The sequence below is a fragment of the Sus scrofa genome, chromosome 15 (assembly GCF_000003025.6).
Source record: "Sus scrofa isolate TJ Tabasco breed Duroc chromosome 15, Sscrofa11.1, whole genome shotgun sequence".
NCBI lineage: Eukaryota > Metazoa > Chordata > Mammalia > Artiodactyla > Suidae > Sus > Sus scrofa.
This window is the reverse complement of record NC_010457.5, coordinates 113,095,556-113,339,348: the sequence shown is the minus strand read 5'-3', so window position 1 is coordinate 113,339,348 and position 243,793 is coordinate 113,095,556. Positions and strand designations below refer to the sequence as shown.

At 36.8% G+C, this 243,793-nt stretch overlaps 2 protein-coding genes across 5 annotated transcripts; one reads left to right on the top strand and one right to left on the bottom strand.

The window, feature by feature from the left end:
- On the bottom strand, positions 263-129,311 carry CPS1 (carbamoyl-phosphate synthase 1). The gene is given in 41 exon segments (XM_005672159.3): positions 263-1,369; positions 2,097-2,226; positions 3,877-3,989; positions 4,726-4,748; positions 4,751-4,784; positions 11,513-11,611; positions 14,618-14,692; positions 17,597-17,767; positions 19,417-19,506; positions 21,099-21,206; positions 23,916-23,993; positions 25,768-25,843; positions 27,503-27,570; positions 27,979-28,173; positions 35,355-35,536; positions 37,273-37,336; positions 37,788-37,853; positions 39,223-39,364; positions 57,971-58,089; positions 61,522-61,698; positions 63,895-64,093; positions 65,444-65,654; positions 67,380-67,524; positions 70,469-70,597; positions 72,254-72,411; positions 73,372-73,561; positions 76,538-76,633; positions 78,866-78,964; positions 80,776-80,853; positions 81,778-81,916; positions 82,789-82,895; positions 83,595-83,723; positions 85,404-85,493; positions 87,807-87,899; positions 90,393-90,449; positions 93,218-93,307; positions 94,399-94,543; positions 97,484-97,593; positions 117,482-117,628; positions 123,964-124,046; positions 128,963-129,311. Coding segments are annotated over 39 exon segments (4,500 nt in total). The 5' UTR covers positions 117,608-117,628; positions 123,964-124,046; positions 128,963-129,311; the 3' UTR covers positions 263-1,270.
- Positions 190,168-227,922, top strand: LANCL1 (LanC like 1). 4 transcript variants are annotated; one of them, XM_021076409.1, is made up of 10 exons: positions 190,168-190,299; positions 190,612-190,708; positions 193,973-194,090; positions 210,729-210,936; positions 219,106-219,241; positions 219,796-219,942; positions 220,627-220,809; positions 223,285-223,461; positions 223,910-223,982; positions 224,853-227,922. In XM_021076409.1, exons 2-10 carry the CDS (start codon positions 190,625-190,627, stop codon positions 224,927-224,929), a joined length of 1,203 nt encoding a protein of 400 aa, XP_020932068.1. In that variant the 5' UTR covers positions 190,168-190,299; positions 190,612-190,624; the 3' UTR covers positions 224,930-227,922. The 4 variants fall into 4 exon arrangements, with proteins under 4 accessions (XP_020932068.1, XP_020932069.1, XP_020932070.1 ...); XM_021076410.1 differs by having other exon boundaries at positions 190,288-190,364; XM_021076411.1 differs by lacking the exon at positions 190,168-190,299 and adding an exon at positions 190,302-190,403.

Below are 243,793 nucleotides of genomic sequence, written 5' to 3'. Positions count from 1 at the left end.
ACAACAATGCCGGATCCTTAACTCACTGAGCGAGGCCAGGGATCAAACCCGCACCCTCATGGGTACTAGCTCGATTTGTTGCCACTGTGCCACAGTGGGAACTCCTGCTTCATTATTTTTAATATTAATTTGCTCATACTTTGAAAGGCTTTGTATAGAAAAAGGAAAAAGATGTAATCCTGAATCAAAACCCTGTTTCATCAGAGAAATGAACAGATATTGTGTATCAATGAAGAATAAATAAATAAGTGCAAGCATACAGTTATCTTGCTTCTTGATAGCATTTTATTTAAGAGTTCACAATTAGAGCACTTGGAATAACATAAAAAGTTTAAAGTGATGAAGGCTTCCCTGTAGGGAGGCCTTTTCATATATGTAAAAGAAAGAGAACCTTATGCTTAAAATGCATAAAACTCACATCGTAGTGTGGGACTCAGTAGATCAACAAAATCCATAATCTGAAGGAAATGAACATAACTTACAAGTTATTCCAAAATTGTCAGGAAGGAGGAGGTAGGTGGCAGAGACGGTATAAATTTGAAGATTTTACTTGGCTCAGGTTAAAAACCCAAAGAAAAAGAAGAATAAAACCACCTCAGCGATATCTACCATCTGCTGACATACTACAAAACACAAAACTGCAAACCAGTGTCCTTTAAAGAAATCTATACTATAAAGACCTCTGTCACACTTCTCAAATTCAGCCCTGTGGGAAGGGACAATGATATTCCTAGATGATATAGATAAAATGATGATTAAAAAGAATCAATACACAAACAGCATGATGGAGGAGTTCATAAATTAAATCCATTGTTTCATTTTAACCATTTTTATAGTATTCTGCCTTTGTATCCTGAGAATGGCAGATGATATTTAAAAACAATGACAATAGTATCTGTTAGGTATATAGAGAAAGAGCTCAGAAGATAGAACAGCAAACTTTTTCTACCTTGATCCGCATTAATCAGCACCATAAAATGTTAGCTGCAAAGAAGCATGTAGGTAAGGTTTGCCCACCAAAAATAAGGCATCAGTAAATAAAAGAATTCTTGTGAAGAACAGTTACTCGGGAAGGACTCTCAAAGTAAGGTTTTTAAAAAGTGACTGACAACAATTTAATTGTGAGAAAAGAATATTAAGGCATAACTAAGTAAACTGAAATAAAGTTGGATATCAATATTTGTCTCTGGGAAAGAAAGCTGTGAATCAGTTCCTTTGGATAAAAAGTGACTTAGGTTGATTTCAGAATGGAGATGGAGCATCTATTTCTCTATGCTGCTTTTCCAGCACCATACTGCCTGTAGTGGAAGAGACTCTTGGCGTCCACATTGCGAGATTTCTTCACAGCTTCAGCAAAAAGTTTGGTCACCTGAAAATATAAAGGTAGGAATCTTAGCAATACATAGGATATGAAAGTGAAAGTTTAATGAAGCAGGAGTGAAAAGTCACAGTTTCTGTTTCCAATTTTCAAAGGGGCATGGGATGAAAGACACAAATATTTTTTATTTAATGGGGACTTTCTCCTATATCTCAGACCTAACATGAATAAGCCTATTTCCCCTGCCGTCCACAGGGATTCATCCTGACTCGGGGGAAAAAAGTATGATGGGCAGGAAGTTAATGAGTTTTGAAAAACAGTTCTTCTCCCCGAGATAAATTTGGTGGGTCATGTGCAAGAAGAATGGAACATTCTTCCTGCAATCATTTTCTATGAATCGGACAAATTCTTGCACTGTATCTGGATCTTCAATTATCATTAACCTGTTGCTTTTATGCGGAGGCTTTCACTTAGAAACAATGGAATAAAATTGTGTATCTTTATTCCATGCCACACCACATTTTTTGTTCAAAGGATAATGAGAGAAATATGGCTATCCATGGCTCTTGATTATCTCAGCTGCTTGGTCAACAACTGTCCCAGTTAGGCCATGACCTACCATTATAGACCATTTTTTAGATTCTATTTAGAAATCCTTCTCCATACTGAAAGTTACAAAAAAGGGAGAAGGGAGTTGTGCATAGAGAAATGGCCACTCTTCAGGGAAGCACAGAAATAAAAACCCTCATGTCGGCTACACCTGAGCAGAAGAACCTACCTGGAAATTAGTGAGGAGAGCAATTCCACTGTCAACAGCTGTCCTCCGAATCACATAATTATCATGGACAAATTTAGTGTTGTTATTGGGGAGGTTAATCACCAGGTCAATGCTGCCATCTCTAATCAGTCTGGAAGAATAAACAAAATAAACACAAGGTTGCAGGTGACTTTGTATATTTTACAATTAGTTTTTTAAATACAAACATAAATTGCTCTTAGCTGTTTGAATCAATGCCATACTGAGTTGACTGACACTTGCCCTCCTTTATTCCTAAAGAGATGTTCAAATTACACACATTTGGGGGTTATAATTTTGTATTATGTTCTTAAAAGGATTCTGGTGAATGTCTAACTATTCAAACAGAAACATTTGTTTTCTCTTGAAAATGCTACTATTCCATAGCAAGAATTGGCAACTGGATAGACAATTAGTTATTTTACAAGTAGGTGATTCCTCTAGTCTTGAAGGCCATTCCACCCCCAAACTCCCTCTCTCAGACCAACTTTACTTCAATGCTTCCCAGTGCCTCAGTTAACTGTATGAAAATGCAAGTCTGATTTTGAATTAAACCATTTCACATTCTGTCACTGGGCTGCTACACACACTAGGAGACATTTAAATGTCAAAGGCATGAAGTAGTGCTAATTATTGTGTTATAAAGCCCTAAGCAAGGGCTCACAGCATCAATGGAAGTTTACTAAGGTCTGAAAAATTTGCCCTTCTTTTATTAATTTATAATCATTTATAGGTTATTTTCTTAAGAACCCTAATAATTAGTACACTGCATAGAATTTGGCTAACTTAGCCATTCAGTAGGCTGTAACATCCTACAGCAATTGAGAACTATCTCCTACATATCTATACCACATAGTTCTCCAAGTGTTGATGGAATGGTGTCTCCAAAGGCTCACACTGTGTGCTGAAATAATGTCTTATAAAACCCAACGATGACATAGCCTTAGGCATAATCACCAACCTGATCAAAGAATGGCAAATTAGGTTACCCAATAGATGACATTACCATGGTACTCCTCATGGTGTCCTGCATGTAGCAGACCTCAATAAATTGATTCATTGACGCACAACCTCAGTGAAATGCAGCTGTCAATCTTACACCTGATATACACAATATAAGTTTGACATAATATACAAAGTGCTGCATTGCATTCTTCATGCCATCATTCTCATCACTAAGATCTTGGTGTCTGTCAAGGAAAGGATCCGTACTAAGAAATATTTTGAAAGATACTACATATCACCGGTACACATATGGCATTATGTGTTTTATAGTAATAGCAAAGTTCATGAGAAGGAAGCTTACTATCATTCAAAATTGACTCTTTTTTTTTTTTTGTCTTTTTTTCAAGGGCCACACACACAGCATATGGAGGTTCCCAGGCTAGGTGTCCAATCGGGAGCAGTAGCTGCTAGTTTACACCATAGCCATGGCAATGCTAGATCTGGGCCATGTCTGTGATCTATATCACAGCTCATGGCAATGCTGGATCCTTAACCCACTGAGCGAGTCTAGGGATCAAACCTGTGTCCTCATGAATGCTAGTCAGATTCGTTTATGCTGAGCCACAACAAGAACCCTTCCACCCTCGCCTTTTTTTTTTTTTTTTTTTTTTTTTTGTCTTGATGTGTTTTAAATTGGTTGGCTAAGAGACTTTTAGAAGACTTACAACAGGGTAAGGTGATATATTTATATCATACTCATTCCCAGAGTTAATCCTCATCCATTCTGTTATCTCAGAAAACTCTGCCCAGTTCTTACTTTCTGATGGAAGAGAGGCTGGGATTCTGTCCTTCTTGAGACGGCCATGCCACTGGAGTGGCAGGAACATTGTTTGCATTGAGCCAGTCTGATGTGGCTTCTGTGGCAAAGAGCTGCATTTAAAATGGAAAAGTCAGTTACCATATCACAGGGAAAGCTTTTATGGAGCAGAGATGCCCACTGGGACACACGTATCATTTAAAACAGCGCAAAAAAAAAAAATGGTGAATGTGAGATGCAAAATGATGTCAGAAATAGAAATCTGGATTCCATCTCTAGAGTCATGGGCACTTTGAATATTTTTTTCATATTTGGAGTAAGAAAAAAATTAATAACCTCAATTGTAACTGCTTTTGTAGAAGAGAAAAATAAGAGTAATTGATGCCTGAAAATTTGTTGTTATCAGGCCAACAAAGCTGTGTGACTACAGGCCCACCCTGAGCCTTGGGACTCATTTTGTTTTAAAGAACCAAGATTTGTGTGGAAATATCCATGGCAAAGAAGTTTTGCTTGCAATTGTAACAGCTGAAACTATGCCTTCATATGGAAACAGGAAAAAGAAAAAAGAGAAATATATGGAAATGCATTGAAACTTTATTCAAATTCTACGCAAGCAACACTCTAAGTTTATTATAGCTCACAAATTCTATTCAGTTTATGGTAACTGCGTTAAAACTTAAACTAAGTTTCTAATTATTTTATCCACTGAAGTTTTGAAACTATCAATTGAGTTATACTTTCCAGGTGGAGAGGTCCTATTTTGAACTATTGCGTTTCCTAATATTCTTCAATATTCTTTTTTAGATAGAATGCAGACAGAAAAATAACTTAAAAAATAGTATCACGTACCTTGAAGCCTTCATTGTGTAATGTTCAGCCACACCAAGGAATCTTGGACGGAATGATTGCTGAAATTAAAAGAATTTAACAAAATTCACTTTCCAGACATATGTGCTATTAACTTAGTAAGGCAATATGGTATCCTCTCATGCCAAAAAAGGCAATGCCAGGTGTTGCCAGGTACTTTATATTCAAAGACGACAAGTTTTGTCCTTTTCTCCTCCTACAGTAAATATAAGCTCTTACTTATTTTCCAATAAAGATGAAATTCTATCCACACTGTCTTGCTTTCAACTCCCTTATTTTTTTACCCTTCAAATTCCTTTACTCCCTATTAAATCCACTTAATCTCTATCTATAGAGTCAGAGCCACCCCAATTCTGGGCAGACCCTTTTCCTGGTTGGAGAATTTAAAGTCACCCGGATTAGGAGCTCAACACTAACTCAGCCTTGCTGGAGGTTTTGCCTGTTCTAAATTGCTGAATTCTAACTTTGGACTGCACTTTAAGAACTAGGCCTGGTCCTAGTACTTCATGCACAATCCCCTACAACAAGTCAATCACGTGGAACTCAGTTTTGCACTTACTCTAAGACAAAGCATAAAAGAATGGGCTCTGGAGTCACTAAGCTGCACGTCAAATCCTGTCTTTACCATTCATTTGTATGAAAAGTTAATGTTCTTGAACCTTCATTTCTTCATTTGTAAAAAACAGAGAAAAGGAAAATAGTGCATCCACTTCTTAGGGCTCCACAATAAACTGTGAGACCTTGAGCAACTCATTTAACCACTCTATGCTTTACTTTCCTCATCTGTTAAATGCGAATGGCAACAGCATCCACGTCACAAGGTCACTGTGAGTATTTAGTAAGTCCTCCATAAGTGTTAGTATAGTAACTCAGCACAATTACTGGCCCATTAATTTTTTGTTTGTTTGTTTTTTAAGGCTGCACCCACAGCATATGCAGGTTTCAGGCTAAGGTTTGAATCTGAGCTGCAGCTTCCAGCCTACACCACATCCACAGCAACACCAGATCCAAGACATATCTGTGACCTACACCACAGCTCACGGCAACATCAGATCCCTAATCCAAGCAGCGAGACCAGGGATCGAACCCGCATCCTCTAGGACCCTAGTCAGGTTCGTTAACCGCTGAGCCACTAAGGGAACTTCTATTAATAATTCTTATTAAATAGCAATGACTATTATTAAATTAATTGTTTTTTCAGCTTCCCAGGGACTAGTTTTCTGAGCCTGCATCTTAGCTTCCAAGATTGGGTTCCCCTAATGGCTGTAGCACAACACACATGAATTTCTTCCTCACGTGTGTTTTCCTTCCTGACAGTTTTCCTTAACTGTTCAGATATTTTCTTAGCGTTCATTGCTGTGCCCTTCTAGTTTCTGGGTCCTGCCTTCCCTGGATTGACAGTGCCAAAACGTGCCTCCTTCCTGTGAACAAAAGCTGGTATTTGCAAGATAGTAATCAAGGTGAAAGAAAACAAAGCTTAGTGACTACCCAAGGATCAACTCCTGACCTTGACCTCATTAACAGGAGTCTCTGAGTAACCTAGCTGAGTGTGCAAAATTATACAAAGTTACAAACATATCCATTCTGCTTCAAATGAGAAAAGTTTGGTTGTCTTCCTTTGTAAAAATCTTCCAAACAGATGACATAATTTGGTTACTTTGGCAAACGTTTTGTAATCCATTAGAAACTATTAGTAATGGTTGAAAAAAACCATGGATATGATTTTATTTCATAGTTTCAGAGAAACTAAGAATTGTGATAAAACCTATCAAGATCCTTATTACTTGTGATAAAACAATTTTGATAATGTTCAGCCCACAAAGTCTCCTAATATTTACTTGCAGAGACTTTTTGAGGAAAGATCTAAATCCTAGGAAAAGACCCCAAGACTATGTCCAAATATAAAATTCTTTCAGATGCTGGATTTCACAATCCCAAAACCACAGTTTTATGAGAGGAAACTATTAGCAAATAGAAAAGATAAATGAAGCTGGATGAATCTCAGCTAAGGCAGGGGTTATTCATGACAGTTTTCTAGAACACAAATGGTAACCAAACCCAAGATAGTTGCTTTTTACTCCCACTTAGAACTCAACAGGAAGAAATGGACTTAGATGCAAGAAGTTCATGGCTAGACATAAATAAATAAATAAATAAATAGTCAGAGAGTAACTCAGTGACATTAGGGCAATTTAACGAGGTGTGTGGCAGTCTCTTTAAGAAGAGGTTAGGCAGAAGAATAGTACAATCATTTATTCATGTTTGATTCTGCTTGGAAAGCAAGGGACTGAATTAAATGGCGTTTTAGATTTTCTTTCTGTTTTAAGATTCCTTGAAATACAGCAAATATAGGAGAAATATTCTAAATGAATTTCTGAATTTTATCAATCCCCTCTTACATGGAACATCAGAATGTGACCCTCTACTAAACACAGAACAGACTTACGGAAGCACCAAAGCGCATTAGGAAGCTCATCATAAAGGTGACCAACAAACATTTATTGACCAATCGATATATTCATCATGTCCCGAAGGAACTATTTTCATATACTTTTCCCCTAGCAAAAAGTTACTAAGCATATATGGCCATAACGTTAAACCAGTTTTCTAAAATACTATTTCACAAGGATAGTGGTGTTCAAAGTGTTGTCCCTAGAAAATTAGCATCATCTGGGAATTTGTTTAAATTATGAAAATTTGAGCCCCACCCTAGATCTATGGAATCAGGGATTCTGGGAGTGGACGCCAGTAATGTGCATTTTAACAAACCCTCCAGGTGGTTCTGAAGCAGACATAGTTTGGGAATAGGAGGGGGAGAAGGGATACGAGGACCACCCTTCACTCATTTCGTAACTGGAGGTGAGGATGCATTAACTTTGGCCAGAGTCACTATGAAAGAGGTTGAGGGAGGACTTCTAGAAGGCAATTTTTTTTTTTTTTTTTTTTGGCCATTTCAAAGTAAAATAAGTCAGCAAGTCCTCTAAGACCTGCAAACACCAGTTAGAACCTCATTATGGAGCTGTTTCAGTGCTGTCCCCCAAGTGGAAAAGATAAATATCCAACATGACAGTATTGGCAGTTTCCAGCCAGGAAACTACTCTGCCTTCTGGTCCGGGGTGTTGGCTTTCATAGTCACATTATAAACTTCTATCAAACATGTATTGAACACTTGTGACACATAAAATAGCCTCTCTACGAAAAGAAATTACAGCTGTCAGCTTGCATCGGAGTAGCCCCAGATTTAATAGCTGATTGAAAATACCTGGGTAAGAAACCATTCGTTACTAAAGGTGAAAAGTACAAGTTGATTTATTCCCTGGAAAATGTTTTTAAGAAAGAAAGTCCTTTAAAAATGAAATATATATATACATTTAATATTTAAAAATGAAACACTTATATACATATATACATTTCCTCCAATTATCATTTTCACATTAATCCAACTTCTGGCTACAGGACCAAAAACCAAGTTAAGAAGGTGTGATGCCTGTGGACTCTACAGGGACGTCTGGATTGACACCTCAATGGTTTTTCCTAATGATTCTGTATTGAAGATAAAAGGTTATTCATGTCACTTGGAGTTGTCTTTTTCAAATAAAATGCTTGCTTTGTGTTTCTGAGCAATGCTGAAGCACAGATGTCAGGATAGTGCTCTCCACTCCACAAGCATCACCGAATAGCCCAATCAGAGGGGAAAAAACAGCGAGCTCTTGATCTAGCCTAGAGTAAACCATTTATTGTTAAAGGGTGTTCCAAAAAACTTCAAAACAAGGCAGATTGCCTGCTCCTAGCAACTAAAAATAAATCCTGATGGGATGAAAAGAGGCTGGAAATACTGCAGGAAAACCAAAGAAGATTTTGTTGCCACATAAACCTGCATCACACTTTTCTTATATTAGGATCCACGCCTATGGAAAGGCTCCTGGTAGAGAGGACCAAGAGCATATAATAGTTATGCTGACAAACCTCCTTTGACAAAATCTAAATCTTGACTTTTTTCTAAGTCCTAATGACACAAGGTTGATATTATGAACATTTCAAACTTCCCAGGTAATTTGCCTGTAGGATTAACTTTGAGAGGGCAGAAACAGAGGGTCTGCGTGTATAAAGGAGTAGTGTAGGAAAGAGAAGAGAAACAAAAATTAGGAAAACTGAAATATAACCAATGAGCATGTACATGTGTACACACACACAATTTCACGCTAAATAAATGATTTTCTTAAGAAAGCAAAATGCAATTGTGGACTTTCTTTCTTAGTACTTCATTATATAACTCAGCTAAATACCTTCTCTTGTATTTACTGGCCCTAACACTCATTTATATATTAGCAGTACTATTTCAGGTCCTTTTCAGTTATGATTTTATATATTTGAAAGAGTTATGTGAATTCTTGTGGCCAAGCGGAATCATGTTAAATGATTTTTTTAAAGTACAACATATCTTGAAATATGGAATTCTAATTACTTTATCCTTAGTCACTACGATGCTTAGGTAAATATTTGAAATTAGACTTGGTCCTATTCTAACTAAGAAGATGCCCGGGGAGTTACAGCTACTCTCTGATTAGTATATTCTGCCATATTATTCAGTTAAATTTATGACTACACATTTCAAAAAATCACTATAAATGAAATTTATCCATATAGTAATGAAGAGATTATACATTAACTGTAGGTGATAGCAGTTTTTCTTTGCCTCCCATATAAAGTAGGTCAGAAAATAATTCTTGCCCATCTCTAGAAGCTTAGAGTCTTGATGATTAATTTTATCACAGCTGTAAATATTTTATTAAACATAATTTTATTAAATATTTCTTTAAATACACCTTTTAAATTTTATAATTAAAAATGTATACAATTAAATTCTGAACATTATGCATTCATGCACAATGTTTGCATTGTGCAAAATTCATGTACCTGCTAAAATATTGATTCTTAAAAAAAAACACACACTAGAGAGTGGAACTTCAAAGGACAGAACCTCATTGCTTTAAGAAAACTCTTTCTGTTCTTAGAAAAATCCCATTTTTTTCCCATACAAAGCAAAAATTCTGTTCACTGCTGCCAAAATCACACAAGTACTTCATAGGGATCAAATTAATTTCTGCTTTACATTTCCCTGCAGCACTGGAACCAAACAAGGCCCAATTTTATACATCACTGCCTTCTTAAACTGGTATTTTAAAATGTTAGCACTATTATGATTATTTGTGAGGATGGGGACTAAGGGCATGGCCTCCTCTGAATGCCCCCAGGTCTCACATTAAACTTTAAGCCATAACTGGAAGTTGGGCAAATACTCTCATACCTGTGACTTAATAATACTTAATACTCATTTATAATGTGATGAGTCTCTCATATGGTGTGATATGTCTCTAAACTGCCATTAAGCTTCACTATTGCAAGTCATCTTGTTAGCCTCTGTACTAATTATTCACCATCGCCCTTCTGGCACCTTTATGGAAGCAAAATCCCAAGTTACTCTTCATAGAAACTTTTCTGAAGCCACTATCCATCCAGTCTCCAGAGCCTAATTTGCTGATATTAAGGCACCCTAATGAGACAGCATCTATAATAATCACCCACTGACTTGAAAATACCTGGTTCTATTCTATTTTTATTGATTTGTATGTAATTACTCAGGGTTTGAACTTATTAAAAGTATGGCAAGGGTGATATATAAGACCATGTATTGTTTTTAGAGGCTCCAAGAATTACTAATCAAATGAAAATGAATTATCAGTTGGGAAACATCTTGTATTTTTTAGAAAAATTATAAACAAACAGTTTGTACATTCTTGCAATAATTATTCCAAAGAGGAATAAGAGTTTCCTGGATCCCATTTTGCCCTAAGATTTACATTTGACTTGCAATAATAAACCAGTAGTGTCCTTTCTGCTGTATGAAGATAATCACCTACAATTACTTTACCCTATTTTGACTTAGGGTACTTCCTGTTTCAAGAACCTCCACAGTATGCTGTGGGAGGTGCTGACTTTCTTAAGCTATTAAGTCACTACCCATTAAGAACTTTTAATTAGTCGTGAAGCATCAGACTAAGGAAATTTCTCAAACAATGCCCATGTCTTCTTCAACTTTGAATCTTTGACATTTAACTGAAATTGAAAAGTGAATGGATAAATATAAGGAAGGAAGTAACAAAAGGTCAGGAAAGGATAAGATGACTTTGGTTTGGGATGTTTTGGGTTAGAAACATTCAGATAGAAGTATCCAGCAGAATGTTGGAAATAGCGGATGGATAAGGACAAAGATTAAAAGTTGATAGTTTTAGATAGGAGAGTGGATAGCATAGACATGAATGAGCAAAGGGAAAAGTCAAGAGAAAGAGATAGACATGGACATAAATGCAGAAAGAAGAGGTGAGACCCACCTTCCTTATGGAAAGCCGTATGTTCAGAGGCTAAGGAGGTAGAACTAAGAGCAAAACATAGAAAAGACGTAAGCAAGGAATAGAAGAAAGTCCTTTTTAAGGTACCCTAAATCCCATTCAGAATAAATACCCCTTCACTAGAGACTTTTTCTTCCTGTTTGGTTTATTCACTTATTTGTATTGGCTGCTGCAGTGCAAGAAGGCAAAATCAGGGTACATTCAGAGAACAAATGTCCATTCTTTCTTTCTAAAAGTTGCTGTTTTCTTAGTGGAACTTTTTAAACAAATCTCCCTCTTTTATACCACCATTAAAGTCCTTTCCCCCAGCCACTCCCAGCATGTGCCCGCCGGCATGCACACAACCACACACCATTTACCTGGATTCCAATCAGGATTCCTTTCTGGGGTATCTTAAATCCTGTGGAAAGCATTGCCTTTAGGAAAGCTGTATGAATGCCTTCACCAAAGCAAGCCACCTGTTTAGAATAAATGAAAAAAATAAAGTAAAAGGAAGCAAATGATAGTCAACCAACCTTACAAAAAAACAAACACAAATGGAAAGTTATAGGTTCCTATGCCAAATATTGTTGAGTTGCCTAAAGACCATGCAATCTGAGTCCAGGGATGAAAAGTCTGGCTAGGGTAGATGTATCTTATGTTTTTAATTAAGCATAATGAATGAAGAAGCAATTATTTCTCTATCCAATAACACTCCACAGAGCAACATAACTGAATTCTACTGTGAGATATTTGGATACAAATTACAGCTTCTGGCCCATAATGTGGTTAGTTACCAAATGTTAATGTGACTTAATGTTTAAATAAACAGTATATGTCTTATATGCTATGTATCATTGTATGAATTCACGAGTCAGTAGCACAAAGGCATAACCACTGATCAATCGGTTAGGAGAAATTTCATTCATCTAATGAGAAAGCCTTGTGAGAAATTCAGTAAATCTAAGAAAATCTCAAAGGAGCTTGTTCTTTGTATTAATATTATTATTATTTTCATAAAATTAACCAAAATGCCTTACTACCAGTCCTGAATACTACCGCCAAACACACAAAAAAATTCCAAATTAACATATACTGTTAGGATATACAGAGGCTTCCTCTAGGGTTACTGTGCTACAATAGAAGTACAAGTCAGATGGCCACGACAGCTTTAGAATAAAGGTATATCTGAACATGAGCGGAGTAGATTCTGCCACACACATTATCATTTGGCACAGGTACAGAACCACCACTATAAGTAAATAAAGCCAATGACTAAATTCATTCTTTAAACAAATGACTCCCTTACTGTCAAAGCCAAGTTCTCACGACCATGATTTTCAGTTGACCACCAGGACACGCTGCTTTTCTTTCACCAAAAGTGAACATTTTGGTCAAGTGGCTAGCCAACTTAGGTAATGTTAACCCAAGTTAATGAGACCCAAATTCTACTGAAGAAACCTAGGCAATTCCATCATAAGTGTAACATACAACAACACACAAGAGGTTTCAGCAGTTTACCACAAAACAAACAAACAAAAACACAGAAAGCAGTTAAACATGTAAGTAAAGATTAGGACTAACAACCCCACCTCGCCACTAGGAAAGCTAAAGGTTTATTTATTCCCATGATAAGCCATGTAAATTCTGAAAATGTCTCTATAGCATAACTGAGATTTCACTAAGCTGGAATTATTATTTTTATTTCAGTTATGAAACAAGTTTTATAACATCACACTTGGAAATATGACTCTAATAATGGAAGAAGAAGTATCTCTCTGTGCTTCTGAAACAGGTACAAGAAAGGTGGGGCTGAATTTCTAATTCTTTCATATTTTCATATTTCATTAACTCCAATAATGTATGTCTGGAGGCAGAATGGACATAGGTGCTGAAAATAGATGCACCACCCAAACAGTACAGAGGAAAACAAATCTTTTCCTGATCTGAACCCTGGGCAGATTGGAAACAGCCCTGCTACTGAGTGACCATGGGATCAAGATGAAGATCAAGGGTGTCTTCTTAAAGAGCAAAGAAATATAACATAGATCCCTTGTTTTCAAGTTAAGTTTTCTCACCTATTAAATTAACAGAAGCAGAAAAGAAGCTAAGAGAAAGCAGTCATCAGTACAAATACAAACAAGATAGCCATTTATTCTTCACTGCTGCCCTTCCTGTCTCACTTGGCCTCTCATCACAGAGCTTGCTTGTCACCAGGCAACCATCTAAAACATCTCATATTTGTTACAATTAAGTATTTTCCCCTTTCAGGTTTTCCTCAATACAAGAGGAAACAATGATGCCTCCCTGTCAGATGTTGCCACTCCCCTTGCACTGATGAGAATCTGAAGGTTGTATCTGGTAAGTCTGTCAAGCCCCAGCAGGTGATTCATAAAATGTCCTGACACTGACATGGAGGGAACTCTCTGCAATCTGACAGCTCTCTACAAGCAACACACTTCACCTTCTTAAAGAAACTGTCTGCTGACAGTCCCCAACACAAGTGAAGAGGGACATCCAGTGGCCAGTCCCATTATAGTTTTTAGATAATCCCCAGGAGGTTAAAGTTGCTTTGAAAGTGCCTCTGGGAATTGGCCTGTATGTGTAGATTCCACAATATTTTGGCTCCATTTTCTTTCTAATGCTGTGCATTCATTCTATACACTGCCAGTAAAAACTCAATGATCTAATTTCATAGTAGCAAGGCAAATGGGGTGGGGTCGAGGGGACAGAGGTACAGTTATAAAGGGATCTGAGAACTTTAATATAAAAAGAAAGACCAGGAAGATATTTACTTAGATGTCTAGAGAAATATCTGAAAGATATTTCTACTATGATCTAATTTCATAGTAGCAAGGCAAATGGGGTGGGGTCAAGGGGACAGAGGTACAGTTATAAAGAGATCTGAGAACTTTAATATAAAAAGAAAGACCAGGAAAATATTTACTTAGATGTCTAGAGAAATATCTGAAAGATGTTCTTAATGTATGATGTGGAAATGGATGACAAACACCCCCCTTAATAGTCATACGCTGAAATAGATGTGAGACTTTAGACTCTGGTCTACAAAGGTCAAAGACACTTCCTTAATTCAAAATTCCTTTTCTTTTTGTTCTTTTTATGGCCTCACGTGCAGCATATGGAAGTTCCCCAGGCTAGAGGCTGAATCAGAGCCGTAGCTGCAGCCTACACCACAGCCAAGGCAACACCGGATCTGAGCCACATCTGCAAGCTATACTGCAGTTTGTGGCAACGTCAGAACCTTAACCCACTGAGCAAGGCCAGTGACTGAACCCACACCTTCACAGAGACAATGTTGGGTCCTTAACCACTGAACTCCCTTAATTCAAAATTCTTAAGTTCTTTCAGACTGATAGCAAAAGAAGTGCTCCTTACTACTTACTTACTTTACCGTGTTCAGATTATAAAACCATAGATTTCAGAGCAGATTTAATGAAACTGTACATGGGTTATTAACTAGTTACCTCTCCAGTGGATGCCATCTCACATCGCAGGATGGGGTCAGCATCTCTCAACCGGGGCCAAGAAAACATTGGCGCCTGTGAAAAACAACAGGTAGGAAAAAATGCGTGAGAGAAAAGTATAAATGGAATAAGGGAGGATAAGTATATTTAGTGAATCATCTCTCAGAGGATTCATTTAGGCTATGGTAGACATGTTAAAAAAATTCTTTGGTCCAAGCATCTGACTTGAAAAATAGCTTTAAACCTCTGTTCCAGGAATTTCTTGAACTCTTGGCCAAAAACTTGGGTTAAATAATCACAAATTACTTCTGTAAATAGGGCCCCAGTGACCAGTCTAGTCCAGGGCTTCTAATCTGGCCTACACATTCTTATTGGAGTGATTTCAAACAAAGTCTACTGGGCATTGGCCTCCCCAAACACAGAGTTCAAACACTTTTTTTTTTTCTTGGTGGGCTTTTGAAACATTCCTCTTCTTTTTCAGATCATTTGGACTTGCAACAATCCACCTTGCCAGAAATGTCTGTCTGCAAGCTGACTTCGGAGACATTAAACTGTTGTTGACACCTTTTCACAAGCTTTGAAAAACATACTGCTTGCAAACACTTTCGCCCAGAACCTTCTATGAACTAGAACATAGATAGGAGTGTTTCCTTTTCATTTCTTTTTATCAAGGCAATTCAATAAGAACCAAATGCTTGTTTCTTGCATATATCCATTTATCTAGTCTAAACTACTCCTTTGATTCTGGCACCCTTCAGAATCATCATGGGAATTCTAGTTTGGGGCCCTGTAACTGGGTCATCTTAGTTAAGTTATTCTATATTGTTGTCCTCCAGCCTCTCGCTATCTCATCTGTTGATATCCACTCACCTCACTGGGACTATATTAAGATTGACCAGGAATAAGAAATTTGACAAAATAGTCAAGATTCATGAACAAAGATAACTAGGAAAGAAGTAAGCTGGAAAATACAGTGCATTTTTAAAAATTCATATCTCTCCATCGGTATTGTTTCATACATGTGTGTATGCATGTATGTGTAATATTCTTGTGTCTAACAATAAACATGAATCTGAAATTCATATATAGAATCTCCAGTGGAAGGGGGGGGGAATGTCTACTTGGTCTCAAATGAAAAGGCCTACATATATATATGCCCACTGAAGCTTTAACAATTTATGTTGTGTCAGAGCCTCGAGGAATAAAATGTCCCCCTCCGCCAATGTAAGAAGTAGTATTCCACACACTATAAAATCCAAGGCATCCTAAATTATTAACTTAAATAAGATTAATAAGAAGTTCTTGAGTTATACTTTCAACTTAAAGCTTCCACTGTAAAAGTCAAAATTGAGTCAGCTGTTAAGAGTTATGGTTGAGGTCACTAGTACATATAGGAATGGAAATCTTTTAAAGGCATCCGAAATATGTAAATACCACATAAATATATTACATGATATAAATTAATTTCATTGGTGTGCTTTATCTAAAAAAATGACGTATATTTATATAATATCTCATTAACCCTCATACCATCCAGATAGGTAGTTAAAGATCATGATTATAAATCTGTTCATGGACATACTGAGGCAGCTAGAAAAGCACAATGGATTTATTATTAAGTTTTTATTAGAAATATGCATATATACAGGAGTATCTCGCCTTATTATGTTTTGCTTTATTGAACATCACAAATTTTTTTTTTTTTTTTTTTTTTTACAAATTGAAGGTTTACGGCAACCCTAGGTCAAGCAAGTCTATCAGCTCCTCTTTTCCAACATTTACTCACTTCATGTCTCTGTGTTATGTTTTGGTAATCCTTACGATATTTCAAGCTTTTTCATTATTATTATATTTTTTATGGTGATCTGTGGTCGGTGATCATTGATGTAACTATTGCGAAAAGATTATGACTGGAGTTCCCATCATGGCTCAGCAGAAACGAGTCTAACTAGCATCCATGAGGACACAGGTTTGGTCCCTGGCCTTGCTCAGTGGGTTAAGGATCTGGCGTTGCCCTGAGCTGTGGTGTAGGTTACAGATGCAGCTCAGATCTTGTGTTTCTGTGGCCGTGATGTAGGCTGGCAGCTACAGCTCTGATTTGGCCCCTAGCCTAGGAACCTCCATATGCTGTGGGTGTGGCCCTAAAAAGACCAAAAAAAAAAAGATTATGACTCACTGAAGGCTCAGATGATGCTTAGTATTTTTTTTAGCAATAAAGTATTTTTTAATTAATGTATACACATTGTTTCTTTAGACATAATACATATTTAACAAACTAAAGTATTGTATAAATATAACTTTTATGTGCACTGGGGAGCCAAAAAAATCATGTGACTCATTTTACTGAGATATTTGTCTGAAACTCAACCCACAATATCTCCAAGGCATGCCTGTATTTGAAATTAGTGAACAAACCTTAAATTTTCCTGGTCATTCTTCATAAAGATGCCATCAATTTTATCACCCTTACAGCACTGTAAAAAGCAACTACTGTCTCAACTTTTCAAGAGAAGTTGTGGAAAAACTGTGCCAATGAAGAAAATAGGAACTAGCGAAGGTGGCCAAGGCAGTAATAATTTAACCAACACTACAGGGTAACCCTTTTACAAGATTCATTTATTCCTGAAGTCTCAGCACAATTAAAACCTTATCCTAAGAAAATACATCCAGAATTTCTGTTTACCAGCTAAACTGGCACTATTATGCATCAGCGTCATAAATAAAGTTTATAATTCACTCAGATAGTTGGTTTTGAAGTTATGTAATTCTAAATATTTTTTTTTATTTTTGAAATTCACAGGCATACACATAAAGTTGCCTGAAGAACAACTGCATTGCATTATTCAAAGCAAATGTCATAAAGCCCCAGCCCAGCACTTGAGTTAGAAGGTTCATTATGTATGATTATTTTGATGAAAAATCATTCCCTTAATTTCTTTGGAACTTAAAAAATGACTAAAAGTTTTTTGAAAATGTTACCTTAATTGCAACATAGTCAGCAGGAATTATGGGATGCTCCAGTGTTGGAAGGGGTTTTTCATCAATGTTCTCTCCAATCATCACCTTGGTGGCCACATCAATGAAGTCTACCCCAAGTGTCTTGGAAACAAAGGGGAAGGACCGAGAAGCTCTCAGGTTACACTCAATTACCTGGAGAGATAAAATTCAAAAGAAGAGAGAGAATGGTGAGAGCCAACGACAAAAATGTTAACTGTGCTCCCTGCCACTTGGGTTCCAGCTGTATTGGCTGGGACCAGCTCTTTTTCTAGTCTCTTCCTTTCTCCCCACCACTTGGTTTTTGCTAACTGGTTTCCTTGAAACCAGTATCTTTGAATTCTGACTTTTCCCACCCCATTTCCACAATTCCATCCCACACACTGCTGACAGATTTGTTAATGCCACGTCCCTACTGGAAAGCCTTCAGTGGATTTCTAATTCCAGATCCTACTGGAAAGCCTTCAGTGGATTTCTATGACATTAGATTATAGTCTAGTCCTTGAAAGGCTTCCTTCTATCTTCCCTTCTCAGAATACCCGTCTATGTTATCTTGTACCACTTGCCTGGTCCCAGGCTTTCTTTCTATGTTTACCATCATCATTTCCCTAGAAAAATGATCCTGCTAAAGTGAACTAGTCACTATCCCCTAAAATATGCCAAATTTTCTCATAGATGTGGTATGTGTACTGTCCTCTCTATCTTCCTTTACTTGTCAAAATCCCAGCTATTCTTTAAGTCCCAGCTCAAATTATAAAATCTTCTTTGAAATCTTTTATGATTCACCCCAAACCAGATATGACACTCAAAAACATGTTCATGCACATATGTATACACGCACACACACACACACACACAAACACACACGATACACTTTCTCTGTTCTGTGCCTCCAGTACCATTTTATTTGTACATTCCTGCTAGCAATTATTATATTCTAACTTCTAGTTATCTATAAACTTATCTTTTCCCATTCCTCATTAAACTGCAGATTTTTGAGAGCAGAGACTGTGCTCTATACATCTTTGTGGCCACCTTATAACTTCACATAGTAGGTGAGGAGTCAGTACTGGTTACCGATTGGTTACATTAAATAGGCTAAATTGGAGTTCCTGTTACAGCTTAATGGAAACGAATCTGACTGGTATCCATGAAGATACAAGTTCAAGCTCTGGCCCCGCTCATTAAGGATCTGGCTTTGCCATGAGCTGTGGTGTAGGTTGCAGATGTGGCTTGGATCTGGCATTGCTGTGGCTGTGGCATAGGCCAGCAGCTGTAGCTCCAATTAACCCCTACCCTGGAAACCTCCACATGTAGCCATAAAAAGCAAAACAAAAAAACAAAAAAACCCACAAAACCTAAGTTAATTAAGACTAACCTCAAAGAGTAAACACTTCAAAAAAAAAAAAAATTGGTAAATGGTATCCAAAACAGCTTTCTTCTCTGAGAAAGAAAGCAAAACTTCAGTGCATGTAATTTATGACTATTCAACAATAATCTCAACAAATTACTTTCTGAGAGTCACTGTGTCCATCTATACTGTTCTGTAGATGGCAGGCAGTGATCTTCTTTCCAGTGGATCAGAGCTTTATAAAACTGAGTGATATATCAGTGCCACCAAGAGCCAGTGCCTTCAGACAAGGCAGGCATTATATGCTGTGCAACATCCCAGACAAAGACACAATCAGCTGCAGGGGTCTCAGCTGCTCTGTGGCTGTGCTCACAGAGAAGATCACCACAGGGACAGAAACCCACATGACCCAACACAGCAGTGATGACCTCTCAATCACCTCAGCATTTCTTACCAGGACATCATTTCCTTTGACAAGAAACTGGACGTTGAATGGGCCAGAGATGGCAAAAGCCTTTGCAATCTTTCGGGTAGCATCCTTCACCTAGGTCAAAAGGACAGTGAAACAGTGCTAAAGAACATTCCTTTCTTTAAAAACAAACAATAAAGGTACAGCACCTTAAATTTATATTTCTTTAATTTCTCTCTACAGAGAGCTACATCTTCACTAATAATAAAATAGTAATAGTAAGCTTCTATTAACAAAATAATACTGGCACTAAATGTACTAAATATTCACAGCAGAAAAAAGAACAATAATAGGATAGGATTATTTCATAGGATTATCTTTCTGCCAAATGCCTCTATATACCTACAATTATATATTCTGATTTTATTTTGAGGGCTAAATGTTATCCTTTCATTCTAGTTGCTTCAGCATCAAAAATTGCAGCCCAAACTCGTATCAGTCAAATGACCTATTTGCTGAGAAGTGCAGGCCCTGAAATTGCATGGTACTGCCAAAAGACCGGGGAGGTTTTCTTGATGTGCTTTTCTTTTGTCCTAGACTCCAAAAGGTAGATATTATGGTCAGAAGGAAACATGATTCCTTGCAGAGAGGCTGTGCATGTCTCATATAGAAATTCCCAAAAGAATTCATGCAAAGAGAGGGTCCTGACTACTGGAATCAAGAGCTCCTCCTTCACTACTTACAAAAGTGGTTCGGCAACTTAATCAGTTACTAAGGAAGTAGAGTCCATGGCACATTGAGCTCCAAGAGATTTGGAAAAAATCTGAATTCTTGAGGTCATTTAAGCTGATTTGAAAAACTGAAGCACATTTGAAATCTCAGGATGTTGTTCATTTATGCTGCTGGTGTTATAAAGCTATCCCACTACCTTCACATTCTAGAAAAAGGTAAAAACTTCAGAATCCAGTCCGATATACAAACAGCCAGACAGGCCTGCCTAGATTTTGATGGCAGGATATTGGAAAGTCTCATGAAAAAAGCTAAGCCTAACCTCATATACCTGAAGACTAAAGGAACATGCCCATGAGCTATTTAAGATGATGCACTCTAAGATGACACTTAGCAGTGCAGAGTACTGAGGGAGAGTCATCATTTCTGGAAAGGTGTTTAAAGCAGTGGTTCCACAAGAAGGATTGAAAGAGACACATTATAAAGTGCTGTTTGAGCTGAGGGTTAAAAGCAGACAGTAAATGCATCAGTTCCAGAAGATTTTCACATGACTGCTGTACACCTGTTTCTAACTGAGAACTATCACTTTAGATGTTGCTCACCCGTAAGTGGCTCAAACATTAGACTCGTCTGCAGCAATAGTTATCCAAATGTGGTCCTCAGACCAGCAGCAATAGCATCCTATGAGGACTTGTTGAGAATGCAAATTCTGGGGAAATTCTACAGAATCATAAACTGGGAACAAAGTCCAGCAACCCATATTTAAGCAAGTTCCCCTGATGATTACAGGTGATGCTGTAGAGACCCACTGCACTAGCATACAACCATGGGCTCTAAAGGGCAGTGAATGAAACTGTCATCTTTAAAATACCCAGATAAGAGCAAGTAAGTTCTCCTCATAATTAAATTTTACCTGGTAATACCCTACATTGCTACCTAGTTAAAAATGTTCTTAATCTTTGTGTTTCCCCCTTCCACTTTTATTTATAAATGATGACCTTTTCAATGGCTCCTTGACTGATGGTCTGTGTGGGCAGCATCAGAGTAGCATCTCCAGAGTGGACACCTGCATCTTCGACGTGTTCAGAGATGGCATGGGAGATGACCTGGCCAAAAGAAGATTTGAAAAAGAGATGTCAGCACCCACTTCAATGAAGTTACTATCTGGCCCATCCCCTTGACCCTAACAGATGCCTTGAGCATTGACCAATTTCTTTTCTAAGTCCCTGATGAAAGACCTATAGAAAGAGCTGTGTATGTTGCCTCACCAAAGCTCCCTGTGTGGTGACAGACTGCTCAAGGGACAGCTGAGAGGGTATGAGAACTTATCTCCCTCTTCTTGACTGAAATAGCTATAAAGAATAGGAAAAGAAGACAACTAATCCAACTCCTAACGACTCTTATGAATGGATAAAAAACTAAAGCATTGGAGATATCTTTATCTTTTTCTTTCAGGTTAAGTTTTAGACACTGGAAAAGATGGGGGAGGTGAATATCTAGCTGGATAAAAGTCAAAACTTAGGTGGACCAGAAAGAAAATGTAAGATCTAAAGATCAAGGGATCTTTAAATTGAAATTTAAGAAAGGAGGAAAGCAAGAGAAAATATTCTTCTCCTTTTTTAGAGGTAAGAAAACCAAGGCAATTTAAGAATAAATAACGGGGAGTTCCTATCATGGCTCAGCAGAAGTGAATCTGACTAGCATCCAAGAGGACACAGGTTCGATCCCTGGTCTCGCTCAGTGGGTCAGCAATCCGGCATTGCCATGAACTATGGTGTTCGTCTCAGACACAGCTCGGATCCAGTGTTGTATGGCTGTGGCATAGGCTGGAGCTATAGCTCTGATTTGACCCCTAGTCCAGGAACTTATATATGCTGCAGGTGTGGACCTGAAAAAAAAAAAAAAAAAAAAAAAAAAAAAAGAATAAATAACCAAATAACCGAAGTACATGTGACTTGACTACTCTGTGACCAAGTCAGGATTTTGAACTCTTACCTGTCAGATTGCAAAGTTTATGGTCTCAGTCACTATAACCTGAATGTTAATAGTATGTGCGTCTTTGAGAGATTGGCAGAGAATAATTGGACGTAAAATACTTAAATAAATTACAGAGAAGATTTGTTTATCAGATTTTTAGATGACATAAAGCAGAGTAATATTGAGTCTCAGTTACTTATGAGTTCTGTGACCTGGGCAAGGTACTTTATCTGCTTAGCCTTGGCTTCTGATAAGATAGGAATAACAACGGTATCTGCCTCATAGAATGTGTATAAAGATAAAACATATACAGAGTCTGGCATGATATTTAGTGCAGAGTAAGCACTCAATTTTTTTTAATACTGTCTCAAAATGGGGATGCAATAGTCCCACTGAGCTCTGAAAAAAACTGTAATATGTCTGAACATATGTCCTTTTTTGACTGTTTAAAAATTATGTGAATAACCTGGAACATTTCCAAAAGAAGGAGTCTAGGTTGATAAGCAATGGTTGATGTCTAAGAGAAGCTGAGGGCAAGTGCATAGTGTAGCAAATTGGAACCAAATCAAGCCAACAGTGTTACTTTATCACAACAATATGTGAAAAAAAACCCACAGATGCCTATAGGCCGGTCTTACATTCTCCACTTCCACATTGGTATGATCATATTCCTCTTACTTTATACCTGTCTCAACTACGTAAAATGTTGAAAACGGGGAAATATTTAACCTGCTCCATAACTCTGGAGGCTGGGAGGCCAGGGATGTCTATTCTAGAGAAGGAGACCTTGGTTCAAGAGAATGAATATTTCAGATGTTCAAGTAAAAGCAAAAACAAAAGCAAAAATATATATACTGTATTTTTACGCTCTGTATAAACAAAAGAGTTAAACAGAAAACAAAGGACCATTTTCCATGGATGCTGTGAAGAGAATTTTCATCCTGAAGGGGTGTGGGGTTGAAATAAATTATTTCTAAGGGTGTTCAGACTCTAGATTATATAATTCCATGGTAAGAAATTATTACTATATATATATATATATATATATTTTTTAATGACTCTACTTTAACCTGTTAATCTGGAAGACAAAAACAAATAAAAAAAAAAGATTTAACATGTTCAATAGAGTGCAAAGTAGAGGATGAAGGCCAACTTTTAACTTTTTTTAAAGCAAACAAAATGCCATAAACTCGCTAAAATATAATTACCTATATTCTGAAATAAATCATAAATGCCTTATTAGTACAATTTGAAAACTAAAGGAAAGCATTCTTTATATTTTCATTTCTCCCTGAGGTTGGAGGCATTCATTGTATTTGCGATACAAGATGTGATATGGGAAGCCAATTTTATGTTATTATCCTTATCCATCCTACTCTGTTTAGTTTTGCCTTTATTAACCTAATAAAAAGTGGGAGGATGGAAAACCAAGAGAGAAGAAAAACCAAGGATTCAATTAGGAACTTCAGAAAGAAAAGTACTGGATGTTTTTATAATATCCATTGAAACATAAAAGGAAACACACTGACAAAAGAAAATGAGAGAGAAAATCTATTCAAAAAGAATGAGTACAGGATGATAATTAATCCTGAATATCATCAAAGAGAAATTCTAACAGCATAAAATGCAGAAGATATGAAACCCATGACACATAACTAAATTGTCATTGAATTTGAACATTTTTTTGACTGAGCAAATTGTCCACTACTATTAGAGACCTGTTTTGTAGAAATCATGAACCCTAATCTGTGTTATGGTTTCAAAATTGCAAAAAATAAAATAAAATAAACATTTGATGGGAAGGCAGGGATGGGGGAGATGGGAGACAAAGCTCTTACTCTTCCATCTTTGCCAACAGCATCCATTTCCACTTCACGGGCTCCCTCAATAAATTTCGTCAGCACTACTGGGTGTTCCTGTCACAGATGAAAACAGAGCGGCAGAAACTTTAGTGAATTTGTACATATAGGGTAAAGTAAACTGTGTATCTGAAGTCAATACCAGGGCAACAATTTAAAAAATGCAAAACATACTACACAAACTCATTATCCAATTTTGGGTGTTTGTTTGTTGGTTTGTTTGTTTGTTTTGGAAGAACAAGTTCATTTTCTGACTACAATGAGGAGGAGGAAATATTTCTCCAACTTTGGGTCCTCAGTGAATTGAACCTTCAAATACAGTTTTGTAGGTGAGTTAGAGAAAAGAGGTGGCTGAGGAGAGGACAGAATGAGGTTCCTTTTCTGTCTCCAGAGTTACAAATACCTCTCTATTTTATTCATAATTATATATCAGTGTGATACGAATGGGTACATAAACAGATGAATGATTAATGGGGGCTAGTTTTACTCTAGAGTCACTGAACTGAGAATCCCAGATTCTCTTGTGGTTTGAGGAAGAGACTTGAACTAGAAAGACTCCATTAGGACATCTCTATTATAAAATGTTGGTCCTGGAAGGGTTCTATCCATATGCAAGAAAAAATGCTTTTAAAATATTCTACCAAGCAGAGGCCCTGTGAGATCCAGTGTCACAGACAGAGAACACCTGCCTCTTCATTCTCATGAGACCAGCTGGACCTAGCTGCTGGTTTCTGAGAAGGGGACAGTGGCAGGACTCCTGGCAGGAAGGGAGGGCAGTCAGTGTCTCACTCCAGAGCCCATGAACCAAAACTGGCCCATTGGAGAAATTCCTTCCTCGGCTCTGACTTTCACACAAAGGTGAACTCAAAAGCCACCTGGTTTTTTTTATACTCTGTCTCTTCTCATTCTTTATCCTTCTCCATTCTCTTCACTGACCAAGTATCCTTCAGGGAACAACACCCACGCAGAAAGGCGGCCCAGCTTCCCATGTGCAGGAACAATCCACACTCTTTATTCCTCTTTGAAATGCCTCTGATTTCACTCTTCAGCTTCCTCCAAACTCCACTTGCTTAACATCAAACTCTCCTCTATGAGTTGTGCTTTCTTTCTCTCTTTCCTTTTCTTTAGCCCCCACCTAGCTTTTGAAAGCTTTTTAAAAGAAAACGTTACTTTTATCCTCTACAGTACAAGGTCTGCAGATCAATAACCCCACTGGGTAAATCTTAAATGGAACACACCAAGGTAATGCTGAAGGAGAAAGTAAAAGCTTGGGGCAGTAGAGGAAGGTGCTTGAGTGGCCCAAAATTATAAACACTTTTATTAACTTACAAATGGAATGTAGCAAAATGGAAAAAAAAAAAAATCAATAGGTGAGTGAAGGGATTTACTACGAAAGTGGCAGTGTTGACGAAAGGAAAGAAAGTCTCTCCAGGTGTTAGAATTAAAAATCAGGGAAGCCTTCACTACTTCATAATTAAAATGGCTAGGTTGTCCTTGAGGTTGGGAATCCCAGGGATAGGATCTAACTATCCCTAGCATCTAACTCATAAGCAAACAAGGATGCTTATCCAGCCTTGCTCCTGGAGGCTAAAATTACACAAGTCTCTATTCTGACCACATATGGTCCTGATCTTTCTCTTCCACTAATCCTAAGGATCCAAATACAATCCAATGCATTTGTGTTTTCTCATTTCTATATTTAGGAGGATAGAAGGTAGAAGCAAAGCAGAAAACCCTCGTAACAACGCCCTGTGCAAAGAAAAACAACATATAAAATGAGGTAGCAATTAACAAAAGAGGTAAAAATCACCAGAAGGAAATTAGACACTACCTGAGAGACTCTGGTGGCCTCCTCTAGGAACTTTTTCATCTCATCCTCGGAGAATACCACATTCATGGCAGACCCACTGGGCAAGGAGAGGGGATGAAAAGAGGTCAGTTTCTTTGACCACTTCAGAAGCAAAGTGTGCTAGACTTGATTGCTTTTCAGAATAGTTACAGGCAACCTCTAGTTTCAGTCCAGGCTAAATGTGTCTTTTTCCACATTGAGACTTTAGGTAATCAACAAGACAACCAAAGTAAAAAGTCCCCCACGCTGGGGACGAGGAAGTGGAATGAGACCTGTGATGATATCTAAAGAGAAGCATGGGAGCTCTTAGAGATGTCACATCCCCAAAGTTCATCCTTCCTAATTTATTGTTTTAACTCTCTTCTGTTTCCAGGTAACACTGAAACCTTAACAGGATTCGTCCTAGGACCTAATTACTCTAACTTGTATCTTCAGAGTTCATTATGCTATCTAAGCAGGTATGCTATCTAAGCAGGTCATTCAACCATCTCAACTGGGTTACAAAAGAGGCAATTTTCTCTTCTAGTAACCTTTGCAAATATAATGTACAGTGTCTGATTGAAATGTGTCTGACTCTGTCCTTTCAAATTCTTGAGGAAGAATGCTATCTGAAATCAATTTACTCTGAACTTTGGCATCTCCAGAGTGGGAGGGAGGGGGGAGAAGGAAAACTAAGTGGAAGGGAAGAAATAAGGAAAATAACATTATTTTCTAGTTCCTTTTAAAAAGTAGCATTTTCTTTACCTTTTCTACTCTACTGCAAATTTTCTGCATAAAGAACTTTCAATTTCTTCATCTGTTTAAGACAGAAAGGCTAAAGCAATAAAAACACTGATAGTTCAGAGTAAAGGAAACTGAAACAGATGCTGATTGTAATAACAAGAGGAAGCTCAGTAGTCAAAGCTTCTTTCAGCCATCCTCCCTTAAATGTCTGTGTTGTTTAAATTAACTCCCATTAGTATTTCAGAGACATAGTATTATCAGACTGTGGTTTCCACAAAATGTCATTTAATAAAAAGGAAAGTTTTCCACCTCATTTGAAATTTTTCATTATTTTAAAGGATCCCATCTCAAATTCCATTTACACTTGCAAATTGTGTACAGCAAATTATGTCTCTCTTATTATCCCCTGTTTAGTATAGTAGTTCCTTCATGTGGTAACATCTGAAGAGAGGAAGTGACAACTCATGACTTCTCCTTTGATGATAGGACTTAGTTTCAAAGTCTATTATAGAAGATACGTCTATGTCTTTCAACAATATAATTCATTTATTTAAAAAATCAGACCTCAAAAACTTAAATATTCAAACCAGAGGCACCATTAGAAGGTGCTGACAATAGTCAAAGAGAAACTGTCATTTCTGGGTATTAGAAAACAGATGCTAGTGAGAGATGTCCCAAGTTTGTTTTGGTTTTGGTTTTTGGCTTTTTAAATTGTCCTCTTTTCTAGTGTAAAACTCTCCTCCCTTCATTGGGCAAGGAGATGCCCTAAGCTGTGCTTCTAAATTTAGGACTGTAGATTCTATATTGTCACTCCTTGAAGGAAAAGCATTAAGCTGAAGAATAGTACAGCAGTCCTCACTCTGGCTGTGTCCGTGTGGAGATTTTTGATGGATTTACAGATCACTACACATCAAGGCCTAATGCTATTAGCATACAGAATGCAGTTCTGTATCTTCTGATTTTTAAAACACTGTTTTAGAAAACAATACATTACCTCAAAACATAGGAAGGTCTCAACAAACAGGGGTAGCCCACAGACTTTGCAAATTCCAATGCCTCATTCTAATTAATAGAAACAACAACAAAAATGCATGAATCATTTAAAATACTCGATAAAAATGCAGAAGAGTATCGCTAGAACAAGCAGCAACCCAACTCCTTTTATTCTTTCTCTCAAAAGACACCATTAAAATGTAAATTGGACATCATCGAAATACACAAAATTTCTAGTTTCCAATTCTAAATATCAAATCTAGCTCAAAAATAATTTGAACTTCTTTTCATTGTTGGAATCTTAGCAAGAATACCCCTATCCATTTATAACCAGTGTTTAATGGCAATCATGGAAATACAGCGACTTTAAAGTAAATTCACTAAGCACAGTGTATTCTGTCTGCCCTGTGGTTAACATCTGCGGTCGTTAACATTCAAAGGGGAACATTAAAAACAGACACATGTTCCTCTCCTTACCAAAGTGTTAACAGCTTTCCACGGAGCCTGAGCCACCTTCAGCTCATCTAAGACAGCAGAGAAGATGGAGCGATCCTCAGCCCTGTCAATCTGCAGAGGGCTTGTGCCCATGATCTTGACACCGTTCTTGTACAAAGGGACTGCCAGGTTGTTTGGAATCTGGCCCCCAACTGATATGATGCAGCCACCACATGCCTAAAAAACATGTCCTCAATATCAGCCATTGAATGATGAACAACTGTACCAATACCGCCTCCGTTTCCTTACTGAAAATGCTGAATATGACTGTGAACGTTTCATTACACCCATCGATGGATAATATTAAGTCACATCACAAAGAAATAAACATATTTAATTCTGAATTTTCAAGCACTTACCTGTTAAAATCCTTGCAGGACTCCCACACAACTACACAATGTTTACTATGTAAGACCTCCATACAACTTCACGTGAACACGTGACATTTGCATGTGTGGCAAGCAGAAAAATAAAACCCAGCCCATGACTATTTCCATCCTGTATGTTACATTATGATCAACTAATTCTTGAACTACTGTTGTAATTTCCTAAATGGATACTGATCTCTCCTCTTAACATTCGCCTCCCTGTTCCTCTCCACCCCAGCCGTTCACATTCAGATTAATCATCCATAAAACTGCTTCACCAAGTTACTCTTACACTCAGAGTTCTCCAAAGGTTTCCTTTACCCAAAGGGTAGTGTTAACTCATTGCCACCAGAGCCATTAAGACTTGTCAATCTCATCTCTGGTCACTCCACTCAGCCCCAGGAAGACTACCTACTCACTGTCCTCACTTATGAGCATTTCCACCAGCGGACGTTCCCACCACTTAACCTTTTCCTGCCTGGACCCCTTTCTTCCTCCTCCTTTCCCTTAGCTAAGCTCTTACCATCCCCACTAAGGTCCAATCTTAAATCCTGCCTCTCATTTTGGCATCCTCTCCCCTCTACTGCTGCCTTGGCACCTGTCTATAGTACCCACTTATCTTAGTATTTACCTTACAAAAAGTCCCTGAATTGTAAACCTTAATCGCTTATGAGCAGTCAAAACTGCAAGAGTTGTTTTAAAAAAAAAAAAAAACTCATCAAATCTCAAATTTTCTCAAGACTGGTGTTATAGAGGTGAAGGTGAGACAATAGGGGATGGTGGGGAATTGAATTTGGAGTTGGAAGTCCCTCCCCTATTGGTTCCTTCTGTGAAATTCCCCCTGAGGTTCAATCTTCTTGTCTGTAAAATTAGGTTAATAATACCTGCATACTTCATAAGGTTCCTGTGTATATAGATCAAATAACAACTATTAAAGGTGTTATAATTTATGTGTATAAATAAGACACTATTATTAATATTAGAAAATACTATAATATCTTATAGGCCATTGATTTTGGCTCAATTTGTTTGCCTTAATGACCCCCTAATGAACAACAAATGTGCTGAGGTAATAGACATGTTCCAAATGTATTCTGCCATTATTTGAAATTATTCTGAAATATTTTTAAAAGGGAAGAAGATAATTTCTCTCCAATAGAAGAAATTATAAGTAAACACAGTGTAACTAAGTGTTTAAATGCATTGGAAACAGTATGGAAAATAACAGCTCACATTTCTGTGTATTTATAAGTATACTTCGGCTGCTTTTATCATCATTATTTATGGTCAGTATCCATTTTTTGAAAAACTTTTAATAAGAATTATCATCTTAAGTAATAACATTTTTATTTGCTTATTATTTTTAGTTTATTATCCACATTCATACTTTAGAGGCCTAAAAACTAATTCCTCACATACATACAAAAAGTCTTCTATGTGAAAGACCTCAAAATAAATTCTAAAATTAAGGGAGAAGTAGCCACGTATGAGCAAACATTAGGGTCAGTTAAATTGAAAAGGAGCTTGAAGTCGAATAAAAAGTTGTTAATAAATATACCAATATTTTCCTAAAATTACTCTATGGAATTGATTTTTATTTTTCAATGAATTAACAACTTTAACAGCAACGATAACATAAGCTGCTACTATTTATTAAATGCATTACTACACAGCCTAGACTATGATTTGATCTTCATGGTATCACTCTGAGGCAGTTATTACTATTCCCATTTTGCAGCTAAAGAAACTGAGACTTCAAAAAAAAAAAGAAAAGAAAAGCGTTCCCGTCATGGCTCAGTGATTAACGAACCCTACTAGGATCCATGAGGATGCAGGTTTCATCCCTGGCCTCACTCAGTGGGTTAAGGATCCAGCATTGCCGTGAGCTGTGGTGTAGGGTCACAGACGTGGCTCGGACCCCACATTGCTGTGGCTGTAGCCTAGGCTGGCAGCTACAGCTCCAATTCAACCCCTAACCGCTTGGGAACCTCCATATGTCATGGGTGCGGACATAAAAAGACCAAAAAATAAATAAATAAATAAAAGAAAGAAAAAAAAAAAGAAACTGAGACTTGGTGAAGGTAAAATGACTTGCCTATATTTCTTATCTAGCAAATACAGAATTACTTGAATTCAATCTACATATTGTAAAGCAGCTATGCTTAACTAATACACCAAGTCTTTGAATCTAAAGCTAACTTTTTTTATTCTGGCCAGTTTCAAAGGTGGTGACTCTTAGAGGATAGGAGAAGAGCTATTTCTAAAACGTTTTTTTCTGGAAAGTGGTAGAAAGTAAAACTTTCGCCGCAAAACCCTATTCTCATCATTGACTTTCAGAAATATAAGACCATCACTTGGAAGACAAGTCACATCCATAGTGATGTCTTAGAGTAATGGTGCGGTGGTCTAGGGTAGGCTTTGCCTGTACAGCAAAGGGAACTCAGTAAAGAGAACATATTTGTGGGATGAAGTTAATAGAATTTTGCGGAAGAATTTTATCTTAAATTGGCCACAACTCCAAACACAGAACTTGTAGGGACTTAAGGAAGAGAACCTGGTATCTCACACAGATAAATTATTATCATTTCATAATCACATACACTTAAATAGTTTCAAGTAACTTACTGAAATAAAATGTTCTGAAATTCAGATTTGTTTCACAGACTTTTAAATGCTTTAGGTCTAAAATAATTCCTTTTGAGTCCCAGAGTTGCACTGATCTTACCTAGATTTGTTTGTAGTTTTTTGCTCTGTTTTGTTTTGTTTCTTGCTTTTTAGGGCCGCACCTGCAGCAGCATATGGAAGTTCCCAGGCTAGGGGTCAAATCAGAGGTACAGCTGCTGGCCTATACTACAGCCACAGTAACATGGGATATCAAGCCCTGTCTGCAACCTACACTACAGCTCACAGCAACACCAGCGCCGGATCCTCAACCCATTGAGCGAGGCCAGGGGGATCAGACCCACATCATCATGGATATTAGTTGGATTTGTTTCCACTGCGCCCCAACAGGAACTCCCTGTTTGTAGTATTTTTACCCAGCTTGGTTTCCTAGTTTTTTAAACTTGATCTCACTAAGCTAAGGTATCACAACACAGAAATCTTTCAGAAATCATCTTTAAGCTGAAATAACATCACAAATTTATTTTTGCCAGTGAGGAATTAAAATAACATACTTCCAATTTATTTGAGAACCTCTCAATTTCTCTTAGATGCTAATCACTTTGGTCAGTCTTTATTTTTATAGACAAATTAAATTCTGTATTACAGACAGACTGCAATTTGTGAGAAAATTTGTATTACTAACAGAAATACCATTTACTTCATTAAATAATAGCCCTGATTTTTGTAATTTCATGTATTTGCTGTAATTTACAAACCTCCACTGTTTATACATCTGTCGGTGAGATTGATCACACATTATATTAAGTCATTCAAATTTTAGTAAAAGATTTTTAACATTTGAGACAAAATCTTAAGATTATATTTAATTACAATTAAATCAAATGCTAGAAAAATGAATTCCAATCTAGTTTAGAGTCATGCATTTCCTGATGGGTTTTGCTTATCCCTAATTAACGTCTGTCACTCTTTCCTTCATTTAACTCAAGTTGTGGTACAGAGGTACAATTGTCTATATATACTTGTGTTCAGTTGTTAAAAACAGAATTAAATCATTAATCAAAGTACATCTTTATGGGGTACATTCTAGTAAATTATACATTGTAAAAGCAGGAAAAATTACATAATCAGGACTCAAACCAGATAGGGACATCATAAGTTGTCAAATATGTTGCATACTCAATCTGTTTTTTAATGAAAAAATACTAAAAGAATTAAGAAATGAGTCCTACACAGGTTCGATCCCTGCCCTTGTTCAGTGGGTTAAGGATCCAGTGTTTCGTTGAGCTGAGATGTAGGTCACAGACACAGCTCAAATCCTGCGTTGCTGTGGCTGTGGTGTAGGCTGGCAGCAATAGTTCCAATTGGACCCCTAGCCTGGGAAAATCCATATGCCTCGAACGTGGCCCTAAAAAGACTACAAGAAAGGTAGGAAGGAAGGAAGGAAGAGGAAGGAACGAAGAGAGAGAGAGGAAGGAAAGAAGGAAGGAAGGAAGGAAGGACAGACAGACGAACGAACGAACGAATGAACAAAAGAAAGAAAGAAAAGAAATGGGTCCTAAGCAGGGCTTGGAAGTAAAAGGAAATTAATGTTGTTTGTTTATGTAACTTTTCAAACCATGAGTCTCCAAAGAAAGAACGGGGAAAGGGAAAGTGTGAAGCTAACAGAGGACCTGTGTGATTCTTATCCATTGTTGTAGTCTATAAAGATTATGGCATAAGTCATCCCCAGGAAATAGATCTAATGATAGGTCTAATAAAACAGAAACACAGTGTTGGAATTTCTATAAACAATGTAATGATTTTCAGCTATATACCTCAAAATAACAACATCTTTTCCCCTATAAGGAGTATCATAAGGAAAACTGTGAACAAGGCAAAATATCATTCATCAAAACCTCATAGATGGCAGACACCAACTTCTCACTTTCTTGACTCTTCCCCATACTCACACACCAAAACATAAAAAATAAAAATGCAAATCTCTCCTCAGGAGGCAAAACTCATGAACACAATCATAAGGAATAAATGACTTCAGTTTAAAGAGTTGCTCTTTATAAAGCATAAAAATATCTGCAGCCAAAAGGGTATACCACTATTACATTTTCTATTAAAAAATATAAAAAGTGGGAAGGAGATTTCAGCATTTCTAGCATCCCCTTTCACTGAGCTTCTGATCAAGACCTGCCTCCAAATCAGCCTGTTTTCCTCACAGGGCATGTCACTTTTCTGACTTCCCCTTAATGTTGTCTTTAGAGGTGTTTCTTTGATGCCATGGAAACAGCTTTCGTCTTGAACTAGACCAAGAGAGCTGGACCAAGGGACCGATCATATTTTCTATCATCCCATGTAGCTACGTATCCTTGGGAAATCTCATTGCCCTTCTAAGTGACTCAAATGTGTGCTTTTAAATAAGTTTAGACGTGCTTCCAATTTTCTGCAAATATACTACTGAATGCCTCAGTGCCTTCAGCATCACTAGGGGCAACCAAGGTCGGATAAGGGCAGTCTTCTGAAGGTGGAGGCACATCCGTTACAAGAGAGAACTCCTGAAAAGCAGTTTCTCCAGAGAAGAAACATGCAAACTTATACAAGGAAACACACACGTATAGGTACATATGTGTATGATCTGTGCATATGATATATAACATTTCCTGTGAGATAGAGAATGCATCAACGGCATATTGTTCTTATACTCTCCAAAATAACATTTAAAATTACCTTATTATATGTAGAATCACTATACATGCCAATTAGCTTCAAATAAGGGCCAAATTTATTTCTATCATACTGAATTCAGTTATAGTAAAAGGACCTCATTAACGTCCATGTGTAGCTGTGTCCAAATGCAGTGGTAGAAGTTTTCCATATTTCTGTAAACCATTTCATGGGGAAATAATTATACGTAAAATGCCTGCTGCTATTGCTTGCAATGCTTGTTAATATTTTTAAAGCAAGTGGAATTCCCATGGTGGCTCAGTGGTTAATGAAACTGACTAGTATACATGAGACGCCGGTTTGATCCCTAGCCTTGCTCAGTGGGTTGGGGATCCGGCATTGCCATTAGCTGTTGTGTAGGTCACAGACGTGGCTTGACTCTCGAGTTGCTGTGGCTGTAGCGCAGGCCAGTGGCTACAGATCTGATTGGACCCCTAGCCTGGGAATATCCACATGCCACAGATGCAGACCTAAAAAAAAAAAAAGACCAAAAAAAATTTTTTAAGCAATTATATAATTTTTCACATATTATATCATGGGTACCAATTTTAATTAATTAATTAATTTATTTATTTATTTTTCTTTTCAGGGCATCACCCACAGCATTTGGAAGTTCCCAGGCTAGGGGTCAAATAGGAGCTATAGCTGCCAGCCTACGCCACAGCCACAGCAATGCTAGATCCAAACTACATCTGCGACCTACACCACAGCTCATGGCAACGCCAGATCCTTAACTCACTGAGTAAGGCAGGGATCAAACCCCTGTCCTCATGGATACTGGTCAGGTTCATTAACCACTGATCCTTGACAGGAACTCCCAATGAATTTCAATCAAGAATTTAAGAGTTGTAGCTTCATGGCAGTATTTTTTTTTTCCTTAAGTGACTATATTTTGCACATAGGGATGATTCTTGTAGTAGGAAATTATCTATAATGACATCAAAAGGCACAATTACTGGACATCACTTCAAAATTTTCAAGTAGTTATTTTTTTTATAAGATAAGTAAGATAACTTATTCTACAGACTTATAGTAACCCTGGATCATGAATCCACAGTGAATTATTGATACACGCAGTAGTATCAGGGTGGAGGTGGCAGAGTTACTTAAGAGAAAGCTCTCCAAAGGTACCAACATCATTCAGAATGAACTCATTGATCTTAAATTGAGGACTAATGGCTTCATCTGATAGCACAAAGAATTAACTGGCCCTTTGTGAACAACAGATTTGTCTCTGCTGAGAACCAGTCATCATTAAACCTCAACGGCACATGAACTAAAGAGAGACTGCTTATCATATGTCTAGAGGACAAATTAAATCACTTTGCAAAATATTTATTGGGGCTGTCTTATACTAGCTAATAAGTGTCTGGCACATTTTACCAAGAAGAATTTTCAGTATAGCTGGAATGCTTAGAAAGAAAAAGTGAATTTTATATGAAAAATAATCACTCTGTGCCAGTGCCTCAAGAATCTAAGGCTGAGGTAATTTTTTTTTTAATTTTTAGAGTTTCACTACAAAATTAGACAATGGAAAACACTGGCAGCTCTTTCTCCTAAGGGGAATTACAATATAAATCTACATACATGAATACACATATATAAAGTATCTACTGCATATATTCTTCTCTGTTTATTTCCTTTTTTTACCTCCTGATGGTAGATGTCTAGGATTCTCTCCAAAGACAACTCTTCAAAGTACAGTTTGTCACACTCATCAAAGTCTGTGCTCACGGTCTCAGGGTTGCAATTCACTACCACTGTCTTCTTGCCAAGTTGACGCAGTGTGCGGATACTGGATACAGCACACCAATCAAATTCCACACTGCTGCCTGCAGAGACAACAAGATTGCAGAAAGAGGGAAGAGAAGCCTGAAGTTACAACACAAAGAGAAGCAGAAATATACTGCCCATCAGTCCAGTCTGTGGGAGCTAATGCCCTTTCAATTCAATTTTTTTAAATTCAAAATATAAATGTTAGATCCATGAGGCACCCTAGATTATTAGCAGGAAAAACAAGGACTAATTAAACAATGACAAGTTGACTTGCTTTATTTGCTAATTTCTATAAGAGGTAATCTCCATATTGAAGCATTCAGAACCTCAAAGTTAATGGGAGATAACTGCATTGATTTAAAAAAAAAAAAAAACAAAAACAAAAACCTCATTTACTGAAAAGAAACTCAAAGTGAACATATTGACCTCAGTGCACAAAAGTAACAGTTAAGTTAGCCATCAGAATACTTAAGTTCTTGTTTCAGTCCTTCCAAGTGGAGGGCCAAACCCAATGATCCCTGAGGGGCCTTATAGCTCTGACATATCTTGATTGATTGGAAAGTCCTGGCCTTTCCAAGGATATCTTTTTAAGCTTGGCAAGGCCACCCCATGCAGAGTGAGTGACCTTCTAGGAAGTAATGTGAAGTATAGCAATGACCTAAAGGCCTCAAAATATCACCTCTACTGGGATGCCATAGAACTGAAAGTTCTGGGATTTGTACTAATCCTTTGCATTAAGGACTTTGTCTCCTAAAAATTCTTGTCAGAATAATAAGTTATCCAAATACAGTAGCATGTTAAATCTTACTATCAAGTACACACTTGATTATTAGCTCTGTTAATCTTTCCTAGGCCCTAAAGTAATGCAGAATTGTTACATAAATGACGTAAAATTTGAAGAGGAAGGAAGGTCTAGAGAAAAGAAGAGTAGATTCTGGTGAAAACGTTGAGGTCATTTACCTATAAGATAACTGAAATGGCAAAGTTTATACTTATAAACACTTCTGGCCTACTTCAAGATTTGGCCAAAATTGGTAAACTAGTGTATCCTGAAGCACTAGGTTAATTGTAAAAGCTAAAATAGCCTCTTCTTTAAGTAACAAAGACTATATATATTTAAATCATGTATTTCATTTCCACATTAGAATACCTTGCAAAGACTAAATGTTAAGAATACTTCTTAAGAAATATCATTGTCTATTTAAATATATACTTTGTAACTATAATAGATCTTGATTTATTATTAAATGCCTAATTTTAAGTGACTAGGAGAGAAATGTAATAACTTCTGGTGAGAGTGTTTTAATTAAATTATGGGATACTCTGCCTGTGCACCAATGAGAAGATCTCTTTGCATCTGATGTCAACAAAAGTCATATGTGAGGTCAGACACTGGGCCTACAAATACAATTCCTGGCTGATGTATAAAGTTCTTGAGCAAATACATTTCATTGTGAAGAACTATGATAGAAGAGACTAAATCAAAATGTAATTCATTCCCCAGCCCCAGTAAGAAGCTCAATTTAGTTGATGAGGATGAAAATGAAAAAGGAATGACATGGTGAATTAGAAGATGGAATTTTCAATTGAGACCCATATTTGAATCCCACTTCTACCACTTAATAGCTGTATAAGTTTGGGCATCATCTCTCTGAACCTCTATTTCCTAATTTTCAAAGTATTTATTATGACAGCAGTTACTTCACATGGTTCTTAGAATAATGGAATTAATATGTGTGAAAAGTACTATATTAACTGTAAAGTCCTATGCAGATACGAGTCATCACTTTACCAATGTGATATGGACCACAGCCCAGCACCATCATTCCATGTTCATCAAAGTTGATGTCATGCTCCTGGAGGAAAAAAATAGAAGATGTATAAATTATTACATTAGTCTTCCCTCTAAGTGAACCATATGTCCTGTCTCAGTATGTGTCATTCTGATTCTTTCCCTTGTTGACATGCATCCTCCATTAGTTTCTGGGAACCCATAAGGATAAAATACTATATAAGTTCTAATTATTCATAAAAAATTATTCAATATTTTTAACTAGTCATAAGAACACAGCACAACTGTTTGTTCATATAACCACTGTCTTTGCTTTTCACTTGTTTGATTTCATCATCTTAAGGTAGTTCTTAAAAGTCTGAACACAGAAATACATTATCATATTTGACCCACATGATATCAGTTTTGTTATCAAGATCACTAGAAAACCAAAGGTACACAAAATATATATTTCCCCATGTGGATCATTTATTAAATCTAGAGCTTTCTATGAACAGATGTTTGGCAGTTCCTACCTGACCATTATAGGTAACATAGAGGTAGTTTGTTACTGATGGGTATTCTGCAGCCAGTGTATCAATCTGCAAAAGAAAATAAATACATAAATAAAGTATGTAAACAAATAAATACACACATACATACATAAGGATTTCACTTCCTTTGTTATAGTTTTTTCAAGAATGCTTATGGATTTTTTTGTTCTGTACTCATATTCCTTTAATGCCTATAAATGTCAAATACAAAGACAAGAAAAAGGTATGTACAATCCAATTACTTTCTAATTCTAAAAGTGAGAGGAGAGGAAAAAACAATGATATGATCTAGTTATCCCTTGGGTAAAAGTGATGATACACATTCCAAAGCACTGGATCATTACAGTAGTACCTCTCATGAACGCAACAAAGTGATCACAGAGTCAGCTGGTCCCCAGAAAAACTTACTCAGTCAGCTGTCTAAAGCACCTGCAAATAAAATCTAAAATTGGAGTAAAATTATCTATGTGTAAGGATGTCTTTTGTTTGCAAATTAATGCATAGGATTTGTTACCTATGGCACTGAGCAATGGGATGACACAAATACCACAAAGCACTGGGAAGAGGGGAAGGGAACAAGATCTCACTGAACATATTTGGGAAAAGTTAATCAATTTAGCTCTCCAGGGCCAGGAGCTCAGCTTAGTGAGCAAGAATTCAGGGCCAACAGGGCAAGCTAATGTAAGGCAGGTGAGAAAGAAGAAAGAGAATAATTGCTGAGTAGAAAATATTCAGCATCAAGCCTGAGACCTAAGGGTATGCGTGTGCCCCCTGAGCACATGGGGAAAAGTCAATGATTTTAAAGGACAAAAACCAGTTGGTGGTACTTTAAGCCAAAGCAGCTCTTCTAGTAAAGGTGTGCTAAAAAAAAAAAAAAAAATCACAATGGTACACCTATGAAAGTTCTTGTGTGATTGTCATGAATACTAGATGAACTCATTATGTCCAACCCTATCACAATGAATACTAAATGAACCATAATGATGGCACACTTAAAATAAAGTATTACCCTGTAAAAAGTTAGTGCTGAAAGAGATAACTATTCTTTTCAAGAGGGTCAGCCACTACGCTAGGGCATTTCAAATCCTTATATTACACTAAGGATGTCTCTCACTACAGATGTATTTTCACATGGGTCAAAGTAGAGGAGAAGTCATTTTGATTTTTTTTTTTCATTTAGGCCAAGAAAATTATGTTTTCACTCTTCCCTTGATATCCTAAGTGCTCCTTCATCCTTTCCCTTTTAAGCATAAATCAATCCTTTGCTGAATAAAAAAGGTGATGTCATGGGCATCAATTGGACAAGGAAAATCACTTTCAAATTCCATTCTTTTTTATTGAAAATGACTCTATGTGTTGTGCCTACATTTTACCTGAGGAATCCTGGGAAGAAAGAAAACCTCCTTTACTTCTTTACCTGTTTAACCCAGGGATGAATGTTCTTCTTTAACCTCAGTTCCCTTGTCTGGGCCTCAGTCAATCTGAGGCATTTTGAAATCTGCTTGTCTGAGAACCCAATCTCCTTTGCCTTTTTCAGGGTTTCTTCTGTAATGGACTCACTAGGATTTAATGAAAGAGAGAGATACAAGTTTAGACCAAACACAGTAAGAAACAGTGAACTATTTCAAAGTCACTAAAGGCTCTTTATTTTCCAACCTCAACATACTTAGGTCTCCTGTCTTAAAAATACACAAATAACCCATAATCCATTAAATCTTCTAGACTCTACAAAGTCTACCGTATTTGAAATGTGACTTTCTCAAACATACGGTTTCCCACTTCCACACTCCATGTACCCTCTTCTCTTATTTTCTAAAAAGTGGCTTCTGTACCAACTGTCCTAATGAATTTGCTCTTTCAAAAATTCTCAGGACCCCTTAAATCCAGAAGCTCTTTCTCAATTTTTATCCTTTCAACCTGTCATCATATGACCCTTCTGATGTTGCATTCTTTAAAAAGATATTTTCTGCTGGCTTCTAGTAAGTTGCTTCTCATCTTACTTTATTAAAATTTACTGCTTTTTCTCCAAGGCTCTATCCTGTTACCTGCTTACATCTGGCTACTTTCTCTCCCTTCCTAAATTTTGCCACTGTTACTGGCTCCAGTAGGATAACTAGTCGATGATTTCCAAATCCACAGCTCCTTCTCCAGTATCAGACCTGTGCTCCAGATCTTTATGAGCTTTGAGAATCCACAGCTCCTTCTCCAGTATCAGACCTGTGCTCCAGATCTTTATGAGCTTTGAGAATCCACAGCTCCTTCTCCAGTATCAGACCTGTGCTCCAGATCTTTATGAGCTTTGAGAATCCACAGCTCCTTCTCCAGTATCAGACCTGTGCTCCAGATTTTTATGAGCTTTGAGAATTTCTTGACCTAGGCATCCCCAACATTGCATCAGACTGGATCTCCTCCCCATTAACTGTCTCTATATACTAATGTCACAGATCTGCCTGTGTGGAGAGGATAGTTTTGTGGTGTTATAATTATTTTACACTGAAGCCAGACTTGTCTCCTCACTTTCACCATGCTCATTTCCATAGTGTAGACAGCATTCATGTTATTTCTCTCACCTGTGATGTCTTTGACATTCCTGTTACCTACTCAGCTTCTCTCCGACTCCCAGCCATGCTTCATAGATACCTAAAGTCAAGGTTATCCTTGAAGTCTTCTCACTCTGCCCTACCTCACATGGATCTTCCTGGGCTCTTAACTGACTCTTTTGCTTGGAGCCCAGAGCATAGCTGAAACCATACTTTAAGCATGTAATTATCTCCTGATATTTTCAATGTTTCTAAGCTTTTATTTAACAGCCAGACTTTTTTCCTGCTACATTCAAGATCCATAAGGGCAAAGAATACATTTGGTTCATTTACTACATAATTTCCAAAGCCTAACACATTGTCTGGCTCACAGACAGCATTCAATAAATATTTATTACATGAATGAAGGAAACGGTAACTCTAGAGCTTTTTACTTTACAGAAAAGAGAGAAGTTACTGAAATCAGTTTATCACTAGAATCCAAAATGCATACAAAATAATTTGCCAAGGGACAAGGTACAGAAGAATTAAATACTGCTATAAAAGTATCTCTAACTAAATATTGTGGCCAAGCTATTTCAAGTCAATACAATAAAATTCAGTTATAACAGTTTGATGGTCAATACAATGAAATTAAAATATAATAGGGTATTCTCAGAAGATTATAATAATAAATAAAATATTTTCATTGAAATTCTGCTAACAGAAGGTACTTGAGTCTACTGCATTTTGTTCATTCTATCCTTCAATCTGCTTAATTTAATTAATTCAAATTCTGAGTTTACAGAAGAGAGAATCAAGCTGGTATATTTAATAGCTAGATCTCTGGCTTTTTGATATCATATTAGTTTGGATTTTTACAGCTACAGCTCTTTCTAGTCAATTTGCTATACCTCCTGTTTCTCAAATCTATTATTTCTCCTAATTAATTTAATTTTTTCTCTTCCATTTTGATTTCCTAATCTTCCCAAGTATATGATAAGCATTCTCCCAGAGCAACATATTTTCCTGTCAAATTCCTGAACACAGTAAGTCTGGAAGGCTTTCTTTACCCAACAGGTGGTTGCTGAGTTTCTGAGGGCTCTTGAAATACTCGAATTGATGGTATTTGCCTTTAGTTTTGCAAAAAAAGGACATGTTTGAGACAAAAGCAGAGGAAGGGTTTTTTGTTGTTGTTGCTATTTGTTTAGAAATGCACTTTTCTACACTTCCTTGCCAAGACTAGTTCCTAAACCAATTGCTTACTTGTTTATGTGCAAGTGTGTACTCAGTCTCAAAGCAGAAGTGTTTGACAAATAAACTGTTTTCCTAAATTAAGACTTTGGATGATTTTCTTTTTAAATAAACATCTTTTATCTTAAGTTTTGTGGAAGTTTTTAAATCATTTTAGTGATTACCTGTGTATGGAAAGGCTAAACATATTAATGTTTACCTGTGTATGGAAAGGCTACACATTTTCTCTGTGATCTGCAATTTTATTAAAAACATATATATGAAGCTTGAGTTAAGGTAGAGAAACACTGTACATATAGCATTGAGCCAATTCTTACTCACAGATTTATCTGCGAAAACATTTTCCCGTCATTGTGGGATGACAATAAAAGGAAAAACAAGCAAAAATAAATACATCTTCAATAAGACATTTCTTTATTATTACAGAAAACTATATGAGGCAAAAAACCTATATTATATTACTACATCAACAGCCACACTAACTAAAATGACTAAAACCTAACCCTGAACAGCAATAGTTCAGATACACAAGAAACATGCCTTGAAAAGAAGCAACACACCTTTAATTACGGCTTTGGACTAGCACAAATGCAAGTTTCCCAAGTCCAAATAGAACCAGAAGTATGTGTTTATCTTTAGCTTTTTTGGTGTGTTTTTTTTTTTTTTGAATGATTTATTTTTATTTCTTCTTATATGGAAGACTGGAGGATCAGTAAATTATTCAAAGGCTATTACATTGCTTTAAATAAAAATTATAAATAATGGTGTTAAACAAACAAAAAGAGAGAAACCATTTAGATTCCTCACATTTCTATTAGGGATGTAGTAAATTTGCATTTGTTTTGTCCACATTCAGTAATGCAGTCTTTTCTATTGCTGAAATATGCATAATTCCTCTTATTCTTTTCGATCGAAAGAGTCCACTAGAACATATAGAGACATCTCCAGAAAATACACAAAGTTCTCCTCCTCCACCCACCAAAAAAAATTAGACTCTTACCAACAAACACATTTCAAAAAGGAAAAGAAAAAGGAAAGCTGATTGATAGTATTGGCCTTATGCATACAAAAGTAAATGGAATTAATTTTTGCTCAGCTCCAGTGGCAAAAGATAGCTAAGCCTAACTCAGTCATTACTGTTCCCCACAGCATCCCCACCTCAGAGTTTTCATTATTTAAAGGATATGCTGAGAAAAGCAACAGTAACACAAAATAATGAATAATGCATGACAGAATTTCAGAATGGGGGTGAAAACTCTTTCTCCATAGGCACCCCCTCAAATCATACCAGGTGAGAGTTCCAAAACAGATGCTTCAAGCTAGACCTGCAGAGTGCATGTTTTAAGCTTACAAGCTGATTTTCAGAATATTTTCTTGGGGAACCAAAAAAACGTTTTAACTCTTGCTCAATATTCAAATAACTAAATCAATTGCATGATATGATAATTTTAAACTTCTTAAAAATCAGGGTGTATTAAATTGGAAGAGCATATGAACACATTCATGTTCATCTATCTTAACTTGAAGATATTAGGTAGGTATGTTCCTATGAAGTTCAAAGTGATTTATCTTCCATAGTATTTCTTTCATAGCCTCTCTATTAATTTCTACACTTTAGGTGTGTTCATGAATTAGTGCAAAGCACTTTGCAGTCCTCCTCACTGAGAAAACAGATGTTGATTCTGACCCACCATGGCAATTACAAAGACACAGACAAGTTAGATCCCTTCCCATATTCGGTGTGGCGCTAATTCCGTGGAGTACCCCTAACACCAACAAGTGGCTGCTTTCCACATTTCCCTCATTCACTCTCTCCGTTACTTCTCATAACAGGTTGACTGGCACATCATTACACACAGAAGAAAATTCGCTTTATTCTCTACTTGTTCTGATACAACATTTTATTTTGAATTCCGTTATAATAAAATAAAAGAAGAGGCAGTTTGAAGACACGATCCATTAGCTTTGGGCCAGTGATTTAGATAAGGTTAAACCTCTTCAGAGTCAAATACAAGATGAATAATCTTAAGTGAACATAAAGCTCATTTAACAACGTGGCGATTTAGATATATGCTCCTTATCTTTATCTGCTCATATTGGCTGCCCTCCATTCTACCTGGTTAAAAAAACTTCAATCAGAGTGAGATTTTTTTTTTTAATCAAGCTAGGTAAAAGCTTATTTTAGGGACAGGGTTATAATAATTCTGTTTTTTCAAAGGAAAATGAAAACCTTAATTTGGAACAAACTCAAAACAGAATAATTACTAAAAGAAAGAAAAATGCTGAATTTGTAATTCAAAACTGCTTTTTTGAGGCCTCAATAGGAAATTCTCCATTTATATCATATTGTAAATCAAGGGAGCATTATAGCAAGTGCAAAAATATGCTCAGCTGAATGGAGCATATTGTACTAAAGCACACAGTTTTGAAATTTGTATAATAAATATATTATCCTTCTGTTATTTGATATGTATTTGTGTGCATTAATGCATTTATGTTTATCTTTACTCCTTTGAACACCAACACGTTAAATCCATATTTCAGAACTATGTCCTTTAAAATACGCTATATATATAACTTTTCCTTTCCCTACCAGCTCTCCTTGCTTTCAGAGTGCAAGGGTACAATCTTCAAAGGTTACACTTTCATCACTGCACAATAGAATCTAAACAGTAAAACAAAGAAACACTAGATAGCTGTGAGGCTGGCCTTTCCATAATCCTGTTTCTTTCTACTTAGCCACACAAAATGACAGTCTGAAATTTTAGAGGGGGGAAAAACGTCTTAAGGACAGACAATCAGACTTTTGCACACTCTGCCATCAACCTTTAACAGCCAGACAGCATGGCTCAGCTTCCACAGTAAGTCTCGCGTGTGTTCTCCAGTTTTATAAACAACACAAGCCTCGCTCCTCTTTCTCTTCGACTTTAGATGTAGATTTTGTTGTTGTTGTTTAAAATTCTACCTTGTCATCTCTGAAACTTCCTCCACTCCCATTTAGTCTTCAATAATAAATGATAAAAGGAAATGGAATAAATTCCCCTTAATGAGGAAATTTTCACCTGGCATAGAGGAGCTGGGGAAATCTATTAACCGACTGGAGGAACGCCTGCAGCATCACAATTACCAGGGGAGCCCGCGAGCTTCACACAGTCCTCTCTTCCACTTGACTGCCTTTTATCTGATCCACCAACTCACAAGTAATACTAAACAAATTTCCCTCCAGATTGCACAAGCTCTAATGTGAAAATGAGCACTCCACTTGGCCTACAATTATGGGATGGGCTTACAATTTTATTATTATCTTCTTTTTTAAAATCCCCCAAAAGGCAGAAGCTGCGGAAAGCACTAGCCCTGATGTTCAGTAATAACACCTGCTTTAATAAAGAAAGAGAACTGAGTTAGATGTATGTGCTCTGTCCCAAGACCCCTCACCAGCCTCTCCCCTGAGTTTTGCAGGGCTTCACTGATTATTTTTGGCATTTTACAGGTTCAAGACCATACTACAATCACAATAATGCAATCAAGTGGAGAAGTTATTTGTCTTCTCATCTTTTCTTTCTGGGAGACAGGTTGCTACCTCTTCCCTTGAGAGAAATGCAAAAAGCACTTCAAAGGCAGAAGTAGCGTTTAGGAAAGCAACTAGAAAAACCCAGGTAATTGGGTAAGTGCTACTATTTTCTCTTAAATTTTCAGAGTACCATGCTTTATTTCTGTAAGCAATGAGGTCTTCGGAAGAATTAAATAAAACCTTGATCTTTATTGCTCATGTTCAGAGCAAATAATATATAGATCTGACGTTCATGTGAAACCATGCCAGTATGAAAATAATCCATCAGAACCTTGGTCCACTTAGTACTAATGCAACAATGCTATCACAGTGCAAGTGCTGATTTTCAATGGATGAAATATTCAAAACTATACCTCACTTTAAGAGCTATTAACAGCAACAACAAAATCAAAATGAAGAAGAAAACCTTATGAGAAATTGATACTGCACATATTTTTAAGTAGGCGTTTTTTTTTTCCGACTGCCCCTGTGGTGGCATATGGAAGTTCCTAGGCCAAAGACGGAATCTGAGCCGCAGCTGCGACCTGAGCCACCGCGGAGACAATGCCAGATCCTTAGCCCACTGTGCCACAGTGGGAACTCCTAAGTAGGCAATTTTTAAATTTCTGAATCCTAGTTCATTTTTTACCAATCATTAGTAACCTCAATAATCGAGAAATACTGCTATATAACTTTCAATCTCCAAGTCCATTTATATATTGTTGATTATATCATCATAATTATATTCTATGAATACCAAATAATAAAAAGGGGGAAATAACCTAATATAGGTTAGGTTAATCATCATTTTTGATCCTTAGTAAATCACATTTTGTATCTCATTGATTCTTAGTTGAAAATTCTGACTCTCTTTCTCTGTGCTTGATTTGGCAGCAATGAAAAACAAATGGAAACCACCTAATCACAGTAATAAGTTATGTCTATTAGTGTACAAAAAAAGTGTTCTGTCACACTGAAAGAGAGTATGCTTCCACCAACAAAGTAACTTTAGCCTGATCGGTTTGAGCTATACTATGGAATATTGCCTCTGTTATTTCACTTAGGAAATTTATTTATAATTTTACACATGCACAGTGTATTCTTTTTCAAAAATTAAGAGGATGTCAGCAAAATCCCAGATTTTCCCATGAACATAGGTTTGTTATATATCCAGAATTTAACTCCAGCAGATAAAAAGATATATTGTATAAGGCCTCACTTAGAAAACTGAGATTGAATGGGCATTCTTTGATGTTTTAAAATTTGTTACGTCATAAATAATTTTATTTGGAAGTTCTATATTTTAAAACTTCTCCATCGACTTTGTTTAAAGAAAGTCATGTTTCCACAGACTATTCGTCCAAATATCATATATGTTGTCCAAGCAATAAATGTATAACTTTCAATATATAACTTTCTCTGATTTCTAGAAACTATTACTATTAAATCTTGTTAATATTGTTAAAATTAATTACTTAACTGAAGCCTATCTACTTATAGATACTGCATGGGATGTTTTTCTTTGCTAAGTGTAACATACATAGGAATAACTTTTGACTATATTTTTCTAGTTCTTGAATGAAAAAACATAAGCCTTTTCTAGAAAGTGAAAAATTAAGAAGCCTTTTGTAGGAGGACATGGAAAAATTCTAGAATTAAATTCTTGACAACATGTCACACTAAATCTGTGTTAATTTGAGGATTGCCACCTATATAAAAACCAAAAATCTTTATCACTGAGGGTTTTTCAGAAGACATATAAATGCACATTAATATCCATGATAGCAAAAATTCTCATCTACTTCATATTAATGACTACATACTTGAGAACTAAATGAGCAGTTCACTCTTCAAGCTACCTAGAGCAAAGGATGGTCAATTAAACCAGTCCATCAGCTAAAGATAGGTGGTGGGTATGGCTGAGGCAGTATGTGCAAGACCAACATAGCCACGCGATGGCCATTACACCATCAGTATTTACTTAACATATGCAAATAGTTCCTAACTACCTACTTCAATCTGAGATGAGCCAATATCACTGCCTCAATCTAGTCAGGCTTCACCTCTACCGAGAAAAAAGTCTCATTAGTCGGATGCAATGATAAAAGTGTCAAGTGTTTAGCACAATGCCAAGCGGGTAGTAAGTGCTTCATAAATGCAAAACCAGAAGACGAGAAAAAAGGGAAGGAGAAGGCACAAGAGAGGAGAAGAGGAAGAGGAGGAGAAGAAGCAAGAGGAGTTCAGCAGAACAAAACTGGCAAGTCACCTAAGTGTGGCCTCGGCACCTCAGCTCTTCTAAGTCTCTTCCCTCTCTCGGTAGCGTTCCTGTACTCACACGGTGAAGTAATGAGGCCTCCAGACCTTGTACGCCTCCACAAACCATGAATAGTCTGCTGGAGAGAATGTCCACCCATGGGCGTTCACTCCACGTTGGGAGGTGTAGCTGCTGCCTTATACTAATGGGGAGAGGTCTCATGTCTACCTCATCTCCAAGGGCATTTGTGGAGTTTCTGCCCATATAAAGTCATCTCAGGTACAAATGAGCAGGTGAAAAAATGCTGGAGATCAGTGGGTGATTATCTAGCTTCTGTAATATAGCTCAGGCAGACTCTTTTGCCTAAATTTAATTTTCATTGTGCACTTCAGGAGTTTTTAATTCACATCTGCATTAACATGGGCAATAAAGCATTTGCACTTTATTTGAAGAAAAAAACATATGTACATGTATGCATGCATGCACATAGATATATATCATCTTAAAAATATGGCAAAATTTAAAAAGAACATTATTATCCTAGCTTTCCACATCCTTGAAAATTCTGCTTACGTCTTTTAAAGGTGACTTGCCAAGGTTTTCTCGCTGCCGGGCCCCCATGTTTTCCCCACAAGAGTTCTAGAGAAGGGCACATCTCTTACAATGCTTCGGCTCTAAGTGGGGTCAACAATTCAGGCAGGAAAACACGCAGCTCACAACTTGACAGCTAAGGAGGAACTGATCTCCAGCTGTCTGATTTAAAAGTCATATCTCTACAAAGAAGCTTTTGAAAAGGGTTAGTGACTAGAACTGAAGGCAGAAGCCCTAGGCTAGGTTTCTTGCTGTCCTCTGCCTGATGTGACATAAAATATGACACACACCTCTGTGTGACTCAGTTTCACCATCTATAAAAATAGAATAGTGAATATTTTCCCCTTGTATTATAATAGAAACACCCTTTAAGGTTACCAGAGAAATACAAACCTCTGTGTTATAAATATTATAATGATTTTCTTGCCTTAATCTTCTTTGCTGGTTCATTAAATCAGAGCCTTCATTACCAGCGTACATATTTATGAATATTTCTATAAAAACTTTTCTAAAAACTTGCAATTTTGAAAACTTACATAATTTTTTAAAATCAAAGCTGGGTAATTTGGGCTTGTTCTCAACAGGCAATAGAGTTTATAATGTCCATGTAAGTATTACAATGCTCCCAGTTTATATAATCTCTATTTGATAACAAAAAACAGATAAATCTTTTTTGACTAGAAAACAGTTTATTCAGAGCCTTCCTAGCTAATTAGAAAATATACAGTCACTTAAATAATGAAAACCTAGTGATGATGATTTCCTGTGTCTTCCAACACAGAGTTTATAATTTGGACTACACATTTTCCAGTTAATAATGCTGTGGGTCCCTTGAGCAACCAGGAATTGCAATGCATTTTCCTCCACTCCAATTTCCCTTCTTTGGCATGACTGGGAAATTCTGATTTTCACTTTCTCCTGAGACTATTTTTTCATTTATTTAATGGGAATACTATCATACAAATATATTGAGTTTTTACTCTATGAAAGATCAATTTCAAAGAAAATGTATAGTAAATAAAGAACTGAAGCCATTATCTGTTTCAGAACTGGCACTTACTTTAGAATGGCGAACTCTATTCTTCATTTACACAAATAAGCAAAGCTCTTAAGAAAATCTTATAATAAAAGTATTTGAAATTTTCCCTAATGGAATTTACAGTTTCATTGGAGGATGTTACTAGCATACGTGCAATAATTACTGTGACTCTGTTACATATGGAGCAAACAGGTAAATAATGTTCACTTTAATTTCTGTTCTCAGACTTAATTTCCTTATAGGAAGATACCCATTTTTTAATGAAATATAATAAAAATAATATAACAAAAATAGCAGAAATGTGACAAAATAAGAGCAAACATGATCTGTCACTTCCTAAGTAGAACTCACCCATTTGCTTCCCTTCGCATCACACATTTGGTCCTTTCCGTGCTGCGTACCTCCTGCTTTTACCTCCCCATCATCAAATTTGGTGGACTTGCTCAATTCTCTCCCTCTCTTCTCTCCCTAAACTATGACATATTGTTGAAAGTGTCTTCCTATTTTATTTATTTTTAATTCTTTCCTTGGACCCCATGGCATTAGGATATATTGAAGGAGAGATGCTGCCCTTGGATTGTGAAAGTCCTGAACCTAAATCCCGGCTTCAATGTGCGATACCCCTGAAATCTTGAAAAAGAGATTTACCTAAACCATCTGAGTCATCATTTTGTTCATAAAATACGAGTCGGGATGCATACTTACCTAAAATAACAGACACAAAGGTCTTTGAGCTTTTGTTTTCACCTCCACTGAAATTTCCTGGCCTTGTGTTTCTGCCTTTCATTGGCACCTTAAAAGCATCCTGTCTTATGTATAGCTATATATTTGCAAATTTTCAAAAATAGAAATATTCACATACAAATTTGAAAAGATTATACAAATCTTCAAAAGTAGATTATAAACTCACTGGAGGCAGCTTATTAACTAACAATATCATTTGGTCTAATAATAGCTCTTAATAAAGAGAAATATCATCAGGTAAATACATAAACTACTATGCTGAGATCACAGATATTGATATGGGATAATCTATTAAAACCTGGCTATTAATAGATACATACATACATACAAATTATGAGTAGATGTTATTTTAAATCAACTTAAGATTGTTGGAACTATCAAAGAGATAAGAATCAATAGGAAGAAAATATATATTTATTTTATGAGTGATCTGAACATAACTCTGAAAACATTTTAAGTGAAACATGCACGTTGCTCATGCCAGACTCAAGGTTTCTCTTACCCTTTCAAAATGCACAATTATTTGTCAAAACTATGAAAACATGTTTAAATAATGAATTCAATGAGGGTTCTCAGAATATTAAAGATTCGATGTAAAATCTTACTCAAGATATAGCTGATGCAATAAATAATCAGTTAAAAAAATAGCCTGTCAAATCTGAGACATCACCTAAAATATCCTATCTTATCACATGGACATAAAAACAAATTAAAAATAAAATGTATTTTTAGTATTAGTTCACAGGCATGGAAATTCCCACAGTAATACTCCTCTTTAACAGAGAAAAAAAACAAAAAACAAAAAACAAAAAAAAACCTCTTTTACATAAGATCCAATATTTAGTATTTTTGAAGAAATTTATTAGACAAATGGTTTAGGGTATAAAAACTAAAACCATAGGATGGTAATATGCAGTAATTGATAAAACTGTTTTCCTTTAGAGTCAATTACTTTACACATAATATATTGTATAGTCATCTCAGTAGCATGGCTAACTAGTAAAATAAGAGAGTACAAATTTTTAAACTAGGGTGAAAATGAGATTTAAAAATTTAGTGTGAGTTGATAGTGAAGTCAGAAGACATAGCCCATTTTCTGAAAACCAGATCAATTGGGTTCTGCTAAAATGGCCAACCATCTCTTTTATTCAAAATAACAAATACTAATAATAATAATAGGTAAATATTATCTATTCATATATCTGTGAATGTCTATAGACTGGAGTGGAGAAAATAATAAATGGCATCAAAGCATACATCAGAGCAAAGGATCATAAAAATTACAATGTGATTATATGTTATATATAATATGTTATATATAATGAAATATATATATTTCTCTAAATTGCTTCTGTACTTAGTATACTTTAAGGCTAGTTGTTTCTTTTCTTTTTCTTTTTTAGGGCCACAACCACAGCATATGGAATTTCCCAGTATAGGGATCAAATCAGAGCGATAGCTTCCAGCCACAGCCACAGCAAAATCTGATCCAAGCAGCATCTGTGACCTACGCCACAGCTCATGGCATTGCTGGATCCTTAACCCACTGAATGAGGTCAGGTATCGAATCCACATCCTCATGGATACTAGTTGGATTTGTTTCCGCTGCACCATGACTGGAACTCCAAGGCTAATTTTTTATTGTCATTTTCTTCTACCAGAAAGTATAAATTACCATTAGAAAGTAAAGTATGGACCTTCTCTGTCTTATGTCCAAATTTTAACAACTTTTAGGTGACACTTTCCCCTGAAAACTTCAATCGAATAAAGCAAAAAACATTCTTGTCTGGTTTTGCTATGCCTTGTGAGCAAGTTAAATAAAAAGTCAATAGAAACTAACATGTGTAGAAGAGGACATTCAAAGAGAATGTTCCAACTAAGGTGACACCTGCATTATTACAATCTGCTAGAAGTTTGTGGCTGCAGGGAAATGGCCAACTTTACTGAGCTCAATTTAGCACTTGAATGCCCAAGTGGAACTCACCAGGTTTGCCCTAGATTGTTTTCCTAAGCTATCGGCACACCTATGACTTTTCAGCACTCACCAATGGATGTAGTTTATCACATTGAACATAGTGATGTTCAGTAATGTTCAATATCACGTTGGACATAATGAAAATTAGGCCTTTCCAAAGTACACCTTCCTCTTTTTTCCTACATCGATAGCAATAAGTGGCAGTGAAGGGGGAAGAGAATATTGATATTATCAGAATTTAAATAGTAAAATAATAAAACAAGAGCCTATAGAATATTGGACAAAAGCAATTTCTGAGTAAACTGCATATTAATCCACAGGAAATTAAGTTTATATCAGCAATTAATAGAGAATTAAATCCAAATCTTAGCCTCAAATACTTATATGTTGTATCACAATGGTCATACCCGCTACTTTTGGACATCTAATATGGATGAAAACAGAGTCCTTTTAAACAATGAAGCATTATGTTGATAACAGAAATAGCAGCATTGTGGAAAAAAAAAAAAAAAAGAACAACCAAAACAGCAAAACGAGCAAAATGGACAGTTCCAGGAAAATTGCCCAAATTGAATGAAATGCAAAAGAACAAGCAGTCATCACAAATGGCAGAACCCTTCCATTTGGTAATTTAACATGGTATAGCACAATTAGCGGCTTTAAGCTAATCACTTGAAGGAAGAATTCAAAACTTAATTCAACTTAGTTTTAGTCAGTAAAAGAGCAGACTTGGCAGGTATGATAGAATTCTTGTCAGTCAGAAATAGCAAAAGAATCTAAAAATTAAAATAAGGAAATAAAAAAATTAAAAAGAGTTACAGGCAGAAGCTAAGGCAGATGCTCGAAGCTGGTAATTAGCACACTCATATTTTTTTTTCTTGCTTTTTCATGTTGGGTTTCTTTCTTTAAATATCATGATTGTCTTTCAATCTAAAATTGCTAATCCAACTTGATATTATAAATAAAAAAGGTTTGGGGTATAACGTGCTGAAATAGTTCTTGCTCACAAAAAACTTTACTACAGCTGACTTCTTTACTTAAGGTAAAAAGGGTTCAACTGTGATATTTTTGTACTTGCATTTTTATCTATTAATTACTACTATTGTTAAAAGCTTTATCAAATGTGCTTGTTCTGTGATGATGGGAACATCATCGTTTTATTAAATACTGTTATTATATTAGAAGTGTCTATTATATGTAGACTACTCAGATGTTATGTAAATCAGTTTTCTACCTTTCCACTTAAATACACATACATATATATATATATATGTGTGTGTGTGTGTGTGTGTGTGTATGTCTGTGTTTATATATACACATACTTACCTATACCATAAGGGTTAAATACTAAACATACTAAACTCTAGAGTCCTGCTCACATTTGATCTCAATTCTGTCACTTATTAGCATGTGATATTAAGGAAATTGCCAAATATCTCAGTGCCTCAGTTTGTTATTATCAATAAAATCAGGATAATTACAACTTCCGTAGGTTGTGGTGAGAATTCAATGACATAATATAATTAGAACATTATGTAGTCAACAAATTTGGTGATTATTATCTTACACTTGGCAGGTGTTTGACTGAATCAAAAATACATTTCTATATTAACAGAATACTAAGTCCATTCTTTTGCTGCTTTAAAGAACCAGCTATATCAAGAAAACCTAGTTGATAAAGACATTTGACCTGTTTGTTTGACTTATGGTACCTGCACTTCTGCCCTCCAATCCAGTTTTATTTACATGACCAAAATTGCATCTGTCTACACACTACTGGAGGAACAGATTACAGGTGAGTTTTTTTGTAATTTTTAATAGATCAAAATAAATATCTTTTTCTTCTAGTGAAAATAGGAGGAGCACTTGTGTGAAAGAGTCAGTGTTATGGTGAGCGAGTGTGGGGAAAATAGATATGCTACAGTCTGGATAGCTTGGTAGTAAAGACCAATGAAGAGAAGTTTTACAGATGTTGCACTTACACTGAAAATTCAGACAGGCTCAATTTTTCTTAAACTCCTTTCAAAGTGTTCTAGCAATGTGAAGTCAATAGATCAAACACAGAAATCCCAATGCATATACATAAGAGTTATTGGCATCCTCTATGATACAACTCACATCACATTGAGTAAAGAGAAACTTTTCAAAACCTAAAGAATTCCACTGTAAAAGATTATATCACCCTAGGTCGATTAATGCCACTACACCAGCTTATAAACTTGGGGAATTGCCGAGGACAGTCAACTTTCCTAGCATGCCCTTGGGCAGCAATAAACAATTTAAGAGGAAAGAAGAGAAAGTCAGTAAACTGAAGTGTAGAAGAGATTTTTTTTTTTTTTTTTTTTTTTGCTGAAGCTGTCTGAATAATGATCAGCACCTAAGTTGGTAAGAATGACTATTGCTCTGGAAGTTTCAAAAAGGTTGCCATTGCTATATTCATGTTTTAAAGATGGCAAAATGAGGAGTTCCCATTGTGGTTCAGTGGTTAACGAATCCGACTAGTATCCATGAGGATGTGGGTTTGATACCTGGTCTTGCTCAGTGGGTTAAGGATCCAGCAATGCCATGAGCTGTGGTATAGGTTACAGATGAGACTTGGATCCAGTGTTGCTGTGCCTGTGGTTAGGCCAGCAGCTACAGCTCCAATTCCACCCCTAGCCTGGGAACCTCCATATGCCACAGGTATGGCCTTAAAAAAACAAAAGACAAAAATAAAAATAAAAAATGATGACAAACTGAGCTCTGATGGAAGCAATCGCTCAGAGCTGGGATGCTGAGCTGATTATTCTAACACCCACCCATCACCCCAAAGAAGACTGGTATTTCGTACTTCACCCTCAACATGATACATGTTTATCTCCACCCTCTCAAGAAGTAAGAAAACTATCATTTCTCCTTTCTCATAGACATGTAAAACTCATCAACTATTTCCATAATGCCAACCATATTATAATCATCGTCTTGCTTTCTCTACTTCAGTCTGTGAACATTCACATATATACCTAATACGTGGAAGTCAAATTCTGGACTTCATTTCAGATGACTATAGGTAAATACAAGCAATAGACTGCCATCAATGTAAGTGATATTGTCATCTGCTGGTGAATGTGTTTATTGGATTTTTAGAAGTTTTAGCATGATTAACAACTGTAGAGTGAGAATTTTTGTTTAGTATAATGATAATGGAGTGCTATTGATCTTTTAATAAAAATGGCATTTGTATCATTAGCTATCATTTCCTTATTTAAAAAAAAAAGCTCTGGTATTAAAGCAAGTGACAATGCATCATAAAGAAATTAAAAAATGGTATATTAAAAAATATATCCACAAATGCAAATTGTGACTCTGAAAATGAGTCTTAAAATGCATACATCTAAAATCACAAAATACTCTTGATTATAACAAATAGTGTTTTCATTTTCAGGGGGAATGAAAGAAAACTTTCTTGGGCACTCATCATGTCATTTAAGCTTCCCAACAAAACCATAAAGTAGACAAAAGCAGAAAGAATGTGAGGTTGGAGAAGTGAGGGAGGTGATATACCCACGATTCTGCAGTGGGTAAGACTGTGCACCCACCCATCTGTCTGGCTACAGAGCCTGTGCTCCTTCCAATGTGCAAGGAAAGAACTAGGTGAAACTTAGCTCATGTCTAGCATTCTACACTCTATCCTCTCTTTGCGTTTCCCCTTCTCTCCTAATTAAGATCCCCACTGCCTATTCTCCCAGTGACTTACAAGAAAGTTGCAAATGGACAAGGTCATGTTGGTACCCAGAGATATGGTCAAGCAAGAGAATCTGGGGATCATCCCAAATCAGATCAAATAAATAGCTACCTCCTGGGTCTACTTTTAAAGCCAGTCTTTCCAACATGGGAGCAGTTGAGATTTTGAAAAGAAAGTGAACTACATATAAAATCAAATGAAAAAGAACAAGCTGATCTTAACTTTTCTCCAAACTGGCACTCATAACCGAGCCATAACCTGCCAGCTATTTAATAGAGAGCTGCTATTACTGTTGGAGCAGTATTGCCTTGAGGACCAAGCCCCTCTGGATATTTAGAAGCTGAGAAAAAGCAGATGTCATAATCCAAGCTAATGGTAAAGATAACAAAAATAGGGCAAACAAAACAAAACAACTCCTACACACTTACCCTTCATCAGTCACAATAGCTTTTCAACTTCAGACCTCAATGTGGCACAGAATGACTGAGATAGGTAGCTTCAGTGGCCATCTATTCTTATCGTATTTATCTAACACCTCTAAATAACAAGGATTATTGAATTTCTATGTGTGCATCTATGACACAAAAAAATGAATTAAGCAATAAAGTGTTCCTCAGATAATTATAAGTTCAGGGTTTACGTTTGCTAATAGCATGAATTCTCTGTTGAGCTCTTGAAACAAGAGGTAATTGTAAGTATAATGTTTTAAAATATTTTAAATTATTAAAAGCTTTATATAAAATTTTTTCATGTAGATCATTATGAATAACAGACAATATCTCTGTTTACAAATTACTTATGCTAGAAAATGGAGACTTTATTTTAAAATGTCAAATTATCAGCAACAAATGCAACAGAATGTGGAAGTTAGAATGATATTGTAAGTTATCTATAACAGTGAATTATTATAATAATCCTCTGAGCATCTTTTTACTATCAATAGATACGTGTTTCTGCTTAGTTAGAATTTCAACCTGCCTTCCAGTTGTAACAAAAAATGTTCAGTTAAAACACTGAATTTGTCCAAAAATCAGAATGTATATCAAGTGGAAATTTAAATCACAATAACATCTGCTGCTTTTCACCACGGGTCTCTTCCACTGCTAAATTGGCATACTGTAAGTTTCTAGCACCCTCATGTGGTTTCATTGGAGTGGTTTCATAGGCACTTGAAATCAGTTGCCTAAAACTGAAAACAGTGGAACAGACCATAATTCAACATAGACATTCTGCTAGCATCATAAACCAAGGAAGGAAACCTCAAGTCAGCAAAATTCTCAGATGAATATATAGGCTCAATTCTTAACTTCCATCTACTGTTCATTTTATGTGATCACTGCAAAGGATGACTTACAAGCAACTATAGCTAGTTTCATTTTTGGCAGGTTGGAATCCCCAGTTTTCAAAACCAAGCATTTGTTGTGGGTGATTGATGAATAGATAAAAAAGAACCTCATTTTGCTTAAAAAGAAAAGCAAGTGTTGTTATTGCCCAGTTTGTGTGCATCTTAAGTAAACACAGTAACCCCATTAAACATTACAGATGTTAAACAACTGCAAAATCCAGGCTCTGAGAGCTTCTACTATCTTCAACAACATTTTAAGCGATTAATTTTTCTACATTTTCTAAAATTATTTAAGGATAATTTATGCAGATAAAATTTCTCCCTCTCTAAACATGTGCCTAGGTTTGTAGGTGAGATTTCTTTCCAAGAGTAGTATATTTCAAAGCCCTCTTAAAGGGGAAAAGCTAAAAGGATTATACTGTCCTTCTTAAATTGGTAATACATGCTCCTATTATCAAAGAGCCATGTTTAAAACCTATCCATGATTTCATATGCCTGAGATGTCCCAACAAATACCTTCCCATGAAATATAAAAATGTAGATTTTAAAGCACTGACATTACTGGAATATTCTGAACATGAAATAAAAATTTTTTAAATAATTGGCCATGAAGGAGATAAAAATGCAAATTAGTGAGAGGTAAAGAGTCTATTAACAGAAATTTGAATGTGGCTTATTTGTATGCTGAACTAGATGTCCTGATGTTAAAAATATCAATAGAATGCAAGAAAAATGTTTGCTCATCAACATACAGCAATGTGCAGTTTGATATTAAGAGACAAACAGATTTCAGAACTTGAAAAATCTATAAAAACAGAAATGTTATTCATTTCATTATAATAAAATTTAAATCTAGGTCATCTTTGATGGTTAAATAGTACAGGAATTCATAAATGTACACCAATTTTCACAAATTCAAAAGACCTAATAAAAACATCACTATGCTTGGTGGGAAGGGGTTAGGGGTAGAAGATAATTTAAAACATTAATACATGCCTTTCAAAAGGTAAACATCTAAAAAACTGCCATTTCTTTTGGCCATGGCTATTGCATTCCAACACTGGCACCATTACTTCATTGAAGCAGAATTTTGGTCAAATGTGTAAGAGTAAGAGGAAGACAAAATTGCACAGAAGATACCTGGAGTGAATCAGAGCACTGGGGCCTTACCTGTTGAGCCCTTTTAGGGTCTTTTCCATGTTTAAAATGTCACGCATCTTATATAAAAACCACTTGTCAATGGATGTGAGCTTCATAATCTCATCAAGAGACATGTTGTCTTCCAAGGCCTGCCAAAAGGAGAAGAGATGCTGTCTTTAGCAAACATCGTATAAATGTCTTATTTGGTTGAAAACACAGCAGCCATTCTTCAACATGTTACTCAGAGAGCCTGAGGCTATAGGACTGAGGATGAAACTGATATCATGTCATTGACATTCCTCCCAATAAACCTACAAACACTGCCAACTATATCCACAAATGGCATGCACAGGAGGTGCCCTGAGTTCATCAGAGGAGTGTTTGCCCAGAAAAAAATCCCCCTAGCAGACTCTATTTCATGGCTTTTTATATGACTGTGTTACAAATAATAGTCTAAATCTGGTACATCTTTTCAGAATTAAAGAGCACCTCTTAAAACCACAATTATGCCAAATTGGTTAAGAAAATGTAGAATCAATATAACAATCATTTAACTTGTATTTTGGATAATTACCCTTTAACATATTTAGCATATTTTTATCACTTCGCTCCACATTCATACAAACCAGTCAGTGAGAATTTATGGATCATATCTAGCTTGGGGTTATTTCTCTAGAATATTTTTTCACAGAGGACTTCAAAGAAAAAATTATTTTGTATCAGTTACTGTGACTTTTGTGCTCAGACAGCCATTTTACAAAATCCTAATATATTCCAAAACAATGTAGTAATAACTTCTGTTCTGATAGGCAGCTCAGCTTTTTCCTCAAGCTTACTTTAGCAATTTCTCAAAAGTAAAATTACAACTATGGGTCATTAAGCTGAGCACAAAAGGCAGCTGAAAGAAGAGATAAACTCCCCATACCAAAACCTTCACATTCAAAAGATGCTTACTCTTATTCTTTACTATTTTTAGATATATATTTATACTCAATGAAAAAATGATAAATAATATTTCAAAACAACCTATTGTAGAGTGGAACACGATATTTTTACATCCCATTAAGAAATATGTATACCTAAGAACTGTTGTTATATTTCAACACAGGGAGCTTAATATTTTTTTTTATTTCTACTTTCAGAGAAACCATGATTATATGTGTTGAGAGACAACATAGCTCATAATTCTGTTGACTAGAATAAAATGACGTCGGTAGGAAATTTCAAAAACATGTTCATTTTATAAATCTATTTATGTCTATTTTGTTTACCGTCCAGGTTTCCAAGGACTTAATATTCTGTCCTGTTTGCCAAGTGGTTAAAGGGATAATTAACTGTTCGGCCATCAACATTCTGAGGGGGATAGAACCTTAAGTTAGTGAAACTTTTGACAGACCATAGGACATTTTCACATAACTGCACCCAGTAGTTATCTGAGGGAGGAACTAGAACCTACAGTCATTTCACTGTGAGGAAGGACAACTAGAGTCATATGCATAGTTCTGAACCAAAAGTCAGATCCTGCCTGTCTTGGGACTTCATCTTCCAGCACTGCAGCTTTACCATGTCACACAGCTGCAGTGAGTTGATAATGACCACAAACAAGTTTGAGGTTACTCTAATGTTCCCCACATCAAAAACAATGCCCTGTACTCTCCCCAAATCAAAAGAGGTGATGATCCAGTCATCCTGAAATAAGACTGCTGCAAAAATCAGACCTCAGAGCAAGTTGCCCTTTCTAAGAATCATGAAAGCCAGAGAAGATTTACTCACTCCCTTCATTCTTTTTCCCCTTCAGCCCTCCACACTCCTTACACTCTTTGTCAAAATCGCTAAGTTCCTGGTTGCTGTGGAAATGAACAGTAATGATGACCTCTAACAAACAGAAATCAGTTCCTTCTCCCGGCACTCTGGCAGGCAATAATTTATACCTCAGACACCCTGCACTTCTTGCTCACACTCTGTGCAAGAAAGAATCTCCACGCATTTCCCCTGAATTCTCATCCTTTATAAGTCTGTTAGAAAAGAATGAGAGATATGCTTGAGTTTTACAGCCTCGCTGGGAACTTGAAAATACTTCCCTTTTTCATCCACCTCAAAATGGCACAAGTATGATTACTAAACTCAAGGAAAAAAATCTATTTACTGCCCTTTGGAAAAAAATTATATGTCTACACACACACATACACACACATACGAATGTGGTAGGTTGCTTTTTAAACAAAAGACTGAAATAAGAACAATACAGAGGGTGAAAGGGTTTTCTAGAATTACCTCTCTTCACTACTGTCACTCCTGCCGCCATGGACAAATGTTAACTCTCTACTACCGTGAAATACGACATTGAAAGATGCTCACCCCAAAATAGTGGGATCTCAGACTCTTTCAGAATTTCAATGGAAATGAAATATTGGGCATTTAGAAACCATAACAGTGAAGAGAGTGTACATTCAACGTAATGAAGGAACCACACCCTGTCCTCCTTCTTCTCTCTGAAGGACTCTCTACATATGGACGTAAAAGTTGCAGGGTGTTTGAAATCACTAACAGCAGCTTTCTGTCGTTACAAGGACAAATTACAAAGTCACCTTCCCTGTTTAAAGACAATATTCATATTCTCATCAACTCATCCCACATGCTCCTGTATACACATAAAATGGCCAGCAGGGCTTTGTAGCTCCAGTGTGGCTTGATACTGTTGGAGGATTAATTCCTAAGCTTCCTCAAATGTCAAAATGCAATTCAGGGATTTCTGACCAGACAGATTCCAGCTGCCCAAGTCACCTTTTATAAAATCAGATGAGCTGAAACTTCAAAACTCTAAGTATAGTAAACATAAAAGGAGATTAATATGGCATTTAATTTGTGTTAAAGGGAACTAGTGGGTGGAAGTGAGAAATACAGGGCTTTTTTGTTCTACAAGTAAGACCAATAAAATAATTACATAGAAAAACCTATAATCATGAAAGGTATTTATAGTTTGTTGTTGTTTAAACATAGAAAAAGAAGTAAATAAAAATTATTGTAGTCTTAGGTAGCACATACTAAGTGATATTACTTTATGCATCCTCCTTTCTAAAATACAATTTTACACATTTTCAAGGAGTAAGTAATGAGAGAGATAGGAAACCACAAGTCATTATTATCAATTACTTAAAGCTATTGAAATGTATATACTAAAAGGAAGAACATTTTATCTATGTAATCATCTTTTAAAACTGCAATATGTTCTTAAGTCCAAGCTTACAGTCAAACAAAAAAGGGTAATTTTTCATTAATTATAGAATAATCTGATAAAATCCAGTTTTATGCTATTATAGAGAATTTAAATTTTTGAAAGATCCCTGAATTCAATACCAGTTTGTGATTCAGTTTTGCTTTAAAGTTCAGACTGACTATATTCTGGAAAAGAAAAGAAGAGAAGAGAAGAGAAGAGAAGAGAAAAGAAAAGAGGCAAGGAAAGGAAAGAAAGGGAAGGGAAGGGAAGGGAAGGAAAGGGAAGGAAAGGAAAGGAAAGGAAAGGAAGGAAAGGAAAGGAAAGGAAGGAAAGGGACTGTCACATATAATCTGTCACATATTACCTTGGCAATGGCATAGATACGGGTGCTGGATGGGTCAGCCAGCTCTCTTCTGAGATCAATGTTAGACGGCCACTCTTTGTTCATTGGGAGACGAGAAGTGAAGCCATCTATAGACGGGTGACACATCCGTAAAGCCTTCTGGAAACTCTCCTCAAAAGTGCGACCAATAGCCATGACCTGTAATGCGCATTAATGAGCTCATATTTAAAGCAATAATTTGTTTAATTTGTAACAAAGCTAGAAATTGAATATTTTTCAAAAAAGACTTAGAAACAAGACATCTATCCGATTGCTACTCAAATTTAGGTTATTTCTCTTCCTCTCCTTTTATCCATGGTTTTGATGTAATGTGTCTTTAGCATGTTAGGTCAGTCTTTTACCACTTAGGGAATTTAGTGATTAGCTGACACTGATGAGGAAATCATCTGTCCTTGCTCTGGGCCATCGTTTTGAAATAATCTGTGACCAGAGCATAATTAGACCCTTCCTTAATAAGATCTTGTTTTGGGGCAGATGTCCTTTAGAATAAAAAGCAAATGAAGAGAAACCAGACATATACTAACACAAAAATAGGACTATTTCTAAATGGACATCAGTCAGTATCCAAGACAGGTTCTCTTTCTTTATAGCTAAGCATTAATATTAATAGAACCATGAGAATCTTAACAAATACAGAGATTCAGATTTTTGAATATAGGTAGAGACTAAATTTCCCATGACAAATTCAATATGTCTTCCCACAATCTTAGCAGCTGATTGTACACTAATCAATTAGGAAAACCATGTGGTGATTTAGTTTGGACAAGTTACAAGTAATAACAAAACTTAAATTAACCTTGAGTCCTATATAGTTATTTTCACTGGATAAACACTGTCTTTGATATTTTCCATGGAATAATAGATTTTTATGCATTTTTGGCCTCCAATTTAAAATAATAACAGTCATAACGCTGCCTTCAATAAACTTCTGTGATGCCTCAAATAGACCCGAATTCCCATTAATGTCAGTTTAGTAATCTTCATGTCAGTTGCATGACAAGCTACACATTCAAAGATCACTAAAGCCAAACAGATAACCTTTTCACATTGCTCCAAATTTAATTAGAAATAAGGAAAGCGTCTCAAGAGCAGGGATAAACAAAATGTTAGCCCAATTCAGATATGCAATTTGCGAGGCATACTGGTATTTCAAGAGTTAGACAATATATTCATATATTTGCTACCCTAAGCACGGAAGAGAATACCAAAAATAAGATATTTATGGCACTATAAAATTAAGAAAATATTTTAGGTATTTAATAAAATTTATAAGTATTATATTTAAAAGTTGGTCCTAAAGTAACTAGATCTCTAAGTAACTCATCATGAATTTTTATTATTTTTAAGGATACTGTATATAATAGTACATGGAGTACATTCTATAAAAGAGAAGTAGACATAATAAGAATGGAATACACAATTGTGTTTGCTCAAAATTCATGCTTTTTAATACTTTGTATTATTACAATTCACATCTATTAAGTGAAGATTTCACTATTTTTCAGTGGAATAACTATTGTGGCTTTCCCTGATCCTATTCTACTACATTCTCATGGCACCTGCATGTAAATACTGTATTTTTGTTATGGCTGCACCTGCAGCATATAGAATTTCCCAGTCCAGGGACTGAATCCAAGAATCTGAGCTACAGCTTTAACCCACTGTGCCAGGCCAGGGATCAAACCCATGCCTCTGCAGCAACCCAACCTGCTATGGTCAGGTTCTTAACTCACTGTGCCACAGTAGGAACTCCAAATACTGTATTTAAACATTTACCAGAGTTTCATTCATATTACACGCGGTTCTGTCAATATATTCTGAACTTACCAGATGCAGGCAGTGTACCAAAATTATCTACACCTTATTGGCAATTTTATCCTCCCTATGTTTTGCACGTAGTAAGAACTCAGGAAATGTTTACTAACTTGAATTGAACTAAGTGTAAGGTGTTAAATATTCACTGAAAACAAACCCTAAATGAAACACATTGTAAAATTACCTCACATTCCTTGGCCTACACATTTTACAGTAAACATTGTGAAAGGGGACTCTGTCCACAAAATGTGAATTAAATGACAGTTGTTTATTTGGTGGAAATACTACCAACCAAACTTCTCATGGCATAATTCTATTGTTCACCTCGAAGCGTCAGAGAAAAATTACGATTTAAAACAGCTGTGCCTTATGTTGAACCACTAGGGAGGAAATGACATTCCTACAAACCCTCCAATCAAGAACCCAGTATCCAAAGAAACTTAAGACTTTCAGTAACATTAGGGTGTAACAAAATAACTGAGCACGAGAATGAAATAGAGGCATTAACCAAGGACTCACCTCTCCTACGCTTTTCATAGAGCTGCCAATTCGGCTAGATGTTCCATGGAAACGATCAAGATCCCAGCGAGGAATCTTGGTAACCATGTAATCCAGGCTAGGTTCAAAGCAGGCTGACGTCTTTCCTGATACAACATTCTTGATTTCTGGAAGTGGAATTCCTAGGGCAATCTTTGCAGCAATGAACGCCAATGGGTAGCTATAAAGGAGGAGACATTTTTTTTTTCTTTCAAGCAGTAAGTTAAAAACAGCTCAAAATATAAATTGGTTTTTCTTAGAAATTCTAGTATAGTTTCACACCAGGGTATAAAATATACCTGCTTCTCTGTTTGGATAAAGATTTTAATAGCCCCTTCTAAAATAAAGTGAGTCAGGATCAAGCACAGAGGCACAGATCACAAAAAAAGTTCATTCTCCATGCCTGACATGCAGAGCTACAACTCTCAACCTTTACCTCTTTAACCAAAATCAATAGCCTCCTTGATGTGCATAACCTTTATAAAGATAAGAATCTGCAAAATATTCTTTTGTAAAAATATATACATGGCTGCACCTAGGAAGATGGTGGAGTTAGCTGGTACTATAGGGCATGTATTTATGATCATAAAATGCAGTCATTGCAAGTTTGGATCCTTGTTCTGTCTCCAAATTATCTTTGAACTTTGTGCTCCTTCCACAACACTTTGAAAATCTGACTATGCTCTTCTAGAAGGTCACTTTAGGTAACCATATTTGAAAAATTACTTCACAAGACATGAGTCCTTCAGTACAACTCCCTAGTCTAACAGGTGAGGAAATATAGAGATAATAAGTGATGTATCCATAGTCACACAATTAGCGGAAAAACCAGACGAACTCAGGTCTCCCAAGTCTTTGCTGAGGTCAACCATCCTTCCACAACTTTATGTAGCACAGTGTAGCTATATAAAAATATCTTTAGCGGTAAATATTTTTTCATTTAAATGCCATGTAAGCCAAATACAAGATGTTAAATATATTAATGGAGACAAAAGGTATTAATTGATTTTCCCTCCAGTTATGCTTGCTAGCAATTGTTAAATAGATACAAGTTTATTTAGTCAGTTGCAAAATTTACCTATAGAAAAACCCTGCATTGTTTGTTCTTGTAGAGTTTGACTGAAATAAAATAATGTGTAGTGCATGATTGAGTCAAGTGAACTATATTATTTGTCTAACATTTGCTACACACCTGAAAAAAACAGCTGAAGGGCTAAAATTAAGGATTAATTTGCACTTTTACCAACATCTGCAAAGTGCAATTAAGAAGCAGATTTTTCGCAGCCTGCTTTGACTACCCAGATTTTGATTAGTTTATGATTAGCCAGCAAACAAAGCCAGCCAGCAATACCATTTGCCTCAATCTGGCAGCAAGCTCATTAATAACCATGTCTTTAGGACATGATTGGGAGTTAGCATACAGAAATAGGGACTATCACTTGCAAATGCAGCACAATCTTCCACTAGCTGTCAGTTTTCCAATTCAATCTGTGAAAATCTGCAAACTCATGGTCAATCATTCTGGTCTTACCCAGTAGCCTTTGAGGCCAGGGCAGAACTTCGGGACAGCCTGGCATTCACTTCAATGATGCAGTATTCCATTGAGGTAGGATGAAGAGCAAACTGAATGTTGCATTCACCCACAATGCCCAAGTGGCGAACAACATTGATTGAAGTACGTCTCAACATCTGAAACTCCACATTGGAGAGTGTCTGGGCAGGGGCCACAACAACTGAATCACCTGCACATCCAAGCAACATTCGTTATTTGGTAGCAAATCTAAATAACCAACCTGAGCAACTTAATCTATTTACATGATGCAAGACACAGAATAGGCTAAGGGTTTGCTGAGCAAAGAATTATCTTAAGGAAATACACACAGGGCACATTCCCTCTGATTGTTTTGCCTATATTACTCCGACATATTTTTTAAAGAAATCTTTCTAAGCTTCCCCAAGCTCATCTAGCATCTCCTTACTGGATTGACATTAACTTCTTCAATTTCCCTTCTCTGTATCACAAATTATCTCTCAAGTTCTTCCTTTATAAAATATTAGCTCCTCTTCACACAGACTGGCTCATCCATCAGTTTTATCTATCTCATTCCTCCCCAGCTCCTCACTCCTCTCCATTCATAGTCCCCTGTATCTTCACTCTCTTAGTCCTTAGTCATCATCTCATCTGCCTACAAACATGCTCCCAGATTCCTACTGGCTCAAGAAGCCCCTCTCCCAAATGCCGGACACTTACAAGAACCATCTCTCATTTCTTATGACTAAACCATAAAACTTGAAAAGTTTACCAGCTCTGCTACATAATTCCTTTCAATACGGCTCACATAACAAACTTTGCATTGAAACTGTCCTCTTGAACATCCAAAGCACCATTAAATCCTCATTCTTGACTTTCCAGCATTTGCTACAGTCAAAACCGAAGCTCTTTTATAAAGTACTTTCTTGCATTGGCTTTCTTGGTAACTATCACTCCCTTCTTTTTCCTCAATACCAATCCTTCCTTTTCTTCTGCCATATAACTGTAATGTTTCCCAAGCTTAGGTCCTTGACTTTATTCTCTTTCTTTCTATGCCTCTGTGCTTAAATACTTAGTCAATGCTTCCCGCTTCATGTTTCCTTTATACCAAGTCTTCCAATGATTTTGTATCAACTTCTTTATTTCTACCCTCTTTCTTGGGTTCCAACTCCACATTCTCAAACCTCATGAGAGTTCTGCCCACCCTTCAAATTTAGCAGTTCTAAATCCTAAGTCATCATCTGTACCTTCTAGTTTAATTAGTTTCCCTTCCTGAAAAACCTATTTATCTCACCTATTCCTATTTATTGTGGCTATTTTCTCATCACCTAGTGACTAACACCTTGTCTGCTTTAAGCCTTCCTAATCTCTCTCCTTACTTCTCAACATCGAATCTTACAGATTTTACCTTCACTCTATTGTTTATATTTGACCTTTTCCTCAAGTGAAATCAGAATAATAATACCTACTTAGGAGGGTTTCTGCGATCAAATTAAATGTGAGGGTATTTTCAGATTTCCTGCCATGGCTCAGTGGAAACAAATCTGACTAGCATCCATGAGGATGCAGGTTTGATCCCTGGCCTCGCTCAGTGGGTTAATGATCCAGTGTTGCCATGAGCTGTGGTATAGGTTGCAGATGCGGCTCGGATCTGATGTTGCTGTGGCTGTGGCATAGGCCTGTGGCTACAGCTCCGATTCCACCCCTTGCCTGGGAACCTCCATGTGCCACAGAGGTAACATTACAAAGCAAAAAAAAAAAAGTAAATGTAAGAGTATTTTCAATACTGTGAAATACAACATATGCGTAAAATTTTATCACACTTTTTCCACCAGGAATAGTAACTTAAAGAAAAGAAAATTAATAAAGACTGCTATGAGCCATCAGAGACATGAGCTGCAGGCATTACCATAATGCTTGAAGGTTCCTCGCCTACCTGTATGAACACCCATGGCATCAACATTTTCCATGCTACAAACAGTGACACAATTGTCATCAGCATCTCGGACCACTTCAAATTCAATTTCTTTCCAACCTGTCACTGACCTCTCCACCAGAATCTGGTTGGTCATAGCAAAGGCCTGGAAATTGGTGACAAAAGATACCAAAGAATAAGGAAAGGCACTAGCTTTACCATGGATATTTGGCAAATGCCCCAGCCTAAATCCTGGTCTGCACTAAAGTCTCTATCCCCCTCTTTGCTCCAGAAGGCACACTGTGTCAGAAAATCAGGGAGGCACTAGAAATAGCATCCTGCAGTGAATATGCTTGATTTACATTATTGAGCCTTGCCATTCAAAGTGCTGATATGACATTAAATCAAACTAATTTAGGAAAAAGAGAAAATAATTGAGCAATCAGGCAAAGGGAAATGAAATTATTTCAGCAGCTAGGCTTCTGTGAAAGCAGAAAATGTGATAAGTGCAAATAAATATGGAAAAATAGGTCTAAAGACTCTGTCTTTCTCTAAAATAGCTAAGGGTGCTTTGTAAAGAACATACACAATAAAAGTCAGTTGATGTTGATGAGGCAAGAAAGGAGATGATGATGGTTGTAAACAGTTAGCCAAGATGGCATATGAAACTTGGGAATTAGAAGAATCATATGTGACTATTATTATGGGTAATCACTGCCTAAGTGCTTAAATACTCTGAGTCATATATCATGCATGCCTGATTAAACAGATATGAATTAGTATAATTATCATTTCTTATTTACTCCTTACCCACCGGTGCGTAGAATGCTGAACCCAAAATCTGAAAGAAGCAGTCTCTGACCCTAGGACATTTAGTGGCTGAAAACCCAAGACAGAAATGTCCCTTTGTCTCATAATATATTTGATTTGTGATGGCAGTGAAAGGAGGAGAAAGCAACTGGGGAAAGCAGATTGAATTTTTTCAAATTATTAGCAGGCGGTATAATGAAATAATAACTCAATGTTAGCAATTCCATAATGCGCCTGAATACTATTTTTTTTAACTTCAGTCAACACTACAGGCTCCAACATGTGCATTTGAAAATTAACACATTGATCCCCACAGCTACCCATGATGAAGTTTTCCATGTGGTTAGGAAACTCTGTTGTCAGTGTGAACAATTTAATAATGATTAATTTGCCATACTAGTAGAAGAAATCTGGGAAACAAAGGATATGAATTGGGGGAAGATTTTACATTCTAATGGAGTAGACTGGACACCAGGACAAGATCTTCATCTGTTGCCTCAGCCTATTCTTTATCTTTTGAGTCTCGGATTTTATATAAAAATTAATGTAGGAACCTAGATCAGATTAATGCAATGTCTAATGATGCTAAATATAATCTCAAGAGAGTAAGGGTTAGCTTAGAATATAACAATACCAGTAATTATTCTCAAGGGAAAAGCTAGGTTTTTTTCAACAAAGAAAACCATTCAATGGCTTATTAATTATATTAAAGGAATATAATTTAAAACTATCCTATTCCAATACTGTCTTCATTGTAAACATTTTTAGATGATTGAGTATTCAGAATGATTTTTTTATACCGCAAAAATTTTTTTTTTTGTTTTTTGTTTTTTGTCTTTTTGCCATTTCTTGGGCTTCCACAGCATATGGAGGTTCCCAGGCTAGGGGTCCAATCGGAACTGTAGCCGCAGGCCTATGCCAGAGCCACAGCAATACAGGATCCGAGCCACGTCTGCGACCTACACCACAGCTCATGGCAACGCCAGATCCTCAACCCACTGAGCAAGGCCAGGGATCGAACCCGCAACCTCATGGTTCTTAGTCGGATTCGTTAACCACTGAGCCATGACGGGAACTCCTAAAAATATTTTTTTTAATTGAGACCAGGTACACATTGTCATGACTGACTGTAACAATGAGGTTTTTAATATTACAAACATTGGGAACGTCTAATGTGCTAGAAGAAAAAAATGTATAGCTCCATAAATATGTCTTTTCTTTAGGTACATGATTCAGAAGTCCAGATAGAAACAATAAATATTTATATTAGGTATGTTTCCCCTTTTTTAGTTTGTTTTGGCAACTTTAGAAAAACTAAATCCAAGTTGTTGACATGTAAGATTGTCATTGCAGTTACTTCAATATATTTAATCTTATCTATTCTCAAAATCCTATGTCGACAATTCAAAGGCCTCGTTTTGTTTTACTCCCAAAGTAAGTAATGCTTGATATTTCCTCAGCAACCCCCAAAATAGCCCTCACAATAAATCTCTCAGCTTCACATCCATGACTGCCCTGTGGAAAGTTTTATGGGCCTCCTGGCTACACGTGCATTCATTCACTCAATAAGCCCTTACTGAGGTCCCGTATTGCAAGGCAACTGCTCTATTCTGTGGTACTAGAATGTGGCCAAGTTCTCTGCTTTCACGGAGCATGATCTTGGTGACAATCTCTAACTTACTTTTTTGAAGCATATCTTAATTTTCTCAAGATTTTTCCTTTAATACTTAAGAAGGATTCAGAAATATGTTAACATGATTTTGATAGAAAATAAAATTTAAGCACTCAAATCTCACTTTTGCTTGTGTGTGTGTGTGTGTGTGTGTGTGTGTATGGCGGTTGGCAAAGAAATTACTCATTCATGATAACTTAGAGGTTTATGTTGTATATATTTTAAACACCTGAATCTGAGGTAAAGCTAAAGTACTCAATGTGTTTTGTTTCCCTTACTGGATGTCATCCATGTTGTATTATTTTCAAAAACAATGGAAAAGGGAACATTAAATTCTGGGTTTTTTAACAACTGAAATACATTTTAGCAAGATTGATTTCATGTCAATGACATCAACAGACAGTACAATAAAGATGGGCTTTGGGTTAATGCTATGTTCCAGTGCAAATGATTGCATTGTACTTCCCTGTCAAAAGTGTCATTTCTTGGACAACACTTTTACAGGATGTGAGAGTGATTTATAAACAGAGAAAGGTCGTTTCTCATCTACATAACTTTCTCTAATTGAAAGGGTATATCAGTAAATTTTTGAGGTTGGTAAGAATTTGGTCTCTGCAAAAACACAAACCTTGGTGCTGAGATCCAATAAGGTCTCCTTGTTAGGACAGATGCCTGAGCCTAACCCGCCCAGGGCGTAGGCAGAACGGATCATTACCGGGTAGCCAATGGTGTCTGCTGCCTTCAGTGCATCCTCAATCTGTCAACAAGAACAAGGATTCACAGTTTTAAATGCTGAGCACACTAGCAGAAAAGACCAACCAAGAGTCTGGCAATTCAGATAAATAGGTTTAATTGGGGAAAGTGACCATTGGGGAAATGTTCTATTATTCCCTCCCTTCTTTCTGAAAAACAAGTGTTATTTAAAATTTTAAGTAAAAGTTCGAGATTTTTAAAATATATACAGAAGGCTCTTTTTTAATCCCTTTGGTGGTAAATTTTATTTTGCAATATATATATATATATATATATACATAAAAAAAAAACAGAGTTCTTGTGTGGCTCAGCAGGTTAAAGACCCAGTATTGCCACTGCAGTGGCTCAGGTCGCTGCTGCGGCCCCAGGTCAATCCCTGGACCAGGAACTTCTGCATGCCATGGGCAGAGCCAATAAATAAATTAATTAATTAATTAATGTCCAAAGCTATAATAATCATCATTAATTTGAGAATTTTTAAATTAAGTTTAAAATTCTTCATTTCTTAACTAAACAAGGTTTTAGACTATAGAAATTAATTTGATATCAGTGCAACAAACCATTAGGAATACTATATAGAAAGCGATTTTTCACTTCTCAAGTTCAGTCAGAGAGTATTCCCAGAAGCTTGGAATTTTTTTTTTTTTTTAACTTATAGAATACAGCATATGGTGGCTATATTTTTCTGTCATGGAATATTATTACACTACCAATGGGAATGTAATTACACCTTTCCCATATGCCTGTTTCTCATCCTAAGGAAGCAAGGACATAATTAAATCTGGCAAGGAAAAAATAAATGTATGTCAGGAGTTTCCCAAATGTTCAGCAGAGCTATCCTGGGACTATTCCTGATTGACAGCTTTGCAACATGCTATGTACTGAATAGCACTCTTTTCTGAAAACATACATATCCCATTTTTAGTTGGCCCAGCAGCACTTGCGTTATTCCAGAGGATTTCCCTATTTCTACAATGAGGAAGTTGCATCAAAAACTGTCTCCAGTACCCCCACTTCCATGACTCTATGCCTGAAATCAGCAATAAAGTCAGAAACAAAAACAGTCATATTGGAAGCTGGCATTTTCCTGGTACCTGGTAACAGCCTATCAATAGGCACAGGATACGATGGAAAAGGATTAACAGAAATGCAAAAAAAATCTATCCCCTTTTAACGTCTAAGCCACAGGTTTCTCAGTCATAAATCTTGCTGATTAGATCCAATGTATTTTTCCCAGATGAGTTTATTGTAAAATGTTTATTCCATTCTAACAAAAAAATTAAATTCAACCATTTCCCATTTGCATTTACAAAATGTGTGACCAACCCCAGGAAGAAAGTAAAAATTACTCTGGCATTGCAAGTTGACATAGTTCTTTGTTTTGATTCAGAAGATTTGATACTCAGTGGCACTTCAACCATTGATAAACCACTTCATCTTTGGGCTTATGCTTCACTTTTCATAAAATAAGATATCAATACCCTAACATTTCAGCATTGAATGCTATAATTAATACACAGTTTCTCTTGAGGTACTAACCCATTTCTGGAGGAAAATATAAGCAAATATAATACTTTATCATTTGGGGGCATGACAAATAATTCTCTCTACCACGCAAGAAACATAATGTCCCTGTTTCTCCAGATCGAAGATTTCTTACCGATTCTACTGCAAAGCTTGGAGCAATCTTTTCATTAATCTCATTTAGCTTGTCTGAGAACAGCTGTCTATCTTCTGTGGCCATAATGGATTCAACTGAGGTCCCCAGGACTTTCACTCCATATTCCTTGAGCACACCTCTCCTGAATAGTTCCACTCCTACAGAAAAACAAAGTTTTATTTAATTTGAATACAACCTTTTTTTTTTAATCTTAACTCCAAAAATCTACCACAGTCCACAACAGAATTGTACTTAGGGTAAAAAAAACAAACATTTTTGAAAGAAAAATTCTGAAAACATTTTAGCAAAATATTTTGTTGATCCCACTATTACATATATTATCACCTTCTCCAAATGATTTTTACTATTTTTATTAATAAAATCATAAGATTATAGTGAGCCTTAAGACTTAGTATATTTCCTTTTATCAGGAAAGTTTATTCCTATAATGAGATTCTCTTATTTAAATAACCTCAGTTATCCACCTGGGTTAAAAATTATTAGAATTGTCCCTATTTCCACAAATTTTACGTCTAACTTAGGCTGTCTTTAATAATTGACATACAAAATACATCACCAACTACTTACCTCAACTAGCTAATGAGATTATCATTCATGACCTATATCTGAAGGTTTGGAACATTTTAAACAGGACAGAGCATAGGACTCCGCAGACGCATGAAGGGATGGGTGGTTGAGAGACTGATCCATGTTATCATGAAAATATATGTGAAAGTCAAATGTTACAGGGCTGACATATAAGAGCACAAAGCCCTTAACCAATGTTAATTCTCACTTTTCATTCATAATAGTTCTCAGGGTTTCACTGGGAGCAGAGAAAAGCAGGATCCTGAGATGGAGGAAGGAGACTCAAAAAACCTACTCATCCACTCCAGAACATTAAAGCAAAAGGTCTCTCTTTCTCCCCCAACTGTTCTATGAAATAAACTGGTGGTATTCATCATGTGACGCTTTCAGGTGGCTGTTTGCTAAGCTCCTTCACACAGAGGAAAGCTTTAGTGAACATAACAGAATACAATTGCAAAATGAATTAAAATAAAAAAAATATGCCTAAGTGCATGAACCAAAACTCTGCAATTAAACTTAAAAGAACTCACCACAGTTCAGAGCTGTCTGGCCACCCATGCCTAGAATTAACCCATCTGGCCGTTCTGCCTTGATGACCTCTGTGACAAACTGAGGAGTGATGGGGAGGAAGTAGACAGTATCCGCTTGCTTTAAGCCCACCTCATTGGTCTGCACCGATGCAATGTTTGGGTTCATCAAGACAGTTTTGACATTTTCTTCCTGAAAGAAACAAAAGGCTCTGGAATCCTAATATACGTCTAAAGAGAATAATCATAATCAATGAAGGGTTATCAGGTAACAAAATTTTTAGGTTATTCTACATGCTGTAGAGATCAGTAATGGGACTAGTGTGAGTGAAAGTGAAAGGAAGACAAACATTTGGTGAAAAGAAGGAAGAAAGTGCTTGAAAATAAAACTATCCAGAAAGAAGTAGCTATCTCTTGAGGATCACACTGAATTCCTTGTCGCTGTAGGTATTAAGCAACACTAGAGATGTTTTCTATAGAATTTGACTGAGGTCCACAAATATGACTCAACCTTACAGCTCAATTGACCCTAAAAAATAAAATATTCCAAAAATTTTGAATGAGTAAAATGGAAAATAGAAAAAAAAGGGCAACATCAAAGCTGCTTCCTATTCTAATGTTTGTTGAAGAACAACACTGAGTGTATATTTTAAATGCAAGATAATGTGCTCCCTTCTAGCTGGAAGCACTGAGAGCCTTCTGCTGGTTTCCATTTCCTTCAGATTTTCATGCCTGCTGTAGCGCTTTGACAAAGGTCATTATACAGTGGTTTATACATATTACATAAAAATAAAATTACCATATGGCATAAAATAAAATACAATAAAAATTTTGTGTATGTGTGTGTGAAGACGTTCATAGTCCTATCTCATTCCTGGTATCCAGAGACCTCTAACATAATCATGTAAGCTACTAAGGATAACAGCTTTATAAACCAGGATGAGGGTGACACTTAGCAAAATAATCATTATGACATATGACTAGATGGGTCTTTTTATTTTACCTAGTAGCATGTCGGTTTTGAACTCTTCTAAAAATTCAACTAAATACTCAGATGAAAGTATAGAATTCATCCTTAAAAGCCCTACATATCCATGGGGGAGAATCTGAATGAAAAATTAAATATATTTCATACTACTTTCAATTCAAATAGTGCCTTAAAACTTTTAACACACTTTTTGTTAATTAATTTGATTTTTATAACAAGACTATGAAAGAAGTTTTTACCTTACAGATGAAGAAACTGAAATTCAGTAAGGTTAACTTGCCAATGATCATATAGCTGATAAGTGGCAAAATTAGGACTCTAATCCAAGTCTTATGACTCAAGTCCTATGCCCTTTCCTCAATAGGAGTTCTCTCTAAAACTGTAACGAATCATTTCAAAAAGAGTATTATTAACAAGATATTGAGGAGCTACGTACAGATAAGCAAATGCATTTAAAATATGGGTTAGAATTAAATAATTACGTCTAAACAGATAACACATCATTAAGAGAAGTCATAGAAGGTCTCCCTGCTATAGAAAAAGACCAACAGATATGTACATTTGTTAAGTACTTTTCTGAATATACTATAAAATGAATGTAGCTTTTTTTCTAAATCCAATTACAAAGGAAAAGGTCCCATAAATGCATGTGATGAGTGTCTATTCATTTTAAAACTTAGAAATAATTTCAAACCATTTTAATAAATGTTACATTTCTTCTAATATAGTTCCAGTTGTAACAGATGCACAATTTAAGTCTTTTTAGATATTTAGTTCATTAATTCATCTCTATTAACCTCCTAATTATTTACAACACTACATTGTATTAGTACGCCTATTCTTCAGTTCATATCTATAACTTCACCTTTTGGATGTAAAGCACATAAAAAATACAATCATGAAAATATTAATTCTTTATAAAACTACCAAAAAGGATAAAAAAAATGACATGCTAGTTAAATGTATTCTAAACCCTGAACACACTTAGATTGTGTTTCTAACCAATCTGAACTGGATATCCACTAGTCATCCATCTAAAGATAAGTTGAATTGTAATACAATGAAATAAAGTACACTTTGTGAAAATATACACAAAAAAACCTGTGTGCATGTGGGGAACATCCGTGGGTATACGGGAAAGAGTATTAAAAATAAAAACAAATGGAAAGAGGAGAAACATATTTGGGGGCTGTGTCTGTTTTGAACAGACAACTGTCAGGTGAAAATCTCTACCTATGGAATACTGAACAAGACAAAGAAACAAGGGGAAATTTTAGCTAACTGTTTTTCATATCGGTTGTCCTAGTCTCCTGCTCCCTTCCCTTTGTTGCTCTTTCCTAGCCAGGTCTCTTGTTAAGAATGGCTTTATACCACAAAGTCTGTGGAAAAGTCACGGAGAGCTCATTTTGCCTTTGGATGGCCTGATTAGCACCAAAATGGGGACTATCCCAGAAAGTAAAGACACCGAAGAAAAGCCAAATTAACTCCTCATGAAATAGAAACACCTGACACATCCAGGGGAATTTTTCTCAAAGTTTACTTTACTGATAAAGACTGGGGAGACTCTGAGAGACTCTGAAGAAGCCGGGAGGATCTTCCTCCCAATTTAGGTGTAAAACCCTCTATCTCACTTGAAACTCCAACCCTACCATCCGGGTAGGGCATCCAGTCCAAGTCACAGATGGAGGATCAGGTGTCCTAGTGACCTGTAATAACTTCTAAAGCTTCGACAAAAGGAAGTGTTGCCTTGGCTCCTCCAGCTAGATCTTTCCCATTTCCACCAAAGAGATGCCAGAAACACCCTGTAGAACACCTGAAGTACTTGGGCACCAGGGAGGCCCAAGTTCCCTCTTTCACACAAAAGACAAACATGTTTTAAAAGCTCACTGCCTCAATAACATCTATCAGTGCAGATTTATATGTTTTCAGTATAAATAGGTGATAACACAGGCACTTTCTGAAATCAATCTAATCTTCTTAATCTGCAGGTGTGCACAAGTGAGAAAGTTAAAATCTTGTTGATGATCAAACTTTCTTTAATAGAAGATGCATAAGGAATAGTGAAGGAAATTAATTATAACGACTTTGAAAAAAGTAGTGTCATAAATCTAAATTATAAAGTACTAATTAGGACTCATTAAAGGCAGTATATTAATTCCGGCAAAGATCACATTCTCTCACCTTCATGGCTTTTACAGCTTGCGATCCCGAGTAATCAAATTCTCCTGCCTGACCAATGGACAGACCTCCTGATCCTAGAATAAGGACTTTGGAAACCTGTCAGAAATAACAAAATGGCATGGCTTTTAGTATTAAGATGGGGAAATGCATGGGGAAGATAAAATATATCGTCTGGGTTTATGTGGTGATTTAAAGATAAACACTATTGTCTGTTTATATAGTGATTTAAAGTATAATGTTTTGAAATATATATATGAGTTAAACATTTCTAACTTCAAAAAGCAATTTCCAAAATCAGTTTTTACACTCAAGTAAAAAAATTTTGGAAGAGGCCTACATTTTATTTAAACACATACACTATATAAAAATAATTACATAAACATATATGGAAACAAATCTATATGTGTATATATAATTAATATAATTTACATATAATTTTTAGATTAAAGTCTCCTTAAAATTTAATTGATTAAATGTATTACTGTTCCACGGGTTTCTTCTGGACAAAGGATAGGCATACATACAAACAAGTCTATGGGCCTTTCCTAACAAATTAAAAGAAAATACAGGAGGCAAGAGGACACAGGGACACCTTCATATTTACATTTTACCTTTACTGTGCAGTTCAGTCCAGAAATACTTACAGAAAATACAATAATAAAAATATTGTGTTTTGGCAACATATTGAAATTCATATAAATCATATACACAATTTCAAGAAAAACAGTAACTCTGCTTTATTTTTTAACCCAAACTGCCAAGCCCTTCAGGGGAAAAAGATATTCTTGATCATTGCAAGAGATATGGAATTGGGAAACTCGGTTTGTATTTATTGAGTGCCTACTACATGCAATGCAGCAAAGAATCCCAAATCATACTTTTCCCTCACTATTTGAAAAAAGAAAAGCATCTGAAAAACATATGAGAAATACACTATCTGGTGGGTGGTTTCTTTAGCTACTGAGAATCCACAATTTGATTGGACCTTGAGTGGCTGGATGACCTTCAATCTCTCCATCTCAGGAAAAGAGGCTGTCATAGAAATCTTACAAACCATCTAACTCATTATTTAATGTAAACATAGAAATCAATTATTTCCATTCATAAAAAAGGATATATATATATATACATATATATATATATATATATATATATATATATACCTGAAAATGCACATACTCCCTTCTAAATACTATAACGATGCTGTGATATAAGTGTTCCTTAACTATGAAAGAACTGGGTAGGAGTTCCTGTTGTGGCACAGCAGAAACAAATCCGACTAGGAATCATGAGGTTGCGGGTTCAATCCCTGGCCTGGCTAAGTGGTTAAGGATCCGGCATTCCTGTAAGCTGTGGTGTAGGTCTCAGACACTGCTTGGATCTGATGTTGCTGTGGCTGTGGCTGGCAGCTATGGCTCCAATTGGATCCCTAGTCTGGGAACCTCTGAGTGGCATGGGTGTGACACTAAAAAGCAAATTAAAAAAAAAAAAAAAAAAAAAAAGAAAGAAAGAACTGGGTAGAAACCTTTTCCTATTAAGATGCATATTCAAGGAGTTCCCATCCTGGCGCAGTAGAAACAAATCCGACTAGGAACCATGAAGTTGCGGATCTGATCCCTGGCTTTGCTCTGTGGATTAAGGATCCGGCATTGCCGTGAGCTGTGGTATAGGTCACAGATGTGGCTTGGATCTGGCATTGCTGTGGCTGTGGCGTAGGCTGGCAGCTGCAGCTCTGATTGTACCCCTGGCATGGGAATCTCCATATGCTGCGGATGCAGCCCTCAAAAGACAAAAGACAAAAAAATAAAATAAAATGCATATTCAAACAAATAAGGATTCAGGTCTTACACTATATTAATCCTTATCTATCAGCTCTTCAGAGGAAAATAATATTATTCCATTCATGATGTTGAATAATAAATCTTATTTAAACAAAAAATTCTATCATCCATAATGATTCTGTGGTCTGAACTGTATCTCAAGCATTCATAGGGCTATGGCTTATTGAATAACGGAAAATACATCAAATTTAAAACTAAATTAATCCTTAGTCTTTATTAAATTATTTTTATTAAAAAAGTTTTAGGATAAGTGAACTTCGGAAAATAAGATTTTTTAAATCAAAACATGAAGATTCCAATGAACACCCAATGAATCATCAAGGACAGATCAAATAATTAGATGTTAAAATGATGGGTGATGGCAATATTACCAATCATATTTCATAGATATCAAGAAGGTTTACAACATTCACTTAAAAAAAGAAATCACCACATGGTAGAGAAAATACAAAATACATAAACCAAAAAGAAGTCCACAAATACTGACCTCAACACGAGATGCTACTAGAGCTGGCTTTGGTAGGACTGATGTAATGGTGGTACCTTTCCCCTTCTTTATCAGTGAGAAGAAGGAATCAAACAGATACTAGAAAAAAAAAATATAGCCAACTAGTTAGAAGTTTCAAAATTCATAAAATTGTCAGATAAAATACAGTATGCCCTGTTCAATTTTAACTTTAGATAAGCAACAAAATAATTTCTTGGATAGTATTCCTATGCAATATTTGATTTTTTTTTTTTTTTTGGCCAAAGCTGACAAAACTAAACATTTACTACTATAAGAATTAAATCAAATAAACACTTTCAACTGCTCATCTAATCCTATCAAAAGAAAATTTTCAGCAAGACAATGAATATTTCAGATGATTCCTCCTGAAAATGTCATTTTCAGGCCCTTAATTAGGAACAATTTTCTTCTTCTAAATAAAATTCTAGCTTTGCAAAATAATAATAATAATAATAAAGCTATATTACTTGTATCTCCTAAAGTTAGAAATAATTAGATTAAAAATTTTTCTATAAGGCTTAAAAATATCTCTAAAGATTATTCTTTTTAAAAATTTTATTGGAATACAGTTGACTTACAAAGTTGTGTTAATTTCAGGCATATAGCAAAGTAAATCAGTTATACCTATACACATAACCATTCCTTTTCAGATTCTTTTCCCATATAATTACACAGTATTAAGTAAATTTCCCTATACTATGCAATACGTCCTTGTTACCTATCTATTTTATATACAGTGGTCTTAAAGTTTATCAGTATATTTACTTCTGCTGTTGTTCTAAACATGACCAATTTCAACAAAGATAGTCATTCTGCAATTATTTGGCAGGACCGAAAAAAAAAAAAAGTGATACCAAATATCATATGTCTTAACTTCAATGTTCCTAATCTGAAGTGCAACAAGAGGCAAATAAGTTAAATTTTAAATTAAAAAAGTATTTAGCATGCTCTAGACAGTAGATGTATGTAACAGTATTTTTTTTTTTTTTTGAGTTTCATCATGGGTAGGCAATGTTGTATAGACTTTGGCTATTAAGAACCATTATTTCCTAGTAATATTAAAACAAGGAGAAAATACAAATATCTGAAAAGGCAACTCAAGGGTGAGGAAGTAGTCTACAAAGGGGAAATTCTTATTCTCCTTTTTGTTTTACTTAGGTATCTTTTCTGAGAGCATCTGCTGACAAGAAAGGATTGTCAGCATTAGTACGGGAGGCCCCAGGGTATGGAAGAGTCACTCCAGACTTCCCAGACTTTGCTGAGTGTCACCGCAAGCTCTTGTTTGGAAAGACATTCTTGAACAATGAACCAAAAACCCACACAAAGAAGTAAAAATCTTTAAATTAAAAACTAAACTCCTCTAAGCATTCCTTAAGGTTCCTTTCTGAAGCCACTGGACTTATATGTATGTGCATGCATACCGTCCCCTCTTCACACCCCTGCCCTTCTTCTTGCTCCTGCTGCTGTTTATCCTCCCTTTGTGGCTACACAACCAGTTGCCATAGGGATTTTTGTGAAGTCACAGATGGGGGATTAAAATTTCATTTCAGTTATGAGAGGGAAAGAGCAAGAGGAAACTCATTTGCATAGTACGACAATTGTAAATTTCAGAACTAAATATATTAGAGTGATAATCATTTAAATAAAAATCACATTGCATTGGTATCTTAAGGGCTTTCTCACTTTAAATTTTAAAAAAGATAGAAATGTCCTCCCTGATATTCATGAGGAAATTGTCACACAATATGAGTGTTATCAAAGCACTCTTTTTAAGAACGCTCTGTACCAAGACCACCTAGGATGAATATTTTGGTTTCTCAATTTTTCACATAAGTTCAATTCTGATTAAAAACTTTAAATATATAACAGGCCTCATCTTTCTGACATACCTCAGTGTCCAATGGCCCTGGGCTGACCTCTGGGTGGAATTGCACACCAAAAAATGGTTTGCTTTCATGCATAATCCCCTAAAGGAATAAGAAATGGGAAGAAATTCCTTCAGTAACAAGATGCATATCAACCAGGACTAGGTATGATTCAGTGGACAGTAAAGTTCGAATTTAAAAACTAAGTCAAATGCTGAGACCATTCTAAAAACAAACAGTACTAACAAAAATAAGCCAATGGGGATTCAACCTGTGTGATTCCCTTATTAAAAACAACTGATTTGGTCTATAGCCTTTGAGGCCCCTCTAGGCTCTGTTCAGAATAAACTCCAATCCTCTTCTTTTCTCCAACTCCTAAATTACTTCTCCAAAGGTCTTGTCAAAGCCTACTTCAGTGCTAAGTGAATCCCAGAGACCCACATAAACTGGGCCCAAAGGGACTTAAACCAATCACCCATTAGCAATGAATGTGTAAGACAGCCATTGATTAAGCACTGAAACAGTGCATCTTAATGAATCAACTGATAGAGAATAAAACAGAGAGAAATGACTTTTTAAAAAGCAGGAGGCTGTTGGAGTTCCCGTTGTGGCTCGGTGGTTAACGAATCCGACTAGGAACCATAAGGTTGCAGGTTCGATCCCTGGCCTTGCTCAGTGGGTTGAGGATCCAGCGTTGCCATGAGCTGTGGTGTAGGTCGCAGACGCGGCTTGGATCCCACGTTGCTGTGGCACTGGCGTAGGCTGGTGGCTGCAGCTCTGATTCGACCCCTAGCCTGGGAACCTCCATGTGCCGCAGGAGCAGCCAAAGAAATGGCGAAAAGACAAAAAAAAAAAAAAAAAAAAAAAAAAAAGCAGGAGGCTGTGGGAAATCCTCCATAACAACAATTCTTCCACATACACACCACGGAAAAGCCCACATAAAGAAGGGAAAGGTGTTTGTAAGACAGAGTATTAAAAGCACTGCCTTCCTCCTCTGCCCTCAACAGGACTATTCAGAGCACTTACCTCATTTGTTTGATCATTGACATTCACAAAAAGTGGTTTCCAGCCAGCAGGAAGGGTGCTGTCCAGGGCATAGCCATGATTCTGAGCAGTAATGAAAGCCTGTCTGTTTGTGATATTCAAAACAGGCTGATTCTGCCCTCTGGAGAGAAGAGGTGAAAAAGAATATGGAAAAGGAAAAGTGAAAAGAAGAATATAAACACATCAGTTGTAAAACAGTGAATAAGAAAAGCCTATTAAAATTCAAAATTTTGCACTTGCTTAGTGAAAATTACTCTGTGAGAAAAGTCACAGATTGTTAATTCCAATAATTTCAGCCGCAAAAATCAATCCAAGAAGCTTTGTTGTGTGTTAAATATTGGGTCTATTAAACTTCTATAATCAGTTTTAGAAAAAAGCAATTGAACTCATAACAAAAAGTTAAGATTTGCTCACTAGCTTAACAGAGGCGGACAAATACAAGCAACTTATTTTAAGAGAACTACCGAAGTGTTAAAGCCAAAGGAGATATCTGGGGGGATGATAAAGGGATAACTTCACAGCCCTGAATCACTTTGAATTATACTTTATGGGGAGGGTGGGCTGTGAGGGAAAGTTCCAAGTTGAATAAATTAACATCATTTGGGGTAAGGAAGTAAAACCAAGAGGATCTGAAGATTTCTCAGTTCTTAGGTCACGCTAGAGTGTTACAATGTTAGCAGTGCTCTGAAATCAAGCTTAAAATCAGAACAATTTCCCTTGGAATAGCAGTTGATTGAGTATTATGACCTCAATTTATGCCAAGGAAAGGAAAATAACTTTACACTATGGCAAAGTTATCGTTAAAGAAGGCTGCCTTTCAAAAATGCAATAAAAGTGGTATCAGGTAGTCAGACAACTGTGAACCATGTAATAGTGTGGTTATCTATTTATTCTAAAGAAAATGGTATGTAGGTTCTCTAAGTCTTTTCAGTTTCGTTTCTAAAAGTATTTCAGAGCTAGTCTGACCCATAAACAGAAGCATAAATGCCTCACCTGTTGGCCATGGCCATCTTGTAGGCTTTAGCTCCAGCGGCCAGTCCTGTTATCAAATTTCCTGTACTGATTCCAAATAACGGCTCCTTGCGATCACTTTCCAAGATCTAAATCAGAAGAAAATTTTTATATATGCAGAACATTTTCCACAAAAAATGCTACCTCAGAAGGAATAAAATGAAGACTTCTTTTCCCTTTAATTTACAAGGTAAAGAGAAGAGTAATTGAATAAAATGTTAGCCTATAAATAAGGACAGGATTGACAGTGTGTAGCATTAAAATTCAATAGAATGTACTTAATATTCAGATTACACTAAAGATAATTTAATATTTCTCTAGAAACTTGAAGGTGTCATAGGTCCCAAGGTCATGGTGAGGAAACAGGAGTTGTCATTTTACAATCTTAGAGATGACACTTTTGGCGATCTGACTCCAGCTCTCTGAACCCAAGGACACATCCCAGTTACTTTGCCTGAAGTTACTTCGCTCTTTCTGTGGTACTCTCTCTTTGTTGGTCCCCTTGTACACTATCTGTGCTGACATTGCCTCAGAGGTCATAAATAGTAGTACTAAAAAATACTTGGATAAATAAAATATACTACAGCCTTTTGTGGAAAGCCACACCTACAGCATGTGGAAGTTCCAGGGCCAGAGATTGAACCCTCGCCACAGCAGCAACCTGAACCACTGCAGGGACAACCCACTTGCACCACAAGAGACCTCCCTATATTATAGCATTTTTGGCAGTCCAGGGCTGACTGCCTCCACTTCACACACAGGTACACACCACCCCAGGTTCACTGCACCTTTTTGACATTCTGAATTAGTGGTTCTGCCAGAGCTGGGTTCCCAGGTCCTCCAGCAATTAAAAGCCCATCATATTCCATGTTGGTGAAATCATGATTCCAGGGAACTACATGCACTTCTGCTCCTCGCTAGAAAGGAAACACAAGAATAATCGATTTAATTTTTTCTTTGTCAAAAGGGTAGACCTACTCTTGGTTAATTACTCCCTAAAGGGAAGGGAAACACAGTGCATGATTCAAATAATGCCAAGCAAAAATTTCTTTGGTGACTCATTGTATTTTGTGTGATATAAATAGACCCTAGAATAGAAAGTGTAGGGAAAAAAACACCATTTAAATTTTGATTCTGAAAAAATAGATAATGCACTTTCCCACACTTCAAGAGACTGCAGAGCTTAAAGGCTTCATGACTGGGTGCACAAGAATATAGGTTATTACTAGCTATGGGAGAGAACTGCAAAAAAGAAGACAAATTCATTTTGTCCAAAATTTAATTTGGTCCACCTTTTACCTTTTTCAATTTTGTAGTTTTTGTCTGACAATATTTTAATCAGCCTTCATTCCTAGAGTTTTCTCATATTATCTATAGTATTTATATTCTGATAAAAAGTTAGAACTTCTTTATATAAAAGTGAATAGGAACTTGTCTTTAACTGTTTCCCTAGAAGCATTTCCTAAGATAACAATTTAAGAGAAAGAAGTTTCTTTGAGAGGGTTTCCAAGAAATATCAAGAGAAAGCAACACAGTGAAAGACCCTAATAGAGAATGCATTATTGGACAGTTACCACAATGAGCACATGGAGCTTCAGGCCACTGGGGAACTCTGAGAACCAGTGCAGAATATCCACCTGAAGCCAGCCTAGCCAGGTAGCAAAGGAGCTGGGGAATTTATACACTGATGCTCTATACTCATTGGTTGGAGCTGCTCCAGGGGTCACTCATTCTATGTCATTTCCTGGCTGCCGGCAGCCTCCAACCAACCAAAGAGAGCCCTCAGGCAATGAGATGCAGGCACCTGAAACTGGAAGATGGACAAAATGCCTTAAAATGGTAAAATGAGAGGGAGATATGGATTGGCCATCTCCAGCATCCATTAAAAGTCTATGCACATTTTTGTTCTAAAATTGACCAGCATTTGAAATAATGATTTAAATATTGCTAATATTCTCTACAGAAACAAGGTGAACCAAAGAATTTTCCTTTACCCATGCTAATTTGTTTTAATGCAAATATATCTGCAGGGGGGGGTGTATGTGTATAAGAGAGATAGAGAAAGAGACAGAGAGAGAAAGGCAGAGGAGAAATTCCAACATTTAAGAAGACACCGTAATAACAGCTACGATTCTCCTCAAGGATTTTTAAGGTCTAATTTAAATTGGTTCTCTAAGAGCTAATATAAAGCAGTGTGAAAGTACATACTCTAACAGGGCATGACCCCTGCAAACATGTGGTACATAATAAATGTAACCCAAAAGGGGGATGCTCCTCCTACTGACTAGCTTTTTGTTCATCTCCAAATCCCAGGAAACTGAGTGTATCATGTCTTAGAATGTCAGTCGATAAGTGAAAAGAAAAATCATCATTATCTTCTTTGTTTTTATAGCATTTGAGGAGGTTTTTTTTAATCAGTAATCTACATTTCAAATTTTAACATGGATAAATATTCTATCTCATAGATCAAAGGCAATAGCAGTAAAGTACATCCTCTGACATTCTGAGAGATTACACACGCTTTCTCTGAAACAGATAGAGGAAATCAGATTAACACTAATGAAACCCTTATCCTAGAGATGAAATAAATTACTTACCTTTACTAGTAGGCGGATTACATTGTTTTTTATCCCACAGTCTACAGCTACCACTTTCGTAGGATTTCCTTTGCCATACACCTTGACATCCTGCCATTTTAAAAACCAGAGAGTGAAAGAGAAGGTCCAGCTAAGCAACATACAATACATACACACATCTCAGGATGCTCTGCACTTGCAAACAGATTGATCGCTAACTACTAGGGAGTGGCTGGCAGTTAACAATCAATTTGTAAGAAAGGCACAGCAAAGACCACACACTGTATCTTTTTTACAAGAAAAGAGTATTTTGCTGTTTTGTATAAAATGTTGATTATAGTCATAACAATTACCCCTAAGAAATCGGTTGTTTCCATAATTAATAACCATTTTTCCCATGTTTTGCCTCATTAACAACGAGTAGCAATGGAATTTTCAAGTATTATTGCCTGATTCAGCACTAGACAGAAGTGGTAATGGATACATCATGCTTTAAATAACACTTGATCCTCAACTTGCAATAAAGTTTGGATGGGATAAAGCTATTGTGCACTAGGCTTATGCAGTGGGGCTAATGGATAAAATCAGTCTGAGTCAGAGGAATTGCTAAGCTCGTGTAGACCACTGGTCCCTTTAGGTTACTGTGCAATCATTTGCATTTAAATGGTAGACTTCATAAAAGGATCCCAGAGCATATCATAATCATTACCTACGTTTTAAGCACTGCTTGGAGTCAGATCCATTTTCACAGGCATTTACCCAAGAAGTAGTTTCCCAAAGTCATAAAAGAAGAAATAATAGAAATAGAGAGAAAGCCTAAAGGGATGAGGGCCAACCCTGGTTCCAGCTTCGAGAGTTAGCTAGCACATTCTAAATTCAGGATTATTTCAAAGTTTGTTAAATGTTTCAGATGAAATCTGCAATCTGATCTCTACACAAACACATCATATACTCTCCATACAGAATGACAGAAGTAAACAAGACCTTACCGAAACCTGAATGTATGAATGAGGTAGGACTCCCCAAGAGAGGAATACATTATGCAGTGCTTTTCAACCTTATTTGACCATAGAATTTTTTAAAGTAACTTTCTCCAGGCTAATGTACTTCAAATTTCGAAAAGACTAGATTAAAATCTGAAGGTAATTCTAAATGCTAAAATTCTACGTAAACAGCCCTCTATCATAATGTGTCTCAAACAAAATCACTTCATGGGGAAATGTGTTGAAACCTCTTTCTCCTATTTGTCCAAGTCACCCTACAGGCTCTTCCAGCTGTTACTGCTCAGTCCAGGCTTTCATGACTTTTGTCCTAATTAGTTACAATAACTTTCTAGTTACCTACTCTTTTACCCAGTTTACTTTACTCCAAGATGTTGCTGAATGAGTTCCCCATACTTTTCAGTTTTGTTGACTTCTTTAGCCAATGATACTAAACCCGCTAATTCTAGTCCCATCCACCTCCACTCATCTTTAGCCAAATGTGTGAACCTTTATGTGTGAACCCTTTGGTCAGCCATATTGTTTCACACCTCTATGCCTGTCAACACCTGCCGTTTATTCTGTCTGAAATAAATTTCTAGTTTTCCATCTACCTACTTGCTCATTATGTCTCAAAACAAACCTAACTCCTCTGCAGAGTCTCCTCTGATCCACCTTTCTCATTCGCTGTTTCCCCACACTTGCCCCGTGGCACCTTGCATATATTCCAAGGATAACATTTATCACAGTATTCTGTCCGTGGTGATTACTTGTTTGTCTACTCCACCAAACCCTATGGTCCTCAAAGACAGACTGTAGTCCGGGAGACTCACACCTACAGTAATAGATATTCAGCCAAAACCAACAGACATCTTTCTAGGATGTATTCTAGACCTTCTTGTAAATATACATGAAACGTATCACACTTTAGGGTGATACAGTTATCAGCATGAATATTAGTTTTTCAACTGAGCTATAATACACTATATCTTCAGTGTGTGCAGGAACAGTTTTTCCCTGCACAAAATGACCACAGATGCTGACCACTGTACTGGTCTGATTTCTATAAAATGTCCTTGGCTCTCTGACAGATCATTAGCTCTGACTCCTGATTGTCACTGTGCTTATCTTCGGCAGTTGAAGGACCCTTTGATTTGACATTGTTAAAGCCTTGAGCTGGGGAACCACAAAAGGAAAAAAAGAAAAGTTAAAATAATAGTAAACAGTCTCTAAATCAAGCCATGACGATTACCCTGAAAATAAAAGTTACCAACTTTAAATGCACTTATTTTGTTATATATCAATTTCAGTTGCTATGAAACTCCTTTTTCTCTCAACTCTAGTGCTTCTAACCCTCTATCTAAATGAGAATTTTGATATTACAAAAAAAAGAAGGTCTAAAAGGAATAAAGTCAAACTATAAAATATGAAGAAACTCTCTCACCTTGGTTGAAACCTCAGCAATCAAATTCTGCTTATTTGGATCCACAAAATCCACAGACTGACCTTCAAATTCAATCTTCCCAAGCATGGTACCCTATCAAATTAAAAAATTAGATAGTTAACAAGGAGCAATGATGCAGGTGCTGACAGGATAGATTCACAGGGATTTACACAGATGCTCCAATATTTAGATGTCTTTATAACTACTCAAAACCATCATCAGATCTTCATCTTCTCAACTTGGGTAGATGAATCAATTTGTGTGGTACATTTTGGGAAACTTAAGAAAAGTTAAAGGGCAAGAGAATTCAGGTCTCCAGTTTCTAAGTAGATGCAAATTGGAGTATTTAGGGTACTTGTGACCTAAAGATATTTCATGGGAGATGTGGACAAAATAATCTATTGAGAGGAAAAAAAATCTAAAAAATGTTGAAAATTGAAAAAGAATGGAAATACATTAAAGAGTAAAATTCACAAAATATGTGAAATGCTGTACAATTCATAAAATTTGAGAAGATGCAGTGAGAATGTTCACTGCTTTAGACATGCTAAGAAGGGCTTGAACTTTAAAGAATGCTTAACCATCTGTAAAGTTTTCACAAATAAGCCTTGCTAGCTTGAACATGGCAAACATCTTCTTATTCTTAGCTATGTCTTGAGATTTACTTATTTGTTAGTAAGTCTGGTTTAACCTATTTAGAAAAATGGTATATTATATTTAGCAATTAAGACATTATTGGTGGGAGGACGTCATGGTGGTGATTTCATAATCCAAATCACAGAATTCCGTGATTATATTAATGGATCCCTAATTCTGAAATTTGGTTTTCAGTTTTCATTCCCTTTTTTCATAAAGGATGCTCAATGAAAAACATCCTTCATTTTCAACCTCAGACTAATAAAACTGAAAGCCACAACACACATTTTTGATATGAGCCCACATTATTCATAATCAAATATAATAGGCAGTTCTACAGTTTTGTCTGTGCTAATTCGAATACCTAACTTCCCCTGATAAAAGTAGGGTTCACCTTAAACTAACATAACACATGAAGAAAATATTGAAGGAGTTTCCGTTGTGGCTCAGTGGGTAACGAATCTGACTAGGAACCATGAGGTTGCAGATTCCATCCCTGGCCTTGCTCAAATGGGTTAAGGATCCAGCATTGCCATGAGCTGTGGTGTAGGTTGCAGATGCGGCTCGGACCCCTCATTGCTGTGGTGCTGTGGCCGTGGCGTAGGCCGGCAGCTACAGCTCTGATTCGACCCCTAGCCTGGGAACCTCCATATGCCGTGGGTGTGGCCCTAGAAAAGGCAAAAAGACAAAAGAGAAAAAGAAAATATTGTAAAATATTTTCCCACATTAGTAAGCCCGACTATCTTCCACTCCACCTACCAATTTTGCAGCTTGAACTCAACTTCATTGTATTCCCTCCCTTCCCATTCTGTTAGCCTCATCATTATTCACTGCTCCACAACACTGGGCTAAGAAAACACAGAAATCTACTTGGGATATATTATCTCACTAACGTCTATTCTCAGGAAAATCATGAAGGAGAGACTAAAATCAGAGGTAGAGTAGAAGAATCATATAAACTGTCTCTTTCTCCTGGTCATGAGAATGTGTCCCTGTTCTTATTTTCAAACTGTTCTTTCTGTTTACAGAGATCCTGGGTGGATACCTATTCTAAAAAGAAGTCTACAACAGATTTTCTTGAAGAATCTATTTCACTTTGAAATTGCACCTTTTTTTTTTCTTTTTTAAGAAAAATATAAAATTCAATGAGAAAATTTTAGTGGCATTGAGGCAATTTAGTTAATATTAGTGAACTATAATTGGGGTTTTTTTGGGGGGTCTGAGATATGAAGATTTCATGTAAGAGAAAAAGCAGTTTCCACGTCTTATAACAAGAAAAAGGAAGCAGATGGTGATGATGTACTCTCAGAGGAAGGGTCAAATATTTCCGTAGACATGAAAGCAAAGACAAACTTAACTTTTATCATCTTGGTCACTGGAACAATCTCAAGAAAGACTATATAATTGAGGTAACATGTGCAGGGCTCATTTAATTCACTCATGAACTATAACTCAAGTAATTTCACAGACAACTCCTCCAAGAGGACTAAACGAATACCAGCACCAGTGCTGTATACTCCCTGATTTGCATGTTTCAGCAAGTACGTATTCAATTTAGGCAAAATCGTTATGCACCTATTTACCTTCTCCACTTGTTTCACCAGCCCTGTCACATGAGTTGAATTACAACAGCTCTAACCTGTCACTTGGAATAGTGTACACACAGTAGGTACTCCACAAGCTACTGCAGAGTGAATTAATCTCAAAATCACTCAGTAACAAACATCCCAATCAGGTATCCAGTCTCAGAAATTACATTGGGAATAGTAAAACAGGATGACAGGGACCCAAATGACAAAAATTAGCCAGATTTGTTCTTTTACATACTAATGGATTACTTGGTAACTGAGGAAATATCTATCTATCAATAGATAGATAGATAGATAGATAGATAGATAGATATAGATATATGCAAAGAAAAATAGATTTGGCTAAAGATGATTATCATACCTTATCCCGAATTATTTTAGTCAGCATTCTTGTATCCACTCCATAAACTGCAGGGACCTATAAGGGAAAAAAAAATTGTGGTGACAGTAAAATTGGAGGAAATTAGGTCCAGAGTATTTTCAAATTACAAATTTAACATCATCTATCTTCTTGAGCAGTAAGTAATCTTCCCACTCCTTCTTTTCTCTTTTCCAGGGTGACTGTGTTGCAAGAATAAGGTAAATTGCTGTTCCAGCTGGGCACAAGGCTCTAAATACCCAGACTCTTTCTTAGAATGAAAAATGAGAAATTCCAACATCAATCTTCTGCTACAGTTTTGTTGCTTTTAATCCACAATGTTAAATAAATAATATAATATCATTTTATATAGACATATAGGTATTTTTAAATAATAGAATTTTTGAACTTCATAAGCAAAGGTATATCAATAATATGCAAATGTGTGTTATGAGCCAAATATTCCTGGCACATAATAAGCAATCAACCTTTCCTGAAAGTATTTGTTAAGTAATCACGCTGTACTAAGTTTTGCCCAATCTATTAGTAAATTGGGGAACGCCATCATTTGTTTCAGTTTTGTTGACTAGATTGGACAGAGATAGTAAGTCTCCTCTTATTCCCAGTTTTGTTTTCTGTGTTTTCAGTTACCTGTGATCAACCATAGTCTAAAATATTAAATGGAAAATTCCAGAAATGAGCAATTCATAAGTTTGAAATCGTGCGCCACTCTGAATAGTGTGATGAAATCTCCGACCATCCTGCTCTGTCCCACCCAGGCTGTGAGTATATGGACCACCCTTTGTCCAGCATTTCCCACCTCTTAGTCACTTAGTAGCCACCTGGATTATCAAGTGAACTGTTATGCTATCACAATGCTGTGTTCGAGCAATGGTTATTTTACCTACTAATGGATCCAAAGGGCTGGAAATTCAGATAGTCCCTTACTGTGCCTAATTTATAAATTAGACTTTATCATGCATACGCATATATAGGAAAAAAACATGGTATATGTGGGGTTTGGTACTATCCAGTTTCAGCATCCACTGGGGGACTTGGAAAGTACCCTCCATGGATAAAAGGGGGAAAGAACAATGAATTAAGAATCAGGAAACAGGTTCTAATTTCTTCCCAATTATCTGAGTGATGTTCAAGCAAGGTGTTTTTCCCTCTCTGTGCATAGAGGAGGTAAACTGATTATTATCCTAGCCTCTCTTCTTTTCTATGTGTCTGTGATCACGGAAGGAGATTCAAAGCACATTTAAAAACAAACAAACCATGGATTAAGCGTATACTTAAACTACTGGTTCTGACACAGAGCAGCTATAACACAAAGGGAACATTACGGGGAGGAAGGAGGAGCCTCCTGGATGACGATTACAAGGAGGTAAATTAGACAATGATTAAGAAACTAATGAAGACCTGGGAGATAATACAGATGTCTTCTTCACTGTGGTATATGGAATATGCACACTGCGGCACATGGCCAATAGGGACATGCTGTATAGCACAGGAAACGCTACCCAATATTATGTACTAATCTATACAGAAAAAGAATCTGAAGGAGAATGGATGTGTGTATATGTATAACTGAACCACTTTGTTGTACAGCAGAGTTTATCACAACATTGTAAATCAACTATACTGCAATAAAACTTTAATACAAATAGATAGATGTAGATAGAGATGTACCTATAGATATAGATATAGATATAGATGGCTTCTTCTCTCTTAAAATTTAGCAAGGATGAGACCCAGGAAACTAAGGTTAGGATTTTTTTGTTTGAGAGGGGCAACATTTAGCCCCAATCCATAGATGCTCATTGGAGAGGCAGATCTTTCCCACAATGATATTCTGCAAATTAAAGGCCCAGTAGCAATTTAACAAAAAGCATCTACAGTAACACTGGAAATGAAACTTAGTTTAGCAGGTCTGAAAACTTTAAATATGACTGACTTTCGAATCAAGAGAATCCTGTTATCTGATTAGAAAATAAACTTAGGAGTTCCCGTTGTGGCGCAGCGGAAACAAATCCGACTAGGAACCATGAGGTTGCAGGTTCGATCCCTGGCCTTGCTCAGTGGATTAACGATCCAGCGTTGCAGTGAGCTGTGGTTGCAGACGCGGCTCAGATCTGATATTGCTGTTGCTGTGGTGTAGGCTGGTAGCTACAGTCTGATTCGACCCCTAGCCTGGGAACCTCCATATGTTGTGGATACGGCCCTAAAAAGAAGAAAGAAAGAAAATAATACTTAATAATACTTGTAGAAGATACAAGATAAGGTTATTAACTTTTGCATTTATTACTTCAAATGAGATGATGTCTAATTTTATGGCATGGAGTCATAAACTTTAAACCCAAAGAGATTTGATGGCAATCTGTTTATATTAAGAATTAAAATTAAGAAAGTATGGTATGACAACATGACCTAAGCAATGTCACACAGTAGTTAGTGGTAGAGCTGGTGCTAAAATCCATGACACGAGTTACATATCCAGATTCTGGTTTAAATGGTTACATTGTCCCAGAGAATAGAAAACTCTAAAATTTCTCCTAACCCCTTTCCAGAAAGAGAAATGCTACCAAGCATGTATGAGTGCCACCTAGTGGATAAACTGAAAATATAGAGTCCTCAGTGTTTAAAGAACATGTTCTGGATAGTTCAGCCTGTAGTAACATAAGAAACTGCTCTCTGAAATGGAAGGAACTCAAACTGCATGATCTGCCCCATCTTTTTCGCCCTTTTCAATTACATATATCTGCCAGGTTTCCATGGACCCCATTAGTTGTCCTTAAATGATGCAGGATGCCTATCAGATTTCTCACCTTTTCTTCCTGTAGCCATTGCCCTAGACTCTTGGTAGCCAGCCAGTGGTGGTAGTCATCACTGTAATTCAGCACCAGCAAGCCTGCAACCTAGGAAGACAGGCAATCATTTTAAAGAGGTGATCACAAAATATCATCCAACTTTTTTAACTTGTCTTAAAAGTCAGTTTGCATTTTTATTGTTTTATTATATACATAATACAAGGCTTAAATTTTTGGCGACTTGAAGAAGAAAAAAATTGATCACAATTTTCTCTTAAAGTATGTAATGGGTACCTTAGTAATCATGGAGAGAAACAGCCTTACCTGGTTTGCTAAATCCTGAGACTAAACCAGGTCCCTCTTCTTAACACCCTGAATTTTCCCCCATGGCATTTTATTAATAATCTAATTAATAATTACTTGCTGAATGTACATAGAGAAAAGATAATAATTTAAGTTATATTTAAAGGGGACTGAATAGCTGTTGGAAATGGTGAGAAATAGAGCTAAATTAAATGATCAGCCCAAGTCATTTTAAAATAGAGTGGTGATTAAAAAAGAAAAAAAAATAGAGTGGTGAATTTGAAGTGTAAATTATTGAATTGTTTATATGGTTCACATTCCTAAGATATTATTCAAATTTACCTTGAATAGGAAATTTTAACTGCTTTTAAACTGGCATATAAGTTATCTTTTATTCATCTCCCAAAGAGGATGAGATCAAAAGGTAAATAACTGACACAAAGTTGATTCTTAAAATCCTTTTAAAAGGTAATTCAGCACCAATTCATGCAGCATAGTTATTATCTGAACTCATAACAACATTTTTCCAAACAAAGCCAAGCTTCATGCACAGCATTAAGAAAAATCCAAAAGTGCCCTGAGAAATGAAACTCAGAATAATGTCATGATAAAGAAAATTCTCATATACTGAGTGAGGTTGAGAATATAATTTTTTTCATTTTTTAAGATTTTTATTTTTTCTATTATAGTTGATTTACAGTGTTCTGTCAATTTCTACTGTATAGCAAAGTGACCCAGTTTTTTATATACATATATATATATATTATTTTTCTCACATGATCCTCTATCATATAAATTTAATGATTTGTACTATAATATTCAGGTCAAAAGTTTGTCCATTTTAGATTCTTAAAATAAAGCAACTATTCTTTTAAAATAGTCATGACTGGTACTACCTTGATCCCATCGGACTCCATATACTTGCTAAGTCCCAATTCATCCAGTGCAGTTGTGTCAGGGGCTCCACCATTCCCCACAATAGGATTGGCCATGGTGAGAATCTGTCCCTTATAAGCCGGGTCAGTAAGAGCTTCCGGGTACCTGGGTTAAGAAGCAAAAATATTACTGACAAAATCTGTGAGTAATTGGCCTCTACATACATGATCTTAATTACTGAACCGTTGAAAATTAGAGATCATGAGAATAAAATGCTATAGGCCTATGTCTATATTTTGCCAAACCTAGGGAAATTTTATGATAGAATATGGAAATGTATCCAGAGATATGACTAATATGAAAAGAAAAACTGACTCTTAAGTACTTAGGCATAATCCCACTTAATTTTCATTCCCTCAATTTCCTAAAATTTTTAATTTCTCAAAAAATGCTTCACGGAGTCACATTTAAAAAAATTTTTTTTACATATTGCTCTGTTTAAAGTTTACAGATAATCCTAAAGATTCCCCTAGCCTACCAGATATAACTGAGTCCAAACTGACATTTACTACTGAGGGCTGACAGTTTCAGCAAAATATTAACAGTTAAAAATTGAAAAGCTTTTAAAAAATATCTTTTAGGATACTGAAAAACATCCTGATTATGTCAGTGGTGGTTGCATGAGTAAATATGTTTATTAAAATTCATTGAACATTTAAAACACTGAGTTAATTTCTATGAAAGAAATATTTGATAAAGTTGAATTTTTATACTTTAGTTATAGAAGGGTTTAGTTTGAGTGCTATTATTAACTTAGAATAAAATCACTCTCACAAAAATTGACTGGAAGCTTTTCTGACTTCTAAATTAAAAGATTCCAAATAACTTTTATTTTCATCTTTTTAGTGCCGCACCAGTGGCATACGGAAGTTCCCAGGCTAGGGGTCGAATTGGAGCTGTAGCTGCCAGCCACGGCCACAGCCACAGCAATGCAAGATCCAAGTCTCATCTGTGACCTGCACCATAGTTCACAGCAACGCCGGATCTTTTAACCCACTGAGCAAGGCCAGGGATCGAACACATGTCTTCACCTTTGTGGATACTAGTCAAGTTCATTATCACTGAGCCACAACAGAAACTCCCCCAAATAACTTTTAAAGTACTGATGAGAGTTAAACTGAATCTTTCTCATGGATTGGTACCGAAAGTGAATTTAGGTGCTGAGGGGGACAGAATGACGAACTTGAAACCAATAAACTTCAGTTCAAGCAGCAGTCAACATAAATTCTTCAACCCCCATCCAGACTGACTCCTCCAGAACTCCCTTTGTCAACAGAATACTTAGTCTTTCGGCTCAGCAACCTCTAAGGTGACTAAAGTGCTGTGATATTTATCCACACCTCCATCAGCTAATTTCTCAGATGCCTCTCACCTGTCAGGACTAATAATTTTTTAACTAAGCTTATATGCTGTATAAATGTATTTCTTGAAGATGAAAAACAAAATAACCCCCTTAATTATCAACCACCTTACTGAGTGAGCCACTGAGTGAACGAAAGCAGCATTTCTCAATAGAAAATAGGGTCTGTGGACTAATCTTATTAATGAATGCCTTTTCTACAACAAAAAAGTCTTTAATTAATTTAATTTACTTCCCTTTCTTCTTTCTCTCCATAAAAGAACTGGCCGTTCCCTTTAAACATATGCTTACAATGCTCTCCCCAGTAAATGAATAAATACAGCTTGTCCAAGAGAACTGCAATGTTGGAAGCAAATTAATCCATCAGGTCCTGTTTGACTTTTGTGATGTGACAAGATTTATTACCCGTAATCTATCACAGAGAAGAAAACTCTAGTGCCCTCCATCATTCTGATCTATATTAAACAGTTGTTTGTTGGCAGGTATATTAACACAGCTAGTAATTAGTGCTGTCGAGAAGCTTAAATAATTGCCTGGTGAAGCAAAACTTTGCAAACAGGTTTCATACACTGTAATTTAATGTTCTCACCAGTGGAACTATTTTAAAAACCATCTAATAGTCTTCATTTCAAACAGAGAGCTAAGAGTTTAGAGAATAATTCACATTAATAATATAATGGAAATTTGGTCAATCAATATCTTCAATATCAGTTAATCCAATGCCTCCTTTTCTTTATAAGGCTAACAGAATTCCCCTAAAGAATTCATCAAATATTTTACAGTTTATTCTATTGAATCTCTAACAGAAACCTCTTAAAATGATCTAATTTTTAAGACATAATTTTTAAGCCCCTAGCTGTAAATTACTATCTAATCCAATCCCCTCACTTTTTATATGTGGAAACTAAGATTCATAAAGGTTAAGTTATTTCCTCAATATCACATAATCAGTTACCATTGAAACTAAGACCAAAACTTCAACCTCCGGGCTCCCAGATGAATATTTGTTGGCTAGATAAAAACAGCTATATGATTTCTATGGTAGCTCTTACCTTCTTTACTGTTCACCTATTAATTAGTAGATCTTAAATACTAAATTTAGTCTCAGTTGATAAACTTTGAAAATATCAGATCTATGCACCTCCTCTCCCATTGATTAAGATAAGAAATGTATCTGTTATTCCACCTTTCTTATTAAAGTGCAAAATTATGCAAAATATCTAAGGACTTTCTGAGCTCTTTACAGTCGTTCATGTTACATGTGCAAAGCTGCTTCTTAACTTCACCAATAGAATGGCACTTGAATGTGCTACCCATCCTTTCCCCTGCTCCAATCTTCATCTTAATCAGATCCACAACCCATGCCTTACAGAAGCCATTTGGAAATCTTACATATCTTGTGCCCTTATACCCTAAGCTTCTAGAATTAATTTTGTTATTCTCTATTGGGGGAACACTAGTGTCCATATTCTTTTTTCATTTACAGCAGCAGGGATGAGTTTGTGTCTATTTATCTTATCAGGGATGGTTGGAGCAAGCTATGTATAAACATAGGGCAAATTTAGAGCAGTGTGTAGTATTATTATGATGATGCAGTGATTTCAACTTCAACCATGAGTAAGGGCATCCAGTTATTCCTTTATATAGAAGAAGAAAAAAAGCCTTGGAATGGAAGCATTACTCACCCTGCCAGGCCAGTATTAAAAACCACTTCACCAGCAACAGAGGATGGATGGCCAAAGGAGTAACCTTTCATCTTAGTTCCATCTTCCAGGACAATGTGTGCTGTCTGTGCCTAAAGAGAATTCATGAATCTTAGTAGAATACAAAATATGAACAGCACCAGTTGAAAAAAATCCAAAAGTATAATACGCAAACATATTAAATAAATGCAGTGTATATTTAATGAAACCATGCTGCCTAGATTTGGAGTCACTCTCCTGTTACTTATCACTTTTCTTCAAATGTATGGCTCTTGTCACTGGCAGGTGTTTTATTTTGTTTTGCTTGAAAGAGGAACTGAAGCATGTCAATACATTGTCTATCCTAAGTCTACTTGCACAGTTATTGACAATCCAGAAATACTTCAATTTAGCTGAAATGCTATGGGTCTGTCTTTTCCCTCTTAATATTCCCTAGCTTTGATCAAGTATAGCTTTAAGGGAAATTCATGAGTTTGCAAAAACACTCTGAATTGTACCACGCAGCTCATCGTTACTCGGAGGCTTAGAGCTAGAAGGAGTCTTCAAGGTTATCTATCAAATTGCGTTCCACAGAGCTCTCATGTTTGATGGAGTTGTCTCAAGGGCTGCCCCCTCCCCAAGGTTTATGATCATAAAGAAACTCGAATTTTATCACTCTATTAATACTGATACAAAAGCAAGCACTGTGGAACATCTGAAAATATACTGCCTTTTGCTTTTTAGTAGAGTTAATTATATCCATGTCTGGTTCTCTCTTTCAACTACGAGGCATTCTGAATTTGACTACTTCACCATACTAATCTTTGAGACAGCTTCTGTAAAATTCTTGGCTAAGAAGAAGGACAATTAGAGAAACTTATCTCAGAAGCAAGTATTATCTACACTTCAAAAATACTCTAAAGTCTATTATTGAGACGATTTAGGTCTAAAACTCAATTTCCATTAAATTCAGGGGAGAAAGAAATGTATTAAACCAAACCTTGGGGGTACAAAATCTAGACTCTGTAAAAAAAAAAAAACTCTATAGGTCAAAATAATTAGAACATTTGTATTTTATTAAAAATAAACTATGAGGTGAAATAGAAAAGATGAACGGACCAATCACAAGTACTGAAATTGAAACCGTGATTAAAAAACTTCCAACAAACAAAAGGCTAGGACCAGATGGCTTCACAGGCGAATTCTATCAAATATCAGAGAAGAGCTAACACCTATCCTTCTGAAACTATTTCAAAAAATTGCAGAGGAAGGGACACTCCCAAACTCATTCTATGAGGCCACCATCACCCTGATACCAAAACCAGACAAAGATATCACAAAAAAAGAAAACTACACGCCAATTTCACTAATGAACATAGATGCAAAAATCTTCAACAAAATACTAGCAAACCAAATCCAACAATACATTAAAAGGATTGTATATCACAATCAAGTGGAATTTATCCCAGGGATGCAAAGATTCTTCAATATCTGCAAATCAATCAATGTGATACACCACATTAACAAACTGAAGAATAAAAACCATATGATCTTCTCAATAGATGCAGAAAAAGCCTTTGACAAAAATCCAACACCCATTTCTGATAAAAACCCTTCAGAAAGTGGGCACATTGGAAACCTACCACAACATAATAAAGGCCATATATGATAAACCCACAATGAACATCATTCTCAATAGTGAAAAGCTGAAAGAATTCCCACTGAGATCAGGAACAAGACAAGGATGTCCACTCTCGCCACTACTCTTCAACATAGTTCTGGAAGTCCTAGCCACAGCAATCAGAGAAGTAAAAGAGGTAAAAGGAATCCAGATTGGAAAGGAAGAAGCAAAACTACCACTATTTGCAGATGACATGATACTATACCTAGAGAATCCTAAAGACTCTACCAGAAAACTGTTAGAGCTCATCCATGAATTTGGCAAAGTTGCAAGATACAAAATTAATACACAGAAATCAACTGCATCTCTATATATTAAAAATGAAAGATCAGAAATCAATCCGATTTACCATCACATCCAAAAGAATAAAATACCTAGGAGTAAACCTACCTAAAGAGACAAAAGACCTGTAATCTGAAAACTATAAGCCACTGATGAAAGAAATCAAAGATGACACAAATAGATGAAAAGACATACCATGCTCGTGGATTGGAAGAGTTAATATTATCAAAATGACTGTACTACCTAAGGCAATATAAAGATTCAATGCAATCCCTATCAAACTACCAAGAACATTTTTCACAGAACTCAAAATATTTTCGAGTTTGTTTGGAAGCACAAAAGACCCAGAATAGCCAAAGACATGCTGAAAAAGGAAAAATGGAGCTGGAAGAATCAGGCTCCTTGACTTCAGACTATACTACAAAGCAATAATCATCAAAACCATGTGGTACTGGCACAAAGACAGAAATAAAGATCAGTGGAACAGAATAGAAAGCCCAGAATTCAAGCCACGCACCTACAGCCAACTAATCTATGACAAAGGAGGCAAGACTATACAATGGAGAAAGGACAGCTTGTTCAATAAGTGGTGCTGGGAAAACTGGACAGCCACATGGAAAAGAATGAAATTAGAACACTCCCTAACACCATACACAAAAATAAACTCCAAATGGATTAAAGACCTAGATATAAGACCAGACACTATCAAACTCCTAGAGGAAAACATAGGCCAAACACTCTCTGACATAAATGACAGCAACATCTTCTCGGATCCACCTCTTAGAGTAATGACAGTAAAAACAAAAATAAACAAATGGGACTTAATCAAACTTAAAAGTTTTTGCACAGCAAAGGAAACCCTAAACAAAATGAAAAGACAACCCACAGAATGGGAGAAAATCTTTGCAAATGAAGTGACTAACAAGGGATTAATCTCCAAAATTTATAAACACCTTCTGCAGCTCAAAACCAAAAAAAAGCAAACAACCCCATCAAAAAATGGGCAGAAGATCTAAACAGACAATTCTCCAAAGAAGACATACAGATGGCCAAAAAATACATGAAAAGATGTTCAAGAGCACTCATTATTAGAGAAGTGCAAGTCAAAACCACGATAAGGTACCACCTTACACCAGCCAGAATGGCCATCATCAAAAAGTCTACAAACAATAAGTGCTGGAGAGGGTGTGCAGAAAAAGGAACCCTATTACACTGTTGGTGGGATTGTAAATTGGTGCAACCACTGTGGACAACAGTATGGAGATTCCTCTGAAAACTAAAAATAGAACTACCATTTGATCCAGCAATCCTACTCCTGGGCATCTATCCAGAGACAACCATGACTCGCAAAGACACATGTACTCCAATGTTCATTGCAGCACTATTTTCAATGACCAAGACATGGAAACAACCTAAATGTCCATTGACAGAGGAGTGGATCAAGAAGATGTGGTATATGTACACAATGGAATATTATTCAGCCATTAAAAGGAAGGAAATCCAGCATTTTTAGCAACATGGATGGAGCTAGAAATTATCATGCTAAGTGAAGTCAGCCATACAATGAGACACCAACATCAAATGTTTTCACTGACATGTAGAACCTGAAAAAAGGACAGACTGAACTTCTTTGCAGAATAGATACTGACTCACAGACTTTAAAAAACTTATGGTTTCCAAAGGAGACAGTTCTGGGGGTGGGGGATGTGTTGGGGTTGTGGCATGGAAATCCTATAAAATTGGATTGTGATGATCATTGTACAACTATAAATGTAATAAATTCATTGAGTAATAAAAAATAAAAATAAATAAACTATGAGGGAAAACATTCTGCAATAAGTGAGATAATCTGAATAATAAACTGAAATTTTATTATGTACAGTGTAATTTTTAAGACTGATGATGACATTATGGCTATATTTTTAAGAAGTCTCATTTTTTAAAGATATACACTGAAATGCTTAAGCATCAAATAACATGGTGTCTGAGATATGCTTCAAAATAATCAGAGATTAGGGAGCATGACTAGGCATATGGATGAAACAAATTTGGCCATGAGGTGAAATTGCTCAAGTGAGGAAGGTCTCTGTTCTCTCTGCAGGGTTAAGTGCATCCATTGAAGATAGAAACATGCTAATTCTCTACATTCCTTTCCTTGCATTTTTAGCTCTGGACCCATAGTGTCTAATTCTTTTGTATCCTACCACCCACCTTCAGTCTTACCAAACACACACACACACACACACACACACATGCACCAATCTTGCAGAAATGCAAAACATGATTTCTAGACCTCTGTTTCTACTCCTCTAGCTCTATAAAATGCACTGTTTTTCAAGTGTTAAAATGGTAAAACCCTCATTATTTTTCTATAGTAATCTTTTCTGTAGAAATTCGATGCCTCTTTTAGTTGCAAAGCACACAATGTAGTGTTTGATTGTCTTTAAAACAATATACCATGTGCCTATATATTGTTTATGTGTAGTGTGCATACATATTAATTTATATTTACACAAAACTATTTTAGCATGTACTATTAAAATTGATATTTTTATAGTACTCCTCTCGACAGTAAGTTTATTTTTTTTTAATTGGAGGTACAATGCGTGGATTTCAATTTATATTTCTAAGAAGTTGGACAAAGTGCTGTCCTATACATTCTTATATGTTTGTGTGCATGAATGTCTATGTTAGTGTCCATGGGCAGAGTTGGCCAAAAAAAAAAAAAAAAAAAAAAAGTTGTCCTTCACTCAGCTTATCAAATAACCTTTGAGATAAAGTTTTTGTTTTACCTAAGGCCTTGGAACCAGTGTTCAAGATCTCAAGCTTGACACTTTATCTTTAAAGAGTCATGGTTTATCGTCTCAGCCAATAAACTAAAAAAGCATTTGGAATTACTCAGCACAGAGGAAACCACAATAAGTACTTAATGTAATATGCTTGATGACAAGACTTCCCTGACAGATATTGGCTTAAAATGCAACTTCCGAATTCTGTTTCTATATTCAGGAAATCACCTTTGCATGGCAATTCTTCTAATAACATGATTTCCTTATTTTATATTTTATTTTAATTTTTCAAATATTCTTTATTTATAATTCAAGACAGAGATTGATGATTTTAGGAAGTAAGAGTGATTATGTTCAGTGTATTTCCAAAGAACATTATAAGCTAATCAAACGTCTATGGTGATAGTTCTCCATAGGGGTATATTTATTGGGAAAATTTCCTAGGTATCTTTGACATGTTTCACAAGGTGAAAACCTTTGGTCCAAATAATGGAAATTCACTGTCAAAAAAATATTTTCCACTGGAAGTATTATTTTTTGTTCTTGAGGAAGTCATGTGTAACCTACAGGTTTTCACAAAATGGGGGGAAGGCAGGAAACACTTTCTTAAATAATATTTAACTTTGATAGAACCTAAAATAACTGTACTTAGTTGGCAAAACTTAGTGTGAGAACTGCAAATTTCAATTGTCCTTTATATATCAATTTATCAACTCTGCTCAGAGCCAAACCTGCCTAAAATAACACCTCTGTTTATATTTTTCCTTTTGCTTTTCTCTATCTTCTTCTCAACTAAGAATTTCAAACTGATCTATGGGCTACACACTATCTAATTATTTTAAAGAAAGGTAAAAATTAGCATAAGCAATCTGACCCTCGTTAGCCTATTCCTACAATTCTATTTGGTATTTTTCTTCCCCTCTTCCTGGGACTAATTTTATACTTTGCTTTCTGTCTTTTAAAGATATATTTAAGGAGACACTTACTGTTGCCTGAAATAGTCCCTGAAATTGTCCTCAATATGTCTTATTGCTCCTTTAATTATATTTTTTGTTCTTTTTGGCAGCTTTTATAGATCTTCCAATCCTCCTTTCCACTACACATTATATTTTTACAAGCCTTCTGTTTATTGCCTATAGTACCATTTACAGTCCACTTAACTACACTGGCCTCCAATGATTTTAAAATGATGACTGCCAATTGACTTATCTATGAATTGATGGAGAGACTCCGCACAAAGAGCTATTACTTGGAATCCCCTCTTCTAGCTAACAGGTCCCCAAATGCTATTTCATTTCAAGGAGTCCAAAAGAAATCACTTCGTTACCATCGTAAGGTATTTTACTAGCCTCAGTCCTAGTAGAAAGAGGTCTATACACTAAGAAGTAGACTACAACGTTAAATGATCATTGAAGTGCCTACTGCTGGAGAACTTTGGTAGTTTGAATGCTGAAAGTGCAAAGGAAACCTTAATAAGTCTGTACACTCATAGAATGTGAGGGAAAGTAACCAAAGGCTATATTATTCATAAGTTCTACAAAATAAATGGAATCTATCATGACATGGTCCCTAAGTATTTAATAAAAACATATAAGCCAGAGTTCCTCTCATGGCTCAGCAGAAACGAATCTGACTAGTATCCACGAGGATGCAAGTTCGATCCTTGGCTTCGATCAGTGGGTTAAGGTCTGGCGTAGCTTGAGCTGTGGTATTAGGTCGCAGATGTGGCTCAGATCTGGCATTGCTGTGGCTGTGGTATAGGCCAGTGGCTATAGTTCCTATTCGATCCCTAGGCTGGGAACCTCCATATGCCATAGGGACAACCATTAAAAAAAAAGGTATAGGCCAATAAAACATCTTAGACCTCCAGGCTCCAGGTCGCAGCATTATTTAGCTCCTACCATGCGCCAAGTACTATGCTAGGCTCTGGAGATACATGGATAAATGTCGACCCCTTCACTCCTTTAATAAAAGGGCCAGATATGTGCATGGATGGTAAAATATGGGAAACCTCAAAATAAGTATCTCTGCAACACCTGGAGATAAAACAGTAAATTAAATATTCTCACCTTTTGGATATTTCTTTTTAATAATTCACCCTTTCCTTACCATTCATGCTTTAAGTAATAAAAATTAAAATTTTAAGTAAGAAACTTGTCAAATTTTTAATTTAAAATATAAAGTTTAAAGGCTTTACTAAAATGTCATTCATCTTCTTAGCAAGACCTACACAAAATCACAATATGCCCCCCAACAGCCTATCTCCTTAGTCTACTCTTTCTTCACAGCACTCATTGACTTCTAACATATCATCCAGCATCTTATTTTAAATATCTGTCTTATCCCACTAGAAAACTGAACTTCACATGGGCAGAGTGTTGAGTCTGCTTTGTTCACTGATGTGTCTGCTTCCAAGGGCCAACATCAGTGCCTGGTACAGAATAGACAATTATTTAATTTTTTTTTCTCTTTTGTCTTTTTGCCTTTTCTAGGGCCACTCCCTCGGCATATGGAGGTTCCCAGGCTAGGGGTCGAATCAGAGCTGTAGCCGCCGGCCTACACCAGAGCCACAGCAACTTAGGATCCGAGCCGAGTCTTCGACCTACACCACAGGTCACAGCAATACCAGATCCTTAACCCACTGAGCAAGGTCAGGGACTGAACCCACAACCTCATGGTTCCTAGTCAGATTTGTTAACCGCTGCGCCACGGCAAGAACTCCGACAATTATTTAATTTTAGTTTGATGAATAAAGCATCATTAAGTGACAATATAAATAAAATGCCATTTAAAAAACACCAAAAAGCATGATTATATACTCAATTTTTAGTTTGTTCTAGATATAAATTTTCAAATAAGCAAATATCTGTCTTGAGTTGCCTTTTCACTGTTTAACTGATGGTTCCTTTCTATAATATAAGTGTAGTCAAGTATGGAGATTTTATGGTGGGAAAGAGATGTGAGTGACATTGAAGGAGAAAGAGCAACAAAGGGAAAATTTAGTGGATATTTATCCCAGGATACGCATATTGAGGCTGCTGCATGTGAGTGTTGGAATATATCTTACTCAGAGTTAAGACAAATATCATAGTAATTCAAAAAACAGGTCATTTATATCAATTTACTAGGGATTTCACCAGAAAGAGGCTGACAGTGTTTGAATTACATAACAAACTGTTTCAGTCTCTATTTCACTTTGAAAATATAGGGAAAAAATGAGAAAGCTCTCCTTATCCAGTGTATTCTAAAATACAGGAGTATGAAAATAAAATTCTATATTCTTCTACTTAGTCTTAGAATAGCTTATACATATCATTTTACATTTCTCATATTACTCTCACATATTTTGCCATAGCAAGTTCAAGAGAAAGGTCTAAGTCAAATTCAAAGAGAACAAAAGTTATTTTGAACATTGAAAGCTGTTAACTTTTTAGTCACTGAAATTAGTTAAGTAAATATGGACTTTATTCACCTTGCTCAATTTGAAATTTGAGTCTACCTAGCTTCTGCATCTCCCTAGCTCAATCACTACAGGACAATAAAAACAACCAACAAATTTTAAGTGAGTTTAATCTGACTCCCTTTTGGTGGAATTGAGAGATTTTGTTTGGTTTGCTCTCACCAGACATGGGAGAACAACTGTTACCTTTCCAAAATATGAACACTTATATAAGCATTTTTTTGCAGATGCCTACTTTGGGATTTTTTTTCTTTGTTTTACTTTTTTCCCTTGGTCTGGAATAAGCAGCCCAATTCTTTTAATATGTCCGTATAGCTCTTCATTTTACTTTTTCACCTTTGGATCTCTTACTAATAGTCTAACAACTTCTCTTAGTAAAACCTTCATGTATATTCAATTCTGCATGTGATAGGATCCACTTAGTGGCTTCATTTTAATTGGGTACTCATTTTCATTATATTCTAATTCTTTATCACTATTTAAGTGCATATGAAATTATAAGAATATTCTTCAACTCTCAAAATCATAGCCAATTAGAAAAATTTAAATTTCAATTCATTATCTAATTTTACATGTAACTCGAAGTCAAAGTACTAGTTAGATGTTGTTGATGTTGTTAGCTTTTATTCTTATTGACTCAACCAAACTGACAATAAAATGTTGAACTATAACAAAGAAGTATTAGGTTGTATTTATACTAGGCTTCATCTTAAAAACTGAGATATTTAAACTGCTTTCATTAATCAATCTTTTTCTCTACTCAATGATATTTATCAACCCAAATATACACAGTTCACTAAAGATAACAATAGGAACATTACCACAAGGGGAACAGAAACTTTAATCTTTTATCTGGAAATCTCATTTCAATAAGGTCAAGGACATTGGGTTTAGCAAACACTTAGAACACAGATTTTAAAAGATAAGTATCCATTTTACATACATATTTCTCACTATTCCCTAAATAACTATTGCCCAAATTTGCTTATACACTCATAATCTAAATTGCAAATCAGTTTAGAAAGATATTTCCACATAAGAGTAGAGTATAATTTTCCATCCAACCAGGGGAGGAATTATTTTAAGTATAAAGAGGACAAACTTCTGGAGAAAAGCAATGAGAAGAGCAGATGCTTTAGGAGAAAAAAAAAATTCATAGACTAAGGCAATCACTTCCTCTATCTTGGCCCCATTATTCCAATCTATACATAGCTCTACCCATTAGGAACTGTTTAAAATTGTGCCCTGTGTAAGGAAAAAAGACGGGATATAAATGAAGTAGGTTGGGCTGGAGAGAGTAATTTTAATCACTTCTTCCACCTTTCACCATCTGGCTTTCTCTTTCCTCCCATACCCTGTCTGCTGAAATATGGATTTCATTCATTTTTTGGTTTGTTTCTTTGTTTGCTTATTTTGGGTTTTGGTTTTATACTCTGGATAAATTGGTGTGCATCAAAGGTCAGTTCTGTAGATGTCTTTGGAGATTTTGTCAGAAAAACAAATCTTGAAGACTACTAGACCAAGTGACTAAGGTATGCCCAAGTTCTTATCCTCTTTCCTGCCCTCTCTTCTCCCCAAATATCCAAATTCTACCTCTTACTAGAAATTGAAGCTAACCAAATTTGTACATTAATTAAATAGGCATTGAAGGACTTGTCACTTCTAAAGTTAAGGCTAAATAAAAATTGTCCCTTATATAATTTACTGCCCTATAGCCACATATACTTCCTCAGTAAGATTATATTCAACACCAGACAACATCAAAGACAGAGACCCTGCCTTTTCTGTCCAACACAGTATCACCAGCACATAACACAGAATCTGGCACATCTGAATTCAGATCTTGGCTCAAGCAGCTAACTTTCAGAGATTTTGGAAAGATCACTTAACCCCAGGTCCATAAGGGAGAATAACAGGTGTATTTGGTGATTTGGGGAAATGGAATTGAGCAAGACTGGGTCAACCCTATGTAACTCTCTTCTCAAAGAAACCTGTTCACAGTTGCTCATCAAGGTGGGGATCTGCACTTGTTAGTAAATACATTTTACTCAGGGAATGGGGGTTCTAAGAAGCCAATGGTTGTAGATGTAGGTCCTATTTTCCAAATAGGTTTAACTGTAATAGGGCTGATATTAGGATCTCTATCTATTTGAACATCATGTCTTGTTTTTTCAATTGATTTTAAATTTAGAGATTGAAGAGGAGGTGTGATTAATTATCACTTCTGGAATCCTATGAGTAATATATACCTAGCAAATACTGATTGAATGAATGGATAAACGAAAGTATGAATGAATGAATAGATGGATGGATGGATGAATGGCTATCCAGTGGCAAAGATGCTGCATAATTCTATTTTTATTTCTCTGAGACACTACAGGCTTGCAAATTGCACTCCTGCTTTGCTCCAGTTATATTTTAACTACTCCTCTCAGGCTCTATTTACAATGTAAGAAGAAATGGGCAATTTATAGCTATATTTAATTCCACGTGATTTATTTCCTGAGAAACTAGTTAAGGGAATAAAGAACACCTGCTTCAATAGTATTTTCTCTTCCATATTCCACCAAGTAGAGATGTGAGTACAGCAATTCCTTTTTATAAAGCTATTACATCATAATTAAGCTTTATTCACACCTTTCTAAAATTATTTTTGTCATATAATCTACTATTTAGCAGTGTATAGCTAAACGATTAAACAATGAATTCAGGGAAAGAGGAAAAGTTACAACAGAAAACAATAAAAGCATATACTCTCTTACTCTACATACCTCTTCCCCAGTATTTCTTTTCATACCGAAAATATTAAACATTTATGTTTTCATTTCACATTTGATATAATATTTATTTGTAATCACATTTTAAAATTCAATTTGTTTTATTTTTGGTTGAACTCTTTCTAAATCAATATTTTCTGGTAGTGTGAGTCTTAAATATTTCAAATCTCAAAGATATTAATTCTAATAGTAAGATTTTAGAGTTTTAGTCTCTCTCCCTTTGGCATCTTTTCCTAACATATCTTAGGAATAAAGCTTTAAAATCACATCTGGTCCTATAGGCTAGGTAATAAAGTTACTTAATTATTATTTAAGTATAATTCCACTGTTAATAATAATGCAAAACAGTACAGCCACTATGGAAAACGGTATGTAGAATTCTCAAAAAAAATTAAAATTGGTACTCTGGTTTAGCAATCCTCCTTCCAGATACTTATCCAAAGAACTGAAGTTGGGATCTCAAAGATATATGTGCACTGCACTGTTCATCACAGCACTTTTCACAATAGCCAAGAATGGAAACAACCTAAACGTCTATCAGTGGATGAATGGATAAAGAAAACGTGGAATATACATGCAATGGAATATTACTCAGCCTTGAAAAAGAAGGAAATCCTGCCATATATGATAGCATGAATAAACCTCAAGGACATTATGCTAAGTGAAATAAACCAGTCATAGAAGGACAAATACTGCATGATTTCACTTATCTGACACATCTGAAATAGTCAAATTCTTAGAAGAACTATAGTTGTCAGGGGCTAAGAGAAGGGGGTTAATGGGGAGTTACTAATCAACAGACATAAAATCTCAATGTTAATGGTGAATAAGTTCTAGTGATTTATTTATTTATTATTTTTTTAAGATTTTTATTTTTTCTATTATAGTTTATTTACAAAGTTCTAGTGATTTACTGTAACAAAACTGCATTGCAAACTTAAAAATTGGTAAAGAAGGTGGACCTCATGTTAAGTGTTCTGACCATAATAAAGTAAAATTGATTATCTAATGTTAACAGAAATGTAAGCTTCCATCACTGGGGAAAAAAAATAAAATTGGACTCAGCATATATAACCCAATCATTCTTTTTACTTTTCATCTAAAATGCTTATCAAATTTTACTGTATGTTAGTAATGTGTTTGTTTTACTTTACTGATGCAGTCTCATAATATTCCATTTCTATGCCAATTCCCAAATAGTCTATAACTAAGAATTAATCCATTTTTGTCCCCCTCTAAAAAAAAGTGAGGCTGCTATATTTCCATTTTTGTTTCTGAGGTTTATCTATAGTGCTAATACATACTTGGTACTCAATAAATATTTGTATAATTAATTCTGAAGAGGGTAGTTAAAGATAACATGTGTATGTCAATTTTTGTAGTTCATGTCAAAGGACCTTCTTAAGTTTCCTGTGTATATGTAATTACTTCATTTTTAATCTTTTATTTTGTAATTTCATTTTTCTTTAAACTGAATTACATATCTGTATTATCCCTACCACTAGATTGCTTTAAAAATAGGCATTTTTAACAAACTGGGTAATCTTTCACAATGTTCCATCTAGTATTTCTAAAGCCTAGGGAGTCTTTCACAAACTTTATGTAATTTCTGAAGAAAATGTATTTTGTAAGGATGATTACATATAAGTAGAAATTATAACAAATTCCCTATTTATTTGTTGGCTTATATGCTGCAGATGTGGCTATTATTGTTTTACCATGTCATATATTCTTTAATGATATTTCAAGAATGTGATACTGCAAGTAGATCTTCTTATATTTTCCCTAAATATCTCAACTCTTCGGGTTTTTTAATTTTTTTAATTAAAATTCACTGTAAACCAATATTTATGGGTCTATTTTCATTTCCTAAGATGACTGATTAGCTTTATGGGACCACAAATAAATTACCAGGATTTTACCCCCTAATATTCCCAGTTTGTTCCTGTTTAAAAAGTAGATGTTTCAAAGTATTTTCCAGGATAAGAACAATGCAACAACCATTAGTAGGAGTCAAACAACTAAATTCCCTTTCAGAAAGCTTTGAAAATGGGTCTCTGATGCTATGCTCAACTGATTCAGAGCGCTTCATCTTAAGAAGGAACAGTCAAATTCAAAAAGCATTTATAATTTAACCTATAAAAGTTTTGAAAGAGCAAGTGTTTTTTATTACTGTTAGGTTCTTCCTTTGCCTAATATCAGTGTGTGATGTTATGAAAATCATCCACCTCTTGCTCATTTACAGTCCCACATCCCAGCATCATTCTGGATTAACTTCGAGAATATTGATCCTTTACTTTGAGCCAGTTTTCTTTGGAAATCCTTTTGTTCAAATAAGTCAAAACAAGACTTTTCTTGGAGTCAAAATTGCTTATGGTAAACACCCACCACATGAGACTTTATATATGTGTGGAGCTTACAGGAGAAAGAAACACATTAAAAACTGGAAAACAACATGTTTTGTTATAAACATATGACAATATTTTAATTAAAGCGGAAGAAAAGTGTCAACCAAACAGTGATGCCCTAAAATATTATGTTTATAGAATTACTGGTGGCCATATAAAGGAGTTCTCACTAATTCTTTGATTTAAACAACCTGTCCTCAAAATGGAACCGAAAAAAAGGAAAAGAAAATAAAAATCTAGTTTAGTTTGGATTGAGATAAAGTACGGTATATAAATGGGCTCTTGAGTAAGAAAGAAAATTACATCAGGAGAAACTATTTAGAGCATTCTGAAGCCAGATGGAAAAACACCTCTGGCTTCAGATTCACAGGTAAGCACACTGACAAAAAGTCAACCTAAAAAAATCCGTACGATGTTTGAGGCCTGATTAAAATTCTGCCCAGATTTGTTACATGTATATTCACATCTGTGTGTTCCTCTGTTAACCACAGCACTTACACATCTATAAAATGGGAGGGACAGTACTGTTTCTTCCCCCTGGGTATGAGAATTCACCAGCAAAGTGTTCTGGATGTAAAGACTCAAGCTAATTTAGAAATAAATTCCATTAAAGGTTTGAATATAAAACATTATAGCAACAATAATCCCCTTAAACTAGTGGGTTATTGGAATATTATGGAAATAAAAATTATTTACTGTGACTATATTGCTGTTAAATCATTTGTCTATGTAACTTATTTGCATATCAGAAAAAGCAGTAAGCCCATGTGTTTATTTCCATTTTTACCAAGTTCTAAAGCTTTATGTCACATATTTGATTTCTGACTTACCTGAGGTTTCTTAGCTATTGGTTCATATCAGTACTCACCCTCTTAAAAAATAAAATAAATCTGAACTAAGCTTTGGAAGGTAGGAAGCTTAAAGCCAGAATTTATTTTATTTTATTATTGCATAGATAATAAGGTAAAAAGTTAAAATATTGAAGTACTCTTTATTAGCAAATAAAATCTTATTTTTCACTATTAAGTCAATACTTTAAAAATATGGATACTTAAAATTCACAATTACAACACAATTTGCCACCTCTAGAATACTTAATGAGGCTTCTCTGTAGTTACAATGCCTATGACGTCAGGATTTCAAAGTACTATAACAGCAGTAATCAATTAAGCCTTACAACATCTTAAGTTAATAGTCTTACAACATCCTAAGTTAATATTAAGTCACCTACCTTTGGTTAAACATAATCCAATGTTGGTGAGGGGGATTATAAGGTTAATTTACTCATATACTTCTATATACTGGATATTTATTTAAAAATTAATCAGATTTAGGAGTTCCCATTGTGGCTCAGTGGTTAACAAATCTGACTAGGAACCATGAGGTTATGGGTTCAATCTGTGGCCTCGCTCAGTGGGTAAAGGATCCAGCATTGACATGAGCTGTGGTGTAGGTCACAGGCGCGGCTCAGATTCTGCGTTGCTGTGGCTCTGGCATAGGCCAGTGGCTACAGGTCTGATTAGACCCCTAGCCTGGGAACCTCCATATGCCACAGGAACAGCCCTAGAAAAGGCAAAAAGCAAAAAAAAAAAAAAAAAAAAAATCAGATTCATAAGTAATTTTTATTCCAGTTATAGTTCTTATTATAAATAAAAGTATTCATAAAATTTTCCATCACAAAATACATTTATAAAGTGTAGGCTTTTAACAGGCACTTAATTGGCATCTATGTATTAAATTGTTCTGAATCTGGGAGGGGTCTTGACTTTATGGTTATAAACTATTGTAGTCTTAAATTTAGTTCTACGTCATAGAAGAAATTTATTCAGTAAAATTCTCAGCTATATAACAACTGTATTGATTCATTTGTTAGAACCTCACATTAGCCAATAACCTTCCTGTGAAATTTTAAAGGTCAATATAGGGCATTTATTAAGTTGGAAAAAAAAAAGAATAGAGGAGACTTGAAAATATTTTTATGAGTTGAACTCATTTAGACCAGATGAAGGAAATCAAATAAAATCTAGAGATTGCTAGGGCTGAGAAGTCCAACACTAAGCCTACCTGACACCTGTAGCTTTCTTCAACCCTCAGTCATTGAAAAGACCATGGAAAATACTGGTCACATCAAAGACATTCAGTCTTGCATAGCAAATTCCTTGAAGTGAGCTTTGGTATGACCATTGCCCAAGAAATATTGGAGACTCTACTACATCCTCCAACCTTTGACACAAGTCGGAAATATGAAGAAAGTCTAATGAAGACATAAGAACAGAGGAATGTTCACTCTTTCCATAGCAGCAGGATCTAAATCTGTGTTGAAATTATCAGTAAGTCTGGCTAAGCATGGTTAAATAGAAACTCAAAGTCCCATCAGCAAGAAAGGAAAGTATGTGGCCAAGACTCGTGCTAGTTCTTCTGGCATTTCCCCAGCCAGAATCCTCAGCTCCCAACCTAAAACTGGGATCAGGGTAAGGCCAGCGAGTTGTCTAGGGCACAACATCCAAGGAGGCAACCATGTCCAAGGAGGCAACCACGGGCCTGGTAGTGAGAGCCTTCCTCAGTATCACACCTTAGGTGTCTTATTTGCCTACCCTCATCTAAGCCCTGTTAAATTACAACATTTCCAAGGTTTTTTCTGGCAAGAAGCTCAAAGTATCAAGACACTGTTAATGACAAACAAACGAGTCTGTTCTTTAGAAAGGAGAATATAGAAGGTAGAGTACATAACAAAAATGTTCAAAAGAGATGCCATCCCCCAATTAATGAAATATTGTCTACCAAAAACATGGTGGACTAATTACCCAAACTAATTCCGAAACAGCTCATTTGGGATTGGAATACAATTTATTATTTCAAAAATACGGATTATTGCGGATGAAATTCAGCCCTAAAATGTAGCTATAAGTAGTAAAAGTCTAATACAATAGATATTCTATTCTTGAAAGGGTGTAATAAACCTACCTCTATCCCCACCTCTAATATGTACAAAGAGGCTCCAATATAATAATGAATTCTATGTCCTGTGAATGTCTTTAAAGCTACTACAATATAACTAAATGATTCTAATTGTAAGAGTTTTCATAGTTGCCAATTTATAATCAAAGGACAATAGCTCTTCAAGGTTGAGCTAAATAGCTACTTCTATATTAGAATCAGGACATAATATCTTACAAAATGAAAACCTTTCAAAGGGAATAATGATTCCTAGGGCTCATTCATATCTGAAGTACTCAAGAGAAGGACACTTGGACTGTTAGGTTCCTGGCTTAATTATAACACAGGTCACCATTTTTAGAAATGAGTGGATTAATGTTAGGAGCAGTACTTATTGAATCCTTTTCTATTCACAGGGAACTTAACCTTTTCAATTTAATACCTTTGATTTCCAAATTCATTTGCAAGTAAAAATAAAACTATTTAGTTTTGGTGATTTTCCAAGACTTGTGAACTCAGAATTTTTTAAGTTTGCTCCTATCAGAGACTACCCACTTACTATCCATTCATTTCCACTTATTATTCTACCTGTAAACACCGAGGGTAGAAGATCCATATTTATTTCCTTAATTAACTAATTAATTAAATATTAGGATGTACAACCTGACTTTTGAAATTGAATTTACCATAGTTAAAAAAGATTATTTGCTTCATAGTCCATAATTCTAATTCATTATAAGCAATATATTCCTAGAGATAGGTCTAATATAAAAGCAAAAGTGAAACAATCATCATTATATATATTTGAGAATTTTTATCAGATATCTTGTCATTGTAATAACTTGTAGTCCATGAAAATGTGAAGAAACTCTGACCTAACTCTTAAATCCTTCTACTAAAATGTATAGAATAGAAGGTTTCTCAAATACCCAGATTTTTGCTTTTAGGGCCTTTTATGGCTTTTTAAACACTTATCATGGGTAATGGTCACAGGTCTTGGAGTAATTAATGAATTGTTCCCATACTACAGATGACAAAATTTATGTTCAGAGAGTATATGTGACTTGACTAAGTTCAGAGTTTTGATAGCTGCAAAAGAGGTTAGATCTGGATTTTTTTCTTCCTATCCAGTATGTTTTCCACTGCACAAATACAATAAGCTGAGTGTCATAATGAGTACTAAACATTTGCAATGCTAATAGAAAAAGATTACTATCTCTAAAGATTTTTGTATGTTATGGTGATTGATCATGTATACCCTTGATACAAAATTCCTTTAAAATGTAGAGCAACTTCAAATGCTTTCCTCTTTCTTATGAAATACAACTGTGTCTACTGGCAAGGTACACTCTATGCAAATATTAGCTATAAACAAATACACGAGGAAGGGCCACGTAAAAGTACAAGTGTGTCACTGCTGTCGTCAAACTCACTCTTTTTGTCCAACACCAAGGGAAGAGGAAAGTGACCTCCAAAGTCATAGAAAAGGAAATCAATTCAGTGTGGTGTTTATAGATTTGATCGCAAGGTAGCTTTACAATCCATTTACTCTCTATGACTGGCTATAGTGCTACTAACCTTTAGTGACTGTTCTCACTGCCCTTCACTGACCATATATAATCATATCCTAATGATTTTAACTATTTTTAAGATAGGATGCCCGTATAAAGAGTAAGTGCAAATATATCTTTCTAAGAGAGTTGAATTTTAAAAGTGAAGACATGAAGAAAAGTAGATAGAGGACTGTTTCAAAATAAGTGAATAATAACACAAGTCCCCTTGGACTTCTATATAGAATTTTAATTCAGTATTGTGAAGTTCAAGAACTTCTATTTTTCATGGCTGGCATTCCTCCAGAACTTTGGCCAGAAATGATTGAGTGTGAGTAATGGCTTTTACACCATGAAATGATGGCTTATTCCTCCTACAAATTTGTCATTCTTAGCTGTGAAGTTTGGCAGGCCCTTAAAACAGATCTGCCACCATGAGCTAGAACTACTTTCACAGGGGTCCAGCCACATAATTAAACCATTTTGTTGTAGTTGTATAGAGTCCTTATTACATTAGTGGGGAATTTGCTTCTAATCTGAGTCCTATCTATACCATTTTAATTTTCTATTTCTGTTTCTGGTGAAGATACACCAACCCTATGTACCTATTTTTGTAGAGAAGAAAAAGATATTTAGATGGACATAACTTTGAAGTCTTAGAAAACATATCTAACTTTAGGTAATATTTTTTTCATTTATTTGCTATTTATTCTCTCGTGATATATTATCACCCTTGAAATATTACTAACACTAAACTGAAACCAAATATTTACTCTCATAACATCTATGTAGTCACTGTATCTTTGATGATAGTTTAGAACGTCTCTCCTTTCTTGGCTCTCTTGTTACAATTAAACTTATTCCTAGAAAATGGTTGCTCCTGGGTTTCTTCATTTAAAATAGTTTCTTGAACTTTCTCCTGAGATCTTGAGCTGTCTCTTTTTCTCTCCTTCTCTCTCTGCTCAGGACACCTCCTCCTTCACACCTCCTTCCTCTTTTTTTAATTTTTTTCTCATTCCTATTTCTTTCCCATTCCTGTCATTGGAGGTCACAAGAATCTATGGGCATGGCTTAGCCCTACAGAGATCATACAGGGCTAAAGTCTTACTGTCTCCTTACTTGAACAGCCTAAGCAATAGAAGCTGGGGAAGTACTTGGAAGATTTTTAGTTAAACCACTGAGCACACAATGCATAAGCAGAACACTCAAAACTATTAGAACCTATTTTTACATCCACAGAGACAGGTTTTTTTTTTTCCCACTTCACTTTGCATGGCTCTTACTACTATAGAAGCAATATATTTAAAGCTACTGTAATTACTTAAATTTTGTATTCACTAAAGATGATTTTCATTGACAAAATTCCCTTGGAATAACATCAGACTTCCCTGGTAATAAATGTCTTCATAAAAGTATAGGGAAGTATAGACAGGAAGAGTACTAGAATTCCATAACTCTGTGGTGGGAGCAGGAGAAGAGCACTTCATGTTCTCTTCCTGAACATGCTCCTCAGTTATATATACACTCAAAGAGATAGCCTTAACAGCGGCTAGTTGCCTCAGTGTCTTAGTACGCAAAATAAAAATAATAAATTTGTCCCTCTAAAAGAAGGACCAAGAGAGAAAATAAAAAAGCAAAAGCAGTATCTACATGATGGTTTGCAAATATCAAAATGTAGATATGTTGATATTTTCCTTCCAAAACATTTTCCCAAAAAATTTACAGTGAGCCCGTATAAAATAGAGGCCTAGCAGACTCCCTAGTCGGATATAGTTAATACATACATAAGCAACTCCATGTTTGAACCCAAACTATGAGTAATAGTGTCTGGGCTGAGCCCTGATAGCCTTTAAAAATATTTGTTTTCCAAACAGAGCACTTACATTTTATATATTCACAGCAATTGTGATCATTCTTTACCTTGGGTGAAAATTGCCAAAATTTTACTCAGAGCAGATAAAAGTGATCATTCGTTAACTCTGTAGATTTTTTAAGAAAACAGGTATTCATGATTTAGCAGTTCAGAACTATGTTTTTCCTCTGTCAGTGACACTTTGCTTCAGGCATAACTATATCCTATACAATTTTATTGGAAACAACAAAAATGAGAATATTACCTTGACAGAAAGGAGCCTGATGCCAGGTCTTGAAATTTTCCATTGATGGTGTACAGTCACATTGGTTAAGCCAAAACCTGTCTTCAAGGTCTTCACCACTTTGCAAGCTGTCAAAATCCTCGTCATTTTGAAGATGTTGATTTGTGACTAAAATTAAATGAAATTACATATATTTTATGAGAATTGTTCTAAAAGATTTTTTATTTAATATGAAGAAGCTGAAGAGTGTGCAGTCAGGTGTTTAAGGCTAACTGCACAGTGATCTTTGAAGTTCCATTCATTCTGTCATTAAATGTCTTTGGCCATAGCTCCTCCTTCTCTTAAGCCCTCCCCCTGAGGTAATGTCCAGAGATGTTCCATGGATATGTAATACAAATTGCAACACATCAAACACTACCTTCCCCTGCTGAAATAATGCTAGTCCTGTGCGAAACCAGTCATCTGTCAAAGGAATTGCTTATGCAGCTGAAAAGAATGACCTAGGCACAGTGGACCACCTCAGGAGTATTAATTACATTAAAGAGTAGCAACTTTCTAATAATGCTAAGGATTTTTGCTTGTGTTAATTGTGATGCCTAATTTGACTTAAAAAAAAAAAAAAACCTGAATTCCCAAAGAAACTGAAGACTTTCCATTTTCTTGGAAAAAAGACAATGGAAACCACATGTAGTAAAATGGACATCAGAACAAGCTTTCCCCCACAAATGTAAAACAAACCTATCTACACTGTGGTTTTTTGAGTTAATAAAGTAGTACATACATTCTTACTATTGCATTGTTTTGTGTTCTAAAGTTTACAGCCATCAGTAATATTAACTAAAACATACCTGGAGCAAAGTAGCCTATTTCTATCCCTCTTAATTGTCCAATTTGTAAGAAGCATATGATACAATGGTAAACATCTATTTGAATAAGTATTCTTCCTAAATCAAGATTTAAGTTGTTAAACCATTACATATAAAATTCTCTCAAAACCTGAATATCTGTGTTTCAACCTGAGTTGAAATTGATTCATTTAGCTCTTCAATCCCATGTTTAATCAGGCATACAAAGGGTCTCCATTGGCTGGAGGAAGCTCTCCCTTAAGTCATGTATGTTTGTAGATTAGGAAGAACTGCAGTATTGTCCTTTGATATACTTGCAAAGGAGGCTAAGGAATAAAGCTCCCTCCTAGCACTGTTTATAATGGAAAAGATGACATAGAATGGCATTGAGATTGTAAATTTCACTGATATAAAATGAGTGCTAGAAATAAGGGTGGGGGAAGGTGAAGGTTTTTTTTAAAGAACAAAGTTTAAACTCAGTCTTCTTTCATCTTACTTAACGTATTCATGTGTAAACATTCTCTGAGAATGTTTCATACCTCCTGATAATAGAAAACTGAAAAAATAGTCTCAATCTGTTGTATGTAACTAATTAACAAGTAATATTATGGTAGTGTGTCCAAATACAATGGAGAAAGAAAGAAAAAGAGAAAGAAAGAGAAAAGGGAGGGGTGGGGGAAGGAAGAGAGGAAAAGAAAGGAGGGAAGGAAGGAAAAGATTATCTTCCTTGTGACTGTCCAATAAAAAATTAAATACGGGATTTCATTGAACCATATTATCTTGAAGGATGCAAAGCATATACCAAGTAGACAAAGGGCAAAAAAAGCAGAAAAGAGAGCCTGAGCAACAGCATAGACACATGATATCATATGGATCACATGGCATATTTTTAAAAAAAAATCTGCAACAGTTTGATAAAGCCTAGTTGTTAGGTACAGTTTGCATAAATAACCAGGAAGCATAACATGGAAGACTTCGTGTGTCTTAAAATGGTTGATCTTAGTCCATAAATAGTGTTCATGGTAGTCATGGAAATATTTTGAACAAAGGTGAAATTTGTGTGGAAAACAGAAAGACCATGGAAAATGAACTGGAGGAAGATGAAATTAGTGGAAGAAAAACTCCCAACTTAAGAGAACTAAGAACTTAAAAAGAGTACTAACTAGCTTAGTCCAATTCTAGATTAGGCCTTGGTCTCATTCTTATCTATATATATAAATAAAATACATAGAGTGAGGGTGTCTTTCTCTAATTAGGAAAAAAATATATACTTGTCGTGAAAAATTGTTAAGCTGCTCAATAAATTTTAAAGTCACAGCCCTATTACCCAGAGGTAGCCATGCAGTGAATCTTGTGGTATGTTTCCTCCCTTTAGTCGGTGAACTTTGATTCAATATGATGACTGGGGTCTTGAGGAATCCAGAACTTGAATACGGAAAAGACATTAGCAAGTGGCTGCATAACCACTTACAACAGTTGAGGCTAGTGAACTATGTGTATGGTTTTCTAAAGTGAGGTCAAAAACTTTGGGATACAAAAATTTTAGTGGAAATAATACCCTTTTGTAAGAGATTTTTTTCAACACATTTTAAAAATAAATTTTTCAAGTTGGGATTTTTTTCCTCTGATTGCATTGATAGAGCCTACCCTCATATAAGCTGTCTACACACAATTAAGCAGGGTGAAGGCATGCACACATGTACACACGGAAGGTTGGGGGAATCTGTATTTGATATGTATTTTGTATGAACCAGGTCATTAAGGGTCCTCTAATCATATGTCACTCATTCAAAAAAGAAAAATATTACATTTTGGGATTTTTTTTTGGTCTTTTTAGGGCCACACCCGCATCATATGGGGGTTCCCAGGCTAGGGGTCAAATCAGAGCTGTAGCCACTGGCCTACACTACAGCCACAGCAATGCAGGATCTGAGCCACGTCTGTGACCTACACCACAGCTCATGGCGATGCAGGAACAAAATATCATATATAACTTAGCTCTTCTTTTCTATTAATACATATATCATAGTTATCAGTTTACAGCACTGGTTACCTTCCTCTGTACAACTCCATATGGAAAATTAAGAATTATTAAAATTAAACATTTCTCAATTTTGATGAATAATATTCTGATACTTTTTATCTGATGCTGATAAAGCATTTTATTTCTTCCAAAAATTGAAAATGCCTTAGATAGATATATGAATAAAGATGTATATATGTGTATATACATCGAGATTAAAATATATGTATATATATTTTATACATTTAGAAAGAAAAAGAAGCATCCTCAACAAATACAATTATCATTTCTTAAGAGAAATAGAAGCATTCGACCTTCCAAATTCCTGCGAAGACTTAATTAGATGGCTTTGTCATTAAGATATCTGATATTGGAGTTCCTGTTGTGGCTCAGTAGTTAACGAATCCGAATAGGAACATGAGGTTGTGGGTTCAATCCCTGGCCTTGCTCAGTGGGTTAAGGATCCGGCGTTGTCGTGAGCTATGGTTTAAGTCGTAGACTCGGCTCGGATCCCGCGTTGCTGTGGCTTTTGTATGGGCCAGCAGCTACAGCTCTGATTAGACCCCTCTCCTGGGAACCTCCATATGCCGTGGGCGCGGCCCTAAAAAAAAAAAAAAAAAAAAGATATCTGGTATTGAAAATGGTACTATATCAAGTACTAAGTGGTATGTATTTTCATCTAAAGAAATTTTTGGAAAATATTGAAAATATGTAATAACTCACTCCCCAAACATAACCTCGTTAATATTTTAGCATATCTTCCTCTAAGTAAGTCATAGTTTTGAAAATAGTGATCAACTTAGGCTTTTGTGAGGTAATATTACATTTAAAAAGTATATTCAATTTTATTGTATGTTCTTTTCAAACTTTAATTGAAACAGCTGCAAAATATTTCATTTTCATTGCTTCTGTTGTTGCTATAATACATATCAACATTGCCATCTTTTATAAATATTGCCAAATTTCTTTCCAAAAAGAATGTACCCATTTATATATCAATCACAATATGTGAGTGTCTCTTTCAATACATCCTCATCAACTTTAGATATTATCTTCTATTTGCTTATTTCAGCACAGGAAATGATATATTGTTTTCAATTGAATTTTAAATTACTAGTAAAGTCAAACATTTCCATATGCTTTTATTTTGTACTATTTATTCTTTTTTTCACACAACTTTTTGTTTCCATTAAGCCATTCCCATTAATGATCAAGAAAACCTGTTAAAAGGAAACACAAACACTCAATTGCCAGCCTGTTTTTGTACTAATTTTTTTTGTACTCTTCATTTGGACAATCCATTGATATAATCAAGGGACACCTGCTACCAACTGGGAAAAAATGAGATCAGCTCAAACTGAATAACAAAAGCCCTAGGTTTTGGAATAAAGAGAAAATAATGGTATTAGTAATTCCTTCTTAAAAAGTACAGAAACTGCCAACAGCCTTCTTGGAATGTGTCTTGCTAAGTAATGAATCAGAGACAACTCTAAGAAAGTGAGGCACCTTTCAAAAAGTCTTTAATATAGCAAGCATGTAGAGGTGCTTCTGAAAAATGACTAAATGAATGAATGAATGAATTCCTGTGTACTGAGTTTCCTGCCTGATCAATGATGTTATTTAAGCAAACAAATAAAATTATGTCATATGAACAAAAAAGGAAATAAAGATGTTCAGGAATAGGAAAAGAGAGCTGTCAATTAAGAAATCTACAAAAGGTTATTTTCAAGAGATAGATAAAGCAAGAAGCAAGATATGTTTGGAGAGCAAGTAAATTCAGAGTAAAAGATAAAGACCCCCTCTCTTCAAAAGAAAATTCCACTTTGTGTTTGAACAAGGATTCATGAAAACAGGATAGAAAAGGTAGACGAAATTACAATGGCTCAATTCTGATTTTTTTTAACCTAATATAACAAAGAACACTGCCACAAGTGAGGATATGGGGAAAAAAAAAAAAAAAAAGGCCTACTCTTTAAGGAAAGTGATGTGGATTTGAATCTACATAAAAAGCATAAACTTTCTCTCATAGAAACTAGAATAAGCTGGTAAAAGGACTCCCCATATAAAGTTTGGCCAGGGGTAAGATTTGTCAATAATGACAATAGATATTAGGTTATTAGATGATGGGATTTTTAAACAACCAGATGTATTTGAAAATCCAATCGAGTAAGACATATTCATTAAGATCCAATTGGTATTTTGAGGAATAGAAAATGAAAAGCCAATATTCATGACTGTGCTTATCAATCTAATATTTGATAGCATAAAGGCTGAAGTGATTTAAAGAAGGTGAAAAAATAAAGCTGGAAAAGAGACCTTGTAAAAAATGGTTTTACACATTAAAATCCAAGGCACATGTGATCATATTCTACAATAATAAAAAAAAAAGCTATCATTTATAAGACCCCATTTGAAAAAAACCTTAAATAGAAGAGGCTAGCTGGTACAAGAAGCTTATATTTGTGAAGAATAAATCTCGTCATACCAATTTCTGCCTTTAAAAAAGAGACCCTATTACTAGACAATGTAAAAATGTTAGACACAATCTATTTTAATTTAAGAGCATTGAGTATATATTCTAGACCATTATTAGGTGTGTACACATTTGCTAGAGAATGTATTTAAATGTAGGAGGATGTAGTAAATTACCCAATGAGTAAGCAAAGCTTTTTAGGTATTTGTGGGATGAGAACAGAGTGGACAATACCTTAGAAAGCTGATTCAGAATTCACAGTGACCTTGGCAAGCTGAAGACATAGTCAAATACAAACAGAGTAAAGTGCAACCAAAGTGAGGTCAAGTACAAGTCCAAAAAAGGAGAAAAACAAGCTGCAAATACAAGTTGTGGAGAACTTATAATATAGAAAAGGGCCAAAAAGGATATGTAGCAGTCATAAAGTATAGCAACTATTCAAATTCAGTCATAGTAAGGTGTAATCATTAAAGCTGTAAATCATTAAATCATAAATCATACTTAGAAAGCAGAATTTAGAGCAAAATCTAAGAAAGAAAACTCAAATTTCACAGGAAAGTTAAATATTGAATAACCTGAAACACAAATAATGAAGTTTTTACCACAAGATGACTACAAATTTAAAACTATGTCATGTAGGATTCCTAATCAAGATCTTTCAATCTTCCCAAAAGTCTTTTAAAAAATTGAAAAGAAAGGAAATTCTTAAGTAATTTTTTAAAATCCTACAATAGAAGCTCTAACACTGGAATTTATAACCATAAAACATCACTTGCTATTATGCCAGTAAGTGCAAATAAGTATTTAAGTAAATCAATTTTAATGAGCCTAATGATGATAAATATGATCCTGCCTAAAAGTTGAGGAATTTGTCATTTGTTGATCACCTACTATGTGCCATCTGCTGAGCTAGGCTTTTGACATGCCTTATTTGTTAACCTTAAAAGCAATCTCTGTACTAAGCATGGTTAACACTATCTCTACTTTAAATAAGATGAAGATGATGAGTGAGTCCCAGAGAGTTAAGTAGTTTGCCCATGAACACACAGCTAATAATTTGGAAAGCCAAGATCAGAACTCAGTTCTTAGCCAACATCCATCCTCTTTCCAGCATGTCAAATATACCTGGGAAAAAGAGAGGCAACAACATGAAATGACTTACAAAGAGTAAGCTGGTAAGATCAATTTCATAGGAAGAATGTATGATTGTAGAAGCAGCAATACTCAGAAATACTATGAAATTACCTGGAAATGAGTAAAATGTAACTTCAGTAAAAATCAAATAATGAGGGAAAAGAAAGTATACATAACTTCTCTGATTTGTTATTTTAAAATTAAAATAATAGAAAAATGAAGGTAATATCAAAATAAAACTATAAATTCTTTCATCTATCTAGTAGAACTAATCAGCCTGGTAGTCATAGTTCTAGTTGGCTAACTGATTCAGCCAGAGTTACCTAAAATAGCAAAGAAAATTTTATGTTTTTCTATGTTACATCCTATTGCTTGCAGTTATTTTAGAATTTGAGTGATTTAATGCCACTGAATTTTCATGATTGCTCATAAAGTTTAAAATTGCTAAAAATAACAATTCAGGTAGAATTAACGGAGTACTTTCTATGTTTCAGATACTGTATATCAGGAAATAGGATTGTTTTCTACTAAAAGGCACTTTGTAGAAAGTCAATCTCTTCTTCAATGTATTGCCTAAATTCTTATCAAATAAAGAACTTAAAAATTATGTAATAGGTATTTTATATAGCTAAAAGTGATTTTTAAAATAATCTTTTCCATTTGCTTTGTTTTATAGATTTGAGATTTTTAAATGAGCCAAAGTCATCTCATTAGTTTTGATTTATTTAAAACTAAGTTTAAAACCTTTAGCAGAAATCACTGTAGAAATATAACTTCCTAACAATTATTACATTTTACATAGAAATAATTTTGTAAATAATGGAGTAGTTAGTGAAAGAAATTAATAACTACATAAAATCAAACTCTACACTTAATGTTGGCCTGAGATGGTTTTTTTTCTTTAATTTTTGACCTAAACACACCTACAACATAAATTTCATAAAATATAATGGCTAAATCATTAGGCAATTGTCATTCTAAAGAGTAAAACATTTCTAAGGAAAATTTAAAATTTTAATTCATCATCAGCCTTTTTTGCACAATGATTATCACTGCAACAAAATCATCTTCTAATGTGCGGAACAGAATGAACAGCTCTGATAGGCTTGTTAATTCTTAACTTTTGCCAAGAGTAAACACAAAAGATTTTGCAAGGCTCTAAAGAGCGAATCTGTGGGGCCATGAGAACAGGTTACCTACCGCAATCCAGGTCATGGGCTGGGAGAGTACTGGACCCTCTTTAAATTAAATATATTTGAGGATCACAAAGAAGCAAGTTGTGCAACATGTCTTGAAATTACCGAACTGGTAAAGTAAGGGGCAACAGGTTACACTGGAATGACGTAGAAGGCTTTTTTTTTTAAAACTAAAAGCAGGTCACTCACGCACATATCTCCTCTACCCCCTCTTATAGTACATCTGTTACATTAAATCTGATTTCACCATGACCTCTTGTTTTCAAAGGAACTTGTTCCAGGAAGATGTGTTCTGCTCTTCTAACAATCAGAAACAATGTCCGTCTTCCGAAACTATTATTGCAAATTCCGCTGAATGAATCATACAGCTATTTCTTCTTCCAGATTTCGAGATTTCTAAGTCAGGTCATTGAAAGGCGGGGAGAGGTTGGGGAGGGGGGGACTTCTTTTATTTTATTGAGGTTAAAAAATTTTTGAAGAAAAGCAATGTCCTGGGGGGGATAAAAAAATGAGACAGAGGAAAGGAGAAAAAAGAGAAAAAAACACCCTGTTCCTTGAATTCTGCAAACTGCTAAAAGTAAAAAGTGCTTATTTGGATTTTAACTCCTGACACTCTCTGGGGTGTTGAAGAATTAAATGTTTTATTCTGGTATTCTTTCTTTGATGTCATTATTTTTAACCTCTACTTGACTTAATCAAGATTATCCTTAGTTGATAAGAGGGAAATACATAATGCCAATTGCTAACTGAACTCAAATTAAAGGTTTGACCATTTTAAGAGAATATTCTTGAAAACTTTGTGGACTGAAAAAGCAAAGGATTGAACATTAGAAAGTTGAAGGCTGTGTCAAGCTTTCAAAAATTTGTTTTTAAAAGCTAACTGACTGGGATTAGAAGCTGAGGTCAATCAGTAAAAAAAATCCTACAAAGGGAATAATTAGACCTTTGTAAAAAGTAAGATAAATGAAAGAAAAAAGTTGTATGAAGGAAGAAATATTAGTAATATGTTAGTTACTCTGTATAGTACATCAAAATATGCAACTCAAGGGAAGAAAGAGTTGTCAAGTTAGCATAATATTTATACTAAAATTGGTGACTGCATTCCTCAAATTATTAAAGACTGACTTTAAAAGTCACTTGTTCATAAGTGGTCTACTTTTTTTATTATTTAACAGAATTAATTAGCACTTGTTTAATTAATCAATACTTCTTTATTATAACAAAGATAGATACAGAGTTTTCAGGGACATAGATTGGTTATAAAATATTGCTACTCCCAACACAAATGAAGGAGCCTCTCAAAAATATATCTAGTTCTCCAAATTAACAAATAGTAAAATTACACACCCTCTAAATAAACTGACTGTGTGACACAGCTTTAAATGAACGACAGGCCTTTTATTAGGACATCATTTTTTTCTTACTTTTCTATTCATATAAGTTTTGAAGACTTCATATCAAATTAAAGTTACTGAAACCTTCAACTAAAGGTCTTCTAGGAGTGTCTTTTAATTTCCCCATTCATATGCAAATAAGAGCACTTGTGATCTAATGATCATTTTATGAACATTATCTGAAAAGAATTACTATCCACTAGACAACATAACTCTTTTTACTTTCATTTTTAATGTATGGGGTAAGAAAAATTAGAAATTTCTTTACTGTGACAATATCCCAACACATAGTTTGATGATACGTAAAAGCAAATCGAGATATCCCAGTGAACTGTAAAGACAGAACTCAAATTTGAGAAGAAAAATTTTAATGACTCGAAATTAAACCCTGAATTGGCTACATATTTTGCAAACTGTCTCTGTTGCTAACTCTCTGCTTAAAGGCCTGCATGAATTTCGATGAAAATCAGTCTTTTAAAGAGAAAGTGCTTTTTAGAAAATAATGTTTACATTAAATAAAAGTTGTTTATCATGCTGACAAAAAAAAAAAATCAGCAAATATGTCTATGAAGCACCATCATTTTTTTAGCTGTTATTTTTAGTCCTTGCAGTTTATAAGTAGAGTCTTTGGCTCAGCTTCTGGGTAGACACAAGGATGTAGGGCAGGGATGGTAACAGGCCAAGATGACTCTTGAACACTGAAGGTAGGACATACAGCTATATCACAATGATACTATAAGGAATCAAGGCAAAATCCTATGCAAATTTTAAAACATTAACATTGACGCCTAAGACTATCTCCTGGCAGAGACCAGAACCATTCAATAATAGGAGGGTCCAGTTCTACTGACATTCTTTCAACACCTTCGGCTATGGCCACTAGCTAGTATCCAAAGCACCTTAGTATTCCTCATGTCTAATTATTTTTTCTCTCTTCCTCCTCATCCTGCCACCCAGATTTCACCAGAGAAAATACTTAGGATGAGAAAGAAGGAGCAGAAGAAGCAAGGAAAAAGCGGAATCAAAAGAGGAATGTTTATAAGACATTTAAAATGTGTAAATGTAAATGCTCACAGTGGCTTGATGCACTGCTAATGGTGTCAAAGACCACACAACTTCTGTCTACTGATGTTTTCTCTTTATAGAGTTGGTGGAGAAAACTATGAGCATGTTGATTAACAAAAGCATGTTGATTAACGAAAACATGCTATGAATCATTTAGCCAACATAAGATGATGCAATATTTTACCTAGTGAAATCTGAGGCTGTATATTTGTTAATTTTCTCAGCTTGTCTATAACCTGCCAATCCTTCAAACCCATGTGAAATCCTACTTTATGAATTTATCTACATCTTATACCATACAGTTAAGTTGCTATTTACATACTCTTATTTCATACACTGATACTTTCTTGATAAAAATCGTTAAAAAGCTCCACACTGCTTCTGGGCTTCAGCACAAAGCAAAAATACAATATATACTCTTTTCCACCAGGTTAGGCTCTTTCATATCTAATTCATGTTGTGTAATCCTAGTTTCTTCATTGTCTCTGTTTTATATCAATAAATTGGAACAGTAGCAACCGTGACCTCTCATAGGCCATAAATGATCGTTAATTCTCTAATCATTTCCTTCAATATTTATTCCTGGAATTCTATGTACCAAAGAAGGTGCTAAATCCTAGAAGAGAAATAAGACTCGAACACAGAGTTGACCCCTAAAAGGTCACCCCTGAAGCCTTTCAATTTTATTCTTAAAAAGACATGTGATATCTATTTTCTACTCTCAAGATTGAACAATAAACGCTAACAAAAAGAGCTAAAGACCTAAGAAACTCAAGACCTGTAAGACCCAACATAAGATGATGCAGTATTTTACCTGATGAAATCTGAGGCCAAATCAATATTCCTCTCCTGTAGCATTCCCAAGATGAAATGTGATCATCTGTTAATGCACTTTACAAAATAAAAAGCTCTCAGATCATCTTTCATTTCCCAAAGGAGTTGACCTACACCCTAGAATCCACTTCAGATCCAATAACTTCTCAATAAAACAAAAAGAACAGCACATCTTCCCCAGCCAATTTTGGCTAAAGGGTTAGTGATTAACACTGAACAGATTAACTAGAGGAAATTATAAATATCCACTCCACATGTGATGAAAAGGAACAAGGTATAAACCATGAAATCCAATATCAAGGTCTTTAAGAAAGCAAATGCTTTCTGAAAAACACATGAAAAGTAGACAAGTTTATGATAAAGTGTACTTTAAATAAATTTAGGCTAATATTGAATTATAAGCACATAAGACATATTTTAAAATTACAAATTTTAAAATAAATAAAACTCAGCAATGAAATTATAAATTTACAGCTACTATCATAAGAACACCAAACTATAATTACTAAATGGCAGAGAAAAAAGTAAAGGTTCATACCCAAAGTTACAAGGATTTATAACTCAGGAATAATAAAATTTCTCAAGAGCTCCTCATCAGAATCCAATGAATTACTCAGCTCACCACTGTTCTTTCTTTTCCAAATCTTGAATATGAGCAGCTAAGAAAAGATGAGCGACATCAAAATCAAAGCAAACAAAGTTTTGACTGCTAAAGCTTATAGACAGGATGGCTGGAAACAGGATTGCCATGTCCAGACCCAAGTTAGGAAAGTCCTTTTTTTAAGGAGATTAATCTTTTTCTTCAGGCTTGAAAACCTTGTGCTAAGTCTGGGAAAATAACTACTCTGCTACCTTGATACTGGACTCTGTGTTTCTCACAGACCTAAGATAAGAGACTTTTCCTTATCTCCTCTGAAGAAAAGACAATTCAAAGTCCAGGAGACAAGTCATATTCTAGTACCAATAAGATTAGAGGCTGTGCCAGATCACCTGACTTAGAATTACCATGGGAGAAAAAAAATTCTAAACACTTTAATTCAATAAACAAAATTATTCAAATTAATGTATTTCCTCAGTAAATTACATTCCTAAACATCTTGGTAAATTTCAAGGTGAACTATGACAACCATTCTTTTACATACTTAAAAATTACACTTCAAAGTAGCATACCACACTTTGACATAACCAGGAGAAATGCACTCCAAATTTTATTTGCAATTATATTTCAAGCCTGATGTCATTTTTTACTTCAAGGGTAATCTACACACTCAAAGTAATGTGAGAAAAATTGTAGCTAAAGCCAGTTGAAAATAATTTATGGCTTTAAACATATTTTAAGTAGTATTTACAGGTATGAAAGATACATAAAGAGTTGAGTAAAAGGTTATACAAATTATTTCCCTAGAAGGTCTCAAAACATCCAGCTCCTATTAATCTTCCTTTCATATGTTTAAGTCTTAGCAATCAGCAGAATTTAGATTTTAATATTAAATGTATAAACCATTGTTCAAATGAGGATAAAAAACATGACTGTGTTTATACAAGTCAACTCAGAACCCCAGAACAGAGCTTTGACGTGAATTCATTCTACCACAGTGACTGAGTTATTTAACCTTTGTCTTTTTCATTTCCTCATATGGAAATTGAGAAAGATTAATGATCATGAAAAAAAGGGTTCTTGGCCTAAAGGTGTAACTCATCAAATGTGCTATGTGCAGAGAAAGGAATATTTATAATACTACATTGCAGAAAGAAGTTTCCAGTTTTACAAACCTACTGATATGGATAAATACCCAAAGTAGTTTCTTTAGCCCACTAACAAGTGAGCAAAATGCTAAGCTAGTTAAGAAACCGAGGCAAATTCTATCCCTGAACTCTGTCATAAGCTTGCTCTATTTTTAGCCAAGTCAATAAACTTTTTCTATATCTCAGTTTCACTAAAAACGGGCAAGTCAACAACACCACATAAGTGACAGGGGTGTGTAAGAATTAGTAAGAATATCTATCAAGTTCTATATCTCAGAAGAAAGCACTAAAAGACATCAGTTTGAATAAACATCAAATGACCTTATATTAATAGCCTTAGTAGCACTATACAGGCTAATGGGAGAAAAAGTGTTCCCTGATCCTCTGATTTTGTAAGTCTAATTTATTCATCATTTATACATTCATTTCTTCATTCATTCAACAAGCTAAGTGTATTTTACCACATACCATACCCAATACTCCATTAGGCAATGATGAAATGAACTGACACGGTCCCAAACTTCATGATACCTCATAAGAGATGTTTAAAAAATATGAACAAATCAGGGCTTTCAGTGTATCTATATAGTTTAGTAATCAATCACATAATGTATAATTAGAAATTATGTTACAATGTATAATGACAACTCTGCAAGGGGAAAGCATGGTATTTAGCTAGAAAATGATAATGAGGAACAAAATTTAGATTGGATGGTTAGTGACTGCATAAGGATGTGATATTTTAAGCTGAGATATGAATGATACATATTAATTAAATGGATAATGTGGGAGGGAAAGCATTCTAGCCAGATGGAATACCATTCATGAAGACATTGAGTTGTGAATTGATGATACCTTCCAGGGCCTTAAGGGATAAAAGGATGGTGAACGGGGAGGATTGTGATATGAAGAGAGCTGAGAGATAGTTAGGTTCCAGATCCTATAGGGGTTGGTAGGACATGTTAAGATGCAGATTTCTCATTCATAATATAATGGGAAGCCAATTAAGGATTTCAACATGGTATAAGTCTGCTCAGGCTGCTTAAATAAATACTATGGACTGGGTGGCTTAAACAACACACATTTATTTCTCATAGTTCTGGAGGCTGCAGATTCTGAGATCAGGGTGCCACAATGCTCAGATTCTGGTAAGAGCCCTCTTCCTCCTCATTTTCTTACAATGTAAACAGAAAAAGGAAGCAAGTTCTCTGGTGTCTCTTCTTACAAGGGCACTAATCCCATCAGAAGAGATCCACCCTCATAATATGACTACTTCCCTACTTCCCGAGGGCCCCATCTCCAAATACCACGGCATTGGGGATTAAAGTTTCAACAGATGAATTGGGGAAGCGGGTTTGAGATGACATAAAAATTCAGTCTGTAGCACCAAGAAAGTCAAATTATTTTGTTTACATTATAATAAGATCAATCTGATTGCTTTAGAGAGAATACATTGCATGTGAAGTGAGTCCATGTCATAAGCATTTACTGTGGTAGACCTGTTTGGGTGCCCTGCCCAGAGACCCTCTACCAGGCCAGCATATCCATCTCCCAGCCACTGTGAGAGTTAACTGCTAATCAGTCACATATGACACCTTTTCCAGAGAACTGCCCTGGTTGACAAGTGTTGCCTTGTTCCACTATAGGGTCATGAAAGACCAACCTCCTTTCTCTCAAGAGCCGACAACTCCACAATGTGATTTGTGCTCCACAGCCCTCCCCTGTGGATCTGGCCAAGGCTAAAATTTATCTGAGATCACATATTTAATTTTATTTAAATGGTGAAGGGAGAAGCCAGACTGAAGGGTGTAGAGTGAATGGGAAATGAAGAAGTAGAGACAGGAGTTCCCGTCGTGGTGCAGTGGTTAAGGAATCCAACTAGGAACCATGAGGTTGCTTTGATCCCTGGCCTTGCTCAGTGGGTTAAGGATCCCGCCTTATATGTACACAATGGAATACTACTCAGCCATAAAAAAAGAACAAAATAATGCCATTTGCAGCAACATGGATGGAACTAGAGATGCTCATACTGAGTGAAGTAAGTTAGAAAGACAAATACCATATGATATCACTTATATCTGGAATCTAATACAAGGCACCAATGAACCTTTCCACAGAAAAGAAAATCATAGACTTGAAGAATAGACTTGTGGTTGCCAAGGGGGAGAGGGAAGGAGTGGGTTGGTTGGGGAGCTTGGGGTTAATAGATACAAACTATTGCCTTTGGAATAGATTAGCAATGAGATCCTACTGTGTAGCACTGGGAACTATGTCTAGTCACTTATGATGGAGCATGATAATGTATGAAAATAGAATGTGTACATGCATGTGTAACTGGGTCACCGTGCTGTACAGTAGAAAAAAAAATTGTATTGGGGAAATAACTATTAAAAAACAATAATAATTAAAAAAAAAAAAAAAGGATCCAGAGTTGCCTTTGGAACTGTGGTGTAGGTTGCAGACGCGGCTCAGATCTGGCATTGCTGTGGCTCTGGTGTAGGCTGGCAGCTGCAACTCTGATTAGACCCCTAGCCTGGGAACCTCCATATGCCATGGGTACAGCCCTAGAAAAGACAAAAAGACCAAAAAAAAAAAAAAAAGTAGAGACAACATGGAAAGAAAAACAGTTAAGTAAAATAATAGAAACGAGATGAGAATGCAAAGAAAGGAAGGGTTTATTTGTTGTGCGGGGTATGTCTGTGTGTGTCTGTGTGTGTGTCTGCGGGTTTAAATGGAAGGTAACCAGGGCATATTTGCAGTTGAAGAGACTGTTCTATCTGAAAGGGAGGAGTAAATTTACATGAGAGAAGAGTATCACAAAAAGTAAAGACTTCAGGAGAGTCAAGAGGAAATCTAGAGAACATGGAGGATTCACAGGTGGGGGCGCATATCCACTATTGTAACACAAGGGTTGTAGATGCTGAAATATCCCTTCTTTAGGTGAAGGTTGCTTGATTTGGTGGTGTAAAGATAAGAGCATGACCACTTGGGAATCCTTACTTTATAATGAAGTGGGGTCTATCGTTTTCTGCTGAGGATAGGAAGGTTTAAAGTAATTCCTATGAAGAGTAAGAACATGCTCTCATTAAAGAACCACCACAGGAGACCCAATAGAATTAGATTCCTCTTTGAGGCTGGTGATCATGAATTTAGAGTGACACCAGTATGTCTACATATGTGATTTTCTCCACGCATGTTCAAATACATGAGCTCATGCATGGAGGTGGAGGATTGCTCACCAAAGGTTTGACTTTTTCCAGTCCAGTTAGAGAGAAACAGGAGTGTGGAAGTTGAGAATATCTACAAAGGAATGATTACAATGGTAGACCCTAAACCCTAAGCGCCATGAGAAAAGATGCTCAAAAAATTGTTAACAGTGGGAATACTTGAATGCACGAGGTCAAAGAATAACGGGTGTGTGGAAAGAGGGATATTTGAATTTTGAATGCAATTCAATTTCTGATAAAGAAGCCACAGGATTTCATGGCCGAAGCTAAAGTTAAGGCATAGGAGTGGGATGATTAACTAAAATTGATTTCCATCATACCTTTCAGTTCATGCAACTCTAGCACTCTGTGGTCAAACAACATCTGCCAAATAATATAAATTCTCTTTACAAAAATAATCAACCACCATTACATTACACAGCAACCTGGATGAGTAAAGTGTGTTAAGTGAAGCACAAATATTTTTCAATTTTTTCCTTTGGGGAAATCTATAATTTCTCAGATAAAAATATTATTTTGGCAACATGGATGGAACCAAGGACTGTTATACTAAGTGAAGTCAGAAAGAGAAAGACAAATACCATATGATATCACTTATATCTGGAATCTACTATACGGCACAAGTGAACCTTACACAGAAAAGAAATCTTGGACTTGGAGAATAGACTTGTGGTTAGCAAGAGGGAGGGGGAGGGAGTGGGATGGACTGGGAATTTGGGGTTAATAGATGCAAACTATTGACTTTGGAATGGATAAGCAATGAGATCCTGCTGTATAGCACTGGGAACTATATCTATTCATTTATGATGGAGCATGATAATGTGAGAAAAAGAACGTATATACGTATGTGTGACTGGGTCACCATGCTGTACAGTAGAAAATTGACAGAACAGTGTAAACCAGATAAAACGGAAAAAAAAATTAAAAGCATTTAAATATATATATGTATAGTCTTTTTAGGGCAGCACCTGAGGCACATGGAGGTTCCCAGGCTAGGAGTCTGGGGTCTAATCTGAGCTGTAGCTGTAGCCCCTGGCCTATACCACAGCCACAGCAATGGCAGGATCCCAGCCACATCTTCGACTTACACCCACAGCTCACGGCAACACCAGATCCTTGACCCGCTGAGAGAGACCAGGGATTGAACCTGCAACCTCATTATTCCTGGTCAGATTCGTTTCCGCTGCACCGCAATGGGAACTCCCATATATATTATTTTAAAGAAAGTTCTAAGAACTTTTTTTATTGTTTTTTTTTAGGGGTTAATAGTACTAATGTGGCCTTGGACTTCTGAAAGTCAGCACAACTGATCAATCAGCATTTCACTGATTGCTCAATTCCTCCTTCTCTACATAAGAGTGGGGAAAAAGCCCTTGCAAAATGTGTTTGTTCTGTTTGTTATTCTGGACAAAGCCGATAACGAGTTGCAGCTGCTGTACAGAGCATACTTCTTGCCGAGGCCATTGCTTTAACTTATAGATAGAAATGGAGCAGCCAGAGATGTGCCTTGGGCTGAAGCGGTTGCTGTAAATAGGACAGCACTTTTCAGCTACAGTATATGTGTTTCATTATCCAACAATTTGTTCTGTGAGAACAGTTCGATTGGCCAGGCAAGAGACTCTAAAAGAGAGATTTTTAAATATCACGACTCAGCTAAAAGTGTTCTTCCGTTTTCTAACCTGAGGAATTCGCCTCTGTCAGTCTCAATAAAGATGCTTGTAATAGCAGGTGATTCAGACTCTGAAGGTGGGTGCACCCCTGATGATTAGAGTCTTGGGGCTATGCCTCAGGCCTCACAATTCCTAGTGCTAAAGCTACTTGCAGATCCAGCCCTGAGTTGTGTTCAGCTGAATCGTGTTCTTCTCATGTGTCACTAATGACCGCGAGTCAAAAACATGGGAGGTCAACTATTTGCCCTTGACTAGTAAATACTTGTTTAAGCTGAGCTAACTAGGAAATAGCATCACTTGTTCATTATTTGTGATATTATTTTCTATTTTATCCTAGATCATTAACTATGATATGAGAAAACAATAGTAGTCAATATGATAAAGTTTAACCCAAAATAGATTTAGATTTCTGGAATGAAGGGATAAAATAGCAGAGGTCAGAATTCCGGTTGTGGCTTAGCCAGTTAAGAACCCAACATAGTGTCTGTAAGGATGCAGGTTTGATCCCTGGCCTCACTCAGGGGGTTATGTATCCGGCATTGTTGTAGCTGTGGTGTGGGTCACAGATGCAGCTCAGATCCAGCATTGCTGTGGCTGTGTCATAGGCCGGCATCTGCAGCTCTGATTTGACCCCTGGCCCAGGAACTTCTATATGCCACAGGAGCAGCTGTAAAAATTTTTTAAAATAAAAAATAAATAAATAATAGTAGGTATCTTATGCTTTGGTTGAAAAAGTTCCCAAATTAGCAGCTTACTACCTGTGTGACCTTGGACAAGTAGCTTTAACTCTTTCAACCTCAATGTTTTCATATATAACGTAGGGATAAGAATCCTTGCTGTGGAGGATTCTTGAGAGAATATAAGTGGAATAAGTTATACAAAATCTCTAGTACTGGTGAGTAAAAGATATTTTCACTCATTCACTGTGAGTGTAAATTTGTCTAGTCACCCTGTAGCACAATTTGTTATTATACAGTAAAATATATAATGTAAAAGATGCATACTCTATAGTAATTACATTTCTCAGTATGTAAATTAAATTTCTCAGTGTGTAGAGAAACACTAAAACATGCACAAAATGAAACAGATATGCATTGAAACAGAAATGGATTAATATTTATAGGGGAATAATACTTAGATATATTAATGTTTTCTCTTTCAAAATTCTTTTTACTGACCTTTATCACATACATACCCCATTTGATTTGGGTTAGTTGAGGATTATTACAGCAGGAATATAAAAAGAAAGAAAAGTTAATATTTATCTCCTGGCATTCCAAAGGTATTCTGCAGTAAGACAATAGACTTAAAAAATAAAGTTTGTCCAAGGAGAAAGAATACTTTAAAATCTTTCAGCTCCCATTAACATATCAGACCTAGCCTAGAGGATTCGGATTACCTAGAATTTTTTCATATTACGAAGAGGCCAACTCTTCCTATCATAATCAGTGAGCACTGGGATAGAAGAAGGAAATGCCATAGAGAAAGGAGAAGCACAGGACTCATCGCTTCTAGGCTGAAAGGTGGTGGGAAGAAGAAAGGGAACGTGAGGGGAACAAGAAGTTCAGATCAAGATTGCTTTTTCCCACTCCCACCCCTAGCCCCTCATCCAGGACCATTCTTCAAGGAAGTGAAGGAGTGATTGAGAAGAAATGATGGCAGCAGGCCTGCAGATGAATGAAACTGAGGCAGAGCTTGTGGCATTCCAGGGCCCCAAACTGAGGACCCAGAATCGCCCAAGTCCTCATTGTGACAACACAGATTTTCTGAGAGTACCAGAGGAATTACAAGGCCTGCGGTATGATGAAAGGGCCACTAAACGCAGATCATTTCAGACAAGGGACAAATAGCTTAAGCCAGTATCACCACAAAGAACAAATGGGACATAACACCACAGCAGGGACCAGCACAGAGCAGACTAGCTCAGTCCCTCTGTAGATATCAAGAAAAATGCAGAGACACTACAGCAGTCTGGGCACCCTTCCTTTTTCCACCATCAAATCACATATGCCAAACAACCAGATGCCGTTTGAAGATGAATAGGGTGAATAGATGGAACGTGGAGAAACTGAGCATCTACAGAGGTCAACCAAGCTGGGACAGAATTACCTAAAAGGAGTGTTTGAATTGCAGCAATGGACTCAAGACAACATTTACCAGATTTAAGTTTGATTTTTAGCAAGTGAAATAGGTCAGATAAATCATAAGAAAATAAAGAAGCTACATTTTCTTTGCACAGTTAAGCCTTCTGTGTGTAATTCCAAACCTTGCTTCAAAATAACCAATGGAGACATGACTAACCAAAACACAGAATGCCAATTTTGTGGAATATATTACAGCAAGTTGAGAGATTAAAGCCGATCTTTACGCACAAAGAAAAAGGACAAACACTGACACAGCATTTAGTCTACGTATTGACTCTGGTCTAAGTGCTTCACATGTGTTAACCCATTTTATCCTTTAGCAAACCTCCCGTGCCCATTCCATTGCTATTCTCACTTTAGTATGAGGAAACTGAGACACAAAAATTTGTCTTCTCAACATTCCCCTGCTAATTAGTGCTCAAGCCTAGAGAGAAAGATTTTTAAGGCATACTGATGAGTGAGAAAGGCAATTTATAGAATAATACCTACCATATAACATTAACAAAACACACAGAGGCACAAACCAACACCATATGATTTTTGTCTGCAAACAACTGGAAAAAGGCTTGAAAGCATGTAACCAAATTAGTGATAATATTCTCCTCTTTAGCAGGAAGAATATTCGCATAGAGAGGAGAGTTGTCGAAGAAGATTTTAGCCTTATTCATAATGTTTTAATTTTTCATATTGAGAATACAGCAATGTACTCCTTGTTACTAAGTTGATAAAATATATGATACTTAAAATGGTGTTATGAAAGTGATGATATATTTTTTATTTTCTACTTTAGCTGCAATATGCTTATATTACAGGAAATTATAAGGAAATGTAAGCTTATGTATTGGGTAATTTGAAAGTTAAATTGCACAACACTCATCCTACCATCCCCACCAGATGTCAATTTTTAATCATGCAATAATAATTAAACAGGGATCAATGGCATTCTCCAAGAACACTAAATAAACAAAAATAGTTCCTTGAGACAAGATCATTTCTATTAAAAGATAAAAGAATGAGAATTAAATTACTTAGATTAAAATGCATCTTTCCTTAATGCATAAGGATATATAGTTTTAATATGATGAATTATTTCATCCACTATAAAATTCTGTTTTCCTGATTTTTTTTTTTTGAAAGACCAAATGAATGCTTACTCTTGGGTTGTACTACACAATCTTTAATATGCAAAAGCAGAACATTTCAAATGTGACATCCTTATGTATACATAAATATAGAAAGAAATAAGAATAAAGGATTTATTATTATAATAGGAAATGATTACTATAATAGGAAATATAGGCCTATAAAATTTATACTGGCCTTTAAAACTTGAATAGCATATTGAGTCAACATAGCAAATTTGAAAATTTGCCTTATGAATTTGGAAGATAATTTCATTTTATATTATGCAATTTCTATTGTTAGTTCAAATCCTGCCACAAATAAAAAAAATGGATCATGTAAGATCTTGAAAAAAGGATCATGAATTATGCTAAAGCATCTGTATTCTAACTGGAAGAGAATCCATTGCTACAGCATTGTCCTTTCAGCCTGCAAAGATTAGTAGTACTGGAGAGTAGTGTTTTGTAGGATAAGGATTGCTCTAGTCTCTGTGCAAGACCAGAGTAAGAACAAGCATATCATCTGTCAATAGTACCTGTGAATCACATCACCACTGATTCTGGAAGAATCACCACTATAATAATTTTCATTTAAATGACATACTATTCAAGGAAATGTGGTAGCTTCCTACAAATGGATGTTATAAGCCATCTACCTTGGAATCAGGGTATCATATTTGATTAAGGCTGCAATTGAACAGAGTCAAATATCACTGCTGCAACACATAGAGAACACTCGGGTGTGTTAGTACTCAATACTTAGCGGCTGTTTGGAGAGATGTTATTTATGTGATTTATGTGTGGCAGGTCCATCCCTGGGGGAGGATAGCAGATCCATGCTGGAGCAAACTTGCCATCCTGTATATAAGTTTTTTACTAAAACCATATGCCTCTTATACCAACCAAACTGAGTTAGGCAAATTGTCATCCCTTCCAGAACACACAGTAAATACAAAAGAAAAAAAATATTCATGTGGAAAGAATTCTACCAGTTATAATTGCTTTTGTCTCCTTCTCTTATCACTAGCCCTTCCCATCACTCTTTGGTTTGAAAATTAACTCCTCAGCAATGCACTATATCTGAACTTCGTGGTGATTTAAGGAGAAATCCCAAACTGAAAATTTGTCTTTAGATACAACCCTTGAGCTTATCAGCATTTCAAAGTACAAGAGTTTTTAAAATCCCAGTTAAGTCCATGATTTTCTTTTCTGTGGAAAGGTTCATTTGTGCCATATATTAGATTCCAGATATGTGATACCACATGGTATTTGTCTTTCTCTTTCTGACTTAACTTCACTCAGTATGAGAGACTCTAGCTCCATCCATGTTGCTGCAAAAGTCATTATTTGGTTCTTTTTTATGGCTGAGTAGTATTCCATTGTGTATATATACCACATCTTCCTAACCCAAATACCCATTGATGGACATTTGGGTTGTTTCCATGTCTTGACTATTGTGAATAGTGCTGCAATGAACATGCGGGTGCATGTGTCTTTTTTCAAGGAAACTTTTGTCTGGATATATGCCCAAGAGTGGGATTCCTGGGTCATATGGTAGTTTGGTGTATAGTATTGTGGTTGCCAAGGGGGAGGAGGAGGGAGTGGGATGGATTGGGAGCTTGGGGTTAATATATACAGACTATTGCCTTTGGAATGAATAAGCAATGAGATCCTACTGTGTAGCACCTGGGAACTACGTCTAGTCACTTATGATGGAGAATGATAATGTGAGAAAAAAGAATCTCTACATGTATGTGTAACTGGGTCAACATGCTGTACAGTAGAAAACTGACAGAACACTGTAAACCAACTATAATGAAAAAAATAAACATCATTATATATATATATATATATATAAATCCCAATTAAAATGCATCTGGTATCATTAAGAAAGGGCATTGGTTTCTGGTGTGTTCATGAATATGATACAAATTTATCACAAATTTCAAGTGCTGATATTTCTACTACTGAAAACAGTGAAATCACCTGTTCATACTATATGAGCTTTTTTCCATTCATGTTGTCTTATACTATTAAACTTTAGTTTTAGAAGTAATCTAAAACTTATTCAAGGTTTCCATCCAATAATTCATTCTTATGTTCTTTCTCCCTTACTCTCACTTCCCACTTAATGGGTATAAGACGTATCAGGCAAATTAAATTCTCTATAAAATTGTTCTGATGGAAATACCCACAGTTGGTATTTGTAATTTTAGTGTTCTTTGAAGACCTACTGGTTCATTTTAGATTTCCAATCAACTGGGCTTATTGCCAAAGAACTTTCTAAACTCTGCTTAATCAGAATGATTTATTTTAGTTATCCAAAAAAGAAACTTTGACATTATTAGAAACTAGACAGTTAATTTTCTTTCAAATGTAAAAGCAGTATGTAATTTTTAATTGTACACATATAAAATATTTTTGTGGGAAATTAATTTCCATGTGATGTATTCAGAATAGATTTAGCTTAATGTCTGTGCAATAACCTTGAAATAGACTCAAATTGGAGTATAATACCAACTGTAGAAATTTTGGATATGAGGTTGCAGACTTGAGTTTGAATCCCAGCTTTGTCACTTACTAGCTGAGTGAACATCAATCTTTCAAAAACTGTTTTCTCATATGAAAAATGAAAAATCATAATAACACCCCTCTCACAGTCAGCACCTATTTTAGACGGTCTATACATGGGCAACAATCTGATGTGGTGGAGCTGCAGTTGCACAGAACTTTCCCCAATAATGAGGAAATTTCAATGGCATCAAAGAATGGATAAGGAGAAAAAAAGAGGAGAGATTTAACTTTTTTTTAAATGCACACCGTAAAAAAAAAAAAAATTCTGTAACAAGGATAATTTTTTGAAATGGCAACTGATGCATTTTCTTCCCCAAGAGTCCCTCATGTCTCTTACCCTACCCACTGAGTCAAACAACTGCATTCTTTACTTCCAGGACAGGACAACTACAACAGAAAACCAAATGTTATTCCTCAGCTTTGGTAGTCAAAACTGGCTATTGGCAGAGTTCTCAATATCATTTTTAGTCTACATGATTTAGTCTATTTTATGATTATGCATGAAACAATATCTGCTCCATAAAAGGGATTTCTCATTTTATAAAAAGTGAAAATAAAGGTTTTTCCTCCCCCCCCAAAAAAAAGTATCTGGGACAACAGTCTGAAAAGCAAAGCTTTCAGGTGTTATTGTGAGAAAATGGACCTTGTGGGCCTTAGTAAGCCAGAGCTTAAGTGACTCAGCACAGTATTTATAGTATAAAACTCAGAGCAGAGATAAAACATGAGGTTTTTCCAAGACTCAGAAGTAGATAAAGCCTTCAATGGAAGGCAGGTGGGGAGAAGAAATAGATGAGCCCGTAAGAGTCTTACAGAGGGTGGCCAAGTTGCAGTGTGCTGACATGGGTGAATGCATAACCTGCAATCTACCTGCCCACCAACCCCACTATGATTAAAACTCCAGAATAAAAGGGCAATTAAAACACCCAGAGCAGGAATGTAAATGTTTTCTTTCTCAAAACATAGCCAGGGAACACTGCAAACTCTTAGGAAGACTCAGCATGGCACCAAAGCAATATGACACAAGGGCCACCACAATGGCTGGGGAAGGCTCTATACAACTAAGCCAGAGTCAGCCCCCTAAAGGGCCATAAAATGAACTTTCTGCACAGGAAGCAGCCATTAGTTCATGAGCATCTTCAGAAGAAAAAAAAAAAAAACAGGAATATGCTCAAAGGGCCTGTGGCCTAAGAGAACCTAAGGGAACGAGGCCAAGTAGATCAGCACTAGACACTGCAAATGAGGCCCAAGGGCTGGAAAAGAGCTTCTCTGCCTCAGTAGAGGCTAGCAAGGACTAAAACACTTCTCTTCAAATACCAGGAAGACCTATAAGGCACTCAGCAACTTAGATCATCTCCTGAGATGACCAAAGAAGAGGGCCAGAAAGATAATGTCAGAATAAGTTGGAAATAACTGAAATAAGCTGAAGTGGCAAGAGTAACAGTTTCCAACCAACAGAGCAAGTACTGGATTCATTATTTAGTAATGGAAAAATAAATAATCATTTCTGTACACCTGAGTTAGGACTGTAAGTTTTAACCCCATTGTAATACCTTATCAATATATATTTCCATAAAATATAACTGAGAGAATGCTCAGAGACTTACTGAGCATTATCTATTTCCTCTAAGATAGTTTCAAGTTAACAAAAGTATATAATCAATGCCAATGAATTTATCCCCAAGGAGCAGTGCTAGAAATGTACAAATCTGACCCACAGCAATATATGTTAGTGGTTGTTGGTAACTGTTACAAGAGTAGACAGTCATTTATCTTTCCATAACAAGTTTGCCTAGAAAAGAAAGATGATGTGATTATGCACAGCCCCTCCCCTTCAAGGCTGCCCTTGGCCCCTTTCCAAGCGCAAGTGAAGGGAGCGGCATAACTCTCAGTAACTGCAGTGCTGGCTGTGCACCTAAGCAAATTGTGCCACTGATTGTGGGCAGCCCCTTCTCAAGCAGCCTTTTTGCCTTGGAAACACTGTTTATTCCCCCACCACCCAGGATGCCCTAATGCATCTTTTAAGAAGCTGTGTGACAGCAGCAGCTGGGTGCTAACTCATCAGAATATGTGGCACGAACATCCAACATGGCTCTGTCACTCATATCACACTTGGCCTGATCCAGGAGCAGCCAACAAAGGGCAGCTAAGGGGATGGGCTTGATTCAACGGTTTTCTGCCTGATTAAACCAGACAGGGAGAGTTCTAGCAGTTTGTTTCCCTGTTCCCCAACGGCATTCCTTTGAAGAGAAAGAAGAACAAAGGATCATTTTTGATAAGTCTGAAATGAACTTGTTCCCACAGTGTTTATTAATGATCATTTGGTTGATGCCCCTTGGTAGGCCACTGGAGGCCTGTGCATGATCCCTCAGGTGCCTTCCAGAAATAGGTATCAAGAAGCCCCTCAACTGAAAAGCTAGGAAAAACCTAAATGATTCCTTTCTAGAAAATAGATGAATTTTTACTGTTTTGGAAAGCCAGATATATAACCTGTTCCCACTGCTTTCAGTCCTGTGAATCTAGACGTGTGCAGTTTCACTTGGTGGCGATATGTCTTGGGAATCTCATTCTTTATGCAGTTTGAACCTGGGAACATAGACTGCCAGCCCGACTGCCAGGTTCAATTCCTGACTAAATGTGTGAACTCAGAAAAATTGCCTACTTCCCTTTTCTATGCCTCAGTTTCCCAACTGTATAATTAGAATAAAAACATTACTTATCCAGTAGGATCAAAGTGAGAAGTAAATGAGTAGTTTATAGATGGAGTGCTTACCACAATATCCAGTATGTACTAAGTGCCATAAGTGTCAGCTTAATTATCTTCAGGATGATTGTTATTTTGCCGTCTCCAGACACCTTACTTGAGAAGTTTTTGTTTTTCGAAGCTCTGACCTAAATTTGAGCCTTCAGAAAACTAGAAATGTTTTTCATCCTGATGGTCTTCTTTGAGTATACAAGACTCCATCACTTTCATAGAGTTGCCCACTTGAGCTTGAACAACTGAGATGAGTTCTTACAGGATCATTTTCTTGAAGTCCTGTTTAACCTAGAAGTTTAGCAAATCACAATCGAAGAGTGTGATCTTGAAAAGTGAATATTGTGTCATAAAAAAAAATCTTTCAATTTAGACTGAGTCAGACCTGTGATCAGATGCATAGAACTGTTTACAAGGCAAAGTCACCATGAATAGGAACGATCTTTAGTACTGAACTTGCTGGTAAAAAATGTATTTTTATTTAAAAAATAACTATCTCCTAAAGTTTTAATAACTTCAAACTAAACATAAGCTATTTTTTGAATGGAACAGCTCAAAATTATGAGCATTAGAATATATACCACTATGAGAAAAATCTAAATATCTGGTTATCTTTCTTGATCTAACAAACGTCAAATTAAAAAGCAAGACATATCCATTAACTATTGCTTGTGCAGAGTGTCCCTTTCCAGTCACAATCATAGTTTTGACAGGGAACAATGAAAAGGCAGAAAAATCTATATCTACTTCAGTTTTATGTAACACTATTTCAAAAATGAAAGAGTATTCAGCATTTAGGACTGCTAAGTAGAGAGCCATTCACTTAGCCTTTTATCAGGTTTTTGCTTCATTCTTCAGAATAGTTTTTAATCTGCTACTTTCCAAGTAACATAGTCCTTTTCCAAAAGACTCTAAGGTCAAAGACTAATTATCATTTTCTCTTTAAATTTGGCAGTGATATAGACCTTGCTGCCGTATGTTAAAGCTTGGGTTGGCATTGTCATATAACCCTCTAAAATTAATTATACATTTTCTAAAATGCCTCATAGTTTTTTGTTATCTAGTTGAGACTAATGAAATTCTTAAACTTTATCTCCAGGGACTCTAAAAGAAATAATGTAAAAATTCAGTGTTAATCAGAGACCTAACTAAATAAGATTACAAGAGAACTGAGGGATTTTCAGAGTTAACAAAACCCTGCAGTCTTAGAAGACAGTATCACTTGGATCAACCAGAAAACTTTGCTCTCTACTGAATTGGGGACTGGGGATGGCTAACTTAATGCACAAGTGTACACTTTTCCAGGAATTAAATAGGGAAAATTATATTCAGGGTCTCCACGTCATAAGAACAACACAGTTGAAAAAGTCATGACCCCACAGAGGAACAGAAAAATAGAGTTATAACCATCTGCTGGTGCTTTAATCTTAACTTTCAGGACGTTCTACAACATGGCTAATGTCTTACCTCATATCAAGACCAAATTACAATCTTGTCCCCATATCCTTTTGGGCAGTGCATTGTAAACAACTTAAACTATCTGTTCAGAGATCATTCTACTGTAAAAATCTCCCTATAGATGACTCATTTTTTTTTTTTTCAGCTCAAAGTTACCAGAAATTCTCTAATCTTTTTATCTGTTCTCATTCATTAGGCCAAGTAAATCAGAGCCGGAGGCAAATTTGCACAAATACTTGAATGCAAAGCATTGGGTTAGATTGCCTCATTAAAATGTTCCCAACTGATTACTTTTATTGTTCACTTTTTCATAGGCAGGGATGATAAGTAACAAAGAAACAGAAATCCTAAAATAACTGGTAAATCACTGGACAATTGAGAGACCATTACACAATGCTAAATAGAAACCAAAGGAGCTAATGGCTGGCAGAAGAGTTCTGTTCAAAATTACAAACTGAACATAGAATTATCTGTTCTGCAGAGTTCATGCTTTTTTTCCCCTGTCTTTGCCCTCTCTGGCTAAAATTGATTCCCTAGGGCTTTCAGCCCCAAGGCCATGATCTTTCAAATGGCATACAAGTTGTTCCTCCTGTCATCATTTTTACTACATCAGAAACCAGAAATTTCATGGTTTCTCTCAGGTCTTAGAGAGTTTTCAAGCCTTGAAGTTTTATTCAACTGGTGACAGACAAGAGTTTTTAGCACACTATTAACCAATTATTTTTCAAAATGTGTATGAAGACTTGAGTTTCAAGATTTAAAAAGTCTTTCTCTCTCATGAGCATATTCCTGATATTAAATAAAACAGTTATTCTCCAAGATTATTGTGCATAAAAAGGTCAAGGAAGAGTGGGTTTTTTGTTTCTTTTTATGGCTGCACCTGTAGCATATGGACGTTCCCAGGCTAGGGGTTGAAATCAGAGCTGCAGCTATGACCTACACCATTGCTTGAGGCAACATCGGATCCTTAATCCACCAACGGAGGCCAAGGATCAAATCCACATCCTCACTGGCAACTACAGTGGACCCTTAACCCACTAAGCCATAATGGGATCTCCAAGAAGTAGTAGCTTTAAGTGCAAGTTCTTGAGCCACACGTAGGATCTACTGAATCTGAATTACTACAGTTGGAACTGGGGAGGTGCATTCTTAACTAGCACCCCTAGCTGATTCTAAAGCAGGTGGTTGTCAGCTACATATACATCAGAACCAGAGTATGAGTGGAGATTGAGGTCAAAACATATAGTCGGAATTTGTGATGCTGAAGGGAGATTTTGGAACTTGGCTTCTCTGCAGAGTTTACCATTACCACTTCCTTTGGTTAAGCTGCGTAATCCTCCTTAAACTCAGTTTCCTCATCTGAGAAATAAAAACACTAATACCTACCTCATAGCGCTTTTGCAAGGATGGCTTTAGAGTAGACCCAACAAAAGATAGCCACTATCAGTCAATTTGAATACCCCCCCATAGCAGGCCAGAACAAAAAATTCTTTACTTGAGGATATTCATTCTGATGTCTTTCATGTGTACACCAAAAACAACTATCTCAGAAATGGGAGGCAAGAGTCAAAATTGTTGATTCTGGAATTAAACCATCTGAATTAGAATGTTAATGCTACCACTTATTTGAGCACATGAACATTTATGTGCCTTTGTTTCTTCCTCTGTAAAATGAACGCAATGAATACATATCTCATGTAAAATGGTTAGCAAGGTTCTAGTCAATGCTCAATTTGTGCTATTATTGCAACGTATGAAAGGGATTTTGATGGCAAAGAGTGACTAATTTTATTTTATATGTGAGGATAGAAGAAAAGATGATGCAGATTATCTTATTAAGGATCAATGGCATTTAGGAAAGCAGATTGTTATCATTTTCCACAAATATGACTCCAGACCAGAAGAGTCAAACCCATCTAAAGATTGCAGTAACTCCACCCAACAAAAATTGTATTTCACTCAATAGGGTAACAACTGATTTTGCATGAGAATTTGATAATTTTGACCAACTTTTAGATAAGTGAGCTCATCCTTTATGCAAGTCCTTAAATTGCCTTAAATACCAACTATCATGGAAATAATTATAAATCAATTACCTTTACCAAGACATTATAGGAGTACACTTTTAATAAAATATTTAAAGCCTAGAAGTTTACAAATAAGACCTTAAAATCAGGGAGTTCCTGTCATGGCTTAGCAGAAATGAATCTAACTAGTATCCATGAGGATGCCTCACTCAGTGGATTAATGATCCAGCATTGCCATGAGCCTTGGTGTAGGTTGTAGATGTAGCTAGGATCCTGCATTGCCATGGCTGTTGTGTAGGCTGGCAACTACAGCTCAGATTTGACCCCTAGCCTGGGAACCTCCATATGCCATGGGTGCAGCCCTAAAAAGGCAAATTAAAAAAAAAAATAAAAAAGAACTTAAAATCACTAAAATTCTTTACAGGGAACTTGAAATCCCTAAGAGAATTTAGCTGAGGACAAGATCTGAAAATGCTTTTGCGTGAAAATGCCTAGCATTATATTGTGTGTATATCTCAAGTTGAAATAGAATAGAATTGAACTGACATGGAACAATGAATGGGCAATAAAATGGGGATAGAATAAATGCAGTTAAGATGAAACCAAATAAAATCTATATTTCATCCATCCCCATCCATCTCCACAATACTGTCACCTATTATCAGAGTGTCTAACCTAGTTTCTACTTCCACTGTGAAGGAAAACATCCTGCCTCTTGCTGCTGGTGGAAGTATTGATTTAGTAGTGAAGAGTAAGAAAAATATCCTGGAATACTATCTTTCCAGATTTGTTTTCTTTTTTTTGTCAGAATCAAAGGGAACCTTGGACTTAAGTATCTCTCATTGTTTCCTCCCAAGATGCTTGGGGCTTAAGTATCTGTTATGCAATAAGCCCAAAAACCAAGAGAGGGAAAATGAAAAAAAATCCTTCCTTAGTTATATAAATCTGATTGAAGAAATAAATAAATAAATCTGATTGAAGGAAATAAAAACAGTGTGGACGGACTTTCTGGTTATTGAAAGAGATAGCTTCTAAAATAGTTTTACTCTGACAGAGACTTAAGAAAAGAAGATGAAATTTTGAACCAGTTCCAGGAGAAAGTGGAAATTTCTTAGCACTCTACTCTTTTCTCTCTAAACTTCAATTCCATTTAATGTCAGAATGACTCCTCTTGCACCTACTAAGTGCTAAGCCTTAGGAGATTGAAAGATGAGAAAGGAATGGTTCCTATGTCCAAGGAAGCTAGAAGAGTCAGAGATGCAGAAATTTCACCCTGGGAAGAACTATTTCTATTTTCATGGCTATACCCACAGCTGACTCTATGTTTCTAGTCTTATCTTCGCTATAATTCCCTTTTTTTTTTTTCTTTTTTGTGTTTTTTAGGGCCGCACCTGCTGCTTTTAAGTTCCCAGGCTCGGGGTCCAAGCAGAGCTGTAGCTGCCAACCTATGCCACAGCCACAGGCAACACCAGATCCGAGCCATGTCTGCACCACAGCTCACTGCAATGCTGGATCCTTAGCCCACAGAGCAAGGCCAGGGATCAAACCCTTGTCCTCATGGATACTAGTCAGGTTCATTACTGTTGAGTCACGACGGGAACTCCCTATAGTTCCCTTTTAAAATCTTAGCTTGGACATCTCATCATCATGATACATTCAAATATCCATAATGGCAAACATAAAATAATTTCCTCCCTCCTCCTCCCATGAAAACCCCTTTACAGTCCAACTTCTCTCACAACACCACTATTTTTCCAAACATCATGGGCCATGAAAGTTAACATTTTTAAAATTCATTTTTTTCTTCCCTATCCCATATTCAGGTAGCCACTATGTCCTGTCAAATTTTTCTGAGGAATTTACCCTATAACAACATGTTTCTGTCAATCCTACTACTAACTGAACCTTATTTCAGGGTCTCTTGATCTTTATTTACCATAGTTAGAAGTACATGGGTTGACAGAGATTTGTCTTACATCTATGAACTTGAAATTAAATGAATAAAAATGTAGTAGACACAGCTGGAATGGCTCACAAGGTTCACCACTGAGCTCTCCAGAGTCAACACCATTTCCTGCCTTTCCTGAGGCTCATCCTTCCCTTTGAGCTACCCTGGTATACTTCTTTGTTTTTTTAATTATGTTGTTATTATTATTATTAAAGTATAGTTGATTTACAATGTTTCATCAAGTTCTGTTGTACAACAAAGTGACTTTTTTTTTGTAACTTGGTGATTTCTATTGCTTGCAACCAGAAGAATATTTTTTTTATTTATTTAATTTTATTTTGTCTTTTGTCTTTTTTTTTTTTTTTTTGTCTTTTTGCCATTCTCTTGGGCCCCTGTGGCATATGGAGGTTCCCAGGCTAGGGGTCGAATCAGAGCTATAGCTGCCAGCCTACACTGTAGCCACAGCAACGCAGGATCTGAGCAACGTCTGCAACTTACACCACAGCTCAGGGCAACGCCGGATCCTTAACCCACTGAGCAAGGCCAGGGATCAAACCTGCAATCCCATGGTTCCTAGTCAGATTTTTTAACCACTGAGCCATGACAGGAACTCCTGTCTTTTGTCTTTTCAGGGCTGCGCTCACAGCATATGGAGGTTCCCAGGCTAGAGGAACTAAGTTTTAACAAAATATTATGGATTTGAGAAACGTTCTATCTCCTCTTATTATTTGTAGATTTAATACATTTAACTCTAGATCTTATTTCTCTCTCTCTTTTGCTATTTAGGGCCACATCCTAAACACTTTGTGTTCTTCTGACACAAAGAAATCAAGAAATAATCAAGAAATCATGAATGTTAGGTAGAAACCAATGCTGAAGCATTTAAGGGGACTTAAGTAGCACTGTGTACATCAGAGAGAGACTGTAGTCAGGTAAAACAACCTACATAAAATAGGCTTCAAAATAATCACTTCTCTTTCTCCTAATTATATTCCCAGTAAAAAACCAGCTGAATATGATTTCAAGTCCCCATATACTGCAACACTGGCAACAGGGTGACCTCTGTTGAGAATGTAAGCACTTTAAAGGGATAGCCTCTATTTTAAATGAACAATATCTCTGTGCATTTAGTTACTGTGAGTCTCTAAGCATTGATTTATTTCCGAGTGGATCAATAAAAACTAACATACTGACCCTAAAATATTAAGGAATATAACTTTAACTTCCAGGTGCTCACAAAGGAAAATATGAGCCTCTGAGTCTTTGAGGCAACCTCCTTGTCACTGACTCATCCCTCACTTCCATTCTGCTGCATCAAATTTCAGTACCTGTATAATTATCCTCCCCCCACAAAAATGTTCCTGCTCATTCAGTCATTTTTGAATATTTTTTTAATCTGGCCGGCACTATATTTGGTAATGGTATATATATAATGGCTGCAAGAGATGGACAATAAGTAGTTTATTAATAATTAATAGTTTATAATATGATGCTACTATATGTAACAAAAACAAGTAGAAATTCTATTTGGACATATAAGAGGGTGACTTAATAGTGAGGGGTATCAGAGAACCCTTCCTTCAGGGAAATAACATTAGAGTTGAGATCTGAAAGGTGATTTCCTATTCTTTCCTTCTAAAATTTTGCCCCACCACTGCAAAAGTAATCTCTAAAGTAACTTTTAACAATTCTCCCATGGTCAAAATCTCTGCCCACCAGGAAGATAATTGAACTGGGGAGATATATCTTTGGGAGCTGATAACCTGGATGCTCTCTGTTATAGATATGAAGAGTGCATAATTATTTTTCACTGTGTGCATAACATTCTATATTATGGGAGTCTTACAATTAGATGGGTGTCCCTGATTTATTTTCACATAATAAAAGTAAGTTACAAAGAAATGTATATGGTTATTCCATTTTTAGGAAAATGAGCAACACATGTTCAGCATAGGTGTTTTGTTTGTTTGCTTTATGAATCATAGAGTAATACATAAGAGGGAAACACATCAAGTTGTTAACAATAATTTCCCTAAGGGGAGGAAAGAAGGTAGGAAAAAATAAAGAAGGAAAAATATCTGTCAAGTAACTGAAAAATGTCATGGTTTAATTTTAAGCGAATTTCAATGTAAATTATCCCATCTATACTATTTCTGCAAATTTGCAAAAGCTGAAAATAGAGATTTTGGTCTTTATTAAATAGAACTATCAGGGATAAATTACAGTATAGATTTATTAGTTGACAAGATTGTAGCAATTTGTATCATTGGTTTCTGTTTTCATTTTAACACTATGCTTGCAATTAAGTAGAGTTTAAGTTTGTGACCTTAACTCACGAAAGCTTCTACCAAGCTTCAAAGGCTCTCTTTAAGCCAGCTTATTCCTCTTTTCAATTTCCCACTACTTCCCAAATGCATCCACCAAGCAATTTTTATCAGTAACCTTCAGCTTTTATGGCTTTCATGATAATTTTCAGGGTGTGTAGGGGAGTGGGGGAAAGAAAAAGATTTCTTGAATTCTTCTATGTGGCAGATATCGTTGTAAGTATTTTACATTCATGAATCCATGTAATCCTTACAATAATGTTAAAACAGAGGTACTGCTACCTTCACCCTTTTATAGATAAGGACACTGGGTTAAGTGACTTTTTTGATTTGACAGCATTAAAGGGGCAGAATTTGAATTTTCACATAGGACAGCTTAATTATAAAACTTATCCTTTATCTACTATGCTTTGTCCTCTGCCTACCTTGCCATGCTCATTTCCCAATGGAAATGGAAAGAGTTCCCCAATGGACTCTTTACTCCTATCCTTCCAGTCTTATTGGATTGTCTGAATTTTCTAGCTCAGGCCACGCCTCCTTTCGTCCCATCTTCCGTTCTACCTCTCTCTCATCCCTCTCTCTCTTCTCACTCTCTCCCACTCTCTTCCCCTCTCTCTCTCTCTCTCACTTAGTTTGGAATGTACCACTCCTACTCTACCTGTATATTAATCAAACTTCTATTTGCTTCCTAAGATTCAGCCCAATTATCCTCTCCTTCTGCACATCTTCCTTCAACATCTTCAAACAGATTCAATGGTTTTCTTTGTGTCCCCATTATGCCTATTTTTATACCTCTACTGTAGCGCTTATCACTTCTATAATTATTTGATCATTTAGCCACCAGGCCACTGTTAAACGACTTTCCTCACCCTGACTGTGAGTCTAGCAGAAACTGCAGTAAGTTATTTTTTGTAATTCCAGAGCCTCGTTATAGGACCTGAGACAGAGCAGAAACTTAATAAATGAAAAAATTGAATTGTTCCCTAGAGTTCAGTATACAAACTGAACCTCAGGTCATTTAGAAAAGACAGGTAAGTAAACAAAACAGAATGAACATGATAGTTTGCCCTCTGTTCTTAGAAGATTGCCTAGGCTCTCAGATAAGTTAACTGACTGAGGGAGGTTTTGTAGCAGAATAATTACCTGAAGAGTACAAAGTTTCAGAGAAATTATATATATTTAAATATACTGTTTTACATGTGCATCTATAGAAACTGAACCTTAATTCACAATGTCCAGCCACATCAAGGACTTCTTTATTCCTGGTATGGCACAGACGCTGGAATAGTATTTTAACAATGACCCATGCAGACCCAAGTGACTGAAGCTAACAGTAACCTCTTGCATTCTTATCCCTAAAGGGAAGGAGGTCCCTCTAATAAAAATTAAACTTAATTTCCTGCCAATCCAGTGGATGAAACTGTGAGTTAAATTTAGTTAATATATAGAGGTAAATAAATGTAATATTTCTTAATCAATTTAGTATAGCTAGGATTACTGGATTCCAAGCAACACAAAACTCAGTAACTTAAGAGAGGAGACACTGAAGGAGAATCATGCAGAAAGAACAAAGAATAAGGCCTCTGGAAGCAACAGGAATAAGTCGACCTCTGAAGTTCTAGGTAACAGGAATCAATGGCATTTGTAAGAGTACCACTTTTTTTTTTTTTTTTTTTTTTTTTTTTAGGGCTGCACCCACAGCATATGGAGGTTTCCAGGCTAGGGGTCGAATTGGAGCTACAGCCGCCAGCCTTCACCAGAGCCCCAGCAATGCAGAATCCAAGCCATGTCTGTGACCTACACCACAGCTCATGGCAACACCAGGTCCTTAACCCACTGAGCGAGGCCAGGGGTCGAACCCACAACCTCATGGTTCCTAGTTGGATTCATTTTCCACTACACCACAACGGGAACTCTGGAGTGCCAGCTTCAATCTTTTGTCACTCAAGCTGATGGAGCATCTGATTGGATTAGCATAGCCATGTGTCCGTAACATTGGAGATTGGATTAATTTAAGGGCAAATCCCACTATGACTCCAATCAAAGGAAGATCAAAATTTTCATCAGGAAATTTATCAGGAAAAATTATCAAGAAACAAGAAAATAGATAAATGGATTTGGGGACAGTAAAAATAACATATCCACTATTGATTCATGTCCCTACCTTTTACTACTTAGAATGCAAGCTCCATGGAGAAAGAAACTGCTGTTTTCCTTGTTCCTAAAAGTATCCTCATCACTAGAATATTACCTAGCATACAGTAAGCATTCAATCAATATGTGTTAAATTAATTTAATACTGTGTATCTAAATGGATTTCCCTTTTATTCTGTTAGCTAGATATCTGATAGTTCAAGATGGAAAAATATGTACAGTTGGTAAACTCTGAGTAAAAGCAAAAGTTTAAAAAGGAATCAAAGACAAAGGCAGATTTTAATTGAGAAGCATGGATGAACAGAGAACAATATTTATGAAAAATAAAAAGCATAATACATGTTATGGGACAAGGCATAAGAAAGACAGGGGCAGGGAAGTGATATTCAATGAGTGCCCACTTTCTGTCAGCTACTGTGGCAGGCACTTTTACATATGTGTCTCACTAAAAAAGTACCCAAACTTTAGGGAATATGCAAATAACAACAACCATTGCAGAATGCAACTTCACTTACTTCATAATTGTGTGCATGGCTGGCTTTTGGCCTGAGGTACCCTCCACTAAGCACATATTTGTTTTGCACAACGGGACCCTTGGCTCTGATAAACAGCAAAGGATCAACCTCATAGGTCAGAAGAACAATTTTCCAGGCCATCTCTGTCCTACTCTCAAGAATATTCACTGCAGAAAATAATACCAAACACTTTATATATGAGTCTACCTTGGCATTTTCTCCTTATATGTATGCAGATGCTCACTTCTTTAGGAACTTACTTCTACTCAAGGCCTTAAAGTAGAAAAAGCCCTTCTCACTCTGTCCTAAAATAAAGATTGCTGGTTTGAGCTAGAAAAGAAGGTGTTTCCAGATGATTATATATAAACTGATCTAAGCTTTAAAACCTCTGCAATACCTAGTCTGTGTTGAAGATGACAAAAAAGAGGTTCAGATAAGAAAAGTGAGTTGCTCAATATCTCAGAGCTAGTTAGTCTTGGAGTAAGGCCTTGAATTTGGCTTTCCCATCTCCTAATGCAGTTCTTGTCTTACTTCACTGAAGCTCCCTCAGATGCTAAGATTCCATGGTGGCTCTAAGTTGTTTACAATAACAAGTAGTGGATTATCTACCTTGTTTATTAAATAGTAATTTTTTTCATTTGATTTAATGACTCACTTCTATGTCTCAGAGCTGTTTTCCTCAATCTAAATGGTAACCAATTAAACAGAGCACTAGCTTCTCATAAGAACCATAAAAACAAAAATCATGGGTTTATCATAAGAAGTTTTGGCTTTGGGTTGTTCTTTTCCCATTTGAGGCCTCACTAACATGTGATATGCTCTTTCTAATTATCTAAAATTATAATGAGATTCGTGGACCCAAGAAGCAACATAAAATGTCCAATATGGTCTCTGGAGTTCTTTTTTTTTTTTTTTCCTCAGCATATGGAAATTCCCAGGCTAAAGGTCAAATCAGAGCTACAGCTGCTGACCTACACCAGCAACCAGCACACAGGATCTAAGCTGCATCTGCGACCTATACCTCAGCTCACGGCAACACCAGGTTATTAACCCACTGAGCAAGGCCAGGCCAGGAATAAAACCCACATCCTCATGGTTACTAGTTAGGTTCATTTCTGCTAAGCCACAATTGGAACTCCTTTCGAGTTCTTCAGAGTTAAAAAAAAAAAAAAAAAAAACTTTATCCATTCAGACAAAAATGTCCCTTGGTAGAAGAACCTATAGCATTCTCTGGTTGACAGCAGCAAAGGCAAGCAGTGAAAATTACAACTGTCCAAAATAAAGTTTTATCATTCCAGAGTAGCTTGCTCTCATTTTGGATTCAAAATCTCTGAAATGGAAATATATATTTTGGTCTCCTTTCTAAATTATTATTCTAAAATATCTTTTGGTCTCCTTTCTAAATTATTAAATCAGGTTTCTTAGTCTTAAACAGCAAAATCTCCTCTGGCTAGTTTAAGTAGAAAAATAATTTCCTTTTTTTATTAAAGTATAGTTGATACAGTTGATTTACAATGCTGTGCCATTTTTTGCTGTATAGCAAAGTAACCCAGTCATATATATATATATACATATATACATACACATAGAGAGAGAGACATTCCCTTTCTTATATAATCTTCCATCATGATCTATCCCAAGAGACTGGATATAGTTCCCTGTGCTATACAGTAGGACTTCATTTCTTATTGTTTCTTTTTAAGTTCCCAGGCCAGGGGTCAAATGGAAGCTGCAGCTATAGTCTACACCTCAGCTACAGCAAGAGGCAGATCCAAGCTGAATCTGAAACCTAAGCCACAGCTAGTGGAAATGCTGGATCCTTAACCCAATGAGCTAACCCAGGGATTGAACCCCCATCCTCATAAAGACATTGGGTCTTTAACCCACTGAGATGCAACAGGAACTCCTGCTCATCCATTCTAAATGTAACAGTTTACATCTACTAACCCCAAACTCCCAGTCCATTCCACTCCCTCCTCCATCTCCCTTGGCAATCACAATTCTGTTCTCCATGTCTGTGAGTCTGTTTCTGTTTTGCAGATAGGTTCATTCGTACCATATTTTAGATTCCATATATAAGTGATATCATGTGGTATTTGTCTTTCTTTTTTTCTTTTCTTTTAATGACTGAACCTGCAACATATGGAAGTTCCCAGGCTAGAAGTCAAATCAGAACTACAGCTGCCAGCCTATATCACAGCAATACATGATCCAAGCCACAATTGCAACCTACATTGCAGATAGAGCAACACTAGATACTGTACCCACTGAGTAAGGCCAGGGATCGAACCCACATCCTTCCAGACACTATGTCAGGTTCTTAGCCCACTGAGCTATATCAGGAACTCCTGTCTTTCTCTTTCTGACTTACTTCACTTAGTATGAGAATCTCTATTTGCAACCATGTTGCTACAAATGGCATTATTTTGCTCTTATAGAAAAAAAATTTCTTAACCTCTTAAATGATAACACCCTTAGCTATATCAAAACATGATCAATAAAATTTTTAAATGATGAATTGGACTTCATCAACATTAAAAACATTTGCACTTCAAAGTTACCATTAAGAAAATTAAAAGAATAAGGTACAGACTGGAAGAAAATATTCGCAAATCATACTGTTGGTAAAGGAGTTGTACCCAGAAAATACTGAGAACTTGTATACCTCAATCATAAGACAAATATCCACATTTAAAACAGATAAAAATATTTATATAGAGTAAATGTTTCACTCTAGAAGATATACAATGGCTAATATGCACATGAAAAGATGCTCAACATCAGTGGTCACTAGGGAAATGCAATAAAACCATAATGAGATACCCACATGATGTCCACTAGATAAGATATAATCAAAAAGACAGATAATAACAAGTGTTAATGAGAAAGTAGAGAAGCTGGAAACCTCACATATTGATGGTGGAAACAGGAAATAGCAGAGCTGGTTTGAAATCATTTTACCAATTTCTTAAAAATTTAAACGTAAATTTAATATGACTCAACAATTTCACTCCTAAGTATCTACTGAGGAGAAATGAAATTAAAACGTATATCCACATAAAATGCATATCCTGTATATAATCCAAATTATGTACAGATATTCATCAAAGCAGTATTCATAATAGCCAAAAAGTGGAAATAATCCAGATGCCCATTAGTTGGTGAATGGATAAACCAGATGTGCAGTCATAGAAAAGAACAAACTATGATAAATATTATTATATGACTATACCTCAAAAACCTTATTTTAAATAAAAGAAGGCAATACAAATATTGTCTAATTCCATTTAGATAAATATGCAAAATATTTAAATAGATGAATAGAAAAGGTAATTCTATTCTATGAGACAGAATAAAGATTAGTAGTTGTCTGGACTGGTAATGGAACAAAGATGATGGATTGCAAATGGGTATAAGGTTTTTTTGTTGGTTGGTTGGTTGGTTTGTTTGCCATACCCACGGCATGAAAAAGTTCTCAAGCCAGGGATCAAACCCAGGCCACAGCAGTGACTCAAGCCACAGCAGGGACAACACCAGATTCTTAACTGCTAGGTCACCAAGGAATTCCAGGATCTTTTTGAATTGATGGAAAACATCTAAAACTAGATAGAGGTGATGGTTGTACACCATTTAAAGGACAATTTTTACATTCTCTTTGCAGAATTTCATTTTTGGCTAAGATGAAGTAAGAGAAACTGGATACACCCTCCCACCTGGAACTACTAAAAACAAACAGTATGTATGAAACAATGGCATTTCCAGATTAAGGAAAAAGACTGTCAAGATCATGGGTCCCAAACAGACTATATTGAAGGGAACCCTGTGATTTCCCCAGCTTGCTGTATTGAAGACTTTTCAAGCTTTGGCTCAGGAAAAGAGGAATGAGGCAAAGTCCAGTGAACTCTCTGACTTTAAAAAGAAGCTAAGAGTATGGGGATACAAATAAAGCCATAGTTCTCAGTATAGAGTATCAGAGAGGAGTGAGCCATACAGGGAGAGAACTTTGGAGATCTGCAAAGGGTCTCTCTCTAATGCTCAGCATTGGCATGCAAAGAAATTATCCAAGGCCAGGAAAAGAACCATCTGAAAAGATCAGAGGGAAAAGTCAGACTAAAAAAAATAAAAATTCACAGGGCATTGGGTAAAGTCATAAGGGTCTTGCTTTAATGGGGGGGGGGGTAATTAGCCCTAGACACAGGGGTGGTTCCACCTAAGAAATCATAAGAGCAAGAGCAAAAGGAGTTAAACTGTTACAAAATAATTTAGCTATACTCTAGAACAAAGCTCAGGAATATTTATAGGAATACTAAGATCTCCAGTACCCAATAACATAAAGTTAGCAATATCCAATAAAAAATTACCAGGCATATAAAAAAGCATGGAAAATATGATCAGGAGTATGAAGAAACATGAAAATACAACCCACATTTCCCACCTAATGTGAAGGAAAAAATAAATCAAACAAAATTGACCCATAACCGACATAGAATTAGCAGTAAAGAAATTAAATCAATTATTATAACTATATTTCATATGTTCAAATAGTTAAGTAGAGACAGAGATATTTTTAAAAAGAGAAATTGAACTTATGAAGATGAAAACCACAATGCCTGATATTAAAAATCCACTAGAGGATATTAAGACCAAACTAGATAGTACAGAAGAAAGATCAATGAACTTGAAGACAAGACACTTTCTAAAATGAAACATAGAAAAAATAATTTGTTAACAGATGAACGAATCATTAGTGAAATGCTGGACAACTTCTAGTAGTCTAATATATATGTAACTGGAGTCCCCAAAGGAGGGGAGCAGAAGGGGCAGAAAAATATTTGAAAAATAATGGTTGAAATTTTCTAAATTTGATAAAATGATAAACCTATAGATCAAATAAGCTCAACAATACTCACAACAAAGGAAAGAAATGAACTGTAGATACACACAACAACATGGATGAATCTCAAAATAATTATGTTTGATGAAAGAAGATAGACAATCATAATCACATAAAACTCTAGAAATGTAAATGAATATACAGTGACTGAAACACATCAGGGATTGACAGGGAAGATAGGTGGGAGGGAGGAATTATTAAAGTACATAGAGAACTTTGTGAGTGATTGTTATATTCATAATCTTTTTTATATTCATTATCTTGATTACAGTGAAAGTTACACATATGCAAAGATGTGTCAAATCAAACACTTTTTTTTTTAAGGCTTTTTTTTTTTTTTTTTTTTTGTCTTTTTTGCCATTTCTTGGGCCGCTCCCGCGGCATATGGAGGTTCCCAGGCTAGGGGTCTAATCGGAGCCGTAGCTGCCAGCCTACGCCAGAGCCACAGCAACTCGGGATCCAAGCCGCGTCTGTGACCTACACCACAGCTCACGGCAACGCCAGAACCTTGACCCACTGAGCAAGGGCAGGGATCGAACCCGCAACCTCATGGTTCCTAGTCGGATTCGTTAACCACTGCGCCACAATGGGAACTCCTCAAACACTTTTTAAATGTAATTCATTGGGTATCAATTATATCTCAATAAGTCTGTTAAATAAATAAGTATATATTTTGATATATGTAGATTTTAAAAAATCAAATATTTTAGCCAAAATCAATACCAAAGCATATATCAATGTTAGTATCTTAGCATGAACTAGAATACAAGAATAAATCAAAAGTGTGATCAAATATAAGCAAGTAGATAAACAATGATACATAGTTTTTAGAACTGTTTTGAGGAATATAATAATGAACATATGGGTCTGATTCTAGGAACTTACAGAGACCTAGGCTGGTTAGGAAACCACAGCTGTCTCTGCTGCCTCTAAACACTGTGCACTGAAACTCATTTCTGATAATATCACCATAACCACCAAACTCAATGTGCCTTTTTCAGAAGAAATCTTTCCAAAACTCTCTGCCCTTTCCTTAAGCCACTACTTCTGCCAACATTTGCATCAAAAGAGTGCAAATGCCACTGATGCTTCAAAACGCCCAATTTAATAATTATTATTATTTTCCTTTTTTTTTTTCTTTTTTTAGGCCTGCACCTGCAGCATATGGAAGTTCCCAGGAGAGGGGCTGAATTGGAGCTGCAGCTGCAATACTATACTACAGCCACAGCAACCCCCACCTCTGCAAGCTTCACCATAGCTCACAGCAATGTCAGATTCTTAACCCATTGATGAGGCTAGGGACCAAACCCACATCCCCAGGGATGCTAGTGGGTTCCTAACCCACTGAGCCAAAACAAGAACTCCAATGCCCAATTTTGAACTGAAGTCTCATTCAGGTTCACCTAACAGTGAGGTCTGGGTACCCAGCTACACACAAGTCTGGGAATTTGAGTCTGAAATCCTTATAAGATAGGAAATACTTAAGATGCATTAATTTCTCCATAGAAAGAAAGGCTGTTTAGAAAACAATAGTCAGCTATAAATAATGATGGATGTCTATTACAATTATTATTCAAAATTATACCCAAGTCAAACCATTAACATTTCTGCAAACATTAATTTCTAGAAAAGAAAATTTTGTAAATTTCAATACTTTGAACTTTATATATAACACTTTTCTTAATATAATGCTTATCAGTAATCTAGAGAGATGGATTAAACAGTTTTACTTTCAGAATTGCATCAAAAATATAAAATATATTAGAATAACTTAGATGCATATATTCTTTATATTATCACATAACATACTTGCAATTCAGAAAGCAGTAGTCACACCTTTGGCAAAATGCAGACAGGTCTCCAGGAATTAAATTAAAGTATTAAATAGCAGCTCTACCTAATGAGACAGAATTAACTGATGATGCAGGAAAAATGACACAGGTACACAAGTCACGAGTAACTACTTGGCACATCTTGATAAGTATATTTACTTTTCTTTAGAAACCAGTCAAAAACACCAGTCAAAAATGTATTCTGATGTTGATGTCAGAGAGTGTTTTGCCTATGTTTCTCAGGTCAGTCTCCCAAAGCAATAGAAATTAGAGCAAAAATAAACCCTTGGGACCTAATCAAACTGACAAGCTTTTGCACAGCAAAGGAAACCCAAAAGAAAACAAAAAGACAACTTTCAGAATGGGAGAAAATAGTTTCAAATGATGCAACCGACAAGGGCTTAATCTCTAGAATATATAAACAACTTATACAACCCAACAGCAAAAAAGCCAATCAATCAATGGAAAAATGGGCAAAAGACCTGAATAGACATTTCTCCAAAGAAGATATACAGATGGCCAACAAACACATGAAAAAATGTTCAACATCACTGATTATAAGAGAAATGCAAATCAAAACTACCATGAGATACCACCTCACACCAGTCAGAATGGCCATCATTAATAAATCCACAAATGGCAAGTGCTGGAGGGGCTGTGGAGAAAAGGGAACCCTCCTGCACTGTTGGTGGGAATGGAAACTGGTACAGCCACTATGGAGAACAGTTTGGAGATACCTTAGAAATCTATACATAGAACCTCCATATGACCCCGCAATCCCACTCTTGGGCATCTGTCCGGACAAAACTCTACTTAAAAGAGACACATGCACCCGCATGTTCATTGCAGCACTACTCACAATAGCCAGGACATGGAAACAACCCAAGTGTCCATCGACAGATGATTGGATTCGGAAGATGTGGTATATATACACAATGGAATACTACTCAGCCATAAAAAAGAATGACATCATGCCATTTGCAGCAACATGGATGGAGCTAGAGAATCTCATACTGAGTGAAATGAGCCAGAAAGACAAAGACAAATACCATATGATATCACTTATAACTGGAATCTAATATCCAGCACAAATGAACATCTCCTCAGAAAAGAAAATCATGGACTTGGAGAAAAGACTTGTGGCTGCCTGATGGGAGGGGGAGGGAGTGGGAGGGATTGGGAGCTTGGGGTTATGAGACGCAACTTAGAATAGATTTACAAGGAGATCCTGCTGAGTAGCATTGAGAACTTTGTCTAGATACCCATGTTGCAACAGAACAAAGGGTGGGGAAAAAAATGTAATTGTAATGTATACATGTAAGGATAACTTGATCCCCTTGCTGTACAGTGGGAAAATAAAAAAAAAATGTATTCTGATTTTTCAAGAACATTTCAGGAAGAAAATCTTCTGGACTGTTGTGAATTCTCTCATAACACCAAGAGAAGGGAAGGAACTGAAGATATTGTCAAGATTTCAGTTTAGAATTAACAGAGAAAAAGAAGAACACAATAGGAGTTAATCTGGAGAGGAAGCTAAAGACTTAAATTTGGAGGCCCCTGGGTTATCTACATGGAAAGGTTCAGAGATCAGAAGACTTGGTTTGGAATTTAGGAATCATAGAATCATTACTTTCAATTCTCAACCTTTACTTTATTCTGATGTTGAGAATTAGGTTCAGAAAAAAAAAAAAGAAATAGTGGAAGTTTAACAAATTAGAAACATGGTTATTTTTCATATCCATTAAGTCCAGAAATTGGCCTCGGTAGGAGGCTCAACAGAATCAGGAACCCAATCCCTTTCCTTAAGTAATTTCCTTTCCCAAGCTTATCTTGTGGTCCAAGAAATTTGATGGTGCTTCAGCCATCATTTTCATAGTCCAATCAACAGTAAAGGGAAAGAAGACAAAAAAGCATGGCCTCTCCCTTTAGAGACACTTCATATAATTGCACATGCTACTTCCATTTTCAACCCATTGGCCAGAATTTAGGCAATTGCTATACCTATCTACAAGAACAGCTTCTGGAAATACAGTCTTTATTCTAACTACACATGTACTCAGCTAAAAATCAAGGCTTCTTTAAGGAAAAGGAAGTAAACAGATATTAGATAATAATTAGCACATACATAAAACCCTAGGAAAAATGGTTCTGCACTACTATTTCTCCCACTAAAGAAAGTGGCATCTATAGCATCATCATAAGAATCACTCATGGAACAGCAGGTTAAGGATCTGGCGTAGTCACTGCTGTGGCTCTGGTTACAGCTGTTGCACAGGTTTGATTCCTGGCCTGGGAACTCCTACGTGCTGTGGGTGCAGCCACCCAAAAAAATAAGATTCACTGTGAGTCCAACCTAACTGTAAAACAAAGTCATTCACAATCTTTGTTATCTTAACAATTATTGGTGACAAATTTCTTGTAAGACACAATAGGTAGCAACATATCAGCTTGTCAGGGCATCATGAGTACACAGAGTCTTACTGATGCTGATTAAATGATCACACCACAACCATCTAAGGCTACTAATCATTTTGTATAGGGGCAAATGAACAAATCCCAGCCATGTGAATAGCATGTATAATGTTCTGGGTCTGATATACACTTAGGATATTAATTTATAGGAGATGACTTAAAATTATCAAAAATAAAAAACTCTCATTTTGGACAACCACTTGGTATACCAGGTCAAAATACAGCATATCCATAATGAGTTTCAACAAATAAAATTATTTAAGATGGCCCCTTAAGAATGGTATGCCATTTTGGATCAGATATCCCTCTAGAAAAACCCAAAAGCTATATCTGCCTATTAGATTTCAAAAAAAAGAAGAAGAAGAAAGGAAAGGAAAGAAAATAGGAAAAAACATCAGTGAAAAAGGAAAAAAGGCTAAACTGTGTAAGTGTGATAACTGCTATCATTTTTCTTTGCCATTATCTTGACAATAAAAGGTTTGTATGGAAGCTCCTGATTTATGGTCCTTTCAGGCAGTCACTACCGAACAAAGCCACATTGATTTCCCAGGATCCAAGGTGGGGCAGTTCAAGGCCATGAATAATTGCAACTCACACTTCTGTTGGCTGAATATCTATGAATTGAATTTGACCCAGACCAAATTTATGAATGAGGCTGCTCTTGGCCTACCTGTCTTATCGCTGACAAATAGAAACCTTTACCTTGCCACAAGTCACACACATGAGCGCAGCCTGGACTTCTGACCCATCCTCATGCTGGATCTCTGGTTTGCAGACCTTAAGACTCTCTTTGAAGATTATGCACCAATAAACTATTAATCTTTGATACAGATGAATCTTTAACTGCTGAGAACAGTTGTTACAGTAAGAAGACTAATTTAAAGGAATTGGGTAGAAAAGTTCAATGCGTTTGTTCCTGGGTTTTCCTTAGGTTAATGTCATTGATAAAGCAAGACTAAACATTTGTCTATAAAATAGTTTCTCTTCCACAAAAGATTATAAAGCTAATATGTACATAGATAAAGTACATAGAAGAGTAGACCAAAACTTAGAATATATTAATCTATGAGAAAAAGTAAAGAGAGAAATTAATTTTAAAAATAGTAGAAAGAAAGCAAGCTAATATTTTAGTAAGTAGCTGGTAAAGAGAAAGAAAAGCCTGACACCAAAGAAATGATAATGAAAGGAATGAAAAAATACTGGAGAAACAAAGAACAATCAGTCTATCATTTCAAGACTTTCTGGAGGAGGAGGCATAAGCTGAGTTTTGAAGGACAAGTTAATATAGGGACAGCATATGTGCCACAGAAACCTATTGCAGGAACTGCACACAGGGTTGAGGTGAAGGTAGAAAGGTAGAAAGGGAGATGGGGTTCAAATCTTAGAAGGCTTAGTATATTAAGGCAGAGTTAACTCTATCCTGAAAGCTCCATGGAACTGCTGTGGTGGTTTAAGCAGAGAAGCGACATGAACAAATATTCATTTTAGAAAAAAAAAAAAAAAAAAAAAAACAAAAAAAAAACCACACTTGACCAAAGAGAAGGATACATAGGAATGTGGTCAAAGGGGAGAAAGAAAGACTATAATACAAATGAGAAGTGACAAGACCTTGAAATTAAAGTCATGTAAAGAGTCCTCCCTGGGCTATGCCTGTCTGAGCATCACTAAAATAAATAAATAAATAAATAAATACATAAATAAAGGCATGTAAAGAGGAAAAGAAGATAGATTTAAGAGGCATTAAGAGATAGAAACTGCAGGACTTGTCCATGGATTGGATGAAGGCTCAAGAGAAAAGTCTAAAATGATACCAACCAGGTCTGAGCAACAAAGTAACCGGTTTTATCATTCTCCAAAATATGGTTTCTAAGAGAATTAAGAGGTCTGGGGGAGAGAGAGTGAATTTTCTGGGTTTTTTTTTTTTTTGTATATAATGATTTTTTTTTTCACTATAGCTGGTTTATAGTGTTCTGTCAATTTTCTACTGTACAGCATGGTGACCCAGTTACACATACATGTATAGATTCTTATTTTCTTTTACTTTATTTTTTATATATAATGATCTTTATTTTTTTCATTATAGAGAGATAGTGAGTTAGTTTTAATTATGTACAATTTGAACTGCCTGCGGATCATCAGGTAATGTCAGGAGGCAATCGATTTTGAACTAAAATACCATAATTCACGGTGAAGTCTCACCCAGGACAAAACTCAGAGAAAAATATTAACTAGAGAATTATACTGACATGAATAAATTTGTTGAGGATCATCAAAACTGTAATGTATACCAACAATTCATGCAGTTCAATATCAAAAAAAACAAACAATCCAATCAAAAATGGGCAGAATGAAGTTCCCGTCATGGCTCAGAGATTAACGAACTTGACTAGGATCCATAAGGATTCAGGTTCAATCCCTGGCCTTACTCAGTGTGTTAAGGATCTGGTGTTCCCATGAATTATGGTGTAGGTCAGAGACATGGCTCAGATCCTGCATTGCTATGGCTGTGGTGTAGGCCGGCAGCTGCAGCTCCAATTTGACCTTTAGCCTGGGAACCTCTAATTGCCACAAGTGTGGCCCTAAAATAGCAAAAAAAAAAAAAAAAATTAAAAAAATGGGCAGAAAGAAGATCTAAATAAATTTATTTCTGCAAAGAGAAGACAAATGGCCAAAAACACATGAAAAGATGTCCAACATCACTAATTATTAGATAAATGCAAATCAAAACTACAAGGAGGTATCACCTTACGCAGGTCAGAATGGCCATCATCAAAAAAATCTACAAATAATAAATGCTGGAAAGGGTGTGGAGAAAAGGGAACCCTCCTACACTGTTGGTGAGAATGTAAGCTGGTGCAACCACTATGGAGAAGAGTATGTAGGTCCTTAAAAACTAAATATAAAACTAACATATGATCCAGCCTAGGCAAATATCTGGAGAAAATCATAATTAGAAAAGACACATGCACCCCAATGTTCGCTGCAGCACTATTTACAATAACCATAACATGGAAGCAACCTAAATGTCCATCAGCAGAGGACTGGATAAAGAAGATGTGGCACATATATATTATTACTCAGCCATTAAAAGGAATGAAATATTTCCTTTTGAACCAACATGGATGGACCTATAAATTTTCATACTAAGTGAAGTAAGACAGAGAAAGACAAATGTCACATGAGATCACTAATATGTAGAATCTAATTTTTTTTTTTTTTTTTTTTTTTTAGGACTGTGACCGCGGCAGATGGAGATTATCAGGCTAGGGGTCAAAGTGGAGCTACAAATGTAGGCTTATACCACTGCCACGGCAACTTAGGATCCAAGCCACATCTGCAACCTACACCATAGCTCGAGGCAATGCCAGATCCTTAACATCCTGAGCAAGGCCAGGGATTGAACCCACAACCTCATGGTTCCTAGTTGAATTTGTTTCCGCTGCACAACAATGGAAACTCCTAGAATCTAATCTTTAAAATGACACAAAAGAACTTACAAAATAGAAACAGATTTAAAAATTGTGAGACAAAATTTATGGTTATCAAAGGGGAAATGTGGAGTAGGAAGGTTGAGATTGACATATACACACTACTATATATAAAATAGATAGGTGACGAGGACCTACCACATAGCACAGAGTAATCTACTCAATACTGTGTAATAACCTGTATGGGAAAAGAATATGAAAAGGAAACAAATGTATGTATGTTAACAGATTTACTTTGCTGTACACTTGAAACTACACAAATTTCGAGGCAACTACACTCCAATAAAATTTATTTTTTAAAAAAACTGTTATGCATAAATTTAAAAAAATATGCCCCAAATTATAAACAATGTCAGTTTTGAGTTAAGTTTAAAGTTCTTTTCACTAAGGAATAGGTACTGACACTTAACCAAGGTGCCTCAGGTAACTGCCTCTCTAAAATCCTTTCCATGTTGTTCAGTGTTTGCACCATATCACCCTTGGCCCATCTGCTTAAGCCATAGTGTGATGTGAGCTTATCTCTAAGCTTCCATCTTTGCTTATGGAGTCATGAAGTTCTTCAAACTGAGTCTCTTCACCATTCTCTTGATCTCTGCACAGTGATGCTGACTTTTGGATTCTTCTACTGCGATTATCATTCTTCTCTAGCAAGGCCTGTGCTCGATTTCTCTTTTTAGTAGCTAGTTTCTTCACAATATGCTGATTGAAGGGATTTCAAATCCCTGCGTATTATGAATTTCTTCCTTCTAGATTCTCCATTCATGATACTACTATATGTCCTCAAAAGAAGCTCATTCAGAGAATGACTATAGTCTGCTCTCTTTTTGCCCAAAATCACATGAATTACACTAAGAATGCACTCTGCTAGGCTGAGTGGTGTGTCTTTCCTATAGATTTCTCCTGACCTAAAGAAGTTAGTGTATGGCTAAGGAAGAAAACACCCAAATGCCATAGGTTAGAGTTTTATATATACTGGTCCCTATCTCTATCCCCCCTCAGGTTATGTGGGAGTAATTCAGCAAAAAACAAAAAAGGTCATCCTCCCAGTTGCTTATTTCTCAGACTTATTTAAGATTATGTAGATGACACACTGTATGATGCCAATCACAGTAAGAAAGACGTTCCTCTCCTCTTGATGTCCTAACCAATAAGAAGTGGTAATATTGGAATGTACTTAGATCCTCCAGAATGAGGAAGAACTGGATTTGGATCACCTATTCAATCTTACACCAAAGGAAATATTGTTACATTAACAGGAAATGCACCCTTCCCCAGTGACCGTGCAACTGGAGAACCTTCCTTTATTTCTTTGGGACTCCAATACAATTCCCGACCATTTAGAACGTGGATGTAGGGTTGGGAGAGCATGGCTCCTGTATCAGATTGCCTGGGCTCAGAGTTTGGCTCAACTCCTCATCAGCCTATAGCATTGAGCAATTTCCTTACCCAAGCTCTTACCTGGTTTCCTTATCTGTAAAATGGGGATAATAATAGAATAGAGGTCATGACATTGATATGAGGATCAAATGACAGAATATATATCAAGTGTTTAAAACAGTACCTGGCATACAATAAGCCCTCAATAAATATTAACGATTAATGTAAAGAAAGGCTTTCACTTGTATTTTTTTGTCTTTTGCATTATTGGGAGTTTTGTGGGGTTTTTATTTTTTTTTTATTTTATTTTTTTTGGTTGGTTGGTTGATTTTTTTTTTTAATGAAGATTGGTATTTGATACTGCCAGATGTAGATCAGAGAAGAGTAAACAACAAGAGTTCTTCACGGATGGACACACACCAGGCTTTGCTCCACTGTTTCAGGCAGTGACCCATCAGTATATGTCAGTCAGGGAAGAAGAAAGCACAGAGGTATATCCTGGCACCAACAGCATAGCATCTCCCTGAATGACAAGCAGCTGGGCTGGAAGAAAGCCAGGAAAGGAATGCAATCTCTTTGAAAAAAAAATCACAACACATCTTCCTATTTTGACAGCCCAGGGAAAAGAGGCAGCTATATGGAATAAAACAGCAAGTGTGCTTTGAGATCTTCAGATGAAAAGCAGCAGAGAAGAACACCCTATTATCGTGCAAAACCCCTACTTATATGTACACCCAGAGCTTTGGCCCACACTCGAACTGTGCTGTAAAAGAAGAGGATTTTGACTGTTTTTTCCTGATAGGGCACATAAAATTCTTCCTTTTTTCCTGGATTTGGATGGTACTACCACAGCTGTTACAGAAGAAATCCTCTGAATAAGAATTTTCCCATTGTAACCCAAATATGTTCCCCCTTCCAAGAACACTCTGTCTGAATCATTTTTAGATTCCTGAAATTTTTATCAACCATAAAGGTAGGAAAATAAAATTTATTCCCTCATTATGTATTATAACAAAATTAATCATAGTGGTTAGAGGCAAAAACCAAGAAAAAGGAGAAGGAAAGGAAAAGAGAGGCCACTGACAGAAAGAGAGAAAAATACAGAAAACTGGAAAAGAGCACACACCTGCTAGAAATAATAAGAAAAGTGTGAGCTAATATTTATGCAGGGGTTCACTTGCTCCCTTCAGACTGTAGAACATTTATTTAATGAGTCTCTCTTCATCAATTTGTCAAGCAAAACAGCTGCACCTTTTGGGCCTCTAGCTCAGAGAGAGGAACTAAAGTGTCATGTCCCCATAAAGCTTCCTAAGCTAGGTATTTCAAGTATATATTACACAGAGAAAACAAAAATCCCATTTAAAAAATCTCCTGTCCCAAGAATTGCCAACGCCATCTAGTGGCAGCATGTAATATAACCTCCAAGAGCTTAATGGAAATCACTAGTGATTCTAACTTTATTTTCCATGAAGTCATTCACACTGTCACAGAATATCAATGCTGGGAGGGACCTTAGCAAGACAAATGGTCTAGACTCTGGATAGACTTTGGCACAAAAGGATCACATGGAAAGCTTGAAATATATATATATAGAGAGAGAGACACATATATATTAATGTTTGGGTTTCATGCCCCAGTACTTATTACAATGAAAGAATGATTTTATTTTGTTCAAATAAAATGAATCAGAAGTTCAAGGACTCATGTCGCAACAGAAGAAAGGGTGGGGGAAAAAACTGTAATTGCAATGTATACATCTAAGGATGACCTGACCCCCTTGCTGTACAGTGGGAAAATAATAAAAAAAAAAAAAAAAAAAAAAAAAAAAAGAAGTTCAAGGAGTAGAGCCCAGGAAATTGATATTTTTAAAAAGCTCTTCAGGTCACTTAAGCTGAATTCTTGAGAAACACTGAGCTAATCCTACCCCTCCTTCTGTGAAAGGGTGAAAGGAGGAAAGAATTACCCTTAGTCATCCAGCTGCTGGAGGAGCTGAGTTAGGAACAAAGGCCCTAACTTAATTGTGAGATCTTTTTGAAGTGAAAATCATGAGACTGAAGAGTCAGGCCAAGAGGGAGGTAAGAGGCGCCATCTAGGTGGAAACCACGACTTCTTTTTAGCATGGATGCACCTGCTCTGGTCTTGTCTTTTTTCTCTCTCCTGTCCTGAAATATGCTTCTCAGATGTTCAAACTAAATCAACATATGCTGATATAAATCAATACTGTATTCATTTGAAAAGATGCTCTTTACAATAAAAGAGTGCAAACCTCCCAAAATAAATAGAATGTGGGATTTCTTAAAACATCTTAATTACATTTGTTAAACTTCTTTTTAAAACTTCTATATGCATAAACTTTGCTGGTATTAGAGCACATAAGGATAAATTCCTCATCTATAACTTGCCCTACTTCAAAAAAGATTTGGAACAAAAGTTGATACAGAACAATATTTTTTTATTATAAGTCAGAATGAAAGGCAATGAAGATGAAACAGTAAGATAAAGTCAGAAAGAGTTAAAACACAAATTCTGACGAGCTTATAAGAGCTAATTTTTAAAGAGTTGGAAGGGAGAAAATACAGTTACAAGATTCCCATTCCCAATTTGATAAAACAGACCAGTTGTTCAATATTCTTTGATAGAAAATAAAGTAAACCAATAACATATGGTATTAGATGGTGGTAAGTGCTACAGAGAAAAATAAAGCAGAAAGAAGGATAGGAGTTAATTATTAAATTAACTGGGATGGCCAGGAAAGGTGTTACTGAGAGGCCAAGGCACTGAGTCAAGCATCTATCTGCACAGTAGGTTTATTTTTCACTCACATGATCGTTCTAATCCATAGAGCAATTCTGGGCACACTAACTCAGAGTCCTTTCCATCTGGTGGCCCCACTCTCCCCAGGTCCGCAGTGTTCCTCTCTCCCTGGAGCTGGAGAATGTGGAAAGATAAAGAGTGTGGAGAAGGCACACATCCCTCCACCTGAGGAAGCAGGCAATATCCCCTCTCAATCCAATACAGCTCCCAAAGATACCAAGTAGACAGGTGCTGTGCCAACAAAGATGGGAAGAATATGCATGTGGATGAGCATTTGCAGCTTCTGCCCACAACCAATTAGGAAACTACTGCAGTATCCAGGGGGAAGATCATGTTGATTGGAACCCAGGCGATGATGGACGAGCTGGTAAGACTGAAAGGATCCTGGATATAACCTGAGCTAGAGTTGATAAGTTTCACTGAGGAATTGGATGTGGTACGTCTGAGAACAAGAGGAGTAGAACTTAAAGCCAAGATAGATGAGCTGCTGATGTTCAGATGTTCCTGCCCAGGGCCTCCTTGAGAAGATTCTGTTTACCTAAATTAATTCCCATGTGGCTTTTAATTCCCATGTGGCCAGAGGAGGAGGATCACCAGGGGAACGGAGGCAGGAAATATTGATAACAAGATGGTGACTCATCATAGCCCACAAAGTTCTTCTAAGAACTTTGAAGTTAAAAAGAGAAGGAGAGAGACAGAAAAAGGGAGAGGGCATTGTGGTGACAAGGATCTGAGTTTTTGTTTTTATTTGTCTTTTTAGGGCCGCACTTGTGGCATATGGAAGTTCCCGTGCTAGGGGTTGAATCAGAGCAGCAGCTGCCAGCCTACACCACAGCCTCAGCAGTGCAGGATTTGAGCCAAGTCTGTGACCTACACACCACAGCTCATGTCCATGCTGGATCCTTAACCCACTAGGTGAGGCCAGGAATCAAGCCTGCATCCTCATGGGTTTGTCAAAGGGAACTCCAGAATCTCAGTTTTTGAGAAATAATATAAATGTTTGTGTTCCCCATCAGTTTGCCTTTTTTTAGGAAGAAAGGAAGGAAGGTAGGGAGGGAGAGAAGGAAGAAAAAAAGAAAAGCAAGTAAGAGGAAAGAAAGGAAGGAAGGAAGAAAGGGAGGGAGGGAGGAAGGGCTTACCCTATTTCTTCCATATACACATGCAGGCACACACACAAACACATACACACCCAAACTATATGCACATCCTCACACACACCTCAGGCAGTGAATTATCTGCCCAGTTTCAAAGAGAGGTGTGACAAATTGAAAAAATAATAATAATTTAAGTTGCTTGCTAAATACCTTTCTTCATATATTTTGCTTCCAAATATGTAAGCCCATTTTGGGCACAGAGATAAGAGAAAATATTCCTGAAGAGATCAAATGTGCAAGATAAACAGGCAATCATGAAGGCAGAAGAACTTTTCTGGATAATATGAGCGTTTCCTCCATTAGAGGGTAGGAAGAAAGTTCAATATTGGTTGCTAGAGAGGCTGTATTTCCCCCAAGGAGAATGGCTCACAATGAAGGACATGTAGATCCCATATTTCTTTAAAAGTTTGAGATATTGTTCATCATGGATTTTTGCATTAATTTATATTTTGTGAATTTTGCATCAAAGCATGATTTATGTGATAAATGAATTTTGTGGCATCCTCTTAGCCTTAGTCCTCGTGCCTGAATGAAGCACAGCACAGAAAGATGCCAGTGCTCCAAGCATGCTGCACCATTAGACCCAAGTGTCATGGTAATGGGATGGTGGACACTCCGTGGTAACCTCAGAGGACAGCCTACAAATAAGGAGGCTCCTCTGATGTCCCAAATTTTGCACTATGTAACAACTCTGAACTATGGAGGGGATGGTTAGTAAACCATAAGAAAAAAATTAAGTTCACAGCAAACTGAGGTTAGGAATAAAAAATAATTGAGTTCAGTTTCTTGCCCACTTGAGTTCATAGACTAATATTCACATCCATTTTAACAATAATTCTTAACACTGGCTGCACATTAGAATCACCTAGAGTGTTTTAATATGTACCAAAGACAGAGCCCCACTACTAGAGGTTCTGACTTAATAGGCATATTTTTAAAACCCTCAAATTATTCTGACATGCAGCCAGTGGTGAAAGTCATTGCTTAAGCATCAATAGCGCCTGCTGTGTACACTCTGACAGTTGAGCCTAGCAGAGGTCCAGCAAAATGCCAGCTTCCCCTTACTGCCTTCCCTATCTTCCTTTCTCATGTGGCTTCAAAACAAATCTCAGTGCATACTGCAGTGATGCATAAAACAAAACCAAGCTCAATACAATAAGTAAAAGTGCTTGAGAACATAATTAAAACAACAAATTTAAAAGAATCCCTTCACCTAAAGCTCATAAAGTATCAATTCTTTAAACAATGCCTTTGCACTCCTGTGATCATTTTCTTTCAAGATACCAAATCCATTTCGGAGTTGGAGTATTAAGGCAATAAAGAAGTCACATTTAGAATAAAATAGCACAAAACTCATTTTAGTTCTTTTTTATGAAATTAATTTATTATCAGAGCTTAAATGTTTTCTCTGTGCTATGTGACAGCAACATACATTGCACCACCTTTACTTCTTGAAGCCTAGAAGTAAAGCACACCTCTCTACTCTCTGTTGATGTGGGTCTGGTTAGATGAGGTTTACATCTCGTTTTCAAGGTGCTTGTAATCTAATAGCCTTGGTAGTTCAGTATTCAGCATCTTGACCATGGTGGATATCCCAGAAATAGCTTGTGAACTAGGTTACAACCTCAGACAGCTTTATTAACCCATGTGTTCATTCACATGAATGAAATCATTCCTCAACAAACTCCAAATGACTATCACCTCAAATGACAGCCCTGAAAATGAGATGTTCATCTAGAAGGAGTATTTCCCTGCCTCTAGGGAAATGTTACTGCCAGGATAAGGAGAACCAAGAACAACTGAAAAGGAATTCTGTTTGCTAAATGAAACCTACACCTGGCTCATAAGTAGGCAAGAGAAACAGTCAACCAGGAGGCGACTGAAAGGCAAAAACATCCTTTTACCCATCTACCCACATGCCAAAGAACTCAAAAATCCAACATTGGCACTGAATCCCTTTGGATTAAATAGTGCTTCCTCCCTGTAGATTATATGTCAGTAAACACGCTTAATATGTCCATGTAAAAGCTAAAGCATTGTCACTGACAACTAAAACTAATTGAATTGTTCATATCACTCAGAATCACAAAGCACCTGACTTGGAAGATTACGCAGAAAGGACAGTGAATGGGACAGAAAAAAAAAAAGAAACTTTATAACTTTATAATTTGAGCTAGGATTCACCTAACCTGTGCACATACTCCAGTCCCCTGACAATTCCACTCAATTGTCCTCCAGTGAAGCCACCAGTCTGCCCTCTATTTAAAAACCTATTGGGAACCCTTATTTGAATACCATCTTGGAGAAGCAAGTGAAGAAAGATGACTTAGAAACCCAAAGGAGGAGTTCTTCATTTTGGACCCACAGAGAGGGGTAGGGGATGGAATTCAAAAGATACATGAACTTGAACTTTTAATTAAATTACATCATTTATTTTTCACTAATGTCTAACTGAAATTTAGTATTTCATTCAAATATAAGCACAGATACAAACCACTATATCAGCAGTACCTGTAACTTTGTCAGAGGTAGAATTTAGTGATATTTCTATTTCTCATTGACGTTTTGCAAATATATTGAAATATTGCATGTGTCACTACTTTGAATTTATGATGCCTGTTAGGCCAGGTATTAGATTCTATTATTTAATGCATAGATAAGAAGCACACATACTACTATATCACAATTTTCAGATTATTTTGAAAACTGTATTTCAATGTGATATGTTTTATTTGAATTCTTCGTATTTTATAGTGTGTGTTTCTTTTTTGGCTGTGCCTGCAGCATATGGAAATTCCTAAGCCAGGGATTGAACCCATGCTACCACAGTGACAAAACCAGATCCTTAAACTGCTGTGCCACCAGGGAACTCCTATAGGGTGCATTTTAAAACATTACTCTGAAGAGGAATGACAAGCTTCACCAGACTCCCAGAGCAGTCACAACACAAAAAGTTTAAGAACCCCTGAAATAGAGAAACTCCTCTGTTCATTGTAATTAGACTTCTACAGACTCTTACCAGGTGTCCCAAGTGTATGATCCTAAAATTCCTATCAGCAAGGTAGGCAAGAAACAAAATGTTCTCCACTAAATTTTTTGCTACCAGTGGCTCTTTTGGCTTCATCATGGGGTAAAGAAGATGTATACACTCTATGCTTCATTCCAAATAATATGTTAAAGTTATTTCCTGAAGATGATCAAACATCAATGTTATGAAATGCTTTTACTTGCATTTCTTAAAAAATAAAAGAAACTGTCCACTACCCATTCGTGGTAGCTATCCTATTTCTGACTTCTCTAGTGACTTTCTAGAGGACAACAGCAATTAATTTAATCTTTTGGAATGTCTACTTCTCCATATGTAAAAAGCATAAAGCTGTAAGTCATTAAATTATATAATTATGTCTAAAGGTTTTCTAGCCATCAAATGCTATTGTTGCTTGTAACATATTTTGAAACTCCCAAATGATGAATGTTATGTAATCATAACAGGATACAGTACAGAAAAAGTATTCTGGAAAGATAGTGAAAACTAACTCTTGCCAATTGATATGTCGGGTTGGCTTCAGCCAAAACCACAGCAGTCAACTTGGTTGGCTTCATTCCTGCCATGAGGTTCTTGGTTAGCAGCAACTCCTGATACCACAGTGTGGGTTGCAGCCAATGACTCCACTGGTGGATACTTGGTGCCTCAGTGGTGGTGGCAAGATGGTAACTGCCCATTGTCACAGGACACTCAGAACACCACAAAGAACTAAACAATTCCACAGATATCAAATGCATACTTGTACAATCAATGCAATTCAAATACATCCGACATTTAAATCATTCCTGCAGGAACTCAACACAGGCAGTAATTACATCATCCGAAGAAACAAAACACTCTCTTATAACCAATTAAACTTATTCAAGTCAATTATTCAAACAATTCCTGCCAATGCACAATTCAAACTTTCACATCAAAAGAATTTGTTTATAAACCAACTAATTGCCTCTAGAAATTAGCCCCCAGGAAACACTATAAAGTGGTCCAGTCCAGAGCATCACAGTTCTCAGGGCATTTTCTTTCTAGCTTTGACCCCACAACATCCTGTGCCTTACAGATGAGGAATCCTGGGGTTTTAAGGGACTTCTCTCAGACAAGAGACTCTTGGGGTAGAAACAGAACTGGACTCTCAAGTTCAGCCTCTGTGGATAATCTTATTGCACACAAACAGGAAAAAATATAAACTAAAGAATTACATTAAAAGACTAACAAGTTCATTGTGTACATGTGTATTGTGTGACACAGAGTTTAGGTGATAGTTCCATGGTACAAAAACTGAACAATCTCACTTTCAATTTGCCAAGGAATCCAACTGTTGTTAATTATAGCCATGAGTGACCACTGAAAAATGAAGAGCCTCTCTTCTTACTTTTTATATACCTCATCACCGTTAATTAGGCCAATAAACACCCTTCCTCATACCACCACGACTTTCTGCCAGTATCCTGTAACCCTCCCTCTATAGACACAGCACAATTAATTCCACAACTGGAATAGGAGTTCAGGTTGCAGTAAGTCAAATTTAGATGTTAACATGGATCATTTTAAAATTTTCAATTCTGCCAAAAAATGCTATTATAAAATCATTTGTGACATAATTTTTGATTCTTTATTCAAGGAATATGTGTATATTAGATGCAAAATTATTTCTTACAACAAATGCTAAGACTGATCTACGAAATTCACATAAACCCACAGAGAGAAACCTACTATGGCTGTGCAGGTGAGGAAGAAAGGATTATGCACAATTATAATCTACACTGGGGACAGTTTGTGGGTCAGATGTAAGTCTATACACATACATATACCCGCACAATCATTGAGAATATTACTACCAGCAATAAGGCTCCCTCTCTAAGAGGTTTCCTAAATGCTATTTGGAGAAGCAGAACAATGCTGATAACATTGTGAGATGCTGATAGCACAACACTGAGAATGCTGATAACAGTTGAATCACTCTCCAGTTGAAGCAAGGCTATATATAAAGTGAAACTTGCTTTCTTTCTTCCTCCTTCTACCTTTCCTCTTTCCTCTCTTTCTCTTTGTTTCCTTTCTTTCACTCTTAGGATAGTATAAGGAAAAGACTATGACCAAGGTCGTATGACTGGTTTATGGTTCTGTCTCCCCATTTTATGAGGTTTGACTTAAAATAGATATCCATATCTTTGATTGCGCCTTACCTAATATTTATTTACTTACTCCTATGACCTCCACATTGGAAATGTCAAAGTGCTGGCAGATAAGTGTGCCAGGGAAGAGAAGGTTCACTCCTGCTCACACGTGAAGTGCAGCCGCCCTCTTTCTGGGTCGCTCCACTGGTGTAGAGTCAACATGGACAGAGGTAAGCATTCATTCTCGAGATGTGTCAGGAGGGAAACCTGTGCCAACACACACTCACCTATTCTGCACCCAACAAAAGATGTGCTATGTCCTCTGAAATGCTGTAGCCAGAAATTCAAAGCAAAGTTAGCAGCAGTTCTGTACCTCACCCCTCAAGTCAAATCAACCCTGGGAGCAAAGAGCATCCGTTCAGAGAGCAAAAGGAGGGCCCCTTTCCTTTGAAACTCTGGGACAGAGAGTCTTCGGTCCTAAAGGTAAATCAAACTAAAGATTTCCTTGTTGAAGGAGATCCTGCTGAATAGCATTGAGAACTTTGTCTGGATACTCATGTTGCAACAGAAGAAAGGGTGGGGGAAAAAATGTAATTGTAATGTATACATGTAAGGATAACCTGACCCCCTTGCTGTACAGTGGGAAAATAAAAAAAAATTATTAAAAAAAAGAGCTAGATTAAAACCAAAAAAAAAAAAAAAAGATTTCCTTGTTGAGCAACTTGCACTGACTCAGACCTCCTCCAAATTTTCCCATCATCTATAAATCTGCAGTCTAGACCAAATAATTTTTCAAATGTTGAAATAATACTTTGTTATCAAGCTCTCTAATGAACAAACAGCAATATTTCTTAATCATTTATTGCATCTTTAGTTTCCCAGATTTGTATGAAATTAAGGGTTAGAGGGGAATTCCTGAAAAATATGAATCTGTAAACCACTAAGACTTCTCTAGATTTGCTAGGGAAAAAAAAAAAAAAACTCAGTAAACCTACTTGGAAAAGGGTTTTGTTGTTGTTTTTGTTTTGTTTTGTTTTGTTTTTCCACTTTCTGTTCTATGGAACATAAAAAAAAATCAGCTTCCTACCATTTTGTCCAGAGATTAAATACAATTATAAATGAAAAGTAAAAGAGATTCGAGAGTAAGAGATGGGATTTAGGCACAGTTGAAAATACAAGTTTTTAACCCCCAATTTCCGAAGGAAATATTACTTTTCCAAGAGAGATCTTTCAGTTATTAGCCAAAAGATGGGTGGAATTTGCACAGTCACTAATAGATCCATTGGTTTATTTCTGCTCATAATGCACCCTTAGTTTCTGAAGGCAATGGTACTCAAACACAGAAAACAATCACTACCACAGCAGGTGCAGTGGGAGTAGATAGAGGGAACAGCCAGCATGCTAACAAAGAGATAGTTGAAAAACCACAGTGTGTCAAGCCCTGGAAAAGAAATGTGGCCATGAGCAATTCAGCCTGCCATCAGAGGCAGGGTTTTGTGGGAAGGGTCTGAATGATAATGATGGGCCCAGACATATGTTGTCATCCTTCCTTACTTTTCATATAGAAAGGACGTTTTCACTTAGGCCATGGTGCTGGAGACATTATAATAACACTTTGTATTGACAACTAGTTTGTCTCCCAACTAAACCAGAGGAGTTGTGCCTTTTCCTCCAACACACAGGTGAAGGTTCTACTTGATCTAACAAACAGTACGATTCAGACCCATTTTTTTCTTCTTTTCTTTTTCTCTCTTCTCTTTCAACCTTGGAGAATAGCCAATTTGTGCAGCTAAAGAAGAATAATGCAAGCAAGCCAAAGAAAAAGGTTGTCGAGCAAGTCAGATATTTAATAAAAAAAGAAAAAGGCCATTTCAATGCAGATTCAATTAGTTTCAAGTCCAAAGGTTTCCCACAGGTCCCCAGCATAGACCCATGAGTTATACTGAGTGAGGTTCACTTGCTCTTTTTTTTTTTTTAATAACTAGGACATATCCCTGTGGTCCCTGACATAGGCAGGAAAACTGATTTAGTGGCCTAATTCCATTCTCAAAATTTGAAACTCCAGTATTGCATTGGTGCCTTCTGGGTATTTTCCTGACATTTCACAGATGCTAAACTGTTCTCTATTTGGTTTTTTACAAATTGATATGTATGGTTGGGAGCACAAACATGTGTAAAGGTAAATTTATTATCCAAACACTTAAATAAGAAAATACAAACTATGGGAAAAAGAAAACTAAAAAAGAGAAATCAGACTTAGCTTTTTAAAATGGGGGATGTGGGTGCACAACAATGTTCTAAACAACATTTAAGGTAAACGTAAAGACAGCAAGTCAGTCTTTATGCCACTGCCAAGTGGTGGCTTGGAAGAACATTAGTCTAATGCACCCTTATGCCCTCATTCCTTAATATACACAGCTGATGTTTTCTTCTGTCTTAGGTAAAGTATTTGACAAGTGCAGGTCCAGACATCGTTCTGGGCACCACCACACAAGACAGGTATCTGAGTCACTCCCACGAATTATGAGATGCCACAAAAATCAGATGACTCAAATTGAACCCTTTGTATATTAGGGTCCATCCACAATTTGTACGGCTAGTTGTGAGACACCAGAATGCAAATCCCTTTACTGAATATCTTAATGGCTAAGGTCAGAGGGCAGGAGAAAGGTGACAAGAGGTTAGCCCTGGAAGGAGGTGTGAGGGTGGGAGCACTACAACTATAGCCACATGCAAGGCAAGCAGAGTGGCATGTTGTTCAGATCCTTCTCAGAAAGTAACATATAGACTCTTTACAGAAACAAGAGGGTAGAAAAAGGTTATGAATATTCTTGAGTTAGACTTGATTTCCAGAAATCGTAACTAGGGATAAAGATGTGCTTCAATGTACACTGTGCATGTGTGAGTGAGTGTGTGTGTGTGTGTGTGTCTATGTCTGTGTCTGTAGGGTAGAATTCAATTACAGGGAAAGGATTTGCAAGCAAAAACAGTCACAGGTCCTGCTTTAGGCATGGTTCCTGGGAACTGACTCAGAGAGAAACTTGCATGTAAGAAGTTATTGTTTCATATCCTTGGTAATAAGAGCTGTGAAGAAGAAAGAAGGCAGCTTGAACAGACACAGCAGATGACCCATAACTAGTCACAAGAGAGGCACCCACTCATTCCATGGGGAGCACTGGATTTAGAATGTCCCTTCAGAGTCATTCCAGATCGAAGCAAGGATTCTGGGCAATTATACTCCCCAAAATGGCCAGTCATTAGATGCTCTTCAAAGACACTGTTAAGAAAATGAAAAGACAAGCCCAGCTTGGGGGAAAATATCTAAAAATCACATATCTGATAAACAAGTTGTGTTCAGAATATATAAAAAACTCTCAAAGCTATCGAGAAAAACAAACACCCTAATAAAAAAGGGGGGGGGGCAAATGATCGCCAAAAACAATATGTCTTTTGCAAATAAGCAAAGAAAAGATGTTCAATAATATTAGTAATTAGAAGAGTGAAAATTAAAACCACTAGAAGGGCTAATATTAAAAGCCCTGAACATACCATGTATCCGTGAATATGTAAAGGAACTAGAACTCTCATACACTGATGGTGGGAATGTGAAAGGGCATGATCATTTTGGCAACCTGTTCATCCATTTCTTAAAACTAAACTTAGACTTTACATACCCTCCAGTTGTTCCATTCTTAGGTTTTTACCCGAGAGAAACCAAAGAGTGTATCTTTACAAAGATGTGTACGTGTAATCAACTTTATTTGTAAATAGCCAATAATTGGAAATAACCAAAATATTCATAAATAGGTGAATGAAGAAGCAAATTGTAATATATCCACAGAATAGAATAAAGCTGAACGATAAAAAGGACGATTGATATATGCAATATGAATAAATCTCAAAATAATTATGCTGGGTAGAAAAAAGGTAGAGGACATACCATATAATTCCAAGAAAATTCAGTCATTCTAGTCTGAAATCAGCCCTGCTCACTTTTTCTTTGCTCATTGCTACACTTCCCTCCATATTCAGCTCAGATATCACCAGCAAAAACCTCCCAGACTGTTCCAGTTTAGGCTACTTGCTCCTGCTGTGAGTTCCCACAGTTTCCTGCACATCTTATAGCCTATTATTCATCTATTTACTTGTTCATCTTCTTACCAGACTGAGATACTTCAGATCAAACACATCTTTTATATTTGTATTCCCAAAACCTAGAGCACGATAGATGTTCCATAAACATCTGCTTGAAATACCAATTTGAAAAGTAATGAACAAAAGAGCCAACAAATGAATCAGAAAGTGCAATTTGGGGGCATGTTAGAGGTCCAGTCTTTGCACATCCAGGCAGGACCACACTTGTGTATAAACCAAATACATGGAAACAGACAAAATGTGATTTTTGCAGGCAAGTGTTAAAACATTTACCTCCCACCACATACACTTGCATTACTTTATTTGAACTGTGCTCTTAAATATTCAGAGTGAAAGAAATACAGATTTGGAGCAGGAAGAATAAATCGGAATTTACAAGAAATGGTGGGGGTTATGCGAGGGTGTGAGTAGCTGACCAACAACACTTGGGGCTTAATGTCAGCAGAGGGCAGGGGCTGAAGCACTGAGGCCTAGAGCTGCCTGCGTGAAGGGAGGGGAATCACGTATGAGCGTAATGTCTCTGCAGTTGGAAGGTCTAGGGCCACCACCTGCTGAACAATGACCTTGGAAAAGTGTCTTAACTTTGTCTCGGTTTCCTCATCTGCAAAAGCAGGATGTTAATAATAGTGACTTCTTGCAACACTGTTCCAAGTATCAAAGGAAATAATTCAAAGTTCTCACACACAATAAAGACCTTGTACACAGTAGATGTTATTATTAGGATGGGGCTGTGGACCAATCTCCTCTTCCTGGTCTTTTTGTTGTCCTACCAGCAACATCAAATACTCTGTCAGGTTTATGATTGACAGCAACCTTCTGGTCCCCTCAGTACTATCTGCCTGGTCCCCAGCTTGATGGTACAGAGCTTTATTAAAGAATTGAAAGTTAGTCCCATGATGAAAAGGTGTAAAAATGCAATTATTCTACCTGAAAAAAAATCAAGCTAAAGTTTCAAAACTCACAAAAAACTTGAACTGACCAGTTGTTCTCTACTTTGTTCAAAACATGTTTAAACGTCTAGTTGAGAGAATACTGAAGTTAGATCTAAGAAAGAACTCCTGGAAGAAGGATAAGGACATTAAAAAAAAAAAACTAATTAGCTGTCAAAAGAAGTTATTAACACTCCTCTGGAAGGATCTCCGATGAAACTGCTCCCTATAAGTGCAGGTTGTATTAAGTTAGAGTGAACAGACATTTCTTTTTCATTTATTTTCTCTTTTTGGGGTGGGGATGGGGATTCTGTTTTTTAACACTAGTCCCAGAAAATACTTTAGGGGCTATGATTTGTCAAATATAAATGTTATTACCATTTAGCACCGTAGTTTATATATATTTACTCCCTCTCCCTCTTTCTCTCTCTCTCCCCTTCCCTCCCTCTCTCCAGCATTTTCCAAATTTTAGTCTGCAAGAGAATCATATGGAGAACTTACTGTTTTTTTGGCCACACCTATGGCATGTGAAAGTTCACAGGCCAGGGATAAAACCCAAGCCACGGCAGCAACCCAAACCACTGCAGTGACAACACTAGATCCTTAACGCACTGCACCAGAAGGGAACTCCAAGGACTTCTTTATTCTAATGCAGATTTAATCCAAATCTCCTAAATAAAAATATCTGGCAATGAAGTTATAAAATCTGTATTTTTAGTAAATTCCCAAGGAAACACAATGTAACAGAATGATTGCTCTACCACTTTCAATCACTCAGGCAAAAAGTTTAGCATAACTCCTTGGACTCCAAGTCCTATCCTTTGAAGTTCAGGAAGTCAGCCTGAGAATTTGCTCCTCACTTTCCCAGCCAACTCTATGAGCAGCTCTAGACCCAGACTTTGAGGTTCAACCCTGGTGTCGTGACAAAGGCAAAGGAGCCAAGTCTTCCCTGGGTCTTGCAGCCCTCTCCTCTGCACCGAAGCCTGACCAGTAACCGGCTGACTAGTATCTAATCAGTTCTAGAATATCCCACATGGCAGTAGCAAGATGATCCAGTGGAATTCTTAAAGTTTCTTTATAGGTCTGCAGTTACACTGCTAAGTTCCTATTGCCCTGAAATAAGAGTTCTCCCAGCTCTTGTTATAAACTAACCTACTCACATAGTTTCTCCCCATTTGAACTCTCGCCTCTTATGGCAAATAGAAAGGAAAAATGAAGTACAAACAACGTGGCTACCAGGCAAGCCAGGAAATTTTGCAGCTTCGCTTTAAATGATTGAAAAGTACCTGCTGTGAGGCAATTCTGAAGCTTAAGAGAAGAACTGTATGGGCCAGTGTGTCTCTCCATTGGTTACTTTCTCCTACCAGGAAGTAGGACTGACGGACATGCTCAAAGAACACCTTGAAATGGGACAACATTTTGCAAGGCTCTTGTAATAAATCATCTCATTCTATAGGTTAGTTTTGTATGGTTGAGTGAGGATGGAAGCAAAGTAATCTACCTGATTAATGACTCATTGTCATGAAAAGGCTGCTCTGGTAAGAGACACTTTTCCCTTTCTACCTTCATTAGGCCTTTTAAGCATGTAGGGAAATGGAGATCTGCATAATTAAAAAAAAAAAAAACCAGTATAAGCACCTATTTTCAAAAATAAAGGGGAAAGGTTTTTGTGTTTTTTTGGTTCTTTGTTTTTGTTTTGGTTTTTTGCTTTGTTTTGTTTTGTTTTTTGCTTAAAAAGACATGGATTAACACTGTTGTTCAAGATCCCTTCCCAAATGTTCAGTGTAGAGAGGAAAAGACAGTTGAAATGTTTGTACATTTTTTAACCAACTTTCTGTACTCAGTCTTTAATCTCCCAAGAAAACCCCAGCACGCCTGTCTCACATAATAGCGGCTCTCGCACCCAGCAGGTTCATTTAAAGAAAGGAATCTGTCAGCACACTAATAACAGTCCTGACAAGGGAGGGAGAATATGCTACTAGCGTCATAGGAAATACTATCTCTGGGAAATTAAAAGTGTACCATAGTGCATGTGGTGTACATCTGTTTACGTTCTTGTTTCCTCCACTGGCAATTGCTCTTGTGAATCTATGAATTCTGCACTGTAAATGAAATAGAAAATTGCTTCAATATTTTACACAGTCCCAGATGGATGTTAAACCAACAGCACAGTGACATGAAAGTCAGACTTAGATAACGCTTGCTTTGTACTTCCTTGAGCGGAAATGGAAACAGGGTACTCTCCACAAAAGATGTAACACTTAGGAGAAAAGTGGAAAAAAAAATAGCCATTTACTTGATTTTGTGTGTGCATTTCATTTTGTTTTGAGAGGGGAGAAATTTCCAGGAAAAATAAAAAAGAATATGGAATCTTACCATCTTCTACCATAGGTCAGTGACTCAGTCAATGACCCAGAAATTTCAAGGGAATATGCTGGAAGAAAGAGAGACAACGTGGTTGCTAGGAAGTCAGAGGAAAAGGGAGCACTGCAGAAATTTAACCACATTGCTCCCTTGATGGGGGATACCCAGCATCAGTTACTAGGACTTCCATCATGTGTGTCAACTGCTAATTGTGCACCACAGTGAGTTTCTGCCTTCTTTCATTATAGCTGAGCACACACCAGCTCAGCAGAAGACTTCATTTCACAGCCTCCAGGCACCTAGTGGTGGCCATGTGCCTGGATTCTCACTAGTGCCGTAATGTGGGAAGTCAAGGATTCCACCTCCTTCTCTGAGGTTGCAGGCATCAGATGTGCATATCTCTGCATTTTCCTGATCTTCTCACAAGCTAGAATAGACATGCTCATGACAAGCATGGATCTTGCAGATGAGGGTAACACACATGAGGGAAAAACAAGATGGATGGAATCTGTGATCCTGAAAGACAATATGAAGCAAAGCTACCCTCAATTAAGAGAAAAATAAATTTCTATTTATGTCAGTGATTGTGTTTTTGAACCTCTTTAAAATGGTAACATAGCTTTTACCCTAATACACATGATAACATTTTGAAATTAAGGTCTTAGAAAAGAGCTAGAGAACCCATAGATGATACATGTTTTCTCAGTTTAATATAAACCTTCCCAGATTTCTAGAGGAATTCTTTTTTAAAGGCAATGATACAATGACTATTTTCTAAGAGTTCAGACAAAAGAAAAAGATTCACAAAGTAAAAGAACTATATATATATATTTATTTACTATTATTATTATTATTATTATTTTGCTTTTTAAGGGTGCACTCACGGCACATGAAGGTTCCCAGGCTAGAGGTCTAATTGGAGCTGTAGCTGCTGGCCTAACCACAGCCTCAGCAACACATGATCTGAGCCTCATCTGCAACCTATACCACAGCTCACAGCAACACCGGATCCTTAACCCATTGATCGAGGCCAGGCATCAAACCCGCAATTTCATGATTCCTAGTGGGATTCATTTCCTCTGCACCACAACGGGAACTCCCATTATAATATTTTTAAATGATTTTTATTTTTTCCATTATAGCTGGTTCACAGTGTTCTGTGAATTTTCTACTGTACAGCAAAGTGACCCAGTCACACATACATATACACATAATTTTTCTCACATTATCCCCCATCATGCTCCATCATAAGTGACTAGATACAGTTCCTAGTGCTATACAGCAGGATCTCATTGCTTATCCATTCCAAAGGCAATAGTTTGCATCTACTAACCCCAGATTGCCATTCCATCCCATTCCCTCCCCCTCCCCCTCCCCCTCGGCAACCACAGGTCTGTTCTCCAAATCCATGAGTTTCTTTTCTGTGGAAAAGTTAATGTGTGCCATATATTAGATTCCAGATATAAGTGATATCATATGGTTTTTGTCTCTTTCTTACTTACTTCACTTAGTATGACAGTCTCTAGTTCCATCCATCTTGCTGCAAATGGCATTATTTTGTAAAGAACACCATAATATTTTTTATAAAACATCCTGGGAGTTTCTATTGTGGCTCAGTGGTAACGAACCTGGCTAGTATCCAAGAGGACATGGGTTAAAGGATCCAGCGTTGCTGTGAGCTTTGATGCAGCTTTGATCTAGCTTTGCTGTGGCTGTGGTGTAGGTTGGCAGCTACAGCTCTGATTTGACCCCTAGCCTGGGAACTTCCATACACCATTGGGTATGGCTTTAAAAAGACCAAAAAAAAAAAAAAAATCTAAATTTATCAGAAGTGGAATGGTCTTTGAAAAATATTCAACAATCAACTTATATTAACCACAAATGAGTGAAGCCACCATAGCCATAGGTGAAAAGATAAGAGCTATTATAAGCTGGATTGTCCCCCAAAATTCATATGTTGAAGCCCCAATTCCCAGTGCCTCCACTCATGGCTAAATTTGGAAAGGTAGGCTTCTCAAGTAGGCAATGAAGGTGAAATGAGGTCGTTAAGGTGGGCCCTAATCCCATATGACTATATCCTTATAGGAAGAGGAGACTAGGAAGCAGATATATGCAGAGAGGACCATGTTAAGACACAGGAGAAGACAACCATGTGCAAACGAAGGAGAGAAACTTCATAGGAGATCAACCCTGCCAGCACCTTTATCTTGGATTTCCAACCTCAGAAGTGAGACAATAATTTCTGTCATTTAAGCCACTCTGTCCACTGGTACTTTGGTAAGGCCAACATAGATGACTAATACAAGTATGTCAGCATCAATCGCTTTTTTTTTTTTTTTAAGGGCTGCACCTGTGGCATATGAAGGGGTCGAATCAGAGCTGTAGCCACTGGCCTATATCACAATGCCAGATCCAAGCTGTATCTGCAACCTACACCACCGCTCATGGCAACCCCAGATCCTTAACCACTGGCAAGGCCAGGCATCAAACCTGAATCCTCATGGATACTAGTCAGGTTCATTACCGCTGAGCCATGACGGAACTCAATCACTTTTGAGTCAGAACCAAGGAGAAATTCTTTGGGTTGCTTCTAAAATAAAACAAAATAAACCAAGAAATGAGTTATATATGCTTTCTAGTAATTCAAATCCCATTTTTCTTTTGAAATTGTATTATTTTCTTGTTGATATGCAGCAGTTGTTTTTTGTTTTATTTTTGTTTTTGTTTGGCAGGAGAGGATATTCCAGATATTAATCTCCTTTGTCTTTAGATGTTGCAGACATCTTTGAACCACAATTCTTCATTCTGATGAAGTTAAAGCCATGCAATTTTAACACTGTAATGTGAGGATTTAGCTACATGTCCACATACATCTTTATCCATTCCTAGGCTGCAAAGGTGACTTACATTTTTATTAGCTTTTACCTTTAGGTCTTTAATCTATCTGGAGTTCAGTTTTGAATATGGATTCAAACTTGTTTTGGAAGAATACAGAACTGTTTTGAAAGTTTAGAAGAGTCTAAGCATGACAAATCCTCTCTTTCTTAAAACAATCTCACAAGAAAAATGGGTAAAAAAAAAATGAACAAGTAGGAGTTCCTGTCATGGCTCAGTGGTTGGCAAACCTGACTAGCATCCATGAAGACGAGGGATGCTGGCCTCGCTCAGTGGGTTAAGGATCCGGCGTTGCCTTGAGCTGTGGTCGCAGACGCAGCTCAGATCCGGAGTTGCTGTGGCTATGGTGTAAGTAATTTCATAGAAAGGTCAGAAGTCTTGGAGTTCCCATCGTGGCTCAGTGGTTAACGAATCCGACTAGGAATAAGAAGGTTGCGGGTTCAATCCCTGCCCTTGCCCAGTGGGTTGACTATCCGGCGTTGCCGTGAGCTGTGGTGTAGGTCGAAGACGCGGCTCGGATCCCGCGTTGCTGTGGCTCTGGAGTAGGTTGGTGGCTACAGCTCCCGATTCGACCCCTAGCCTGGGAACCTCCATATGCCACCGGAGCAGCCCTAGAAAAGGCAAAAAGACAAAAAAAAAAAAAAAAGTCAGAAGTCTAACAGCTATATGAAGAAAAACTCAACACCATTAGCAACAAAAATAGTGAAAATTTAACAATGAGATTCCACATTGTCCATTAGAATTGGAAAAAACAGAATACTAGATAATATCAAGTGTTAGGACATGAGAATGACAGAAACTATCTAATAGATACTACTGGAGGTAATTAAACTTGTCCAGTAGTTCTAGAAAGCAATCTAATTGTACTGGGTAATTAAGTATGAGGATGTCCTATGATTTAGCAATCCATTTCTGGTATATATCTCAGAAACACATCTAGAACATCTTTAGAACATGTCCTTGGCTATTCCTGGATGCATTATTGTGATGTGGAAGTTGGAAACAATGCCCATCCTTGAGGGAAATATAAGTAAAAGGACTTGGAGACATATCATGAAAATACTACTAAGTACGCAATTATCTAAAAACAACCAACTGTACACAGAGCAATACAAACAGATCTAAAACACAAGTTTTTATTCATAGTACTACTCCATTTTTTTGAAATGCATACCTACAAAGCCGATGATGTATTTTCCAAAGAAAGGTAAATTAAACATATTATGGTGATTGTCTCCTGAAGGAGAGAAATGGGTGAGAAATAAGAATTAAACGAAAAACTGCAATAGAGTGGGGTCTTCCTCTTCTTTCTTCCTCCCCTTCCACTCTTGCATTTCTGCTCAAGCACAATCCACTGTCATGCCTCCCTTCCTTTTTCTAATAATCATTAATCTACATAAATATCATCTATTTTAACAGCTCAAAGATTGCAAATAGGATAAAACTGATAGTGAGCCTTTAATAATTAAAGATAATTGAAAATGCCTCTCACTCTTTTTCCTTTTCTCCTTTATGAGCTGCTCCTTCACACATCCATCTATTAAAATAGGAAGGATGTCCAATTTAAGATTCACGGAGGGCTTCTACCAAGGTTTCACGAATGTGGTGAAGAAATTAATGTGTCCTATGAGAGCAGCAGTTCAAAAGAACCAACTCAGCCAGAGCAGGGGACAGAGGAGACTTCGGGATGGCAGCCACAGAGGGACAAGCTTGGGCCAAAGCGGGGGTGGGGTAGGGATTGGGATTCAACAAGAGGTTTGGAGTTAAGGTCCCTCATTGAAACAAGGAAGGAAAGAGAAGAGAAAATCACTCTGACAAATTAACTGAGCTTCAAAATTGTCAGAGCAACAGATGGGCCTAATTTGTACCAGGTGGGATTTAAGTTTAAATGAAAACAAAAAATTTTCAAATACCAGAGACAGTTAAACATTGAAATTGAATGTTGCAGATGTCCTGCTCTATTGGCCTTTGTTATTTTTTTTAAGGGCTTAGTAATACGGTATTATACTACAGTTTAGGCTAAGAGATTAAATTTTTTAGGAGCTGTGATTTGTGTTTTTATGTTATTTTCCCTGAAATTTTAGCAAATGTCATTTGATACCTTGCCCTTGGCCACTCACATCGACTGAGTCCTTTTGAAGCAAAATTATCATAAATTATCTCCAAAGATTTTTGTCATTGTGGTTGCCGAAGGTGGTGATAGTGTTTTGTTTCGGGTTTTTTTGTTTTATTTTGTTTTTTTTTTTTTTAAGAAATAAAAGAAAATGTTTGACAAGTTTCCGGAGAGAAATAATCCTCAAGGATTATTCGAGCCTAGCGATAGGACTATGAATGTGTTCAGATCTCAAAGCAGTCTTTTCTCAAGATTTAAAAATGAAAAAAGAAAGTCAAATTCTTATAAATCATCTGAACTTTAACTAGTTTACTTAACTTTTTTTTAATTTAAGAGAAGAAAAGTAGGAAATATTGGGCACAGTTGCACAGTATTCTAAGATATATTCGCACTTAAGCTCCTCAGCAACTAAACCACCATGTATCATCCTTTAGAAACCACACTCCTGTCTCTTTAACAAACTGAAAATGGGAGGAGGCGGGCCTCCGAAGTAGCGAAGGTTCTGATTGGTCCACCTGGAAGGAAGTAGGCAGTGAAAGCGTCGCTTCTGTTATTGTCCAGAAGCTGCAGGGTGAGTGGCCCGAGACCTGGCAGGGATTTGGGACGCTGGACAGGCAGTTTCTTCACGTAGCCAGAGTGCGAACGTGGGGTGCAAAACGGGTCCTTTGCGGCGCGGTGGGTTCGGGGCCCTGGCAGCCGTTTTGCGGAGGTGCCACGCCCTAGGGGCTGGGCCGTGGTGGGCCCGGGGTCTACTCCGACCACCTGGACCGCGAAGTGGCCTGGGAACTGGAAGGAAGATGTTCCCCGGGCGCTGTCCGCCGCCCGCGCTACTGGGCCGAGGTCCCCATCTCAACGTAGATTCTCTTTTTCCCCTCTTCTGCAGGCTCGTTTCTGGCATGATGGCGCAAAGGGCCTTCCCGAATCCTTATGCAGATTTTAACAAATCCCTGGCCGAAGGCTACTTTGATTCTGCTGGGAGGGTGAGTTTGGGGTATATCTGCCTCCATCCCTACCTCCAACCCCCAGTGTTTGGAAAGGAGCTCACTTTTGCCTGAAAAGAAGGATAAGCATCCCTTTTTTATAAGTATAGAATTTCAGTATGAACGAATAAGATATATTTTAAATATATAAAGTACATGTGAAAATATGAAATTTGAGCTGTAACATGTTGAACTTGTATAAGGAGTCGTCGTTAATAAGGAATCGTTAATATTATCAATATAAATAGCTGAAATCATCTCAGTCATTGATATTTAAATCGTAAAAATTAACAGCTATGCAATTTACTGCGTGATGTTGCATTTCTGACAACTTTGGGGTTTTTTTTTAAGAGAGATGAGAAATCCTGATGGTATATCACGTGCACTCTATTTTTTTTTCCTGATTGAACAGGAGTATCGGCAGGGTAAGGACATCTTTATACCGAAAGTGCTAAGAGAAATTTGGACATAGGGCTGAAATTCTTCATACCATTTCCATTCTTCCCAGGGCATCCCCATAGCTGAAAAAATAAATACATACCTACATAAAACTGGGTCAGTTACACTGGTGAGCACCTCACAAGTCACTACAAAAGAGACCCCGGATGTGAAATACCAGAGGCCTATGTTTTCTCATGTCTCTGAATATAGTTGTTAGGAGAGAATACAGTTCTTTTTAAAAATACCTAGTTAAGAATGAATTAGGTTGGAAGAATGGTCTCTTTAAATGTGCACACATTAAAAAAAAAAAATTGTTTACTGTTTATTTCTTTTAAACTCATCAGGCTGCCGAAGTGTACATGGAACTAGAATCAACCTGATTCTTTTAAGACCAGGATATTGACTGCTTTTGAAAGACCACAAAATTATTCAGACGTAGTAATTTGAAGAGTCTGTAAAGGCCCCTTTTTTTTCTGATAGATGCCAGAAAACTGAGCAGTTCCTTATTGAAATCTGTGTTAACAAGTTAAGGAGGATAGATCTCCAGGGTCTGATCCTTGGTGTTCAACATTAAGCAATTTCAGAACTGGTACGTTAGTTTCTTTCTGGGATAGATCCAAAAACCATGTGTTAGGCAATAAATTACACTATTATTTTGGATCTAGAGTTCAAATTTATGAATATCTTTTTCTCGCTCAGAAATAGTGTTAAATCTGTAAAAAGCATTTACTTTATAAATAGCTTAAAAAGTGAGCCACATTTTATTGAAGGCTTAGGATCCATCCTTATGTTCTTTCTGCCAAGTAAGCATGAAGCAGCATGTCGTCCTCCAACAAGACAAGACAAATGCTTCAGCATCAGTATCTGCAGAGGTAGGCAGAACACAGGTCCAAATAGCCAAAAGGAAGCCATCTGACTTCAAGGTAATTATTAGAGGCTTTGTTTGGGCAGTTCAACTCTGGTCTTAAAAGAATCAGGTTGATTCTAGCTCCGTATACACTTTGGCAGCCTCATAGCCTACAACTCTTCTCCATCTCTTTCATTCCTCCCACCTGCACTGTTTTGAAATTTTACTGCTTTGTGAAATCCAAGTCTGAGAATCACAGCAGATTCCTAAAAATATTGAGGGATACATTAAAGTCACCTTTTAAGATAATTCATGATTCAATGTATACAGAACTTTCAAAATATTTTTCAGTTACTCTTAGGACAAATAACATAATTAGGTAGACCTCACCATTTGCTCTGCATCTATGGATGTCACTAACCCCATAACCTAACCTTAGTGTGTTTTCAGTCCCTATCCAAGCTTTTACCTTTATAGATCACTGGACTGCTCAAAAGAGTAAAAATGACATTACATCCCTGAATGCAAAAGACATGAGACACACAATGTCATTTGATCCTCAGTGCACCTTTTGAAATTGATGGAGCAGGTATTATTATCCTTACTTTACAGACACAGCTGAAGCATAAAGAAGTTACAGGTTGAGGAGTTCCCTCTGTGGTGCAACAGGATTGGCAGAGTCTCTGTAAGTGACAAGATGCTGGTTCAATCCCCAGCCCAGCACAGTGGGTTAAAGGATCCAGCATTGCTACAGCTGTGGCTTAGGTCACAACTGTGGCTCGGACCTGATCCCTGCACCGGGAACTCCAAAAATGCAAAAAAAAAAAAAAAAAAAAAAAGAAGAAGAAGTTATAGCTGAGCATGGTCACTCAGCTAATAGCAGATAAGGATTGTAGTCAGGCTCATTCACTGAGCAACATTTATGCAGCCCCTCACCTGCCAGGCACTGTGCTGGGCATGAGATTTTGAGGCTAGGTCTGATGTTCTTTCCACTCTGCTGGAAGCTCCTGACATCTGTGAATTCATTTTGCTTATCTTATGCTACTTCTACAATTTTTTTAATGTTTATGCATTTTTTAATAAATAGATTTTTATAAATGCTTATCCTCTTTTTTTAAATAACAGAAATAATTAGAGCATTTCTTTAGGGAAGTAACATTCCAAGTGCTATACTAAAATCCAGTGGCTTGAAAACAGCAAACCTCTCCTGATTTGTGCTTAGTTTAATAGTATGGCTTTTATTACAGTTTAAAAAAAATCAGTTTAAATAATAGATGATTCTTATTAGGTAGAAATTACTGTGATTGAGTTTATCATTGGCAGTCTATTTTAGTATTTAAAAATTTATGTAAAACATTTGTTACATCAAAAATATTTCCTGACTTGAGTAAGAAAACAGAGTAGCACTTTTTAAGTTTTCTTAATTTGTTCTTGTTAAGAATAAAATAATTGGAGAATTCTCTTGTGGCACAGCGGGTTAGTGGTTTGGGTAACTGCTGTGGTGAGGGTTCCATCCCTGTCCGAAAAACTTCCACATGCCACAGACAAGACTGCAAAATAAATAAATAAAGCCAAATAAGATAATTGTTCACTTCTCTCAGGCAAAAAAGATGTAGCTTAGGGGTTCTTGTCATGCCCCAGTGGTTCATGAACCTGGCTAGTATCCATGAGGATTTGGGTTCAATTCCTGGCCTCAATCTGTGGGTTAGGAATCTGGTGTTACCGTGAGCTGTGGTATAGGTGACAGACACAGCTCAGATCCCACATTGCTGTGTCTGTGGCCAGCAGCTGTAGCTCCAATTTGACCCCTAACTTGGGAACCCCCATATGCTGCAGGTGCAGCCCTAAAAAAGACCTTCCCCCAAAAAATGTAGCTTAAATAGAAATGAAATAACCTCCTATTTTTGATAGCCTGTAGTCCAGGACACTAAGTGGCCCATATTTTTTGATCTTTGGTTTCCCTTTAATACCTACAGCTCACTCCTGAGTTCTCACAACGTGTGAACAATAAGATTCGAGAGCTTCTTCAGCAAATGGAGAGAGGCCTAAAATCAGCAGACCCTCGCGATGGCACTGCTTACACTGGATGGGCAGGTACAAAGTGCTCACTGTGAGCTGGTATAAGCATGTTTGAGGTACCTTTTGAGAGCTGTCTGCCTAAATGGTACACCCTTAAATGCTTCTTACATCTGCATATGAGTAATTCCTTCAGGAGAGAATGCTGTGTTCTCAGCCTAAGTGGGATATCTTCTGGATCTTTAATAGTGCTCAGAATTTAGGGTAAGCATATTCATGGAATTCATGCCTGATGCAAATCTGGATGGCTGCCTACTTGAGAGAAAAAACTGATATTCAGTATTACATAGTTAATTTGGAGTTGAAATTTCAGTGAGAAGAGTTGGGAAGATTCCCAAAATAATGAGGTTATTATTTACATGAAACCAGAGCATTCACCTACAGGAAATAAAACATGTCCAAAACTGTTTTTTTTTTTTTTAAGTTACCATGTAACAGGGATCCATACAGGAACTCAGGATAAAGTATAGATTCTATGAACTAATCCCTCCATATAGGCCCTGCTGGTTGGTGTACATTCACTGTTTTGCTGGTTATTGAGAGGTTGAGAAAGTTTGGGAGGAAATAGTATATAGATGTCAAAAAAGTGAGAGAGAAACCAAAGAAGGAAAGTTGGAAGAACTGCAGCTAACTTACTAATGCAACGAGGAGATAGAAAGTCAGCTTTCTAATCTTGAAGAAAGCAGTTTAGAGTCTATTTCCCAGTTATTCTGGAAAGCAGACAAGGAGGAACAGGTTTTCAGCTTAAAGAATTTGGATTTGATTTTAAGGCAATGGTGCCTATCATAAAAATGGAGGTTCCTGGGCCTCACAGCAAGATTCTGCTTCCATAGGAAGATTCTGCTTGAATAGGAACCAGGAAACTGCAGGTCACAAGCCTCAGTGGTCCTGATACAGGTGGTCATCCAGAGAGACCACTTTGAGAGCTGTTCTATGAGAGGAACTTACTAAGTAGCAATCTCTTAGCAGTCGCCTTTCAGTAAAACCAAGTGATTCCATCCTTTCTTATGAGGATGGGGAAGGCAGATAAAATGAGAGTACAATTATAGTTTCTCAGGGTTGTTTTAGGTCAGTGTTTTATAAAATAGAAGGAATGGACTAGATAGTCCCTTTTACAGTCTCGTTTTATGATCTTTGTAGGTTTTAGAAGCTTAACACAAGAAATATTAAGATGAGAATAAAATGGAAGTATTTTGTTTCAAGAAACACAGTATAGCAACAGCTGTCATTTATTGAGTATCTGCTGTGTTCCTGGTATGCAGTCATTGGTAGATGAATCTCATTAATGAACATTACTAGTCTTTATTTGAAATTATGAGCATTTGAACAAACAGGACTTATGAGACAGATGGCTAGATTTAATTCCATGAGTGATTTTTAAAATAATGACATAAATCTCTAACTCACCTGCTTCAGGTGCGCTTCTGTTATTACATATTACAAGTTACTTTGCTTTAGGAGGAAAAGAAGTAGTGATTGATTTCAAGTTTGAATTGATAGCTGACAATGTAAGGAAAAGCCATCATGAAGCTCTTCTATTGCCAACGGCTAGTGGAAAAGTTAAAATTTCCTTGGAAGTAAAAAAAACTTTTTTACTCCAAAGTATAATGAAAGTTTGTTTAAAATTTTTTGGCAGTATAAAGTTTCGGCATCATTTCCTTTGAATTGCCAATGTCCTTCAGCTTTTTACCCTTCAGTACCTATAATGTTCATTGCTGGCTCCTGAAAGCAGTTTATACGACAAGTGTCTGAGGCAAAATGGCACACTAAGCAGTTTGGGATGTCTTCAGTTCCTGGCTTATTTTATGATGTAGCATAAAATTTTCTAGATAAATTTGCTAATGGCTTTCAAGGCAAGGCTCCTAATGTCTCATGATCGAGCACTGTTAAAAAGCCACTGTTCCCACATAAAATGGACTGTCTCCTCCAGTGTTGTTTTGATAAGTAAAATGCTTTCCTGTGCTAGTATTCAGTCTGAATAGCATAAAACTCTGAGTTGCATGAGAATAAGTTGATTAGACCACAGAAAATCCTAATACCTTTTCCTCCCACTATATCTTCTCAAGTATCAGCTTTTCATATCTGCAATTTTATTACAAAAATGCATTCAGAAACATCTTAACACAATGAAAATACTTGATGTTATGTATCAAAGCAGTGTTTATATAACTGTGTGCTTTGTAGTATGTTACTTTGTGTGCACTTCATGTTATCTTTCAAAGTTATACTTTTTCCTCAAAGATTATATATTCTTAATTTTGTTATCCATGAAAATATATTTTCTTCTTTCACATTCATTTTTATTGAGCATTTGTTGTCAGTGTGCAATGAAAGCACTTGCAAGTTATTTATTCTTTACATAGTTTATGTAAGAAACTGCATGATTGTTACAATTAGAATCTTAAATTACTATCTTATTTTGTTAAGTTTCATTCCCTAGTAGAAGTATGGTCTGCTATTTATGTTGATTCAGATAGGACTGATTTTAGAATGGGATTGGGTTCAGCTGTATATACCCAAAATAATCAGAATTACATAATCAGAATTACAGTGGCTTAAGTAAGATAGAAGCATATTTTCCTCTAGTGTAAAAGAAACCCACAGGGAGGTGGTCCAGGGCTGATATGTAGGCCTCAGGATGTTAATAGGAACCTAGGCTCCTTTCTTTCTGTTCATCATCCCTCAGCCACTAGCTTCTAACCTTTGGCTGAATAGCCGCTGAAAATCCAGTGATTACATGTTTTTTCAGGCAGCAGGAAGGAAAAAGAGGCAAAGAAAAATGCATTCCTTCCCTTTAAGAAGCCTTACTGAAAGTCCCACTCAGCATTTCAGTTCTATTTTCTTTGCATTGGCTGGAACATAGTCACATGGTCATACTTCTTAGCAAGGAAGGTCCATAAATGTAGTCGGTTACCTGGAGTTCTGTTACTAAGGAAGGGGGAGCATGGATTTGGGGATAAGAGCTAGAAATATCTGCTATAAGTCCTATGTAACAAGAAAAATGATCCTTTTTTTTTTTTCCCTATGTTCGCACAAGGCATTTAGACAGTGAACTACAATTTTTCCATCTGCAAAAGAACCTCTAACTTCTGCCCATTTGGGGGGAATTTTTATAAGGATAAATTTACCAATGTCTATAAATATTTGAAATTTGCTAAGCAATATTTTGCCTGCTCTGTGTTTCTAGGGAGACAGATATGTGAATTTTGATTGAAAATTGCTTACTCTTTTTTCTTTCATTTTATAACTAATAGTCTTTTCATAAAGCCTGCCATAGAAAGGAAGTATTATAGAAATGCCAAGTCATAAATAATTGTTTTAGGTCAAATGTAACTTGAATCTAGAAAAAGGCTATAGCAGTTTCTAAACTTAATACTGTGAAACACTAGTATGTTTCTCAGCTTGATCAAACAGCTCTCTGCCTCCCCTTTCTGCTTCCTCTAAAACTCCTATTTACATGTCACAGGGTTATAAAGTCTTTAATTTGTTTGAAACATTTTTCAATTCATAGTAAACCCATAGTCACGTGTTCGTATTTTTGGTTCATGACTCTAAAGAAAGCTACAGAGCTAGGCAGCCCAACATCATAATACCTCATTCACACTATGCCTCAATTTGTCTCAGTTGCTTACTTGGATCTTGAAAGAGTTTTAATGAAGAAAGGAAGTGCCATGTGTTTTTAATGTTATGCACATGCTTAAAACTGAAAAACTGGACTCCCATCATTTTCCCCATTTTCTGTTTCTTTGTGTGTGTGTGTGTGTGTGTGTGTTTTCCAGCAAAAATTGAGAGTAATAGTGATAGGGTACTTTTTAGAATTTCTGCTAGAGCACTCCTGTGAGTTATGTGTGCTTTAGAAAACACTATAATGCTTTACTGTTAAGCATGATATGTACAAGTAGAAATTTAAATGAAGCAAATAATTGCTTTAGAAAGTATTTTACGTTCACTTTACAAACTATTTTGCAACCTAGATTATCTTGGCTTTTATTTTTAAATGAAAGCAGAGGATATAATACAATAATGAGAGTGGTTAACATAAGCCTTTAATAGGATTAAGACATCTTCTCTGAAGCCTGCATATTTATTTATATCATAGTGCAGTTTATCATAGTGCAGTTTTACTAGCTGTATTCTTGATTTTCACCTTTTTTTATTCACAACAGAGAGCTTAAGTGCCTTGACCCTTAGGAAAGAAAGAAAGGAAGAATTTTTAAAACCCCACAGATGCTTCATATTGGCAAATGAGGCAGTTATTGCCACAAATCCCTCTGGTGTCTCTCCTGTCCGGGAATGAAGTGTTATAAATAATCAATTTTTCAGTCAGTAATTGAGGGTTAACAAATTATTACCATACATTAATTTTCAAAAAACAAGAATTCAGGAGTTCCATCATGGCACAGCACAAATGAATCTGACTAGGAACCATGAGGTTGCGGGTTCAATCCCTGGCCTCCCTCAGTGGGTTAAGGATCCAGCATTGTTGTGAGCTGTGGTGTAGGTTGCAGACACGGCTCAGATCTGGTGTTGCTGTGGCTCTGGTGTAGGCCGGCAGCAACAGCTCCGATTAGACCCCTAGCCTAGGAACCTCCGTAGGCCGTGGGTGTGGCCCTAAAAAGACAAAAAGACAAAAAAAAAAAAAAAAAAAAAAAAGAATTCAATACTTTAATAATAAGTACATTGAATGAATTTTGGCTCCTAAAGGAATAAAAATCATGAATATGCACTTTGATGATCATTTGACTGTTGAAGGTCAGGAGTAAAGATTAAAACACAATTTTTGTTAATAAAATGTTAATAGGACTGACGTTTGAATGGCAGGAGCCAGAGTGTAAGTGCATGTCTGCCTATAACTAATGCTATATGCCAGGCACTGATGTTAGTGCTTGGCATTAAATAACTCATCTAAATCTCAAAACAGCTCTATGGAATGGATACTATTCATACCCTGATTTAATAGATGAGAAAACTGAAGCAAAACGAGGCTGTGTACCTTGTTCAAGGTTACACACCTAGTAAGTGACAAAGATAGGATTCAACCCAGCAAGCCTGGCTTTAGAGCTCTGCTCTTTAACCCACTCTCCCCCTCCACCCCCTGAGAGTGAAAGAGGGGGCGGGACGAGGGGGAGAGAGAATGTGTGTGTTGTTTACTCTCCACTCCTACATTAGGATTTAATCTATATATTTTATAAGTGAAGACGATTCTACACAAGCTGTAAGATGGAATAATTTGAGCAATGCCAAATGATGATGCTTAGCTGTGCAAACTTTTTAGAAGTGGCTAATGACTAGTCACTTTTAAGTATTTTAGAAAAAAAAAAAAATCAGAATAAGCCCTGCCAAAACCTGATAAGAATTTGAAAAGATAAGGGGAAACATGGCTTGTTAAACAGGCAAGAGAAATTACTTTTAAAATGTCTACAGAAAAAAAAAAAGTTATTTAGGATTGGACATAGACTAGACCCTGGAAAGATTTCTGGGCTTTTGCAGCTAGAAAATACGTCTTCATTGTTGTTCCATAGAAGGTGTTTCTCCCCTTCCTAATCCTGAATTAATATATTCAGTGTGGTTTCAGGATAGAGAATTAACTGGGCCAAAACGGAAGCTTTTCCTCATAATCACATGTATTTGAAAAGGCTTGTTGAGGATCTTCTCTTGAGTAAAATATTACCCATAGTCTGAAAGTAATCAGTAGCTCTTGCAACCGTTAATAAGCGATATTTGAAATGAACAGCCTCAGTTCTTTTCACTCTAATCCTCTTTATAAGATTTAGTACACTGAAGTGTAGTGCATCCTGACATTGATGAGTGATATATGCCAGCAATAAGCATTCAGTTGTTCAGTTTTAGCCTTCATCCTATCTCAGTAGATTTATAGAAGTTCTTGCAATATGTGCTCCCAGCTGAGGAGGCTAGAAAAACCATTGGTAGTATAGGTGCTCCACCAAGAACTGTTCTAAATGCCTGTGCTCATAGCAGACAGTGTAGAAAAATAGGTGTGGAAGCCCCTTAGAATCAGATCTAAAGCCAGAGTTCCCATTGTGGCTCAGTGGGTTAAGGACCCAATGTTGTCTCTCTAAGGATGCAAGTTCAATCCCTGGCCCTGCTCAGTGGGTTAAGGATACAGCATTGCCTCAAGCTATGGTATAGGTCTGGATGCAGCTCAGGTCTGGTGTCGCTGTGGCTGTGTGGCAGCCTCAGCTGTAGCTCCTCTTCATCTGTTAGTCTGGGAGCTTATATATGCCACACGTGCAGAATAAAAGGGGAAAAAAAGATCAAATCTAAAAGCCAGCTACTAAGTGGTTGTGGGTGATGTCCAGGGAACTGTGAGGACTCACCAGAGAGCATAATACCACCTGCCATTGGACTACTCTGGCTTTTGGTCCAAGTAGATTCTAGGTTCTAGGGGGTGAGATGATTTTTAAAGTGCTTTATAAAATGGAAAACATGAAACACTGGTGAGGAATTGTTATTATAAAGCATTAAATGAGCAGATGAAGTATTCTCGTGTTAGAAATAAACACTTGATAGGAAAGATGCTTCCCTTGCAGATAACAAAGTAGAAAATAAACCCAAGGGATGGCTGATCTCGCAAGTGTCTTAAAGAGAGAATGAGGTAAAGTGCTAGCTTTCATTTAATTTAATTTTTTACCACTCTTAACTATGATGATTCCTCAGGGAAATGGTGATCAGCTCACACTTAAAAAAAAAGAAATACACACAGGACTCTAGGGCTTTAGTTCTAAAAGACATGACCCAATCTTCTATAACCAACTCACGAAGTTAATGAGTTTAAGATTGGCATATATTTCCTCTTTTCAAGTATTAGATAACATTTTAAATAAGAGGATATGCAGCATAATCCCTAGAGTAATATTAACTTACACTCTAAATGCAAGTTATTAAAGTGTTTCAAGACACTGTTCCTCTGATCTGCCAAATGTATAGCCTCTGAGCTACAGCTTTAGCATGTGGGTCGTAGTTTCTGCTGACTTATTTGAAAGGAATCACTCTGGCTAGGCATCTTTTCTTTGCAATTTGATCTTCTTATAAGTAGCTATTCATCAGTCAGAATTTCAATGTCTGTTTTGAGCCTTGTCCAAGTGTCCTTCACCTTTATCAGAAGCACCTATGCCTCCCAGCCAGAGCTGTTAGGACATATGGAAGGAATCAACAGTGTGGATCCACACAGGGTTTATTAGAGCCCTTCACAGTGAACGATAGATAGGTGAATGCACTAAGAATGTTGCCTGCTTTCTTTGTGCTTGCACTTTATATGGTACTGTTGTCATCATGCTGTAGGTAATCTTAAATTGCTGAGTCACAGGCTTGAAATAGCTGTAGGGTTTAGATGCCACTGATGTGCTTGGGTGAAGCACAGAGCAGGATGAGAGTGTTTGTAGTTAGATGAGAAGAAATGTTAGGTGGTAAAGAAAACATAACTAAGCATTTGATTTTTATAGACAACACCAAGGATACTGGGGCCATGTCTTGTCATTTTTTTATTCCATTAACTTCAATAGTTAACACAGTACCAGGCCCATAGTAGGTGCATAAAAAAAAAAAATTGTTGAATGAACGAATGAATGAATGAATGGAGAGAAGCCTGCCGTTACTACTCTAGCTACCGCCTATGCAAACTCAAACAAAACTAGGGGGAATGGGAAAAGGGTGGGAACCCAACTCATTTCATGTCTTTTAGGATATGGAAAAATTAATCACATCTCTCCCTTCAACCTCTGATGTAATTGAGAGATGAACTCAAAATTGAGGCAGGACTCATAGGGCTCATTAATATTCACTTTATCCTTGGTAAAGCTGGATAGAGAGCATATTGTTTAGACCAGACATAAAGTGGGCTTCCTCCTTCTTGCCTTCCTAGACTCAAAGAACATCTGGACAGCTAAGGAATAGATTATGACATGAGGAACAGGATTGAGAGAGAGACTGAGGCAGGGGAAGACTCAAAGCTTAAGAGAGGGGCCAGATAGTACATGTGTAGGGGATACTTTGCTAACCCTCCCCAGTCAGAGAAGCCAATGAGAAGAGAGGCAGGATCTGGGAAGAGTATGGTTCCCTCAGTCTTTTCTGTCTCTTTAGATCAGGCATCAGAGATGCAACAAAGTGACTTAATCACTTAGATTCACCTGTTAATAGGGTTGGGCATTTACCAAATAGTTATTATGTGCTAAGGACTGTTGATTAGTACATTTACAGTAACTAAGGAGTAGCTACTGTTATTTCCATTTTATAGATAAAGATACTCAGAGAGAGGCTTAGTAAGTGGGATAATATCACACAACCGGGAAGTAGCAGAGCTAGGTTTCATTCCCAGGCAGTGATTCCTGAACCCATGCTCTTAACAACTACCATGCTGAAGGGTTTCTCACCCATCATGGTAGTCCAAATAAAAGAGTAGGAGTGTTTCCTAACTGGACAGTTGCAAAGCAGTACACTGCAGGGCACTGAGGGAAGAAGGGAGGACAGTATGATACCTCCTTTTTTTTAAAATTTTAAGCTCTTTTCCTGTTTGGCTCTGGAAATAGATAAAGGAGAAAAGACACATCTTCAGAATGCTTTGCCTTCGTTATTTACTTTTCCACTTCTTTATTTTGGTCCAATATTATTAAATTAAGGATGTGAAGTTACAACTAGTTTCCTGGCCCACATTACCTGTATTAAAAGTACTGGAGGAGTTCCCATTATGGCTCAGCGGTAGCAAACCCAGCTAGTATCCATGAGGATGTGGGTTCTATCCCTGGCCTTACTCAATGGGTTGGAGATCTAACATTGCTGTGGAGCTGCAGTGTAGGTTGCAGACACAGCTGGGATCTGGCATGCTGTGACTGTGGCATAGGCTGGCAGCTGCAGGCAGCTTCAATTCGACCCCTAGCCTAGGAATGTTCATATGCTTCGTGTTCAGCCTTAAAAAGACAAAAAAAAAAAAAAAAAAAAAGTACCGGAGTATTTGGAAAGTCAGCACTGTGCTGTGCTGGCCTTGATCTGAAGACTGAGTGGATGTGCTAGTCAGCACCATGTTTATATCCAGGCTCTGTGGCGAGCACTCCAAACAGTAACTACAGTGACTGGGAATGGGATTCCTGCTCTAAAGACACTGTCATTTTATTGAAGAAATGGAAACATACACACTCAAACACACACAAAATTGAGAAGTTACAAAATAACCTGTTAGAAAGTAGCAGCCTGCTTAGAAAGCAGGTGATCATATACTGTATGGGATTAATCAGAGAAAATGTTCATTTCTTATTTTCTATTAGTCTAAAAGAAAAAAAAAATAAGTGATGAGCTTTTAAATTTTCAACTAGGGCATAGTTTATTTGAAACTTAGGTTGGAACAACACATCCCCCCTCCTTTTGGAAGTTCCCGTCTCCATGTCATTCAGAATGATTAAGACCCATGCTTGGGCATTAGTGGACCACCTTTAGCGGCTCTAGCAGTATCCATATTCTGAACATGATTTTTCCCACCAGAGTACATGAGAAGAGTCTTCAAAAGCACCTGACCTACAAGGAAATAACTTTCAGAACTGAAGTACCTTGGCAAAGATTTTTGTATCAGTGTAGGCTGGTTGTAAAATAAATGAATAATGTTAAGGAGTGGTTTCTAAAATGCAGAATTACAGAGAAATGCTCCGAGAGCTTTCATACATCTGTGGAGATTTTTAGCATCTCCACAGACATTTGAGATGCATCAAGGTCTTGATTGGTCAAGATGAATAGGACTAATGATCCCTCAGAAATTCAAAGGCTTAGTATTAATTACTTCTCAACAGCTGGCTATATTTATAGTACTACTGGGATAAGTAGCTGAGTAAGGAAATTGTGGATTTAGAAATGTCCCTGAACAATTTACCCTCCCTTCTCACAGTAGTAGCTACAGAAGGAAACAGAGTAGAAAAATCTGGTTCAGCACTTCTATACTGAAAGCCAGGACGGATTCCTGTTAGAGAAAAGCTTTATTGGGTCCTCACCGTATGTTTTTGTCTTTCAAGTAAATTAGTTGTCAACATTTCAAAACCAAGAGATTCCTGGGATGAGCTGCGAGGCAATGCCAGACATCCTAACTTCTTAGAAAGAATGAAATCTGTCTCTGGTGTTCAGAGCAGTGCTGTCCTTTGACCTTTCTGCAGTGACAGAAATGTTTCTTTGCTGTTCATTATAGCAGCTACTAGCCACATGTAGTAGCTATCAGGCACTTGCAATGTGGCTAGTGTGACTAAGAAAATGAATTTTAAATTTGTTTACTTTTAACTAAAGTTTCCATAGATACCTATCATTAGAGTCTGTCACATTGGACACTGATTCTGAGCAAACAGGCACCAGGAGTTAGAAGTCAAAATAATAGATATCTGGGTTTCTACTGGCCTCGTAAATCATGGGAGATGACAAGTAAGTTCTTTTTTTTATTTTTTGGAGGACATTTGTCCACCCTCTCTTCCCTGAACTCCAGACTCATATATCCAGCTACCTTTGATATCTCCACTTGAATGTTTAATGAACATCTCAAACCTGATCTGTGCAAGGTTTGGCTCTCTCTTTCTGCTGCCTCTCTACGAGGCCCATATTAGACACTTCTAGTGCTTGCTTTTATCCGGTTGTCCTCCTCCTTCTGGGCTCCTGGGAGGATTAGACCTCTCAACTTAATTTTAGTTAGGTGAGGCCACCTGTTCTGGTCCAGGGGCTGCAGGTAGAAGTGGTATGTTGCGCCTCCAGGCCAAAGCATGCGGTTGCTGATATGATGCCCTGCAGCACTCTTATGCTTTGAGTCCCTAATAAAGTGCTGCATGTTCAATTCCATCTTAAAGGACCTGGACTATCAGCTGTAGCCAAATTTACCTTTGAAAAATGCTGGTTTTGAATACTGCTCCTCTGCATTAACTGACAGTAGATTAACATAGAATCTAAATTTCAGTGTCTGGTTTTTAATCATTTGAATTCCCAAGGCATCCAGCCTTACTAACCAGGTCTTCCCCTAGTCTTCTAATCCACATGGATTTGCTCAGAATTCCACATGCTAGGAGTACTTGCTGTAATAGCTCCATTTCAGCCTTCCACATATGAAGCTCCCCTTTCAGTCCCACCCCATCCATACCTACTACTTGTTTCCCCCCTCCCCGGGACAGAGGGGGTACTCTGCCTACCTGTCTCTTCCTTCTCCACCAAGTCAGCTTCCAAGGCTGTGAATAACTAAGGAATTAACATTCCATTTCTGAAACAGTTATTGACTTCACATGCTTGATCCCATATGGCACTTTATTGATTGATTTTTTTTTTTAACTAATGTTCCTTAAATTTGTCTGGATTTGCGTGTAAAACAGAGGTAGTATCCCATAACAACTTTCCTATACCATTTAGGAAAATAAAGCAGGACACATTCCAAAGTAGGAGTAATCTCTTATTTCTGAAGAAAAGTACTCATTACTTAACAGAACTAGGATATTATCCCAAATATTGTAGTCACCTTTAATGATTTTAAGATTTATGGGAAAATAATGGATTAGATTTTGCTTCACTTATTTCTCAGTATATCTTTTTTCATGTCAGTATGTTTGAGTCATATATATATGAGCAAATCTAACAATAAAATTAAGACCAAAAAGCATTAATATTCATAGTTTATGTTAGTAATTATCATGAAGTAGACCAGTAGAATATTTAACTTAAATTTTTATCAATGAAAATGTCAGAAGTCATCCAGATTCATAAAAGCTGGAGCAGTCTTTCATTTTTTAACAAAATAATTTTAAAATCTAAAACAATTTGGAGCATACTTTTATAATTAAATGCAATCAAATTTTAAATCTCATTTCAACCTTTTCTGGTCTAGAAGAAAAGTTGAAAGGGTAGAAGAAGGAAGCAAATATTGATTATTCTACCTCTTACTTTAGCAAACAATATAGAAGGAAATTTTATCTGCTGCTGAAATTTAAGCCCAAGAATATTCTAAAGTAATATATTCTGTGATTAAAGAAAACATCAAAAATTTTAAACCCCAGGTACCATTCTGTATAGAGCCTCATGACCAGTTGTTTTTTTTTTTTTTTTTTCTTTTTTTGTCTTTTTGCCTTTTCTAGGGCCACCCCCACTGCATATGGAGGTTCGCAGGATAGGGGTCTAATTGGAGCTGCAGCCACCAGCCTCCTCCAGAGCCATAGCAACACGGGATCCGAGCCCGCGTCTGCAGCCTACACCACAGCTCACGGCAACGCCGGATCCTTAACCCACTGAGCAAGGGCAGGGATCGAATCCACAACCTCATGGTTGTTAGTCGGATTCGTTAACCACTGAGCCATGACAGGAACTCCATCATGACCAGTTTTGATGGTTGTTAGCCTAGAAGCCAGTGAGAAATATTCTTTCTCATTATGTTAAATATCCTTTAGAGACTAGAATCATATTTAGGGATGAGTTTATGAATGGATACAACTGTAATCTTCCCTCCCATACCTGGCCCTCCCCTAGAGGTGTTTTCCATATCAAGAGGATGACACCACTGCCCTTCTAGATGTTGTAGTTAGGCATCTTGATATCTCCCCTCAGTCATTCCCCACTGGGTTCTGTTGATTTTTTACCTTCTGACAGATAACTTTTCAATTCATTCTTACTTCATCTCTACTGCAGCCACTCTGCCTCATGCTTATACTGCTGAACTATCCTCCTAACTGCTCTTCCTGCATCCACTGTTCCATATACTCTTTTCCAAACTTTACAGTGCAAATACAGTGAACTTTTAAACATACAAATTATGCTCTTCCATGCTTAAAATGGTGCTTTTCAAATAAATCCCCAAATCCTAAACTCATATACAAGATCCTATGTGTGGTCTACCTCCTGCCTACCTACCCAGCTTTGAAGAGAGATGTATTCTCTAGGTTTAGGCTTACTAGCATGTGGGGATACACCTAAAATAATAGTGGCTTTAACACAACAGAATTTCTCTCTTGTGTAAGTAGGCAGTCAAGGACTGGTATGGCAGCTTCACAGTACTTTGGGTTCTGAGCTTCTTTACTCTTGATGTTTCACCATCCTCAACACAGAGCTGCCACTTCAAGGTCCAGAACGGCTGCTCCAGCTACATCATCATATTGCATTCCAGTCAGTAGGAGAGAAATGGCAGGTTCCGTCCTTCAAGTACATTGTGTGAAGTTAACCCCATTATTCCTACTGTTCTCATTGGTCAGAACTTATTCATGCACATGGCCACATTCAGATGCAAAGGAGCTGGTAAGCCATGTGCCTAGCTAAAATCCAGAGCATTATTGTTGAAAGAAGAGGGAGGTAAATTGGGGGGGACCATTTAGAAAACCCTACAACAGGAGCTAAATGCTTATCTTCCTGAGTGGAATGGGAATCAAAAATGTCTGATAAAGAAAAATCAAGAAAAAGCACATAGCATATTATTATATATGGAAACAGATACTAGAAGAAATAGCTAAAATTGTTGAAAGTGGTTGCTTCTGGGAGGCAGGAAGAGTGGGGCAGAAGTCTGCAAATGTATATTAAGTGTTGCAGTACTGTTTGACTTTTTCCATAAAGAAAAAAATTTATTTAGATAAAAATTATATTTGGAAATAGTTTTGGTTTTTTTGGTTTTGGGGTTTTTTTTTGTTTTGGGGTTTTTTGTTTGTTTGTTTTTTGCTTTTTTAGGTCCACGGCATATGGAGAGTCCCAGGCTAGGGGTCCAATTGAAGCTATAGCTGCCAGCCTATGCCACAGCCACAGCAATGCAGGATCCGAGCTGTGTCTTCGACCTGCACCACAGATCACAGCAACACCAGATCCTTAACCCACTAAGTAAGGCCAGGGATCAAACCCGCATCCTCATGGTTCCTAGTTGGATTTTTTTGCACTGCACCATGATGGGAACTCCTGGAAAGAGTTTTTTAAAAACATAGCTGAGGTCAAGGCTATGAACAGATATAAGGACTAATGAGTTTTCCCTGCAGAGCCCTTGAGGTTGCATCTTGATTTCCAAATTTGCCATTTATCACTCATCCTTCAGTATTTATGTAGAGGTTATATGCATGAATATTGTCACAGATTAGAAGAGCATAAGATTCAAGTTCAAGATATTTGGTCACAGGCAATTCCTCCATTTTTTTTCTATTATTAAATTAGGCCACATTGGATATAAAATATTAATGAGGGATTAAGTATCTTTGACTTATGCATTTTGTCTTAATTTCCTGACCTAGACTGATTTATAATAAGCTTGTCCAGGAAAAGTTTTCTAATTGACAGCAGCACTCCTCACTTGAAACCCTTCTCATCCTTGAGTGTCTTATAGCAAGGGGGGAGGCAGGCATTGTAAACTGCAACCTGCAAAAGATTGCTTAGTCAAAATATGCAGACACAGAGGCCCCCCAGTGAAAAGACAGAGAGGGACAGAACCTGAGGTGGTGGAAAGCTAATTCTGCTGATCAAAAAGAAAAAAATAGGGAGTTCCCCTCGTGGCTCATCGGTAATGAACCTGACTAGGATCCATGAGGCTGCAAGTTCGATCCCTGGCCTCAATCTGTGGGTTAAGGATCTGGCATTGCCATGAGCTGTGGTGTAGGTCAAAGATGCTGCCCAGATCTTGCATTGCTGTGGCTGTGGTGTAGGCGGCAGCTGTAGCTCCAATTCAACCCCCTTGCCTGGGAACTTCCATATGCTCTCGTGTACAGTTCTAAAAAACAAGAAAAAAAATTTCTTATAGATGAAATAGTGTGAGACCTGTTTTTCATGAGAAATCCATCAAACCTTAAAATTGCTGCACACTTTAATGAGTTTTGTTTGTTAAATATTTAGGCCAAGAGGAATTGTTGATAACAAGAGACAGAGGTCTGAAAAGGAAAACAATCATTGGGCTTGTATTTAATCACTTTTTATTTTCTCAGATCTCAGTCATGTCATTATCTGGCCTCAATGCCTACATAACTTAATTAGGGAAGTTCAGGCAGCAATGGGAACAAGGAGGGCAAAATGAAAGGGTAACAGTTTAAACAGATTGCCTGCAGATGCCTGGTATAGATGGAGATGAAGCCTTTTAAGGACCTAATTCTAGAAGAAGCTCTTGACATTGATCATTTGTGAAAAGGGAAAAAAAAATTTTCTTACCCACATACATGGTTTCATACGCTTATGTCTACAAACCTTAAGCTTTGGAACATCTGATCAGCAGTTTGTGGAATTACTAATATCAAGCCACTCTGAAAGAGCAGACAAGGTTATTAACTTTGGCAGGAAATGAAAATTTGGCTTTAATATACATGTGAAATTGAATTGTCTGTAGCACAAAGCTTTGGAGATTACCCATGCAAAATGAGAAAACCATCTAAATTTAAAATTGTCCTCAGTACAGTGAAAAGTAATTTTGCAAACTGCATTTTTACTGCATTGAAATCCATGAAGAGATTGGCTCTATTAATTTAGATTTAAACAGAGGCGCTCTGTATATTCTAAAAATGGTAAATGAGATGGAAAATGTACTTTAAGGGGAGAAATGAGTTTCTGGAAATGCTGCAGGCAGACAGGCTCCCTACCCCACGTCTTTGAGTCTGCCCTGAGACCAGTCAGCTTCAGAGGAAAGGCTCTATCTACTGTGACAGGCGTTTGGAATGAGGACGAGCAGACAAGGCCTCAATTACAAATAGCAGGCTTCAAGAGTAGGGTAAGAAGCAAATCAAGTAAAGCCCAAAGCGAGAGTTACTGGCAGCTTTTCTAGTATAGTTCCTAAAGTGGCTGGGTCCTTGACAGTGAAAAAAAAATAAAGGAGGAATTGAATTTATTTTCTCAGATCCCAAATAACTTAGTAGTTTTCTTATAATCCCTGCCTAAAATTACACTGGGATAGGGGATTTGGTTACCTACCTTCTTTTGCAAAAAAAATTATCATCTGTATTTTTAAAAAATGAGTTTTTCATTCTCTAGTCTTTGAATTTATTTAGCTCCTCAGAACAAATGTTTCTTGTTTATTATTAAGTAAATTATTGTTTGTTAAATAGGTGATGATTTATTTAGAACCATAGGTTAATGACCTATCATTTTAACTATCAAAAGGAATACATCAACACAATAACCAGAGTGTGACAAGGATTAATAATGAACTTGGGTTTAGAGTTCTTAGAGCCCCTGTATTAATTAGAGTTGTAATGATGAGGGAACTGAGAGCAAGTATTTGCCTACTGTCCTTAGAGCTGCTTGGTAATAAAGCTGAGTCTAGAATTAAGGTCATCTCAACTTCCAGATAATTCACATATTTGTTACAGCTAATCAAAAATCCATGCCTGGAGTTCCCGTCATGGCGCAGTGGTTAACGAATCCGATTAGGAACCATGAGGTTGGGGGTTCGGTCCCTGCCCTTGCTCAGTGGGTTGACGATCCAGCGCTGCCGTAAGCTGTGGTGTAGGTTGCAGACGCAGCTCGGATCCCGTGTTGCTGTGGCTCTGGCGTAGGCTGGCGGCTACAGCTCCGATTCGAGACCCCTAGCCTGGGAACCTCCATATGCCGCGGGAGCGGCCCAAAGAAATAGAAAAAAGACAAAAAAAAAAAAAAAAAAAAAAAAAATCCATGCTGCTGAATAGGCAGCACAGCAAATAATACCGTCAACAACCCTTTCCTCATCTGTACGTGGTTTTCTTTTTTGCTTTTCAGGTATCGCTGTGCTTTACTTACACCTCTATGATGTGTTTGGGGACCCTGCCTACCTGCAGATGGCACATGGCTATGCAAAGCAAAGTCTGAACTGTTTGACCAAGCGTTCCATCACCTTCCTGTGTGGTGATGCGGGCCCCCTGGCAGTGGCTGCTGTGGTGCATGACAAGATGAACAATGAGAAGCAGGCAGAAGACTGTATCACCCGGTAACCATGTTTCTCTTTGAGAATTATTATCTAGACATTATGCCTAAATTCTGTGTGTGTTAGCAAAAGAAGATTTTAGTGAATTTACTTTCCTCTCGGCAATAAATCTTTCTGCTGTCATTTGATCAATTTTCACATTACTCCTGTGTTGCAATTAAGGAGCAACCATTATATTTCCTATTTTACTCCAAGATATAATGACATTGACTCTTTCTAGATCAGACATCAGTTCAGTAACATAAATGAGATCAAAAGCCTAATCATGTGATTACTAATCCAGAGTGCTATCCAAGGTAAATAATTCAAAGAAATGTGGTGCCCATCCTACAGTGGGCTGGGAGAAGCCTCCTAAGGGAACACAAACAGATTCAAAACTGCTTTTCTTATGGACAAATAACATGCAAACCCAGATTTTCATTTTCAGTATCAATCAGGGCAACCCCCTAGAAGCTTGAGAATCATGAAGAATTATGAAACTGTTGTACTAATGAACAACAGTTATTGCTTTAGTAGAGTTTATTGAATATTCCTTCAGAATTCTACTAAGAAATCTGGCTGGCATGCAACTCTGCATTCAGTGCTGTTAGGCTCCCTCTGAGTATGCTAACCTGCGGAAAGTTGCAGTTCCAGCCAAGGTTTTTGGTGGTGGTGGTGTTGCTGTTTCCACTGTTTAGTAGACTTGGCTTTTTAGAGCATTTTTCAGATCCCAGCAAAATTGAGAGGAAGAGACATAGATTTCCCCTGCCCTGCACACGCATAGCCTCCCCCATTATAACATCCTCCCCCAGAGGACACTTGTTGCAATCAGTGAACCTACACTGACTCATCATAATCATCTCAATTCTATAGTCTACATTAGGGTTCACTCTTGGTGTTGCACATTTTATGGATTTGGATAAATGTATAATGACATGTATCCATCATAGTATCATACAGAGTAGTTTCACTGCCCTAAAAAACTTCCGTGCTCTGCCTATTAATCCCTCTTCCCTCCTTCTAACCCCTGGCAACTATTGATCTTTTTACTATCTCCATGGTTTTGCCTTTTCCAGAATGTCATAGAGCTGGTATCACAGAGTGTGGATTCTCTTCAGGTGGCTTCTTTTACTTCATAATATGCATTTAGATTTCTCCATTATCTCTTCATGGCTTCATAGCTCTTTTTTTTTTCTAGTTCTGAATAGTATCCCATTGTCTGAATGTACCAGAGTTTATGTATTCATTCACCCACTGAAGTACACCTTGGTTTCTTTCAAGTGTTCAGCAATTATAAACAAAACTGTTAAAAACATCTGTGTGCAGGTTTTTGTGTAAACATACGTTTCCATCTCTTTGGGGTAAATACCAAGGAGCATGATTGCTGGATTATATGGTAAGAGTATGTTTAGTTTTGGAAGAAACTTAGAAATTGTCTTCCAAAGTGGTTGTACCATTTTGCATTCTCACCAGCAATGCATCAAAGTGCCTGTTGCTCCACATCTTTGTCAGCATTTGGTGTTGTCAGGGTTCCAGATTTTGGCCATTTTAAAAAGTATGTACTGACATTTCATTGTTGTCTTAATTTGCATTTCTCTGATGACATATATTGTATGGAATATTTTCACGTACTTATGCCATTTGTGTATCTTCTTTGGTGAGGTGTCTGTGAAAGTTTAGCCCAGTTTTGGGGTTTTTTTTTTTCTTTCTTTTTTTCTGGCCACCCCATGGCATGTGGAAGTTCCTAGGCCAGGGATCAACGTGTACCACAGCAGTGACAATGCTGAATCCTTAACCTGAGCCACCAGGTAACTCCCATTGCCAATTTTTTCAGTAGGTTGCAACATTTTAATTAGTGATAATCTCTGAGTTGACTATGGTTTTTGATTCCCACTGTTCATCCTTATAAATTACTGTTAGAATAGTATTATCACTTCTGATTTTGTTGAGGATTCCCCCCATTTTAGAGGTTCATAAGAAAATCTCAGGTAATGAATCATTCTTTTTTTTTTCTTTTGTCTTTTGTCTTTTTTTAGGGCCGCACCTGCAATATATGGAGGCTCCCAGGCTAGGGATCGAATTGGAGCGGTAGCTGCCAGCCTACCCCACAGCCACAGCCACAGCAACGTGGTTGCTGAGCCACGTCTGTGACCTTCACCACAGTTCATGGCAACGCCGGATCCTTAACCCACTGAGCAAGGCCAGGAATTGAACCCACAACCTCATGGTTACTAGTCGGGTTCGTTAACCACTGAACCACGACGGGAACTCTATGAATCACTCTTTTAAATTTCATAAAAATAAATTGTAGTGCTCCCAGTATTCTATATATAATGCCTGCCACTTGTAAAATATGTACAGTCAAATAATAACAGTTTGATATGTGACGAATGTTAATAGCTATTAAATGAAAACAAGATTTGTGTATTAAGACACAGTGGGGAAGCACTAATGACACAAAGTTAAATATGCACCTTTACTGGCTGCTCAGGCTTTAGTAGCTTTTATACATGGGGGAAACTCAAGTGACCCTAGGGAGCAGAATTTGCCACACTTGTCACATAGGCAACCCTTTTTCCTCATGACATCTTATTCTAAGAAACACTCTTTGGAGAATAGCATCATGTATTAATATTGGCTTATTATAAAACACTGTTAAGAGAGTAAACTAAAATTTCTTTTTTTGATACCTGTTTTGTTATTTCTATCTTTTTGTTTATTTCAACAATATCTTATTTATAAATAAACTTGTTAAGGTTTAAAATATAGAATGTGGGGGAGTTCCCGTCGTGGCGCAGTGGTTAACGAATCCGACTAGGAACCATGAGGTTGCGGGTTCGGTCCCTGCCCTTGCTCAGTGGGTTAACGGTCCGGCGTTGCCGTGAGCTGTGGTGTGGGTTGCAGACGCGGCTCGGATCCCGAGTTGCTGTGGCTCTGGCGTAGGCCGGTGGCTACAGCTCTGATTGGACCCCTAGCCTGGGAACCTCCATATGCCGCAGGAGCGGCCCAAGAAATAGCAACAACAACAACAACAAAAAGACAAAAGACAAAAAAAAAAAATATAGAATGGGGTATACGCTAGGAAAGTAGCCTATTTGTGGCCACAGATTTTATTTTTTAGATTTCTGAAGTGTATATCAGACCAGAAAGAAGAAAATTATTACTTGTAAATTATTTTCACATCTCCTCCCTTTTAAAGGAAAAATCTCTTAAGTCTTTTCATTTCAACTTTGGGAAATCTAAGATTATTTGATATTATCAGTTATTTAACAAACCTACTTATTTGTTTTACTTTTTACCTAATCTTCCTCCTATCACACAGCCCTTTTGAGATATCAGACACTCATTTTCTCTGTGTGGCATCTCTGTTGTGCTCCACTGCCAACATATTTCAGTTTACTGTTCTGGCATTTTCTTAATGTAATGGTCTTTCAGAATCATAATTTTCAGTTTTAGAGACCAAAAGGGCTTTTGGGATCATTGAAAATCTAATCTTTAGGTAGTTTTTTTTTTAACTTTGGAATTTTGAGAATCTTAGGGCGTCCAGAGTTATATAGAAAATCCCCAAATTGTATTCAACAGGGAGAGAACATTTACACTTTTCTTGGAGGGGTCCATGACTCCCCAAAAGGAGTGTGTGTCTACATGTGTGCTGGGGGGGGCGGGGTTACGTGTGCATGTTCAGATTGTTCTACAGTTGGCTGAGGCAGGAGGTGGGGGAGATAATAAATAGCACTAGTTCTTCCTACTGCTTGATTTATATTATGTCTGTTTTCTCCCTTCCTTCTAAACAGAGATAGTTGGTACCACTGCATGAATAAAGAACGTTGCCTGTTTTGTGCTCAATTAAGTGACTAACCTCACACATATCATGCTTTGGAGCCAGTGCTTAAAATGATGAAGAACTTTGTCTTTCTGGTCAGAAAATGTATCCTGTCTCCTTTTTGTAGTGTGAGAGGAAGAAAAGGACTTCTTTATTTGAAAGTTAAAAACCTTTTGAAGATAAAAGACAAAAACTCTCCCTAGTAACACCCTGGGGAAATAGTGCTAGGAGTGGAACAGAATTATCCTGTCTTCATATGTCTTTGTTCTTCCTTCAGTGACATTTCAGTGACTTGTCTCGTCTAAAGATCGGTTGCTATTAATATCAACATAGCAAAACAAATGGAGCTGCAGTGATGTGCTTCTGGGATTGAGAGTTTCTGAAAACACATAAAATAACTGTTATGATTGATAATGTTGTGATTTCTTCATTTTATCTTAAGAGTATAGCATGTAAAACATGGAGTTAAAAGTCGTCTTTAGTAATCATCAGATCCAACTTGTGAGTTTTAATGAATTGAATGCAAATCCAGAAAAAAAAAGGAATACTTCCTTATTAAGTATTATTTTACTGAGATGCACTGAACAGTTCTTTATTTTCAAATACTTGAAAGGTACTTGCTATCTACTTTGAACTGCCCAGATGCCGTGTTGGGCTGCAAAGTAATTGGGATGTTAATTATATATCGCCACCTAGTGGTAATGCAGGCCATAATGATGGCAAATAAAGGAATAGTGTTTTCTTATTCAGTGATTCAAACACATTTTGTTCAAGGTGAACGTCACTGGAGTTAATAATTGTTTTTTGTAACTTCCAAAGGGAAATGTTTGTTTAAAAAATTGATAGTCATTTCCCCTTTTGGACAGTTCTTTCAATACCCTTTATAAAAGTAAATCAAAAGTGTTTTCTATATCTAAATTCTATATAATTTGATATTTATATTAAAACTTGATGATAAATTCTTATCAAAACTCTTGAGATGTTCATTCTGTTTACTACAACCTTGAGTTTGTAACTAGTAAACAAATTTTATTTTCTTAAAGTCTCAACATTCCTGAGCAGCGAATAGTTCTCACATGAAAGAAGGATAGAACTTTTCTTAATAAACATTTTTTAAGTTCTTTAAAAATATCAGGGGTGTGTGTGTGTGTGTGTGTGTGTGTGTGTGATACTGAAGTAGAAAAAAGTGGATGGTGGTCTCCCAGATAATCCCTTTGGCATTGGGAGGGAAAAGTCAAGTGAGGTATCACAAGAAAATTGAGAGCAGCCTCTGACCACTATGTCCCTATTCCTAACATAACCCCTGCTCCACTGTCAGTAGTAGGAAAAACTGCACGAGGCAGCATTTGCTTATTTAATCAGTTTGATTGAGATGCCTTCATTTGTTGAGGTATAATGTGGAAAAAGTTTCTTATCAGTAATTGCAGCCAGGTAAGCTTTTTCAAACCCCTCTTTGCTGCTGGGGAGTAGGTTCCCTTAAGAATGCTTTCATAACTTTTTCTCAGTCACTGTTTCATAACTGTCAGCCCTTTTTACTCACTAAAATCATCTCATTCTGGTTGTTAAAACATGTCTTCATTTTGAACTGTAAGTGCTCCCCTCTCATCACAGGGGCTTGTGGAAGTGGCAGAAGGGGTTGTGAGAAGAGGACTGTTTTCTCTTTCACAAGTACCTTCCCTTCAGAGCTAGGATTCCCTGCCTGTTGATCAACGCCTGGTGGTAGCAATTATTCAGTTTTTGTTTACCTGTTTGTAGATATTGGTGGCCTCCAGAGATTAGCTGTAGGGGCTGTATACCATCTCAACTATAACCTTACCACTGAGTAAATAAAGGCACAAGCAGTTATTTACCAAACTCTAGCAAATGTACAAACATTTGTTAGGAAGAAGACACACACACACATACACACACACACAATTAGTCCCCTGACCAGTTCTTGTTGCTCAAAGAAAGCCACATCTCCATTAGGCCCTTCTTGGATCTCACTCATCAGACTGGTGGAGCTGGTACCATCTCGCAAACCTCCCACCCTCCTTCACCACTCATTCTACCAATAAAAGCCATTTTCTAACCATCCCTCACTATATGTACTATCACATCCTCTGGTATAAATTTTGATAAAGGTATTTGAAGTGCCAGGTATCTCTGAATGTTGATTTCTTATTAGAATACTTCAAATATAACCAGTCACTCCAGGGGTATGGGTTTTTTTTATGTATTTTTAGCAGATAGACTAAAATTAGATAGTTATACAGATATTGTTTATACTTAACTGCTTTAAAAATAAATTTTTTTAATTGGAAGGAATGATTCCTTTTATGGATGAGAAATTTAAAGTATAGAGATTATATCACATGTTTAATCTAATAAACTACCCAATGACAAGGTCATTTTTTGATAGAGCTGACGTCCTCTCATTATTACTCTATTTCAGAAATTCCCTAACTCTCTTCCCTCTCATACTTTTTTAGTATGCTAATATCATTTTGTCAAATTTTACCCAGAATTGTTTTAATACTTTAGATGGTCTCACATCAGATATATAGGATAATTTAGGGATACTTGAGATGTGCTTTCAAAATTTCATGCAATAAAAAACCTAAAATAGCAAGGACATTTTCCCGACCTCTCATATTTGCTGGCCTCCACCAAAAAACCAGAAAGAAAAACGGGTTCATTCTCAGAGTTCAGACTACAAGTAGACTTGCTTCCGTGAGCTCTCACTCCTCTGTGAACTCTACCTACATCCTGGTTCCCTGGGGCTTCCCATTTTGGTTCTCTGCAATGAAATCTGAGGCTCTGGTTACCCTACTCAGCCACATACTTCCCACAAATGTGTCTGCACACTGGGGGTCAAGTGACGGGGAAGCTAGACAGAGAGGTGAAGCAACATCTTCCTCCTACTCCTAGGACTACAGCCCCTCTTTTCTGCGAGGACAAATCCCCGCCCTCAGAGTTTTGATTCCTGTGGGCTTCTGTTGCCTTCACTTCTGCTGCCACCCTGAGATTGCTTGTGGCCTGGGGAGTGAAGGAACAAAGAAAAGAAAAATGAAAATAAGGAAAAATGAAGTATTTTACCCACTCTTTCTAATAAGGGTTCCCTTTCCTGTTCTTCCTTGAGATAGACCTAAAGGGCTTCTTCTGGTGCTCTCTCTGTCAGCCCTGTGATGCCCACTTCCAGGTTTCAGGCTGCCCTGAGTTCAGGCCAGGGAAATACCAGAGGGGAAAACGTGGTAAGTTCACCACTGATTTGGCAGTACTTCAAATTCTGGTCATCCCCATTCTGCCTGCTACTGTTTACTTTTCAGGGGTCTCAAATAGCTGCTTCATATATTCTCCCCAGTTTTGGGACTTACATATACTGGGAGAGGCAGGATGGAGTGTGCTTACTCCATAGCACCTGGAACCATAACCAAAAATAACTTTTTCTTATAAGCTGAACTGAGTCTATCAATAGGAAACTAATACAGTATAATACATTCATTCAATGGAATACTATGCAACTATCATAAAGAATGAGATTATTCTGTGTGTGCTGATAGGGAATAGTTGTCAAGATGTATTTTATATTGAAAAGCCACAGAATATTTGAGGAGATATGTTTATAAATGACTATGTTTATGCTTTTATGTGCATAAAATAATTCTAGGACTGTACAAGAAATTGGCAACCATGGTTATTTCTCAAAAGAACCAGAAGTTGGGAGACAGGGAGAATGACTAATCCCTTGTGCCATTTGTATGTTATCAGCTATGACAGATTGGGCTGCTATACAAACACATCAACTAGGCCATGTGACACATTTTAAGAAATAAACCAAACAAGGATATAACTGGGGTGCAGCAGGCATTTCATTTTATGGAAATAGACAGCCCTTTCATTGTTAACTTAGTCCTTTCCTTGGACTGAATGTTATAATAGCCAGCAGTTCTTAGTTTCTCTGACCCCAACTGCTGGTCTTAGGGCATGTCACCATGAGGGACTAGAGAGGCTACAGGTGGTCCCAGCCATACTCATGTATTCCTTCATTCTTTGAATTTCTTGTTTGTCAGTTCCATTGTGAACTGAAAAGAACAAATTTAGTTGAGGGTTAATCTGAATGCTGATTACCCTTTGTGATCTGGCCCAGCCCACTTAATATTTAGTGTATAATAATATGTTATGATATGTAAATATATTAAAATATTTGTTTTATGTATTTTATTATACATTTAAAATAATATAATTACATATATTTGTATGTATATAATTATATGTGTGTGTGTGTGTAGATATGTATTTATGTGTGTGTTTTAAACATACCATTTTTAAGTACATACCTCTACCCAATCCCTTTCACAATGTCTTAGGCATGTTATTTTCATTCCCAGGCTAATTCACCTAAATAAGATTGACCCGCATGCTCCAAATGAAATGCTGTATGGACGAATGGGCTACATCTATGCTCTTCTCTTTGTGAATAAGAACTTTGGAGTAGAAAAGATTCCTCGAAGCCATATTCAGCAGGTAGCATGTGTTTATGCTTTGGGGAGTCTTTTTAGGATCCTGCTTACTATCTGCCTAGACTCTTTGGTTTTGTTTCCCTAGTTAGCACATCCCAGGGAGCTGGAGGGTAAGTTGTATCTTAACCTCTGAAGGTTAGGCATGATCAGAGAACCAACAGCTTCACATGGAATGCTATTGGAAAGAGTATAGAGAGTGACTCAGAGTAAGAAGTCTAGCTGCTCCAATCTAGCTGTTTGAGAGTTTAGAGCCATTCAGAGGAAGATAAGGGTCAGATATCACCTCCTAGCTGCAGATATGCCTTTTGTGCCTGAAGGGGTTTTGCTTTCTTTTGACAGGTGAATTCTATGGTCTAGCTATAGTAAAAAGAGTTCAGAATCTTCCAGACTCTCCCTCTTTTAGGCAGAATAGTCACCTGTGCTTCTCTGAGTACTGAATTAAACTGTGCCCATCCGTGGCCATATGAGGTGTCTAATTTGCCATGTTCCCCTGTACCCCTTAGCAAAAAGTTCCTCACCTCCACGCTAATTCTATTTTGGTTGGCTTTCTCCTTGTAGATTTGTGAAACAGTCTTAACCTCTGGAGAAAACCTAGCTAGAAAAAGAAACTTCACAGAAAAAACTCCACTGATGTATGAATGGTACCAAGAATATTATGTGGGGGCTGCTCATGGCCTGGCAGGAATTTATTACTACCTGATGCAGGTAAGAGATGATGATGGTGAGTCTAGAGTGTGCTTCCTAACTATACTAACTAGGGTGGGAAGACCAGTGTTCCCACGCTGTTTTATGATCCTGTTTCAACCACGGCATCACTGTCCTGGTAACTACCTGGTCTAGATAAGCAAGGGTAATACTTGCCAAGGTGCATATAAAAATGTGTAACTGTAAAAGGCACTGCATTTTGATATGATGTTTGATTTGTAGGTGAACACACTCTCCCACCTCATGCCACTTGTGCAGACTAAAATATTTTGACCTATCCTTCTATATGAAGTGCCTTCTGCTCTCTTCTCTTTCAGCAGATGCCTTGAATTAATATTATTTCACATTATAGTGCACAACAAATTCCATGAGTAAGAACAAAATCAATAGAAAACAAAGGAGGAAATGCTGTCTAAAGCTCATGCAGAGAGTAAAACTAAGGAGCCTTTTCAATGGATTTTGTGTAGCTTACCTGAAAAATAACTGAATGTGCCATACTCAGCAGTGCTTCAGATCTAATACTATTGGGGGACATCAGCCAAAGTCAAATAGACCAAGGGCAAATAGAGTTTATTGCAGCAGTTCCTTTTGGTCTTGTTTTCTTTCTCATTTAAAACTCCTCTCGGAGGCTTAGGAAGGTCTGTTTGTTTCAGCAGAACTGGTAATTCCCTTTCTTGTTTTTAGCCCAGCCTTCAAGTGAGCCATGCGAAGTTACAGAGTTTGGTCAAGCCTAGTGTAGATTATGTCTGCCAGCTGAAATTCCCTTCAGGCAATTACCCTCCTTGTGTGGACGACACTCGAGATCTGCTAGTCCATTGGTGTCACGGTTCCCCTGGGGTAATCTACATGCTCATTCAGGCCTATAAGGTACTGTGAATTTTCTCACTTTAGAAATACATGGAGAAACATAATACAAAATTCTGTAAGTTAAAATTAGTTTTATTGAGTTCCTGCTGTGGCACAGTAGGTTAAGGATCCGGTGTTGCCATAGCTGTGGCATAGGTCACAGCTGCAGCTCAAATTCAATCCCTGGCCCAGAATCTTCCATATGACAGCCATTTATTCTTTGGAAAGTCATTAATGGTATAGCCAAAAAGAAAAAAAAAATCAATAAAATTAATTTTTTGTATAATTCTTGAAGGATATATAGAAAAATCACTTGTTGGGCCTAAAATCACCTTGCTATATAGATTATAATTCATTTTCACAGTATCCATCTGTACCATAGCACACATTATGTCATAGAACAGGAGACTGCTTCACTGACAGGTAGAATAGCCAAGATGATAACATGAGTGGCAGAGTCAAGATAAGTATCCCAGGAGCTCAATTAAAAATTGAAGTTCCAGGAGTTCGCATTGTAGCACAGTGGAAACAAATCTGACTAGCATCCGTGAGGATGTGGGTTCAAGCCCTGGCCTCACTTAGTGGGCCAGGGATCTGGTGTTGCCGTGAACTGTGGTATAGGTCACAGACAGGGCTCAGATCCCACATTGCTGTGTCTGTGGTGTAGGCCAGAAGCTATAGCTCCAATTCAACCCCTAGCCTGGGAACTTCCATATGCTACTGGTATGGCCCTTAAAAAAAATAATTAATTAAAAAAATAAAAAGGGAGTTCCCTTCGTGGCACAGCGGAAACGAATCTGACTAGGAACCATGAGGTTGCGGGTTCAATCCCTGGCCTCACTCAGTGGGTTGAGGATCCAGCATTGCCATAAGCTGTGATGTAGGTTGCAGACACGGCTCGGATCTGACAATGCTGTGGCTGTGGTGTAGGCCGGTGGCTACAGCTCCAATTAGACTCCTAGCCTGGGAACCTCCATATGCCGGGAGTGCGGCTCTATAAAGACAAAAAAGACAAAAAATAAAAAGAATTCTCCTCACGCATTGCTGGTGGGAATGTAAAACAGTACAGCTGCTGTAGAAAGTAGTTTGGTGGTTCCTCAAAAAATTAAAGACAGAATTAACATATGATCCAGCAATTCTACTCCTATATCCAAAAGAAGTAAATACCAATGTTCCATAGAAGCATTATTCACAGTAGCCAAAGGTGGAAACAATCCAAGTGTCCACCAACAGATAAATGAATAGACAAAATAGGGTGTATACCTACAATGGAATATTATTCAGCCATAAAAAAGTATTAGCTTATGATTGATATACAACATTCATGAACCTTGAAAACATTGTGCCAAGTGAAATAAGCCAGATACAAAAAGACAAATACTGCATTATTCCACAGGATGTGATGGGGTTAATATGAGGTATCTAGAATAGGCAAATTGATGGAATAGAACAAAAGTTACCAGGGGCTGGGAGGGTGAGAATTAATGGCTTAGTGGGTATGGAGTTTCCTTGTTCGGGATGTTAAAAAGTTTGGATATAGACAATGGTGATGGTTATACAACAATTAGGAATGTAATTAGTGCCACAGAATTGTACACCTTAAATTATTAAAATGGTAACTTTTATATTATGTCTATTTTACCATAATTTTTAAAATGAAAATATTACTTCTAAAAAGCATACTCTGACAGAGCCATAATCAAAGAAGAAAGGTTTTTCGCTTGAGAAAAAAAAGTAAGTAAACCAAGATATCTATATTTATTGGTGCCAAATCTACAAATTACAAATCTACAGACTCTAAGTAGGCTTTGGCACCTCATAGTCTAAATAAACTTTTAGTACATCAAATTTTGCCTTCAGAAAGTTGAAAATAATGCAGAATCTTTTAAAGCTGTCTTATTCTACTTTTCTACTGTAATGAGATATGTAAAATGTCTACTTGGAGAGGATATTTCTCAAATCTTTGCTTGGGATATAAGAGGCCACACAATAGATTGTAAAGATGTATCTCTATTTTTCTGACAAAGTATAGTATTTTATAATCAAATCAGTTTTTATAATCAATTTTATAAATAGTTTCTTCTCCAGTTTGTAAAGAAACTTTCTAATAGAGAAGGGCATCATTGTTACAGAGAAGACAGCTGTTTATTCTTTGGAAAGTCATTAATGGTAACAACAAATTGCAAGTAAAATAAGGCAACTTCACCAATAACACCCACATACACAAACACGCATACGCATAAAATTTAGACCATGCAGACAAGGTCATGCCCACTTAACATATTTAAAAACAAACAAGAAAAAGCTAGTTAATTATTATAATTTGTCCCCACCAATGTAACACATCTCTCTATTGCTGTATTCCTTACCCTTTCTTGCTAAGCCACTTCCCTCTCTCCTCCCTTACCCTGTCTCCCCTTCTCCTATCAGGAAGGAAGACCAATAGAAATTTCTTTTATATCCCTTATAGTAAAAGTATGTCCCTGGACTCTGCAGGTGTTCAGAGAAGAACGGTATCTCAATGATGCCTACCAGTGTGCCGATGTGATCTGGAAGTACGGGTTGCTGAAGAAGGGGTACGGGCTGTGCCACGGCACTGCGGGGAACGCCTATGCCTTCCTGACCCTGTTCAACCTCACGCAGGACATGAAGTACCTATATAGGGCTTGTAAGGTAGGAGTCAACCTGCCAAACAGAGTGCACCTTTGCCCAGGAGGTTGTAGGAGGGTCTCTAGTTAATCTGATGTTTTTATTTTTTTATTTATTTATTTTTTTAAAGCTATTAATCCATAGAACAAACACAGTTTAAGAAAAACCTACAAAAGCTATTCAATTGAATTAGCTTTTAAAGACATAATTCTACTCAGGAGCATTTATGGGGGGTTGGGGGCAGGGAGATGTAGGTATTTTTTTTCCTTCCTTTCTTCTTTGATAACCTTGGAGGACTATGCTTTGTACTCTCTTTTAGACCATCCATTTCTCTATATTAACCCATTAACCCCTTTCCCTGCCTTGAAGATAGTTTTTGACTTTTTAGACTAAATCTTAGGATAATTTCTACCCACTTTTAGGGGTCTCTAGAAGAAATCACTTTAGTAATTTAGCTTGCTTTCATTTTCAGTTTGCTGAGTGGTGTCTAGATTATGGAGAACATGGATGCAGAACACCGGACACTCCTTTCTCCCTCTTTGAAGGTAGTTTTCACACATGACTTATTTGCCTTACAATACTGCATCTGCCTCTCTTGCTTAGTAATATTAGGATATCTCAATTTGAGTTTTATCAACAAATTAATTTTACAGTTATTTCTTAAACTACTTCTTTACTTCCTAGTGCGATAACTTAGTGTTAAAAATCACTAATTTTTTAATGACTGCAGACCCAATACTAGTAGTCATCATGGTGACTACCTATTATGGAGCCAGGCATATGCTGGGCATTTTGTAGATGTCATCATAAATCATCTCTGCAAAAACATACATTATAGGGAGTTCCTGTTGTGGCTTAGTGGTAATGAACCCAACTAGCATCCATGAGGATGTAAGTTCACTCCCTGGCCTCACTCAGTGGGTTAAAGATCCAGCATTGCCTTGAGCTGTGATGTAGGTTGCAGACACAGCTTGGATCCCACGTTGCCATGGCTGTGGCATATAGGCCAGCAGCTGCAGCTCTGATTCGACCCCTAGCCTGGGAACTTCCGTATATCACAGATGCATCCCTAAAAAGAAAAAGAAAGAAAAACAATCATTCTCATGTCACAGACGAGGTTTCTGAGGCTCAGCCAGGTAAATGTGGCCACAGTGAAGGAGCTCACATGTGGTAAATGGCAAGGCTCTCCTTGAACTGGTCTGGCTCCACTGTGCTTTCTGTCTTCCACCTGGATAAAGACACTCAGCACTCACCAGTGATCTCCTCTAATGTTGAGCTGCAACATATATAAACAGATGCCCACTTCATATAAATCATTTCAATTAATATTATAATGTTCTTTATGTTACAAAATAAAGCCATTCTATAACAGCATCATTTGGTGTAATAACTTTTGCCTCTTTCATCTCCTTCAGGAATGGCTGGAACAATATATTTCCTGGCTGACCTGCTAGTGCCCACAAAAGCCAAGTTCCCTGCATTTGAACTATAAAAGGAGAGTCTGCCCCCTGCAACTCACTGCATGAGCATTTCTGTATATCAAACCATGATTAAAGCAACAGTAGAATCAAACTATGTGCTTGATTTAGTTGACTTTTTTTCAGAATTTGAATTCAGTTCCTGTTTATTATTTACTTTTATTTTAAAATACCCAAGGAAGTCTTAATTAACTTCAGTTTTTCCTAAAAAAAGTAGGATAGGTGATAATGTACAGTATTTTGAGGGCACGTATGTATATGTGTGTGTGTGTATTTCAGAATTTGGAGGCAATTGTATTTTAAGCTTATGAATATAACCATCTGATACTGTTCTGAAAATATTCCAAAGAAACTGAGTATAGATAAGTATATGATAATTGTTGGATATTTCCCTCGTTAGTATTTTTTTATGACAGTTTTATGACTTTGCTTTTCTCTTGGTGGTTGATTATGAAAGGGGACAAAAATATAACTGCTTCCGGGTCAAAAGTCTCAAGAGTTGTCAACTGAGATGAGCTAGGGACCTAAATACCATTTTTCAAGTTCTCAATACTTATTTAAACTAGAGATAAACATACTTTGAAATTCACCTCCTTTTTTTATCAGAGAACCCATGCTCTGTAACCCAACATCTTCATCAAAAACTTTTGAAATTCGATGGTTATTGTGAAACTTCTGATTTGAAGGTTAGTTCATGATAAGCTAACAAAAACAGTTCATTGTTTTCTCTAAAATAAGCTAATGTGGAACTACTTATGTAAATGTGTTTGTTCTTTGGAATTAGTATAAGATTAGGAACACATTGTGTGAATATGTTATATCCCGGGATTTAAGTTCATCCCGTCTGACCTTCTAAACTTTCACTTGTGCTTTACTTACTTGCAGTGACTGTGCTATTAAAGTGTTGGCTGTTTGGTATAAGCCATAAGATGTTTCCCTTCCTATTTATCTAGACTTAGTCTTTAAATAGTAGAGCATTCTACTTCTGTTATTAGAGGTGAAGGGTGCTATATCATCAATATCCTGAACAAAATCACTAAGCTTTTGACAGAAATGCTATTTATTGAGGAGGTATTATCCATTGATCATACTTAGAACAAATGGATCCCATCTTTCTGCATATCCTAGGCTTTAACATTCACCAGTTTCTTAGCCTTCAGGATCAGGTATTTATATGGTAGATGTAGAATCAAATCCCTGGTGCTTCAAAATCTGTACAAATGTTTTGACTCATCAGTTACCATTTCTTCTGTTTCCATTACTGACTTTCCCAGGCTTGTTTCATCTTTTCAATATATTTTGACTGATTTGGGAACATTTTGCAGCTTTAAAAAAACAAGAGTCTAAGAATTTTAATGTGCCTACTTCACAGCTCTCTTGGTCACAAAAATATGCTATTTTCATTGCAACTTTGAACCAAATCCCCACTGCGTACATATTAGTTCCTGTTTCTCCTATTAATTTCCATTTAGCAGCAAAACAGCTAACATTTTAGAAACCGTCTGACCTTTTAAAGGATAATGACAGTTGTACCTAAAGTACAACCCAGGGCTCAGTTCCTAGGATTAGCTTATTCCTCTGTGACTTCTGCTATTCGGGACAACCTTGTGCCTCTCAAATTTCTAAAGTGCTGCTAGAAAGCTGTATGTGCAAGCTGTGCCCTTCCCATGAACGTTTCAGATCAGAGGTATCAGCACTCACACTAAAGTTCATTTGCCTTTATCCAACTTGAAAGAATAAAGACCATTAGGTTTAGTTAAATGTCTTACTATACTGTACCTGCACTTTGAGCTGCTATAGTAACTAGCCAAGGGAAAAAGAATAAAACACCTTCTCTTAACCAGAGAAACCAGAGAAGATTGATCACAGTGCTTCTCCAAATATCTTGATTAATTTAACCCCAGAAAAACATCAATGCAGGGAGGAGAACATTTTGAATAAAATTCTTGTTCATATTTGGATTGCAATCTAGCTGCTGTCATCCATTAACAACTTTATCGATACAAATGAATTGAGGTTTTATTTTTTCTTTAGCCTTTTAGAGTTATTAAACTGGAAGGATTTTATATTTGTGCCATTGTTTGTTTTATTTATGTTTTTAAGCTAAGAAATTTTGATAGGATTTTAAACTCAGGCAAAGGCTATAAAACCCAGACTAATACCCTTATACTATGGTAGAAAAGGAACTTTTTATACTAGCTTTCTTAGGTTTGGAAAGAAGAGATATCATTTCAATTCTATTTACATCATTTTTCCCTCAGATATTTTTCTTTTTGGTAACAAAAACAAAAAACTTCCCAGAAATGCTTCCCAGAAAACTCAATGGTGTCTCTTATCTACATGCAAAGGCTAAGTAGTAAAACCTTGTCAAGCAGTATTCATTTATCTTGTCATGTGTTTCTCTGAACATCATGATCAATTATTTACATTGATCCTATTGGGCTTTGGTCCTATCAAGAAGTCAGTCTTTAATCCTTAGAGTCGTTTGACTCCCTTTTCATCTTTGATGTCAGTTCCATTTATTTAACATCAAAAGCCTTCACGGTGGGTAGAGTTATAGGTAAAAGCGGCCATTTTCTCTCGTTACCACTTTCCTGTGCAACTGAATTGAGAGATATACACCATGCTCCTGTGTCCTCAGGTTAATTTGTGTCTGATCTTACAACGCCTTGCTTTCTCTTAGCTGAGTTTGAAATACAAAATGTGAAAAATGAACATTTATTCATCTACTCCTTCGCCTACATGAGCTCACTGTAGTCCTTTATTATTCATACTGAATTCCGATTCCAGTTATGCTTCCCCTAAATAGATCAGTGCACCCTATTTCTATATTATTAAGCTGTAGAAGAACTGTTTCTCTCCTACAAAACACAGTGTTTGAGATATTCAGGGATCCCATACCAATGTTCTATTGCCGTTTATTGGAAAGGGCTGAGATTGTATTATTTCTCTGTTCTGTAAAGGATTTGACTTACTGGTTCTCAATAAAATTTTATTAGGACTATAATTGTCACATGCTTCTTGTTTACTCTGGTTTAAAGTAAAGAAATATTTTCCTTCGATGGTGAATGATGGCTTTTTCTCTATACACTCATTCCCTAGGGTTTGTTCCTGACTTTTTCTTCATTATTGGGTCAAACAAGATTTGAAGTACTTTGTGAAAGTAAAGATTTCTTAGAGGAAAATATTTTTAAATCTTATCATTATAGAATTAGGAGGAATCTACTAGGCTTCAAGCAGAGCAGTGTATTAACGATCTCATATATATAAGAATCCACCCTGTGGTTAGTAACTAAAAGTCTAATTCTAGAAATTGATTTCCATGCTGACCAGTTCTGAGAGGAATTTTGAATAGAGTGTGAAAGTAAATGAGGCATAATTAGAAAGTATATGTGCAGAAGTTGGAAAGAAGTTCTGCTGAAACACCTAGCATGACTGTACTACTCCTTTTCATGACACAGCTACTTACTATCACTTAGCACACCAAAATTTGCCAGATTATAACATTCTTGTTTTTATCTTCAAATTATATTTTGTCCCCTGGTACATATGGTTAAACTGCCCTTCATTCCCTTTGTCTATTGTTTGAATGACTCATAACATTAAGAATAAATGCAGTTATTTTTATTTTGCTCTTTAGATTTAATAAAGGTATAGACGGGCATCACATCTTTAGATGTGGGCAAGGAGGTATGAAGAGGGCAGTGCTTTGCAGAAGCCACCCAAAGATTCCAAAGTGATGCTTGGAGCATTTCCCTTAACTCTCTACAAGTTTACATTTCAACTGATAAGCTCAGCTAGCTCTGTTCTCTACCATTCCCTGGCTCATCTTCCTGCGGGAAGAAAAATAATAACAAACACTTGAAATTGCCTCACAGTTGTAACCTCATGAGCAAAGAAAACTTGAAGCAGTAATTCATTTCCTGTGACTTACCCATAATTTATTTTTTTCCTAAACTTTGCATTAGAAAAGAACTTTGCCTTCCTCCTCATAGAGTCTGAATAGAACAATAATTGTTGTGTCATTTCTTTTTCCCCAAGATAGTTCCCACTGTGGATCTGTGTCATTAGAATCTCGTGTATTCTCTGCTCTGAAGCATCATTTAAACTGCGAAAGACCTACAGGTCAGTCCCTTGATAATTTGCTTTCTCATTCTGCTTCCCATCCAAATTCGCCCTCTTCCTTCTGAAGTTGAGGGTCAATTAACAAGGCAAGAGAACACTGGCTTTTTTACAACGGAGAACATGCTGGCTTCACTGATCCCACTATATAAGCTTTCTAAACACTGTTTTCCAAAAGCCATGAGCTAGTGCATCCTCTGGGACTTATTTGATAATTTTGTGAGTAATGGGAGTAAGCAGCAGACATAATAAGCGAAGAGGAGAAATAATGAGGATAGATGAATGTATCTCAGCAGGACTGCTGTTCATAGTCAACCACTTTAACTTCACATTTCTACAATATGTTAACTTTCCATCCACATGCAAATTACAAACACGGTGACATTAAATCTTCAGTTAATATTCTATCACTCTACAAATAAGCATTAGAGGAGGCATATAGTCATTACACAGGGAAAGGCAGGACTCTTGATAAATCAGTTTATAAAGTAGTGCCACAGTTGCCTAATTTCTCTTCCATGATGGAGCTGGGATATTAAGAAAGGTGTTTGTAACCTGAAAAATACTGATGTGGCTCACAGTGAAAATGATTGTTCTCCCAGGATTCAGCATTCAAGAATTAGCATTACTCCCTTGCTGGTATAATCTGAACTGCTGGCACTTTCTGTTTACACGCTGTAAACTGCCATTTCATTTACTCATGCCATGAGTAATGCTTTAAAACTATTTTATCCCCCAAATGCATTAAACACATGTATTGTATGCAAGATGCCTGACAGGGATTCTGTGTGCATAAGATATACATCCCTACTTTGGCAACTCAGAGTCTGGTGAAGAAGACAGGTGAAGAGGAAAGGAGTTACAAGGAAATGTTTTCTAAAATTCCTCTTAACCCCCGCCCACCAAGCTAGCTTTGCTTTGTTCCCCAAATTTCAAGTACGTCCAAGTCTCTTCTGTGACCCATGGTTTCTGTATGTGTTCGGAGATACTGGAGTTCAGTACTCCTGCAATGACAAGACACTTTAAAGTCACTCAGTGCACAAGCACTCAAGCATTCTTTCATTTGGACCACCTTGGTGATGAGGAAGGTGGAGAGAAATATGAGGATAAAAAAATCACGTGCCCCCAAAATTTAACAACTTCTCAAAAACTCCCTTTATTAGCTTTTATTAGTTTTATTACTAAAGCTAAAGTTAGCTTTATTAATGATTTAGGTTAAGTTCATTTCCTTTAGGAATCTTGTTAAAATGCAAATATTTTTGAAAAGACAACTCATCAATATGAACCAGCACCCTGGTAACTGGTTCATGACCTATGCAGCAATTAACTTAAGGAACTTCAAACAATGTTCATTGTGCTGCTAGAATATGATAGGTACAGTGTCTAGCTAAGATTAGGAGATAAGGTGATACCTGCTCACTAAAGACTTTAAATCAGGAGATAAATATAAACAAGAGATTTCAATGAGATACAGAACCTCGTGAGGACTGATGAGTAGTGAAAGGGGGAATATCATGTGTGAACACAGTCATGCACAAAGAAATATTGAGGTCAGCATTCTTCAACATATGTGCATACAAGTCATGGGGAACCCCGTTCAAACAATTCTAAAATGCCAGTCTGATGGGGCCTTTAAGTACCACTGGACTAGGTAATGCGTCATGGAATCCCAACTCAGTAGAGAAGAAGGAAGGAAGGTCAGGGGTTGGCTGATGAGTTGAAAGAATTGATCGATGTTTGTGATCAAAGGACACACACACACTAGTAGCAAGAGCATGAAAGAGCTGAAGTGATTGGAGTCTGATTTCTGATGTGACAAAATTCCAAGTAATGTCAAGGCAAAGGGTATGGTTGTGAAGGGATTAATTCTCTGTGATGGTGACTGTAGCAAGTGAAAGAACTGGACTTGGAACAAATATGTGTTTATAATTTTAATGGAAAAATTGCCAAGGATTTGAAATCCTTCAAAGAGTCATAAGTTTCTGGTAATATGAGAATCATATGGAAGATAATCTATACTAAATAATTAATCTGAGTCATCTGGAATCAAGGCTTGTAGAAGGAAAATTAGACCCTTCTATACTTGTTTAGAATTTACAAGAAGACATGATTAGCTAGCCAATTTTTAAAACTGCATAAACACAAAAGCAGATCAGTCACATTCTTTACTCCATTTTTTTTTCTTAGCATGTGTTCTGAGTAGTAAGTGTACACCAGAGGTGTCATTTACCCTATTTGCCATGTTTCCAAAATGAGAATTTCATAAAGCAATGTGGGTCTATAGTCCAGGGACACTTCAGTGCATAAGACCACGGCTAAAGAAGGAAGCTTGGAAATATCATCAGAAATAGGAAAAACCCATTAGTTCTCAACTCTTAAACTGAAAGACTGGTACTAGTGAGTATGAGCATGCACTCTTGTTCACATAAGCATATTCCCTGCGTGTTCTGTACTAGGAATTGATCCAAGATTAGATGACTCAAACAACCAATGCATTTCCTACCACTTATTACAGGGAATAGACAGCATAGGGTATTCTATCTTTCACCAGTTCTCACCCGCCCAAAAATCGAGGTTCATTCACAGATTATTAGAATACATTAAAAGACCCTCTGTAAGTCTGGCTTTGATGGTCTTTTCTCCTGTTTCCTTGGAAAGGCCATCTTTATACCTGTCATTCTTCAAGTTATTCCTTCTGCTGACTTTACTAATTTAGTCAATGATGTTACTACCCACCCTAGATGCTCAAGCCAAAAAAACATGAAATAACATCCTCAGACTACTGGTTCTCAAAGTGCAGTCTCTGGCCCAGCAACATTAATTAGCATTACGTGGAACTTGTTAGAAATGCAAATTCTAGGCCCCCATCAAGACATACAAAGTCAGATATCCTGATATACAGAGCAATCTGTTTTAATTATAGCTGCAGGTGATGCTGATCACAGGGAACTTTGAGGACCATTAAATTTTAAAATAATAAGGTTAACATTATGCTGTAGACATTTTACTTATTCATTCATCCATTCATTCATTCATTTTTAGGGCCACACAGGCAGCATATGGAAGTTCCCAGGCTAAGGGTCGAATTGGAGCTACAGCTACCAGGCACAGCAATGCCAGATCCAAGCCTCGTCTGTGAACTACATACACCATAGTGCAAGGCAACACCAGATCCTTAACCCACTGAGCAAGGCCAGGGATCAAACCCACATCCTCACTGATACTAGTCGAGTTCTTAACTTGTTGAGCCACAACAGGAACTCCTGTGTTAATTTAAATTAAAATGTAGCATTTTCGGAGTTCCTGTCATGGACCAGCGGAAACAAATCCAACTAGGAACCATGATGGTTTGATCTCCGGCTTTGCTCAGTGGGTTAAGGATCCAGTGTTGCAGTGCGCTGTGGTGTAGGTCGAAGACACGGCTCAGATCTGGCATTACTGTGGCTGTGGTGTAGGCCAGGAGCTATAGCTCTGATTGGACCCCGAGCCTTGGAACCTCCATATGCCATGGGTGCGGCCTAAAAAGACAAAAGACAAACAAAAAACAAAACAAAAAATAAAAATAAAATAAAATTTAGAACTTTTAATTTTTTTTCTTGTTGTATTTTAGAATACACACACCTATCAGTAGGCCCATGAAAAACACTTAGGCCCAAGGCACTATGCATTCCTAATGGACAGAATGGTACTGCTCAGGTTTATTTCCTCCACAAAGATGTTCTTGGAGCAATGAGTACAGCGCAATGTTCTTCCTGCTGAAAGAGGAAGCACTCTGGATAGAATACTTTCTGAAATAATCTATTTAGATAGATGGTTTTGCCCACCAGACCCTCCACGCCTTGCAAAGGGCCCTGTTTCAAGTATTGAACCCAGTGTGTATATACAGAGGGTGACACATAGAGGGCGCTCAGAAAATGTGTGTTAAACCACCAAACTGAAATGGCTCCACCAGCTGGACTTAGAAACCTTTCTTAACATTTATTACATGCTGATTAATGTCTTATGTTTAGCTTAGTTCTGTTTTCTATTTAGTACACCTTGAGCTTGATTGGCTTAATTAATAGTAACCATCCAGTTAGTAAATCCTGAGCATTAATAAGCTGATAATGATGAAAAACAGATTTTGTCCAGCAGATGTCAGTAGAACTCAGTTTAATAATTTCAATTGTTAATGAACTTGAAAAATTAATGGAGATGATGGGAGGAGAAAATACTTGCAGCCAGAATAGCATTTCATTGTTGACATTTGAGGAAATGGGATCTATAGCAAAAAATCCACATAAACATCTTGGAAATGCTGCAGGTATAGACTTCAAAACAAACATCTTCCACTTCAAAGTTCAAAGCAGTTTAAACTGGACATTAAGTTATGGTTAACCAGAGCCAAAATTGTGAGAGATGAGGGGAATGCAAGGCTGTATATATAAGATGATTCAAATGTGGGTTATGATGTCAGTTGAGACTCATTTCTAAAGATCAGACTTATTTCACTTCTCCAGTTATTTGGTTCACTCTTCTTTCTCAGGAGTAATATTAAGCACTTTTTTTTTTTTTTTTTTTTTTTTTTTTGCTTTTTAGGGCCACTCCAGTGGCATATGGAGGGTCCCAGGCTAGGGGTCTAATCGGAGCTACAGCTCCCAGCCTACACCACAACCATAGCAACAACACAGGATCCGAGCCAGGTCTGAGACCTACATCACATCTCACGGCAATGTCGGATCCTTAACCCACCGAGCAAGGCCAGGGATTGAACATGCAATCTCATGGTTCCTAGACGGATTCGTTTCCACTGTGCCACGACAGGAACTCCAAGCCACACTTTTATACTTGTAGAAATACAAAGGCCTTTTCATGAATTTTCTTTTTTTTTTTTTTTTTTTTTTGTCTCTTTGCCATTTCTTTGGGCCGCTCCTGCGGCATATGAGGTTCCCAGGCTAGGGGTCGAATCTGAGCTGTAGCTGCCAGCCTATGCCAGGCCACAGCAACGCAGGATCCGAGCCGCGTCTGCAGCCTACACCACAGCTCATGGCAACGCCGGATCGTTAACCCACTGAACAAGGGCAGGGATCAACCTGCAACCTCATGGTTCCTAGTCGGATTCGTTAACCACTGCGCCACGACGGGAACTCCTCATGAATTTTCTTAAAAGGACAGAGGGCAAGGTGAGGGGGAGCCCGAAACATATTTTTTTTCAATTGAAGGAAAATTCACTTAAAATTCACCCAACTCAAAGGAGACTGATGAAACCATCACGTCAAGAAATTATTATAATTTGCATCATTAGGCTGTTCTTAGTTCTGAATGTCTTAATTATACCTAAGAAAGTTAGGTCTTTCCAGTGAGCCTAAAAAGGCATGTCTTTAGCGCTGTGTCCTGAAAGCAGACCTTCTCTTTTTTTTTTGCCTTTGATGGTTTCCAGGTTCCTGTACCCTTGCAGCCTCCAGTGTTCTCTCCACACTCCAACTGCACTTTGTTTCAGTGCCTTTAGGGCAGATACCTGAAATCCCACCAGAGACTTCAGCAGTCAGTGTCTGGATATGTCTCAGGGCTGCCACAAGGATAGGGAAGAGGTATAGACAGAAGGTGGATTAAGAGGCCTTCAGGCATCCTGCCTCACTCTAACTAGGGTAGGTCTATTTTAATTCAGTGGCTGTTATGATAGCTATTCCTATTTTATTGGCTTATTCCCAGCTAAAAGGATTTCTTGATGCTCACACCCCTCCAATACACACACACACACACACACACACACACACAGTCAATCTCAGAGCTCTGTCACAATCAATTTTCTTCATATTTTCCTTTGCTCTCTCCCACACCCCCAGTCCCACCAAGCCTCAAGTTGCCCTAAGAGTCTCTGAGGTACCATGCAGCACAGATAGGTAATTTTATAAAAATCACCTTCCTCTGCAGCAGCCCATTTACTGTACTTTTAAATTAACATATCTTAATGGAGAGAAAGAAAGTTTATATTCTCAGCAATATTAGAGGATAAAAATGACAGGAAGCAACTGACTTTTATTAATAACTTTGCTGGAAAGTAGCAAGGCAACATCTGGAATACTTATTACCTATTTGGCATGCCGTTTATCTTCATGGATAAGATTCAACATGACAAGCTCTGTCAAAAGGAAATAAGCTCTATCTAGTTAAATTAGAACGATTAGGGTCATTTAGACAGAGGACGTTTAATTTGTATGGATCTAGAAATTTTATACAAACTGAAATAAATACCTAAGTATTTAATCTTCCCTGAAGCTCAATTTAAATTGAAAGAGACGATTGCATAGGTCTATGAGATGAGACATATTAGAAATTAATCTAACTATTACTGCACTGTGAGCATGTAGCCCAAGAAATCAAAGAATGTTTCACTTGCAGTCTGTACACAATAATAGAGAAAACATTCCACTACAACTCATTAACCATTCCATTCTTTTATAAAGCCTTAAATGGAAACATGAGCATTCAGGGTGATCTTGAATTTTTTCCTGCTGCTTTTAAAAAATTCTCCTACCAAATTTATTCCGCAAAGCAAATGTCAACAGAATTCAGTCCTAACCTTACATTCTACGATGGGGGCATTAACCTTTCTGGTGTTGTAGATGCGTTTCAGTCTGTTGAATGCTATGGACCCCTTCTCAGAATAATGTTTTAAATATGTAAGGTAAAATACATAGAGTTTTGTTTTAAATATGTAAAAAGCATTTTAATATGTAGGATTACAAATGAAATTATTGACACTGAAATATAGTGTGATGTAGTACACATGCTTCTTTATTAGGGCTTCTAATGGCAAAATCTAGTGAGTCATCTAAAAACTACTGTATTCTGAAGCAGTTATGCCTAACGGCTATCATGTGGTATAAAATATGGGTGATTTCTGTCCGTGATAAAGCCTCAGGTAGTGCAAACACAACTGTTTGTTGCCTACATTAACAACTGAGGGAAAAGCTTAATTTCAGTTAGAACTTCGTGAAAATTAATATATGATTGCTTTCCACTATGTTTGTAAAACACTAAATTTACTTAATGACCACCAAGCACTTGCTAAGAGCTCAGTTTATATAGTTAAGGAGATGTGTAGGATACAGTTAAGAAAGCTAAGGGTGCTCACAGCAAAAACAGGACACAGAGAAGGACTAGCAATTTCTTAGTTGATAAAACAGCCTGAGCATATACAAGGGCTGAATTACCTGTCTTGATCACGGAAGAACTGCCAAATCTCTTTATTGTTTTGTGCCATGTGTTCCAGCCCAGACTGATTCTAATCACCTGTTTTAAAGAACTGATCAGAGTCCCTAAATCATTTAGCTAACTCTATACCCTTTTTGGGAGTTCCCATCATGGCACAGCGGAAACAAATCTGACTAGGAACCATGAGGTTGAGGGTTCCATCCCTGGCCTTGTTCAGTGGATTAAGGATCTGGCATTGCCATGAGCTGTGATGTAGGTCACAGACAGGGCTTGGATCCTGTGTTGCTGTGGCCCTGGCATAGGCTGGCAGCTACAACTCCCATTATACCCCTAGACTGGGACCCTCCATATGCCCGAGGTACGGCTCTTAAAGGCAACAAAAAAAGACATAAAATACCCTTTTCACCTATAATGTAGCGGTAATAAATTTTTGAGTGTTCTTGTAGACTCTTTATTACCTTCCTTAGTGTTAAGAGAATACACCATTCTTGAAAAGGTTGCATTTCATTCAGCAACATTAATTCAGTGCCTATTCCATGCCAAGGCTATGCAGGCTGAGTACTAAGGAATGAAAGCTGACTTTGGCACGGTCCTGCCTTTAGAGAGCTCATAAACTCTTGGGAGAATCAAATGAGTCAACAACCAAATCCAATACCAAGTTGTAATTCTCATAGTAAATATTACCAAGTACTATCAGACTGCAGAAGAGAGGCAGTCCTTCTGAGGCTAAAGGAATAAGGATAACTGCAGGAAGGAGAGCCAAGATAGTCATGGCAGAATGTAGAGAAATGTGGAAGACAAGGAGGAATGGGCAGACCAGTCAGGGGGATTAGGACATTCAGGGGCCGTGCAAAGATGTGAAAAGGGATACATGTTAGGTGGGACGTAAGTCTAAGGTTGTAATTGCCAAAGAGTCTTGGGTTTCATCTTAAGCAGTGTGGATATTATTTTGTTAGCCAGTGGTTATCTGAACCAGCATCATCAGAATTTTCTGGGAATTTGTTGGATGTGCACATTCTCAGACCTCCTCACAGACCTACTAATTCTGAAATCTAGGAATGGAACCCATCAACCTGTAGTTTAGCAAGCCCTCCAGCTGATTCTGATTTACAATAAAGTTTGAGAACCACTGTCATCAGTATCAGAGGCCATATCACCAATGGCAGTTATAAAAAAAGAAAAGAAAAAGAAACATCAAAATGTAGGAAAAACACCCTCTTTTATCTTCAGCAGAGTGAATGAGAAGGCTAGATTTGCAAATGGAAAGATGACTTATGCATTCACACAGAAGATGGATAGGAGAAAGGAAAGGCTGGTAACAGGAAAATCATTAGGCAACTCCCAGAGAAGTACCCCAGGGAAGGACTAAGACCTGAGAAGTGGCAGGGAAGTTGAGCAGAGGGGTTGGACTTTGAGAATGAATGACAGGCAGAGGCCATTCCACTATACAGCACCTTTAAAGGTACTTTTACATTTGCACTCATAGAACATTAGCACTTACAAGATTCTTAGAGATTTTTGAACACTTCCTTTTTGCAAATGTGTGAACAGTCAGTTCCAAAGAGGTTAAGGAATTTAAGGACACAACTAGTGGCAGATTGATTGGGGGTGGGAGCATACAAAGTGCTGATTTCAGAGAAAGTCAGAGGAGGGTTGTCAGGATTTCCATGTATTTCCTAAAACAAAGCCTTCTATTTTTTTTTTTTTCTCTTCTTACTAGTAACTACTATCCCAGAATAGCAAAAGATAGCTTTGCCCCTCTTTGTACCCTTTACATGACATAGTGCAATTTTCAGGGGCAATGACTAAATATTAAGATAGCCTAGTACGCTTCAGGCAAACTACTGTCAAAACCCTTAAATCTAAGCAACAATGCAGCTGTATTAAGGGAACAAAGCAGAGTAGTACAGGGGAGGAGTTGGGGTTGGGTTGAGATTGGAATTAGAGGAATATTTCTTTTTTTTTTTTATTTTATTTTCCCACTGTACAGCAAGGGGGTCAGGTTATCCTTACATGTATACATTACCATTACAGTTTTTCCCCCACCCTTTCTTCTGTTGCAACATGAGTATCTAGACATAGTTCTCAATGCTATTCAGCAGGATCTCCTTGTAAATCTATTCTAAGTTGTGTCTGATAAGCCCAAGCTCCTGATCCCTCCCACTCCCTCCCCCTCCCATCAGGCAGCCACAAGTCTCTAGAGGAATATTTCTTAGGAGCTGCAGAGTCTCCTCCAGGCAGGTATGTACTCCAGGGAACACTTGATGCCCACAGACTTTTGCAGTGACTGCAGTCTGTCACCATTTCTCAGTGACTCCAGGCTGAAACCAAATCCACTGTTAGTTCATCCGCCATCAGTCTGGAGCCAAGCCTAGAAATAGTTCCACTGCTGCTTTAATGGCATTTGGGACAGGAGCAAATGTTCTACACAGTGGCGCCTGTTGGCTCTGATCAGATAAATTAAGGAGTTGAGCGTGTTTCCACCATTTGGTTTAGTTTTATTTTAGTCCCCAAGTCCCTTGGCTTCCATTTTAAGACCTGGCACTTTCTCACTGGCGAAGCCCATCCTGCCTTATCACTGAGAGAAGCTTCCTCAAGTAGAAGCACTGCATGCCATATCCGTCCTGAGGGACAGCCAGGGTCCAGCAAACCAATTGTGCACCTGTTCTGTAACATCACAGAGGCCATCTCTTTGTCTTGACATGCTTAAAATCATCACCCTTCAAAAATAAACCAATGAAGTCTTCTTGAGAGAGAACACTAGGTGAATTTTTTTAAAGGGCATTTCTCAAGATTGGGAGGTAGAGTTTGGGCAAGTAAATTCTGGCTCTGTTTATAGAAAGAGCACATGGTAAGAATTTAAGAATACCTAATTTCATTTTTAAAGAGATTTACTACTCAAATCACAATTTTCCCTCCATTGCAGGTGAATCACATTATCTTGATGATATTCTACTCTTTTCTACCTACAAAAACTGCAATTTTATATAGTTCACATGAATATGAATTTGTATCTTCAGATCATTGGTTCAGCTTTCTCTTTTTATGTCTCTGTGTAGCTACTTCTTAGAATTCCTAATAGCAGGAAGAACCCCATAACCATGAAAAACTGCAAATGACATTACCCTTGTATTATAAGAATCTTCTGTAGTCATAGTTGATTTAGTGGGAACATTAAACAGCTTCTCTTTTTAAGTTCATATACTGCCCTCAAAATATATGGAAAAAATATAGGTCGGTGAAAAAGGAGTAAATGAAAGCAATGCTAATTGCCATGAACTTTGTTTTTCCCCTCTTCCTATCAGCCTAGTTAGCTGTAAACTTCAAACCCATCCTAAGAAAAATGACTGAGAAAAATCTTAGGCCAATCAAGTCATTTCATCAATGATAAGTCTATCTTTTATTTTAGAGATGAAATGTTTGCATTGGAACAGCATTCACATTTCTAGCAGAATCCTGGTATAATGGCTGAAAAGATTTGAATCCTAGTTCTAAGACGTAAAAGCTGAGTGATCTGGGGAAAACTGCTTAACATTTTTGAGACTTCAGATTCCCCAAGTGCAAAATGGGGACAGCGATACTGCTCTCCAATGTACAGTGTGTTTGCCAGGTTTTCACAAGATAATGTTCATGAAGTTCTATGAACAACAATGCCTATACCCCAGGCTCCAAGTTAACATCCCATATATTACATTTCTTTCTTTCTTCCTTTCTCTCTCTCTTTCCTTCCTTCTTTCTTCCTTTTTTCTCTTTTACTTTCTTCTTCCTTTCGTTCTGAGATCAGGATGTTAAAGATGCTGGAAGGAGTGAGGAGAAAGAAAAGCCGGGTAGTGCTTATTACTCTAGTTTATCCCACTATCTTTCTGTTTGTGCCCTTCCCATTCTGCTTCTTATCTACCTTCCTTGGAGTCATGGCAAGAAGTTACAAATCCCTGCTGCTGTTTTATAAGCTTTTGAATCAAAGGGTTTGAGACCAGATAGAAAACTTGACAACTGTTGAATATCAACCTAGCCCGATTATCATTCAAAATGACTTCCCAAGGAGGCCTTCTGAGATGTCCACGGTATTTAGTAACATGATCTAGGTGGCAGTAAAAATTCATTCATTGTGAATTCATTCATTCATTCATACCTCAATAAAAAAATTAGAAAAATGACTTCCTCTCTTTGCATTCGTCTTATTAAAAACCTGTCTTCTCACTTTTTAAATTACTAAAGAAATGGAATGGTTTTAGGACTCCTGGTTTCTAGTTTTTGTTGCTATTTATTAACAAGATGAAAATTTTTTTAAATTAATTAGAGAAAGATTAATAAAGACTTCACCAGGATGGGAATAGAGCAGAGCCCAGGAAAATCATGCTTCTCTGCCCTCTTACCTTAGAGTGAAAATATCTAGTAGAGGAAATGAGAATTTGGGAAGTGAATGAAGTGAATATAAGAAGGACACTCTGTCAGTCAATTTCACCCAAGACTCTCACCACCTCTTGTCAACCTTAAAGGCAAACACATTCGCCTTATCATTAGGACTTAGCATAGGAGCAAGTACACAGGGCCTCAAGAAAGCTGGGTGACCACATACCTTGGGGGTGTCCTGACGTATGCCTATTGTTCTGACTTAATTGTGCCCCTTTCACTATCAAAAGTGTCTTAGTTTGGAAAAAAAAAAAAAGTATATGGTCATCCTATCAAATGTGTTAGTGTTGGGCCTTATTTTATCAATATTTCCTTGGTATTCAAAGCAACCTAAGCCAATTTGAGCTTCATAGCCAGCAGTTCTTTTTGGTAGATATCAGTAGTCTCTAACAAGAAAGAGAGATGAGAGCCAAAGCTTCTGGTAAAGTGACTACCAGGTCAGCATATTATCTAGAAGGCAAATAGCAAACAGAATTCTGTCATTCAGATATACATCAGTTGACCAGCAGTCACAAAAGCATCCATACAGGCATACAGCCTGTTCTGGGAAGTTTCCTGAAGTCTACCTCATTGTTCTTTAGGCATAAAATGAGAATATTGCACAAACCGGTGTCCCAAGGCAGTTATGAGGATGCTCTAGAGGCCTAATCATCAACTTCCAATCAGGGCAGTCAACTGAATTCCTGGTTAAGTTGTAGGGACTAGCAAAAACTTGGTCCTTGGAATTGAACACCTTCCAAAGGGTGTGGGATTGTTGATTTTTCATATTTATAAATTCCTTTTAAAAGTGCCTATTCTATATTTCCAGCCAAACCACACCTTTTTTTTTTTTTTTTTTTTTTTTTTTTTTGGCTGCACCTGTAGCACATCGAAGTTCTCCTCAGGCAAGGGATAGAACCCACACCACAACAGCAACCAAACTGCTGCAGTGACAATGCCAGGTCCTTAACTGTTGAGCCACAAGATAACCCCAAATCATTTATCTTTTTTTTTTTTTTTTCAAGGCCGCACCTGCAGCAGATGGAAGTTCTCAGGCTAGGGATAGAAACAGAGCTGCAGCCTCTGCCCTAAACCACAGCCACAGCAACACCAGATCTGAGCCACATCTGTGATCTAGACTGCAGCTTGCGGCAATGCCAGATTCTTAACCTACTGAGTGAGGCCAGGGATTGAACCCGCATCCTTACGGACACTGTGTCGGTACTTAATCCACTGAGCCACAATGGGAACTCCACACATCTTTAACATCATTCAATTCCCCACTGAAAAAGCATCTCTAACTCCCCTCATGCAAGCTAATGAACTGCTTAATGTGGGTTCAGAGAGTAACATTTGAAGGACTTACTGTTCTTGGAGCCCATACTCAGTGGAGTTTTGAAAGCTAAAGAACCACTGATGTAATTGAATATTCCTGCTCCTAGGGAATATATTAAAATAATCTAGATACATGTATATTATAAACTCTGTTTTAAAGCATTTAAATATTTAAAATTAAATTACAGACAATATGCTTTACATGTGCTGTGTACTACATATTCAAATACATAACTTGAACCATTGAAACAGCAATAAAAGTGGCCAAGGATCAACACTGACCTCCCATTCTCCCCTCCTCCACCCCTCTCCCCAGGAACAATAGCTTATATGTAAACCTTGGGCAAAATGGAGTCTTAAGAGACATATGCATGAATCCCTAAATCAATAATATTTAGTGGAAAGGGACTGGAGCAAACACTTTCTAATAGAACAGTGCTCCTCTCAGAATTCTCCTTTATACATTGCTCTATCGCCCTTCTATCTCTTCCCCTAGCAGCTGGTTGGTATGGTAAACAGGCCATACCATGACTCCCTCAGTTATGGATATCAGACAAGAGCTGGTAGAACTAGATAAAGGAAAACTCAGGTTCAGGCCAGTTCTCTTTGTGGAATTAAGGATATCACTCAAGTTTTTCTGTACATTTCTCTACCTTCTTGCCTAGCAATTAAAGGTAACCTCCAAAGCCTCATAAAGAACGAGGCAAAGGGGTGCTCTCATCATGGCTCAGCAGTTAACGAACCCAACTAGCATCCATGAGGACATGGATTTGATCCCTGGCTTCGCTCAGTGGGAGTGGGTTGAGGATCCACTATTGCCTGGAGCATTTCTCAGGATTCTAGCAAGAGTGGCCATGCTGGAGTCGTGGCTCAGTCGTTAACAAATCTGACTAGGAACCATGAGGTTGCAGGTTTGATCCCTGGCCTTGCTCAGTGGGTTAAGGATTCAGTGTTGCTGTGAGCTGTGGCATAGGTTGCAGACGTGGCTGGGATCCCGCATTGCTGAGGCTCTGGTGTAGGCCGGCAGCTACAGCTCCGATTCAACCCCTAGCCTGGGAACCTCCACATGCCGCAGGAGCAGCCCAAGAAATGGGAAAAAGACAAAAAAAAAAAAAAAAAAAAGAGAGAGAGTGGCCATGCTGTGTCATCAATACCCCAGTTTGTACCTGTAGCCTACTAGTGTGCTCTGTCCCTGTCAATTATTCAGTTATGGCCATTTAAAATCTCTCTTAGCAAGAGTTATATATAACAAAGAAGTGGGGAAGGGGAAAATAAACTGGTATACCTGCTGATAAAACTCAGACTTCCCAGGGCAAGTACAAAATGTTACAAATTCTACAATTACATTACCATTGCCTTGGTTAAAATGATGATCAAATGGATGGCATCAGCTTGCAAAAGCTATTCCATTGAGATTAGCAGTTAATAACCTCCACACTGAAGTGTGCTTAAGAGATAAAAACTATATTTTTGAGCCATCTAGATTTCTAGTTGGAAAGTCATCTAGATTTCTAGTTCCAGATGTCTTATTGCTAGGAACATGTCCCAGCAGCATTTTCTTGGACTGCTTCCCCCATTCATTTTATTCTGAGCTGCTTAGGAGAAAAGAATATTTTCACATAATCTCTGAGAATGGAGAACAAATAAACAGAAAAGAGAGTTCAAAAATATTCTGCTGGCGTTCATTTTAATACTCTAGCTAAAGCTTTGCCCCATCCCTTTAAATTCTTCAATCAAAAAGATGTGTTTTAGGACTAATTACACAAATACCAGCTTAAATCCCATTATATTCTCCAATAGCCTTCAATTACATGCAATGGTACAGAATTTGA

What these genes read in the sequence shown, in the direction of transcription:
- LANCL1 (XM_021076408.1), top strand. Translation starts at nt 190,526, where the DNA reads ATGTTCCCCGGGCGCTGTCCGCCGCCCGCGCTACTGGGCCGAGGTCCC. An exon ending in CTCGAAGCCATATTCAGCAG is followed by an intron (nt 219,242 to 219,795) that starts GTAGCATGTGTT and finishes TTCTCCTTGTAG; the next exon opens with ATTTGTGAAACAGTCTTAAC. An exon ending in TGCTCATTCAGGCCTATAAG is followed by an intron (nt 220,810 to 223,284) that starts GTACTGTGAATT and finishes TGGACTCTGCAG; the next exon opens with GTGTTCAGAGAAGAACGGTA.